At 37.7% G+C, this 288,358-nt stretch overlaps 1 protein-coding gene, 4 long non-coding RNA genes, 1 other non-coding gene and 3 pseudogenes across 11 annotated transcripts; 5 read left to right on the top strand and 4 right to left on the bottom strand.

The window, feature by feature from the left end:
• The first annotated feature begins 63,840 nt into the window (after positions 1-63,840).
• Positions 63,841-88,538, top strand: LOC143672778 (uncharacterized). 3 transcript variants are annotated; one of them, XR_013170022.1, is made up of 5 exons: positions 63,841-63,916; positions 65,920-65,997; positions 82,489-82,539; positions 84,828-85,030; positions 88,216-88,538. It is a non-coding gene; the product is annotated as an uncharacterized LOC143672778 (long non-coding RNA). The 3 variants fall into 3 exon arrangements; XR_013170024.1 differs by lacking the exon at positions 82,489-82,539; XR_013170023.1 differs by lacking the exon at positions 88,216-88,538 and having other exon boundaries at positions 84,828-85,078.
• LOC143672783 (U6 spliceosomal RNA) lies at positions 85,514-85,622 on the bottom strand. Its single transcript, XR_013170028.1, has one exon. It is a non-coding gene; the product is annotated as a U6 spliceosomal RNA (small nuclear RNA).
• Positions 88,539-119,688: 31,150 nt separating the features above from the next.
• On the bottom strand, positions 119,689-249,931 carry LOC143672780 (uncharacterized). The gene is made up of 4 exons (XR_013170025.1): positions 249,843-249,931; positions 224,253-224,327; positions 126,617-126,703; positions 119,689-121,469 (listed from the first exon to the last, which is right to left on the bottom strand). It is a non-coding gene; the product is annotated as an uncharacterized LOC143672780 (long non-coding RNA).
• Positions 132,158-143,856, bottom strand: LOC143672781 (uncharacterized). The gene is made up of 3 exons (XR_013170026.1): positions 143,704-143,856; positions 136,909-137,049; positions 132,158-132,203 (listed from the first exon to the last, which is right to left on the bottom strand). It is a non-coding gene; the product is annotated as an uncharacterized LOC143672781 (long non-coding RNA).
• Positions 137,260-138,307, top strand: LOC143672774 (DCN1-like protein 1 pseudogene; annotated as a pseudogene).
• Positions 210,431-210,997, top strand: LOC143672773 (N-alpha-acetyltransferase 50 pseudogene; annotated as a pseudogene).
• Positions 231,218-231,749, top strand: LOC143672779 (GTPase KRas pseudogene; annotated as a pseudogene).
• Positions 249,932-251,386: 1,455 nt separating the features above from the next.
• On the bottom strand, positions 251,387-262,099 carry LOC143672771 (uncharacterized). 2 transcript variants are annotated; one of them, XR_013170019.1, is made up of 4 exons: positions 261,818-262,099; positions 260,415-260,507; positions 258,822-258,891; positions 251,387-253,379 (listed from the first exon to the last, which is right to left on the bottom strand). It is a non-coding gene; the product is annotated as an uncharacterized LOC143672771 (long non-coding RNA). The 2 variants fall into 2 exon arrangements; XR_013170020.1 differs by lacking the exon at positions 251,387-253,379 and adding an exon at positions 254,494-255,152.
• On the top strand, positions 261,542-271,791 carry LOC143672770 (uncharacterized). Of its 3 annotated transcripts, XM_077147284.1 has the most exons (4): positions 261,542-261,800; positions 262,690-262,834; positions 267,394-267,481; positions 267,906-271,791. In XM_077147284.1, exons 1-4 carry the CDS (start codon positions 261,672-261,674, stop codon positions 267,961-267,963), a joined length of 420 nt encoding a protein of 139 aa, XP_077003399.1. In that variant the 5' UTR covers positions 261,542-261,671; the 3' UTR covers positions 267,964-271,791. The 3 variants fall into 3 exon arrangements, 1 of the variants encoding a protein (XP_077003399.1); XR_013170017.1 differs by lacking the exon at positions 267,394-267,481; XR_013170018.1 differs by lacking the exons at positions 261,542-261,800; positions 267,394-267,481 and adding an exon at positions 262,199-262,247.
• The last annotated feature ends 16,567 nt before the right edge of the window (positions 271,792-288,358 follow it).

The raw sequence follows: 288,358 nt of genomic DNA, 5'->3' as shown, positions 1-288,358 counted from the left end.
ACTGGAATGCAACCCATCAATTCCTCTGGAGGACAGCAAAGAAACCTAGTGGTTTCTTATTGGTCTGTAAACATCTCACCCATAATCAAGCACCATTACTTATACAAAGATGCCATTTCTTCTTTCCATAATTCCACACCAATCATAAAATAATCCATAAATTACACTAAACTTCCTCACCCCATGTAACACAGTGTATATAATGCTGTATGATCCTCACAGAAGTGGGCTAAAGTCTATTCTTCAGACACTCTCCAAGGGGAGAGTTTCTCAATAAGCTTTCTGCTAGAAATCATCAGTCTCTGTGTCCTGCTATGCACAACCTATTGGGAAACATGGGGCTGTTGGTCCTTGAAGCCTGAAGGTAAACAGATTCATTCATAGATGACTTTCAGAGCCTGCAATCTAATGAAGTTTGCCCTGTTGTGTTTCAGACTTGCTTTGGACTTCTGACCCCAGTTTTCCTTCAATTTCTCCTTTTTTAAACGGGAATATTTACCCAATGGCCATCCAACTAATGTATTTTGGAGGCAAATAAATTATATTCTAAGTTTCACAGATCTACCAGATGCTGAAATTTTGGCCCAGGACAGAAATATTCCTAACTGATTTGATGAGATTTTGAATTCAAAGTTGTTAATTAAATGACTTAAGGCCTTTGAGGTGAGATGAAATTGGATATTTTGCCTAAGGGGAAACTATTTCTTCTGTGGATTCAGAAAGCATATCATAGTAGTATAAATTATGAACCCCAGAAAGCAAAAAAAACAAAACAAAACAAAAATCCTAATTTTTGCCTATTTCTATGGGTGTGTAGGTAGAACCATATGAAGTCTGTCTTTTTAGCAATGGTATGGTAAAATAGGAAAAGAAGCATAAAGTAAGCCCAAACTCAACAGAAAGAAGCAAATAAAATTAAAATGGGGATACAATTAGAATGGAGATACATGAAATAGAGTAGAGAAAACAATTCAGAGAATCTTTTCCAAATTTTATTCTTTGAAAAGTCAATATAATTCATACAGCTAGACTGACAAAGAAAATAAAAGAAAAGACATGAATAGGTAAACTCAGAAACAAATATGTTTATATTGCTACTTACCTAAAAGAAATAGAAAAAAAAAGATCATGAGAGTTCTAAGAATGATTATATACAAACAAGTTAAGTAATCTGGATGAAATGAGGCACTTCATACAAATACAAAACATCACCTAACTGATTCAAGTAGAAATAGAAAACCTCAAACCCTTATAACATGTACATAGATTGAAAAATAGTCAACAACCTTCCACCAAGCAAAACATTAGGACAAGATAGCTACACTGGTGAATTAACACAAATGCTTTTAAAACTCCTCCCCAAAGTTCATGGAGCAAGAACACTTACTAATTCATTACATGAGGTCTGCTTTGCCCTGATTCTAAAGACTAGAACATCTCAAGAAAAAGAAACTAAAAACCAACTTCCTTTATGCATGAAGGTGCATAACTCATGATGAAATCATTAGTAAAGAGAATCAAGCAATATATTAAAAAGATATTTTGCTATGATACTTTAAGATTTATTCCAGGAATGCAGGGGCAATTCAACACATGAAAATTGTTAGAGTGATCCTTCTTGAAGTCACTAACTTTTAGCAAGCATTCCAAGAAACTCCCCCCAGCCACAACTTTCAGGAGACCCCTTGCAAAATAAAACCTATCCAAGCTTATGTGACAGTCTCATGATTTTCCTTGCATCCAAGCTCTGGTAGTTGCATTCCTGTAACAACTCCCCTTATCCAACTACTGTCTCCAGCAGTTACAGCCCCAGGAACTACAAGCTTGCAATATCTCCCCACTTAGCCTGCCAATGTCTCGCTCTCAAGCTAGGCAATGAAGATCCACCACCTTCCTTTCCCTACCCTCACCAACCACCCTATATAAGCTGTGCCCCTTCTCCTGCTCAGGGCTGTCACCACATTAGCCTTCAGCCCACCTACGTATAGCCTCACAAAAAGTGCCTTTGATTGATTTTTTTTTTGCATGGGCAGGCACCGGGAATTGAACCCAGGTCTCCAGCATGGTAGGTGAGACCTCTGCCTGCTGAGCCACCATGGCCCACCATGATTGAATTTTTATCTCTTTTCCTACTTTCTGATGAAGAAACCTATTGTTTTGGTGTAAAAACTCAGGATCAGGAATGGAGACAAAGATTCTATTGTAGGGGATGGAAACCACTTGCTTGACTTCAGCAAAAACACCAGCAAATCATCACAAGGTTAAGAAAAACATTGTCCTAATTTTTGACACTCTCTAGGGGAGAGCTGTTTCTGCTGTGTCCAGGATGCTAAGACTCACTGGAGATAAAACTCCCAAGGGGGTTCCCTCTTGATTGTTTCTAAGTTCTTTCACTGAGGCTTAAATCTCTCAAAGGGGAACACACACTTGATTGTTCCTAAGTCATCTAAGGGTTTGAGTTTCTTCTTACCCTATTCACTCTCATGAGAAATGGGCATTCCTTAGTCTTGTTGCTAAGAGATTAATTTTTTGTTGCAATACCAATTAGCCCCAGGATAAATTAGATAACAGGTCAGTTTGGCCAGAAAATGGAACCCTTGACCCCCAAATTCTTCTAAACCTTGATAATTATTGTCAGCATCTGGGACAAGTGGAGGGAAGTCCCATATATCCCTGCTTTTTTTGGCTTGCACAGGCACCCCTTTCTCCCTCTCTGCCAAACATGTTCCACATATCAAATCTTTCTTCTCCATTCCCCTCACCCAAAACAACCTGTCTGGACTCAGCATTCTACCTCCCCCTCCTGACTGTTCTTTAATCCCACCCAAGACCTCCTCCTTAATTCACCCCTCACTCCTCCCTGTTCAATCCCTCCTGGCTGAGCTGCAGTTGCTACTGAAGCACAGCCAGAAAACAAGACTCCCCCATTTCCTTCAGACTAATTCAAATCTCAACAAGCCTAATTTCTTTCTTTCTAACCTATCCCTGCCCCAAGACCAAACTACCTAAAGCAGTCATGGTGGAAGGGCTGAGCACAGAAAATATGGTTAGGTTTGGGTTAAAATTCTTTTTTTTTTACTGAGCCTGAAAATTAGAAATAGTAACCATAAAAATGCTACAGAATAAGCTATGTTTGTTAACATTTTTTTCTAATAAAACCTTTGCAATATCAACTGTCATAATCAGATTATTATTAAAATATAAATAGCTTTGGAATAAGAGTAGCTGAATAAAATATAATTAGATTTCAGTTAGTGAAATGAAAGATCTTTGAAAAATATGGAAAGGTTTTCTTGGATTTCAGCTTTGGATAAAGCAAACAATTAAAATATATTTTCCAGAACTTAATAATCACTATATAATAATCAATGTACTTCAAAAAAATTGTTGTAATTTTAAGATATTATGAAACCAAATATTCTTTCAACCCCTAAGAGAAACTGTGTAATAGATTTTGAATTAAACAAAAGTAGTTTTATTTTGCTTGGGTGTGCTCACCTTAAATTTATACCAGCTTACTGATAAAATAAGCTAGGGCCTAAAGTAATACTGAATTGGACTGAGAGATTTTAGGCATATTGTAATATAGTGATTTGTGTATCCTGAATATATCATATATAAATACATGGTTATGTTCCTAACCCAGGCATAAATTTCTTCCTCTTTCCATTATTTTGCAGTTTCTCTGTCTCATTTCCCCCTCATGAATATTGATATTGGAAAGAAGTATACAGGTTCAAAGCTTTGTGAATTTTGTATCAAATTTATTTCTGATTATGTGAAGTCTGAATAAATAAAATTTATAGGTGGAATGGATATGGAAAGTGATAGAAAGTTTAACACAATGAATTTTGTCTGCTACAGTTATTGTTAAATACTAGCCTTGAATGGATACAAAAGTAGTAGCGATTTGGAGGAAGTGGATTTCATTTGTTATAGTCATCAATTGGAAGCTCTAAGTGAATGTAGAGAATGGTAAAAAGGATTTATGAAAGCAAAATCAGTCTGTCATAGTGAGTGCTGTCCAAAATGTAATGTCTGTTATCAAATATTTAAAAAAAGCTTTTGTGTCAAGCTGGGTATTCACACAAACTAAAGTTTAGGTTTTCTCTCTGTTAAAATAGCATGGATTGTTAGTCTGTACTTAATGTAAAGTTTCTTTTAAAAAAGTTTTCTCATAATCACTCAACTATTCTCTAGAAAACAAAGATTTTACATCAAAATAATATCCTTGTTAATATCCTTAGCTTTCTCATCCTTTATTTAAGAAAGTATGTCTTCTTGCTGTTCAGGGGAAAAGTGTTACAAATAATTTGTTCTTTCACCTTTTATACATAAGGTGCTAAAATAGTTTAATTTATTGCACAGGAGGCATTACACTGGTTAAAAAAGATTTTCTATCCTGGGTGCAAGGGTAGTTCAGTGATAGAATGCTCACCTTCTACGCAGGAGACCCAGGTTTGATTCCCAGACCACGCACTCAAAAATAAATAAATAAAAAGTAAAAATAAAATAAAAGATTTCCTATTCTATTGATGGTTAAATTTGTAAAGGTAAAATAATATCATTCAAATATTTCAAGATTGTATGAAATTCCCAGAAATCTGACTATCCATATTGAATCCTGAATCTGTATGATGTTCAGCAATGGTATGGTGTTGTTAGTCATAAATTTAATTATTTTTAAAAAGATAAAGACCATAAAAGCCATCAAATTGTCCATTGCTCTGCTTTGCTCTAATAGTATATGTGGTCAGTTATAGGCCAGAGCTCCATCTGTAACAAGAAAAACTTTAAAATAAAGGCAGAACAAATACATATCTTATATTTTGTCTATTAATTAACATAACACTGGTAAAAGTGAAAAAGAACTAAAGCTTTGCTATTATTTGTTATTATAAACAACAATCTAATGATTTTAATTCTGAAAGTAACTTCATTTAAAAATGCTTATAAAAATTAAAGTTCAGATTGTAAGCTTTAACTGGTTTCTCTAAAATACTTTACTCTTTGTGCAAACTAATTACATAAACATCCTGGAACTTTGTCTGTGTAACACCTGAAGCTCAGATTTAATTCTTCAGCTCTAAAAGTCAGCATGGGTCTATACATCAACTGCTAAAAGAAACTGAAAAAAACTCATACTCTCATTAACAGTGTGATAAAACAGATCTGGTTAAAACTAAGATAAATAAACATACTAGGTAAAGATAATATTGTCTGTATTTTAAAGCTTTAAGTTGTTCGTGAGATAAAAAAATGTTTATTTTATCTAAAATTTGTTTTCTGTAGTACACTATGTGATTTAATATGCCTAGTCAGTTAATTTACAGTGTAATTGAACCATACTTTTTATAAAACCTGAAATAAGGAATAAAATCTTAGTATTCTACCCAAATTGATATTATACAAGATGCACTTCAGAGAATTTTAGGCAGAAAATGAAAAAGCATTTTCAAAGTCCCTTGAGGGACTGGGAAATATAAAACTAATAAACTTCTCCTCCTGGGGAATTCCTGACATTTTCCTATGAGAAAGGGTTCTCACTTTAATAAGCCCATGCATAATTTTTTTAAAAATTTTAAATTAATTTTTAAATTGAAAAAAAATTGCAAGAAAGAAACACAAACATTCTTAATATATGATCATTCCATTCCACATATTTAATCAGTAATTCCGAATATCATCACATAGTTACATATTTATCATGATCATTTCTTAGAACTCGCATTAATTCAGGAAAAGAAATAAAAACACAACAGAAAAATAAAATGAAAACAAAAAAAAACTATACATACCGTACTCCTTACCGCTCCCTTTCATTGATCACTAGCATTTCAAACTAAATTTATTCTAACATTCGTTCCCCCTATTATTTATTTTTATTCCATATGTTCTACTCATCTGTTGACAACATAGATAAAAGGAGCATCAGATGCAAGGTTTTCACGATCACACAGTCACATTGTGACAGCTATATCATTATACAATCATCATCAAGAAACATGGCTACTAGAACACAGCTCTACATTTTCAGGCAGTTCCCTCCAGTCTTTCCATTACATTTTGGAAAACAAGGTGATATCTACTTAATGTGTAAGAATAACCTCCAGGATATCCTCTCAGCTCTGTTTGGAATCTCTCAGCCATTGACACTTTGTCTCATTTCACTCTTCCCCCTTTTGGTCAAGAAGGTTTTCTCAATCCCTTGATGCTGAGTCTCAGCCCATTCTAGGATTTCTGTTCCACATTGCCAGGAAGGTCCACACCCCTGGGAGTCATGTCCCACATAGACAAGGGGAGAGTTGTGAGTTTGCTGGTTGTGTTGGTTAGAGAGGCCACATCTGAGCAACAAAAGAAGTTCTCTTGGGGGTGACTCTTAGGCCTAATTTTAAGTAGGCTTGACCCATTGAGGGGTTAAGTTTCATATGAACAACCCCCAAGACTAGGGGTTCAGCCTATAGTTTTGGTTGTCCACACTGCTTGTGAGAGTATCAGGGATTCAACTTGGGGAGACTGAATTTCCCCCATTCTCACCATTCCCTGAAAGGGACTTTGCAAATACTTTTACACTCACTGATAAAATCGCTCTAGGATTCATCAGTGCATCACTCTGGACAAACCAACAAAATCTCATGTCCTACCCAAGGTTCCATGTACTTATGTTGTTCAACCAACTATTTACATAAGTTATATTAGGAAATGCACTACTCAAAATATAAATTTTGTACCAAATAAACATATTTAGTTTAGTCTCACACATAAGGTGAAATTTTAAAATATTAATTGCCATTTATTTTCAGCACCCTGCAATAATGACATTCCTTTGTTTTTCCTCTTGCAAAAACATTTAAAAATTTTGCACATTTAGTCACATCATCATATACTCTAGGCATTCCTAGATTATACCATCTCAACCTTTATCATCTATCTTTCTTTCTGATTTCATTTATGCGCCCAGTTCTCCTTCCTCTATCATTCTCATGTTCAGCTTCATGCAGTGCTTTAACATAATTGTATTACAGTTAGGTAGTATTGTGCTGTCTGTTTCTGAGTTTTTATATTCAGTCCTGTTGCACAATCTGTATCCCTTCAGCTCCAATTAGCCAAAATCTTACCCTATTTCTATCTCCTGATGATCTCTGTTACCAACAAAATATTCCAAGTTTATTCACTAATTTCACTTTATATCAGTGAGACCATACAGTATTTGTCCTTTTGTTTCTGGCTGATCTCATTCAGCATAAAGTCCTAAGGTCCATCCATGTTGTTACATACTTCATAACTTTATTCTGTTTTACAGCTGCATAATATTCCATCATATGTATATGCCATAGTTTGTTTAGCCACTCATCTGTTGATGTAAATTTTGGTTGTTTCCATCTCTTGGCAATTGTAAATAATGCTGATGTAAACATTGGTGTGAAACTATCTGTTTGTGTCCTTGCTGTCATGTCCTTTGAGTAGAGACAACATATAGATGGGTCCTGTTTTTTAAGCCACTCTGCCAGTCTATGTCTTTTGATTGGTGAGTTTAATCCATTAACATTTAGTGCTATTACTGCATGTAGTGAAATTTTCTTCTACCATTTTGCCTTTTGGATTTTATATGTCATATCTAATTTTCCTTCTTCTTACCTTTACTCATAGTCTTCCTTTCTACACTCTTCTCCACACCTCTCTCTTTTGTCTTTTCATATCTGTCTCTAGTGCTCCCTTTAGTATTTCTTGCAGAGAAGGTCTCTTGGTCACAAATTCTCTCAGTGTTTTTTTTGTCAGAAAATGTTTTAATTTCTCCCTCATTTTTGAAGGACAATTTTGCTGGATATAGAATTCTTGGTTGGTGGTTTTTCTCTTTTAATAATTTAAATATATCATCCCACTGTCTTCTTGCCTCCATGGTTTCTGCTAAGAAATCTACATAGTCTTATTGGGCTGCACTTGTGTGTCATGGATTGCTTTTCTCTTGCTGCTTTCAAGATCTTCTCTTTCTCTTTGACCTCTGACATTCTGATTAGTAAATGTCCTGGAGTATGTCTATTTAGATTTATTCTCTTTGGGGTACACTGCTTTTCTTGGATCTGTAACTTTAAGTCTTTCTTAAGAGTTGGGAAATTTTCAGTGATAATTTCCTCTATTAGTTTTTCTCCTCCTTTTCCCTTCTGTTCTCTGTCTGGGACACCCACAATATGTATATTCATGTGCTTCATATTGTCATTCAATTCCCTGTTCATATTTTTCCATTTTTTCCCTATATTTTCTTTTTCTTGTTGGATTTCAGATGTTCTGTTCTCCAGTTCATGAATTCTACCTTCTGTCTCCTGAAATCTACCATTGTAGGTTTCCATTGTTTTTTCATCTCTTCTACCATGCCTTTCATTCCCATAAGTTCTGTGATTTTTTTTCAGACTTTTGATTTCTTCTTTTCATTCATTCTTTGCCTTCTTTATATCCTCCCTCACTTCATTGACTTGGTTTTGATGAAGTTTTCCATGTCTGATCATATATTCTGAATTAATTGTTTCAGCTCCTGTATCTCATTTGAACTGTTGGTTTGTTCCTTTGACTGGGCCATATCTTCAATTTTCCTAGTGGGATTTGTTATTTTTTGCTAGTGTTCAGGCATTTAATTACCTTAATTAGTTTATTCTGGAGATTAATTTCACTTCTTTTACCTAGGGTTTTTTTGCTGGAAGAATTTGTTGTCTATCTATTCTTTGTCATTCAGTTCAGTATTTTCTGGACTTCTAGCTTAGGTTTTGTTTAACAGAGGACAATTTTTCAGTTCTTGTTTTCTTGTTTCTTGCCCTGCCTGTATGGTGCCTTTCCCCTCAATCCCTTAGGAAGGTCTACTTAGGTATTATAAACCCCAGCTAGATTTTCCCAAAGTAAACTGGTCTCCTATCAGGAGGAAAGAGTCACCTGCATTGGTTTTCCCTTAGGGTGAGACCCAGCAGGTTGAAAGACTTTCCTGTGAAGTCTCTGGGATCTGTTTTTCTTATCCTGCCCAGCATGTGCAATTCGTCTGCCTGCAGGTCCCACTAGCATAAGATGATGCAGTACCTTTAACTTTGGCAGACTCTCCCTGCTGGGGGGTGTCATAGAGACAGAGGAGAGGTTGTAGGCTGGTTTTAATGGCTTCAAATTACCAAGCCCTCAGGTCTGAATTCCTTGAGCGAGGGATCCCACATGAGTTGGGCCTCATCCCTCCCGTGGGGAAGGCACAGACTCCAGATAAGCCCTCAAATGAGCTTGTTTCTGCCTATGCCTGGGTCAGTTGCAGCTTGAGAAGCCCTGCCACTGTATTCAAAGGCAGTCAAGTCTTTGTAGAAACACAGACACAAAAACCTCTGTTTCCTTTTTTCCTTTTCCATCAGCCCTGTCCCCTTGGTGACAGAACAAAAATGACCAATCTCCACTTTGACCAGATTCACCTGAGCTGGGGGCTTATTTTTAGTAGTCAGAATTTGTCAATTAATTTCATAATTGGCATTTGGTTGGGCTCAGCCCCTGCTGTTGGTAAACTCTCCTTCCTTTACCCTCTGGAAAGCAGCCTGTGGGGAGGGGCACCAGTTGCCATGGCTTGGGGGACTCATGGTTCTGGGGGAGCTCGCAGCTGGTCCAGCTGGTCCAGACTGAGGTATGCTGTGTGTCCTGTCACTGACATGTCCCCAGGAGCTGTACTGTACTGTTTCTGGTTATTTAGCAGTTGTTCTGGAGGATGAACTAAAATGTGCACATTGCTAAGCCACCATCTTTTCCCAGAACCCATGCATAAATTTTGAGGCTTAGCCTTGTGAAACTTATTTCTTTAATAACAAATTGAAACTATGTATGAAAATAGTGCCTAAAAGTTAACTCCAGAAATTCTCTGCTGTTGCTCAAATAGGGTCTCTCTGTAAGCCTAACTCTCAACTTCCCCCAGTGTGGGACATGATTTCCAAGGATATACACCTAGCCCTGGCATAGCAGAACATAACTAACTCTGCTATGTCATGAGACATTAGTTCAAAGGATGAACCTTGCCCTAGTGTCATGGATTAACTGACAAAAAAGGAGACAAGAAATAGAGCTCTGATGCCTAAGACACTTCAAATTCAGTTGTAAATTCATTCTGGACTTACTCTTATTCAATTTTCAGCTACATAGTGTAAACTGCCACAATCTGGCAAACCCTAACCAACACTGTTCCTGGAAATCCTAAAAGATATTCGTGCCCTATAAAATTTTATTCATATTTGTTTTTCAGAGACTTAAAACCTCCAGATTGTTCCAGTGCCAGAGAATCTCTGAAACCCAGTGATACCACACTCTCCAAGAACAGTTTTATTGTATCATCTTTCTACACATTAATAATAATGCCCCTTTTCAGTTTTGAAACAATTATGGTATTATCACCCAGATATCCCTTAAGTTTGAAAATAATTATCAAATGAAAGGAAGGAACTATAACTGAGAAATTAGGATTTAAGGGATAATTTTAATAACTGCATTATATGACTTTTTTCTTTCTGGAATAATGGAGGAAACAGAGGGGAATACCTGAAGTCCATAAACTATGATTTAGCTGCCCTGATATTTGAAATGATTATAAAATCACAAATACTCATTTTTTCTCCACAAATTGCATCTGGCATCTTCCTTCTGTCTTAAGTCAAGACCACCTATTCAATAGACCCTACCAACCCTCTTTTTCTCCATTTCTGTCCATCTCTTGTCAATCCTGCAGTACGGAACACAGAAGTTCCCATTCAATCATGGCCCACCATAAAACAATTGCTGTAGGGACCCCACCACCATTCATGCTCATTCCCAATACTCAATAAACCTTTGAAGCTCTTTGAGGAATTGAACCCATTATTAAATGCATACTACAAATGAGACACTTAAAACCAACTAATTCTCCTTACAATAGCCCTTCTCATAATTATACCACTCCTCATTTTTGGGCCCTGACTTTTACAACTCTTAATCAGCTTTATTTGCAAAATCGTCCGAGCAATGACAAATCAGGCTATTCTCAATATGCTACTCCTCCAGCAAAAACACCAATACCAGTCACTGCCATGTGACAGAATGTAAGGAGATCTCCAAACCCTCCACCAGCCATAAGCAGATACAGAAAACATACCATCGCCCTTCAACATCCCCAGAAAATTAAAAGGAAAAGTCTGGAATGCTAGGTTAAACCCTCCATGAAATAACTGACCCTTAGCAAACATTCCAAGAAACTCCTGTAACCCATAAGTTCCAGGGGGCCCCTTGCAAAACTAAACATGCCTCAGCTCAGATGGCAATCCCATGATTGTCCTGGCATCTGCCCTCCAGTAGATGTATTGCCCTAATAGCTCACCTTATCAACCTCTAACCTCCGGCAGTTACAGTCTCAGCAACTACAATCTTGCAATAGCTCCCATTATCCAACATTCACCCTCCAGTAGCTACAGTCCCAGCAGCTGCGAGCTTGCAATAAGCCCCACTTAATGTGCCAATTTCTTGCTTCCAAGCTAGACAATGAACATCCACCCCTTCCCTTTTCCTACATCCTGCCAACCAGCCTATATAACCTTTGTCGCTACCCTTGATCTGGGCTGTCATCATCTTAGTCTTCAGTCTGTCTGTGCAGTCTTGAAATAAAGCTCTGTTGGTTGAATTTAAGTCTTCTCTCCTCCCCCCTATCACAAATCATTCAATCTAATGCACCACACTAATAAAACAAAGAAAAAACTCACATGACCATCTCATTAATTAAAGAAAAGCCTTTGACAGAATCCATCATCCTTTCCTGATAAACAAAAAGGAAACCCAAAATAGAAGAGAATTACAGAAATACATTCCATGTAATTTAGAAAATTAATGTATAATTTTGAATACTTTAAAATTTAATAAAAATTAATCCATCTTAGCTTCCTGCTGTGACACAAGTTTGCTGAGGGCCAGGGAGATCAAAGAGTGCAGACTGGAGGAAATATAAACCCTGCTGTGGGCATCAGGCAATAGTGGGGCAGTGTAGTTCCTTGGACACTGGCAGGTCATTTATAGGGTGATGCCAGCAGCTACGAGACCAGAAACAATTTACTGGGCAGCCTGAAGAGTTGAGGCTACTCCAAGCTGAGTGCCTTGCTGACTTGCTTCCCACTTGCCAACATGACCCCCACTTATGGCCATGGTGGAGGGGGCATGTTGTACCCCCTTCCCTGAAGTCCAGTTTTGTCCCTGCCTGCTCCCCACCTTGTTGTGCACACAACTTCCTGGGAACCAGGGGAAAAATAGTAATGAAATGCTGCCCTAGTTCCCGGGATTGAGCTGCAGAACCTACCTGATGCACTTACCATTGAACTTGTGTGACACTAGAAAAATGACATTAAGAAGCATCTTAAGGTCAAGAGTCAGCTGCAGATCACAACACTTAGAGACAAAGAAACCTGGGGAGCCATCAATGCCATCCCTGCCACAGGTCCTCATGTCAACTCTTTATAGAGGTAGACCAAGCAGGGAGCAATAGTGCTACCTCAGTTTAGGCAAAGGACTAATTCCTCAAGATCTCACCATTAGCATGGGCTACAAATGGCCACAAAGCAGTTCCTGACTTTCCAGAAGGCCACTGTGGTCAGCACCAAGAACCCCAGCCCAGCCCTCCCCTATTCCAACAGCATTGTCAGTCAGGTGCCAACACCCAGCAACCAGCACCAGGCCCTCACCAAGCCATTCCCCTTCACCTCTCCTTTGAGCAGTGCTGGGGGGAGGGCTATGCCATAATTTTCACCTTCCCCAGCAATACTGCAGCCAATGACCTCAGCACTACCATATCCATGGTCAGCAACAGCTTGAGTCCAGCTCCTCCTCATCAGTGCTAACAACAGAGTCATAACAAACATAGAACATTTTCAAAATAGAACATATTTTAATCACTCAATGTTTCAGTAAGCTTAAAATTATTAGTAATTTTACAAAGTATCTTCTCTAACAACAGTCGAATGAAGCTATAATGGAAGGAAAACTGGAATATTATCAAATATGTGGAAATTAATACACTCAAAACAAAAAGGAGTCAAATTAGAAATCACAAGGGAAATTAAAACATAGTTTGAAACCAATGAAAATAAAATACACACACTAAAGTGTATGGAAGACCCCAATAGCAATGCTCAGAGGTAAATATACAGCTGTAAATACCTACATTGAGAGGATCTCAAATCAATAAAATAGTTGTACATATTAAGTGACTATTAAAATAAGAACAAATTAAATCCAAATATTGTAAAAGGAAGGAAATAATACTGATTACAGCAAGTATGAGAGGAATAGTATAGAAACAAAATAGAAACAATGAAACCAAGAATTCTCTCTTTGAAAAATTTCAACCCAATTGCAAATATTTGGACAGACAAAGAAAGACAGGAAGACACAAATGAATGTTATCCAAAAGGAAAGTGGGAAAAATTATTACCACCCTTACATAAATAAAAAGGAGTATAATAGAATACTATTAAAAATAGAACACCAAATTAGCAGATCTAGAGAACTAGGGTGGTAATTATTATTATTTATTATTATTATTTTTTGTTATTGTTTTTTATTATTTTATTATTTTTTTGGTTTATTATTATTCTTTATTTTTTTGCAGCTGTAAGTTTGAAATTATTTCAAAATGAATCTATGTGGCTCAGTTTAATTCAGTCCTCAATATTTTATTATTTTAGTTACTATTGTAAATGTGATTGTTTTCTTCATTGATGGAAAATAAAAACACCCTGATTTTTCTGTGTTGAACTTTAACCCATTTATTAGTTCACATAGCTTCTTCTCAATTCTTTTGTATTTTCATACCTAGGACCATATTACCTATGAACAGTAAGAGTTCTATTTCTTTACAAATCTGTGTGCATTTTATTTCATTTTCCTTACTAATTGTTCTTACTGGATTCCCCAGAAAATGTTGAAAGGCAGTGGTGAAAGAGGGCACCCTTTTCTTCCTTCTGATCTAGGGGGAAATCTTAGTCATTCATTACTCAGGATGCTGTCTGTAGTTTTACAATATATGATCATGTTGAGGATTCTACTGTTTCTTCTATTACATTTTTGCATAAAAGGGATGCTATATTTCATCAAACACATTTTCTGTGACAAAGGACAAGACCACATTTTTTATTCTGTTTATTAACTTAATGTGGTTTATTGATTGTCTGATGTTAAACTACCATCCATTACTGGGATCAAGTCCAATTGGTGATAATGTATACTAATGTTGATCTGCAGTTGAAATTTATTTCTTAGTATCTTGTTGAGGATTTATTCTTTTTAAATTCACCATATGTATTAAATTGAAATTTGTTTTTTTGTGAGATGTCTTCCCCTGATTTTGGCATCAGAATGATGCTGGCCACAAAGAATGAGGTAGGAAAATTTCCTATTCCTCACATATGGATGGCATTGAGAATTATCAATGGATGTTCTTAGAATACTTGCAAAAATAAAGCAGTGAAACCATATGATGCAGGATTTCCATCTGGTAACAGGGTTTTTTCTTTATTAGAATCTTATATAGGTCTTCAGGACAATCATACCTTAATTACCCATATACTGCCCTATTATTAACATCTTGTGCTTTAGTTTATTACGCTGTCAGGAAGAAATATACCAGAAATTAAATGGTTTATAAAAAGGGAATTTATTGGCTCCCAGGAAGATGCCAGACTGGAGTGCAGTAAGTTCACTCCTGCTCTGTGAAACAAGAAAAAAGATGGGAGAAAATGTCCAGGAATGTAGGTCCCAGGAAGTGAGCAGTCTAGATGGGTCTTTAGGCTGTTTTATGGGAGAGGAGGATCAGGGGAGAGCAAATGAGATGGGTGATGGGGATCCCCACCCTCCAGGCTGTGGTTCACCAGGGAGGTGTGATTGGAGGAAACTGACCCTCCTCAGCTTCATTCTGCACAGCTGTCAGCTGGGGAAACCTTCCTATGTGGTTGCAGTGGCAGTACTTGCAGAGAAACAGAGTCTGGTGATCATCCACTGCAGAGCAGGCCACAGGGTAGGGGGATTGATCATGCCATTGGGTGTGGGAATGGCCAGCCCACAGTCATGTTATCTGGCAGATCAACCAGCAATGCTACCCTACATGCTGGTTGGCTCCTCAGTCCCCTGGGAGAGACCCACCTGTCAGCTGCCTCTGGATGTGTAGAACCCCAGCAGAAGCAGGCCCCTTGCTGAGTCTGCTGAACTTGAGTCACTCTGGACAGGAGGGTCAGGGATGAGGGGGGAAAAGGCTTGAACTCACCATCAACTAGCCAGATGCAGTAAGTTCATATTGGATGCACCAGGCAGGGAGGTTAGAGCTTGAGGGAAGAGGAGCCACACGGTCACCACTTCCTGGGGAGTAAGTGCAGGCAAGCTAACTTCATATCTAAGTCTTTACTTTTATTTTTCTTCTTAATATTCCTTTTTCAGTCCTGACTTTTTAAAACATATTCTTTCATGCCAAGATGGCAGCTTAACAAGGTGTGCGATTTAGTTCATCATCCAGAACAGCTACTAAATAACCATGAACAGGACAGAACAGCCCCTGGTGCCACATCAGTGACCAGAAACACAGTGTACCACAGTCTGGACTGGCTGTGAGCCCCTCAGAAAAGTGAGCTCCCCAAGCTGCAGCAGCTGGTGCCCCACCCCACAGGCTGTTTCCCAGAGGGGAAAAGAAAGAGACTTTACCAGCAGAAGGGGCTGAGCCCAAACAAACACCAATTGTGGAATTAATTAACAAATTCTGACAAGCAAAAATAGGCCCCCAGCTTAGGTGAACTTGGTCAAAGTGGAGGTCATTGATTTTTGCCCTGGAGCCAAGGGGGCAGGGCTGATGGAAAAAGACAAAAAAAGAAACAAAGGTTTTTGTCGCTGTGTTTCTACAAAGGCTTGACTGCCTCTGGATACAGCAGCAGGGCTTCTCAGGCTGCAACTGCCCTAGGAATAAGCAGAAACAAGCTCATTTGAATGCTTGCCTGGAGCCTGTGCCTTCCCCAGGGGAAGGGTGAAGCCCAACTCAGGTGGAATCCCTCCCTTAAAGAATTCAGACACCAGGACTTGGTAATTTGAAGACATTAAAACCAGCCTACAACCTCTCCTCTGTCTCCACCACATCCCCAGCAGGGAGAGTCTGCCAAAGTTAAAGGTACCACATCCCCTTATGCTGGTGAGACCTGCAGGCAGACAAGTGCCACATACTGGGCAGTATGAGAAAAACAGAGTCCAGAGACTTCACAGGAAAGTCTTTCAACCTGTTGAGTCTCACCCACAGGGAAAACTGATGCAGGTGACTCTTTCCTCCTGACAGGAGGCCAGTTTGGTCTGGGAAAATCTGGCTGGGGTCTATAATACCTAACAGACCCTCCTAATGGTGGGGGGAGGGGGGAAGGTATCATACAGGCAAGGCAAGAAACAAGTAAACAAGAACTGAAAAATTCTCCTCTGTTAAACAAAACCTAAGCTAGAGGTCCAGAAAAAGCTGAACTGAATGTCAAACAACAGGCAGACAACAAATTCATACAGCAAGAAAACCCTAGGTGAAAGAAGTGAAAGCAATCTCCAGAATAAACTAATTAAGCTTATTAATTATGGTTAGATGCATAATTGTGCTTAGATACCAGCAAAAAATAACAAATCACATTAGGAAAATTGAAGATGTGGCCCAATCAAAGAACAAACCAGTAATTCAAATGAGATACAGGAGCTGAAACAATTAATTCAAAATATACAAACAGACATGGAAAACCTCATCAAAATTGAAATCAATGAAGTGAGTGAGGATATAAAGAAGGCAAGGAATGAACAAAAAGAAATCAAAAGTCTGATAAATAAATCACAGAACTTATGGGAATGAAAGGCACAGCAGAAGAGATGAAAAAAACAATGGAAACCTACAATAGTAGATTTCAAGAGGCAGAACACAAGATTAGTGAACTGGAGGATGGAACATTTGAAATCCAACAAGCGAAAGAAAAGATAGGGGAAAAAATGGAAAAATATGAGCAAGGACACAGGGTATTAAATGACAATATGAAGTGCATGAATATATGTGTTGTGGGTGTCCCAGAAGGAGAAAAGGAGGAAAAAGGAGGAGAAAAATTAATGGAGGAAATTATTACTGAAAATTTCCCAACTCTTATGAAAGCCTTAAAATTACGGATTCAAGAAGTGCAGCATACGCCAAAGAGAACAGATCTAAATAGACGTACTCAAAGACATTTACTAATCAGAATGTCAGAGGTCAAACAGAAAGAGAGAATCTTGAAAGCAGTAAGAAAACAGAAATCAATCACATACAAAGGAAACCCAATAAGGCTACGTGTAGGTTTCTCAGCAGAAACCATGGAGGTGAGAAGACAGTGGGATGATATATTTAAATTACTAAAAGAGAAAAACTGCCAACCAACAATTTTATATGCAGCAAAACTGTCCTTCAAAAATAAGGGAGAAATTAAAATATTTTCAGACAAAAAAATCACTGAGAGAATTTGTGGCCAAGAGATCAGCTCTGCAATAAATACTAAAGGGAACAGTAGAGACAGATACAAAAAGATAGAAGAGAGAGGTGTGGAGAAGAGTGAAGAAAGGAAGACTATGAGTAAAGGTAAAAAGAAGGAAAATTAGATATAACATTTAAAATCCAAAAGGCAAAATGGTAGAAAAATATTACCCATGCAGTAATAACACTAAATGTTAATGGATTAAATTCCCCAATCAAAAGACAGATTGGTAGAATGGATTAAAAAACAGTACCCACCTACATGCTACCTACAAGAAACACATCTTAGACCTAAGGATAAACATAGGTTGAAAGCGAAAGGTTGGGAAAAGATATTTCATGCAAATAACAATCAGAAAAGAGGAGTAACTATACTAATATCCAACAAATTAGACTTCAAATGCAAAACAATTAAAAGAGACAAAGAAGGAAACTATGTATTAATAAAACAAACAATTCAACAACACATAACAATCATAAATACTTATGCATCATGCCAGAATGCTCCAAAATACATGCAGCAAAAACTGAAAATACTAAACAGAGAAACAGACACATCTCCCATAATAGTTGGAGACTTCAATTCACCACTCTCATCAATGGACAGAACAACTGGACAGAGGATCAATAAAGAAAGAGAGGATTTGAATAAGACAATAAATAAGCTAGGCTTAACAAACATTTATAGAACATTGCACCCCACTACAGCAGGATACACCTTTTTCTCAAGTGCTCATGGATCATTCTCAAGGATAGACCATATGCTGGGTCACAAAGAAAGTCTCAATAAATTTAAAAAGACAGAAATCATACAAAACACCTTCTCAAACCCTAAAGGAATGAAGTTGGAAATCAATAATAGGCAGAGAACCAGAAAATTCACAAATATGTGGAGGCTCAACAACACACTCTTAAACAACCAGTGGGTCAAGGAAGAAATTACAAGAGAAATCAGTAAATATTTTGAGGCAAATGAAAATGAAAACAAAACATATGAAAACTTATGTGATGCAGCAAAGGCAGTGCTAAGAGGGAAATTTATTGCCCTAAATACCTATATCAGAAAGGAAGAAAGGGCAAACATTGAGGAAGTAACTGTCCACTTGGAAGAAGTAGAGAAAGAACAGCAAACTAACCCCAAAGCAAGCAAAAGGAAAGAAATAACAAAGATTAGAGCAGAAATAAATGAAACTGAGAACATGAAAACAATTGAGAAAATCGATAAAACCAGAAACTGGTTCTATGAGAAAAATCAATAAGATTGATGGACCCTTAGCAAGATTGACAAAAAGAAGAAGAGAGAGGATGCAAATAAATAAGATCAGAAATAGAAGAGGAGACATAACCACTGACCCCACAGAAATAAAGGAAGTAATGACAGGATACCATGAACAACTTTATGCTAATAAATACAACAATGTAGATGAAATGGACAACTTCCTAGAAAGGCATGAACAAACCAACTTTGACTCAAGAAGAAATAGATGACCTAAACAAACAATCACAAGTGAAAAAACTGAATCAGTCATTAAGAAGCTCTCCCAAAAGAAAAGTTCAGGACTAGATGGCTTCACAAGTGAATTCTACCAAATATTCAAGAAAGAATTAGTACCAATCCTGCTCAAACTCTTCAAGAAAATTAAACAGGAGGGAAATCTAACTAACTCATTCTACAAAGCCAACATCACCTTCATTCCAAAGCCAGACAAAGATATTACAAAAAAACAAAACTACTAACCGATCTCTCTAATGAATATAGATGCAAAAATCCTCAACAAAATTCAAGAAAATTGAATCCAGCAACATATTAAAGGAATTATACATTAAGACCAAGTAGAATTCATTCCAGGTATGCAAAAATGGTTCAACATAAGAAAATCAATTAATGTAATACACCATAACAATAAATCAGAGCAGAAAATACACATGATCCTCTCAATTGATGCAGAGAAGGCATTTGATGAAATTCAACATCCTTTCCTGTTGAAAACCCTTCAAAGGATAGGAATAGAAGGGAACTTCATGAAAATGATAAAGGGAATATATGAAAAAACCACAGTTAACATAATGCTCAATGGGGAATAACTGAAAAATTTCTCCCTAAGATCAGGAAGAAGACAAAGATGTCCACTATCACCACTGTTATTCAACATTGTGTTGGAAGTTCTAGCCAGAGCAATTACATAAGAAAAAGAAATACAAGGCATCAAAATTGGAAAGGAAGAAGTAAAACTCTTACTGTGTGCAGATGATATGATATTATATGTCAAAAACCCCCAAAAATCCACAACAAAACTACCAGAGCTAATAAATGAGTACAGTAAAGTGGCAGGTTAAAAGAGCAATACTCAAAAATCATAGTGTTTCTATACACTACTAATGAACAATCTGAGGGGGAAATCAAGAAAAGACTTCCATTTCAATTGCAACCAAGAGAATAAAATATTTAGGAATAAATTTCACTACTGAGACAAAAGACCTATACAAAGAAAATGACAAGAAATTGTTAAAAGAAGTCACAGAAGACCTAAATACATGGAAGGACATATGGTGTTCATGGATTGGAAGCCTAAATATAATTAAGATGTCAATTCTACTTAAGTTGATTTACAGATCCAATGCAATATCAATCAAAATCCCAACAACTTACTTCTCAGAAATAGAAAAACCAATAAGCAAATTTATTTGGAAGGGCAGGGTGCCCCAAATTGCTAAAATATCCTGAGGAAAAAAATGAAATCTCACACTACTTTAGGCATATTATGGAGCTACAGTGGTCAAAACAGCATGGTACTGGCATAATGATAGATACATTGACCAATGGAATTAAATAGAGTGTTCAGCTATAGACCCTCTCATCTATGGACAATTGATTTTTGATAAAGCAGTCAAACCAGCTCACCTTGGACAGAACAGTCTCTTCAATAAATGTTGCCTAGAGAACTGGATATCCATATGCAAAAGAAAGAAAGAGGACCCATATCTCACACCCTATACAAAAGTTAACTCAAAATGGATCATAGACCTAAACATCAAATCTAAGCCCATAAAACTGTTAGAAGGAAATGTAGGGAAATATCTTATAAATCTTATACTTGGAGGTGGTTTTATAGAACTTACACCCAAAGCAAGAGCACTGAAGAAATAAATAAATGAATAGGAACTCCTCAAAATTAAACACTTTTGTGCATCAAAGAACTTCATCAAGAAAGTAAAAAGACAGGCTACAAAATGGGAGACAATATTTGGAAATGACATATCAATAATGGAAACAGTTGGAAAGGTCCAGTATCCAGATGTTATAAAGAGATTGTTCAACTCAACAACAAAAAGACAGCCAATCCAATTACAAAATGGGAAAAAGATTTGAACAGAGACTTCTCAGAAGAGTAAACACAAATGGTCAAAGGTATATGAAGAGATGCTCAATTTCCTTGGCCATTAGAGAAATGCAAATCAAAACCACAATGAAATATCAACTCACATCCACCAGAATGACCATTGTCAACAAAACAGAAAATGACAAGTGTTGGAGAGGATGTGGAGAAAGAGGCACACTTATCCACTGTGAGGGGGAATGTCAAGTGGTGCAACTGCTGTGGAAGGCAGCTCGGTGGTTCCTCAAAAAACTGAATATAGAATTTCCAGATGACCCAGCAATACCATTGTTAGGTATCTACTCAAAGAACATGAGGGCAAGGACACAAATGGACATTTGCACACCAATGTTTATAGCAGCTTTATTTACAATTGCAAAGAGATGGAAACAGCCAAAATGTCCATCAACAGAGGAGTGGTTAAACAAACTGTGGTATATACACATGATGGAATATTATGCAGCTGTAAGACAAAATAAAGTTATGAAGCATGTAACAACATGGATGGACCTTAAGGACATTATGCTGAATGAGATTAGCTAAAAACAAAAGGACAAATACTGTATGGTCTCACTGATATGAACTGACATTAATGAATGAACTTGGAATATTTTGTTGGTAACAGAGACCATCAGGATATAGAAATTGCATAAGATGTTGGGTAATTAGAGCTGAAGGGATACAGATTGTGTAACAGGACTGAATATAAAAATTCAGAAATGGACAGCACAACACTACCTAACTGTAATACAATTATATTAAAACACTGAATGAAACTGACTGTGAGAATGATAGAGGGAGGAGGGCTGGGGGCAGAAACAAAAATCAGAAAGAAAATAGATGATAAAGATTGAGATGGTATAATCTAGGAATGCCTAGAGTATATAATGATAGTGACTAAATGTGCAAAAATTTTAAATATTTTTGCATAAGGAAGAACAAAGGAATGTCATTACTTCAGGGTGCTGAAAATAGATGGCAATTAATATTTTAAAATTTCAACTTATGTGTGAGACTAAAGCACAAAATGTTTATTTGGCACCAAATTTATATTTTGACTAGTGTAATTCCTAATATAACTTATGTAGATAGCTTGGTTGAACCCCATAAATACATGGAACCTTGGAAAGGACATGAGATTTTGTTGGTTTTTCCAGAGTGATGCCCCAATGAATCCCAGAGTGATTTGATCAGTGAGTGGAAAAGTATTTGCAAAGTCCCCTTTGAGGAATGGTGAGAAAGGGGGAAAATTCAACTTCCCCAAGTTGAATTCTTGATATTCTCACAAGCAGTGTGGACAACCAAAGCTATAGGATGTAGCCCCAGTCTTGAGGTTTCTTCATATGAAAATTAACCCCACAAAGGATAGGTCATTCTTACTTAAAATTCAGGCCTAAAAGTCACCCCCAGGAGAGCCTCTTTTCTTGCTCAGAAATGGCCTCTCTCTCCAGCCAATACAACAAGCAAACTCACAACCTTCCCCCTGTCTATGTGGGACATGACTTCCAGGGGTGTGGACCTTCCTGGCAATGTGGGACAAATCCTAGAATGAGCTGAGACTCAGCATCAAGGGATTGAGAAAACCTTCTTGACCAAAATGGGGAAGAGTGAAATGAGACAAAGTGTCAATGGCTGAGAGATTCCAAACAGAATTGAGAGGTTATCCTGGAGGTTATTCTTACACATTAAGTAGATATCACTTTGTTAGTCAAAATGTAATGGAGAGGCTGGAGGGAACTGCCTGAAAATGTAAAGCTGTGTTCCAGTAGCCATGTTTCTTGATGATGACTGAATAATGATATAGCTTTCACAATGTGACTGTGTGATTGTGAAAACCTTGTGTCTGATGCTCCTTTTATCTACTTTGTCAACAGATGAGAGGAACATATGGAATAAAAATAAATAATAGGGGAAACATGTTAAAATAGATTTAGTTTGAAATGCTAGTGATCAATGAAAGGGAAGGGTAAGGGGTATGGTATGTATAATCTCTTTTTGTTTGTTTTCATTTTATTTCTTTTTCTGTTGTCTTTTTATTTCTTTTTTCTGAATTGATGCAAATGTTCTAAGAAATGATGATCATGATGAATATGCAACTATGTGATGATATTGTGAATTACTGATTATATATGTAGAATTGAATGATATGTTATGAATGTTTTTGTTCATTTGTTAATTTTTTTAATTAATAAATTTTTAAAACATCTTTCAGCATTGCCTTTGTGGCATACCAGAAATTTTGGTACATCCTATTCTCATTTTCATCAGCCTCAAGATATTTTCTAATTTACTGTGCAATTTTCTCTTTAACAGATTGGTTGCTAAAAGTACATTGTTTATGGCTCAGTGGCAGAATTCTCACCTACCATGCTGGAGACTTGGGTTTGATTCCCAGTGCCTACCCATGTAAAAAAAATGTATGTTGTTCAATTTTCAAATATTTGCAGTTTCTTTTTTTCTGTTTTGATATCTAGGCTCCTTCTGTTGTGCTCAGAGAATATAAATTGTATGATTTAAATATTTTTTAATCCATTGAGACATGTTTTTTAATCTAACATATGATCTATCCTGGTAAATGTCTGTGTACACCATAGAAAACTGCATATTCTGTCACTGAGTAGAAAAATGGATATTCTGTTGTTGAGTATATACTCTATATATCTCTGTTAAGCCTAATTGATTTGGAGTACCATTCTAGACTTTTACTTTTTATCTGTATAGATGTTGTAAGAATTACTGAAAGGGGTATGTTAAAGTCTCCCACCCAAATTGATCTACAAAGTCAGTATAGGGTGGGCTACAGTGGTTCAGCAGGTAAGAATGCTTGCCTGCCATGCCTGAGGACCTGGGCTCAATTCCCGGTGCTTGCCCATGTAAAAAAAAAAGTCAGTATAATACTGATCAAAATTCCAACAGCCTACTCTGCAGAAATAGAAAAGCTAAGTATCAAATTTACTTGGAAGGAGAAAGAGCCTCAAATAGCCAAAAGAAAAATATTGGAAAAGAAGTGTGAGAACACACATTTCCCAGTTTAAAAATATAATATAAAGCCACAGTAATCAATAGATCATTGCACAAGAATAAGGATAGACTATTGGTCAGTGGAATTGAATTATGAGGTTAGAAATAGACCTTTACATCTATGGTCAATTATTTTTTGACAAGGCTCTTGTTCTAGTTTGGTAGCTGCCAGAATGCAACACACCAGGGATGGATTTGCTTTTAATAAAAGGGGATTTATTTTGTTAGTGCTTCAGAGGAAAGGCAGCTAACTTTCCACTGAGGTTCTTTCTTACATGGGAAGGCACAGGATGGTCTCTACTGGCCTTCTCTCCAGGCCCTTGGGTTCCAACAACTTTCCCCAGATGACTTCTTTCTGCATCTCCAAAGGCCTGGACTGAGCTGTGAGTGTTGAGATGAGGTATGCTGAGCTGTTCAGGTTGTGCTACATTGTGCTCTCTCATTTAAGCACCAGCCAATTAAGTCAAACATCATTCATTGCAGCAGGCATGCCTCCTAGCTGACTGCGGATATAATTAGCAACAGATGAGGTTCATGTACCATTGGCTCTTGTCCACAGCAACAAATGTAGGTACATTCACCTGGCCAAGTTGTTAACTGAATCTAACTACCACAGCTCCCAAGGCCATTCAATAACAACAGAAGTCTCTCTTCAAAAAACAGTGCTGGGAGAATTGGGTACCCATACCCAAAAGAATGAAAGAGGACCCCTATCTCAATACATATACAAAAAATATTTCAAGAAGGATCAGAGACATGAAAATAAGAGCCAGTACTATAATCCTCTTGGAGGAAGATATCTGGAAACATCTCTAAGATGCAGTGATAGGAGATATTTTCTAAGACCTTATACACAAAGCACAAGTAACAAAATAAACAAAATAGACATAATTCCTCATAATTTAAGACTTCTGGAAATCAAAGAACTCTGTTGAAACAGTGAAAAGGCAGCAAACAGAATTTGAGAAAATATTTGTAAACCACATAACTGAGAGGGGTTTGATATCAAGAAAATTTAAGGAAATCCTACACCTCAACAATAAATAGAGAAACAACCTAATTAATAATGAGCAAAAGATATGAACAGATCTTTTTCCAAAGAGGAAATACAAATGTTCAAAAGACATCTTCACAAGCTATTAGGGAAATGCAAATCAAAACCACAAAGAAGTATTTCTTCATATCCTTTAGAATGCCCACTACTTAACAGGAATATGCAAAATATTGAAGAGGATGTGGAGAAATAGGAACATATTCACTACTGGTGCAAATGTGAAACAGTACAGTCTCTGTGGAGGATGGTTTTGCAGTTTCCCAGAAAATCTAAGTAGAAATTTGCCTAATGATCCAGCGATACTGCATTCAGTACATGCCCAGAAGACCTGAAAGCAGGGATACAAACAAACACTTGAATGTCAATCTCCATAGAGGCATTATTCACAATTGCCAAAGGAATATTACAACCCAAATGTCCAAGAAGAGATGAATGAATAAATAAGTGTGGTATATACCGATTGTTCTAGTATTAAAGCTGTCAGAATGCAGTATACCAGAATTGGAATGGCTTTTAAAAAGGGAACTTTTTAAGTAGCAAGTTTACAGTTCAAAGGCCATGAAAATGTCCAGATTAAGGCAGCAACAAGAGGTTACCTTTACTCAAGAAAAGCTGATGCTGTTTGGAACAGTTCTGTCATTTGAGATGTCATGTGGCTGACATCTGCTGATGTCTTTGGATTCTGGACACCTCTCTCACATGGGAAGGCATATGGTAATGTCTGCTAGGTTTTCTCTCCTCATTTCAAAAAGCTTCCCTGGGGGCACCTTCCTTCCACATCTCCAAAGATCTCTGGCCATGTGGGCTCTATCAGCTCTGTTATTCTGGTGGCTCTTTCCAAAATGTTTTCTCTTTTAAAGGATTTGAGTAAACTAATCAAGACCCATCTGGAATAGGTGGGGTCACATCATCATCTAATCAAAAGTCACACCCACAAATGTTACATGTCCATAGAGATGATTTGGTCAAAAGTTCTGCCCTACAGTGCTGAATCATGATTAAAGAAATGGCTGCTCCCACAAGACAGGATTAGGATTAAAGCATGGCTTTTCTGGAGTATATAATATTTTCAAACAAGCACACCTATGATGGAATATTATTCAGTAGAAAGAAAGAATGAAGTCTAGGCACATGCAATAACATGGATGAAACTTGAGGACATTATCCTGAATGAAATGTCAGATAAAAAGGACATGTATTACAAAATTTAATAGGAACCAAGTATGATAAGTAAACTCATAGTAATAAAATCTAGACTACAGATTACTAGAAGATAGAATGAGAGTTGGAATGGAGAATGGTTGCTTAAAAAGTACAGAATTTTTAACTAGGTTGAACTTAAGTGTTTGGAAATGGACATGCATGACAGAAGAACAAAATTGTGAATATAATAATAGCACTAAATTTATGTGAATGTGGTTGAAAGGAGTAGAGTGATATATGGCACCAGAAGGAAAGCTAGATGTTAAAATATGGAATTGTATAACACAGTGAACATTGTGGTTGAAATAACTATGATTATCAGTACAAACATGAATAAGATCTTCATAAACCAGAATATGTGACACTTGTAGACAGAGTTAATAAAACCAAGTGGTGTATGAGTGAAAAAAAAGTCCCTATAGCAAACTATGGGCCAAAGTTAAAAGTAATATTTTAATGTTCCTTCATCAACAGTAACAAGTTTATTTTATATTTCAATTTTTTATTTTTCTCTCTGGAGTAATGAAAAGTTCTAAACTTGATTGTGGTGATGAATGCACAACTATGTGATCATACTGGGAGCCATGGATTGTATATTTTGGATGGATTATAGTGTCTGAATTTATCTCAATAAAATTCAATTAAAACAATAAAAAATAAGAGACATACTTTAAACATAAGGACAAAGAAAATTTAAAACAAAAGGATGATATGCATCATGAATGTACTAACTTAGAAAGACCTTGTGTGGTGTCATGGTTAGGGACAGGTGTCAACTTGGCCAAGTTGTGGTACCTGTTCATCTGATTGGGCAAGTGCTGGCCTGTCTGTTGCAATGAGGACATTTCATAGGATTAGGTCATGATCACATCAGCTACATTCACAACTGATTCCATTTGTAATCAGCCAAAGGGGAGTGTCTTCTGCAATTAGTGATGCTAAATCCAATCATGGGAAGCCTTTTAAGGAGGACTCAGAGGAGACAGGTTCCATTCCTGCTTTGGCTGGTGAGCCTATCCTGTGAAGTTCATCCAGGCCATCCATCACAGTCATCAGCTTCACAGTCTGCCCTGTGGATTTTGAACTCCGCATTCCTATGGTCACGTGAGATACTTTCATAAATTTTATATTTGCAAGTGTTCCCTGTTGATTCTGTTTCTCTAGAGAACCCTAACTAATATATCTTGGTACAAGGAGTGGTTCTTAAGGAACAGAATCTTAAAAATGGGTTTTTATGAATGGTTTTCTACTCTGACTGGACTCAGAGACACTAAGGACTCTGATTCCCGTAATCAGAATGACACTCCCAATCCATGGACTGAGTTGGCAAAGGAGATAGTCAAAATATCATCATTCGATTCTCCTAATGCTTCGCTTGCACGAAGCCAGACTCTGGGGGATAATGTTTTTGACATCGTTACAAGTTTTGTAGAAATAAGAGTTATAGAGATGTTGGTTGGTTGTTGTTAACTACACTGTCTACATTAAAGGGTGAAAGGGATGGGCTTAAGGCTTCAAACGAGAAGCTTAAGTGCCGTCTGAAAGATGTACAGGTTTCTATGAGTATCCTGAAGGAAAATCTTACTTCCTGTAGCTGTAGACTTGAGATCTCTGAAAATCAGACTCGGAATCTTATTGTTACAGTAGCAACTGTACAACGTAAACTGAAATCTCAGTCTTGCATGGTGTCTGCCGTTAAAGTGAGGGCATTGATTGGAAAGGAGTAGGACCCTGAAAGACAAGATGGTGACATATGGATTGATAATGATGTTGGGGGTGCGGTTGAAACCCTAGACCATGCTGAGCCTTCTTTAGATAACCTTGTAATAGTCTGCCCTGAGGACATAGCCACCCCACCTCCAGCCTGACTTGAGGAATTGGCCACCCAACCTCCTCCTGAAGGGATTAGCCCTAGAGTTATTAATCCTGTTTCACCAGATGAAACTGCAAATGAAAGCCCTGAAGCAAATGGCTTGGAAGATATTTCTAATTCTTTTCATGACCCACCCCCACCACCCCTCATTTCTTCTAGACCTATAACTAGACTAAAGTCCCAACAGGTCCCTAAAGGTGAGGTACAAAGTATCACACATGAGGAGGTACGTTATACTCCAAAAGAACTGTGTGAGTTTTCCAATTTATATAGACAGAAATCAGGGGAATATGTGTGGCAATGGATTTTAAGAGTGTGGGATAATGGTGGGAGGAATAGAAGGCTGGATCAGGCTGAATTTATTGATATGGACCCACTAAGCAGAGATTCTGCATTCAGTGTTACAGCTCAAGCAGTTAGAAAAGGTGTTAATGGCTTGTTTGGGTGGTTGGTTGAAACATGGATCAAAAGGTGGCCAACATTACCTGAGATTGAAATGCCAGAACTGCCCTGGTATAATGTAGATGAGGGGATCCAGAGGCTTAGAGAGATTGGGATGTTAGAGTGGATTTATCATGCAAAGCCTGCTCTTACACCCCAGGAATGTCCAGAGGATGCACCTTTTACCAGAACAGTGAGAAATAAGTTTGTGAGACTAGCACAATCATCTCAAGAGCTCTGTGGTTGCATTTCTCTGTAGGTCAGATATTACTGTAGGAACTGCTGTCACTGAACTGGAATCTTTAAACACAATGGGGATGACAGGATCCTGAGTTGGCAGAAGCCAGGTGGCAGCACTTAATCACCAAAGACAGGGTAGACGCGGCTATTATAATAGACAACAAACTCAAAGGAGGCATCAAAATTATATGACATGCAGAGATTTGTGGCATTGGCTAGTAAATCATGGGGTGCCTAGAAATACAATAGAAGGGCAGTCTACTAAATTCTTGTTGGAGATATAAACAAAAGAGTTCTAGGTCAAGGGAGCAGAAGTCTAACCTGAATTACAAAAACACAGAGTCACGGCCCCTTAATCAATTTCCAGACTTGAAACAGTTTACAGACCCTGAGCTCCTTGAATGAAGGGGAGGCCAGGTCCCTATGGGGGAGAAACCTGTTACACTGCCACAAATTTATACTGTTAACCTTCCTCTAAGTCTTCCCCAAGGAGACCGACGGCCTTTTACCAGGGTAACTGTGCATTGGGGAAAAGGAAATGATCAGATATTTCGGGGATTATTAGACACTGGTTCAGAAGTGACATTAATTCCAGGAGACCCAAACATCACTCTGGACCACCAGTCAGAGTGGGGGCTTATCGAGGCCAGGTGATCAATGGAGTTTTAGCTCAGGTCCATCTCACAGTGGGTCCAGTGGGCCCCCAGACCCATCCTGTAGTTATTTCCCCAGTTCCAGAATGTATAATTGGCATAGACATACTGAGCAACTGGCAGAATCCCCACGTTGGTTCTCTAACTCGTGCAGTGAGGGCTATTATGGTGAGAAAGGCCAAGTGGAAGCCACTAGAACTGCCCCTACCAAGCAAAATAGTAAATCAAAAGCAATACCGTATTCCTGGAGGGATTGCAGAGATTACTGCCACTCTTAAGGACTTGAAAGATGCAGGGGTGGTGATTCCCACCACATCCCCATTCAACTCTCTTATTTGGCCTGTACAGAAAACAGATGGGTCTTGGAGAATGATAGTGGATTATCATAAACTCAACCAGGTGGTAACTCCAATTGCAGCTGCTGTTCCAGATGTAGTATCATTGCTTGAGCAAATCAATACATCCCCTGGTACCTGGTATGCAGCTATTGATCTGGCAAATGCTCTTTTCTCAATAGCTATTAGTAAGGACCACCAGAAACAGTTTGCTTTCAGCTGGCAAGGTCAGCAATATACTTTCATTGTCCTACCTCAGGGGTATATCAACTCTCCAGCCCTATGTCATAATCTTGTTCACAGAGACCTTGATCGTTTCTCCCTCCCACAAGACATCACACTGGTCCATTATATTGATGATATCATGTTGATTGGACCTAGTGAGCAAGAAGTAGCAATTACTCTAGATTTAGTGGTAAGGCATTTGCATGTCAGAGGATCGGAGATAAATCCAACAAAAATACAGGGGCCTTCCACCTCAGTAAAATTTCTAGGTGTCCAGTGGTGTGGGGCATGTCGAGATATCCCTTCTAAGGTGAAGGATAAATTGCTGCATCTGGCCCCTCCCACAACCAAAAAAGAGGTACAACGCCTAGTTGGTCTTTTTGGATTTTGGCGACAACATATTCCTCATTTGGGTGTGCTACTTCGGCCCATTTATTGAGTGACCAGAAAAGCTGCTAATTTTGAGTGGGGACCTGAACAAGAGGAAGCTCTGCGACAGGTCCAGGCTGCTGTGCAAGCTGCTCTGCCACTTGGGCCGTATGATCCAGCAGATCCAATGGTGCTGGAAGTGTCAGTGGCATACAGAGATGCTGTCTGGAGCCTGTAGCAGGCCCCTATAGGAGAATCACAATGCAGACCCTTAGGACTTTGGAGTAAAGCCTTACCATCTGCTGCAGATAACTACTCTCCTTTTGAGAAACAGCTTTTGGCCTGCTACTGGGCCTTAGTAGAGACTGAACACTTAACCATGGGCCACCAAGTTACCATGAGACCTGAGTTGCCTATCATGAGTTGGGTGTTGTCTGACCCACCAAGCCATAAAGTTGGGTGTGCACAGTAGCACTCTATTGTAAAGTGGAAATGGTATATACGAGATAGAGCCAGAGCAGGTCCTGAAGCCACAAGAAAGTTACATGAAGAAGTGGCACAAATGCCCATGGCTTCCACTCCTGCTGTCACATTACCTTCTCTTTCCCAGACCAGAGCTATGGCCTCTTGGGGAGTTCCTTACAGTGAATTGACTGAGGAAGAGAAAACTCGGGCCTGGTTTACAGATGGTTCAGCACGATATGCAGGTACCACCTGAAAGCTGCAGCATTACAACCCCTTTCTGGGGTGTCCTTGAAGGACAGTGGTGAGGGGAAATCCTCCCAGTGGGCAGAACTTCGAGCAGTGCACCTGGTTGTTCATTTTGCTTGGAAGGAAAACTGGCCAGAGGTGCGTTTGTATACTGACTCATGGAATGTTGCTAATGGTTTGGCTGGATGGTCAGGGACTTGGAAAGACCATAATTGGAAAATTGGTGACAAAGAGGTCTGGGGAAGAAGTATGTGGATAGACCTTTCTGAGTGGGCTAAAAACAAGAAGATATTTGTGTCCCATGTGAATGCACACCAGAGGGTGACTTCAGCAGAGGAAGATTTTAATAATCAAGTGGATAAGATGACCTGTTCTATGGATACCAGTCAGCCTCTTTCCCCAGCAACTCCTGTTATTGCCCAATGGGCTCATGAACAAAGTGGTCATGGTGGTAGGGATGGAGGTTATGCATGGGCTCAGCAACATGGACTTCCACTCATCAAGGCTGATCTGGCTACAGCCACTGCTGAGTGCCCAATCTGCCAGCAGCAGAGACCCACACTCAGCCTGATATGGCACCATTCCCCGAGGTGACCAGCCAGCTACATGGTGGCAGGTTGATTACATTGGACCACTCCCTTCATGGAAGGGGCAGTGATTTGTTCTAACTGGAATAGACACATACTCTGGATATGGGTTTGCTGTCCCTGCATGCAATGCTTCTGCCAAAACTGCTATCCATGGGCTTACAGAATGCCTTATCCATCGTCATGGTATTCCACATAGCATTGCTTCGGATCAAGGAACACACTTCACAGCAAATGAAGTGCGAGAATGGGCACATGCTCATGGAATTCTCTGGTCTTACCATGTTCCCCATCATCCAGAAGCAGCTGGATTGATAGAACGGTGGAATGGTCTTTTGAAAACTCAATTACGGTGCCAACTAGGTGGCAAAAACTTGAAAGGCTGGGATAATGTTCTCCAGGAAGCTGTGTATGCTCTGAATCAGCATCCGCTGTATGGTGCTGTTTCTCCCATAGCCAGGATCCATGGGTCCAGGAACCAAAGGGTGGAAATGGGTGTGGTGCCACTCACTATTACTTCTAGTGATCCACTAGGAAAATTTTTGCTTTCTGTCCCTGCTACCCTGAGTTCTGCTGGTCTACAGGTTTTAGTTCCAAAACAGGGTGTGCTTTCTCCAGGAGAAACAACAGTGATACCACTGAACTGGAAGTTACAATTGCCACCTGGTCACTTTGGGCTACTTATGCCTCTGGATCAACACACCAAGAAGGGATTACATTATTGTCTGGGGTAATTGACCCTGACTATCAGAAGGAAGTAGGACTGCAACTACATAATGGAGGAAAAGAAGAGTTTTCTTGGACTATAGGAGATCCCCTGGGATGTCTATTAGTACTACAATGCCCTGTGATTAAAATCAATGAAAAACTGCAACAACACAATCCAGGCAGGACCACTAATGGCTCTGAGACTTCAGGAATGAAGGTTTGGGTCACCCCACCAGGCAAAGAACCACGGCCAGCTGAAGTGCTTGCTGAGGGGAAAGGGAACATGGAATGGATAGTGGAAGAAGGTAGTGATAAATATGAACTTCGACCACGTGATTGGTTACAGAAACAAGGACTGTAATGCTGTTTTGTTCATGTTATACTGTTTAAGTTGTAAGATATCAAGTTTAAGAATGAATGTTGCCCAAGGATTTGTACCCTATTCTGGAGAGATTTAATGTGTTTCCAGTTATATGCAGGACAGTTGAGTATTATCAGGTAAAAGAAAAAATGTGTGCTTATTTGTTTTCATTTGGAAATTAAGTATGGTCTAAGGTGATATATACATATATATAGGTGCCAAGTTGACAAGGGGTGGACTGTTATGGTTAGGGACAGGTGTCAACTTGGCCAAGTTGTGGTACCTGTTCATCTGATTGGGCAAGCACTGGCCTGTCTGTTGCAATGAGGACATTACATAGGATTAGGTCATGATCACGTCAGCTACATCCACAGCTGATTCCATTTGTAATCAGCCAAAGGGGAGTGTCTTCTGCAATTAGTGATGCTAAATGCAATCATGGAAGCCTTTTAAGGAGGACTCAGAGGAGACAGGTTCCATTCCTGCTTTGGCTGGTGAGCCTCTCCTGTGGAGTTCATCCAGGCCATCCATCGGAGTCATCGGCTTCGAAGCCTGCCCTGTGGATTTTGGACTCTGCATTCCTACGGTCACGTGAGACACTTTCATAAATTTTATATTTGCAAGTGTTCCCTGTTGATTCTGTTTCTCTAGAGAACCCTAACTAATACATGTGGCTATATTAATTTCAGACAAAATTCACTATATGAAGAAGTATTAGAATGATATAATGATAAAACTGTCACTTTAACAGGAAGATACAACAGTACTAAGTTTATATATACCTAATAACATAGGTTCAAATATGCAGAATAAACAGTGACAGAAGTAAAATGAGAAAAAGATAAGCTGACAATTACACTAAGAAATTTAACAAAGTTTCTCAATATCTGATAGAATGGTAAAAAAAATTCAGTACAGATTTAAAAGATTTAAAAGCATGATTAATCAATCTGATCAAATTGAGTTATCTGGATCTCTGTATCCGATGATAACAGAAAACAAACATTTAAGTGCACATTAAAAATTTACTAAAATACATCATATGCCTGCTGTGCTGGTTTGAAAATATGTATTTCCCCTAGAAAAGACATGTTTTAATCTAAATCCCATTTTATAAAGGCAGAATAATCCCTATTCAATTCTGTATATTTGAAACTGCAATCAGATCATCTCCCTGGAGATGTGATTTAATCAAGGTGGTTATTAAGATGGATTAGGTGATGACATACCCATTTAGGTGGGTCTTGACTAGTTTCTGGGGTTCTATAAAATAGGAAACATTTTGGAGAATGAGAGATTCAGAGAGAGCAGAGCAGAACAACATAGCTGCAAGAAGCAGAGTCTACCAGCTAGCGACTTTGGAGATGAAGAAGGAAAATGCCTTCCAGAGAGCTTCATGAAACAGGAAGCCAGGAGTAGAAGCTAGCAGATGATGCTATTTTCACCATGTGCCCTTCCAGATGAGAGAGAAATCTGACTGTACTTGCCATATACCCTTCCACTTGAGAGAGAAACCCTGAACTTCATTGGCCTTCTTGAACCAAGTTATCTTTCCCTGGATGGATGCCTTTCATTGGACATTTCTATAGGCTTGTTTTAAGTGGAACATTTTCTTGGCCTTGCAACTGTAAACTAGCGACTTATTAAACCCCCCATTTTAAAAGCCATTCTGTTTCTAGTATATTTCATTCCAGCAGCTAGCAAACTAGAGCATCTGCTTATAAAGCAAGTACCAAAAAATTTTACATTGAAATCAAATTGAATGTTACCTTATCCTGTGGACTTCAACTAGGAATCCAAACAGAAAGATAACCAGAGTCTCAAATATCTGGCAATCAAACAACATATTTCTAAATAACCTATTGGTCAAAGATGAAATTATAATGGATATTACAATATGCTGTTAAATAAATTTTGAAAATATGGTAAGTCAAAACTCCTGGGGTGCAGCTAATGCAAGGTTCAGAGGGAAAATTATACCTTCCAATGCATATTTTAGAAAAGAAGAAATGCTGGAAAGTCAATGGTCAGTGATCTAATATTCAATTTCAAAGAATCTGGAAAAAGATGACCAAATTAAATCCCAACAATGTATAAGGAAAGACATAATAAAGAGAAGAGCAGAAATCAATAACTAGAACATAAACATGCAAATAAGAGAAAATTTATAAGCCACAAAACCATATTTCTGAAAACGTTAATACAATTATTTAACCCCTCACAAGACTTATAGAAGAGAAGGAGAATGAAAATGAGACAGATGGAAGGAGTGAGAGAACACAAATTAACAGTATCAGAAATGAAAACAAAAGGACTTGTGAACAATTTTAGGGCCAATAAATTTGACAACCTGCATAAAATAGACAACTTGCTTGAAAAATGTTACTTAGAAAAACTGTCACACTAATAAAATCTGAATTATCATGCCTTTACTAAAGAAAGTAAGTATGTAATTAAAAACCCTTCCAAAGCACATCTCTAAGCACAGATAGCTTCACAGGTTAATTCTCCTAATCATTAAAAGAGAAATAATTTCATTCTTCACAAACTATCTAAAGAAATGAGATGACACAGTTGTCAACTTGTTTTATTAGGATACTATAAGAAATAAATTAAAAGATTCTTGCAGAAATGCAAGGGAGTTTAACATATGAGAATCAATCAATGAAATCCAGTACACAAAAAGAGTAAGAAGAAAACACGTAGGATTATCTCAATAAAGGGAGCTAAAACTGATAAAAATCACCCATCTTCAAATTAGACATTAGGGAGTTTCCTTAATGTGATAAAGGGGATCTAAAAATGCCTTCAGGGTTAAATTTTGAATATATCCCTTCTGAGATCAAAGGTTATTCATTATCATATCACCTTTCTACTCTACATTGTACTAGAGGTCCTAGAAAATAAACTAAGGCCAAAGAAAAAAAAACAGGATATAGTCTACATTGTTCTAGAGGTCCTAGAAAGTAAATAAGGCAAAAGTGAAAAAAAATAGAAGGTATAACAGAAAAAAATGAATAAATAAAACTGAATTAGATTAGCTTATAGGATTCTACATGATAGAAATCCAAGAGAATCTGCAAACTATTGCAAATTATTGTAAAGATGTCTATTCTTTCCAAATTAATCTATAGATTCAATGCAATCTCAATCAAAATCTCATCAAATTTTTTTCATGGAAAAATTTTAGCTGATTAGAAAATGTATCTGGAAATTCAAGGACCCATAAGAGCCAAAATTATTTCAAAATTATTATGAAAAAGTGGAATAAAACAGGAGGCCTTACACTATTTGACTTCAAGGCCACCTATCAAAAATTACAATAATCAAGACAGTATGCTATCATGATAAGGACAGACATTGATCTCAATGGAGCAGGGTAGAGTCCAGAATTTATCACACTTGTGAGGTCAGTTCATTTTTGCCCAAGGTGTGCACCAAAGCAGTTCAATAGTGAATGAAAATTCATGTTAATAAACAATGCTGTAATAACTAGCTATTTATGTGTTAAAAATAAGTCATAACCATACCTCCCAGAGTATGTAAGATGAGTTGTAGACTGACCATAAACTTAAATGTAAAAACAAATACTATAAAGGTTCTATCAGAAAAAAAATGGAACATATTCATGACCTTGAGGCAGGCAAAGGTTCTTGCAACAGGACACAAAAGCCTTTAACATAAAAGCAATGACAAATATGTTGGACTTTTAAAAGTATGAACCATTAAGAGAGTCTTCATGGATGTGCACAAAATCATTGGTTCACACCTAAGATTTCTGTACTTCACTGTCTACAAGTGTGCCAATTTGAAAGTATTTCTATGTATCCAAGTAAAACCATGTTTTAATCCTAATCCAATCTTGTGGGAGCAGGTTGGAATGTGTGATTAGATTATCTCATAGAGGTGTTCATGCCCAGCTGTGGGTATTAAATTCTCATGGAGATGTTACTCTGCCAATTCCAGGTGGGTCTTGACTAGTTCATTGGAATCTTTTAAAAGAAGAAACACTTTGGAAAATCAGAAGCAACAGAAATGACAGAGTCTAGAGAAACTATAGAACCTTCAGAGCCAACAGTACCTTCACAGCAGAGCTGATACAGATGCCAACACTTGGAGAATGGAGAAACAGATGTTTGGAGATGCTTGGAGCCCAGTAGACTTCATCAGGAGATGTTAAGCAAACCAGAATATGGAAAGAGCCAAGGGAAGCCAAGAGATGAAAGCCAACCCCAGAGAAGCAAGTGAGGAACCCCCCAGGAACAGAGGCTGAAATCAATGGAGCCCAGGAATAAGGGTCCAGCAGATGCCAGACATATGACTACCTAGCTGACAGAGGTGTTCCTGATCACTCATCTTTCTTGAGTGAAGATAACCTTTTTTTCACTTCCTTAGAACTGTAAACTTGCAACTTGCTAAATTCCCCTTTATAAAAGGCATTCCAATTCTAGTATCCTGCATTCTGGCAGCTTGCAAACTAACACAATAAGTTAAACATCAGCTTAAATAAAAATGTAAGAGGGGAAGAAAATAAAAGTATCCTACTATTATCAAAGACCCATTAATCTCTCCCTTCAAATATGACAACATTGGTTTCATATATTTGGGGGATATGCTACTAGGTACATATATACTTATAATTATTTTGTCTCCAAGCTGAATTGCCCCCTTTGTCGGTATGAATATCTTTGTCCCTTGTAACTGTTTTTGCCTTACAGTTTATTATGTCTGTGATTAGTATAGCTACCCCAGCTCTCTTTTGGTTACTAGTTGCATGGTGTATTTTTTCCATTCTCTCACTTTTAACCTACTTGAAGGTCATTCCCTTGCAGACAGCATATAGTTTGGGTATGCTTTTTGATCTAGTCTGCTACTTTTGGTCTTTTGACTGGAGATTTTAACATATTCATATTTACAGTCACTACTGTTTATGCAGGATTTTCTTATTCCATTTTGTTATTTATATTTAGCCTCTGTAAATCTTAGGATATTTTTTGGACCTCAATGCTTTCATTAACTCCTACACTTATATTTATTTGATTTTTTTGTGCCATACCATACTGAGTGACTTCTCTTTTATACTCAGTCTATTTTAAATATATTTTTTGTTATGGGTATCATGAAGTTAAGATTTAACATAGCAAGTAAAAAACAAACATATTTGGTTTGATACCAACTTGACCTCAATAACATACTCACTTTTTCTTTACCTGTCCCTCTACCTATTTAGGCATTTGTTATCAATTATATCTTCATACACTGCATGTCTATATGCAAAGATTTGTCATTCCTTTTTATTCATTTGCATTTTAGCACCTGTTGGAAGTGGATTTACATATAAAACAATACACTACAGTAACACTAGCATTTATAATTGACTGAAGAGCAACCTTTACTGGAGGTCTTTCTTTACGCTATTTTGAACCACTGTCTAGTTCTCTCCTTTCAGTGAGAAGAACTCCCTTTAAGCATAGATTGTTGGGCAGGTCTATTGGGGATGAATTCCCTCAGCTTTAATTTATTTTGAAATGTATCTATTTCTCTCTCATTTTTGAAAGTCACCAGATATCAAATTATTGGTTGTCAGTTGCTGTCTGTCAGAACCCACCGCCTTCTTGCCTCTATAGTTTGTGATAGCAGATGAGCACTCAATCTAACTGGAACTCCATTGTACATGACATACTGCATTTCTCTTGCAGATTTCAGAATTCTCTTCCTGTAAATCAGTATAAGACTAGATGCATTTTTCTTTATGTTTATCATGTTTGGTGTTCCCTGGGTTTCTTGAATGTGCATTTTCCTGTCTTTTGGTAGGTTTAGGAAGTTCTCTGTCATTATTTATTTGACTTACCTTCTGCTTCTTTTCTATTCTCCTTCTGGGAATCCCATAACATATATTTTGGTAGCCTTGATGATGTCCCTGAGGTTTCCTAAGTTATTTTCACATTTTATATTTCATTCTTTCTTCTCCTCAGCCCGATACATTTCATGTATCTTCTCTTTGAGCTCACTGATTCTTTCTTCTGCCACTTCCAGTGTGCTATCAAAACCCTCCTCATAATTTTTTCATTTCAGCTATTGTGGTCTTCAGCCCCAGTACTTTTGTTTAGGTTCTCTTTAAAATTTCTATATCTTTACTAAGATTCTCATATCACTCATTCATTTTTTCCTGATAAAGTTTAGCTCATTCTCTGCATTTCCCTGGATATTTTTATGATCATGTTTTACAAGAATTGTTTGGCATACCCACATTATGGTTTCATTCACTGATGTTTTCCGGATTTTTATCCACTTCCTATGGAGGGGCCATCATTTCTTCTGTCTTTGCTTGTCTTGTACTCTTGCTGCACACTTTACATTTTTAATATTTTAAAAAATGTTAACACTGGAATTTATTGCCTGGGATGTCTTTTTCTTGATTTTGTAACAAGCTGCTGATAAGAAAAGAGATTTTCTTGAGCATCATTAATTAACATCATGAAGGTCCACCCAAGGCATATATAGTGTGCAGTGTCTGCCTTGCCTTCTCTAAGTTTATGTATTTTCCTGGCTTTGCTTTTTAGTTATTTTGGAGTTTCTGTTTAAAGGAGTTTGATGGCTCCCTGTATTTTCCAGGAAACAGACCTCCTTCTCCCAGGTGTTTAAAGGCAAGACTTTGTCCCAAGATTGTCCACTGACATAGTTTCTTAGAATATTTTCATTAACTCAAGCCATTTTTCCTAGAGGGTACTTTGAGATACGGAAAGGGGACATGCCAGAGATGTTTTCTAAGTCAGTCTTCCCCAGCCAGAACAGGGTCAGGGACCCATAGAGGGAAGCAAGACTGGTTCAAAAGTACCTTGGGGACTGCGTCAGGAATAACACCATGAGCCTCCTTCAGACTTCAACAAATATGAGCTTTCTTGACCTGCACAGCAAACATACAAATGTAACCCTTCAGCTTTTCCCCAACAGTCCTGAGGAAACATTGCATCTTTAAGTCTCCACCCCTGTCACATTTTTCTGTGATGGATTGGAATGATAGCTATCCTCAGAGCAAGATCGCCTGCTACCCAAAGTGGCTAATCAAAAGCAATGATTAGTGAACAGCTCTGCCCATTTCATGTGCTTTTCATTCACAAATGAGGTAGCCTGGCACTGAATTCTCAGCAGCCTGCCACAAGAGTCAGTATGGGCACTGGTAACCACCACACAAAGATGACAGGTTTTACTATAGTTTACTAACCTCTTCCTCTTGCTCCTGACTGGATGCTGTACAGTTTCCAACAGGCACCCAGGGTCTCAAAATATTTGTTTTAGACAGTTCTTGCATATTTAATAATTGTTCTGGTGGGAGGACTGAATTCTGGAACTCACTACTCAACACTCTTGCTACACTCTCTCCCTCATTTTTAAAAGACAATCTTATTGGATATGGAATTGTTAGGTGGCAATATTTTGCTTTCAGCACTTTACCCCTTCCCACTGCCTTAAAAACTCCACAGTTTTCTGTGAGAAAAGAGCACTTAGTCTTATTGAGGCTTCTTTGAACATGGCATGTTGCCTGTCTCCTGTGGCTTTCAGAATTCTTTCATTAACTTTGGCATTTTTTTTTATTATCATATGCCTTGCAATGGGTTTGAGTTTATCCTGTGAAGAGTTTGTTGAACACATTTTGAAGTTATCTTTCCTTGCTTGAATGCTATTTAGTTTGTAAAAGCTGCCAGAATGCAATTTATCAGAAACAGAATGGCTTTTTATAAAGGAAATTTATTAAGGCGCAAATTTACAGTTCTAATGTTGTGAAAAATGTCCAAATTAAGGCACAGATATAAAAATGTTCAAACAAAGGCATCTTGGAAAAGAACCTTGGCTCAAGAAGGCTGATAGTGTTCAGGCTTTCTCTCGCAGTTGGAAAAGCACATGGTGACATCTGCTAACCTTCTCTCCTTGGGAGTGTTTTCTTTATACATCTCCAAAGGTCTCTGACTGTGTGGGCTCTGTGAGTTCTGACGTTTTTCCAAAGATTGTCCCTCTTAAAGGGCTCCATTTAGCAACCCCACAATGAATGGATGGTGAGATATTTCCATGAAAACCATCTAATCAAAAGTTACCATCCATAGACAGAATTTCCAGGATGAGCCAGGATGCAGCATAATGGAATTGAGAAAGCCTTCTTGACAAAGGGGGAAGAGAAAAATGAAACAAATAAAGTTTCAGTGTCTGAGAGATTTTAAATAAAGTTGAGAGGTTATCTTGGAGGTTATTATTATGTATTGTACAGATCTTTTTAGTTTATGGTATAATGGAGTGGCTGGAGGGAAGTATATGAAACTGCTGAGCTGTATTCCAGTTAGCCTTGATTATTAAAGATGACTGTATAAAGATCTAAGTTTATAATGTGATTGTGTGATTGTGAAAATCAGATAGTGTTTGATATTCCCTTAATCCAGGGTACAGACAGATGAGTAAAAAATGTGGAAATAAATAAATAAATAGGGGATAAGGGGTAAACTAAATGGGGTAGATGGAAACACTAGTAGTTAATGAGAAGGAGGGTTTAGGGGTTTGGGATGTATGAGCTTTCACTTTTATCTTTTTATTTCTTTTTCTGGGGTGATGCAAATGTTCCAAAAAATGATTGTGGTGATGAATACATACTATGTGATGATATTGTGAGTTACTGATTGTACACCATGTATGGGCTTTATGTGCATGAAGATTTATCAATAAAAATATATACATATAAAAGTTACCACCCACAATTGTGTGGATCACATCTCTATGGAAACAATAGAAAATATCCAACCCAGCAATATTGAATGAGGATTAAAGCACATGAATTTTTCTGGGGTAAATAATTGCTTCAAACTGACACAAATGTTTTCCTTGATACCTTAACATTTTACATTTTATCTGGGCTTTAATAAGGATGTTTCTGCCAGCTGATTTTGGTATAAAACTTTTCTGCATGGAATAGAACCCTGGAACAGCTCATTCCACCACTCTGAAGACCCTCAGATATGTTTTAAGCTTTTTCAGAATTGCAGATACTAGAACATGTTTAAATTCTAAGATGATGGAACATATTGATGACAGGCAGTAATTTAAGATATAGACTATAATTTCCACACAATAATATGCAATTACTGATGTAGGAAATTATAGAATTAGACATGAATTTATAGAGTAAAATCATAGCTGGGATTAAAGATAATGCCTTGTCACTCATAGGAGAGATTAGATTAACAATACATACCAGTCTAGAAATACTTTCAATTTTAATGGTCAAAATAATCTATTTCCAAAGTTAGCTATAATATTTGTAAAAGACTTTCAACAATCTACTTAATGTTAGAAGGGCAAGACTTTGGTGAGTCAAAGTCATGTCAAAAGTTTTAAAATATTGTGCAAAAGATATACAATTGATCTGCAAGACCTACTAAGATTGCTTGGAATTCTAGAGAAATGTCCCAAATAGCCTGGTGTCATAGCCTCAGATACAGTGCAATATTTATAATGTACCCTGGTAGAACTGTTTCCTAAGGGGAACCTGGTATTTTAGCCCAGTAGGACCTCTCTCTGCAGGAAAAACAGTTTCTGTGGGGCCTTATCATAGCTCTAGCTTGGAAACATTCAATATGCCACTTTGGAATTCACAATAATTAGTAGCTGGGACAAGGACATTTAACTCTGAGACCTACCTGAAATAGCCAGGCTTCTAGAGATGAATGGACTTTAAGGTTAATGGGGCCTGGAGGATGAGATTGGATATAATGATCCCTGATGTCAAATGTTTTTGATATTTATAGAGCCCAGAATAAATTCAATCACCACTTATAAATAATCTATGTTTCTCAGAAGTTTCAGTATCTTAGCTTCTAAAGCAAAATCATACAATGGGATGAATTAAACAATATAATTGCATTGGCACATAGTTTTGAAGCTAGAAGACTGTCTTTATCCTGGGGTCCATTAAAATTCAGCTTGCAAATGCTTCCATGGCTTCTTCTCCTCTGTAAAATCTCCTTTGCTTTTAAGGACTTTAACCATACTGGGTGTTCTAGTTTGTTAGCTGCTGGAATGCGATATACCAGAAACAGAATGGATTTTAAAAAGGGAAATTTAATAAGCTGTAAATTTACAGTTCTATGGCTGAGAAAATGCCCCAATTAAAACAAGTCTATAAAACTGTCCAATCTAAGGCATCCAGGGAGAGAGAAATACCTTGGTGAACACAGTCACAGTTCTCTCTTGGCTGGAAGGGCACATGGTGAACATGGTCAGGGTTTCTCTCTCATCTGTAAAGGCATGTGGCAAACATGGCATCATCTGCTAGCTTTCTCTCCTGGTTTCCTTTCACAAAGCTCCCCGGGAGGCATTTTCCTTCTTCATCTGCAAAGTTCACTGGCTGATGGACTCTGCTTCTTGTGGCTATGTTGTTTGCTCTGCTCTCTTTGAATCTCTTATTCTCTAAAATGTTTCCTCTTTTATAGGACTTTGCAGAAACTAATCAAGAAACACCCAAGTAGGTGGAGACATGTTATCACCTAATCCAGCCTAACAACCGCTCTTGATTAAATCACATCTCCAAGGAGATGATCTAATTACAGATTCAAGCATACAGTATTGAATAGGGATTATTCTGCCTTTACAAAATGAGATTTTGATTAAAACATGGCTTTTCTAAGGGACATACATCCTTTCAAACCAGCACACTGGGTTAAGTTTTACCCTTGTTCAGTTTAGTCACACCTTACTAATAAATCTTAAAGTTCATATTTGCAAAATGTTCATACCCCCAGGAGTAGGATTGAGACCTGACACCTGATGATTTGGAGTTCACTGTCTGGGAGATCACTATATTATTAGTAGTAAATACTTTAATAAAGACAGAGGTATTGGTGAACTTTGATAGGTACCAACAAAGACTTGAATATTCAATGAAGGCTTCTAAATTACTGATACCTAAACCAGTATCTGAAAGAAGGCCATGCTGGATACTGCTGCAAGGTACTCCAAGAATAGGAGACTGCACAGGGGAGTCATTAATGCAATGTAGAGGTGGGAATCTCCCATTTACATCACTCATCCTAAGGCAATGGGATTAAAAACACGTTACATATATACAGTACACTCCACATAACAGTTTTTTTTTCATGTGCACATGGAATATTCTCCTGGGAAAGCTATATGTCTGGTCATTTAACAAGACTAAAATGTTTTACAAGGTTAAAGTCAGACAAAATATCTTCTCCAATGAGAAAAAATGAACATAAAATTCAATAACTGAAGGAAAGTTGGGAAATTCACATATATGTGGAAAATAAACAATAAAGTTCTAAGCAACCAGTGGGTCAAAAAGTAAATCACAAAAGAAATTAGCAAATACTTTGAGATGAATCAAAACCATAATAAAACATCACAAAACATGGTATAAAATGATAAGAGGGCTCAGAGAGAAATGTATAGGTGGAAACACCTACTTTTATAAAGAGGAAAAAGCTTAAATCCAAAACTTAAAACCTAACTCTACATATTAAGTAACTATAAAAAGAAGAGCAAGCTAAACCCTAAATTATGAGAAAGAAGGAAATAACAAGGATTAAAGTGGACACACTGATGGAACAGGGAATCAGAAAGGGAGAAAACAATAGACAAAAATATCAAAGCCCAAAATTGTAAAAAGATCTAAAAAAATCTCCAAACCTTTAGCTAGACTGACAAAGAAAAAAGAACACAGGAATAACTAAAACCAAAAATGAAACTATGGCTATTACTGACTATAGACATTAAAGTATCATAAGATGATACTATGTAAAACTGATCACCAACAAATTTGATAACTGAGCTGAGATGGAAACACTCTTGGTGTTTACTTAAGAAGAAACAGAGTATTTTAACAGAAGTATGCCAAACAAAGTCAGTGAACCAGAACTGAAAACCTCAAAACAAACAAAAGTAGAGGACAAGATGACTTCACTGTTGAAATCTATGACATATTTAAAGATATATCACCAATCCTTTTCAAACTCTTCTAAGTATCAAAAGATAAGGGAATGCATCCTAACTAACCGTGTGAATCTAGCATTGTGCTTTTATGAACACCATACAGAGGCATTAAAATGGTAATAATTCTTCATGAATATAGATTTTTAAAATCCTCAACAAAATATTATTAAGTCTAACAGAATGTTAGCAGAACTACATGTTATGACCAAGTGGGACTTAGCTTAAGAATCCAAGGGATATGTCAATATATAAAAATCAACCAATATAATACTCCATATTAATTGACTCAAAAAATAAGATAATCTAATTTGATGCAGGAAAAAAAACATTTGATGAAACCCAACATTTTTCATGATAAAAATAAATGCAGTAGGACTTGAAAGGAAATTCTTATTAAAAAGGATTCATGAAAATCCACAGCTAGAATCATAAACAATGGAAAGTCTGAAAGCTTTCCTTCCTCTTATGGTCAGAAAGAGATAGGAATGCTTGCTCTCATTTTCTGCTATCAAACATTGTACTCAATATTCTTGACAGAGAAATTTTTCTCTAAAAAGAAATAAAAGACATGCAAATTGGAAAGGAGGAAGTAAAATTACCTCCTACGAAATGACATAATCTTATATAGAATTCTATAAAATGCATTCACACATATTAACACTTACACTTATGCACACACAAACACCCTAAAAGAGCTAATAAATTAAAGCAGTACAGTTGAAGAGTATAAGTTTAATGTGCATAAATCAGTTGTATTTATGCACACAAATTACAAGTTTAACTTGCATTAATCAGTTGTATTTATGCATAATTTGTAATCCTCATAATTTCCAAAAAAAGGAAATTAAGGGGAAAAATTTCATAGTGGCATCAAAAAGATTAAAATTCTTAGGAGTAAATTCAACTGAAGAATGCAATTATATACTGCTATCTATAAAATTTGGATCAAAGAAACTAAAGTGTACCTAAATAAATGGAAATAAATTGCATTTCATGGACTGGGAGATTCAATACCATTCAGGTGGTAATACTCCTCCAAATGATTTAGAGATACACTGTAACACCTATAAAATCCCAAAGGCCATTTTAAAAAATGTAAAACTTGACTCTTAAAATCGCATAGAATTACAAGAGATGTAGAATAGTTAATATGATGTTGCAAAAGGAGAACAGAATTGGAGGATAACCAATTCTCTATTTCCAAGTGTACTACAAATCTACTTTAATCAAAATATAGTCAGACTTTTCTCATTACATTTAGTTTATATTAGTGAGATGATGCAATGTTTGTCCTTTCATTTCTAGCTTATCTCACACATTATAATGACCTCAATGTTCATTCTCCTAGCTGCATGCCTCACAATTTCATTTATTTCTGTGTCTACTCAATGTTCCTTGTTTGTATACACCACAATTCATACTTTCCACTCATCAGTTGCTGTACCCTGAGGCCACCTCTATCCATTGGAAATAAAAAATAATGCTGCCATAAACACCAGTGAACAAATCTCTATTAAACCCTACTTTCAGTTCTTCAAAGTAGATATCTAATAATAGGGTTGCAGAGTCATATGGCAACCTTATACTTAGCTTCCTGTGAACCACCAAAGTATGCCAACCCCCAACAGTATTCTTGAAAACGTTAAAGAATACCCTGGGCTCTATGTAAGACTTTATAAAAGTTTTTACTTAAGTTTATTTTTTCAGAAACTTAAAGACCCCAGGTTGTTCCTAGACCAGATAAGCCCTGAAACCCAGAGCTACCAGTCTTTCCAACTACATCAACCAAGCTCATTCTTCTGCCCAATAAGGCTAACTCTCTTTTCCAGCATGCAAAAGTTAAAATGGTTGCTGCCCAGATATCCCTGAAGATTAAGAGAATGATCAAATAAGAGGGAGGAGGTATAACTGAGGAATTAAGATTTAACAAATGATTATGACTATGTCGACATTTGTGTTAGTTTACAAGCTGCCAGAATTGAAAGTTTTTAAAAAGCAGAATTAGTAAATTACAAGTTTACAGTTATGAGCCTATAAAAATGTCTAAACTAAGGCATCCAGAAATAGATCTCTTAATTCAAGGATGGCCAATGTATCAGGAACACCTCCATTAGTTGGGTAGTTATGTAGCTGACATCTGCCAGTCCCTTGCTCCAGGGCTCCATTCCTTTCAGCTTCTGTTCCTGTTGGGGTTCCTCACTTTGCTTCTCCAGGAGTGGCTTTCATATCTTGGCTTCTCTTGGCTCTCACCAGGTTCTGGCCTGCTTAACATCTCATGGTGATGTCTGCCAGGCCTCAAACCCACCTCCCACATCCATGTCTCTGTTCTCACAGTGTTGGCATCTGAGTCAGCTCTGCTCTGAAATTTCCATCAGTTCTGCCATTTCTGACTCTCTCCAAAATGTTTCCTCTTTTAAAGGATTCCAGTAAATTAATCAAATACTGGATGGGTAGAGTCACATCTCTGTCTGATCAAAAGGTCACACCTACAATTGGGCAGCTCACATCTCAGAGATAATCTAATCAGAAGTTCCCAACCTGTAGAATTGAATGAAGATTAAAAGAAATGGTTGCTCACACAGTTCTGATCAGGATTGAAACATGGCTTTACTAGGGTACACAAAACTTTCAAATTGGCACAGATTTTTTTTTCTAATGCATTAGAATAACTTGAAGGAAAGAACTGAAATTGTTAAAATGTAATCCAATAGCCCTGATCCTTGATAATGATTATATAACTATACAGCTTTTCTCATGCAACCATGTGATTATAAAAGCCTTGTGATGGACAGTCCCTGTACTGAATGTATGGGTAGATGAGTAATAAAACAAAGACATGCATGAAAAATAATAATAATAGACCAGGAATACAGAGAAAAATAGTCCTATGTAAACTATGGGTAATAATTATAATACTACTTTAATACACTTTCAGTAATTGTAACAAATGCAATTACTGTCATAAAATAGATTTATAAAAAGTGCTATCAATTGTAATATGCTTTCCACACCAATGCAGCTGTTGGTGATGGGGTGGTATAGAGGAATTCTGTATTTTATGCATGATTGTTCTGTAAATCCACAACTTCTTTAATAAAAATGTTTTAAATAAAAACACATATTGTGATACTGGCATAAAGGTAAACACATAGACCAAGGGAATAGAACTGATAGTCCAGAAATAAACCCATGCATCTATGGTCAATTTTAAGCATGACACTAAGATCCTGCACTCTGGAAAGAACAATGACTTCACTAAATTGTGTTGAGACAAATGGATATTCAGATACAAAGCATAAAGTGTAATTTCTATCTTATAGTACTTACATAAAATTAAGTCATTTAGAGAGTAAAATGTGATTTTAAAACTATGACACTCAAAAGAAAATATAAAAGTATATCTTCAAGACTTCAGATTTGGCTATTACTGCTTAGATATGACATTAAAAGCACTAGAACTAAAAAAAAATAGACAATTTAAACATACAAAAAATAAATCTCTTTCATCAAAGACAATCTCAAGAAATTGAAAAGCAACCTACTGAATGGAAGGAATTACTTGCAAATCATACAACTGACAAGGGTCAAATATCCAAACTACATTTTATAAAACTCTTTAAAAAATAATATAATGATAATTGTGCAATGGATCTGAAAAAACCACCCTTCAAGGGAACATATGCAAATGGCCACAGGCACATGAAAAGATACTTAACACCTCTGGTTATAAGAGTTAAGCAGGGCGGGCCACAGTGGCTCAGCAGGCAGGAATGTTTGCCTGTGATGCCAGAGGACCCGGGTTCAATTCCCAGTGCCTGCCCATGTAAAAAAAAAAAGAAAAAGAGATAAGCAAATCAAAATCACAATGTGACCCACTTCACACCCAATAGTATGGTTATAATTTTTTGAGAATCTAAAATAAATGTTGGTGAGGTTGCAGAGAAAGTGGAACCCTTTTATATTGTTGGTTGGGAATGCAAATTGGTGCCACCACTGTGGAAAATATTTCAGCAGTTTCTTAATATGTTTTATACAGAATTAACAGATGATCTGGCAATTCTACTCCTTGATATATACACAAAACTGAAAGAACATATTCAATGAATTGTATGCAAATATTCATAGATGCACTATTCACAGGATCCAACAGCTGAAAACAAACCAAATACCTATCCTCTAATGAATGAATTACCAAGATATGTTATGTGCAAACATTGGAATACAGTTCAGCTGTAAAAAAGAATGAAGGAATGGTATGACCTATTTGGACAAATCTCAAAAACAAAAGTGAGGGGTGCAAGGCTAGTTCAGTGATAGGATTCTCATCTGCCATATGGGAGACCAGGGTTCCCAAACAAAGAAACAAAATAATTCAACAAACTATGCTGCAATAACAGAATACTCACATGGAAAAAGAATGAACTGTGACACTGCCATGCACCATAAAAAAAAGTGAAATATGCCAGATTAGAAAGGTCACATTTAATAAAGATTCCATTTACCTGCAATAACCAGAATAGGTAAATCAACAGAGACAGAAAGAAGATTATGGGTGACAGGTTGAAAGGAGTGGGGAATGGGCAGTGAGTCTTTATATGGGTATAAAGTTTCTTTGGGAGGGTTATGAAATTGCTCTGAAAATAGATAAAGCTGATGCACTACACTGTGAAAGTACCAAACATGGCTGAATATACCAGTTAAAGTGGTCAAGTTTATGCTACATGAATTTCATCTTTAAAAATAGCAGATAAGCCCGAGCACAGAAATTGCATGAGGCTTTATTCAAAGAAATCCAGTTTTCTATGGAATACAAAATACATTTATTCTGATGCTTAGATCTGAATAGAAACTATAGTTCTAAATTTTAATATTTACTTCCTCATGTTTCTTTCTTCATTTCAAAAATGATACAATATTAGAGAAAAATTAAAAATGGCAAATTAAAATGAAACACTTGAATTCCTCTCAAATATCCAATTCAATTGTGAATGAAAGGGAAACAAAATTATGTCTTGTACTAGTATGCACTGTAATTTTTATATAATTTTCTCTCATCAAAAGCAAGAATAAAATTGGCATCCAAATTGGCTTAGGATAATTAATAACTTTTATAACCTGTTCTAGAGAGTTAGTGGCTTCTACCCTATCACTCCTATCCTCCATTCTTAATCCAAGTAACCCCTTATTTTTTTTATTTTTCTCATATCATTAGTCATATAAGAAATTCATATTTCTCCATCTTCCATGCATTTTTATTTCTAGATTTATTTCAGAGAATTCCAGCAATTTCTCTGTAGTGAAAGTATGATTGGTTCCCTGCTAAATCTCCAGGACCTGGAGTACTTCCTGGTACACAAAATATAGCCAAAAGGATTTATGAATAATAAAAAAATGAATGAATTTTCTAAGCTTCCCTTCACAAGGTCTTATATATCCATATGAGGGCTGCAATTTTTTAATTGGTAATTCCAATCAAGATGAACAAGTGAGTGTCCCACAGAACAAAGCACTGACTACATTTATTATATATATAATCAGGGTTTGACTCCTGGAACACAGCCCTTAAAAAGTTTTTTTACTGTTTGAAAGGAATTGAAAGCCTAGGTTATATTCACCTTGAGAAGAAGATGAACAGGGAAGAACTGTGGGAGAAGAAAAAAGTTCCACTTTCCATTTGAACCTTTCTCAGAACCTATTTGAAAAGTCTTCCACTCTTTGAGTTTTGATGAGTTCTCTGAACAGTAAATATGAGCAGACCTCATTTAATGCCATTTTTATATGTACTGAGTATACTGATACTTTTTTTTACATCAAACTAATACCTTAAATTTTATTGTGTCACCTCTTGTCTCACAAAACTCAATTACTATTTCTATCTGTGGGCTTTGTACTGGTTTGAATTTGTGGTGGACCCCAGAAAAACCATGTCTTTTAATCCTCATTCAATATTGATGGCTGGGAGTATTTGATTTTTCCCATGGAGATGTGACGGACCCAAATGTGGGTATTAAGTTTTTTGTTTTATTTATTTATTTATTTATTTATTTATTTATTTATTACATGGGCAGGCACCGGGAATCGAACCCGGGTCCTTGGGCATGGCAGGCAAGCACTCTTACCTACTGAGCCACCATGGCCTGCCCAGTATTAAGTTTTTATTAGAGGGAGATGTTACTCAACCAATTCCAGGTGGACCTTGAGTGGAATTCTTTAAAAGAGGAGACATTTTGGAGACAGCCCCTTTTTAGAGCCACAACAGAGCCCACACAGCCAGATACCTTTGGAGATGCAGGAGGAAAATGCCCCCAGCAGAGCATCATGAAACAGGAAGCCAGAAGAGAAAGCTAGCAGATGCCACCATGTTTACCATGTGCCTTTCCAGTTGAGAGAGATATCCTGAATGTCATCAGCCTTCTTGGACAAAGGTATCTTTCCCTGGATGCCTTAGATTGGACATTTCTTTACACGTGCTTTAATTTGGACATTTTCATGGCCTTAAAACATATAAACTTACAACTTAATAAATTCCCCCTTTTAAAAGCCATTGTTTCTGGTATATCACATTCTGGCACCTAGAATATTAGAACAGGCCCTTTTCCCATTTTTCTCTTGAATCTATTTTATTACTTTTACTCACCTCCTTGAAGATTCTAGGTATTTGCTTTTCAACATGGTAAGCACTAAATACTGGTGAGCCACATGTGGCTATTAAACTCAAATGAATCAAATTTAATAAAAATTTAAAATTTTAGTTTTTCAGTACCCTACCTAAATTTAAATGTCCACTAGCCACATGTGGCTTCTGTAATGGGTGGTGCAGATATAGAATATTATCTTCATTACAAAAATTACCATAAGGCACATTGATATTGACCTTTTAGATACTTCTTCTATTTATAATGATTTATTTTTTGCTCCACTCTATTAATTCTCTTCTGTCTTTTCTCAAATGATGTTTTATTGTATTTCTTTTAACTTCTAAGGTAGGGGATTAATATCATTAAGTTATTTACTTTAATAACTATAAGTATTTTTTTACAGCATAAGGCCAATAATTTTGCTGGGAATATTGGTTCAGCTTTGTCTTTTTGGAAATTTTATGCAATGTTTTCAATTATTATTTTTCTCCATATTGTAGATTTTTAAAACTTTTGCAAAGTTTATTTAGAGATATTTCACCTGTTATTTTTCAGTTCCTAATTTTTTTGAAACATGGGCAGGCACTGGTAGTTGAACCCAGGTCTCCAGCATGGCAGGGGAGAATTCTGCCTGCTGAGCCACTGTTGCACCACCCAGTTCCTACATTTTATATGTATATATTTATATGTTTTTTTTCATGAGCAGTCACCAGGAATCAAACCTCAATTCACTGGGCATGGCACATGAGAATTCTGTTACTGAGCCACCATTGTGGCATCCTCCTACATTATATTTTGTTTGTCATTATTTTATGGTTTTATTTTCTTTAGAATAGGAAATATTGGTTATCCCTTTCACATTTCTGAGGTCTTCCTACATCTTATTTTATAAATCATGTGGTTGCCCATTTCATGATCTCTTTAAACTTAGATCTTCTGTTTGGGTTGTGGTATTTTCATACATGTGTTTGTTGAATAACTGGAGAATTCATTCCACTTTTCTTCTTTAGGAAAGCAGTAAAGACTTTTATTTTCAAAACAAGTAAGAGATATAGGCATAACAAATGATAAATAAATAGGACTGAGATGAAGTCCTCATGCTAAGCCCATGTCAGCAAACCAAAGTTTACTTAAATTTCAGACTCTTAAAAGTGCTCCTGCTCCCAGAATCCAAAACCTGAGAACAACCAATCTTTATTCATTAAAGGATTATTTGCAAAAGGCAAATGAGAAAGTAAGGCTCATGACATTTGTGTCTTCCCAGCTGACAGAGAAACCCCAGATGCCATTTGCCCTCTCTTTGGTATGTCTCTGGGTGTCTTAGTTTGGGATATATTTAAGGCCTTAGAACTCTAAACTAGTAACAATAAATTCCCTTTATAAAAGCCATTCCATTTCTGGTGTTTTACATTCCAGTGGAATTAGCAAACTAAAACCAATTTTGGTACCAGAGAAGTGGGGTACTTCATTTTTCAAATTCCAAACATGTTGGAATGGCTTTTTATGTGGATAAAGGGAAGATTCTGGAGTAATTATGAGGTGATGAAAAGAAAGGCCTGATTTGTTTTGAAGGGACTGTTGGTAGAAATGTGGACTCAAAAGATACCTCTGATGAGGTTTTATACTTAAGTGATGAGCGTATCATTGCAAACTGAAAAGAAGACAACTCTTGCTTTAAGTGTTCTGGTTTTGGATGGAAGGTAGAATTTGAAAGCAATGGGCTGGGATACTTAGCTGAAGAGATTTCTCAATGAAATGTGGAAAATGCAGCCTGGCTGCTTCCTGCGGCTTAAAGCAGAAATGTGCCATGAAGAAAATAAGTTAAGAACTGAACTCTTGGGTAAAATGAAATCAGAAATTGATGGTCTAGAAAGTTACTGGCTTCCAGAAAGGGATACCAGAAAGCTAGTGCCCCAAGTATTTACCCAAACATGGAACCAGTCAGCCATATCCAGAAAAACTGGAATGGGAGATGGAGTTGTTCAGAAATGATTTGTGGAAAGTCATGACATTTCATGGCTTTGATTTCTGTGTATCACATGAAAATTATTTTTTTCATGAGACCTGTATAAATGGAACCACTGCTAGTCTGAACTAAAAAGATCAGACATTAAAGAACAATCTCTTCAAAGGCAGACATGGAAGTGAATGTCTGAAGCCAAAAATTATTTGGCCAAGAGGATGAATCAACTCATCCACATGGAAGGGCTGAGTATGCCCCAGAAGCAGAGAGCAGGCCATCTGCTTCATTGCTCAGGAAGAGCTTTGGTGCCCCACATCTTGGAGATTGTTGAGTTCATAAACTGAGAGTTCATGGGAGCCTGGCAGTTTCCCCCTTGTTCTAAAGGCATTGAGCGTATGCCCTGGATAAGGAATAATTCCAGGTGCTGCATTTATGCCTGCAGATGGTAGAGCTGAGAGAAATGTGGTATCCCCAATGATCCCAATGATCCCAGCATTGGGAGAGAACAAGACTGCTGCATAAACCCTTAGAGAAAATGGAACTGCCACTCTCTCAAGCCCCAAGAGTAAGTGACTGTCAGACTTTGAAATCAAATAGAGCATGCCCTTCAGGTTTTTGGAACTGTTTAGGACATTTGACCCATTTTCCCCCTATGGCAATGGGAACATATATCCTATGATTATCCTTCACTTGTATATTGTAAGCAAATAACTCATTATGAGTTTCACAGGACAAAAGGCAAAGAATTTTCCTTAGGAAAGACCATGCTTGTAACTGATTTTGATGAGATTTTATACTGTTTTTCACTTTTTATGGTATTTTTATAGTTACTGAAATGGCTTAAGTCTTTTGTCATATTGTGTTGGAATGAATCTATTTTGTATATGGGAAGGACATGTCTTTTGGGGGTCCAGATGATAGAATGTGCTAGTGTGAAACTATTATATACCTGAGAAAAACCATGTCATAATAATCATGATTCAATATTTCAGGGTGAGACCTCTTGATTAGGTTGTTTCCATGGAGAATGTGACACACCCAATTATGGGTGTGTGAGTTTTCATTTAGATTGCATCTATGAGGATGTGACCCTTTCAACTGTGGGAGGGACCTTTTGATTAGGAGGAAATGTAACTCTGCCCCATCCAAGGTGGGTCTTAAAAATTTTTTGTTAAATAAAAACAAAAAGACAAACAATGTGGGTCTTAATTGGTCTAATGGAGTCTTTAAAAGCTCTCATGGAAAAAGAAAGAGCCTCAGAGCCATCATAGACACCAGAGATGCTTAGAATGCACTTAGACCAAAGCCTAGCAGACATTGCCATTTGCCATCCTATGAAGTGCTAAGCAAGCCAGAACTGAGAGTTTTGCCCTGGAGATCCTAACTGAGGGCACACAGATGCTGTGAGAGGAAGCCACTGGAATCAGAAGTACAAAGTGATAAACCAGGAGCAAGGATCTCAGACAACAGCCATGTGCCCTCCCAGCTGACAGAGAAATCCTGGACACCATTCACCTTCTCTTCAGAATCCTTATCTGGATGCCTTAGTTAGAATATTTTTAAGGTCTTGGGATTTCAAACCTACAACTTAATAAATCTCCTGGGTTAATTTGGTAGCTGCCAGAGTGTGATTTATGATAAGTGGAATGGCTTTTAAAGAGGGGAATTTAATAGTTACAAGTTCACAGTTCTAAGGAAGTGGAAGTATCCAAAATAAGGCCGGGAAAAGAGGATATCTTCACTCAAGAAAGGCCAACTGGACTGGAACACCTCTGTCAGCTGAGAAGTCACATGGCTACCATCTTCTGGTCCCTTGTTCCTGGGATCTGTTGCTTTCAGTCTCTGTCTATTTGCAAGTTCTTCATTTTCCTTCTTTGGGGCTGGTTTTCATTTCTTGGCTTCCCTTGTCTGTCTCCAGGTTCTAGCTTGCTTAACATCTCTTGGTGACATGTTCTGGGCTCCAAGCATCTCCAAACATCTGTGTGTCTGTTCTCTGAAGCCACTGTTCTCCAAGCAACCACATCTGCTCTTTCTATAGGCTCCATGGCTTCGGTCATTTCTGTCAGCTCTCTTCAAAATGTTTCCTCTTTTAAAAGGTTCTAGTAAATTAGCCAAGACCCACCAGGAATGGGTGAAATCACATCTCCTTCTAATCTGGCATCACACCCACAATTGGCACACCACATTTCAGTGGAGATAATCTAATCAATTTACAGTTTATGGTGCTGAATTGGGATTAAAAGAAATGGCTGCTCCCACAAGATTGGATCAGGATTAAAATATGGCTTTTCTGGGGTACATAATATTTTCAAACCAGCATATCCCTTTTATAAAAGCCATTCCATTTCTAGTATTTGCATTTTGGCAGGATTAGCAAACTAAAATAGCATTTATATGTTTTCATGTCTAAGAACAAATTTTTTTTAACTGAACAGTATAAGCTCTCTGTGTCTGTAGTAGGTTTGTTATGAGTTTTTCTACCTCTGGATGGTATTATCAATTTAACTAATAAAACCCCTTAAAAGAGATCTATTCAAAGTGACTTAAAGACAAATAACTGTATTAGGTTTGGGTGTCAACCTGGTCGAGTGATTATACCCTGGTGTTATGTTGCTGTAGACTTAAATCATCAGTATCTGAACTTCATCTATGGCTGATTACATTTGCAGTTGCCTAAGAGGGGTGCTTTCCACAGTGAGTGAGATTTAATTTAATTAGCCAAAGGCTTAAAAGAGAGAGATCAGAAGAGAGCTCAGCAGGTTACCATATCTCATCTCAGCAGCCCAGAGATTTAGAAATGCAGTAAAGAATATCCCAGGGAAAGACAATGGAACCCAGAAGCCAAGAGTCAAGGTCATCAGACATTGCCATGTGCCTTCCCATGTAACAGAGAACCTCAGATGAAATCTAGCTACCTTTCCTCTGAAGAACTATAAATTTTTACCCAAATAAATCCCCTTATTAAAGGCTGATCCATCCCTGGTGTGTGGCATTCTGGCAGCTTTAGCAAATTAAAACAATAACACATATAAAAATTAATTCTAATTAAGTTCCAGAAACTAAGGAAAGCAAACTTCTAATATTTTCCCAATGAAAAAAGTGTATTTATTAAACCAAATCTAAGCACTTTGAAGGAAATTAAAAGTTTCCATAACTCAGATAAGTCTTTGGCAAACAGGACTAATATTAGTTAAATAAAAATAGTTATGCCATTGGAATTATGAATACAAGTAAAAAATAACCATATAATTTTATTCTACTTGGGTATGTTCTTCCAATTTTTATACAATGTTATTGATCAAATAAACTAGCACTAGATCTTTAAGATGATGAACAATGTAAATTTGCATATAAAGAGTAATCATGCTTTGAAGGATGTTAACCTGAAGAGGTTCCAAGGTATTCTGATAACTTTATGTAAAGTATGCAAGATGTGCTTTGTTAAAAGAAAAGAAAGTATTTTGCTTTAAAGTTAAATAATTGGTAACTCCCCAAAACTATATTCTTTCTAAATGTAAAATACATTCATTCCATAGCAGTATCAGAAAAGCAAAAACCATTTCAGTAATAATGCAAATAAAATGCAAAGTCAGAAACAGTACAAAAATCTCATCAAAGTCAGCTACAGGCATGGTCTGTCCTAAGGCAAAATTGTACTCAGGCCCTGGATCTGTAAATCTCAGAACTTATAAAACTTATTTTCTGTCAATATACAAAGGAAGGACCATCATAGGATACATATTCCCATTTCCATAGAAAGGAACTGAAGGAACACAAGAGTCACCAGACCTAAATAGTTAAAAAAACTTGTGGGACAAACTCCAGTAGATTTCAAGGTCTGAGACTCACTTATCTTCAGGCTTTAGAAAGCAGCAGTCTCACCCTTTCCAAAGGCCTACACAGTGGTCCACCTTTCTCCAAATGCAACCGTGGGGGACATTGGGGAAACCACCTTTTTCTTGGCTCCACCCTCTCCAAGCATTGGGGCTGCACCTGGGCTCTCTGCCATCTCCAGGACACATGCTCAACCCCACAATGTGGTGGCAGCCAGACTCTCCCCAAACCCCAAGGAATGTGCTTCACTCTCTCCAAGGCCTGAGGTGGCATGACTCTTCCACTGCAACAGTGGAAGGCCAATCCTCTGCCTTTGGGGCAAACTCACCCTTTCCACATGTTTGGGTGGGTATGCTCTCATGGCCCAAGGTTTCTTGACTTCAGACCTCAACCTCATACTGTATGCGACCAAAGGAAGAGTGATTTATTTTATCCAAAACCCACATTTTCTGTAGCACTCACTTTAATGCAAGAAGTCTGGATACCCTTTTTTTTCAGTAGAGCCACAAGGAAGTCAGCAAATGCTGCCATGTTTGCCATGTGCCCTCCCAGCTGAGAGAGAAACATTGAACTTCATCAGACTTCTTGAACCAAGTCAAAATGAAAAGCAAATTGAGGAAAAACATGATTTCCTCTAGCCAAAATAAGCAAGACGCTTGCTACCCTCCAGCATCCAAAGTATGGACAAGATATATGAAACAATGATTTTGCAGGATACTGTACATAGGCAATGAAGAAATGAACCAAATGAAGTGTCTTATACTTGCCTCAGTTTACTGAGTTGACAGGCTTCCAGATTGACATACAAGAGCTCTGCAGACTTCCTGAGTTGAAATGCAGAATGGAAAATGTGTGGAAACCAAAGTGTTTCAAGTTCACTGAAGAGAGTGCCAGGAAGAAGACAGTGACACAGACAGAAAACTCTAGAGGTCTGCAAAGTGTCTCCTTAGAATATATAGACGAGTTTTGATCATATGCATGTGAGTAAACTATCGAAGAGTAGAGAAGGAACCACTTGAAAAATTATGGTGGTTTCAGAACACAGTATTCAAACAGGGCCAAAACTGTACTTCTTCTAAAAAGCTGACTGGAAAAATCACATTATTGTGAGGAATAATTAGCTCTAAACTGACCCACTGCTTCAGACCTTTCTAAATAATCTTAGAAACAATACCAAAAAGTACCCAGTTGTTACAAAGTAACAAAAACAATCCATAACAAATTCTGGAATATTTATTGTAAAGCAAAAGTCTCCATTATCCAGGCAGGAAAAATCCACAATGTCCAGACTCCAGTAAAAATTTACAAGTTGTGTAGGGAAGGAGAGAAACTGAACCTATAATGAGGAGATAAACCAGTAGTCAAAAACAATCAAGAAATTGAACAGATATTAGAACTAACAGAGGAGGACATTAAATCCACTATTATCACTGTATTCTGTGTTCAAAAATTCAGTAGAGGAATGGAAGATATTAAAAAGGACCAAATTAAAAATATAGAAAGAACAAATACATTAAGATGAAAAAATATATGATACATTGAATTTATGGCTTAATAGTCTGTGATGGCTTGAGATTGTATGTACCCTAGAAAACATCATGTTTTTAAAACTAATCTATTCCTATGGGTGTTGACCTATTATAAGTAGGTGAGCAAGATCTGAAGTTGAGACATAGCCTATGTCATTCAGGATGGGTCTTAATCCTCATATTGGAGTCCTTTATAAGAGGATGAAAGGCAGACAGAAGACACACACAAAAGCCCCAGAGAAGCTGACAGAGAGCTCAGAGAGGACACAAAGAAAACAGAGAAACCATGCAAACAGCAAGGAGGTCACTAATGTCAGAAGCTGGAAGAAACGAAATCTGGGAGAGAAAGGAGAGACCAGCAGATGTTGTCATGTACCTGACCATGTGAGAGTGGAGCTGACAATCACCAGTTTTGGGGGAGAAACACTGCCATTGATGCCTTGATTTGGACATTTTCATCACCTCAGAACTGTAAACTTGAAAATTAATAAATCCCCCTTGTAAAAACCAAAAAAAAAAAAGAAAGAAGTCTGGATAGTTCACTTAAAAATCCCAAACACATAACACCCAAAATGAGAATGAGGACTCACAATTCTGTGTAACTTAATGAAATTCCTGGATATAACCGAGAGCATATAGGGTAGATGATTAAAAACTCTTGGCAAGGTTCCTTGAGGAACTGGAAAAAAATATATGGAACTATTAATATTTTCCACCTGGGAACCCCCTGATACTCTTTCAAACATTAAAGATTCCCAAGTTAAAAGCCCAAACACTGGATCTTGAGGCTTGCTCTTATGAAACTTTTTTCAGTAGCAGAGAAGCTAAGTCTACCTATAATTATGCATAAACATTACTTCCAGAGAAACTCTTGTGCTCAAATGTGGCTTCTCTTTCTCTAACCTGACTCTGCAAGTAAAATCATTATTGTCTCTCCTACATGTGGCATGACATCCAGGGATATGAATCTACCTGACAATGTGGACCATGACTCCTGGGGATGAGCCTAGTCTTGGCACCATGGGGATCAACAATGCCTTCATGACCAAAAGGGGCAAAATATCTGAAAAATGTGAATATGCCCAATCATAATTGCCAGCTCTTATTTTCTTCTATACCTCAGTCTCACTCCTGGCACCAAGCTGTATTAGGGTTCTCAAGGGAAACAGAATAAATAGGAGATATAGGAGATATCTGTAAATATGAGATTTTATAAGTGTGTGTCATACAACTCTGGGGATGCACAAGTCCAAATTCCACAATGCAAGATGCAAACTGACAATTCAATGAAAATCTGGAATGAATCCCCCAGGAGACTGGTTGACAGAAGAGGAGAGAGAGAATCTTTTCTGATGTCCCCTTTAAAGTCTTCAGCTGATTATAATATCTATCACTAATTGTGGAAGGCACTCCTCTTGGCCAACTGTAGATATAATTAGCTATAAATACAATCAACATGTTAATGACTTAATAAACCACCCTTCTGGTCTATTAATCAGCTATGAAATGTCCTTGCAGTAATGGTGCTCAAATGCTTGTGCACCATTGCTTGCTTGATGAGACAACTGGGCTCCATTACCTGGCCAAGCTGACACATGAACCCAACCATAACAGTATTCCCCTTGTCATCCTGGCAGTCCTACATATCATATTAAACCATATTTAATATCTAAAGAGAACACAGTAGCAGACATACATTTCACCTAACAATACTCAACTGTCATGCGTGCAACTAGAAAAACATTAAATCTCTATAAAATAGGGTACAAATCCTTGGATAACATTCACTCTTAAACTTGATAGTCTATATCTTAAATACTATGACATGAACAATACAACTTATATCATGTAACTCAAGGATCATCCAGGGAAAAAATTCCTGTACCAACCAATAGGATTATTTTTTTTTAATTTCTTTGTTCTGCCTGTATAACCTTCCTTATTGTTCCTCAGATCTCCCCTACATTTTATGGATTAGACATAACCCAAATCATGAATCACTTAGTGAAGCTCCAAGATTCAAGCAATTAATTTCTTTGTATGTGTTTTTTGGCCTGTTGACACATAGAAGATACAAATTAATACTTGTTCTGATCATTCTGGACTTCCTGATCTCTCCATGGAAAGAGCAACTCTTATGCAGACAAGATAATATCCAAAACATAAAACAGCAGGAATTTGAGATAGATTTCAAGACAATGATTGAATATTTTCACAGTGAAGAAAAATAAAAAGGCAGTCTCACTCTTTCTTTCATGTGTAAGTTATATATGTTTACAAGGATATGTGGCTTATTTAGAGAAAACTGTTTTCATATAGCAAAATCTTAATGTCTTCCATGGCCAAGAAAAAAAGTTTCTCATCTAGGGCTGTGCAAGGAAATAAAAATATAATGACAATAGTGTCACACAAACTTTAAGACAATAATCTAACTGTGGTAACAATATACTTTACTTCAGAGAAATTTAATATTCTTTTGTCTATACCAATCAGTACACTGAATTTTTTCACTCAAAGTTTTCAACAAAATCAGAGTTAAAATAATATCATTTTTAAGGGCAAGAAATGACAACATTTCTTGATACTGTTTACTCTGTGTGACTCATAAAGCACAAGCAACCCTCCAAGAGCACAGGCTGAAGAAGTAATGCATGAGGCACTGGATGTAGGGCACAGTGACTCATTAGGGGTAACAAAAAGAACAGTGCAGTTGCAACACAGGTAGAGAGAAATTCCTGATATTCTCTCAAGTATTAGGGACTCCCAATTTAATAAGCCAACACTAGAACTTGAGGCTTCACCTTAGGAAACTTATTTCTGTAATGATGATGTTAAGCCTACTTATAATTATGCCTAAGAGTCACCCCCAGAGAAACTCTATTGCTGCTCAGATGTGGCCTCTCTCTCTAAGCCAAACTCTGTGAATAAACACACTATGCTAGACTCTATGTGGGACATAACTCCCAGGTGTGTAAATCTCCCTAGCAATAGGTGAAATGACTTCCAGGGATGAGCCTGGCCTTGGCATCCTGGGACTGACACTGCTTTCTTGGACTAAAAGGGGAAAATGAAATGAAACAAAGTAAAGTATCAGTGGCTAAGAGATTTCAAATAGAGTTGAGAGAGTCATTCTGGTAGTTACTCTAATGAAAGTTTCTGCCAGATATTAAAATGGTCACAGTATGCCAAGCCCCAACTAACAGTGTTCTGGAAAACTCTAAAGAATACCCAGGGTACTCTTTACTTATTTACTTATTAAGTACATATTTTTCAGAAATTTAAAGCCTCCAGAATGTTCCCATGCCAGATAAGACCAGAAGCACAGAGGTATCAGTCTCTCCAAGAACATCAACCAGATTCAGTTCTTTACCCATAATATCAACAACCACTGTCAGCATGAAGAAGTTAGAATGATAATCGCCCAGATATCCCTGAAGATTGAGAGAAGGATCAAATGAGAGGGGGGGAGGTATAAGTGAGAAATTAACAAATGATTATGACTTCTGAATCATTACATAGATATATTTTTAGTTTCTAGTGTATTACAATAGCCAGAAGGAAATGTATGAAATTACTAAACTGTAACCCAGCATCCCTGTTCTATGATAACGGCTGTCTATAGCTGTTATCATGTTATCATGTGATTATAAAAACCTTGTGTCTGACAACCCCTCTATTCAGTGTATGGTTAGATAAGTGATAAAATAATGCTTATAAGGCATGAAGAAAAGCAGAATCATATAAGGATACTATACTGAATAATGAAATAGAATTGAGAGTTCAGAAATAGATCCTCTTATCTATGGTGGTGGTAGTTTGGAACTGTTATGTAACACAGAAAATGCCATATTCTTTTAATCCATTCCAGTGGATGCAGAGTTATTGTGGCTTGGACATTGGGTTAGATTATTTCAATTGAGATGTGACCCATTTCATTCAAGGTTAGTTTTAATCCCTTTTCTAGAGTCCTTTATGGGAGGGTACAAGACAGAATAGGACCAGAAAGTCCAAAGAGGCTGAGAGATAATATTAAGTGAAACTCATAAAGAGAACAGCTCTGGGAAAACTAAGGGAAGACTCACAGAGGGGCCCACTGGAACCAGAAGCTAAAACCATGAAACTGGAAATGAAGAGCTAGCAGGCACCAGTAATGTACATGCCTTCCATCATGCCAGAAGTATCCTGGATGCTTTCACAGTCATAGTATAATCCTGTTGATGCCTTAATTGTGACATTTTCATGAATTTATAAATGAAAATTGTGAGCTATAAATCCCATTGTAAAAGTCAATCCATTTCTGTTGTATTGCATTCTAGATGCTTTAGCAGACTGAAACATTGGCCAATTGATTTTTGACTAGGCAGTGAAGTTCACTCAAGTGGGAAAGAACAGCCTGTTTAACAAATGGTGCTAGAGAATTAGATAGTCATACTCAAAAGGATGAAAAAGGACCCTACCTCATACCTTACACAAAAATTAACTCCAAATGGGTCAAAGATGTTAAACATTACAGTTGAGAGCATAAAACTCTCAGAATAAAACGTAGGGAAAAATCTTAAAGATATTGCGATGGGAGAAGGTTTCTTGGGCTTTACACCCAAAGCACAAACAATGAAGAAAGAGAAAGATAAATGGGCTCTGCTCAAAATTGAATACTTCTGTGCAAAGGAGTTTGTCAAGAGAGCAAAAAGCAATCTATTCACTGGGGGGAAACATTTGAAAATCACATAGAACATGCGAGAGAATGCTCCAAATTTTCTTAATACACACATGTTCTTGAACTCTTAATGCATTATTATTAGAACAGCAACATCTTTACAAGTTGGTTTTCATTGACTCAAAATAAAATAGCAATTTATAACTTTTACATGGTATTCACGAGGAGATACTGCCAGCGAACTCCTGCCCCGCCCCCTCCTCTACCTTCCCCCAAGCCCCCACGACACCCCGGTGGCGGCCACCGTGCTCCTGGGGGCCTTCCCATCCAAACGGCCAGGCCAGCGACCCGCTCCGCTAGCTGAGGGGAGGTGTCCCCGAAAGGCGGACTCACTTACCAGAACTATGACCACCGTCTCCATCTTCAGTCCATCGTGGCCGTCTTGTGAACTGCCGGACACTCCTCTTTTCGCATTCTCAAATTACCTGGGCGTTGACTGAAGCGCCTAGAACAATGGAACTCTCGCGATATTAGGCTTCCGGCGGCGCGAAGTAAGAACGAATGTGTTTTCGATGTCATGTGTCCTGCACTCGCTCACCAATGAGGCCTGGAGAATCAAAATTGAATGGTGAGTATTGTTTTTAAAACGTGATCTGATCTCTTAATTTTAGAAAATAATCATCATTTTGAAAGCTTTTATTTTTGAGAGACAGAGGGAATCTGTGACAAGTATTTTGTATCAGATGATGTTATTTTAATTCTCTGTATAGAGACCCATTTGTGGCTACGCTAGAAATGTAGCTATGGTGTGCTAGGATTGCAAGTTTTATGGAGCATCTCTCCCCTTTTCAATCCAACCACCTCCTCTTTTGACTGCACAACACAAGTACAGTTAGTCACGGAAGTTAACAGCATGTACTGATTCCCCGTTTTCAACCAAAAAGATATTAGCTTTTATCTTTAATAGATAAAGATATCTATTAGCTGATTTTTGTGACTTGGGATTAATAAATACAGTCCTTGAAATCAGTGAACTTGGTTACGTACTGGGAAATGTGACAGTCTACCCAGTCTGTATTTTACATGCCTGCTTGGGGAAGCATTGCTGTTACATAGGAGAAAATATGTGGCTTTTAGTAGCTGTGTACAGGGAATCTATTGGATTGAATGTGCCATGCGGATAAAATTTACCATAAGTTTATTTTCTAGGAAATGTTTCTTCAGTTCAGCTGAGCATGTGTAGTGTGTCAAGTATACCACTAATGTTAGACTCTTGCCACCTAGGTTTGTCTTAGGTGTGAATTAAAATGTTTATGCATATTTCATTCATTTTGGTGTATAAAAGTAAATGATGTCAATAGTTACAGAACATAATATTGCTGCATATTTAAGTATAAAAACACATTTGCACATATTTATTTGTACATGCTGTTTTGAACCCTGAATTGTATCACATCTTAGTGCTGTGAGATGTTCAGAAACATGAAAATATGTCACTTAGGTTCAAGTATTTATCTTTTAATTGCTTATGTTTTTCACAAATTTAAAGTAGCTTTGGATCTAAATAGTTCATACAGTTTGGGAGAGTTTGTACCTGCAGGGACTTAATATTTGACAAAGTAGCATTTTGTTGTCCTATTAAAATATCTTTTGTAGTTTTATTTTAACAGATAATTTTACTTGCTTAAGCTAAATCTTATGCCTAAATGATGGCTCTCTAAAACTCTGATATTATAGCTCTTGGTCTTTAGGTGAATCAAATATGTAAAATTAGATGTAGAAGCTTTTATGTAATGATTCTGTTTTCAACTTTTCAAAAATTGCTAACTGACCAAATCTACTTTGAGTATAGTGGGACTATATCTCAAAATTATTGAACATGGAAGTTAGCACATGGTGATACCACATGCATAAGTTTTCCTTCTTTAAAATGTATGAATTATTTTATGTCTTACCTTTAAAGAACTCATCTATGTAATGCAGAAGGTTAAAAGTTTTCTAACATATTATGGTGCAATTTTAACATATCAAATTGCCCATTTTATGAAGCAAGGGAAAGTTAATATTGTGTAGGTCATTAAAGAATTTAGTTTTATTATTGTTTTTTCTAAATAAAAAGAACAAGAAAAAATTAAAAAAAGAAATAAGAACAAAAGAATTCAGTTTTATTAATTATTATCCATGTTTCAGAGCCATGCTTTCATGGGTAAGAAACTTTTAGTAAAAAGGGAAATTATCAGCAATTACTGTATGAATCTCTTAAGAAATCTATTACTTAGACAATAATGTGTACATTTTTTACTTTTAGTTATTGCCTCTTAATTTTTTTTTTTTATTTTATTTATTTTTTTGTTTGTTTGTTTTTTACATGGGCTGGGGCCGGGAATCGAACCGGGGTCCTCCGGCATGGCAGGCAAGCACTCTTGCCCGCTGAGCCACCGCGGCCCGCCCTGCCTCTTAATTTTTGACTACTACTCTGCACTAATTTAAAGTGCATTTTAACATTTTCTCTGGTTATAGAGATTTTTTTTTCATGCTTCATTAGAGCATTTGTTTTTTTCTTTTTATGTTACAACTTTGGAATGGCTATAAGGAATATCAAGGTGTTTTGAAAAAATGTTTCTCTCCTAGGTTATCCAGTGATGTTCTAATTTATTTGGAAAAGTCATATTCAAATATATATCTTGAATCCTTGGTATTACAGATGATGTGAGTGCATTTTATTTGTTTATATATCAATGACTTAATAAAAATTCAAACAGATTAATAATTAACTATTTGTGTTAATAAATTGCTACTATTTAATCCAAATTCTAGAATGAAGTCTGCTCACTTATTTTATTATATATTTTCTAAAAATAAAATACCTGTGACTTTGTGTAATTCTCTACCCTCCAAATCAATTTTCTTGACATGTTTTTCTTATTTTATTGATTTTTCTGTATCACAAAGACTTTAAAATTTTAGAGCAAGAAACTTCAGAAATTTGAGCACACAGTTTCAAAAAATATCTTTACAGACAAATTTTCACACACATAGTCCATACATGGCATACAGTCAGTGGCTCCCAATACCATCCCATAGTTCTATGTTCATCACCATGATCATTTTTTAGAACATTTGCATCACTCCAGAAAAAGAAATATAAAGAAAAATGAAAAACTCATATACCCCATCCTCCTAACTCCTCCTTGTCATTGACCTCTAGTATTTCCCTCTACCTAATTTAGTTTACCCCTTACACCCCATTATTTATTTATTTTTTATCCATATTTTTTTACTCATCTGTCCATACCCTGGATGAAAGGAGCATCAGACACAAGGTTTTCAAAACCACACAGCCACATTGTAAAACTTACACCTTTAAACAATCATCTACAAGAATCAAGGCTACCGGAAGATAGCTCAACAATTTCAGGTGTTACCCTGCAGCCTCTACAATATGCCACAAATTAAAAAGGGGTGTCTATATAATGCATGCAAATAACCTCCAGAATAACCTCTTGACTCTGAAATCTCTCAACCACTGAAATGTTACTTTATTCCATTTCTCTCTTCCCCCTTTTGGTCAAGAAGGCTTTCTGAATCCCATGATGCCAGGTCCTGGTGAATCTCATGAGTTCTGTCTCACATTGCCAGGGAGAGTTGCACCCCTGGGAATCATGTCCCATGTAGGAAAGAAGGCAGTGTGTTCACCTGCTGGGTTAGCTTAGAGAGAGGCCACATCTGAGCAACAAAAGAGGTTCTGTGGGGGTGACTCAGGCATAATGTTAAGTGGGCTTAGCCTGTACTTTGCATGAATAAGTTTCATAGGGGCAAACCCTAAAATTGTGGACTTCCCCTTTTGTTTTGGTTGTCACCACTGCTTGCAAGCATATTAGAAATTCTCCAAATGAGAAAGTTGAATACTTCCTCCATTCTTCCCTGTCCTTCAAGGGGACTTTGCAAATACTTCTTAATTCACTGCCCAAATTGGTCTGGGATATATCAGAGCATCACAGTAGCCTGGACAAACCAACAAAATCTCATGCTCTATTCAAGATTCCATGTCCTTATGGTGTTCAACTAAATTGACCATATATGTTAAATTAGGTAATGCACTACCCAAAATAAAACTTTTGCACCAAATAAACATCTGTAATCAGCTTCCTTTATATCTCTAGTTGAAATCTGATCCCATTTTCAACTTTTTAAACAATTCCTGTATGGGGTACTGCTGACATTCATAGTTTCAGAGCTCTAACTCTGAGTCTCAAGTGTCACATAAATATCCAAAGTTTCAGAGAACAACCAGGTTACATGCACATAACTCAGTATGTCAGAATTAAGAAAAAACAGTTACAACTCCTGACACATATAGTTCTCCTTTCCATTCCTCAGTCATTGTATACTTAGGCCACCTAAATCCATTTTGAGTTGTAAACACTGCCACCACAAACACCAGTATGAGCACACATGTTAAGTTTATATGGCCATTTTTCTCTGGCTCTTTTATAATTGACATTTTTAATAGATGAAGGCATCATATTCAGAAACTTTTAAACTATAAATCATAGTATAGTCTTGCTCTCTTTTTTGTGTTTTCCAGATTTATGGCCAGTTCTTTTAAAAGTTTTATTAAGCTTTGTGAACAATAGGATTTCAAAAGAATTTCAGTATTTTCAGCTTCAATCCAAGTTAGTCTTATTCAGAGAAGACATTTTCCCCCCTTGGCAGGTGGGTAGAAGAGAAAATAAAATGAGAAGAATTCTGGTTTGTAATTTTAAGGATTATTCCCAGCCATAATGATTTTCCTATTTTATTTTTTGTTTTCTAAACAACATACCCTATGTCAGGAGGCTCCTGAAGACTTAAAGGAAAAGGCAAACAATCAACATGGAAAGTGTAAAATATACATTGTATCTTACTGTATTCATTTTTATTGACTTTCTTCCTTCCATAATAGATTAATTCTGTTGTTTTGAAACTGTGTTCTGTGAAATCTTAGGCTATCCAAAAATTCTCCTGGGGCCCATCTACTCCTCTTAGGCACCATTCTCCTGATAACCTCTTTTACCCTCAGAGTAACTTCACATCAATCTTTTATATATCATACATTTGCACAGATTTTCTTATGAACAGATAATTGATTTGCTTAATAAATATTTAAAACAAACCCCCTTGCCTTTACTCCATCTGCAGAAGTCACACCTACCCAAACTCTTTCCCTCCTACATGTATCCACACTCTGCCCCTTTCCAAGCATGTGGTTCCTTCAGTTTATTGGAGCATTTATTGAGGTCCAGAGACAATGACCCATTCAGGAACAAACTGCCAGCTGAAAGCAAGGCAGGTGCTCACCAAGTTTCCTAGAGCAGGGCTCAGAGAAAGGCAGGAGTCTCAGAAGCCTGCAGGGGCCTGGCTAAACTCTGGGTATGGTTGTGGCTCCTCTTCTACCATCTTAGATCTTGCCTTTCCAATTCACAGTTCCCACACATGCTTGCATGGTTCCAATGTTGGCAGTAAAGGAACCTCAACACACCTTTCTTCTCTTTATTTTCCATAAGTCTGAGAAGTATTTATTCCTGCTTGTTGTTTAGTGGCCTTAAATATGGTGTGCTTTTTCTGGTTCATTGATTTTTTTAGCAGTACAATTATTATTTCTTTGTATTTATTTATTAATTAATTTAAAAAATTAAGAACAAACAAAAACATTAACATATCATTCTGTTCTACATATATAATCAGTAATTCTCAATATCATCACATAGTTGCATGTTCATCATTTCTTAGAACATTTGCATCAATTCAGATAAAGAGATAAAAAGACAACCAAAAAAGAAATAAAACAATAACAGAAAAAAAAGATTATACATACCATACCCCTTACCCCTCACTTTCATTTATCACTAACATTTCAAACTAAATTTATTTTAACATTTGTTCCCTCTATTACTTATTTTTATTCCATATGTTCTACTCATCTATTGAAATGGTACATAAAAGGAGCATCAGACACAAGGTTTTCACAATCACAGTCAATTGTTAAAGCTATATCATTATTCAATCATCATCAAGAAACATGGCTACTGGAACACAGCTCTACATTTTCAGGCAGTTCCCTCCAGCCTCTCTACTACATCTTGAATAACAAGGTGATAACTACTTCATGCATAAGAGTAACCTCCAGGATAACCTCTTGACTCTGTTTGGAGTCTCTCAGCCATTGACACTTTGTCTCACTTCACTCTTCCCCCTTTGGTCAAGAAGGTCTTCTCAATCTCTTGATGTTGAGTCTCAGCTCATTCTAGGGTTTTTCTCAACCCCTTGATGCTGAGTCTCAGTTCATTCCAAGATTTCTGTCTCACATTGCCAGGAAGGTCCTCACCCCTGGGAGTCATGTCCCATGTAGACAGGGGGAGGGCAGTGAGGTTGCTTGCTGTGTTAGCTGGAGAGAGAGGCCACATCTGAGCAACAAAAGAGACTCTCTTGGGGGTGACTCTTAGGTTTAAATTTTAAGTAGACTTGACTTATCCTTTGCAGGGTTAAGTTTCATATGAACAAACCCCAAGACTGGGGGCTCAGCGTATAGCTTTGGTTGTCCACAGTGCTTGTGAGAATATCAAGAATTCAACTTGGGGAAGTTGAATTTCTCCCCATTCTCACCATTCCCTGAAGGGGACTTTGCAAATACTTTTCCACTCACTGATCACATCACTCTGAGATTCATTGGGGTATCACTCTGGACAAACCAACAAAATTTCATGTCCTACCCAAGATTCCAAGTACTTATGGTGCTCAATCAAGCTATCAACATGTTATATTAGGAGATACACTGGTCAAAAAATAAATGATATACCAAATAAATATTTTTTGCATTAATCTCATGCATAAGTTGAGATTTTAAAATATTAATTACCATCTATTTTCAGCACCCTGCAGTAATGACATTCCTTTGTTCTTCCTCATGCACAAACCTTTTTAAAATTTGTACATTTATTCACTATCATTATACACTCTAGGCATTCCTAGATTATACCATCTTAATTTTTATCATCTATCTTTCTCTCTGATTTCATTTATGTCCTCAGCCCTCCTCCCTCTATCATTCTCACATGCAGCTTCATTCAATGTTTTAACATAAGTATATTACAGTTAGGTAGTATTGTGCTGTCCATTTCTGAGTTTTTGTATCCAGTCCTGTTGCACAGTCTGTATCCCTTCAGCTCCAATTACCCAATATCTTACCCTGTTTCTATCTCCGATGGTCTCTGCTATGAACAAAATATTCCAAGTTTATTCACTAATGTCAGTTCATATCAATGAGACCATACAGTATTTGTCCTTTAGTTTTTGACTAGTCTCACTCAGCATAATGTTCTCAAGGTCCATCCATGTTGTTACATACTTCATAAATTTATTCTGTCTTAAAGCTGCATAATATTCCATCATATGTATATACCACAGTTTGTTTATCCACTTGTCTGTTGATGGACATTTTGGCTGTTTCCATCTCCTTGCAATTGTAAATAATGCTGCTATAAACATTGGTGTGCAAATGTCTGTTTGTGTCTTTGCCCTTATGTCCCCTGAGTAGATACATAGCAATGGTATTGCTGGGTTGTATGGCAATTCTATATTCATCTTTTTGAGGAACTGCCAAACTGCCTTCCACAGTGGTTGCACCATTTGACATTCCCACCAACAGTGAATAAGTGTGCCTCTTTCTCCACATCCTCTCCAGCACTTGTCATTTTCTGTTTTGTTGATAATGGCCATTCTGGTGGGTGTGAGATGACATCTCATTGTGGTTTTGATTTGCATTTCTATAATGGCCAGGGACGTTGAGCATCTCTTCATGTGCCTTTTGGCCATTTGTATTTCCTCTTCTGAGAAGTGTCTGCTCAAGTCTTTTTCCCATTTTGTAATTGGATTGGTTGTCTTTTTGTTGTTGGGTTGAACAATCTCTTTATAAATTCTGGATACTAGATCTTTATCTAATATGTCATTTCCAAATATTATCTCCCATTGTGTAGGCTGTCTTTTTACTTTCTTGATGAAGTTCTTTGATGTTCAAAAGTGTTTAATTTTGAGGAGTTCCCATTTATTTATTTATTTCTTCTGTGCTCTTGCTTTAGATGTAAGCTCTATAAAACCACCTCCAATTATAAGATTTATAAGATATTTCCCTACATTTTCCTCTGTTTTATGGTCTTAGACCTGATGTTTAGATCTTTGATCCATTTGAGTTAATTTTTGTGTAGGGTGTGTGATATGGGTCCTCTTTCATTCTTTTGCATATGGATATCCAGTTTTCTAGGCACCATTTATTGAAGAGACTGTTCTGTCCCAGGCGAGTTGGCTTGACTGCCTTATCAAAGATCAAATGTCCATACATGAGAGGGTCTATATCTGAACAGTGTATTCAATTCCACTGGTCAATATATCTATCTTTATGCCAGTACCATGCTGTTTTGACCACTATAGCTTCATAATATACTTTAAAGTCAGGCAGCGTGAGACTTTCAGCTTCGTTTTTTTCCTCAGGATACTTTTAGCATTTCGGGGCACCCTGCCCTTCCAGATAAATTTGCTTATTAGTTTTTTTTATTTCTGGAATGTAAGTTGTTGGGATTTTAATTGGTATTGCATTGAATCTGTAAATCAACTTAAGTAGAATTGACATCTTAACTATATTTAGTCTTTCAATCCATGAACACAGTATGTCCTTCCATGTATTTAGGTCTTCTGTGATTTCTTTTAACAATTTCTTGTCATTTTCTTTGTATATGTCATTTGTCTCTGTAGTGAAATTTATTCCTAAATATTTTATTCTTTTGATTGCAATTGTAAATGAAATTCATTTCTTGATTTCCCCCTCAGATTGTTCATTACTAGTGTATAGAAACACTACAGATTTTTGAGTGTTGATCTTGTAACCTGCCACTTTGCTGTACTCATTTATTAGCTTTAGTAGTTTTGCTGTGGATTTTGGAGGGGTTTTGACATATAGTATCATATCATCTGCAAACAGTGAGAGTTTTTCTTATTCCTTTCCCATTTTGATGCCTTGTATTTCTTTTTCATATCTAATTGCTCTGGCTAGAACTTCCAACACAATGTTGAATAGCAGTGGTGATAGTGGACATCCTTGTCTTGTTCCTGATCTTAGGGGGAAAGTTTTCACTTTTTCCCAATTAGCTGTGAGTTTTTCATATATTCCTTTTATCATTTTAAGGAAATTCCCTTGTATTCCTATCCTTTGAAGTGTTTCAACAGGAAAGGATATTGAATTTCATCAAATGCCTTCTCTACATCAATTGAGAGGATCATGTGATTATCTGCTTTGATTTGTTGATATGGTGTATTACAGTAATTGATTTTTTTGTGTTGAACCATCCTTACATACCTGGGATGAATCCTACTTGGTCATGATGTATATTTCTTTTAATGTGTTGCTTGATTTGATTTGTTAGAATTCTGTTGAGGATTTTTGCATCTATATTCATTACAGAGATTGGTCAGTACTTTACTCTTTTTGTTATATCTTTGTCTGGCTTTGGTATGAGGGTGATGTTGGCTTTGTGGAATGAATTAGGTAGCTTTCCCTCCTCTTCAATTTTTTGGAAGAGTTTGAGCAGGACTGGTATTAATTCTTTCTGGAATGTTTGGTAGAATTCACATGTGAAGCCATCTGGTCCTGGAGATATTGGGGGGTAGCTTCTTAATGACTTATTCAATTTCTTTACTTGTGATTGGTTTGTTGAGGTTGTCTATTTCTTCTCAAGTCAAAGTTGGTTGTTCATGCCTTTCTAGGAACTTGTCCATTTCATGTACATTGTTGTATTTATTAACATAAAGTTGTTCATAGTATCCTGTCATTACTTCCTTTATTTCTGTGGGATCAGTGGTTATGTCTCCTCTTCCATTTCTGATCTTATTTATTTGCATCCTGTCGCTTCTTCTTTTTGTCAATCTTGCTAAGGGTCCATCAATCTTATTGATTTTCTCATAGAACCAGTTTCTGGTTTTATCGATTTTCTCAATTGTTTTCATGTTTTCAATTTCATTTATTTCTGCTCTAATCTTCATTATTTCTTTCCTTTTGCTTGCTTTGGGGTTAGTTTTGCTGTTCTTTCTCTACTTCTTCCAAGTGGACAGTTACTTCCTCAATTTTTGCCCTTTCTTCTTTTTTGATATAGGCATTTAGGGCAATAAATTTCCTTCTTAGCACTGCCTTTCTGTGTCCCATAAGTTTTGATATGTTGTGTTTCATTTTCATTTGTCTTCAGATATTTACTGATTTCTCTTGTATTTTCTTTCTAGACTCACTGGTTATTTAAGAATGTGTTGTTGAGCCTCCACATATTTGTGAATTTTTTGGTGCTTTGCCTATTATTGATTTCCAACTTTATTCCTTTATGATCTGAGAAAGTGTTTTGTATGATTTCAATCTTTTCAAATGTTTTGAGTCTTGCTTTGTAACCCAGCATATGGTCTATCTTTGAGAATGATCCATGAGCACTTGAGAAAAAGGTGTATCCTGCTGTTGTGGAGTGTAATGTTCTATAAATGTCTATTAAATCTAGCTCATTTATTGTAACATTCAAATTCTCTGTTTCTTTATTGATCCTCTCTCTAGATGTTCTGTTCAGAGATGAGAGTGGGGAATTGAAGTCTCTAACTATTATGGTAGATGCATCTATTTCTCCTTTAGTGTTTTCAGTGTTTGCCACATGTATTTTGGAGCATTGTGGTTCAGTGCATAAATATTTATGATTGTTATGTCTTCATGCTGAATTGTTCCTTTTATTAGTACATAGTATCCTTCTTTGTCTTTTTTAAGTGTTTTATATTTGAAGTCTAATTTGCTGAATAATAGTATAGCTGCTTCTGCTCTTTTCTGGTTGTTATTTGCATGAAATATCTTTTCCCAACCTTTCATTTTCAACCTATGTTTATCTTTGGGTCTAAGATATGTTTCCTGTAGACAGCATATAGATGGGTCCTGTTTTTTAATCCATTCTTCCGTTTATGCCTTTTGGTTGGGGAGTTCAATCCATTAACATTCAGTGCTATTACTCTATCAGTAGTACTTACTTCTACTATTTTGCCTTCTGTATTTTATGTGTCATATCTAATTTTCCTTCTGTTTACCTTTCATCATATTCTTCATTTCTACACTCTTTTACACACCTCTCTCTTCTATCTTTTAGTATCTGTCTCTAGTACTCCCTTTAGTATTTCTTGCAGAGCTGGTCTTTTGGTCACAAATTCTCTCAGTGATTTTTTGTCTGAAAATGTTTTAATTTCTCCCTCATTTTTGAAGGACAATTTTACTGGATATGGAATTCTTGGTTGGCAGTTTTTCTCTTTTAGTAATTTAAATATATCATCCCACTGTCTTCTCACCTCCATGGTTTCTGCTGAGAAATCTACACATAGTCTTATTGGGTTTCCCTTGTATGTGATGGATTTCTTTTCTCTTGCTGCTTTCAAGATCCTCTCTTTCTCTTTGACCTCTGACATTCTGACTAGTAAGTGTCTTGGAGAAGGTCTATTTGGATCTATTCTCTTTGGGGTATGCTGCACTTCTTGGATCTGTAATTTTAGGTCTTTCATAAGAGTTGGGAAATTTTCAGTGATAATTTCTTCCATTAGTTTTTCTCCTCTTTTTCCCTTCTCTTCTCCTTCCGGGACACCCACAGCATGTATATTTGTGCATTTCATATTATCATTCAGTTCCTTGAGTCCCTGCTCATATTTTTCCACTTTTTTCCCTATAGTTTCTGTATCTTGTCGGATTTCAGATGTTCCATCCTCCAGTTCACTAATCCTAACCTCTGTCTGTTGAAATCTACCATTGTAGGTTTCCATTGTTTTTTTCATCTCTTCTACTGTACCTTTCATCCCCATAAGTTCAGTGATTTGTTTTTTCAGACTTTCCATTTCTTCTTTTTCTTCATTACTTGCCTTCTTTATGTCCTCCCTCAATTCATTGATTTGGTTTTTGATGAAGTTTTCCATGTCTGTTCATATATTCTGAATTAATTGCTTCAGCTCCTGTATCATATTTGAGTTATTGGTTTGTTCCTTTTACTGGGCCATATCTTCAATTTTCCTAGTGGGATTTGTTATTTTTTGTTGGTGCCTAGGCATTTAGTAACCTTAATTAGTTTATTCTGGAGATTGCTTTCACTTCTTTTACCTAGGGTTTTACTTAATGGATGGATTTGTTGTCTATCTGTTCTTTGACATTCAGTTCAGCTTTTTCTGGACCTCTAGCTTAGTTTTGTTTGACAGAAGAGAATTTTTTCAGTTTTTGTTTTCTTGTTTCTTGCCCTGCTTGTGTGGTGCTTTTATCTCCCACCCCTAGGAGGATCTAATTAGATATTATACACCCCAGCCAGATTTTCTCAGACCAAACAGGCCTCCTATCAGGAGGAAAGAGTCATCTGCATTGGTTTTCCTTGCGGGTGAGACCCAGCAGGTTGAACGATTTTCCTAAGAAGTCTCTGAGCTCTGTTTTTCTTATCTTGCCCAGTATGTCATGCTTGTCTGCCTGCAGGTCCCACCAGCATAAGGTGACACAGTACCTTTAACTTTGGCAGACTCTCCCTGATGGTGGCATGTTGGAGACAGAGGAGAGGTTGTAGGCTGGTTTTAATGGCTTCAAATTACCAAGCCCTGGTGTCTAAATTCCTTGAGGGAGGGATTCTACCTGAGTTGGGCTTCACCCCTCCCCTGGGGAAGGCACAGACTTTACACAAATCCTGAAATGAGCTTGTTTCTGCCTATGCCTGGGTCAGTTGCAGCCTGAGAAGTCTTGCTGCTGAATCCAGAGGCAGACAAGTCTTTGTAGAAACACAGCCACAAAAACCTCTGTTTCTTTTCTTTTTTTCCTTTTCCCATTAGCCCAATGAGCAACCTCCACTTTGACCAGGTTCACCTGAGCTGGGGGCCTATTTTTAGTAGTCAGAAATTGTTAATTAATGCCACAATTGGTGTTTGGTTGGGCTCATCCCCTGCTGCTGTTAAAGTCTCTTTCCTTTCTCCTCTGGAAAGCAGTCTGTGGGGGTGGGACACTGGTTACTGTGGCTTGGGGAACTCACAGCTCTGGGGAGGCTCGCAGCCAGTCCAGCTAGTCCAGACTAAGGTATACTCTGTGTCTGGTCACTGATGTGGCTCCAGGAGCTGTTCTGTACTGTTTCTTGTTATTTAGTAGTTGTTCTGAAAGACAAAATAAAATGCACACATTGCTAAGCCATCATCTTGGCCTCTCAAGAGTATGATTATTCTGGTTCATTGATTTTAGGATCTTTGATTTTGACTTTCCTTTTGGCAGCAGGTATTTATTTTGATTTAGTCAAATTTAATGTGTTCATTCACAGAAAAATAGGTGAACAGCAGGTCACAGAAATCCTTGTATTTATCATAAAAATTTTACTGGGAGATTTCTTCCTTGAATAATGCCCATTAATACTTATTTATTGCCCATCATGACTGAGATCAACTGAGTGAAGAAGAAACTTGAGAAAGAAATTTAAGAATGCTGTAAATGAGGCACTACACCATAAGTTCAGCTCTCATTTCATGAATGGAATGAATTTTGTGGGTTCAATCATGGTAGATCACACATGTATTTTATAAGATCCTATTATGGTAAGTGAACACAGTCCCAAGGAATGAAAAATTAATGAAAATTGAAAATCATATGTTATTCTGAGACTAAATACTCTATTTTCATAAAGTTCTGTCACTTCAAAGAATCTGAATGTGACAGACAAAAAGTAAATGAATTGAAGAAATAACAGACATTTATAATTTTCTTTCTGCAAGTGTTTCTAACCACACATGACACACTCAGGTCTCACCCAGCTCCTTCCACTCCATGATTTAAAGTCATGAGTAAGTAAAAGGATCTGGATTACCTACATATAAATGTGTGATGTGCAATCAAGTTGACTTGGAGCTAAGCACTCTTTTTTTTTACATATTATTTTTTTAAATTTATTTATTAATTAAAAAAAAAAAGAAAATAAAACAACATACATAATCAGTAATTCACAATATCATCACTTAGTTGCATATTTATCATTTCTTAGAACATGCATCAATTTAGAAAAAGAAATAAAAAGACAACAAAAAAAGAAATAAAATGATAGAGAAAAAAAGTTATACATACCATACTCCTTACCCCTCGCTTTCATTGATCACTTGCATTTAAACTAAATATATTTTAGCATTTGTTCCCCCTATTATTTATTTTTATTCCATATGCTCTACTCCTTTGTTGACAAGGTAGATAAAAGGAGCATCAGACACAAAGTTTTCACAATCACATAGTCACATTGTGACAGCAGTATCATTATTCAATCATCCTCAAAAAACATGGCTACTGGAACACAGCTGAGCTTGGCAGTCTTGAGTATTATTCCCCACCAGTCACTAGACCTCATTTGTGTATCTGAAGTTGTGCTTTAAACTCCCCTGCCTCTCTCTCACCATCTATGTGCCAAGATGAGGACAGCAGGCCCTGACTCATAGGGTACATGAGGTTAGTGCTGGAGCCAAGTAAAGCTCTGTACTCAGAATAGCTCTGCTCCATATTGATTCTTTTATTCCATTTTTTTCAAACAAACCTTGGATTAGAATTTTTTTAATACTCAGGTAACTTTATTTTTAAAGGATAAAACAAAGAAGATACAGTTTTCATTTATCCAAACATGCATAATCAATCCTTAACATAAAATGCACTCAATTGGTAAATTACAAATGAAATACAAGGAGAATGCAATTTTACATATGTAAAAGGCTTTCAAGTATGCCAATTTAACAGTCAAATTAATCAAGACTGTACATTTTTTAAAAACCCAACATTTTAAAACCAATTATCTCTAGTAAACTAAGGGGAGTTCTGATTACAGTATAGTTTGACTCAAAGAAAAAAATAAGCCACCTTCTATGGATTTGGAGAAATAAATTTATTTTAAAAGTTTACAAAATAGATTTAATTAACAAAGATTAATGTTTCAAATATGATTTACTTTGTGAGAAAGGCAGATAACAATGTGGTTAAAAACATGCTGGTCCAATCTCAGCTAACTCCTATTCCTTGATTTTGAGTGCTCAGCTAACCAGAATAGTCAACATCCTTAACTACTCCTCTCCCATTTCCCTATACTCAAGGGGTTATCAGAAGCTCTCTATGAAGTTCCTTCTGTGTATAGACTAAGTAGCGGATTTCCATTCTATCCTTCTTAACTGTTTAAAAGAGAAGCCCTGAGACTACTAACTAAGTGTACTGAAGCATCTTTTTCCCCCAATTCATTGATATACATACCACTCAACCTTTTATTTCTTCAGAAAGTTATGGTTAAGAATATAAATAGCCTATATTTGCAGATTTTCATCAGTACTAGAAAACCCGAACTGTACCTTGTTACCCTCACCCCTATCACTAGAAAGGAAATTTGGTCAATTAAAACCTGTAAAATCAGAGGTTGGCATGGGTTACCATTCCACACTTTTAGGTTTTTACTTCTAACTGCTCTAAAACACTAGATACTAAAAGAAATATCAATATAATGATTCAGCAACTAAACTTATTTGCCAAACTCTACCTTCTCTGTATAACTTTACGATCAACTTTCATCTTTCTCCCAGTCTTTAGGGGTATTTGGGGCTAAGCCCATTCTAATTTTTCATGTTAGATGAGGCTTTTGACAATATGGGATAGGAGCATGGAGCTTATTGATGTTCTTGATAGGTTGGCCCTCTGCATTTTGGGACTTATCAGGTCCAGGGACACATCTGGAAGTTGTAGGTTTCTGGAATGCTACTCTAGTGCATGGAAACTTTGTAGAATCTTATTTAATGTCCTAGGTGTTCCTTAGGATTGGCTGCAATGGTTTTGGTTGGGGTTTTGCAAATTATGCTAGGTAGCAATATCTAACTGAAGCTCTTGTAAGACTGACCACCAGAGTAACCTCCTGACTGTATTTGAATTCTCTCAGCCACAGGTACCTTATTTGTTACACTTCTTTTTCCAAATTTGGCCAGAATGTTATTGTTGATCCCAAGGTGCCAGGGCCAGACTCATCCTTGGGAGTCATTTCCCACACTGCCAGGGAGACTTTAAACCCTGGATATCATGTCTCACAGAAGGGGGAGGGCAATAATTTCATTTGTAGAGTTGGCCTTAGAGAGAAAGAAGCCACATCTGAGCCACAAAACAGGTCCTCCTAAAGTAACTCTTAGACCTACATATAGTTAGGCAAAGATTTTTCACTACATGCATAAGCTTCACAAGAGCAAACCTCAAGATCAAGGGTTTGACCTATTGATTTAGGTGTCTCAAATGTTTAACACAGTAGCAGGGGTTTCCCCAGTGGTGAAGTTTAATAGTTCCATATTTTTTCTCCTATCCATCAAGGGACTTTGTTAGTACTTTCTGATTATCTGCTTAATGTATTCTGGGATATATCCAGGCATTACATTAAGCTATACAAGATTAAAGGTCCTCATTCTTATTCTGTGTTCCATGTGTTTTCATTGTTTAAATGATCTATCCAGGCAGATTGAGTTAGATTATGTGCTACAGAAAATTTAGTTTTTGGACAAAATAAAACTTTCTTCTATTGATTTCAAAGAGTAGATGAGGTTCTAAAATATAGACAATGTCTTCCTTACCCCTGTGTTCTAGTTTGCTAGCTGCCAGGATGCAATATACCAGAAGCAGAATGGCTTTTAAAAAGGGAAATTTAATAAGTTGCTAGTTTATAGTTCTAAGGCTGAGAAAATATCCCAATTAAAACTAGTCTATAGAAATGTCCAATCAAAGGTATCCATCCAGGAAAAGATATCTTGGTTCAAGAAAGCTGATGAAGTTCATGTATTCTCTCTCAAGTAGAAGGGCATATGGCAAACACAGTCAGAGTTTCTCTCTCATCAGGAAGGGCACTTGGCAAACACAGTGTCATTTGCTAGCTTCTTCTCCTGGCTTCCTGTTTCATGTTTCATGAAGCTTCTCAGGAGGCATTTTCCTTTTTCATCTCCAAAGGTCACTGGCTGGTGGACTCTGCTTCTCGTGGCTGTGTTGTTCTGCTCTGCTTTCTCTGAATCTCTCATTCTGCAAAATGTTTCCTCTTTTATAGGACTTAAGACCCACCCAAATGGGTGGAGACACATTTCCCCCAATCCATTTTAGCAAACACACTTGATTGGATTACATTTCCAGGGAGATGATCTAATTACAGATTCAAACATACAGTATTGAATAAGGATTATTCTGCCTTTACAAAATGGGATTTAGATTAAAACATGACTTTTTCTAGGGGCATACATCCTTTCAAACCAGCACAACCTGTATACTGGATTACCTTAATCTTGGCCTGATTGGCTTCATTCTTACCTCTAAATATCCATTCATAGATATAAATTGGCCTCTCAAAATCCAGAAATAATAATTATCACTCTGGACTTAATGTGTCTGCTATAGGAGCTTACAATCTAGGCCCCTATTTTCTTATAAGTATTTTCTAAATAAAACCATACAATAATTGCTCTCTTGTTTCTGGCTTTTTTGCCTCACCAAATGTCCTATAGATTCATTCCCAATATTGCATGCCTCACAGCTTTGATCCTTTTTTAGCAACACAATATTCAATCATAAGTATACACCATCATTAGCCAATTTACTTCTCAGTTAGTGCATCTTTCAGCCACCTTCATTCATTCTTTATTGGCTTCTATATTCAAAATAAAGTAGGCATGTCCAAAACCTCTCCTCCGTTCCAACTTCCTCTGATAAACATTTTTAAAAACAATTAAAATAAAGAATTAAAAAGCATTAAAATGTAACTAATCATCCCAGTTCCCCCTTTCTACAAAGACATCATCTCAGATCTAGATGCCCCTTGGGAGAAGTCTAAAGTACTTTTTTGCCTTTTTACTCCCAAACCTACCCCTCTGGCTCATGAATAATCAAGTGTCTTTCTAGACAGGGCAAGCAACTTCCTCATGAATAGTTCATTACCTCTCTTAAGCAGTGTCAGAGAACTCATGAATATGCAAATTATAATGAGCATTGAATGTTGCACCCATGGCCCCTCCTGGCCCCCCCTGCCCCCCCGCCAAGTGCTGTTTGGGCTTCTAGTCTGCTTGCCCTTGGTGCTGCTTCTGTCGCATGCTTCCCTCCCTTCCTAGGGGTAGCCCCATGCTCCTGGGCTCAGGGATCCACACTGGCCCCTCAGGAGATGAGTTCATGTTCATGCATTGTTAGGCCTAGACAGGCTCTGCAGGCAGGCCAAGGCATGGGTATGAGGGAAGTCTTATGGGGCCTTGCCTCCTGTGCAGCCTTAACATCCAGGGCAGCCCACTTCAGGCCTTCTTGAGGAGGTGCCTCAATATAGGGTGAGAGGGTAAGATCCTCTTCCAAAGGGCCAGGGCCAAGCTTAAGGCCTGAAGGGACATCTGGGAGAGTGCTGGAAAGGGAGCCCCACAGGGATCTCAGGCCAGCATGGGGTGGCTTGGGGGAAAGGAATAGAGCACAAAGTGGCATTGTGTCAATACAGAACTGGGTGGTAAAGATCCAGAGGGGGGACATTTCCAGGACTTGTGGGCAATACCAACTGCCCTAGTATGTCCAAGCAATATTTTGCATTATTTTAATTTTTTAGAACACCATTTTAAATTTATTTTTTATTTGTTAAAGTATGTATAATATAAAATCTTCCATTTTAACCATTTTACTTGATACTGTGGCTTTAATTACATTACAATGTTGTGTTACCATCACTACCATTCATCTCCAAAACTGCTTCATTAATCAAAAGAAGAATTCTGTACCCATAAAGCAGTAGTTCTACATTCCTATGTCTCATCATCTCATTAGAGGCCCCTGGTAACCTGTAATCTACTTTCTTTCTCTATGAATTTGCTTATTCTAAATATTTCATGTAAGTAGAATCATACAATATTTATCTATTTGTATCTTTATTATTTCATTATCATAATGTTTCCAAGTTTCTCTATGTTGTAGCATGCATCAGAACTTAATTCATTTTTTATAAATAAATAATGCTCTATTGTTTTTATATACCATATCTTGTCATCTGTCAATGGATATTAGGTTTGTTTCTACCTTTTGGCTATTGTGAATGATATGTGAACACCATTTTAATTTTGAACATCAAGAATTGACTTGAATGTGTCTTTCAGGTACTTACTGAACCTCCAGATATGGTTCCAGGTTTCTGCAGAGGCTTAGAGGTAGTAATCATGTTGGAAGTGGGAGGCTAAGGAACTTGTCCTAAAGCCATACTTCATGGCAAGCCTTCTATGTTTACATGGTTTATTATTTTGGGAGGTGTTCTGGGGTAAAAGGAGTTCATGGAAATTAGTGGGGTCCAGTCCCCCAAGAAACACTTGGACATTCATTAGTCTCTAGCTTATCATTTCATCTTGCTGACTTTTCAAGATATATTTTATCTGTATTAGCACAAATATAGTAGTTGGAAAGTGTAACCAAAGCTACTCTGATTTTCACACTCAGACTTACATGCTGGCTGCATGCTCATCAATAGAGAAAGCAATATATGAGTTTACTTTTCTAGTATAGTAGTTCATGAATTTTAGAGACACCTATAGCAGCAGGAGTCTTGCATAATGATGAAGAACAAAAACCTTTTCTGTCCTTGGAAGAGTTGGTAAGAAACTGCACAGAACATAACAACACAGGTTTTATGACAATTTGTACAAGCAGAAATATATCCATTAAATAAGCAATTAGTGTTCTTTTGAGAACAGCAAAAAGAAGGAACATAAAATAGAATGATGACAGAGAGAGAGAGAACAAGAGAGGAGCCTTGCAGAGACCAATGATGAGAGGGTAGCATGGGCTGAGGAGTGTGATGAATTCAACCTCCTACACCAGAAGTTTAAATGAAAGAAACAGAATGTCTAGGCTAGAACTGTGAACTACTGCACAATGACTTTTTAATTTTTTTCTAATTTATTTATTTATTTATTTATTTATTTATTTATTTATTTATTTATTATTTTGCATGGGCAGATGTCAGGAATTGGACCCAGGTCTCTGGCATGTGGCAGTAAGAATTCTGCCTCTGAACCACCATCACACCTCCCCTACATTAGCTTTTTATAAGTTAGATAACCTCTCTATTCTTCAGTTCACCATCTGTAAAATGGGGATATTGTTAGTACCTACCTCATGAGGTTCTTGTGAGAGTGGAATGAATTTGAATGTGAAAAGTGCTTAGAAGAGTGCTTGGCCTATAATGAAGTCAATTATAGAGTTGTGAGAATCATATAAAATAATCCATGTAAAGGGCTTAACACAGCAATTATTCCATTGTTATCAATAGATGTAGTTAGAAGACTAGTGCAATCACCATCACCATCATTTCTTTCAGGGACCAACCCATTTCCCTAGCCACCTACCAAGAGATAGCTGGAGACAATTTTGCACAATAGAAAGTTGGCATTCTCTCTTATATTCAAACTCCATCTCCATCATTTCTTCGTGTGACTTTTTTGTTTTGATGTATTCCAGGGACAGAAATGCTTTAACATCTGCATAAATGTGAATTAATGTGAAACAATAGGTTTCTCTAACAGGCTAAACTTTGTCAATTCAACAATAGACTTGTCTCTGAATTCAGTTAACTGACACATTATTAGTAGTAGTCCCCTATCACTAATCATTTTTACCATGCACAAAATCTAAAATCTTTCAGCATTTTCTCATGTCTCTGGAAATCTTTTAAACTGCTTGCAGTTGCAACAAGGCAAAGCTACCTGCTCATATTCACTCCACTGGAGGCACAAACATCCCTCAATTTTCTTTTTTAAATTGATAAACATAATATACAAATATAGAATTTAACATTAGCACATGTTAAAATGGTATAATTTCTGTATGCTCTAATAATCTGTTTTAATATTTTTCATTAAAAAGTATTTCTCTTATCTTCCCAGAAAGAGTTTTTTTAATTCCAAAATGTAAATTATTATACATCTTGATTTACAGCTAAGAATAAGATGTTAAATTCTGTGGGTTAGAATTTCTGAACACATTGCTTGGCATTTACTAGGAAGAACTAGAGCATCAAACCTTAAGTACTTTCTATTTCAATGCCAGTTAAGTTTTAGAAAAGCCATAAATTTGTTGACAGGCACAGTCCACTCAATAACTTGATGTTGCCATAAAGATGAGATTAATCTGGTAGATGGAGATTTGCATGCTAGACATGTTGGACCCCTCCACACAAGTGAGTGAAGTAGTTGTCTCTTAAATTTTTGTCTTCTGATTTAAATAAAATGACATGTACACAGTAAAAATTGTAAGCAGTACAAAAAGCTCTACAGCACAAGTAAACATCCTTTTCTCCATTAACCACCAATTTTATTTCTTCAAATTCATTAAAATATTATATGAATACATTGTGAACTGAAGTCAGCTTTGGCTCTCTTATATGAAAACAATTCAGAGGTCTTTTGAATTGCATTGATTGTTTCATATTTTACTTTTGTTGCAGAAGAAAGCCATGTAATCTTCAATCAAATTTCAAAAAAAAAGAGAAATGCAACATGGCAACAAGCACGGACTGCCCAGAGACAGCTAATTCCAGGCAGCACTTACATTCCAGACTCCATGGATCTGGTCACAGCTGCACGAAGTGTCTCTGGTATCATCCTTGAAATTGTACTAACATATTTACTTACAAGGCATTTTCACAATGTAAGAAAAATTTGCCTTAATAAAAATGAGATAATCTGGTCGTTATAATATGAGTAAGCTTAACTGTCAGAGATTCAAGTCATCTGGTCATTGCTTAATAGAAAAATATTTTTATTCAACACTATACAAAAAGGCCTTAGCCATCATAACCATGCATGAATTTAAAAACAGTTGCAGACTTTTCAAAAGAACAGAGGGAAGGCAAGACAACAAGGGACTAAGGATCAAGAAGGAAAGTTCCTTCAGAGAAATTTTAACTCCAGCAATGAGAAGCTAGGTGTTTTTCCTCCAAAAAAATGAAACAACACTTTCTCAGCAAGAAAGGCTTACAGAAGCATTGGCTGCAGGAGCTCAGCCATGTCCCACTTCACTGCCTTAGATCCTTCTGCTCAGTTGCAGTCCTTTGGGAAAAAGGTGATGTAGCCATCATGTAAAGAGAGGAGCTCGAAGAGATGAGCCCAAAAAGTTTCTGCTACCTCTTGTAAAAATACAGAATACTTCATGAATTTGTGGATCATCCTTGTGCAGGGGCCATGTTAATCTTCTCTGTATCTCCACATGTGACTTTAACTTAACTTCTCTTGGCATCAGTTTCCCCAGGTAACCCCTTCATACCTGTTGTCAGTATGAAATCTCACTGTTGGCACATCACTCCTTTGGAGGCTCTATTGTAGGAACCACATACTTGCTTTCTCTGTGTTAGCTATTGTTATTGAACCTGAAACAAAGATAAAGACATGACTTCATGGAAGTAACATTCATCCTGGTGAATTTGGTAGGGATAACATGCCCTATAGGAGAGGCCTGTGTAGCCTGCATCTATAACCCAAATATGGGAACACTGGGAACTATCAGTGCCTCACAGAAGGAGAGGCCCAAACCAAGATGGGATTATCTTGTCCACTCACCATTTTCTCAGGATCCTATCTCTCATGTTCTGACTTTTCACTTTATGTTTTGGGTCAGAGTTACCAAGGACTTGTATTTGGCTCAAATGTTGTGCTGTCTCACATGTATTCTCTCATTTAATCCTCATAAATCTGTGAAGAAAGAACTTCTCTTTTCCCCCATTTTATTATGAGGGAAACTGAGGCACAGGGATATTGAGTAATTTGTCTTAACTCATACAACTATTAAATGGCTAATTCAGTAGCCAAATCCAAGTAGCCTAATTGGCAGAACAATTGCTTCTATACTGCCTCTTGGAAATTCCCAGAGAGTTTCACAGTTTGGGTAAAAATTAAAATTGAACATTTTCTTTGATCCAGCAATTTTTACCTACATGAATTTATCCAGTGGATCTTTATGAGTTTTGTTCAATAAATGAATACTAATTACCATGTTCCTTAAAATAGCAAAAGAAAAAATGATCAGCATTCATCTATAGGAGATTGGTTAAATAATTCAATGAACATCAATGCAATGAAGTTATGCAGATTCATGAAAAAGAATAATGCAGATTTACATGCACTAATATGAAACTATTCCCAAGTTTTCCTTTCTTTCTTTCTCACTTTCTTTCTTTCTTTCTTCCCCCTCTTAATTTTTTTTCTAGAAAAGATTCCACCTCTCCATCCCCTGGCAACTTCCAGTCTAATTTCTATCTCTGCAAATATGCTATTTCTAATAAACTCTTATACGTGATATATACCATATTTGTCCTTATATGCTTTCTCATATTTCATTGAGCATAACATTTTCAAGGATTTTCCATGTTTTGGTACATCTCATAACTTTATTCTTTCCAAGGAGCTATTCTTTTCTTTTTTCAAGGTTGCTTTTAATTTACTAATACAACTGTACAGAATTTTTATATATAGTCAAATGTATCAATTTTTTTGTTTTATAGTTTCTAGGTCTTATTCCTTTTTAAAAGCCTCAATATAAATAAAAGCCCTTAATATTTTTTATATTTTCATAATTGTGAGCTATATCATACTTACTGAAGGATACAAAAGAATATATTTACAGTTTAGTTCATAATTACAAAGCAAATATCCATATAACCACCATTCCAGGTCAATGAAAGGAAGAGCACCAATATCCCAAACGGTCTCTATGTTGCCCTTCCCATTCATAACCCTTTCCTCCTCCCTAAAGTTACCTCTAGCCTATTTTTTCTTGTATTTATATTTTTCCACCTGTATTAGCACCCATAATCAACATAGTTGTTTTCCTAGTTTCTAAATTTATTATAAATGAAAATAGTCCATGCATTATTTTGTGACTTGCTTCTTTAAGCCAATGTTATGTTTGAAGGTTAATATTTTTATAAGCAGCTAGATTTAAAACATTTTCATTACATTATGATTTTTCCATTTTAGTTTTTTTAACTTTTTTATTGTATAGTATAACATATATGCAAAGCAAAGAAATAAAAAAGCACTAGTTTTCAAAGTACTCTTCAACAAGTAGTTACAGGACAGATCCCAGAGTTTGTCATGGGCTACCATAGGATCATCTCATATTTTTCCTTCTAGCTGCTCCAGAATATAGGAGGTTAGAGGGCTTAAATATTTTTTTTATCATCACAACTGACTTTTTTTCTTTCTTTTTTGTGAAAAATAACATATATAGAAAAAAGCTATAAACTTCAAAGCACAGCAACACAATCAGTTGTAGAACATATTTCAGAGTTTGACATGGGTTACAATTTTAGGTTTTTGCTTCTAGCTGCTCTAAAATATTGGAGACTAAAAGAGATATCAATTTAATGATTCAGCATTCATATTCATTGTTAAATCCTATCTTCTGTGTTTAACTCCACCATCACTTTTGATCTTTCCTTCCCTCTCTTTAGGGGTGTTTGGGATATGACCATTCTAAATCTCTAATGCTGGAAGGGTCTGTCACTAATATGGAGTAGGGAGATGGAACTATCTGATGTTCTAGAGAGGCTGGGATAGGATTCAGGACTTATCTGGACCAGGGACCCATCTAGAAGTTGTAAGTTTCTGGAAAGTTACTCTAGTGCCTGGAACACTTGTAAAATCTTATATGTTGCCCTGTTGTTCTTTAGGATTGTCTGGAATGGTCCTGCTTGGGCATTGGCAGGTTACAATAGGTAGCAAGGTCTAACTGAAGCTTGCATAAGAGCAACCTACAGAGTAACCTCTTGATTGTATTTGAATTCTCTCTGCCACTGGTACTTTCCTAATTATACTTCTTTCCACCATTTTGGTCAGGATGGAATTGTTGATCCCATGGTGCCAGGTCTGGATTCATCCCTGTGAGCCATCTCCCATATTGCCAGGAGACAGTCATCTCTGGATGTCATGTCCCATGCAGCAGGGATGGCAATCACTTCACTTGCAGAAGTTGGTCTTAGACTGAGACACATCTGAACAACAAAAGAGATCCTCTAAAAGTAACTCTTAGGCATGCCTATACTACAGGAAGTCTAAGCTTCCCAGGAGCTATTCTAAAGTGAAAGAAAAAACAAACAGATTCAAAACAGTGTATATGGTGTCTTGTTCTTAGAAAATTTATATATATGGAAGTATTAAGTATTCAAGGACATGATGTATTGTCTACACTCAAATGTTTAGAGAGAGAGAGCAAATGTGGCAAAAATAATAGTTTATGTTGGAGCTCTCTATATGTGGTTTTGTATTATTTTTGCAACTGTACTGTGAGTTTGAAATTATTTCAAAATAAAAAGTTAAATAATGTGTATTGTTAAAAAAACAATGTGTATAGCATGATATCACTAATATGCCTTAAAAAGGGATGGAGGCCTCTTGCTTTATGAAGCTACCCCAGGGGCCTTCTCCTTCATCTCCTTCATTTCCAAAGGTTGCTGGCTGGTGATCCCTGCTTCTTGTGGCTATGTCATTCTGTAGATTTTCCAAAATGCTTATGCTTTTAAAGGATTCCAATAAACTGATCAAGACCCCCTAGAATGGGTGGAGATATGTCTCCATCTAATCAAGTTTAATACCCACAATCGATTGAGTCACATGTCCATGGAGATAACTTATTCAAGTTTCCAACATATAGTGCTGAGTATGGATTAGAAGAAACCATTGTTCCCACAAGATTGATTTGGATTAAAACATGGCTTTTCTAGGGTACATGAATCTTTTCAAACCAGCATACACAACATATTTTTTTGGCTGAATTTTAAACTTCATATGACTTTTAGAAATTGGAGCAAAAATTTTACTTGTCACTGCAGAGCAATGTGAAAAATTCATTTTAACATATTAAAACATTTATTACCAAATTATTTTCTTTGGGTTAATTTTGCATCAATTTATTGAGATGATAGATACATAAAATACATTATTTTATGTTAAATTCTGATCCTAATTATTGGAGTGGCTGAACAGAAATACCTAAAATTGTTGGGCTGTGTTCCAGTAGCCTTCATTCTTTTTTTTTCTGTTTTGGGTGCATGGTCTGGGAATTGAACCCGGGTCTCCCGCATGGAAGGTGGGCATTCTAACCCTGAACCACCCATACAATCTTGAAAACGATTGTATAAAGATATAACTTATACAATGTGACAGTGTGATTGTGAAAACCTTGTATCTGATGCTCTTTTTATCGAGGGTATGGATAGATGAGTACAGATATATAAGTAAAAAATAAAGAATAGTGGGGATAAAGAATAAAATAACTTGGGTAGGTGGAAATGCTAGTGTTCAGTGAGAGGGTGGGGTAAGGAGTATGGTATGTATGAGTTTTTTCTTTTGATTTTGTATCTTTTTCTGGAATGATGCAAATATTCTTAAAAAATGATCACAGTGATGAATATACAACTATGGGATGATACTGAGAGCCAGTGACTTTATATCATCTATGGAATGTATGTGTGTAAAGATTTGTCAATAAAAATATCTACAAATATACATTTATTTAAAACTAATCTTCATATCTTTAAATTTTTGATGTCTTTTTTCCTAGTTTTAATATCTTATTTAACAGCACTTTATAATGACACTTTTTGGTTATTTTACTGTAATTTTTGTTTTTGTATAATATAGCATATATATACAGAAAAGAAAGAAAAATGCAATGATTTTCAAAGCACTCTTCAACAAATAGTTATAGGACAGATCCCAGAGTCGGCCATTAGCTACCATATCATCATCTCTGATTTTTCCTTCTAGCTGTTCCACAATATAGAGTGCTAGAGGGAATACTTTTTTATCATCAAAATCAATTTTTTTCTTTTGGTGAAAGACTATGTACAAAAAAAAAAACAACTTTCAAAGTACAGCACAACAATTAGTTGTAGAAGAGATTCCAGAGCTCGGTATAGGTTATAATTTGACAATTTAATTTTTTCTTCTAGCTGCTCTAAGATACTGGAGAGCAAAAGAAATATCAATTTAATGCCTCAGCACTCATATTCATTTGTTAAACCCTACCTTCTCTGTATAACTCCTTTGCTCTTCCTATCCTATTCTTTAAGCATATTTGGGCTATGGCCATTCTAACATTTTCATGCTAGAAGGTGATGTCAGTAATATGGGGTAGGGAGATGGAACTAGCTGACATTCTGCAGAGGCTGGGTCCTCCAGGTTTCAGGGCTTATCAGGTCCAGGAACCACCTGGATGTTGTAGGTTTCTGGAAAGTTACTCTACTGCATGGGACTTTTGTATAATCTTTTATTTTGCCCTAGTTCTTTAGGATTGGCTGGGATGGTTTTGGTTGGGGTTTAGCAAGTTATGATAGGTAGCAATGTCTAACTGAAGCTTGCAAAAGGGTGACCTTCAGAGTAGCCTCTTGACTCTATTTGAACTCTCTCAGTCATTGATACTTTATTCACTAAACTTCTATTCCCATTTTTGGTCAAGATGGAATTGTTGAACCCATGGTACCAGGGCCAAACTCTTCCCTGGGAGTCATTTCCCACACTGCCAGGGAGACTTTCACCCCTGGAAGTCATGTCCCACATAGGGTGGAGAGCAATAAAATTTCATTGACAGAGATGGGTTTAGAAAGTCTGAGACCACATCTGATCAACAAAAGTGGTCCTCCAGAAGTAACTCTTAGGAATGTTAAGTAAGCTAAGCTTCTCTGCTACCTACATAAGCTTCACAAGTATATGCCTCAAGATCAAGGGCTTGTCCTAATTATTTGCATGTTCCTAACATTTGACACAGTATCAGGGGATTCCCTGATGGTAAAGCTTAATAGTTAAATATTTTTTGTCCCATGCCTCATGAAACTTAGTCAATAGTTTTTTATTATCTGCTTAATATATCCTAGGATGTATCCAGGCATTACATTAAGCTATACAGCATTAAACATCCTCATTCTTATTCTGGGCTCCCTGTGTTTCAATAGTTCAAATGAGCTGTCCAGACTGGTTGAGCTAGATTATGTACTACATAAAATTTAGGCTCCAGACAAAATAAGCTTTTCTTCCTTTCATCTCAAAGCATTTAGACATTTGTTTAAAATATAGACAATGTCCTCCTTACACCTGTGTTCTAAATTACCATAATTCTGACCTGATTGGACAATCTAGGTCCCTGTTTTCTTATAAGCATTTTCTAAAGGAGACCATCCAATAATTGTTCTTTCATTTCTGACTCATTTTGCCTCACCAAATGTCCCACAGGTTCATCCACATCATTGCATGCCTCGTGACTTCATTCTTTTTTGTAGCAGCACAATATTCTATCATTTGTATATACCATCATTTGCCAATCTATTTCTCAGTCAGTGCATACTTCAGCTACCTGCAGTCATTACGCATCATGTATAATACCCAAAGTCTGCATTCCATCAACACTCTCAATTTTAGATAATTTCATTGTTCCCAAGAGAAAGAGAACCAATAAATGCACCCTCACTAAATAGGAACACTCAAGCTCCCCTTAACTCTTGTCCTTCCCCCTTCTATTTACCCCTGCTGTTGCTGTGGTACTGCTGATGTTTTCTTGTTAAACATAGCCCATAGTATGCAATAGTAGTTTTCCCCCTGTACCCTGGACTTAAGTACTCTTTGTAGATGAATCATACCTTCAAAGTAGTTCTTGCAGGAACTTATTTATGTTTCTAGTGTTAATCAGTGGGACACATAGGTCTATACAACACCTTTCAGTCTTGTTCACCTTCAATATGATCGTATTGCTTATAGACCCACTAGAGAACTGCCTTCACTTCTATCTGTTCCCTTACATTTGAGTTCAACCTCATTAACTAACTGTTCACCCATCCCTAGCTTCTATTTATCTCTAAGTCCCCTATAATTTGTATTATAAGCCTCTAATTTTACCTTTACCATGGTCATAAAAGTAGAGTCTTACAGTTTGCATCCTTTTGGTGTCAGGCTAATTTCATTCAGCATTATGTCCTCAAGGTTCATCATCTTGTTATTTACTTCAGGAATTCATTTTGTTTTACTGCTGCATAATATTCCAATGTATGTATATACCACATTTTGTTAATCCATTCATTTGTTGATGGGCATTTGGATTGTTTCCACCTTTTGGTGATTATGAATAATGCTGCCTTCAACATTGGTGTGCAAATGTGTGTTTGTGCCACTGGTTTCAGCTCTTCTGGGTATATACCAACTAGTGCTATTGCTGGGTCTTAGGCAACTCAAGTTTTTGTTTCGTAAGGAACAGTCAAACTGTCTTCCATAGCAGCTTTACCTTACATTCCCACCAGGAGTGCATAAGTGTCACAATTTCTCCACATCCTCTCCAACATTCATAGTTCCCTGTTTGTTTAATAGCAGCCATTCTTATAGGTGTGAGGTGGTATCTCATTGCAGTCTTGATCTGCATTTTGCTTATAGCTAATATAAATGAGTATCTCTTCATGTGCTTTTGGGTCATCTGTATTTGCTCTGCAGAAAAATGTCTATTCATATCTTTTACTCATTTTATAAGTGAATTGCTTGTTCTTTTGTTGTTGAGTTGTATAATTTTATTATGTATATAGGATATTAAACCTTTGTCTGATGTGTGATTTTCAAATATTTTCTCCAATTGATTTGGCTGCCTAATCACCTGTTTGACAAAGTATTTTGAGGTGTAGAAGCATTTGATTTTGAGGAGTTCACATTTATTCATTTTTTCTTTGTTGCATATGCATTTGGTGTAAAGCTTAGAAAGCTGTCTCCTATTGCAAGGTCTTGAAGATGTTTCCCTACACTTTTTTCTAGGAGATTTATGGTGCTAGTTCATGTATTTTTGTGTTTGATCCATTTTGAGTTAATTTTTGTGTAAAGTGTAATGTAGGTGTCCTCTTTCATTCTTTTGGTTATTCATTTCCATTTCTCCCATGCCCATTTATTGAAAAGACTATTTTGTTCCAGTTTGGTGGATTTGGGGGCATTGTCAAAAATCAGTTGACCATAGAATTTGTTATCGATTTCTGTGTTTTCAATTTGATTCCATTGGTGAATACATCTATCTTGGTGCCAGTACCATGCTGTTTTGACCACTGTGGTTTTATAATAAGTTTTAAAGTTAAGAACTTATCCAGTTCATTAATCCACTTCATCCACTGGAATGAATTAATCCAGTTCATTATTCATTTTAGGATGATTTTAGCTATTTGAGCTCTCTTTCCCTCCCAAATTAATTTGGTACTAGCTTTGCATGTCTTCATAGTAAGTTGTTGGAATTTGTTTTGATACAGCATTGAATCTGTAGATCAATTTGGGTGGAATTGACATCTCAACTATAACCTTCTTATCCATGGGCAAGGAATTTCTTTCCACTTATTTAGATTATCTTTGATTTCTTTTAGCAAAGTTATGCAGTTTTATTTTTTTGTCCAAGTCCTTTACATCCCTAGTTAGGTTCATTCCTAAGTACTTGATTCTTCTAGTTGCTATTTTGAGTGGAATTTTTTCCTCAACTGTCTCCTCAGTTAGGGCATTACTTGAGTATAGAAATATTACTGATTTTTCCACATTAATTTTTTATCCCTTCACATTGCTGAATATGTTTATTAGCTTAAGTAACTTTGTTGTAGATTTCTCAGGATTTTCCAAGTATAGTATCATGCCATTTGAATAATGAAAGTTTTACTTCTTCCTTTCCAATTTGGATGCTTTTATTTCTTTGTGCTGCCTTATTGCTTTAGCTGGGACTTCTAGGACAATGTTGAATAATACTGGTGACATAGAGGATCCTTGTTTCATCCTGATCTTAGCGGGAAAGCTTTCAGTCTTTCTGCATTGAATATGATGCTGGCTATCAGCTTCACATATATGCCATTTATAGTATTGAGGTAGTTACATTTTATTTCTGTTTTTTTTGGGGGGTGCTTTTATCAGAAGAGAATGTTGAAGTTTGTCAACTGCTCTTTTCAGCATCAATCAAGATGACCATGTAATTTTTCCCTTTCAATTTTTTAAAGTGCTGTACTACACTAATTGATTTTCTTGTGTTAAATAATCCTTGCTCTCTTGGTATAAACTCCACTTGGTTGTGGTGTATAATTCTTTTAATGTGTTATTGCATCTAATTTGCTAGTATTTTGTTGAGAAGTTTTGCATCTATGTTCATTAGGAAAATTGGCCTGTATGGCATCGTTCTTATAGCATCTTTACCCAGTTTTGGTGTTAAAATGATATTAGTTTCATAAAATGAGGTAGATAGTTTTGCTTTTTCCTAAATTTTTTGGAAAAGTTTGAACAAGATTGTTATTATTTCTTTTTGGAATGTTTGATAAAATTCCCCTGTGAAGTCATCAGGCCCTGGGCTTTTCTTTGTAGGAAGATTTTTGATAAGTGATTGAATCTCTTTATTTGTGTATGGTTTGTTGAGCTCTACTATATCTTCCTGAGTCAGTGTAGCTTGTTTGTGTGTTTCCAGGAATTTTCTGTTTCACCTAAATTGTCTAGTTTGTTGGCATGTAGTTGTTCATTGTGTCTTCTTATATTTTCTTTCATTTATTCATGGTCTGCAGTAATGCACTCCTTCTCATTTTGGATTTTGTTTATTTGCATCCTCTCTCTTTTTTCTTTGTTAGTCTTGCCTTTGGTCCATCAATTTTATTGATTTTCTCAAAGCACCAACTTTTACTTTTATTTATTCTCTCTATTGTTCTTTTATTCTCCTATTCATTTCACTCTGCTTTAATCTTTGTTACTTCTCTTTTTCTATTTGCTTTGTTGTTAGTTTGCTGTTCTTTCTCAAGTTCCTCCAGGTGAACAATGAAATCCTTGATTTTGGTCTTTCTTATTTTTTAATATAGACATTTAGGGCAATAAATTTCCCTACCAGCACAGCCTTTGCCACATCCCAAAAGCTCTGATATGTTGTATCTTCATTTTCCTTCATCCATATAGTTATTGAATTCTCCAGCAATTTCTTCTTTGACCCACTGTTTAAGAGTGTGTTATTTAATCTCCACATGTTTGTGGAAAATTCTTTTTCTTTAGTGGTTATTGATATGCAACTTAATTCCATTCTGTTCAGAGAAATGATTTGAATAATTTCAATGATTTTAAATTTATAAAGACCAGTTTTGTGCCCCAGTATGTGATCTATCCTGGAGAATGTTACGTGAGCATTAAAAGTGTGTATATCCTGGTGTTTTGTATAATGACCTAATTATATCTGGTAGGTCTAATTCACTTGTCAAGTTTTTACCTTCTCTATTTCCTTGTTGATATTCTATCTTGTTGTTGTATCTATATAGGAGAATCATATATTGAAGTCTCCTATTATTATTTTTGAAGCATCTATGGCTCCCTTCAGTTTTGCTATTGTCTCTCATGTACTTTAGATCTCCTTGATTGGGAGCATAAACATATATGATTGTTATTTCTTCTTGGTGGATTGCCCCTTTTATTAATATATTGTGTCTTTTTTTCTCTTATGATGTTTTTACAGTTAAAGTCTATTTTGTCAAATATTAGTACAACTACTGCTTTCTTTTTGTTTTAACTTGTGTGGGACATCTTTTTCCATTTTCACTTTCAATCTATTTGTATCCTTGTGTCTAAGATGAATCTCTTCTAAGCAACATATAGCTGGATTATATTTCCTAATACATTCTGCCCTTCTATATCTTTATTTGGTAAGTTTAGTCTCTTAACATTAAAAGCTGCTATTGAAAAGGCATTTCTTGAATCTACCATCTTAGCTTTTGGATTTTATTTGTCCGACCTATATATTCTTTTCCCTCTTTTTATCCTTTAAATTACCCTTACTGGTACTCTTCAAGTCTGTGCCCTCCTCCAGACCACCCTTTCCTGTCTTTTTTTTATCAACTGGCTAAATTCCATTTAGTTGTTTGTAGAGTCGGCCTCTTGTTGGCAAATTCTCTTGGGATTCATTTGTCCATGAAAATTTTAATCTCTCCCTTTGTTTTGAAGAACGGTTTGGTTTGGTACAGAATTTTTGGCTGGAAGTCTTTCTTTTTCAAGATCTTATTTTATCTATCTGTATATATATATATATATATATATACCTCTGCCTTCTCACCTCCATAGTGCCAGTTGAGTAACCTGAACTCAGTCTTTTGTGGTTACCCTTGTTTGTAGTAGATTGTTTCTCTCTTGCTTCTTTCAGGATTTTCTGCTTCTCTTCAACATTTGACAGACTGATCACTATGTGTGTTAGGAAAGGCCTGTTAGATTTTATTTTATTTGGAGTTCATTGAGCTTCTTTGACTTGCATATTTGTGTCCTTTATAAAGGTTAGGAAGTTTCCCCCTATTTTGTCTTCAACTAACCTTCCTAGCCCTTATTCTTCTCTTCTCCTTCTGGGTCACCAATGATTCCTATATTTTTATACTTTGTTTTGTTCATCATTTCCCTGAGATCCAATTCAATTTTTTCCATCTTTTATGCCATTTCCTGTTTTGAGAGTGTGAAGTCAATTGTCTAGTTCTTTAGTTCACTTAGTCTTTCTTCTGCCTCTTCAAATCTGCTGTTGTGTGTCTCTAGTATGTTTTTTATTTCTCTACAACATCTTTATTCTTTGTGATAGCTGTGGTTTTTCTATTTATTCTTTCAAATTCCTCTTTATGCTTTTCTAGTGTCTTCTTGATCTCCTTCATGTCACTAGCCATCCCATTTATTATTTAATAAAGTTATATGAACATCTTTGATTTGTTGTTCCAATGTCTGTTTCTCCTCTGGTGTTTTAATTTGGTCACTGAGCTGGACTGTATCTCTCTGCATCATAATATGCTTGGTGATCTGCTACATGCTGTCTCCATGACATGTAAATATCTTGATTGCTTCACTTTGGAAGTTGATGTCCTTTAGTAGTATAAAGCCTTGTATTTTGGGGATGGATATGGAGCAGGATGTTGGGTGTAGGGCATGGCACAACAGTGTAGTATTGTTTTGCAGCACATGTATGGGTGCAGATTGGTGATGCTACACTGATACCTGTGAGTGTGGGGCACCCAGTTGAGGGGGGATGTGGCTATGAAGGTGCATGTGTTTGGGGGGCAGGGTCTTGGTGTGTGCTGGTCTAGGATTCAGCCTTTTGTACATGTGCACAGAGCTCAGGGCAGAGAGTCAGCATTGCACTTGCATGGGTGGTCAGCACTTGCCCAGGGCTGAGGGTCATGACTTGGGTCTATGCCACTGTGGAGATCTTGGCAGACCATAAACTGATGTGCAATGTGTAAAGTGAAGGGGTGGTGGGGTGAGGTTGCATGACTATGCACTGGGGGCAGTTGAAGCCTGGATATGGAGGTAAGTACCTGTAGCCTTTATGTGCTTGTGATGATTTGCAGGGGTCAGTGACTGGGAGGTAGGGCTTGGAAATGCAGGTGAGACTGCAGTTTTGCAGGAGGAGTGGATTGTGCTGGGTTAGGCATGAGCATGCTTGGGGTAGGGTTGTAAGTGAGTATGTGCATAAGGGTTTGGCAGGGTGGGGATACTTGGAGTGCAGGGAAGTGGTGTGGGTGATAGGGTTCAGGAACATGGTGTGTAGAGTGAGTCGCAGGTCATAGGCTGTGCTGGTGAGTTTAGTGCTTTCGAGCAATGTGGCTTGGCTTACTTCTGAGTCACTGTCTGTCTATGCACTCCTAAGGGCTCTGGGCTTCTGCATTATGCTGTTTGCACCAGCTGGATTGCCTCTGGTTCCATGTTTCTCAGTTGTTCAGTATTGCAACTAGGGCCACTCTATGTGGTGCAGAAGACTTACTCAGGTCACTTATACCCTGAAATTGCCATCTCAGTCACCCTCCTGCCTCTTCTCTAGCTGTTCCTTGGAGCAGTGTTGAACTTGATTTATCTTTTTCTGCCATTTTGCTGGAACTATGGTTATTTTACTTTTAAAGAATGACAGATTAATTTTTTTCATGAACAAGAAGGAACGTATTATTTTTTCCCAGCTTGACCTTGAAATTTTTAATTCTATTCTCAAAGAAAGTTTAAAAATAATTCCATTCCTGGTCCATCACAGTGGCTCCAATACAAATAGGAGGCAGGAGAGAAGGTGTAAGATGATTTCATGTAAATAGACACCAGATCAAGATTGTATCTTCCTGTTAGACTGATCTAATTCTGCATAAGATTTCATCTTGACGTTGTTTATTGGCTCAGTGTTAACTGTGTCAGTTGGCTTTTGTTACATGAGCTTTCTTTTTTCTGCATGGTTTACCTTTTTACATCTTTCTACTTTTGACGTATCTGTGTCCTTCTATTTAAGTAGCATATAATTTGTTTTGTTGATTATTCAAACTGACAATCTTTGCCATCTTTTAGGAGTATTTATTTCATTTACTTTAATGAATTGCTGATATAATTGGATCACATTTTACCATTTCTGTTCCTCTTATAGTTTATTATTCTTTTAATCCTTTGCAGCCTTTTTAGGACTAAGCATGTGCTTTTTGTTTGTATGTTTTTGTTTTTTGTTTACTTTTTTATTGTATAGTATAACATATATACAAAACAAAAGAATAAAAAAACAGTAGTTTTCAAAGCACTCTTCAACAAGTAGCTACAGGACAGATCACAGAGTTTACCATAGGCTGCCATAGAATCCTCTCACAGTTTTCCTTCCAGCTGCTCCATTATATAGGAGGCTTGAAGGCTTAAATATTTTTTACCATCATGATTTTTTTTCTTTCTTTTTTTGTGAAAAATAACATTTATACCAAAAAGCAACAAATTTCAAAGCACAGTACCACAATTAGTTGTAGAACATATTTCAGAGTTTGACATGATTACTGTTCCACAATTTTAGATTTTTACTTCTAGTTGCTCTAAGATGCTGGAGACTAAAAGAGATTCCAATTTAATGATTCAGCATTCATATTCATTGTTAATTCTGTCTTCTCTGTATAACACTACCATCACTTTTGATCTTTCCATCCCTCTCTTTAGGTGTGTTTGGGCTATGGCCATTCCAACTTTTTTATTTCAGTAGGGTCTGTCACTAGTATGGGATAGGGAGATGAAACTATTTAATGTTCTGTAGAGATTAAGTCCTCTAGGTTTTAGGACTTATCTGGTCCAAGGACCCATCTGGAGGTTGTAGCTTTCTGGAAAGTTGCCCTAGTTAATGGAACCCTTGTGGAGTCTTACATACTGCCCTAAGTGTTCTTTAAGATTGGCTGGAATGGCCCTGGTTGGGGTTTGGCAGTTTTTGATAGGCAGCATTGTTTAACTGATGCCTGCATAAGAGCAACCTCCAGAGTAGCCTTTTGATTCTGTTTGAACTCTCTCTGCCACTGATACTTTATTAGCTACACTTCTTTTCCCCTTTTTGGTCAGGATGGAATTGTTGATCCCATGGTGTGAGGGTCAAATTCACCCTGGGAGTCATCTCCCATGTCACCCATGTCATCTCACATGTCACCATTCATCCCTGGATGTCATGACTCATGTAGGCAAAGAGGACAATAATTTCACTTGTGGAGTTGGGCTTAGAAATAGTGAATCCACATCTGGGCAACAAAAGAGGACCTCCAGAAGTAACTCCTAGATATACCTATAGGTAGTCTAAGCTTCTCTGCTACCTACAAAATCTCCACAAGTGTAAGCCTCAAGATCAAGGGCATGCCTATTGATTTGGGTGTCCATAAAGTTTGACACAGTATCAGGGGATTCTCTGATGGTAGGGTTTAATAGTTCCATATTTTTCCTCCCACCCCACAAGTGACTTTGTCAATACTTTTTTATTATCTGCTTAATATACTCTAGGAATTATCCAGGCATTATGTTAATCTATACAGGACAAAAGGACCTCTTTCTTATTCTGGGCTCCCTGTGTTTCAGTTGTTCAAATGAGCTATACAAATAGGTTGACTTAAATCATCCACTACAGAAAATTTCAGTTCCAGACAAAATAAACCTTTCTTCCTATGGTCTCAAAGTGTATGTGTGGCTCTAAAATATAGACCACTTTTTTCCTTAATCTGTGTTCTGAATTACTTTAACCCTGACTGATCAGCTTCATTCTTATGTCTAATAATCAAGATATCTATATCTCTATCTGTATATCTATATCTTTATCTCTCTCATAGATATCTATATCTATATATATCTATATCTATATATAACTATATGTTTTTTCAAGCACAAAAATATACCATATATTAGCAAGTTATTAACCATGATTTTGAGACCCTTTAGTCACAGCCTGAGCTTGCTTAGTTGAATAAAGCAAGTTTTCAGAATGCTGAATACTTTTTGTTTTAGAATGCTGATTTTAGAATTTCATGTACTGTGGAAAATAATTTTCTAAATGAGAAGAGGTTTATGCAAAATATATTCTTATGAAATTATTGATCATGAGTCCCAAATCACTCATTCTCTAGAAAATGTGCAAGTAGGCATTGAAATACTGTGTGCTGATCAACCTCTTGGATCTTCAGAGGAATGGTAGTCTGTATGCTCTCATAGGTGGTACATAGCTCCACCTCAAACAAAATGTATTAAAATAGATCTCTTCACTTTCCAGGTAAAGGTGACTGGAGTTGATGGCAACAACAAGGCAGCTGTGGGAAATGAATGTGAGCTTTTGAAGTTGCCAATGAGCACATGCAAAATAACAGTATGGGTTTTGGAAGAGACTTTAACAACATATTTGGCTGTGAAGGCCACTGAGTATTTAGGCTATGGTCTGCCAATCACTCTGTCCATTCATTATCAGAATTTGACATTGGTCAAGAATGACCATTTTAAGAAGTGTGAGCACACTGCCTAAGAGCACATACACATGAAATGGAGATAACAAAAATGATTGGATTTCTGAATCAGCCACACATGAATGAAAGTCTTTCACAGTATCACATTTTACTACCAATTTCAGGGATAAAATCTACTGTGAAGAACAAGAAAATGGAAGAAAACCATGACCATAATGGCAGTCCAAAGGAATTTTCTTCCCATATTTGGACAAGATGTGGTACAGATTTAACATACGATTTTGCTGGTTTGAAGATCTTATGTGCACAAGAAAAGCTGTTATGTATTCATGTTCTTTTGAGATGTCTTGTGGGTGGGAACATATGGTTAGGTCATTTCAGTTTGAGATAATTGATATATTTTTATTTTTGTTACCCAACTCATTCAAGGTGGATATTAATCCTATTACTGAAGTCCTGTATGAGAGGATGAAGAATAGGAAAAGTCTAGAAAGCTTAGAGAGAAAAGCACCAGAAAAGCAAGAAAAGACACATCAAAGCTGAAAGGGCCCTTGAAGCCATAACCTGAAAGCAAGGAAACCCAGGAAGGAAGGACCAGCAGTTGCCATCCATGTGCCTTTGTTTGTGACAGAGGTGTCTGAAATGCTAGTGGCCTCTCTTCACAATCCAGGTATCATCCAGCTGATGCTGAATTGGGACATTTTCATGGCCTCATAACTGTAACTTGTGATAAATCCCTATTATAAAAGCAAACCCATTTTTGTGTATATTGTATTCCAGCAGCTAGCAAACTAAAACCTGAGATTTGTAAGCAGTGCATTAGGGCAACACTCACATCATTTGGAATTGTTTCTTGTCACCTCTGCTGAATATTTACCTGTTTGATGTAGCAGTTTTCAAATCAGGTCCCCACAATGAACATATTCTAAGTTTGATTCTTATAAGCCATCCAACTCATTCCAAGTGTATGCTAATAAATCACTTCAATAGGTAAGGTTTGTTCAAATGATAAGTACCACTACAGTAATTTCCAGAAGTTCTGGCACAGCCTTCTTTTTTAAAACATTTTATTGGCAAATCTTCACATACATACAGTCCATATATGGTTTACAATCAATGACTCACAATATCATCACAGTTGTGTATTCATTACCATGATCATTTTCAGAAAATTGACGTCACTCCAGAGAAAGAAATATAAACAAAAAACCCATATATACCATATTCTTTACCCCTCCCTCTCATTGACCACTAGTATTTCAATCTACACAATTTATTTTACCCTTTATCCACCTGATTATTATTTTTTTCCTTATATTTTACTCATCTGTCCATACCCTGGGTAAAAAGAGGATCAGACACAAGGTTTTCCCAATCACACAGTCACATTGTAAACATTTTATCATTATACAGCCATCTTAAAAAATCAAGACTACTTAACCACAGCTCAACACTTTCAGGTACATCCCTGTAGCCACTACAATGTACCATAAGCTAACAAGGAATATCATATTAATGAACAAGAATAACCTCCAGGATAACCTCTCAACTCTAATATCTCTCAGCCATTGAAATTTTATTTTGCCTCATTTCTCTGTTCCCTCTTTTGGTCAAGAAGTCTTTCTCAATTCCATGATGCTGGGTCCTGGTGTATCCTGGGTGTTCTCGCCTGTATAATTCCATGGAAATTTACACATTTCATTATAATGAAAGCTTGCTATAAATATGCACGTGATTTTTAAAATTTTTCATTAATTATCAAAGTTGGGTAAATATTTTACAAATGTGAATGATGAGTCACATACTGAGCTCTGACTTTGTAAACTGCCAAAATGTTTTCCAAAGTGGCTGTACCATTATCCATCCCCTCCAGTAATGAATGAGAGTTCCTGTTTTTCCACGTCATTGCTAGCCATTGGTATTTTCTGTTCTATGGATTTTAGCCATTCTAGTGGGTGTGTAGTGTTTCCTCTTGCTTTTAGTTGGTTTTCTATAATGATGAAACAATGTTAAGCATCTTTAAATGTGTTTATTTGCCAACTTCATACCTAATTGTCTGCAGTGTCTGTTAAATCCATTATTCATTTTCCAGTTGGCTAATTTATTTCATTACTGTCCATCTTTGGGTCTTTTGCATATTTTGGCACAAGTCCTGTTAGTTATATTGTAGCAGGCAGGCCTCCCCCTCTTTTTGGTTTAGCTGTGCTCTCTGTGGAAAATCCCCAAACCTCCTCTCCTTGCAGGCAAGCAAGATAAGACACATTCCTGGGATAGAAACACCCTCTCTAGCCTTCAGGAACTGGTGAAAAGGCACATAGGCAAGAGAAGACATTCTAGGGGTGGGGAGCCCTCAGTGGTTCAGCTCTGGGTCATTCTCAACTTAAATCAGCCAATTGTTTACCTTGTCTTTAACATGTCATACAGTGTATAAAAGCTAAGGTTGCCTTTTCTTTGGGGCTCAGACTTTCAGAGGCTGCTCAGCTGAGCCCTATGGCCATAGAAAATAAAACCTGCTTCCCAAAACTATGGATCCTTAGTCTCAGCCTGTTCTACCTTTGCAAACTGTTCCTGGAGGCCTGTGACCTCATTCCTGGTTTTCATGCTACAACATGTGATTTGGAAAAACTTTCTCCCAATGCAAGGCTAGGGTCTTTAAAATTCTAGTAACCACAGAGTAGAATTTCATAAGTGTTAATGAAGTCCCCTTACCACTTTTTCCTTTCTTTATTTTCTTTAAATATTGCACATAAATATGCATAAGCAAACCAAAGGCTACATAGATTTTTCCTTCTGGTACCTTCTAAAATTTTTATAATTTTGCATCTTTCACAAAAATCTAAAAACTATTTTGCATGAATCTTTGTGTAACATGTAAAGTTTATGTCTTTTTTTCTATGTGGTCATCAAATACTGCCATCCTCATTTGTTGACAAGCTTATACTCACTTGACTGTACTTTCATGGGTCACCTGTAGATTGAATTATTTTCCATTTTTCTGTGTACCAAGGTGGCACTCTCTCAATTTGTGCAGTTTTAATTGTAAAATATTTATTAAAGTATTGGAATCACAAAATTTGAGTTCATCAACATTGTTCTCCTTAAGGAATTTGAACACAAATCTAAGACTAAAATCAGTTTGTTGTTATCTACAAAATATCTTGGTGGGATTTTTATTGAAATTACATTGACTCTAGAGATCAAATTAGGACAACTGATATCTTAAAAATATTTTTTCAGTCCACTATGGAAAAGGAAAAATTCTCCTTTTATTTAAATTTCATTTAATACTTTTCAAGTTTTTCATGGTTTACAAGATTAAGGCATTTACATATTTTTTAGGCCTTAACCAGTGAAATCCATCACATGTATATACTATTCTAAATGCATTTGTTTGTTTATATTCTATTTCAATGTTCATCGCTAAGAAGAGGAAATAAATTGAATTTTGTATGTTGATTTTGTGCTTTCTCTATTATCTCTATGCATTCATATCAAGGCACTTGAAAGCACCATTTTCTTTAACTTCCAAATTTGTGGCACTTTATAATAAGAAAACTTTATCTCAGTATACAAAAAAGTGCCTTTAAGAGGCAAGAATCCAGGTAAACCATGAGCACTAAGCTTCCTGTGCTGTGCCTTGGGACCAGGAGAGGGTAACTGACAGGCTTCCTTTCTTTCTTTTGACAGAATGAGCTTCTTACTATTGGGCGCAGTGGACTGTGGTGCTTTGTCCACCCTGAAGTCAGATCATCCTCCCATGGTTCAAACCTGGAGGTACTTTTGTCTCTGGGACAACTTGGGCTGTATACGCAGTGAATAAAATCTTTCTGTTCTTGGCCCTGATGCTGAGTTGGGGATTTGCCCTTATTTTTTCAAGGTGATTACTCTTAAACTGGGAGCATAGTTGACCTTTCATTTTTGCTCTGCTCCCATTTAGTTTCTTTATTTTTTCATGGATTAGTTTAGTAGGATCCTAAGCAAGTTTTAAGTCATTGAGGGCTTAGACATTTGGAAATCCTGGCATACTCCAATATGTTTTACTAATTCAGGATTGTTTCTGGCTAGAAGCTGATTGATTCAGAGACAGTTGGGAAATGTAAACATTTGGGATACAAATATACAAAATTGCAAAATTTGGGACCTTCTAATTAGGTAAGTTGGGGTAGGCTAGTGCCAGATGGGCCACACTGAAGCCAAAGAGAAAAGGAAAATGAGTGCCTCTGTTGACAAACTTCTATTAATTTTTTAATAAAGATATAAATTATCTTCATTAATACTTGCTTTTAAAAACATTTTTATAGTGAATAGAACATATATGTAAAGGAAACAGAAAAAGCAATAATTTTCAAAGTACACTTCAATAAGTATAGAACAGATTTCAGAATTTTTTATAGGTTACTATTCCACTATATCATATTTTCCCTTCTAGATGCTCCAAAACACTAGAGGTTAAAAGAAATATCACTAGAGTAGTTCAGCAGTTATGTTTATTTGTTAAATCATACTTTCTCTGTATAACTCATCCTTCTGCCAATCTCTAGAATATTTAGACAATACCCATTCTGGCTTTTTTCATATTGAGGAAGGTTGTTGGCACTAAAGGGCAGGGGGATGTAATTAGTTGATAATCTTGGAAAGGCTGGTCTCTCTGGGTTACAGGATCTATCTGACCTAAGAACCTTCTGGAAATTATGAGTTCCAGGAAAGCAAACTTAGTGCATGAAACATTCATAGTCAGAGTTTGAGACCTAGGGATTCTTAAGAGTTAACAGGAGAGATGTTGGATGGAGTTTAGCCAACTATTGCAATTACCACTATCTAACTCTAGCCTGCATGAGAGTAATCTTCAGAATAGTCTCTTTACTCTATTTGATCTCACTTGGGCACTGATATGTTATTTAATTATGCTTCTTTTCCCCTTTTGGTCAGGAATACATTGTGGATCCCATGGTGTCAGGGACAGTCTCATCCCTGGGAGACACACCCCATGTTATCAAGGAGACTTTCACCCCTGACTATCATGTCTTGCATAGAGGGGCATAGAAGGTTGGGTAAAAATTTCCCTTGCAGAGTTGGGCTTAGAGAGAGAGAGGCTATATCTGAGCAACAAAAGCAGTTTCCTGGAAGCAACTCTTAGGAGTTGGTATAAGTAATCTTAGCTTGTCTACTACAGAAATAAATTTCTTAAGGGCAAGCCTCAAGATCAAGAGCCTGACCTATTTTCTTGGGAGTCCCCTGTGGTTTATATATATATATATATATATATATATATATATATATATATATATATATATATATATATATATATTTTTTTTTTTTTTCTTTCAGACCATCAAGTAACTCTACCAATACTTTTTAATTATCAGCCTATCATACTGTTGGGTGTATGCAGGTATTATGTCCTTGTTCTCATTCTGGACTCAAGGAGTTTAGGTTGTTTAAATGAGCTACCCAGACAGTTTGATTTAGATTGTGTTACAGAAAAAAAAGCAAAATAAGAAACAGATTGTGTTACAAAAAATTTAGGTTCTAGACATCATAAAAATCTCTGCCTTTGGTCTCATACAGTAAGTAAAGGGCTAGAGTATGGTTGTGGTCATCTTTTATCCTGCATTCTTATTTACCTTAGCCCTTGCCATGTTGGTTTCAGTTATATTTGTAATTGTGGCTGGATCTCTTTTCTCAGTTACTTTAAGTGTTATTATATATACCTATGTTAACTTCCAGGGCTGCAGCACTCCATTTTTGAGTCTGAAGTGTCATGAAGTAACTCAGAGTTCCAGGGAAATGCCAGCTGATACACATATAGCTCAATGTCTCAGAACCTAGAACTACAATTACAGTTTCAAAGTATGTCTGTTGTAAAAGTTAAAATCTAGTCTATACTGTTTTTATATGTATTTTCTAAGAGAGACCTTAGCATATTTGTTCTTTTGTTTCTGGCTTATTTTGTACAATACACTGTCCCCATGGTTTATTCAATTCATTTTTGCCTCTTGACATCCTTCCTTTTTGTAGTCACACTATTCTATAATATTTCACATAAATGTTTCAAAATTTGCCATTCTGCTTCTCAGTTACTCTACACTTTGGCATCTTCTGTCTATTATATATCATAGATAATGTCCAAAATAAACAAACCACGTCTTAACAGTGTTCTTATTTGGTTGTGCAATAATTGGCAGCACTTTCAATTTTAGACATTTTTGCTTTGGTCTATAGAGACAGAGAATGGACAAAAAGACTCACAAATATCAAATCAAAACTACCCCTTATCACTGTCCTTCCTTGCAATTAGCTGCTTCTGGTAGTGTTATAGAATTGTTGATGACTTCCTATTAACTACTGGTCATAGCATGCAATTTTAGTTTTCCCCTTTACCCTTCTATTATTGACTCTTTGTCCATATTAAACCTTTGAAATAGTTCATGCAATAACTTATTTATAATTGTAGATTTCATCAGTGGGATACATGGCACTATACACACTATTTCAGTCATATTCACTTTGGTATGGCAATGTAACTCATTACTCTACTAATTAGTTACCATCAATTCTATCCATTACTTTACATTTAATTTCAGCTCACTGGGTAGCCTTTCCCTATCTCTAGGTTCTGTGTACCTCTAAGTCTGCTATATTCTACAGTGTAACTTCTAAGATTACATTTACCAGAGCCATAAAAACAAAACCATATAGCATCTGTCTTTTTGTGTCTGACTTATTTCACTCACCATTATTTCTCCAAGGTGTAGCCACATTGTCATATGCTTCAGGATGGCATTTCTTTTTAATGCTGCATAATAGTCTGTCATATGTATCTAACACATTTTGCATATCCACTGGTCTATTGATGGGTATTTGGATTGTTTCTATCTTTTGGCAATATTCAATAGTGTGCCATGAATATCTGCTCATGTAACTGCTTTTAGCCCTTGTGGGTATTGGTTTTGCCAGATTTTCTGTGGAATCACCAAACTTTTCCCCATGACTACACCATTATAAATTTCCACCAACAGTGAATAAGTATTCTGATTTCTCCATGCTCTTTCAACATTTCTAGTATTGTTTGTTTAATAGCAGCCATTCTTATAGACAGGAGGAGATATCTCACTGTCATTTTGATTTGCATTTCCTTTATAGCTAATAAAATTGAGCATCTCTTCATGTGCTTTTCTGCCATTTTCATTTTCTCTTAAAAAAGTGTCTATTGATGCTTGCAGACTATTTTATAATTGAGTGGTTTGTTCTTTTGTTTTTGAGCTGTACAATTTTTTCTGCTTATGCAGGATATCTAGTCTTCATGTGAAAAATGTGGTTTCAAATATTTTCTCCCATTGAGTTAGCTGCCTCCTCATCTTTCTGACAGAGTCCTTTAAGGCACAGAAGCTCTTGATCTTAAGGAGTTCCTATTTATCTAGTTTTTCTTTTGTAGCTTGTACTTTACTTGTAATTTTTAAGAAGCTACTTCCTATTACTAGATCTTGAAGGTGTTTCCCTACATTTTCTTCAAGAAATTTTATGGTATGGGCCCTTTGCATTTAGGTACTTAATTCACTTTGAATTAATTTTTGTGTAGGGTGTTATAAAGGGGGTAATTTTTCATTCTTTTTGCTGTTGATATCCAGTTCTCCCATGCCCATTTATTGAAAAATTTTTCTGAGCCAGTTCAGTAGATTTGGGGATCTTATCAAAGATCAATTGTCCATAAATTTGGTGGTCTACCTCCAGCCTCAGTTTGATTCCATTGGTTGATACTTCTGTCTTTGCACCACTACCGTGCTGTTTTGACAACTGTGGTTTTATAGTAAGCTTTAAAGTCAGGAAGTGTTAGTCCTCCTACTTTGCTCTTATTTTTAAGGTTATCTTTAGCTATTTGAGATCTTCTCCCCCTCCAATTAAGTTTGTCAACAAGCTTTTATGTATCTTCAAAGTAGGTTGTAGGGATTTTTATTAGCATAGCATTAAATCCATAGATCACTTTGGGTAGAACAGACATCTTATTGTTATTCAACCTTCCTATCCATGAGCATGGAATATCTTTCCATCTGTATGAGTAATTTTTTATTTCTTTCAGTAATGTTTTGTAGTTTTCTGTGTACAAGTTTTGGCATCCTTGTTTAGGCTTATTTCTAGATAACTGATTCTTTTGGCCTTTTATGAATTGGATTTTTTCTTTATCTCCTTAGTAAGTCATTACTTGTATATTGAAACATTACTAATTTTTGTACATTAATCTTGTATCTCACCACTTTGCTGAATTTGTTTATTAGTTCAAATAGCTTTGTCATTGATTTCTCAGGTTTTCCAAGTATGAGATCATGTCATATGCAAATAAAGTTTTACTTCTTCCTTTCCTATTTGGATGCCTTCTTTTTTTTTTTTGAGAAATCCTGCTTTTATTGATATGTTTGCAATAAAGCATGCATGATTTACTAAAACCAAACAGGTCAATAAAAAAAGACACACTATTTGGGGAGGTATAAACATCGTATTATTATTTGTAACAATATTTTCTACACATATTGATTGATCATTTGGAATGTAATCTTTTTTTTATTAATTAAAAAAATTAACTAACACAACATTTCAAAATCATTCCATTCTACATATGCAATCAGTAATTCTTAATATCATCACATAGATGTATGATCATCGTTTCCTAGTACATTTGCATCGATTTAGAAAAAGAACTAGCAAAACAACATAAAAAGAAATAGAATGATAACATAGAGAAAAAAATAAAAATACAAAATACAAAAAACATATAAAAAAAACACAGACAAACGAACAACAAAAAAACTATAGCTCAGATGCAGCTTCATTCAGTGTTTTAACATAATTGCATTACAATTAGATAGTATTGTGCTGTCCATTTTTGAGTTTTTGTATCTAGTCCTGTTTCACAGTCTGTAACCCTTCAGCTCCAATTACCCATTGTCTTACCCTGTTTCTAACTCCTGATGGTCTCTGTTACCAATGACATATTCCACGTTTATTCTCTAATGTCGGTTCACATCAGTGGGACCATACAGCATTTGTCCTTTAGTTTTTGGCTAGACTCACTCAGCATAATGTTCTCTAGGTCCATCCATGTTATTACATGCTTCATAAGTTTATTCTGTCTTAAAGCTGCATAATATTCCATCGTATGCATATACCACAGTTTGTTTAACCACTCGTCTGTTGATGGACATTTTGGCTGTTTCCATCTCTTTACAATTGTAAATAATGCTGCTATAAACATTGGTGTGCAAATGCCCGTTTGTGTCTTTGCCCTTAAGTCCTTTGAGTAGATACCTAGCAATGGTATTGCTGGGTTGTATGGCAATTCTATATTCAGTTTTTTGAGGAACCGCCAAACTGCCTTCCACAGTGGTTGCACCATTTGACATTCCCACCAATAGTGGATAAGTGTGCCTCTTTCTCCGCATCCTCTCCAGCACTTGTCATTTTTTGTTTTGTTGATAATGGTCATTCTGGTGAGTGTGAGATGATATCTCATTGTGGTTTTGATTTGCAATTCTCTAATGGCCAGGGACATTGAGCATCTCTTCATGTGCCTTTTGGCCATTTGTATTTCCTCTTCTGAGAGGTGTCTGCTCAAGTTTTTTTCCCATTTTGTAATTGGATTGGCTGTCTTTTTGTTGTTGAGTTGGACAATCTCTTTATAAATTCTGGATACTAGACCTTTATCTGATATGTCGTTTCCAAATATTGTCTCCCATTGTGTAGGCTGTCTTTCTACTTTCTTGATGAAGTTCTTTGATGCACAAAAGTGTTTAATTTTGAGAAGCTCCCATTTATTTATTTCTTTCTTCAGTGCTCTTGCTTTCTTTGATTCTTACCTTTTCAAGTATTTTTTTAACCAGAAAGTATGCTAAGATTTGTTTAATGTTTTTTCAGTATCAATTGATATGATCACATGATTTTTCCTTTCAAATTGTTAATGTACTATATTACGTTGTTTGATTTTCTTGAATTGAGCTACCCTTGCATTGCTGGTATAAACTCCATTTAGTTATGATATATAATTCTTATAATGCATTGTTGTATTTGACTTAATGCATCATAGTATTTTGTTGAGAATTTTTACAACTATGTTCATTAGAGAGATTGGTCTGCAGTTTTCCTTTTCAAAGAGTATCTTTTTTTTTTTTTTTTTTTACATGGGCAGGCATCGGGAATCGAACCCGGGTCCTCTGGCATGGCAGGCAAGAATCCGTGCCTGCTGAGCCACTGTGGCCCGCCCCCCCCTTTTTTTTTTTTTGCATAGGAAGGCACTGGGGATTGAACCTGGGTCTCTGGCTATCCATTTTTGATACTCAAAAGTCATAGCTTCCGAAGATGAGTTAACAGTGTTCCTTTTTCCTCAAATTTTTTGAACAGTTTGAGAAGGATTGATGTTTCTTTCTGGAGTGTTTGGTAAACCTCCCCTGTGAAGCTATCTGGTCCTGGGCTTCTCTTTGTAGGAAGATATTTGATGTCTGATCAAATCCTTTTACTTGTAATTGGTTATTGAGATCTATGTCTTCTTGAGTCAATATAGGTAGTTTGGGTATTTCTAGGGGAATTTGTCCATTTTATCTAATTGTCTAAGTTGTTGCCATATAGTTGTTCATAGTATTCTCTTATAATTTTAAAAATTTCTTCAGGATCCATGGTAATGACTCCCCTATTATTTCTGATTTTGTCTATTTGTGTTCATCTTTTCTTCATCATTCTATCTAGGGGGTCCATTGATTTTATTGATTTTCTCAAAAAAAAAAACAACTTTTAGTTTTGTTGATTCTTTCAATTGTTTTTGTTGTTGTTGTTCTCCAGTTCATTTATTTCTGCTTTTATCCTCTTCTTTTATTTGCTTTGGAGTTTGTTTGCTGTTTTTTTTTTCAAGTTTTCCAGATGAACAGTTAAGTCTTTAATTTTTGCTTGTTCTTGCTTTTTAATATAGGCATTTAGAGCAATAAATTTTCCTGTCAGCATTGCATTTACCCCATCCCATAAGTTGTATTCTCATTTCGTTTGCCTCCAAATAATTATTTATTTCTCTAGCAGTTTCTTATTTTGCCCACTGATTATTTAAGAGCATATTGTTTAATCTCCATAAGCTCTCATTCTTTGGTGATTATTAAATTTTGGCTTCATTTTGTTTTGGTTAGAGAAAGTGCTTTGGATAATTTCTATCTCATTAAATTTATAAGGACATATTTTGTGTCCCAGCATATGATCTATCCTGAAGAATGTTCCATGTGCACCAGAGAAGAATGTATATCCTGCTGTTTTGGGATAAAATGATCTATATATGTCTAATAGGTCTAACTAATGTATAACATTATTTAGGTTCTCTAGTTCCTTGTTGATCCTCTGTTTGGTTGTTTCATCTACAGTGGAGAGTGATGTATTGAAGTCCTCCACAATTATCGTTGAAATATCTATAGTTCCCATCAGTTTTGCTGATGTTTGCCTGATGTACTTTGGAGTTCCTTGACTGGGAGCATAAACATTTATGATTGCTATTTCCTTTTGGTGAGTTGTAACTTTTATTATATATAGTGTCCTTCTTTGTCTCTAATGACATCCTTATATACAAAGTCTGTTTTATCTGATATTAGTGTATTTACTCCTTCTTTCTTTTGCTTGCATAGAATATATTTTTTCCATCCTTTCACTTTCAATCTATTTGTGTCCTGGGTCTAAAAATGCATCTCTTTTTAAAAAGATGGATTATATTTTTCAATCCATTCTGCCAATCTGTATCTTTTAATTGGTTAGTTTATCAGTTAACCTTTGAAGTTACTACTGTGAAAGCAGTTTTAAATATGCCATCTAATCATTTAGGGTTTTTATTTTGTCTTTTTAAAAAGGTAACTTATTAAGTTAGAAATTTACAGTTCTAAGGCCATGAAAACATCTAAATTAAGTTGAGGCTATAAAAATGTCCAAATTAAGGCATCTAGGGAGACACCATGCCTCAGGAAGGCTGAATAAGTTTGGGATTTCTCTTTCAGCTGGGAAGACACTTCACAGCATATGCTATCTTTCTCTCTTGGCTTTTTATTTCAGGAAGCCCCCCAGGGGTGCTTTCCTTCTTCATCTCCAAAAGTCTCTGGCTGTGTTGGCTCTGCTAGTGATGTTGGTTCTGAGCTTTTTCCAAAATGGTTCCCTCTTAAATGGCTCCAGTAGCCAACTCCACCTTCAATGGGTGGAGAAACATATCCATGGATATAATAAAAAAGATCCCTCCCAGCATCATTGAATAAGAATTAAAGGACATGTTTTTTTCTGGGAAGGAAAACAGCTTCAAACTGGCACAGATGTCTTCGGAATGACATAGCCAATTAGTGGTAAAATCAAATTGCTTTTCACACCCAATGTAACAAGAGAGACTTGTGTGAGAGAGGCTGAGGATGATCCATACCAGGAGGATAATGGAATAAACCTCAGTGACACCCATGAAATAATTGAATTTCATTATATTATTTCATGACTATTATTAAATTATTAAATATTAAATATTAAATAGTCCATGACTATATCTGCTGCAAGGTGGATCCAACACTGAACTGGACATGAAAATTCTAACATTGTGAAATTGAGGGCACAGTAAAACACAGTACCTCTCTCAATAAATTGTAGCATATAGAAATTGAATTTCACCTTTTCTCCAGACTGTATGACATTCCTAAATTTAGTAATGGCCTCTGTTTTTTCTTTTGCAAATTTAATAGTTGTTTCTATATATACAACATTTCATCTGCAAACAAAAACAATTTCCTATTTTTCCCCACATTTTCTGCTTTTTCTTTTCACTCTTTGACTTATCATAGTTCAAAGTATACACTTATGTCTATATATATTAGAAGTTATGAGAGAAGACTTTTCTTGTTCTTTATTTAGGGTTAAGTAATCTGTCCTTCAATAATTCATAAAACATAAGGTATTCTGTTGAGAATAGAAATTCTTCAAGTGCCTCCAATGTTGGTAAAGCATTCACTAGACTTTTAATATGTGAAATTAGCTAAAATTATTCATATGTACATGCATCATCATTTAGATTTTGTCCAATCTGTATATTCTTTACTCCATATCTCTTTTAATCTATTAAATTGCCCATTCTGGTACTCTTCATTTCTGTGACCCCCCCCCCAGGCCTCCCTCCCATGTCTTGTTTTCCAACTGACAGGAATCCCTTTAGTATTTCTTGTAGGGCTGGTCTCTTGTTGACTAGTTCTGTGTCTTTGTCTTTGAAGATTTTAATCTCTCCTTCAATTTTGAAGAACAGCTTGGCTAAATAAAGAATTCTTGGCTAGAAGCTTTTCTCATTCAGGATCTTAAATATATCACATGACTACCTTCTTACTTCCATTGTGCCTGCTAAGTAGTCCAAACTCAGTCTTATAGGTTTTCCCCTGTAAGTAGTAGATCACTTTTCTCATGCTGCTTTCAAAACTTTCTGCTTCTCCTCAACATTTGACAGTTTATTATTCTAAAACAGTATGTATCTTGGAGTAAGCTTATTTAAATTTATTCTATTTGGGATTCATTGGGTCTTATTGTTTGCATATTTATGTTTTTTTTACAAGGGTTTGAAGTTTCCTTGACTATAATTTCAACTAAACTTTCCATCCCTTCACTCTTCTCCTTCTTTGACACCAGTGATTCTTATATTTGTGTACCTTTTGTCCATCATTTCTCTAAGATCCAGTTTCATTTCTTCCACCTTTCTTGCCATTTGCTATTTTGTGTGATCTAGTTCAATGTTTCTATCTTCTTGCTCACTTATTCTTCCTTCTGCTTCTTCAAATCTGCTACCATGTGTCTCCAGTATGCTTCTGATTTGAGCTACTGTAACTTTCATCTCTGTGAGAGCTGCCATGTTTCTATTTAATTTTTCAAATTCTTCTTTATGCTTTTCTAGTGTCTTCCTAATATCCATTATTTCTTTATAAATATGCTTGAATATTTGTTCCATATTCTGTGTCCTCTACGGTGTTCTGATTTGGTCATCTAGCCAAGACATTTCTGTCTGGATCTTCACATAGATTTTCTGTTGTGTTCAGATATTTAGTTGTAATAATGAAGTTATTTTTTGCAAGTTGATTTCCTTCACACATCTAAAGTTTTCTATTTACTTGGTTTTGCATTGAAGGCTCCTTTTTGAGCTTTGTTTGTCAGTAGTTCCCTGTCAAACCAAGTAAGGGGTACAATTTTACTTGAATGTCTATTAAAAACTAGGAAGAGATGCACATGTATTTAAGTGGCTGACAGCCCACCTTCCACATGGGAGACCTGGACTTAATTCCTGGTCCATGTGCTACCCTCAAAAAAATTAAAATAAAATAAGAAATCAAACAAGGAAACACATCACAGGAATAGTAGGCCCCAAAGTCAGAAAGACACCCCAGGACATATTGGGAATTAATGCAGACTGAAAGACAATAATAATTTCAAAGAATCAATAAAATGGAAATAAATAAAAGTATATATAATACAAATATAAATAAAAATATTAGTGGTGAAAAATATATTTTTAAAAATCTCTAGGATTTTCATGGTGGATGACTAGGCACATGCCAGGATCCCCATGGTTGCTGACAACTTCAGCATTGCTTGGGGAGGTTTCTCCAGCAAGCAGCTGGGGCAGGCAGGAGTGGAGAGATGGTCAGTTCCCACAAATCCTCACTTCCCCATACACTGCTGCCCACCCCTGTTGGGGGTCACACCTGATCTGATGCACCCTGCTCTCCCCTTACTGATCTCCCTGTTCTTTCCTCCCTGTGAAATATTCTCCATGCTCTCTCCTCCCTGTGAATATTTTAGTAATAGATGATCATGATAGAAACACAGCATATATTGAATATAATTGATATCCTAAATTGTATGCCTCAAAATGGATAATAAGGCATTTTGAGATGTACATATATTAATGAAAGTAAAAAAAATAAGACCTTGAGAAATAAGTGAGGTAAAAAAATGAAAACACAAGCAACAAAAATCTTTCTTGACAACACAATAACTTTTTGAAATATGTGTTATTGCAAAATATAACATATGTACAAGGAAAAAAGCAAAAATTTTCAAAGTAAACTTCAAGAAGTAGTTACAGAACAGGTTTCAGAGTTTGTCATGGGTTACCATTGTATTATTTCAGATTTTTCCTTCTAGCTAGTCGAAAACACTGGAAGCTAGAAGGAATATCAATGTGGTGATTCAGCAGTCACATGCATATTTTAAATCCTATTTTCTCTTTCATAACTCATCCTTCTCCTTTAATTATTCTTTCAATCTTTAGAGATCTTTAGGTAATGCTCATTCTGACTTTTTCATGTACAGAAGGAGTATAAATATTAATAGATATGGAGATGTAATAAATTGATAATTTTAAAGAAGCTGGTCCCTCTGGGTTTCAGAAATTATCTGGCTTAGGTATCCTCTAGAAATTACAACTTCAAGAAAAACAAATTTAAGGCAAGAAGCTTTCATAAAGTCTCAGTTCAAGCCTTATGTGTTCTCAAGAGTGAAGCAGAATAATGTTGGTTGGGGTTTAGCAAACCATAGCAATTAGTACTATCTAACTGAATTTTACATTAGAGAAGCCTTCAGAATAGCCTCTTGAATGTGTTTGCTCTCTCTTAGCCACTGATGTCTTTTTTTATTACACTTTTCCCCCTTTTGGATAAGAAGATGTTGTCAATCAGTCAGTATCAGAACAAGCTTCATCCCCTGAAGTCACAACCCATGCTCTCAGGGAGATTTTACTCCTCAATGTCATGACCCATGTAGGAGGGAGGGTAATGATTTTCCTTGCAGAATTGGGTTTAGAGTGAGAGGCTGCATCTGAGCAACAGAAGGGTTTTCCTGGAAGCATCTCTTAGACCTTTCATAGGTAGTCTTAGCTTCTTCACTTCAGAAATAAGTTTTATATGTGCAAGACTCAAAATCAAGGACTTGGTCTGTTTTGCTGGTAGTCCCCAGTGGTTGAAAGGGTTTCCCAAATGAAAAAGTTTAATAGTGTCACTTGTTATCCTTGGACTCTCAACACACTCTAAAAACATTTTTTAATTATAAGCCCACCATGGTCTGAGATGTATCCTAGTATTACATTAAGTTATACAAAATTATAAGGCCTCATTGACATTCTGGAATCCAGAAGTTTGGGTTTTTTTTAAATGAGCTATCAAGATATGTTAAATTAGATTGTGTTACAGAATATTTAGCTTCTAGATATAATAAACCTCTATGCCTTTGAACTTATATAATAGGGGAAGGTCAAGAGTACACACAGTATCATCTTTTATACTGTATTCTGATTTACTTTAGCCCCAGCCAGATTGGCTTTCAAACTTGATCTCCTTTTTAGTTTATTTAACTTTATTGCATATAGGTATGTGTTCTAGTTTGCTAGTTGCTGAAATGCAACACACCAGAGACGGATTGGCTTTTAACAAAAGGGGATTTATTTTGTTGGTTCTCTGGAGGAAAGGCAGCTAACTTTCCACTGAGGTTCTTTCTTATGTGGAAGGCACAGGATGGTCTCTGCTGGTCTTCTCTCCAGGCCCCTGGGTTCCAACAACTTTCCCCGGGGTGACTTCTTTCTGCATCTCCAAATGCCTGGGCTGAGCTGCAAGTGCTGAGATGAGGAATGTTGAGCTGCTTGGCTGTACTACATTGCGTTCTCTTATTTAAGCACCAACCAATTAAGTCAAACGTCACTCATTGCAGCAGACACGCCTCCTAGCCGACTGCAGATGTAATTGGCAAAGGATGAGGTTCACGCACCATTGACTTATGTCCGCAGCAACAGAACTAGGTATGCTCACCTGGCCAAGTTGACAACTGAATCTAACTAACACAGTATGCTAACTTTCAGGGCTGCAGCATTCCATTTATGGGTCATAGGTGGCACAGGTTTTCTCAAGTTACCAAGAAAACACACGTAGAGCTCAGTTTCTCAGAAATTAGACATACACTTACCAATTCAGACTAAAGGTGACTGCTATATGGGATTACTATCTAGAATCTAATTTTCCTATAAATATTTTCTGAAAGAGATTTTAGCATATTTGTTCTTTTCTTTCTGATTTATTTCATTCATTTCTTTGCATACCTCTTGTCATCCTTCTTTTTGTACCCACACCATAGTCCATCATATAAGTGTACCAGAGTTCACCATTTTGCTTCTCAGTCATTGTATCTTTTAGCTCCCTTTATTTATTGGGCATGATGGATTATGTACAAAATAAACTGTGTCTTACAGTATCGTCACTTGCTTGCACAATCAGTGGCACTCTCAATTTTAGACAGTTTTCATTGGTCCATAGTGACAGGACTGACAAACATAGTCTGACCAAATATCAAATCAAAACTATCTCTTATCACTTGTTCCTCTCTGCCAATTTTTTGCCTCTGGTAATGTTGTGGTACCATGGTTAAGAAGGTTGCATACCATTAAGATTGTCCATCCTACCCAAATTGATCTACAGATTTATGCACTACCAATCAAAATCACATCAATCTACTTTGAAGACTTGGAAAAGCTAGTTATCAAATTTATTTGGAAGTGAAAGAGATCCTGAATAACTAAAGATATCCTAAAAATAAAAGAAAAGTTGGAGAACTAACACTTCCTGAGAGAACTGTAAGAGTCATTGCCACAAAGCTTATACAGTAAAATGCAGGGAAATATTTACAAGATCTAGTCAGAAGAGGTAACCTCTTTAACTACACTTCAAGCAGAAGCAGTGAAAGAAAAAATTATTCAATGGTATCTCCTTAAGATCAAGAGCTTCTGTGTCTCAAAGGACTTTGTCAAAAAGGTGAAGAGGAAGCCAAATAAATGAGAGGAAATATTTGGAATATACATATCAGACAGAGGCTTGATATCCTCTGTAAATGAATGAATTATACAGTTCAACAACAAAAGAAGAAACAACCTAATTATAAAACATGCAGGTCTTATGAATAGACATTTCTGAAGAGCAAACACAAATGGCTAAAAAGCACATGAACAGGTGTTCATTTTCATTAGCTATAAGGGAAATGCAAATCAAGATAACAATGGGCTATCACCTCACACTCATAAGAATGCCACTATTAAACAAGCAGAAAACTACAAGTGTTGGAAAGGATGTGGAGTAATTAAAACACTTATTCACTGTTGGTGGGAGTATATAATGGTGCAGCCACTGTGAAAAACAATTCAGTGATTCTTCAGAAAACCAAATACTGAGTTGGTACATGATCCAGTAATAGCAATACTTGGTATATATCCAGAGAAGCTGAAAGCAGAGACACAAATAGACATCTGCATACCAATGTTCATAGTAACACTAGTGACTATTGCCAAATATGGAAACAGTCCAAGTGCCCATCAACAGAGGAATGGATAAACAAAATATGGTATATGCATATGATGGAATATTTTGCAGGTGTAAGATGGAATGGGGTTCCAAAGCATATGATAATGTGGATGATGTTTGAGGACATAATGCAAAGTGAAATAAGTCCAACAGAAAAGGACAGATACTGTAAGATTTTGCTGTTATGACTCCAGTAAAGATTATTTCAGAGATTACACTATAGAATATAGCAAGATTCTTCAGGATCCATTGTAATGACTCACTTCTCATTTCTGATTTTGGTTATTTACATTCTCCCTTTTTGATTGGATAATCTTGTTGGTTGGAGTCACTCCTTAGTTGATTGCAGATGTACCCAGCCACAGTTGCAATCAGCTTACTGATAATTTAATACACCAGCCTTCCAGTTCATCAATGAGCCATGACATATCTTTGCAGAAATGGTCAGGCCTGTGCTTGACTGACAAGAATATTTGCATCACTACTTGGCCAAATGTGACACCAGGACATAACCATCACACATACTATGAGCTATGCTTGTGCACATCAAGATTGGAGCTCAGCTGAAATCTATTACATGTAATTACAGACACCTATTGTGTTCTTCCAAGAAAATACAATCATGTTATTTAAGGACAGATTGTAAATAAAGCCTTTACACATTGATTAAATTGACAGAATATTACACTTCTGTCTGTGTTCTTTTACTTTTATTAAAGATTACTAATGTGGTTGAAGACTTCTTCATATGCACAACATATTTAATGAGTTCTCTGATATTGTCTAATTGCAGAATAATGTCTAAAATTTTTCCCACATGAATGGTTTCCATCTAAAATGAGTTATTTCATGTCATGAAGTTTATGACACATAGTGAAAGATATTCCACATAAATGACAGACATATGGTTTCTCCCCAGTGTGAGATCTCTCATGTTCCCTAAGGGCAGTACATTGACTGTATGATTTCCCACATAGATTGCAGACATACAGTTTTTGTCCAGTGTGTGTTCTTTCATGTATCCTAAGGTTACTACATTGACTGAAGGTTTCCCACATAGATGGCAGATATAAGGTTTCTCTCATGAGAACATGAGTTCTCTCATGTTTTCTGAGTTGACAATTATCAGTGAATTCTTTCCCACATACATGGCAGACATAATTTCATCCCAGCATGAGCTCTCTCATATTGTCTGGGGGGAGAACTAACAGTTAAGTCTTTACTACATATATGGATGCCATATGGCTTCTCTCCAGTGCATGTTTTCTCATGCTGTTTAAGGACAGAACTAATTCTAAAGACTTTTCCACATAGATGACAGTCACATATCATACATCCAGTATGAATTTGCTTATGTTGACTAGAGAATGACTGGACATTGAGAATTTTTTGAAATTGTTTGTTCACACAGGGTTTATTTCCCTTGTCAGTCAATGTGGAGTGAATGGAATCTTTTCCCAAATCACTATTTTTAGAGGGACATGGTTCAGTGTAAGAAACATTCTGCTGCAAGTGAGAACAGAGACCCTTAAAAGTTGTGTCCACCTATATTCATTAATTCAATTCTCTGGTCAAATCATTCAGTGAGTCTCCAATTTAAATTAATCACTTCTGCAGCATTCAATTGGTGTACTAATTTTGGGTATGCAGAGATTTTCTCTTTTGGAGCATCTCAACTGCAGAGATATCTAATTTTGAAAACTTCATTATGTTTCAAAGAATATATGTAGGAAACATATTTATGCAATTTTATAAGATTTCAGGTTATAGATTTTAGCTCTGGCTACTTTTTCCTTATTTGAAACTGTTTAAAACTTTTTAATGGAACAGTGTTTAATCCCATTTTAGTTACTGTCAGATGATTGTGCTGAACTCCTAAATTATTCAATCCTTGCTCTCTATTTGGAAGACAAGTGCTCTCTATTTGGAAGACAAGTGTTCATGAAGCTCATGTTTGACTGGATGGTAAGTGTGTTCTTCTGGCATAGATGTTGCATGGTTATCATTTTTTCTTTTTTATGGTCATTTTCCCTTCCTGAAAAAAAATGGAAACATAGATTGGCATTAGCAGAATGAAATATACATAAAAAACAATGCCCATGTGATTATGTTTCAAATATTGTCCTCTAGATGGAGAAAGAATGGAAAATTAAGGAAAACTAAGGTGTATTCTAGGAAGTAGCAAAAAATCTCCAGAAATTGACAACTTTCACATTTTCAGCATTAAAAATGTGGGATTATTGCAGGACTGGATGCAAAAATTCAGAAATGGACAACACAATACTACCTAACTGTAATATAATTATATTAAAACACTGAATGAAGCTGCATGTGAGAATGATAGAGGGAGGAGGGCTGGGGACATAAATGAAATCAGAAAGAAAGATAGATGTTAAAGATTGAGATGGTATAATCTAGGAATGCCTAGAGTGTATAATAATAGTGAAATATACAAGGTACAATTTAAAAAATGCTTTTGCATGAGGAAGAACAAAGGAATGTCATTATTGCAGGGCACTGAAAATAGAAAATTAATATTTAAAAATGTCACCTTCTGTGAAACTAAAGCAAAAAATGTTTATTTGTTACAAAATTTATACTTTGACTAGTACATTTCCTAATATAACTTATGTAGGTAGTTTTATTGAATGCCAGAAGTACTTGAAATCTCAGGTAGGACATGAGATTTTGCTGATTTGTCCAGAGTGATGCCCTGATGAATCCCAGAGTGATTCAATCAGTGAGTGGAAATGTATCTGCAAAAACCCCTTCGAGGAGTGGTGAGAATAGGGAGAAATTCAATTTCCCCAAGTTGAATTCTTGATATTCTCACAAGCACTATGGACAACCAAAGCTATAGGCTGAGCCCCCAGTCTTGGAGTTTGTTCATATGAAACTTAACCCCAGAAAGAATAGGTCAAGTCTACTTAAAATTTAAGCCTAAGAGTCACCCCCAAGAGAGCCTCTTTTGTTGCTCATATGTGACCTCTCTCTCCAGCCAACATGATGAGCAGTCTCACCACCTTACTCCTCTCTACATGGGACATGACTCCCAGGGGTGTGGACCTTCCTGGCAACATGGGACAGAGATATTGGAATGAACAGAGACTCAGCATCAAGCATTTGAGAAAAACCCTAGAATGAATTGAGACTTAGCATCAAGGGATTGAGAAAACTTCTTGATCAAAAGGGGGAAGAGGGAAATGAGACAAAGTGTCAATGGCTGAGAGATTCCAAACAGAGTTGAGAGGTTATCCTGGAGGTTATTCTTATGCATCAAGTAGATTTCATCTTGTTATTCAAGATGTAATGGAGAGGCTGGAGGGAACTGCCTGAAAATGTAGAGCTGTGTTCCAGTAGCCATGTTCCTTGAGGATGATTGAATAATGATACAGCTGTCACAATGTGACTGTGTGATTGTGAAAACCTTGTGTCTGATGCTCCTTTTATCTACTTTGTCAAGAAAGGAGTAGAACATATGGAATAAAAATAAATAATAAGGGGAACAAATGCTAAAATAAATTTAGTTTGAAATGCTAGTGATCAATGAAAGCAAGGGGTAAGGGATGTGGTAGGTATAATCTTTTTTTTTCTTTTCTGTGTTCATTTTATTTCTTTTTCTATTGTCTTTTTATTTCTTTTTCTGAATTAATGCAAATGTTCTAAGAAATGATGACTATGCAACTAAGTGATGATATTGTGAATTACCAATTATGTATGTTGTTTTATTTTGTTTCTTTATTTTTTAATTAATAAATGAATTTTTAAATGTGGGATTATGGATAATAAAGAGAGGGAAAATCATCAGAGAGAAGTATGAGAACAAGGGCTATTGTGTGAAAGTTTAACTCCTATAATTATATAAATATCACTTTCCCTAAGACAAATACAATCACAGATGGATTCTTGACTAGTGATTGATACATGTATGAAACACTATCTAGGAGTTTCCCCCCCAAATCATAGCCTACATTTCAGAGAATATCACTCAATTAAGTAAATTGTCAATTGATAGTTCTAAGACCATGCTCATTCATTGACCAAGCCAATCATCATAATGAAATACAGGTTTTAGACTTCACCTAAGATTCTGTCCTGGAGAAATCCTTCTCTCCACAGTTCCCCTCCTTTTTCTAACTAGAAAACCACTTCTGATTTGCAGAGCTGATACACTATTTATGAATAAAAGAAGCAAAAAAATTTTTGAGTTCTATACTGAAACAAGTTCATAAACACCAATTCCAGGAAGGAAAATGAGGAATGATAAAGTAAAATATGAAGAAAGCAAAAGAAATGTAATTTAAACAGTGGGAATTGATAATACCTTTCCAGCAAAGTATATCTCTTGACCTTCACTCAAAGAAACTAAGAACATGTTGACACCTGAGCCTGAATACATATACTACACTATCCTCAGTCTTTTCATACAAGGCAAAAATAAGAATCCACAGTGGTTGAACAGTGTGTTATAAAAGAATCCAATCAACATAAACTCCCACCAGAGCAATCTATTTTCTGCTTGGAAAAAAAGTATACCTATTATTTTTCTTCTGTTTGCTGAAACTGCACCACAGTCCCTAGAGAACAATAATTATTTAGAGAACATTTATTCCCATAGTTTTATCCATAGAAATATTACTCATTGTGTTCTTAGGACTTTTCTGAATGTTGGAGATTGAGCATAAAGAAAGTCCTAAAATTTTAGTCAGGAAGTTTACATGCCCCTGGTGTGCAAATGAGATGTATGTAAAAGGTGAAGAGACAGTCTCTTTCAAGTAGTCGTAACAGTTATGAAAGATTTAGAACAGACATCAAGGTGACATGGCAAAATTGTCAAGATACTTGAATAAATTGATGATAGATTGGATAGTTGATGGACAGATGGATGAAAATATAGAAGAATTTTTGAGAAACTCACCAGGATGGACATCAGATTATTGATATTCTCCAGCATAACATTTCTGAGCAGCTTTTTCTGGGTTGTATCTAACATGGCCCACTCTTCCTGGGTGAGTTCTATAGCTACATCACTGAAGTTCACTGATTCCTCAAACAACATAGTTATTTGGGTTTAGACAGGGCCATCACTGTTAATATCTATTCCAGATTGGTTGAAATGACAGCACAGAGGAAGGGGGGGTTTCTGTGTATAAAATGTTTACGCTGTGTTTGGGAATCAAGTCAAATCATTCATTCTCACTTCTAACCTGGCACCTATATTTCAGGTACACTCACAGCGACAAACTCTGAATCCATAAAAGCTCAGCATAGAGCAATATGGCATGTCATATGGTGAAATATATCCTGGAAATTTTCCAAAAAATCTGATAATAACTTCCAGATGGTGATCATAAAATTTGCTTTTGAGAATTCATAACTACATCTCTCTTCTCCATCAATTTCAAGTAAATTCACAGATTCATCACAAGGGATGTCTTTTTCATGATCTGCCATTTTTTTAACATAATTATGGTTTAATTATTCCCCTGTATCCTATCAAAATACTTTTGTGTCCTGCCTCAATATTCACCTTCTTTTGGTCAAGCCACTTGTTTCAACACTGACTTTTGGCCTACTAAACAGTTTTTAATCCCTGAATTATAAACTCCTATATCTGTGGTCACCCACATGCCTCCCCCAGAAACAGCAGGTGGACCCAAATATTTAGGTAACCATCCTTCAAACTGGGACACTTTTCAGTCATTTTCTTTAAACTAACCTATCTCTGAAACTCCTGTGGAAAATCTACTTACTTGGCCCACATTAAAATCACAATTTTATTTGTCTCTTTTGCTCTGATTGTATGCTGCCATCATAAAACCAGGGCTGCTCATGCTTACCACAGACTCCACATGGCACCATTCTTTTGCTAGGATCTGTGAGTAATAACCAGTTTCTTCATGTATTATTGTTTTGTTCCCCTATTGTGTGATAACTGACTTCCCCCTGGATCCAAAGTTAAAATCCATCTTAACCAATGAGGCACCTGCAATGATATCAGTTTCTTCACTATGAAATAGTCTCAAAAAATTTTATAAGTTTTGAGAACTCCAATGTGGTGATGATTCTTATCTAATCAGAACTTGTTATCTAGAACTGATAAATCTTTTATTCATTAAAATGGCAGAAAAGCTGGAAGCAATGTACATCATTTTGTATAAATGTACAGACTTTATAAAGAACTTAGAAACAGTATGTTCTTCCTCTTTCAACTCTACAAAACTCAGATTTTTATTATGAGATATGAGGATAGGCTCTTCAAATAAAACTAGGGCTCCCTGAGGCTCCTATAGTAAAGTACAGTCCTAGGGAGATTCTTCCCATGATAAGAGGCCTCCCATACTCGATATTCTCCTGGACTTCCAAATTGCTGTTTTCATTGTGTCTCTTGTATATTCTTCTTGACTTTGTTCAAGGATAAAATGAGCTCTTTATTGGTTTAGGACCTATTTTCACAGGTCCTAAAATTTTACTCTACTTACAATAGTCCACTTGTATGCACAGATTAAAGTAAGAAAACCATATTCCTGTGCTTTGCTTCCACTTGCCTAATCTGTACAAATGTTTTTCAAAAAAGAGAAAATCATTAACTGGGGACAAGATGATAATGAGAATTTCAAACATCTTATGAAAATGTGCAGATATATTCTATTAAAACTGTAGGAAGTTTACCATTGGGTAAAATAAATCCATTATTTTCCATGGGATTTTCTGTTTTCTTCCTCATGTTCTCTTGAACACCACATAGCCTTGACCACTGTACTCATAGCACTGGATGCATTGAACTCATCTAATGAACCATCTACCTTCCTACTGAACAGATTTGTACAGTTACTCATCTCTTCCTTGCATTTACTACATTACTACAACTAACTTAGTGAATTACTTCCCCAATGAGACCATGAGTTGCATGAAGAATGTAAATTCTCTCACATCTCTACTGTGAGATAATTATATCTTAATGAAGGCTGGAATGAATTGGGGTAAATGTTGGAAGAGAGATTACTTCATACTCAGTCCCTGGCCCACCACAATTGTACCAGATTCATGGGTATAACTAAATGAATCTCAAACATATGAGTATCTCATAAGTACACTTAAAATAGGACAGGACAGTGGAAGAAATCTGCATATTTCTACATATGTATTTAATTTTAGTAGAAATATCAATTCTGTACTTACCAGTGGTTGCATTGTCAGTAGTTCCACCACCAACTGTCTCCCACTGGATTTTCACTCTCACACAGTCCAAGCCTAAGGCCACCAATTCTGACAATTGAGAAAGAAGCCAAAAGATTCAAGACATGTTCACAATATTCAGACCCACATGTCATGTACATCAAAACAGTCACCTGGAAATAACCCTACTGGCCTAGCCAACAGAAAATGTGGTGTGCTCTAAGAGAAGCAGAGGAAGATTCTCATCTCCTAAACTCAAGTAGAAGGCTATGGGTATTGCTCCTAATAATGAAAATGTGACTGCAGATATCTTACAGATAAGAACATGAAAAGCATGAATGTCATGTGTTAAATACCCATGATGCTCAGAGTTTTTCAATCCTCTTTATGATTCTAAAATAGGTATCCCTAACTCATTGCCACATGTGGATTTCAGTCTTGACCTACCATTAAATGTTGCAAAATTCTAATTTAAGTATTTTTGGTTTATGCTCTGGTATTGTTTCTCCAACAGTCACCCCAGGTCTTCGGTCTGTCCATCCCCTTCTACTCTGCCTTCCTCCTTCCCTCCTGTATACAATTGCCTTAAATAATCTTGGTTCAATGACTCGGGGTTTCTGGAAACATTACTGCCTTAATCCAGTCAGCCCTGAATTTTAGAGCTTTCCAAAGTGGATTTGGGCATCAATCATGCAACTTCAAAATTATTTTATGACTGGTTTAATCAACTCAAGACTATCAAAGATAGTCTTACCTGGACTATCTTTCTCATAACCAAAATCAGAAGTCCCACCCTGTGGACACAACCTCCTGTCCTAGTTTTTCCACAAAAATCATCCATATGTGGGTTCTCTTTCTACATGGGGACTTACAATGCATTGATCCCTCTCAATAAACATCATCTATCTCTCCTCATCAATACTGCACTAAGTTCACAATTTGTAATTTCAACAAATGCTTATTGATACCAAAATTATGTCCCTCTATCTACCACCTATATCAATTAAAACTTCAATGATCAATGACTCCAAAAACATGCAATTTTCAATGATGCATCAGAAACAGTAATTGAGTAAGATCCTGACCCTGGACTAAGCACAGATTCTAAATTCCTAGAGGTTTTCAAATATACCTGGCAACCATACAATGTCTTTCTAACTTAATCATTCCTGAATGCTCCATAAATACACTGAATCTTCTTTGTACCTTTTGAATATAATGCACTCTATCATTTCCCCTCGTTTTCAACAGATGAGAGTAACTCTTTCTAAGCAGATGGATTATACAATTTGCCACATTATACTATGTGTTAGTCAGGGTTCTTTAAAGAAAGAGAATGAACAGGAGAGATTGTGAATATGAGATTTATAAAGGTGCCTCACTGTGGGAATGGAAGAGTCCATAACCTGTAGTACAGGCTGTGAAGCTATCAGCTCTGATGAAGTGTCTGGATGAACTCCACAGGAGAGCTCACTGGCTGTAAAAGCACTAAAAGAGTCTCTCTTTACTCTTAAAAGCCTTCAGATGATTGGATTCTTTCTTTGACTGAGGCATGCCTTAGTTTATCTCCAATGTAATCAGCCACAGATGCAATCAACAGACTCATGATTTAATACATCAGCCTTCCAGTTTATCAGCTAGCCATAAAATATCCTTGCAACAATGGTCAGACCAGTGTTTGCCTGAAAAGGCAGCTGGGCAAAATCACTTGGCCAGTTGAAACCAAAACCTAACCATCACAGTCCACACCTTGTCAAATTGGCAACTATACACATCACCTTCAAACATGTTTCATTTCCAAACAGAACGCAGTAGCAGACTTATGTTCCACCTAAAAACACCCAGCTGTCCTGTATATGACTGAAAATGTATTCCATCTCTACAGAATAGGGTGCAAGACCTTAAGTAACATTCACTCTTAAACTTCATACCCTATGACTTAAATACTATAACATGACAATGAAACTTACATCATATGATAAGAGCTAAACAAGATATTTGCTTACGTAAAAATGCAAGCAAACTCCTAACAAAATAGGGAAGAAATTCTGATACAATCACAGTCCTCATTTCTGCAACTGGTCACATGGTAATAGTATCATATTTAGCATTATCTTCTTCCGTGACCCATTCTATGTTCCCTTTACCCACAGCAAGCACTTCAGCTGGTCAAGGTTCTTGTCCAGATGGGATGAACCAGATCTTTATTTTTGAAGTTTCTGGGCCATTGGCAGTCCTGCCTAGATTGGGTTGTTGCCATTTTCCATTGGCTTTTAACACAGGGCATGGTAGTATTAGAAGACACCCTAGGGGAAACTCCTGAATTCCAGGAAAACTCTTCTTTACTTCCATTGTGTAGCTGCAGTTCTATTTTCTTTTGATCATCAGGATCAATCACTCCAGACAGAACAGAAATCCCCTGTCATTCCTGTTAATTCAATAGCATGAGAAAACCAAAGTGGCCAAGTGGTACTCTTAATTTCCAGTTTAATGCAATCATTGCTGTGTCTCTTGATAGGAGAACTGTTCCTTTTGGAATTTGGACCTGTATACCAGCAGCATTTAAGGATTCAGGGACAGCAAGCAAAAATTTTCCTAGTGGATCATTAGGGGTGATGGTGAGTGGTGTCACTCCCATTCCATCCCTTGAATTCTGGATCCATGAATCCTGGCTTGGAGAGAAATAGTACCATACAGTGGGTGCTGATTCAAAGCATGCACAGCTTTCTGGAGAACATTGCTCCAGCCCTGCAAGGTTTTGCCTAGTTGGCACTGTAATTGGGTCTTCATTAGGCCAATCCAGCATTCTATCAACCCACCTACCTCTGGTTGTTGGGGAACATGTTAACACCAGAGAATCACATGAGCTCTTGCCCATTTCCACACTTCATTTGCTGTGAAGTGGGTTATTTGATCATAAGTGAAGCTGTGTGGCATACCATGACAGTGAGTAAGACATTCTTTAAGTCCATGGATGGTAGTTTTAGCAGAAGAATTGCATACAGGAATGCAACCCATATCTGGAGTATATGTCTATTCCAGTTAGAATAAATCACTGCCTCTTACATGATAAGCAATCCCTGAAGTCACCCTCTGGTGATCATTCATATGGGATACAAATATTTTCAAGTTCTTTGTCCACCCAGAAAGTTCTATCCATGTAACTCTTCCCCAGACTTCTTTGTCACCAATTTTCCAATCATGATCCATCCAAGTCCCTGACTATCCAGCCAAATTATTAGCCACAGCCAATGAGTCAGTATACAAACCCACCTCTGTCCAGCTCTCCTTCCAATTGAAACAAACAAACAAGTGCACTTTTCAAAGTCCTGCCCACTGAGAAGATTTCCCCTCACCTCTGTCCTTTAAGGGCATCCAAGAATGAAGTTATAGTGCTGCAGCTGTCCACTTCTGGGTGTTCCTTGCATATCCTGCAGAACCACCTGTAAATCAGACTTGAGTATTCTCTTCCTCAGTCCACTGACTGTAAGGAGCTCCCCAAGAGACCATAGTTCTGGTCTGGGAAAGAGAAAGTGATATGAAATAAGTGGAGTCCATAGGCACTTGGGTCACTTCTTCATAAAACTTACTTGTGCCTTCAGGATATCCTTGAGCCTATCTATAATATACCATTTCCATTTCATGATTTAGTGCTGCTGTGCATGCCTAAGTTTATGGGTTGGTGGGTCATACAAAATCCAACTCATGATGGGCAGCCAAGATTTCATGGTAACTTGGTGGCCCATGGTTAAACATTCAGTCTTTTCTAAGGCCCAGAATCAGAGTATAAGCTGTTTCTCAAAAGGAGAGTAGCTATCTGTAGGGAATGGTAAGGCTTTGCTCCAAAATCCTAATTGTCTGCATGCAATTCTCCTATAGGGGCCTGCCAAAGGCTCCAGACAGCAACCTTATTTGCCATGGACACTTCCAGCACAACTAGATCAGCTGAATCATATCCCCAAGTGGCAGAGCAACTTGCCATGCAGCCTATACCTGTTGCAGAGCCTCCTCTTATTCTGGTTCCCACTCAAAATCCCCAAATGAGAAATATGTTGTCTCCAAAATTCAAAGAGACCAAGTAGGTATTATATCATTTCTTTGGTCATAGGTGGGGCCCAATGCAACAGCTTATCCTTCACCTTAAGATGGAAATATTGACATGCTCCACACTACTGAACACAGAAATCTCACTGAGGTGGAAGGCTCTGTATTTTTTTTTTGGATTTATCTCCCATCCCCTAACACACAAATACCTTACCAATAAGTCTAGAGTAGTTGCTACTTCTTGCTCACCAGGTCCAATCAGCATGATACCATCAATATAATGGATCAGTGTGATATCTTGTGGGAGAGAGAAATGATCATTGTTCCTGCAGACAAAATTGTGACATAGGGTTGGATAACATACCCTTCAGGCAGGAGAGTGAATATAAACTGCTGGCCTTGCCAGCTGAATGCCAACTGTATATGGTAGTCCCTATTGATGGTTCCTTAGAAAAAAACGTATTTGCCAAATCAATAGTTGAATACCTGGTACCAGGTGATGTGTTGCTTTGCTCATGCAATGATACCTCATCTTGAACATCTGTAACTAGAGTCACCACCTGGTTAAGTTTATGATAATCCACTGTCATTCTTAAAGATCCATCTGTTTCCTTCATAGGCCAAAAAAAGAGTGTTGAATGAGGATGTGGTGAGAATAATGACCCCTGAATCCTTGAAGTCTTTAAGAGTGGCACTAATCTCTGCAATCTCTCCAGGAATATGGTATTCCTTCTGATTAGCTATTTTCCTAAGTAGTGGCAGTTCTAGTGGCTTCCACTTGGTCTTTGCTTCCACAATAGCCCTCACTCCATAAGCCATAGAACCACTGTGGGAATTCTGCATTTTATATGTATGCTGATTCTAATTATGCATTCTGAAACTGGGAAAATGACCACAGAGTGGGTCTGAGAACCCACTGGGCACACTGTGAGACTTTACTGAGCTAAAACTTCATTGATCATCTGATTTCCATTAGTCCTTACTCTGATTGGTGGACTAGAGTGAAATTTTGTGTCTCTTGGAATTTAGTGTCACTTCTGAGCCAATGTCTAATAATTCCCAAAATATCAGACCATTCCCATTTCCCCAGTAACATGGACACCCTGGTAAAAGGTCACAGTTCTCCTTGGGAAAGTCTTGGAGGAAGGTTAACAGTGTAAATTTTGGGCAATGTGAAAGGGTCCTTCCCCATGAGTACCTGGCCCTCACTGCATTTGAGATGCTCTGGGTCTGTAAACTGTCTAAAGTCTGAACATTGATTAAGGGGCCCTTATTTCCTGTTTTTATCATTCAAGTTAAGATTCTCTTCACTTGATACAGAATTCTTCTGCTTATACAGCTCAAAGAAGAACTTACTGGACTGCCCATCTATTTTACTTCTAATTACCCCATTATCTACTAGCCAACACCACAAGCCTCTGTGAGTCATATTATTTTGACTGCTGCTTTGAGTCTGCTGTTTATTATGGTAGTTATGCTCACCTTGTCTATGGTCATTAACTGTCACTACATGGCTTCTTCCAACTCAGGGTCTGATCAGTTCCCACTGTAATATCAGACATAAAGAGACAGGTCACTTCAGAGCTCCTCAGGGAGGATGGAACTAGTCTCATGAATGTATTTTTCATGGGTCTGGTGAAAGTCGTGTCCTCCGGATATTCCTGGGGTGTGTGAGCAGGTCTTCCATGATCAATCCACTCCAACATTCCCATCTCTCTAAGCCTCTGGATCCCCTCTTTTACATTATACCAGGGTAGTTCTAGCATTTTAATCACAAGTAATGTCAGCCACCTTTTGATCAATGTTTCAGCCAACCATGTAAACAAACTTTTAATGCCTTTTCTAACCCCTCAAGCTACATACAACTTTAAATACAGAATCTCTGATTAATGGGCCCAAATAAATTTATTCAGTTTTATCAAACTTTATATTCCTTCCACCATTATCCCACACCCTTAATATCCATCCCCACATGTGTTCCCCTGATTTCTGTCTATACACATTGGAAAACTCATGCAGTTCTGTTGGAGTATAGCATACCTCCTCATGGGCCACACATTGTACCTGACCTTTAAGGGCCTGTTGGTATATTATTGTAGTTATAAATAGCACAAACATATATATATATAGCACTTTTATAAAGTATTTTATATGTATGTAGCACTTTTGAAGAAAAAGGTGGTGGAGTTGGGTCATGAAAAAAATAGAAGTTTTATTCAAGCCAATTACCTCAAGGCTTTCCATTGCCATTTCATCTGATAAAACAAGATTAGTCTCTCCAGACAGAAGAGTGAGAGCTGTAAACACCAGGGGAGGTGTTTACAGGTAGGCAGTGAGGGGTTAATATCATTAGGTGGAGGTTGGAAGACCGACTCCTCTGAGGAGACTGGAGGCTGGGAAGATGTTTCCTCAGGGCAATCCTTTACAGCTCTATTGAGAAAAGGCTTAGCAGTTTCTAGGGATCCTGTCTCCCCTTGGCCATCATTATCAAGTGATACATCACTATTTCATGTTTCAGGTTACCATTCTTTTCCAATCAAAGCCTTTACTTTAACAGCAGACACCCTGAAAAGCTGAGATTTCAGTTTACATTTTAAATCTGCTACTGGCAGAATGAAGCTTGTGCCTGGCATTCAGAGATCTCAAATCTGCAACCACAGGGAATAAGATTTTCTTTTAGGGCACAGGTGGAAACATTTACATCATACATACAGCACTTAAAGTGCAAATTTGAAAACTTCAGCTCATCCTATTCCCTCACTGGTGCAACCATCATATCTAACAACACCTAGCTGACATCATTATACCCACAATTCCACAAAACTCCACAGGGAGTTCAAAAGCACTCTCACCCAGAGACTTGTCTCACATAAGCACACAATTAGCAAAATCTAATGGTAATATTTTGAGTATCTCTCTTGCCAACTCACCCCATGGACTACCAGTGCCATCTTGATTATTGGAATAAGAGTCATTAGGGGCTCTGAAACTAGTCAGAGTAGAAAAACTATTGTAAAACCCATTTTTAAGATTCTGTTTATAAATAACCACCCCACTCTAGGTACCAAGAGTATTACTCAGGGTTTTTTAGAGAAACAGATCAAAGAGATTGGTGAATATGAGTTTTATAAAGGTGTTAGGCATCCATGGGAATGAAAGAGTCTGAAATCCATAGGGCATGCTGTGATGCTTGTGGTTCTGATGAAGGGTCTGGATGAACTCCACAAGAGAGTTTTTCCAGCTGAAGAAGTGAAAGAGTGTCTCTTTCCCCTTAAAGCCCTCAACTGATTGGATTATCTCATTGTGGAGACATGCCTTAGTTGATTGCAGATTTAATCAGCCACAGATGCAATCAACAGACTCATGATTTAATGCACCAGCCTTCTGGTTATCAGTCAGTCATGAAATATCCTTGCAGCAATGGTCATGCCAGTGTTTGCCTGACCAGAAAACTGGGTATAATTATTTGGCCAAATTGCCACTTGAACCTAACCATCACACACTATCATACCATAATATCTTCAAATATCCCTGCATCCCTACATGCATACACATTAATTACTCTTTCTGTCCTATCAAATGGAAGTTCATGTTATCTCTGACTAAGTTGAAGTGTACAATTGATCTCAATGTCAAGATTTAATGAACTATATTATTGATCAGAAATTAAATCTACTTTATCAGAAACCTCTCTTCCTTTACTATCCATCTTACCATTTAAACACATTTTTGTCTGTTTCATGTTGGAAAAAACAGAACTGTGAATGCATTCTTTCTCAAGTTCTTTCTCTCTGTATCTTCCCATGACACACTAAAAGTGCACTTACCATGTACTCTCACTCACATTGCACTTTGACTTCCAAAAATGAACACTAGAGTCCTCAGTCATTTAACTTGGAGATCATTAATGATCCCACATCAATAAATTCTAACTTGGAACCAAAGAATTGGGCCATGGTCTCTTTTTTGGAACTTTATTCTTGTTTTCTCTGGCATGACAGTCTCCATATTGTATTCAAACTAATCTAGACATTCCTTCTCCATGTCAGCTGGAATAAATTCCTCAAAAGACACTATTGAATTATCTTGAAATCAAATCATAGCTTATTTCTGCATTTTATAGACTGTACTGTTTTTTTTCACACATTTACTCAATTTCAATAGTTTTTTCCATTGCTATCTCTAAGCTGATTGTGACAAAACACTTATCTGAATCCCATTTCTGAGCTATCATGGTTATTTGCTTAACTATATGTACATAAAATGAAATATAGTGCAAAACATTACTTCTTCTGCACCCAAAATGTTAGTAATACATCTCCTCCAGACTCCAATTTTAGTGGCCTCACTGTGCATTCAGGGATTGGTCTTTTTTCTGTCTTTTTGAAACCACTAAGCACAATTAAACATTGCAATCTCTACTGAGTCCTATTTTCACCCCAGTACACAAACATACTTTTCTATCCCATGGTCATTTTCTTTGAATCTCAGTTTGTCAATCCCTAAAATATCCCTTCACTGATTTCCAACTAAAGTTAGCATTTCTCTTCCACTTCCACTTAATTGCTCTACTGTTACTTCTTCAGAAAAATCATCCAATTTGTCATTTTAAATATATTCTATCTATCTATCTATTTATCTATCTATCTATCCATCTATCATCTATCCATAAACCCATCCATCTTTACCTCTGTCCAATTTATGTTCCTTCTCCCCTACAAGTCTAAATGAATGAAAATCAACCTCTGAATAATGATAATCTCTGGCATGTTTCCCTTTGACCATTACATATATATATTTTAAATCCAAGCATATGATGTTAAAATCTCCTAACCTACCTTCAGAACACCAGATCCCATATTCCTATGTCAAATTTAAAATTACCTTCTGATTAAATCTTAACTTATAAAAAACATGGAGGTCTTATGCTTTCTGATCAAACTTTTCTCCAACACTCACCAGAACTCAAATGAATTGGAAAATACAATAAAATCAAGTCTCTATTGAATGTGCTACCTCTATATTTTGAAGTGCAAAGCTTCTTTCTCTCCCTAGCAAAACACTGTTTTAAAGATAAACTTTCTTTCATGCCATTGGTAACTTCAGGAGACATAAAATCTTAAAACCCATCTTGAGTAAGTGGAATACCAATCATTATAAGTATAAAGAAGTTATGCTTATTTTATAAAATAAATATATTTTATAAATACAAAATATTTTATAAAATATGTACCCCTTAAGTAGATAAATTGTGTAGATGCAGTAAAGGAAAACAGATTATGTCCTTTATATGCCATACCTTTTATATTCTAAATGTCACCATTGTGTTTTCTCAGTGACCTCTCTGCTTTTGTGGATTCTGGTGGCTCTGAGAACTAATACAATCTTATGAAGCACAATCTCCCCTGTTTTTCTGTCTGCTTGTTTGTTTGTTTTTTATCTCTTAGAGGACTTGGAAACTTTTAATTCTGTGGGAATTAGTGTGACTCTAATATAAAGAGAAATATTTCCACTGAAAGTTTATATTCCAGGAAAAAATATATTATACATCCTAGAATGTACATATTTTACTATGGAAAAAAAAAGAACACACAATAGAGGTCTATTAAAGTCTGATTTGACTGACATCATAAGGACCATACTCCCTAAAGCTTCAAAATTTTAGGGATTCCTGGAGTACACGAGAGCTTTTTTATACATTTTCCCATAATTAAGACATGTTTTAACAAATTTTGAAAACTACACAATTGAAAATTTCTGGAATCTCTTTACATATTTGGAAAATGTCATTTCTGAAGAAAACATAAACTGATATATTTTTATTTTAGCCACAGTCATTTGATACTGAAAGGAAAATTTTGTCATTTTATGTGTAAGTGCAAACTCTTGAAATTAAAAAAGTAGTGCAATAATTTTACTTGTAAGGATTTTAGGTAATTAAATATTAAATATTCATGGTTCTGTTGTATGTTCTTATGTTTTGTGTTAGTCCAGTTATACTGCAAAATGTTTGAGGCAAAGTTAGTCCCCTTTTACCATAAATAAATATATGATAATGCATAAATGCATTAAATGTTTGAGGAAAACTCTGGTGAAAGAGAGTTGAGGTAAATAAAGAAATAAGAGTAGACACTAGTAAAATTTAAATATTTTGCAGTATTGCTTCAAGGAAAAAGTACCTGAAAATTAACAGGATTCTTCACATGGTTATGAATAAGGCTGGTTCATCTTTAATTAAATGGAGAACTCACCAGGACCCAAACCACAGGAAACAGTGAGGCCAACTAGATTCTGAAGTAGGTTTCATAGGAAAGCAGCACTTCACTCTTCTCCCAAAGTCCTGTACTCTTCAGCTTCTTCTCTGGAGATGCCACTTCTACTGTGACTTCCAACTATATAGGGAAAAATACCTGATAAACCTAATCACTGTTAGATTAGAGAGGCCACACCCTGATCACACAGATGCTAAATCTATTCAAGACTTCATTCTGTGACACACACCCTGTCCACTTTCATTGAATTTATGCAACAATAAAAAATGTAAACCTCATAAAATGTTGAAAATACTTTCCTTTATTCATTCAATAAATACTTTTGACTGAATGCATGTCCCAAGAAGTTTCTGGGTTCTGGAGATACAGCAGAGTATCAGACACAATGGATTTCTCTGGTTGAAAACCTGGAATTCCCTGGAGGAAAAATGTAACTAAAAATAAAGGGCAGTATCTTACCAGCAGTGCCAGGATGCTTTCTGGCACATAGGGGCCACCCAAAATGCTTATAAGCTGAATCCCAGTAAGTCTAAGAGAGGAGCCACCACTGCCTCCAGGGTTTATTCACTGTGGAACCAGAGAAGGAAGGAAAAGGCTTGGGGGACAGCAAATTGAACAAATTGGAATAATTGCAAGAGAATAAAATTCATCAGTTTGTGATCTTCAGGCAATCTAGTGAAAAAACAGCAGTAAGTTGTGTGTCTCAAAATGACTTGAAGTTAGATATTGCAACAGATAATATTTTCTAAAATTCTGAACTTTATATACAAGAGAGTGTAAAAGGGTCTTTGGACAGGAAGACGTCAGAAGAACTGTTTAATAGATACAAAGAGGCACAAGATGAAAATAAAATTGGAACAGATTGTATATAGCAGTTCTGTGATAATTGGGACCCAATCTAGCCAGCATTAGATTTAATCATCATGTGGAAGTTCAGAGAAGGCACACTATGAAAGCTCTTCAAATGGGAGTTCATGGATCACATGAGACAATTAGAATGTGACCACAAATAAAACTAAAGTGCCCAATATACAAGATCAACAAGAATGGAAAGAATTAATATGATTTTAAGATTTTTACCAGTTTACTTTAAATTTCACAAAGAATCCATGCCAAAATGATCAATCTAAAAATGGGCATTTCTTGCTGGGATTTAGTGCTTAATGGAAGATTTAAATTCTTAGATTTATGGAACTCATTTTTGTTGGAACTTTATAAATAATCAATATCAAAAGACACTTGATGTTTTCTTTTAGATTTCAGTGTAATGAATACAGAAGACATGACTAGGATAAAGAAGGTACATGTCGTGGTTTTATTGATGACATTGGAATTTTCATGCCCTCAAATTGCTGGGACAAAATGTAAAACAGTGTAACACTAAAGGAACCTTCTAGAATATTCATAATCTCTACAATAAATACAAAGGAAAATTGCATAGTTTCTCATGTCTGGACTGAAACAAAGGTCAGCCCTCACAATTCAGGATGAGGGTTGATACAAAACTTTAAGGGTACATCTTGGACTCTGTCTTATTTCATTCTTCTAATAGTGGTTTGGATTTGTCCTCTAGTCTGGGCTGCTCTGAACATTTATAATTCCAACATTGTGGAGTTAATCTTATATATGTGGACCATCATATTTATTCTCCCATGAGTCTTAGGATTTATGATGATTTTTTTAGGTTTACATTCTCCCATAAAGCACATTGCTGTCTTCATCAGAAAATGGTTTAGGATAGTAATTAAACATATAAATGTCACATACAGTTTATAAAACTATTTTAAATATATGCTTTGAGCTAGTTGCAAAGACTATACTGATAGCACTCCAAATGAGAGTGATAAATTTAACTGTACTAGACTTGAAATGGTGTTTGGTTTTGCAGGATATTTTCTCCTGATAAAACCCATGTATTGTTGATATGAGTAGAGTTTCTTATGAAATAACTGAAGGGAAAAAAATTTAGGATGATTTGATGCCCATGTGAAAAGTTTTATCTGTGCTTCAGACCCTTGATTTCAAAAAGATTCTACAGAACTAGTCTTCATTCATGCTAGCTAAGCTTTCAAAACCACACTACATATACACAAGAAGATTTTATTTAGAAAATTCCAGAAGAATGGTAGACTCCATTCTTTTCTATATTATGTTTTACATAATTACATTTCATTAATATTTTGACATGTTTAAATGCCTGTGAAATAACTAAGCTATTTAATTTCTTTAGACATTTTAGACTGACTGCCTCACAAAAGAGATGTGCTGGTTTGAAAGGTTATATGTACCCTAGAAAAACCATGTTTTAATCTTAATCCCATTTTGTAATGGCAGCTGTTTCTTCTAATCCCTATTCAGCACTGCATGTTTGAAACTTTAATTAGATCATCTCTCTGTAGATGTGACTCAATCAAGAGTGGCTATTGAACTGGATCAGATGAAGGTGTGTCTCCACTCATCCTGGGTGGGTCTTGATTAGTTTACTGGAATTCCTTAAAAGAGGGCAACAAAAGAGAAAGTGAAAAGATTCAGAGAGAGCAGAGATGAATGACATAGCCACAAGAAGCAGAGTGTCCACCAGCCAGCAACCTTTGGAGATGAAGAAGGAAAGTGTCTCCCAGGCTGCTTCATGAAACAGAAAGCCAGAAGAGAAAGCTAGTAGATGGATGTCATGTTCACCATGTGCCCTTCCAGCTGAGAGAGAAACCCTGACTGTGTTTGCCATGTGCCTTCTCACTTGAGAGAGAAACCCTGAACTTCATCGACCTTCTTGAACCTATCTTACCGTGGATGCTTTTGATTAGACATTTCTATAAAGTTGTTTTAATTGGGACATTTCCTTAGCTTTAGAATTTTAACTAGCAATTTATTAAATTCCCCTTTGTAAAAGCCATTCCATTTCTTGTATATTGCATTCTGACAGCTAGCAAACTAGAACAACAATATTCTAAATTTAGGTGTGACATTTATTTTTTCTTTTATCTTGAGTTTTTTTAATCATCACCCTATGAAACACATATGCCATTCCCTTAACTTAGATGAAGATAAAAAGAATTAAATTTTGGGAATGGTTATGATGAGCCATGAAGTTCAATCATAATATAGGCACTGCTCTCTTCCAGAGAAATATTGCATTTTTTGATGACTTCTTATTTTGTGAAGATTGTTGTAGCTATTAATCACTGTGGTTGCCAAATATTTATTTTGGTAGCATAGATTTTATACAAGCATATCCTTGGTACAGAATATCAATCTGGCTTCTATTTTCATAAATTACTTAGCTCCTTACTGTACTTGTTTGACTCAGCTTGACTTAGTTTTCAGGTCAAAGCTGAATACATCTTATATGTATTTTTTTCATTACAAGACCCATGAATTACCTTCATTCTGAAAATGTTCATTTCTCTGTTCACTTAACTAGCATGTGAAGAAGGGGTTATTGCTTTCTAATACATTTTGGTAAATCAAGTTAAAATAAGAAAAATTTCAAATGTTGGATGACCATGGTCTGTAAAGGGAGTAGATGTTGCTTGGTATATCCAGGTTCAATCTAACATCTAATGTACTAATTAGTGTAACACATTATATGCAGATGTAGAAATTAAGATAAAATGATTTATTAAAATAGCTATTTGCCTATATGATTTGGAAATTGACTATAAACTATACCTGTATATATTATAATAATTCTCCAATTACACCTTTAATTCAATAATTCAATCAATAAGAAAAAATAGATCATCTCTATTCAAGTTTCTAAAATTTGGATCCTTTTTTGAAGGAAGAAAATACAAAAGAAGAAGAATCTGTTGCTTTCATATTTTCTGATTAAATTTTTGTAAATATAAAGAATTGCAATTATGAAAAATTAAATATATATACATATTTATATACACACACATAGACATATACTATTTTTTTCTGTCTTGAATATTTTGTGTTACAATATTGTTTTCTTATTGATTATTCAAGTTTACTGTGTTTAAATATGACATCCCACTAGGGCTTTTCATTACTATAAATAGTTTTTCATTAAAATTAGTTATTGAGTTGTGACCCACAGCCTTGGGCTCCTAAAGATTTTTCCTTTTAAATGAATGACCTTTACAACAAACACTGTTTGTCTTCAGTTTGACACCAATATTTATGATTACTGTATCATTATAAAGAAAAAATACATAAAGCTTTGAATATAATTTTATAGCATAAAATATATATAAGATATATAATATATGTAATACATATAATGTTTATGATGACATCTTAAAACTAGAATTTTCTATGATGGCATTTTAAAAATTAAAACTATTACTAGGGCTATAAATAATAGGCTGGTTAAATATTATCTGATTATTCTGAGGGTAAATGCCTGGTTGTAGGGAATATTTGTAGTAAAAAGTACTTATATATATAGTGTGTGGGAAACAGATCTTTTGACCTTCAGGCTAAACCTCTGGATCAAGCAGCTCTTGCATAACACCGCAGGTGGCTTGTTTCCTAGCAAGCTTTGAAGGATGAAAGGGCCGGGGGCAGGAATGTGCTATTCTTTGAAGAGATTTCACAGATAAACAACATAGCTTAAAAGGTTTTGCATTTTCTTGTATTTTGCATATTGGCATAATTGTAATTAACATTAAAGATTAACTTGATTTTATTTCCTCCTGCCTTTGGAAGAAACCACTATAAAATAGCTGGAGCAAAACTAGCAAAGGGCTCTTGGCTCTAGAAGTTCATGAGTCTCCTGCTCTTGTTTTCAGAAATCTGTGTCTTAATTCTTGTGTCACCCTGTCAGCAACATGGTGTGTGTGTGAGTTTATGAGTGGTTTTGTGAGAGAGAGACACACACACAAAGAAAAATTGAATTGCTTTAATTCATGTCCTTCAGCCTTCATTCTAGTAAAATTCCCATGCTGATTCCTTTGTTTTAACCTGAACCACAGGTACACATTCTTTTTTGCAAAATTCCATTATAGGTACACATTTCCAAATATAATGCTTTTTAAAGGTAAAATGCATTAAATTAGAAATGTCCACCTATATAGGTACTTAAGGTTAACATTATCTTTGTGAATAACATCTGTGTATTTCTGTAAGTTCAATTATGTTTCTTTCAATCCCTGTCATATTACCAACAGAGGAGATAAACTCTTCAGTGAAATTGAGGGAAAAAAGCAAAAAAAAAAATAAAGGGCAGAATAGCTACTGTGAGGTGGCAGCAGAAGTCATGGGCAAGCTCAGGTCCCCAGCTACCAGTGGTCTGGTTGACAGTACAGCCACATTGTCCACTCTTGCACCCTCACAAGATAGTTGGTTTTGTGGTTGCTCCTTGATCCAACTCACCTGAACTTAGGAATGATGCCTTGATCTGTCCCAGAAATGGAAATGAGCATCATTCATAGAGGACTGTCTTTGCCAGGCCTTGTGTTATTCACCTGGATTGTCATTGAATCCTCATAACATCCTTATGAGCCTAGCTGACAGCTGCAGCCCTTTCTTCCTGTAGACCATTGCTTGCTGCTCTGATGACAACATCACCTGGGCCTTCCCAGTTCAGTCCCCACAGCCCTCAGCCCATGGTTTCTCATGTGTCATCAGTAGCCCATACATCTGCAATGGGTAGCTGCCAACACCAAGTTCAATAGGCACATCATGACTATCATCAACATTTCATGGGAGGTGGTAAACATCTATAAGAACATCCTGTACATGCATTTACCTTTGGTTGATACACCAAGCACATGCTTCTGTGACTTCATTGACTTCAACATGACCACATCCACAGTGTAGGCCTTGAGCCTGCTGCTGCAGTGCACTGCCAGTGTCAGCCACAAAGCCATACTTGGCTTTGCTTACCTCATGAAGTATTTTACCATGTCTCTGCCTGACATGCACATGTGAATCAAGTCACATAGGCCATCATCCCAGCAAACAATGGCTTTTAGGAGCAGGTCATCCATGAAGACTACCGGCTGTTTGGCAAGAACATGGTACATATGGCTAAATCCCTCAGATGTGTGAACCCTGATGTCTAAGAGAAAGAGGTGCTTTCATAGTTCCACTGTGAACTATCCCAGATGGCACCTGCACTGAGGCCAGAGAGGCAGATATGCTATTGAACTACACCGTTGTCTGAACTTGAACATTTTACCTTTCATAATGTAGAAAACCAGATGATGCCTTATAGTAATGGTAAAAAAAGGGAGAATCATAATCCTTATCCTTAAAGATGAACATCCTTTAATATAAGATGCTAGAAATTTTTCCCACCCCATGAGTGGCAGGTCATGGCAACTGGGGCTTGGCAAGAGAGGATAGTGAGGCAGGTAATGTCCAGCTAAGATGGCACTGCCAGTAGTGTTCAATGAAAGTGGCAGGCCTGGGATCCTGCAGCCTTCCCATAGGTTGACTCACCCTGAAGCCAGAATCCCAACTCCTTTTTTAGAACCCAAAGCCAGAGCTTTATGTATTGTTATGCCTCCTGGGCTCTCAGTCAGCACTACTTATTGGGTAAGTGGCCTTTAACAATGCTCTGGGGGCCTGGGGTCTCAGGATACGGCTGTCTGCACCTTCTCCCAACAAAACCCAACACTGGCTTTCTAGATTGTGAATAAGTGGCATTCAAATAAAATATTCCACTATATAACATATTTTAAAATTGTTTTGAGAGCTGTTTTAGACAGCAAGGTCTCAAGGTGTCCCCAACAACTTCTTACTAGGCTTTGATGAAAGGTGTCATTGGCCACCATTTATGTGGCACATGTTGAGATAACAAACCTGATGTCAGGTCTCAGAAGCCCCTCTTGTGCAACTTGGATCAGAAAGCTGGAGCAATGGATGGCAGTCCAGCTATGGCACCTCCATTTGTCCTTCCAAAGAGGTCTGAGGTGACTAGAAACCTCAGTATCCTCACATGTCATAGCAGTGGCAGCCCTTCTCTCACAGCAAAGTTCTCTTGCAAAAAATCCTATGTGGAAGAAAGCAAACAAATTTTGTAAGGTTCCTTTCAGACCTGACCTCTTGGGAGGCCTAGATTGAGACGCATTTTCAGATTTTCCACAGACCTTGAAGCAAGGAGCAGATCACCAGCTCATCCCAAAATGCCTTGTTTAGCAGGTTTTCTCATCTGGCTAACACCTGTTGTCCATGGAGATACTTGCCAAAAGTACAAGTGTGTGGGACCCACTGGTAGACCCTGGAATCCAGGTTTATACAGAATCTCCAGGTGCCTGGGATGTGCCTCGAGACCAGCTAGTCTGATCTAGACATTTTCAGAAATTACAGGGTGCAAAATGGTACAGATCTGTGGGACAGAGCCTAGAGGAGGTCACTTCCTTTCCTCTCTAAGCTACCCCACCCCCATTTGAACAAAATGAATATCCAGGGTCCCAATTTTGAGTTGGGTGACAGGAATGAAAATCATATTGAAGAATTCTCCTGTCATGTCTTCAGTGTGGGCTCCAGGTGCACACAGGGCTTTGCCAAGACCTTAGTGATTAGTGGTGATGCTAGGGAGACCCAGGCACTATGGGGATGGGAGTGGTAGAAGCATTCCCACTGGTTATGTGAGCCATGGCAGTGAGGCCCTTTGCCCACACAGGAGATAGGGAGGCCTGGGACTGGGGCAGGGGTGTCATAGGGTGCCTGGAGTCCCAGGCCACCTCTGGGACTGCTGGCTTTGGACAGCTTAACAAGAGTGTTGCCTGAAAAGAGTGCATGCAGACAGCAGCAATGTCATGGGAGGTCACAAAGGATGGAGGATTTGGAAAGAGGAGGGCAAGGCTGAGATCCTGGAGCTCCTTCCAAACACTGGTTCTCCAAGTGGGAGAAGCAATGCCTGGCAGAGGTTGAGCAGAACAAGCAGCAAACCCTTCACCCTAAGCTACAGTAACAGGCAGTGGCCATGTGCAGCCTGTGCTGAAGAAGCAGAAACTTCAGCACTGTTTCCAGAATTTGGTCACCACCCTACCCCACCACTATAAATGAAAAGTGTGTCAGTGGCCAGGACTTTCCCTCTAGGTTTCCTTCCAAATTGCTGCCTCCAGCCACCAATGTCTACAAAAAAAGCTAAGTTTTTGTATTGGAATTCAGATTGACTATGAGATGCAATGAGCAATGCAGTAAAATACATTAACTTGGATTTTAAAAATACAGAACAAGTATAAGTAGAGAAGATTTGATCAGTTTCCTATGGGGAAAAGCTCATTCAACTTGATAAGGTAGAGCTCCCACAAGACTGACTGTGGTATTCAAGAACCAAGCAACTTTAAAGGAAAGTAGCTTATCTGTAGAGACTAATTTTCAAATCTTAAGGGAAGCTATAGTTCTGCATGAGAAAGTCTTTCACTATATTGTTTTAGAAAAAGGTTAAAAGTCTGCCCATGAAATAATTTTCATGCTTAGAATTAGGTCCAGGCATATTTTCTATTTTTTTTCTATTATAGAGAACACTTGATCTAGAAATGTTTAAATTGAATATAAGCTAAGTACTTAAATGATCAAGTTTTGATTGTCAGCTAGCCCATCCTAACTATTATGAATTTTTTTCACATAGGCAGGCACTGGGAACCAAACCTGGGTCTCAGCATGTCAGGCAAGAATGCTGCCTGTTAAGCCACTGTGGCCCACCTGCTTTTAAGAATGGTAGTTTGAGCATATCAGTGTTACACTTAACAGAATCCTTTTGCAACATTGGTTAGAATTTATTGCTTTGCATTTTCTTATTGTACATGTTTTCCTATGCATTTCTGAGTTAAAGAAAACTTTCTTGTGTCTTAAGATTTGTTTTACATTTTTAATTGTTTAGAGAACCTATCTGTTGACCAGGCAAGTAAGAATTGGGTTTGTTTTCATGGGTGAATCCTTGAGTTTTTAGTGATCTAGTTTACCTGTGGAGGGTGAGTATTTAGGACCTCAGGAGATATACACAGTGGTAAGAAAAACCTTTATCTCTATCATATTTTGTCAATTGTCCCTTAGGTCTTTCTTGCATTGGTATCAAGGCTGTCAGAAGTGCTGTCAGTGGACAGGTCCATCATCACCTTCCAAGGCCAGGTCTGTCATCAAAAGGCATTCTCAGCCAAGGGATATGGGTATGAACTGGGGAAGCCTGGAGAATGGAGCAGTCACAAGTCTACTGTTGCTTGTTGCTCTCTAATGGAGACTTCCTAAGAGGATGGGATTGTTTCTTTCTGGGTGACAGCTTTCAAACTGATGGGAAAATAATAAAACAACAGAGAGATAAGAGCTGGTTGAAACCAAGATGAAAACTTGGATCTGGCAAGTTACTAGTCAGATAAGAGCAAACAGTGAGTTAGGCCTGAGTCTTGTTAAAAGTTGACATTTGGGTGGTACTGCATAGGTCTTCTGGAAAAAAAAACCTTGTTATCAAAGTATTGGGCTAAATACAAAGGTCTTCTAGATCATTGAAGTTTTACCACTTATAAAGTTTCTTATTTACTTTGGCAAAACTGGATTCCTAAAACACCAATCAGAACATAGGATTATTAAAAGCAATTTTGATTTGATTTGTGACAAATTAAAAAAAATACCATATTATTGCAAGAAAGTCCATGATATATGTATATAGTATTTAAGATTGCATACTGTTTCTAATAGAGAGGAACAATTATATCATCACTTTAGAAATTTCTGCCAAGAAAAAGAGGTTATCTGTTCCTGTTGGATTATAATTTCATTGTTTCTTTCTCCTATAGGCTTAGAGAAGCAATTACTGGAAATGTACATAGATGTCAGATTAATTGTAGTGCATGGCAGAATTTGATGTAGCTGTCTGTCTCTAAGCATTCTGAGTTTCTTCTTTTGTCATCAAGTGAATTTATGATTTATTCCATACTTAAAGTAGCATTTTCCTCCATTATACTATTATATTTTAGAAGATAGCTTTAGGAAATACAAAAGTTGTGCTTGTTATAAATTCTTAATTCCATAGTACATATTGTAAAAGTGTCAAACCATCCCCCAAACCATTACTCTACCTCTCAACACTCATTTCATTTTTCTTAAAATAAGCTGTGATTTATTCTTTTCCTGAACATTCAGAGTTTTAATGAGTCAGTTTTAAGGAAGGGATTATATAATTTTGACTTTTGTTTAAGTTGTGAGTGTTTTAATAGCTTAAATATAAATTTTTGTGTAGAAAATCAATCCCTCCCTTCAATTTTTAAAATAGTGTGATCCAAAATATATTGCTAACTTGGTTCTTAGAGTTAATACAATTTGATGAAGGTAGAACAGTGTTGTGGTGAAATAATATGGGCATCTTGAAAGAACCTACAGAAACATAAATTACAGAGTTCTGTGCTCTTAGTGGTTTGAAAGAATATCAGTGTATTTGAGAGAATGATGATATGATTTAAGTACTTAAAGAAAATAATTTTGAAGATTTCTAGTAATAGTGCCTTATTAACATGATCATTACATTCATGTTGAATAGTCTGTAAACTTCCATGAAAACCATTAAAATGTTTTTTTTAATATTTGGAAACATCACTGCAATATACAGGCCAGAACTTGCCCAACCAGACAACAAGGCACCACCATTTGGCCAAGTTATTCATGAACCTGACCATCACACCAGGCCAGTGCTGCATCTGGAAAGCCTTAGATTGACGTCTGATCTCCTCATTCTGGGTTCTGTTTGAATGAAGGTATTTAGGTAAACATTGGTTCAGATTAAGAATAGGACATCCTTTAAGGGAAGGGGAGAGTGTCAAATAAGACACCCATTTGAGAATTTTATTTGAAATCTAACCCTTTCATTCAAACAATCTCATATTTATTCCTTATAGATTGCTGGTTCTGTTTCAGACCATCCATAAATATCATGCACTTGGTTTAGGTTTTGTCCCTGCCCATAGAAGCATATCTAGCTAAGAGACCAAAGAAAGGGCTAGGTACAGACTGAGACATGAACTTTATTAAAGGAATTCATTTACAGGAGTAAAGAAAGAGTAATCACATAATTACACTGCTCTGAAGGTGGTCAATTCAGAGTTTAGGTGAAAGCATTCTGCCTTTAGGTCAGAATCAACAGGGCTAGTTACAAGAATTTGAGACAAAGATATTCCACTGGGCATGAACATATGGATACAATAGAGGGGCCTTTTGACACAGGAATAAGATTAATTATTGTTTGTGTGTACATGGGAAGAATTATAGATTGATTTGTAGATAACAGAAAATATGATAACATCACAAGGACTTCAGGAAGTAAGGAGGGTATAGATTAGCATTCCATGCAAATAAGGGTCTAGTCTCTTACATATGTTGACACTGTGCACATTCCTCCTTCCTTGGGGAGGTTAGCTTCAGCACTAATGGACATAAGGAATTCAAACACCTATGTGCTTTCAAATTTTAAAAAAGGCATAGGGAATGGCTCAGCTCTTAGGTCCCCACATTTTCCAAAATGATTTTGATAACATTCTTAACTACAGTACTTGGAATTAGCCTCACTGGGCCTGCCTGCATTGTCACTTTAAATTGTTTATCTCTTCAAATTGCAAGGCCTCTAACACAGATTGAATGGAGTTTGTTATAATAGATATTTGGGGGAAACATTGCTGGTATTATCTTTTGGATTTAATGTAACAGCTTCCCAAATTTTAAGTTGCTCTGATACTTAAAACAAGGTTGAGGCATTGAGCTTTAGCATTTACTAGCATTATAAGTGCTGAAAGCAACTTAAGCAAATTTAGATAATGTAGCTTTTAATATGAATCTGGAGAATTTTTTTAAAGGACAGATTTTTTAATTACAAAGGATGTACTTAAGTGAGTAAAAAATGACAGTGACCCTTTTCTGTTTGAAGCCTTTCTAGTTTGAAAACCAAGTTTTCTGTATGGATACAGTATTATGAGTTTTGAGCCCAGCAATTCAAATGAGAAGGTGTAATCACTTAAAAATAAAGTGGCTTTTGTTATTCTGTAGCTTTTCCTATTTTCTATCTTTTACTAACCACAGTGAATAATAGTAAGGCAGTTCCATTTGGTGTAAGTGGGAAGTAATATAGAGATGAACGAAATGTCTCCTGCAGTAGTGTCTTTCCTAAGAGGGTTTAAAGGATTGTTTCAGGGAATGAGGCTGAGGCACATTTTCATTTTCTTGGGCATCCACAGGCAACATTTCTGTCATTTTTTTTGCCTAAGTGTGCTGGTTTGAAATGATGTACATACCCTAGAAAAGCCATGTTTTAATCCTAATCCTGTTTTGTAAAGGCAGCCATTTCTTTGAATCCTATTCAGCATTGTATGCTTGAAACTGTAATTAGATCATCTCCCTGGAGATGTGATTTAATCAAGAGCAGTTATCCAGCTGGCTTAGGTGGGGGTATGTCTCTACCCATTTGGGTGGATCTTGATTAGTTTACTGGGATTCTATAAAAGAGGAAATATTTTGGAGAAAGAGAGATTCAGAGAAAGCAGAACAGAATGACATAGCCATGAGAAGCAGAGTCCACTAGCCAGTGACCACTGGAGATGAAGAAGAAAAATGCCTGCTGGGGAGCTTCATGAAACAGGAATCCAGGAGAAGAAGTTAGCAGATGATGCCATGTTCACTATGCACCCTTCCAGATGGGAAAGAAACTGTAACTGTTTGCCATGGGCCCTTCCACTTGAGACAGAAACCCTGAACCTCATCAGCCTTCTTGAACCAAGGTATCTTTCCCTGGATGCCTTAGATTGGACATTTCTATAGACTTGCTTTAATTGGGACATTTTCTTGGCCTTCTTAAGTTCCATTTTTTAAAAGCCATTCTGTTTCTGGCATATTACATTCTGGCAGCTAGCAAACTAGAACACTAAGCTTATCATTCCTTGGGTTAAATGAGGGTTCATATTTTCTTAAGACATTGTGCTATCTGAGAAATACTTGGATCTGGAGAAATTGGGTGCAGTGGCCTCATAAGGAAAGTGTAATTTGAAATTTGATTCAGGAACATAACTTCAGATAAAAAATTTTGTCTAGAAATGAGGAAAGGAAAATTCCTAATTTGATACACCCAAAGAATAAAACTAATACCTTCTTCCCCAGAGATTGCAGGAAAGATGGAATTCTTGAATGCCTGACACTTTTCTTCTTGAAGCATAGGTTTTTTTTAGATTTAAGCAGGCAGAAAATTTATTAGATACACAAATAAGAGGATATGTGGGCACTCTCACAAAGACAGAGCTGAAGGAGGTAAAGAAGCAATAGGCAATGTGAGGCCATTTGCTTTTACAGATGTTGTACATATTTCCCTTCACCTTTCTTGTTCAGCGCTTTATATTCTACTCTACTTCTCTCCAGGACAGTACCTGGTGGTTGACAGTTCATTTGGGTGGGTTGGCTGGTTCTGCTTTTCTCAGTTGGTTCTACTCACTCAGGTGGGGGTCATTTGGCTTCAAATGGCTTGGCTGCTGCTGTATGTATTCCAAAAAGAGGGTACCCTTGGGCCAGTTGTCTTTATAGGACACAGGGCCTCCTGAGCTTAACTGTCTTTACTTATTTAAGGGTTTATTCATGTTATTTTCTCTCCCCTCCCTCCCTGTTCTAGCCTGCCTCAAATTCTTCCTCATAGAATTCAAAACCCTTAATCTTAAGGGGTGCTGAGGGATGAATGTATGTCTTCTGTTGTGCTTCTGGCTTGTATGGGGTATAAACCATGTCTAATGGGGCAAAGAACTTTCTGGCTGTCTCACTTAACTTGGGAGAGGAGGCATGGTTATAATGGCTGAAAATTCTTCATCAGCATTGTTTTCTGTGTGAAATGCTACTGCTCTGGAAGAAATAAATTTTGTGATAAGCTTAAAAATGCAAGGGCTGATTAATAGAAAAATGAAGATAGAAGTAACTCTGTGTAGGAAATGCTTAGCCATGTGAGAATGGAGAATAAGGAAGGAAATCACCATCTTTCACATCCAAGAATGAATCTTCACTGGAAAACTCATTCCTAATTGACTGGTGAATATAAGGGTGCATGTATTAAGTTAAGGTGTGCAGGAATGAAGCATGAAAGGGAACTGATTGCTTGGGCTGTGGCTTTGGCTACCATATTAGCCCAATTATCCCCTCCAAAGGTATTATTTTTCTGATGGCCATGGCAATGAGTTACTGCTAATTTTTGTTGGTAAGAGCAGAGCATTTAAGAAATTAAGCATCTCTTGGTGGTGTTTAATTGGAAGAAAGATTAACTTTTTCTACACTGCTGCATGAGCATACAGGACTAGGAAGGCTTAGCCTTTTCCTTTTTCCTAGTTCTGGAGCTCAGGTGAGGGCAATTAGTTTTGCTTTCTGTGCTAAAGGCCCTGGGGGCAGGGATTCGGTTTATTAAGTTGAGAAACTTCATTTCTTAAGAAAATAGAAGTAATTATCCAGGTAGGGAAGTATAATAGTTTTATGCTTTTTAAGGGACTTTGCAAATATGTATTTCTTGCTTTTTAACTTAAGATACTTTGGTTCTTTTATTGGTCTCACACAGATGTTAAAGTTTTACAATATAGGCAACATATAATTATTTTACTCCTATCTAGATCAGCATCACTTACATATTGCTGTATGAAGTTGTGTTGGCTTTCATAGCTAGGGAACTTTAGCTTTGAATCCTTGGGTTTTACAAAGATTTTTAAAGTTCTAGGGAGCTGCTAAATTATACCAAGAGCAAAGCATCTAGGATGTAGAAATAACAGTTAAAGCTTAGTTTAGGCATAAATATGATGGCTGTAAGAGTTTAAAATTTAAGCTTTAATTTTTGTCAGTATTTTAAAAGAATTTACTTTTAGAGATAAAAAACATTTGACAGCTGTTTTATATTGGTGTTATGTCAAACTACAGCAGAAATTTTGTCTTGTTTTACCTCCACATATTTATTATGATTAGGTTAATTTATGGCCAAAACAGAGTTTTTCATACTTGCCTTTTTTCTCTTTTAAAGTTTTTTTGTTAAAGATCAAGTTTTAACTTACAGCTGATCACCTTTGCTTTTGGCAAAGTTTTAAAGTAGTGTAACTGAGAAGAAAATTAGATTATTCCCATAATCTTTAGCTCTTACTAGGAATATGTTAGTTTGCAAAGTTAACATATTGTAAGTCTGTAATTGATGAAGTTGGAAGCCAGTAAATTCTGCTACTAAGGTATTTTTTTAAAGATATGGAGTTTATTTTAAATTCCTTGGGCAGCACTAAGTGGGGTAAGAATCTTATTTTTAAGTCCCTGTCATTTAACAGCAAGTAGGTATTGAGAATTAGGGATACAAATACATGTTTTTAAGATTTGGGAGGGAAAATTTACATACAATTAGGGATTATTAGCAGGTTAGCCCTGGGATACATTCATACATACAGACAGGTTTATTTTCTTAAGGATCTTCTTTGGGTTGCCAAGAGACTTGGATCTAGTAGGGGCCTCAGGGCAAATAAAGAGTAAGCATTAATTGGATTTATTACTTTTTAAAGAGGCCCACAGGGAATGAAGAAATTCCCTCCCTAGAAAGGTGCAGAGCAATGAAAAATTGATGGGATACCAGAATGTCTCCAAGCTTACAAAGGAGGAGCACAGTCTATTGTAGATTTTTTGGTTCAAAATTAAATAGCCTATGTGAATCAGAGAGATAGAGAAGGGAAGCTACCAAACTTTGAGGAGAATAAACCTGTCCTAATTAATTGTGACCTTTACATAATTGAGACGGCTGGTTTAAGAAGTAAACCAAGTATTTGTGTTTGGTTTGTTGTCTTTACCCCTTTCCTATCACATCCATTGATATAACTAAATATTTAGGAACATACCTTGAAAGCTAACATAGATGTTTAGGTTCTTAAATATTATAAAATTACAGCATAACATAAAAGAAATTCCTTGGTTTTTTTCTGCAGAGGACTAAATAGAACTGACTTTGATAGGTTATTTATATCCACTCACCTTTCAAAACCCTCTTTATTCACTTGAGAAACCCATATCTTAGCAGAGAGTAGGGAATACAGTGCAGTCTTTTTTAAGTGGCTTAAACAAGAATAAACTATTAACTCACAGTTTCTGTGGGCTAAGATTTCTGGATCAGCTTAACTAGGTGAATCAGGATTCCTCAAAAGGTTACAGTCAAGATAATTACTTGTCAGGCTGTGGGTGGCTGCTCAGGGTGCCCTCTCCCATCATGAAGTGCCAGACCATGGCAGCAGGAAAGAAGATCCCTCCCATTCCATCTCATTATGACCCCTCCTACAGGTTGGGCTAGATCTGATATCTCACCAAAGAGGATTGCAGCAAATGAGGACATAAGAGGAGCATAGGGTGGCTGTGGCTGGCATGACCCCACTGTGAGTCATCCTGGGGGCTGAACAAGTGGCTGTCTACCTATGTGCCATTATGAAAAGGGTGGATTCCACTTAGAGGAATGAGCATGGCAATGCAGGCCAACCAGCAGGCACATAGTTGACAGTTCCCCAGAGCAGAGCCTTCCTCCATATTAGCCCCAGCGAGGATGCCATGTCTGAGTTTCCATTCAGAACCAGGATTACCCAGTTCCACAGTGAGATATGCTGGAGTCAGGCCCTGCACTGACCTTGATTTATCTATTATAGCATGAAAACCAGAAATGAGGCTGCAGGCCTCCAGGAACATTTTTCAAAGTTAGAACAGGCTGAGACTAAGGATTTGTAGTTTCAGGAAGAGGTTTTATTTGCTATGGCCATAGGGCTCAGTTGAGTAGCCTCTGAAAGTCTGAGCCCTGAACAAAAGGCAACCTTAGCTTTTATAGACTGTATCACATGTTGAAGACAAGGTAAACAATTGGCTGATTTAAGTTGAGAATGGCCCAGAGCTGAACTGTTGAGGGACCCCCAACCCAGGAATGTCTTCTCTTGCCTATGTGCATCTTCACCAGTTCCTGAAGGCTAGGGGAGGGGGTTTCTATCCCAGGAATGTGCTTTATCTCACTTACCTGCAAGGAGATGGGGTTTGGGGATTTTCCACAGAGAGCACAGCTAAACCAGAAAGAGGGGGAGGCCTGCCTGCTACATTATAAGCCATTGAGGGAGACACAGTCAGTTAGAAAACCAGCAAATGCATAATCACAGATTCAGACAGCAAAGTAGAGATAGCTGCTTCTCTGGCCCTGGGATTAAATATGCCCTGGATCCCAATCAGCAGAATTAAAAATGGACCAAACCCATCCAGGTGTGGTTTACAGATATCTATGAGGTGCAGAATAGGAAGATAGACAGCCAGTTCCCTGCAGGCCAGTGGACCAAGAAGAGGGAAGTCAAGCTTGTCTCTGATGAAGTTGCTCATGACAAATACATGACAGTGCCTGCATGGAGTTCCATTCCCAACATGATCAAGAGCATGGGCCTGCAGACATCATCAGTTCTGAAGAACAATTACCAGACCTTTTCTCTAGATTGCAAAATAGGGAATCTCAAATGAATCCCCAGTGATTCATTCAAAGGTCAAAGCAATGTGTTTCTAATGATTCTAAAGAGGCGAGTAAGGAGAGAAATACTTAGAGGATGCTAGACCACATAGAGCCTCTCTGATACAAAAAAAGATGGCTCTGGTTTTCCATTCTAATGAACACATGGATGTGGCACACCAACCCATTGGGGACACCTGCGCAGGGATGTATGTGTGTCTTGATTTAAACAGCTGAAAAGAAGATCCCCTCTCCAAAACTCAATTCAGTTTCCTTCCAAATAAGCCAATTACCAGCCATGCAGGAAAGCCAAACAGGACAAAGGTACTCTGGATATGGAGGAGTCCACTCAACCAGCTGACAGAGGTCTGTTTAAAATTGAGGTTGCCCTGTGCATTCACTAACCCTCAAAGTAAAGGACTCAAAATATGCTTTCTCAAACTCCTTGGTGGCTATTGATTGGTCCCTCTCACTGTAGGGGCAAAGGAGTGGGGAAGGTGGTACATCTGAATGGGTGTACTCATATGTTCATATTTCACTCCTTTCTTTCCACCTTTGCAAGTATCATTTTACTGAAATCAAAAGCCCCTATTCTATAATTGACATTGTCTGTCAATTTCTTTTCTTTTTCACAGTAGGAAATAGGGATGTCATTTTGCCATTTTTGTACAGTTTAAATTTTGAATAGTTTATGAACATATGAGTAAACCTGATCTTCAAGTTTCTGTCCAGCAACATCATATTGAGTCTAGTGTTGACATGTGCACTTCATTAATTGGATGCCAAAAACAAAGTGTTTAGCATTGGTGAAAGCATTGCTACCTCCATTTTTCTAATGGAGGTACTTTTGAACTAATTCTTGCCATGCCTTTTAACACTGACAAAATAGAAAATCAATTTTCATTCTAATTGCTATGATTCTACAAAGGTCTAATGATCAGAAATCAGATATGGGCTTGAAAAAAATGAAGAATAAGTCACAGAAACATTCTTTGGTGATAACTCAAAATATATTGTAGAACTATGCCTTCATAAATTAAAAAGAAAACAACTTCATGGTGACTGTATATGAGGGCTCAAATCATTGAATATCAGTAAACAGAATCAGGAATATTTTATTGCAATTATTTCACATAGACAAAAATTTAAAATTGTGTTACATGCATTTTATAATGTTTTTAACTCAAGTTGTAAAAATGTTTGAAACAAGTTATCCCTCCTTATGGTTTAAGAATCCCAACTCTCTCAGTGAATTGAAACAAGAGAGTAAATCAAAACAAGGATGTTAGCAGCTTTTTTATTTGTATGATAAATCTGAATAAGGAAGAAGAAATCATTGTAAACAAAATAATGTCAGTGTTTCAAGGCAGTTTATACCCCAAAACATATAGAATAAAAATTTTAGAACCCCAAAGGAAACACTAAAGATGCACTAATTCCCCTTGAATAAAACCATATTCAAATTAGAAAAAAACATTTTCAAAATCATTCCATGTTTTAATTGCAATGTGTCACTAACAAATGGCAAGTCTTGTCTTAGACTTAAGTAAAAACTCTGATTCCAAACCAAGGCACAGTGTGCCCTCATTTTAGATGTGCACATGAAATTGCATATAGATATTGAACTTCTCACTAAGTTCTTTATTAATTTTTTAAATAAAATGCAAAGAAAAATATACTAACTGGTCTCCAGTCATTTAAAGGCTTGACTAGGATTGAAGAATCCATTTGTACTCTATATCACTTGCAGTGCTATGGGCAGAAGGTCTCACTACTTTTCCATGCAGAAGGGCTGCTTGAGTGTCCTCACATTGTGGTGGCTGACCTCCTCCAGAAAAATTGATTCCAGAGAAGAAGCTGGGAGTTCCCCAAGTGCCTGTTTTGACCTCCTGTTAGATATCTCACCCACACACCAGCACCATATACTGTGCATTAGAAGCAGGCCATTGCCTATCCCCTGTGCAGGCAAAGGGAGAATTAGACTCCTCTTTTTGAAGGGAGAAGTGCCAAATTGTGCATGTATTTGAAAACTCAGAATAGTCTGCACTCTGGCTAACATAGTAGATTCTTATTAAATGGTTGTTGAATGTTACAGTCTGCATTTTTTTGAAATAACAGAACTGTTGATAGATATTTAACAGGAACACGTGTTTTTTAAAAAGCTGGTGTTCTAGTTTGCTAGCTGCCAGAATGTGACACTCCAGAGACAGACTGGCTTTTAAAAAGGGGATTTATTTCATTAGTTGTTCAGAGGAAAGGCAGCTAACTTTCAACTGAGGTTCTTTCTTATGTGGGAAGGCACAGAGTGATCTCTATTGACCTCTCCAGGCCTCTGAGTTCCAACAACTTTTCCTGGGGTGATTTCTTTCTGCATCTCCAAAGGCCTGGGGCTGAGCTGTGAGTTCTGAGATGAGGTATGCTGAGTTGCTTGGGCTTTGCTACATTGAGCTCTCTCATTTAAGCACCAGCCAATTAAATCAAGCATCATTCATTGCAGCAGGCATGCCTCCTAGCTGACTGCAGATGTAATCAGCAACAGATGAGATTCACACATCATTGGTTCATGTCCACAGCAATAAATCTAGACACCTTCACCTGGCCAAGTAGACAACTGAATCTAACTACTGCATTTGGAAATTAGGATGCAAGAGATTAATGCACCAAAACAGTCTCTTAATTGCTTAAAATGGATGAGATTGGAGAGGTGGGCAGGAACTATGTCTCCAAAACCTGAAAAACATGGATAAAGGATGTAGACTGTGGAGCGACTCCAGTCAAAGAATAGCATGACCTGAAATACAATATTTCAAGCAGCCTGCTTGGAAAAATAGATTGAAGTCAAGCAAAACTGAGGGGAAACAAAAAAGTTGTGGAAAATTCTCACATCATTGGTGTCATGGTTAGGGACAGGTGTCAACTTGGCCAAGTTGTGGTACCTGTTCATCTGATTGGGCAAGCGCTGGCCTGTCTGTTGCAATGAGGACATTTCATAGGATTAGGTCATGATCACGTCAGCTACATCCACAGCTGATTCCATTTGTAATCAGCCAAAGGGGAGTGTCTTCTGCAATTAGTGATGCTAAATGCAATCATGGGAAGCCTTTTAAGGAGGACTCAGTGGAGACAGGTTCCTATCCTGCTTTGGCTGGTGAGCCTCTCCTGTGGAGTTCATCCAGGCCATCCATCGGAGTCATCGGCTTCGCAGTCTGCCCTGTGGATTTTGGACTCTGTGTTCCTATGGTCATGTGAGACACTTTCATAAATTTTATATTTGCAAAATTTTATATTTGTTGATTCTGTTTCTCTAGAGAACCCTAACTAATACATCTTGGTACGAGGAGTGGTTCTTAAGGAACAGAATCTTAAAAATGGGTTTTTATGAATGGTTTTCTACTCTGACTGGACTCAGAGACACTAAGGACTCTGATTCCCATAATCAGAATGACACTCCCAATCCATGGACTGAGTTGGCAAAGGAGATAGTCAAAATATCATCATTTGATTCTCCTAATGCTTCGCTTGTATGAAGCCAGACTCTGGGGGATAATGTTTTTGACACCTTTACAGAGTTTTGTAGAAATAAGAGTTATAGAGATGTTGGTTGGTTGTTGTTAGATACACTGTCTACATTAAAGGGTGAAAGGGATGGGCTTAAGGCTTCAAACAAGAAGCTTAAGTGCTGTCTGAAAGATGTAGAGGTTTCTATGAGTATCCTGAAGGAAAACTTTATTTCCTGTAGCTGTAGACTTGAGATCTCTGAAAATCAGACTCAGAATCTTATTGTTAGAGTAGCAACTTTACAACATAAACTGAAATCTCAGTCTTGCATGGTGTCTGCCATTAAAGTAAGGGCATTGATTGGAAAGAAGTGGGACCCTGAAAAATGGAATGGTGACATATGGATTGATAATGATGTTGGGGGTGAGGTTGAAACCCTAGACCATGCTGAGCCTTCTTTAGATAACCCTGTAATAGTCTGCCCTGAGGACATAGCCACCCCACCTCCAGCCTGACTTGAGGAATTGGCCACCCAACCTCCTCCTGAAGGGATTAGCCCTAGAGTTATTAATCCTGTTTCACCAGATGAAACTGCAAATGAAAGCCCTGAAGCAAATGGCTTGGAAGATATTTCTAATTCTTTTCATGACCCACCCCCACCACCCCTCATTTCTTATAGACCTATAACTAGACTAAAGTCCAAACAGGCCCCTAAAGGTGAGGTACAAAATATCACACATGAGGAGGTACGTTATACTCCAAAAGAACTGTGTGAGTTTTCCAATTTATATAGACAGAAATCAGGGGAATATGTGTGGCAATGGATTTTAAGAGTGTGGGATAATGATGGGAGGAATATAAGGCTGGATAAGGCTGAATTTATTGATATGGGCCCACTAAGCAGAGATTCTCCATTCAATGTTATAGCTAGAGCAGTTAGAAAAGGTGTTAACAGCTTGTTTGGGTGGTTGGTTGAAACATGGATCAAAAGGTGGCCAACATTACCTGAGGTTGAAATGCCAGAACTGCCCTGGTATAATGTAGATGAGGGGATCCAGAGGCTTAGAGAGATTGGGATGTTAGAGTGGATTTATCATGCAAAGCCTGCTCTTACACCCCAGGAATGTCCAGAGGATGCACCTTTTACCAGAAGAGTGAGAAATAAGTTTGTGAGACTAGCACCATCATCCCTCAAGAGCTCTGTGGTTGCACTTCTCTGTAGGTCAGATATTACTGTAGGAACTGTTGTCACTGAGCTGGAATCCTTAAACACAATGGGGATGACAGGATCCCAAGTTGGCAGAATCCAGGTGGCAGCACTTAATCACCAAAGACAGGGTAGACGTGGCTATTATAATAGACAACAAACTCAAAGGAGGCATCAAAATTATATGACATGCAGAGATTTGTGGCATTGGCTAGTAAATCATGGGGTGCCTAGAAATACAATAGAAGGGCAGTCTACTAAATTCTTGTTGGAGCTGTATAAACAAGAGTTCTAGGTCAAGGGAACAGAAGTCTAACCTGAATTACAAAAACACAGAGTCACGGCCCCTTAATCAATTTCCAGACTTGAAACAGTTTACAAACCCTGAGCCCCTTGAATGAAGGGGAGGCCAGGTCCCTATGGGGGAGAAACCTGTTACACTGCCACAAATTTATACTGTTAACCTTCCTCTAAGTCTCCCCCAAGGAGACTGACGGCCTTTTACCAGGGTAACTGTGCATTGGGGAAAAGGAAATGATCAGATATTTTGGGGATTATTAGACACTGGTTCAGAAATGACATTAATTCCAGGGGACCCAAAACGTCACTCTGGACCACCAGTCAGAGTGGGGGCTTATGGAGGCCAGGTGATCAATGGAGTTTTAGCTCAGGTCCATCTCACAGTGGGTCTAGTGGGCCCCCGGACCCATCCTGTAGTTATTTCCCCAGTTCCGGAATGTATAATTGGCATAGACATACTGAGCAACTGGCAGAATCCCCACGTTGGTTCTCTAACTCATGCAGTGAAGGATATTATGGTGGGAAAGGCCAAGTGGAAGCCACTAGAACTGCCCCTACCAAGCAAAATAGTAAATCAAAAGCAATACCGTATTCCTGGAGGGATTGCAGAGATTACTGCCACTCTTAAGGACTTGAAAGATGCAGGGGTGGTGATTCCCACCACATCCCCATTCAACTCTCCTATTTGGCCTGTGCAGAAAACAGATGGGTCTTGGAGAATGACAGTGGATTATTGTAAGCTCAACCAGGTGGTAACTCCAATTGCAGCTGCTGTTCCAGATGTAGTATCATTGCTTGAGCAAATCAATACATCCCCTGGTACCTGGCATGCAGCTATTGATCTGGAGAATGCTTTTTTCTCAATAGCTATTAGTAAGGACCACCAGAAACAGTTTGCTTTCAGTTGGCAAGGTCAGCAATACACTTTCATTGTCCTACCTCAGGGGTATATCAACTCTCCAGCCCTATGTCATAATCTTGCTCGCAGAGACCTTGATCATTTCTCCCTCCCACAAGACATCACACTGGTCCATTATATTGATGATATCATGTTGATTGGACCTAGTGAGCAAGAAGTAGCAACTACTCTAGATTTACTGGTAAGGCATTTGCGTGTCAGAGGATGGGAGATAAATCCAACAAAAATACGGGGGCCTTCCACCTCAGTAAAATTTCTAGGTGTCCAGTGGTGTGGGGCATGTCAAGATATCCCTTCTAAGGTGAAGGATAAATTGCTGCATCTGGCCCCTTCCACAACCAAAGAAGAGGCACAATGCCTAGTTGGTCTTTTTGGATTTTGGCGACAACATATTCCTCATTTGGATGTGCTACTTCGGCCCATTTATTGAGTGACCAGAAAAGCTGCTAATTTTGAATGGGGACCTGAACAAGAGGAGGCTCTGCGACAGGTCCAGGCTGCTGTGCAAGCTGCTCTGCCACTTGGGCCATATGATCCAGCAGATCCAATGGTGCTGGAAGTGTCAGTGGCAAATAGAGATGCTGTCTGGAGCCTTTGGCAGGCCCCTATAGGAGAATCACAATGCAGACCCTTAGGATTTTGGAGCAAAGCCTTTGCATCTGCTGCAGATAACTACTCTCCTTTTGAGAAACAGCTTTTGGCCTGCTACTGGGCCTTAGTAGAGACTGAATGCTTAACCATGGGCCACCAAGTTACCATGAGACCTGAGTTGCCTATCATGAGTTGGGTGTTGTCTGACCCACGAAGCCATAAAGTTGGGTGTGTACAGCAGCACTCTATTGTAAAGTGGAAATGGTATATACGAGATAGAGCCAGAGCAGGTCCTGAAGGCACAAGTAAGTTACATGAAGAAGTGGCACAAATGCCCATGGTTTCCACTCCTGCTGCCACATTACTTTCTCTTTCCCAGATCAGAGCTATAGCCTCTTGGGGAGTTCCTTACAGTGAGTTGACTGAGGAAGAGAAAACTCGGGCCTGGTTTACAGATGGTTCAGCACGATATGCAGGTACCACCCGAAAGTGGACAGCTGCAGCATTACAACCCCTTTCTGGGGTGTCCTTGAAGGACAGTGATGAGGGGAAATCCTCCCAGTGGGCAGAACTTCGAGCAGTGCACCTGGTTGTTCATTTTGCTTGGAAGGAAAACTGCCCAGAGGTGCATTTGTATACTGACTCATGGGTTGTTGCTAATGGTTTGGCTGGATGGTCAGGGACTTGGAAAGACCATAATTGGAAAATTGGTGACAAAGAGGTCTGGGGAAGAATTATGTGGATAGACCCTTCTGAGTGGGCTAAAACATGAAGATATTTGTGTCCCATGTGAATGCACACCAGAGGGTGACTTCAGCAGAGGAAGATTTTAATAATCAAGTGGATAAGATGACCCATTCTATGGATACCAGTCAGCCTCTTTCCCCAGCAACTCCTGTTTTTGCCCAATGGGCTCATGAACAAAGTGGTCATGGTGGTAGGGATGGTGTTATGCATGGGCTCAGCAACATGGACTTCCACTCACCAAGGCTGACCTGGCTACAGCCTCTGCTGAGTGCCCAATCTGCCAGCAGCAGAGACCCACACTCAGCCCCCGATATGGCACCATTCCCCGAGGTGACCAGCCAGCTACATGGTGGCAGGTTGATTACATTGGACCACTCCTTTTATGGAAGGGGCAGCGATTTGTTCTAACTGGAATAGACACATACTCTGGATATGGGTTTGCTTTCCCTGCATGCAATGCTTCTGCCAAAACTACTATCCATGGGCTTACAGAATGCCTTATCCATCGTCATGGTATTCCACATAGCATTGCTTCGGATCAAGGAACACACTTCACAGCAAATGAAGTGCAGGAATGGGCACATACTCATGGAATTCTCTGGTCTTACCATGTTCCCCATCATCCAGAAGCAGCTGGATTGATAGAAAGGTGGAATGGCCTTTTGAAAACTCAATTACGGTGCCAACTAGGTGGCAAAAACTTGAAAGGCTGGGATAATGTTCTCCAGGAAGCTGTGTATGCTCTGAATCAGCGTCCGCTGTATGGTGCTGTTTCTCCCATAGCCAGGATCCATGGGTCCAGGAACCAAGGGGTGGAAATGGGTGTGGTGCCACTCACTATTACTCCTAGTGATCAACTAGGAAAATTTTTGCTTCCTGTCCCTGCTACCCTGAGTTCTGCTGGTCTACAGGTTTTAGTTCCAAAATGGGGTGTGCTTTCTCCAGGAGAAACAACAGTGATACCACTGAACTGGAAGTTACGATTGCCACCTGGTCACTTTGGGCTACTTATGCCTCTGGATCAACACACCAAGAAGGGGATTGCATTATTGTCTGGGGTAGTTGACCCTGACTATCAGAAGGAAGTAGGACTGCAACTACATAATGGAGGTAAAGAAGAGTTTTCTTGGACTATAGGAGATCCCCTGGGGCGTCTATTAGTACTACAATGCCCTGTGATTAAAATCAATGGAAAACTGCAACAACACAATCCAGGCAGGACCACTAATGGCTCTGAGACTTCAGGAATGAAGGTTTGGGTCACCCCACCAGGCAAAGAATCACGGCCAGCTGAAGTGCTTGCTGAGGGGAAAGGGAACATGGAATGTGTAGTGGAAGAAGGTAGTGATAAATATGACCTTCGACCACGCGATTGGTTACAGAAACGAAGACTGTAATGCTGTTTTGTTTGTGTTATACAATTTAAGTTGTAAGATATCAAGTTTAAGAATGAATGTTGCCCAAGGATTTGTACCCTATTCTGGAGAGATTTAATGTGTTTCCAGTTATATGCAAGACAGTTGAGTATTGTCAGGTAAAAGAAAAAATGTGTGCTTATTTGTTTTCATTTGGAAATTAAGTATGGTCTAAGGTGATATATACATATATATAGGTGCCAAGTTGACAAGGGGTGGACTGTCATGGTTAGGGACAGATGTCAACTTGGCCAAGTTGTGGTACCTGTTCATCTGATTGGGCAAGCGCTGGCCTGTCTGTTGCAATGAGGACATTTCATAGGATTAGGTCATGATCACGTCAGCTACATCCACAGCTGATTCCATTTGTAATCAGCCAAAGGGGAGTGTCTTCTGCAATTAGTGATGCTAAATGCAATCATGGGAAGCCTTTTAAGGAGGACTCAGAGGAGACAGGTTCCATTCCTGCTTTGGCTGGTGAGCCTCTCCTGTGGAGTTCATCCAGGCCATCCATTGGAGTCGTCAACTTCACAGCCTGCCCTGTGGAATTTGGACTCTGCGTTCCTACGGTCATGTGAGATGCTTTCATAAATTTTATATTTGCAAGTGTTCCCTGTTGATTCTGTTTCTCTAGAGAACCCTAACTAATACAATTGTGGATGAAGGAAGCAAGGAAAAAGAATGCAAAGTTGAAAACCCAATTCCAATTTCTTGCTAAGCATCTGTCCTTAAAGATGAGAACTAGTTTCCAAGCAAAATTAAAGGGAACTGTGTGAAAAGGAAATGATGATTTCAATGCATCTGGGAATTTTCCCAAATTAAATGGGTAGGACGTTGTGGGGGTGTTGAAACTGTATCTGCCACAGAGAAACATGTTCTTAAATGTAATCCATTCTTTTAGGTATTGCATTTTGAGCAGTGTCTTTTACTAAGGCTACTTCAGATAAAGTTTGATACCTTTATTCAGGATGGGTCTTAGTCCTCTTACAATGTCCTTTATAAGGGAATAAAATTCAGAGAAAACAAAAGAAAGTCACTGAAACAAGATGCTGAAAGCAACTAAACCTAGAAGAGAAGTGAGAGTCCATCTGGCACATCCATGTGCCTTACCACCTTGCACAAGAGCCGTGAATTACTGGCAGTCAGTCTTCAGGAAGAAAGAATTGCTTTGATGATACCTTAATTTGGACATTTTCTCAGCCTCCAACTGTGAGGTAATAAATTTGCATTGTTAAGTCAACTCATTCCCTGGTATTTGGTAAGAGTACCCCATGAAATGAAAAGAAATGTCAAGTTGGGAATGATTACTGATATTTCATGTCTTTTGACTTCTCTTTCCTATTCTTCTCCACATCAGTCTTTTTTACACCTCAACCAGAGACACCACAGAATGTAGATTCTTCTATCATGAAAGTCACTGTTAGAAGCCACAGATAGGGATAAGAAGCAGGTAGAGTATAGGTTCTTTTGGAGACAAAAGGAGAAATTTACATTGAATGGAGATGACAAACAATTCAGAAAGTGTTAGTCTAGAAAAATTAAAGGGTCGAGAATCCTCAGTTCATGATATAAGAGGATAATATTGGAAGAAATGAAGAATTCTCTATATAAGATCTGAAACTAATGAACACTTGGAACTATTCATTAACAAAAACAGAATAGAAACTATCACTAGATTGTGTGGTACAGGGCAGTGTTATGGTATTAAAGATTGGCTTCAGTGATTAGCCTCTTCCATAATCTCCATCAACCTTCCACACAAAAGAAGACATATGTAGGGAAAGCTCACTATGTGATCACTTTAAGCAAAAAGTCAATCCATTCTTCCTTATTAGCAATGAGCCTATAGTGTCCATTCTGTGTAGAATTCAAAGGATTTTCTCTACGGTTTTTTGAAAATAGACATTGCCTTTTCCATTCAACCACTTCTTTCTGTTGTATGCCTTAATATTTAGTGAGATATATAGGACTGACAACTTCAGCCTGGCATATGGGTTAACTCCCTTGAATCTTGAACTTTCATGGAGAATGAGAGATGAAGACAGCAGATCTATTTATAACAGAGCAGGGAAACAAAATCAGGCATATGATATGGGTTCTGACTGACATCCTGGGAGAAAGCATTAATTTCTTTGGCCTGGCTCACTGGGGCATTGGTGACTACAAGTTGATATTGCACAGGCTTTTGTGGACCTGGAGACTCAAATTCCTCTGAATCTTGCCAAACAAATTTATCTCCTATACCCTGATCTCTTTCTGTCTTTCTGGGCTTGGAGCACATAGGAAATGGCCTCTGACCTGAAAAATTCCTTGCTTCTGGATGGCTATCATTGGGGCCACTTGTGATTTCTCTCTCTTGGTTCCCTTTCCTTGGGAAGTATCACTCCACCTTTCCTTGGATCTCCACCAGGATGAACTCTTAGTATTTTATGAGTTGTGCTTTCCTCATAAATCAGGTTGGTGAATTGCAAGTGTCTGAGGATTAACTGTATTTCACTTGTCCAAACTTTAACCTGCACCAGGATCACTTTGAAGACTTGTTAAAATGCAGGTTGCTGAGACCATCCCTGAGCATCTGTGTCAGTAGTTTAAGATTTGTTTCTGATAACTTGCTTATTTGACAATTTCCCAGGTACTATTTGTGCTGATGGTTCTCATGACAATCATTTGAGAACCACTGCCCTAGGGAAGGTTTTCTTCAATTTAGCTTCATCAAAAAATTACAAAGGATTACACTATCAGGTATATATTAAGGAGTACTGAAAACAGGAACTGAAACTGCAGACACTTGCACACCAATGATCATAGCAGCATTAGTCAAAATAGTCAGTGGATGGAAACAATCCAAATATCCATTAACAGATTTTGGGGAAAAGAAAACTCAATATACACATACAAAGGATTATCATTCATCCATAAAAATGAATGAAGCTATGATACATGCTACAACATTGATGAAATTTGGAAACATTGTTGTAAGTAAAATAAAAATATTGCATAATCCCATTCAAAGGAAAAATAAGAAATGCCTAGAATAAGCTAATTCTTTGAAACAGAAAATATATTAGAGGTTGCTAGTGTCCAAGGGCAGAGTTGTGATGCATGGGGGGTTATTCCTAAATGGGTAGAATTTCTGTTTTGAATGATTCAAAAACATGGTGATGGATTAAGGTAATGGTGGCACAACATTGTGAGTTTTAATTAATAATACAGAATTGTACATTAAACTTGGTAATGATTGCAGATATAAAGAATTTACTTGGGCACTGTTTAACTTAAATTTTCCTGCCCCCTTTAGACCTACCTAGTCATCATCTCCAGGGGAAGAACCTGAGAATTGATTTTTTAAAGTATGCCACATGATTAGATATTTGGTCAACCACTTCCCTGGAACACTGGATACAAATCCTGAAATGCCCAATATCCAATTTTCTGCCCTTTGGTAATCCTTAAAAACATGAAGAGAAAAAGTAAGGACAGAAAATGAGAGGATCTAATAGAATCTGATAAAGGACTTTTAATCTAGGTTTTTTTAAAGTCAATTAACTCTTCAAATACTTACTGTATGCCTCAAAAGGCCATCTACTGTGTAATATCCCAGGTCTACAAGGTAAATAAGACCCCAGTAGTGTTTCTACCAAAAAAAAAAAAACAGAAAGAAAAAGAAAATAAGTATCTAATACTTTGAGAAGACTTGTTAAAATGCAGGTTGCTGAGACCATCCAAAGAACAATTTGTGTTAAAATATCAAATTTACTTTTTTATGAGAGTCTTTTTTCATTATAAAATCACCTTAAAAGTTAAATAATCAGAAAATGCACTTATAGTCAACTTTAAAAGACAAAGGAAATGGTCCTGTGTGAAAGAGAGCATGGATAAACATCAGAAGAGACAGAGACAGCCAGACAGTGTTTAGATCCCCTCAGAGATGCAAAGGACATGTATCATCTTCAAATAAGGAGACTCTAAGATAAATGCACATATCTTAGTGTCAAGGAAGTGAAGGCATGAGTTTACTAAGGAGACATGTGCTAGTTTGAAATTGTCATGTACCCCAGAAAAACCATGTTGTTTAATCCACATTCAATATGGCTGGGTAGGATCATTTTACTATTTCCATGGAGATGTGACCCACCCACTTGTGGGTGGTTACTTTATATTTTTCTTTGCATGGGGAGACACTGGAAATTGAACCAGGTTTCCAGCATGGCAGGCAGGAAATCTGCCTGTTGAGCCACCACGGCCCACCTATGGGTGGTTACTTTTGATTACATGTTTTCAATGGAGATGTGTCTCCACCCATCCAAGGTGGTGTTACTTACTTGAGCCCTTAAAGAAGGAACCAATTTTGGAATAGCTTCAGAGCCACACAGCCCACACAGCCAGACACCTTTGGAGATGCAGAAGAAAAGGATCCCATGGACATTTAAGAAATGAGAAGAGATAGGTAACAGACTTTGCCATGTGCCTTCCCAGCTAAAAGAGAAACCAAATTTTATTAGCCTTTTCTTTTAAGTTATGGTACCTTTCTTTGGATGTCTTAGTTTGAACATCTCTATGGCCTTAAAACTGTCAACTTGCAGCTTAATAAATTCCCTTTATAAAATCTGTTCCATTTCTAGCATATTGCATTCTGACAGTTCTAACAAAGTAAAACATGATCTTTACATGTCATTGTTCTCATAGCTAGATTAAGGTTATATAAACCACGTGTAGACTACCAAGCTTTACATATTCTTTAAATTATGGAGACAAATAGGTACAGGAAACAGTTGGAAGGTACCAGGATCCTAAACAGTACATTATAAGTCATTATCTACAATTCTGCATTTCTAACTTGGACAAATATCAACATCATGATTTCAGGTGACCCTGGAGATAAACATAGAACTCTGGAAGTCCACAAGTAAGTTTAACCTATCCTTATACACTCCTCAATAGGGAAATAACTGAAGAAATAAGGCAAGTTATAATATGGTATCCTAAGCAGAGTATTGGAGAGGGAAAACAGCAAAATAGTATAAGTAATATGATCCTACTAATTGTGAAACAATATACAATTACACATTCTCTGTGGTTACATATTTATGTTTGTAAATGGATAGAAGATGTTTTAATCCTAGCTGGATCATAAGACTGTGTGAGAGATGAGTGTATCGAATAGCTTGAATTGTGGAGAATATACCTTGCTTCAATGCAAAGCCCTTGAAATGGAAGGGCCATTTAATGTTGGGTTGGTAAAGTGTGCTGTAGACATAGAAAAAATGACTGAATCTAGGAATAATAGGAGTGAAGACTCAGTGAAACAAAGGTGGGATTATCATATTGAGAATCATGGAAATACTGTATGCTTCATGTATAGAAGTGAAGGGCATTGGTATCCACTGACTGCCTCACAAAAGAGACAAAAGGACCTCCATCTTCTTCCATTCCCTCTGTCTCAATCCATATTTTCACAACTTAAATTAGTAAGGTTAAGGGCTACTAATCATGCTGTGCTTATACATGTGGATCCTTGGATAAATGGAAAAAATACTCAAATTGTGGTGATCTTAAATACAGCCCCCAAATTATTTATTACTCCCATCACATGGTCTGCCTTGAATCTGGACTCTGTGGCTGCTTAACCAATAAAATGGGCATAAAGGGTGTTTGTCTTTTTCCAAATCTAAACCATTAAAAAATAGCAGCTTCTGCTGCTTCTCTGTGGGAATGCTTATTCTCGGAGTCAAGACAAAATACTTTTGAAAAATCAAGATCCTCATGTAAAGGGCATGTGCAAGCTTTTCACCAAGCAAGACATAACTGTTAAACTACTGGCTACATCTGTAATCTTTGGATAAATTATTCAGCCTCTGTAAACTAAGATTGATTAATTGAAAAAATAAGGCCAATAATAATTACAATTATGCTCAATGTTTATTAATAGTAGGAATCAAATAAATTAATGTTCTGGTTATTCATTGCTGCATGAGAAACAAAGACAACTTAATGGCTTATTGGCATTGTGGGAATTAGAAAGACTTCTTGACAAATAAGGGAAAGACAAATGAAACAACTTAAGTTTCAGTGGCTGAAGGATTTTAAATAGAATTGAGAAGTATTTCTGCAAGTTACTGTTATGCAGTATATAGATATTCCCTTTCAGTTTTTGGTGCATTGGAGTAGTTAGAGGGAAGTGCCTGAAAACATTGAACTGCTATCCTTCATTCTTGAAGATGATAGAATAATATAGTGCATTTAAGTTATGAACATGTGTGTGTGAAAACCTTGACTGACACTCCTTTTATCCAGATTATGGACAGATGAGTAAGAAAAAAAAGGACACAAAATGAACAATAAGTTGTGTGGGGGTTATGGGATGTTTTTGGTGTCCTTCTTTACTTTTAATTTTTTTTATTTTTTGTCATGGGCAGGCTCCAGGAATCAAACCCAGGTCTCCAGTATGGCAGGCAAAAATTTTGCCACTGAGCCACCATTGCCCTCACTCTTCTTTATTTTTATTTATATTTTTATTCTTATTTTTCTTGTTTGTGAAGTAATGAAAATGTTCAAAACTAGATTGCAATGATGATTGCACAACTTTATAATGTTACTGTGAATAAGTAATTGTATACTTTAGATCATTATATCTCAATTAAAAATCATTGATGAAAATATAAATTTAATGGTGTAACACAAGAACCATTTCATTTTCACTCATGATTTCGAGGGTCAGGAGTTCAGGTAAGTTTTAGAAAAGCAATGTTTCTGCTTCATGTAGCATTGAAGCACATCATACAGTGTTGTTTAGCTAGCAGTTTTGGCTTATCTAGAGGACTAAGATGGTGTTACTCATTTGGTTGGTGCTTTAGCAAGGGAAGTTGGAGGGCTGGCCTCAGTGGGACTGGGGACTGAAACATCTGCATTTGGTTTCTCCAACATGCCAGTCTCAGGGCCATCAGAATTCTTATATAGTGGCTTAGTGGTATGACACTGAATATTCAAGGACCCCCAAGTTTCCTTTATATCTATTCCTTTGATGTGAGGCAGTTTCACCTCCAAAGATTTATATTGGTCAAAGCAGACACCAGTCATGCCATATAGGAGACAAAATATAATTACCAGTCCTCTTTGAGAAAATTCACAGCCTTCTTTAATCTGTCAAAGGCAATACATGTAAGCTTAGGACTGATATCAGCACTGGCAAATAAATTATAAATGTTAGCTTCATTACCATTACAAATATTTTCATCTAGTAAATGCAGAGGTAACTATGTACAGAAATCATGTGCAGAGTGGTACACTTAAATAGAACTAAATTAAGATATATCAAGCAATAATTTATACAATCTGATACTGTAACCCTGACATTCTTGGAAGAGAGAGTACTTGGAGAGATATGATGTTAATAGAAAGGTGAACATCCAATCTGGAAGGCATGGTTGAACTGTTTTCCAGAGTTTTCACTGGTTAACATTCCCACCAATAATGAATAGTATTCCTATTTCTCCATGTGTTGGTTTGAAATATGTATGGATTACAGAAAAGATGTTTTAATCCTGATCCAATTTCTTATGAGCAGGCCTATTGTTTAGAGTGGGAAATGTTAATTCGACTGTTTCCATGAAAATGTGATACACCCAGCTGTGAGTATGATATTTTTGTTAAATTATTTCCATGGAGATGAAACATGCTCAATTTTGAGGGTGGCTTTCTTATTAGATGGAGATGTGAGTCCTCCCATTCAAGGTGAGTCTTGATTAGTCTGCTAGAGTTCTTTAAAAGGGAAAACATTTGGGAGAAGCCTTAAATGCAAACATGTGGAGAAAAGTTGCCTCAAAGCTGACAGTGACACAGATGTTTGGAGTGCTGAGAGAGAGAGCTGATACCTAGACACAGGAAGAGCCCAGCAGACATCACCATGTGCCTTCCTATAAGAAGGTAAATAAGTCCCAGAGGAACTAAAAGAAAGCACATAGATGCTTAGAAAAGAAACAACTGGTTTCAGAGGCTAGAAGAAATGGAACCAGGAACAATGAAGCAGACACCACCCATGTGCCTTTCCATATGACAGACATCAGCCTTTTGTGTTAAGATATCTTTCTATGAATGCCTTAGTTTGGACATCTCTGTGGCCTGAGAGCTGTAAATTCACAACTTAAGAAATTTTCTTTTTAAAAGCCATTCCATTTCTCATATATCACATTCCAGCTGCTTTAACAAACAAAAATACTCCACATTCTCATTAAGGGTTCTGTATTTTTTGCAATTTTAGCACTTACCGTGAGTGTGATATGGTATCTCATTGTGGCTTTGATTTGCATTTCCCTTATGGTTATTGATGTTGAGCAACTTTTCCAAAATGGTTGTTCCATTTAATACTTGAGTAATAAAAAGTGTGGGAGCTCTGAATGTTCCATTTTTGACAACACCTAGTATTTACTGTCAGTCTTTTGAGAATTTGCCATTCTACTCAGTATGAAGTGATATCTTATGGTGATGTAAATTTGCTTTTCCCTAATGACTTTTATCAAGTGTTCATTGTCTATTTGTAAGTAGTCTTTCATGAAGGTATCTTAAATTAATTTGTCTCTTTTTTCTTTTTTATAAGCATTTCATTTTGAAATAATTTGGAATTTACTGGAAGTTGCAAAAATAATATAAAACCTAGAGAATACCCACATACATACTACCCAAATTCCAAATTTACTGATTTTAACATTTTGCTTCAATTAATATATCATTATTTCATTCTCCCCCTTCTTTTCACTCTTTCCTTCTCTTTCTTCATTTATCTATATCTATATCTCTCTTCTATCAGTTATCTCAATCTATCATTTAATCTCTCATTTATCTAGCTATATCTATCATGTGCATATTATCATTATCAACATCTGTTAAAATCATTTTGTCTCTTCCTCTCTTCATTTATGCATCTGCTTTCTAAGCATTGTAGTGTAGGTTCTAAATATTCCTTTTATTTACTTTTCCTTTAGAACAAGGATATTCACTTATGTAACCACTTTAAGTATAGTTATCAGTATCAGGAAATTTAACATTGGTATAAAGATTGTAGTATGGATTCCAGTTTCACATGTATCCCAATATATAGCACTTTCTCTTTCATTATTAGATTCATTCCAGGATCATATATACCTGTTTACTTGTTTCTTCCTCCTCCTCCTTCTCCTCCATCTCTTCTTCTTCTTCCTCTCTCTCTCTCTCCCTCCCTTTCCCTCTCTCTCTTTCTCTCCCCCTCCCTCCCTCTTTAATTGTCTAAACATACATAATTTATAAACACTCCCTTTTCAACCATTCCCAAGCACAAAATTAAGTACATTAATCGCATTCTCAGTGTTGTGCTGTCTACATCATCATCAATGATCAGCATTTTCCCATCACTCCAAACAAAAACCTTGCACCCTCTATGCATTAACTCCATATTCTCTTTCAACCCACAGGTTTTAACCTATTTTCTACCTCTATGAATTTTCATGTTCTTGCAATTCCATATATGATGTCTTATCACCAACAGTTCCCCTTTGTGTCAGCAAGATGTCTCCAACATTATTTTGTTCAGCACGATGTCTTCATGATTCATCCATGTTCAGCAGGTGTCTGAGCTTCATTCCTTTTTAAGGATGAATAAAATTCTATTGTTTATATATATCAGATTTTGTTTTACCTGTTTATCTGTTGGTGGATATTTTCGTTGCTTCCACCTGTGGGTTATTGTGAATAATGAAGCTATATATATTGGTGTACATATATCCGCTTGAGTCCCTGCTTTCTATATGTTTGTTACCTTGAAGTAAAATTGCTGGGTCAGGTGATAATTCTTTATTTAATTATTTTAATAATCCTCAAACTGATTTATACAGTACATCCCTAAAATGTACTAAGCTTTTTATTTCTCTGCCTTCTCACAAAACCTTTTTATTTTGCATTTTTAAAACATTAGCCAGTCTAATAATTGCATGGAGAAATTTCATTATAGTTTTAATTTGCATTTCCCTTGATGGGTAATGATATTGTGTTCATATCATGCACTTATTGGCTACTTACATATCTTCTTTGGAGAAATGTCTATTCAAGTCTTTTTCAATTTTTTCTCATTGGTTTGATTGCATTTTGTTATTGAGTTGTAGGAAGTCTTTGTCTAGATAAACTTTTCCCAAATATATTTTCCAAATATTTTCTCCCATACTGTTGGTTGTGTGTCAGTTTATTACTAGTATCCTTTTATGAACAAAAGCTTTTAATGTTTATACATTCCACTTTATCTAGTTTTTATTTTGTTTCCCGTAATCTTTGTGTAAAGTCAGAATACATTGCCTAGCATAAGACAGTGAAGATGTTTCTGCATGTGTTCTCCTATTAATTTTATACTCTGGGTGCTTTTATTTATGTCTCTGATCCATTTTGAGTGAATTTTTTGTGTGATGGAGGGAAGGGTTCACATTCATTCTTTTTCATGTGGATATCCTATTTTCCCACACAGTTTTGTGCAGACTTCTTTCCCCATTGTATGGACTTGACATGCTTGTCAAAAACAATTGACTATAGACATAAAGGTTTATATCTGAGCTTTCAGTTTGTTCAACAGCTGTCATTTTGCCAGTACAGCATTATTTTGATTACTTTACTTTGTAATAAATTTAAAGTAAGGAAATATGAATCCTTCATCTTTCCTCTTCTTTTTCAAGATGTTTTGGCTATTAGAGTCTTGCAATTCCATATGAATTTTTAAAGAGGATTTACATTTTTGCAAGGAATGCCATTGGAACTTCAATTGAGATGGCATTATTCATAGTTATCCATATAGTCATTTAGATTTATTTTTGTTCAAGGACTACTGAAAATGAAAACAGTTAAAATTCAAAGGCCACATGGTTCAGAAAAGGCCTTTTTCTTCTTACACTTAGTTGCACTGTGCGTGTAATATACACTAAATATTTTACTTTCCTTTATGATAATAGGTTTACATTGTATGAGATTTGATATTTAATTTGGACAAATCACCACTTTAATATTTAAGTCTAATTTAGTTTCAGAGTTAAGTTCCTGTGGCTGTAAGCTTTGCCTCTTTCAGTCTGAAAGTCCATAAATACTAAGGTTTTTGTACAAGCTATTATAAAGATTAAACTGGAGGATAAAGCTGTATAACCTCAGTTATAGGTTATAACTGAGTGTTTATATAGTTTATAAGATGAAAAGGGGCATAAACCAGAACTAGAGATCTTGTGAACCTGCAAGTATTTAGTAATATTTGTTCAGCAAATGAATGGATGATTTCATAGATCAACAGATTAAAAATGAGCTACTTTCATGAATTTGATGATCAGATTTCATATTTTAGTTCAAAAAAATTGTGTTTGGAGAATAAAATAATGAACTTTGTATGACTGCCCCCATAATTGACAAGTTTTGTATATTTATGGTGTTTAATTCAACAATTTATGTTTATGAAATTGAAGATTATATAATGTTACAAGACATTTGTCTCACTGCTAAACTCTTTTATTTCTTCCTTCTAAATGGGAGGTAGCATCATTAATTTTGCATGTATCATTTTAATCTATGTTTTTATTCTATTAATATCTCTTTGCATATCCAAAATGGACCTATTTGATTTCTGAATTTTCATAAATGATGTCATATTTTATGTTTCTTCTGAACATTGCTTTATTTAGTCAATATTCTTTTTTGTAGGTCTATTCACAATCTAGTTCACTCATCATTTCTGTAATATTTCATCACATCACAAATAATTATTCCCTCTTCTCTGAACTGTAACTTATTTTGCTTATAAGATTTGACCATTTAAGCTTTAACAAAGACTACCGGGAACAGAAATGCAATTGGACTAAATCAGTTGATTAAATTATGCAACAATGTGGGTCACTTCAGAAGAATAATGGAATGCCACTGGGAGTGATTGAGGAGGGAAAGATCTTTTGTAGGATTTGTGTTCCTTCTGAAATATTCTGAAGAGACCTAAGGAAACACAAACTGGTTGGTGTTTGGTTGCTTTTTGAGATGGGATAGCAGAAGTGGTAAATAACTAGGGTGTGGAGGGTTATTTTGAATGAAGGGAGGTTCAGCAATTGTAGATGCCCAGTGTTCTAGTTTGCTGGCTGCCAGAATGCAACACACCAGAGATGGATTGGCTTTCAATAAAAAGGGGATTTATTTAGTTAACATATAGTTCTTCAGAGGAAAGGCAGCTAACTTTCAACTGAGGTTCTTTTTATGTGGGGAGGCACAGGGCAATCTCTGCTGGCCTTCTTTCCAGGCTGCTGGGTTCCAATAGCTTTCCCCAGGGTGATTCTGTTCTGCATCTCCAAAGGCCTGGGCTGAGCTTCAAGTGCTGAGATGAAGTATTCTGAGCTGCTTTGGCTCTGCTATGTTGGGCTCTCTCATTTAAGCACCAGCCAATTAAATCAAACATCATTCATTGCAGCAGGCATGCCTCCTAGCCAACTGCAGATGTAATCAGCAACAAATGAGGTTCAAATACCATTGGCTCATGTCCACAGCAATAGATCTAGGCACCTTCACTTAGCCAAATTGACACCTGAATCTAACTATCACACCCAGTAATAAATGAAACTAGGAAATCAGTTCTGGAGTATCATTGGTGAGAAATAAGTAGTCACTCAAATTAAGTAATTTTTAATTTTTCAACTGCTGCATAATTTTGAGAGAAATTGCATTTTCTTTTACCATTATCTGTGTTTGTGTTACCTGCCTTTTAGTTACAGGGCTGTTTATTTTCTCTTTTTTGGTCTGAGTTGAGTATTACTCTTTCAGACAGATAGGTTTTGATTCTTCCTTAAATGTTATAAACAGTTATTTATTGGACTTTCTTAAACATGTCTCCTAGTGTACATGTTCAATACATTTTCTAGGGAATCTGAGAATTAGAAATACAAGATTTTAGAGATACACATTTTCAACCATCAGAGTTATTGACAAATTTTCCTCCAAATAGGTTGTAATAATTGCACATCTAATAGTGCATGAACTTTTCAATTGCTGACCTTCATACCATTGTTCTTTCAAGCTCATTTTTTGCTTTTGGCATTATTATTCAGAGTTCTCCAGGAAAGCCAAACAGACAGGATAAATATTATGAGATGTATTATGCAAATAGTATTTTGCAGCTGTAATGATTGGCATGCATGTATTTCATAGGGAAGATTACAAGCAGTGAACTCCAATGGAGGTGTTTTAGCTTGCTAAAACTGCTGGAATGCTGTATACCAGAAATGGAATGGCTTTTATAAAGGGGATTTATTAAGTTACAAGTTTACATGTCTATGGACATAAAAATATCCAAACTAAGGCATACAGAAAAAGATAACTTGCCTCTGAAGAAAGGGATGATATCTGTCAAATGGAAAGGCATGTGGCTGGTATCTGCTAGTCCTTGTTCCCAGTTCTACTGCTTCCAGCTTTTGATTAGAGTGGCTACTTCTCTAAACAACTGTGGGTCCTGACTTAGTTGCTCTGGGACAAAACTCTGGACTTCATCTCTAAGTTTAGCATGTCCTGGGGCCAGAGTTTTATTCTCTTTTGTTTCTGGCTTTTTCTGTGAGTCTTTGTTTGGCACCCAGCCTTGTCCATCAATAAACCAAGCATTTCTAAATGTCTGTGTCTCAGCTTTCTCCAAAATGTTTCTCTCTGTCTTTTAAGTCATCCAATAAACTATTCAACCCCCCCATTCAATGGGCAAAATGACATCTACATCTCATCAAAAGGTCACAGGTGGTGCAATCATGGCTCAGTGGCAGAATTCTCACCTGCCGTACTGGAGACCTGTGTTCGATTCCTGGTTCCTGCCCATACAAAGAAAAGGTTCAGACCCACAACTGGGTGTTGCACATTTTCATAGAAATAATTCAATCAGAGTTTTCATCCTAAACAATAAGTCTGCACCCACAGGATTGGATTAGGGAAGTAACATGGCTTTTCTGGAGTATAAAGCTGCTTCAAACTAGCACAGGTTTCAATGAATTCCCCAGGAGAACATGATTGGCTGAACTAGAGCTATAAACTCTTCTTTCTCAGTGTTTAAATCATCAGTTATCACCTAGGGTCTTCAACTAATTGGGCAAAACTAATCTAGTTTCTGAAAAGGCAATCTCTTCTGTTCCTTGTAAATGTAATAATTATAGATTCTATCAACTGTATAATGATTTAAAACCAAAACATATCATCACAGTTACAATTAGGGCCAGTCCTTATTTAACCATGTCACCAGACACCACAATCTAGCCAAGTTAATACTTGAATTTTATTTTTCCATCACTGTAACTCATCATCAAGCACAGGTTCATGGAGATTTTCTCCAATGTTCCCTTCTAGAAAAGTTTCAGTTTTAAATTTTGCATTTAGTTATACAATGCCCTTTGAGTAATTTTAAGGGCTGATGTATATGTCAATGTTAGAGTATTTTTAATGCATGTGGTCAACAAAAGTTAGCAGTACTATTTCTGAAAAAGACAATTTCCCCACTGAACTGTCTTTACCATTGTAAAATCTAAGTTGACAATATTGGTTTGGATTTGTTTAAATATTTTTAGTATTTCTATTCTATTGATCTGTTTGTATCTTTTTATCAATATGACATTGCTCAATCACAGTAGTATTATAGTTAAGTCTTAACTTGTTTAATGTAATGCCACTTTCTTTTTGATTATTTTTTTAATTGAATTTGGTTCCTCTAGTTCCTTTCTTTTTATACCTAAATTTTATAGTCACCTTATTGATTATACAATAAAGCTGGTGTGATTTTTTTACTGGAATTTTATATATCTATAGAGGTAATTTGGTGGAATTCATATCCTAACTATATTGAGTTTACCAATCCATGAACATAATGCATATCTCCACTTCTTTAAGTATATTTACCCATTTCATCTGTGTTTTCTTTTAGCTTTTAGCCAACAGATCCTACATATATTGTCAGATTTATAGCTTGCACTTATTTTTATTGTGGTATTGAAAGTGTCATTTTTAGTTTATTTGAAAGAAAGTTTACTTTGCTGATATATAGTAATATGAATTTTGTGCCTTGACTTTGTATCTTATGACTTTTAACAACAGTTATAGGCTTTCACTGTTTTTTCTATTGGTAAATTCTTCAAAATTTTCTTCCTAGGCAAACATGTCATCTGCAAATAGTTTTATTTCTTCTTCTAAAAAAGCAAATACTGGGCAGTGCAATGGTGGCTCAGTGGCAAGGACTCTATCCTGTTGAAATGGAGACCCAGGTTCAATTCTGAGAGCCTACACATACCAAAAAAAACAAAGACAGTGGCTAACATATTGCATTGTTCAACAACAACTTTTGTTGCTTATGTATATACAAGTACTGATATGGTGAGTTGAATCTCATTTCATATTTCTTGTTACAAACTTCTTCATTCAATATTAGCAAACCACTGCAGAAATTTAGGATTTAATTACACATATTTTCATTAACAAGTGCTGTTCAAAATTATGAATTCTTTCTGAAATATGTGATCAAGCATCCTTAAATGATTGGATTTTCCACTCGGATTTTCTGGTGTGAAAAAAAAGATGAAGATTTTCCCCATTTTGATTTTAGCATTGTTCTCTTATCAGTTGAAGAGTAATAATACTGATTATGGAATGAATCTGAGGGTGTTTAAGACAGTTTTAATTCCCTAATGTGACCTACAATTATTAATGTACAAATATATGAGTTTTTATTTTCTTTGAATAACTTTTCTAGCATACATTATATAGTGCTCTCCCAAGGAGTTTCACTCTACTATAAAGGATTTTATTTCTTAGTCCTGTTTTAGTGGTTGTTCCTACACTGTGTTTTATTTCACACACCAAACCTGGCACTTACTTTATAGTGATTATGGACCTTATATTTCTCTCCTTTGGTGTTCACTCATTTTTCATTTAAAGTATATATTGCAAATTAACACATTTCCACAACTGATTAAAACAGAATTTCCCTCACATATCATTTCTATCATTTGAGTTTTTACTTTCACAAAGATATATTTTATCACATAGACCAGGAATGTGGTATGGTTGTTAGGTGTCAGGTTCCTGGAGTCTGACCCTCTGCTCTGTCAGTTATTGGCTGTGCAAGTTTGGGTAACTAACATATTCTGGTTCTTACTTTCCCCATTTGAAAATAGAAATAATAATAACAGCAACTTATAGAGTGGTAGGAAAAACATGGCATAATAAAATATTTAAAGCACTTGGAATCCTAAGAAGTTGTATTAGCTAGGGTTCTCTAGAGAAACAGAATCAGTAGGAGATATCCATAGATATAAAATTTATAAAAGTGTTTCATGTAACTGTGGGAATGTAGAATCCAAGGTCTGTAAGGCAGGCTGGTAACTCCAATGAAGTTCCTCAAAGAACTTTCAGGAATGGTTGATTGGAAAACCATGGGAATGGAAGAGTCCAAAATTCACAGGGCAGGCTGTGAAGTGGTGACTCCAATGAAGGATCTGGATGAACTCCACAGGAGGGGCTCACCAGATGAAGCAGGAAGAGTGGCTGCCTCTTCTGAATCCTACTTAAAAACCTTCCAGTGATTTGATTAAGCAGCACTTATTGCAGAAGACACTCCCCTTAGTTTATTACAAATGTGATCAGCTGTAGATGCAGTGGATGTAATCATGATTAAAGTCCATGAAATGTCCTCATAACAACAGACACCTTATCCAACCAGACAACCAGGCACCACCACCTGGCCAAGTTGATGCATGAACCTGACCATGACAGTATATCATGAATTTCCCATCATATTTTTAATAATAGTAGCTTTGCCTTCAGTGTTATTTCATTCAACTTTTAATAGTTTTACACCTAAAATAAATATTTTTACTTGCTAATTATTTCAGTGCATGGTTATTTAGCAATTTTCTTCCTCCCTGCTTCTACCCCTTCTTCTCTTTCTTCCTCCCTCCCTCCTTTCTGTCCTTATTTCCTATGTGCCAGTCTTCTTTCTTTCTTTCCTTATATTGAATATGTGAACTTTGGCCAAATTTTAGGTTCTCATAAATAATACACAAGAGCTATAATATATATGCTGTTTTTTAAATACCTTTTAGGAGAAGAATTTTTCTGGTTTATTTCACATGGCATAATGAATTCAATATTCATCAATGTTTTTTAATATATTTGACATTTGCTCCCTTTTATTTCTGGGTAGCATGCAATTGTATGAATATATCACAATGTATTCACCTATTCATCAGCTTATGGCTATTTTGGTTGTTTTGAGGTGATAACATTGTTATAGCAATTTATGTACAGATCTTTATATAGATATATATTTTCATTTTTCTTTAGAAAATTATTTTCATTTTTCTAGAAGTGGATTACTGAATGACTCAGCATGTACTTAAAAATTCATATGAAAAAATATGAAGCTGAAAAATAGTTTTGCAAAGTTTCTGTAACACTTTGCCTTTCCAGCAGCAGTTAATGACCTCTCCAATTACTTCACATCTTATCAGCACTTGGTTTAGACTGTTTTTTCTATGGTTTTATTTTCCCTTTTCTCTTTTCTTTCTTTCTCTCTTTTTAAAAATTTTCTGTGTCATTTGCAAAATTTTAGTAATTGTAGTAGGCGTGCATTAGTATCACATTGTGCTTTTAATTAGCATTTCCTTAAGCCTCTTTTCATTTGCCAAATTTATGGGACAAGGCTCAGATCTTGAACACCCATTATCCAAACTTCATTTTCTAGTTCACAATCATCCCTTAAGGATTTGGTAAAGCTTTGGTCATTTATTTTTGTACTAACTTCTATGGTATCTAACTCTTCTTCCTGGGTCAAACCAAAGAAGAAATAATTCATGTGCTGTACCTCTGTGGAAAGTCTAGGATTAAGGTCACTTATTTGCATGTGATGTTGAGTTTTAAGGGCCCAAGAAAAGCTAAGATTTGGTAGACTATATGACATTTCTCATTATTAGGAGATAATGAGGGGACTATTATATAAATAAACATCAACTTTTTCCCAAATATTCAGTGTTTCCAGTGCTATTTTTTTTTAATGAATCTTCATTTCATATTGGCATTTTTTATAAAACACTAGCTAGTTAATGAAGGGGGTTATCCAAAACACTTAAAAATTGGAACAGGTTGGGAAATTATCCTCTTCCATTCTGCAAATGTTTATTATGATGCTAATGAGTATATAACTTTCAACAGAGCAAATGAGTACATTTTCCTGAAATACATAAAGAGATATTCCACATTATAATGCCTTAGCATAGGATTAAGCTTGAAGCCCACTTGCTTGAGTGTTGTGTTTGAATCAATATGTGACTATTGTTAAAGAAATAATGATCCTGACAATATGTTAGCAAAATACAGCTTTAGCATCCACGATGTCAAGTGCCTTAGATGTACCAGTCATATTCATATGCTTCTCTTTTTGTCTAAATGTGCGTGAAGTTTTTATGAACATTTAATAAATCTGTTTAAATAGAAATATAGAAACTGCTAAAATGTACTCTGCCCTTTCAACAGGGAGAGCTCAGTTGGTATAACATCAGAAAATAGTGAGTATGCAGCTGCAGTAAAAGCACAGAAATATTATTAATTCACTTTTCTTGCAAATGAGCTGAGAGTGGGAGATAAATTTGTTAGGTTTAAAGAAGGCTTGGAGACAGACTGATTACAGTGAAGGGATTTATTCAGATACCACTAAGGTGGGGGTCTGAAGTCAGTTGTCATCCTGGCAGGGTGAGCAATTAGAGGATCTTTCATATCAGAGGGACTGGGTGGGGGGCTAAGCAATGCATGGTTTTTGTGATTGCAGTAATTTGGGTAGTTAGCAACACTTCACTGGCAGGTTAAACATTGATGCAGTTGTGCAGGTTTGTAACTGCAGGATGTAGATATTGGGTAGGGGGTTATCATAATAATGCAGCTGCCTGGGCATGGGTGTTGGGCCAGAAGGTTATTACAAGAATTCAGTTGCTGGAGGGTGGTTGTAGGATCATTTATGGAACTGCTGTGTGGGAACATCTAATAGGAGCTAGTCACATCATACAGGAATGGGTCTTGCCCAACATTCCAGTCTTTAGTTCTATATCATTTAAGCACCAGCCAATTAAATCAAGCATCATTCATTGTAGCAGGCATTCCTCCTAGCCAACTGCAGATGTAATCAGCAACAGATGAGGTTCACATGCCATTGGCTCATGTCCACAGAAATAGATCTTTGGGTCCTTATTTCTGAAAACTAGCTAATAGAGACATGCCTAACCCTTTCCTCCCAACTCCCTAAACCAAAAGTCATAAAAACCCTATTCCCTGCCACATTGGTGCAGTCATTTCTCTCTCTCTTGAAATGTTCCCCTGGTGGCTCTGTTTCTCCCTAAAATAAAGCCTTTGCTGAATACCCTTGTTCTTGCCTCATTCCTGATAAGTTTGCTGAGTTTGCCTTTCAGCCTGTGGTTGACTAAGGTGGGAAACAACTGTTATATTTGTTTAGCAAATACACCATGAGGAAAGAAGATATCAGAAGTTTCAGGGAGATCATGCCTGGTGACCCTATCACTATTCATGGGGACTGTAGGACTGGAATAGTCCACTCACTGGGAACCATCACTCCCAGTCTGATTTCAGAGAACACTATTGTAGAGAATAAAATGCATTGATACCTAAATTGTGTGGCACAATCTGCAGGTTGCATTTGCTTCACTTCTAAGAAACTGATAATGTGGAATCTGAAACAGTACTGTAATTTGCTGACATATTGTCATGATCATTATCTCTTTAATGGTAGTTGCATTTTCCTTCAAGCAAGTAGGCTTAAGGCTTAATTTTAATGTTTAAACTATTCTATGGAAATATTTGATCCTTTCTCTTCACTTTCACTCTGAAAATAAAAGTTTTTCATTAAGCTACAGACTTTCTCTCTTCCTAATTTATTCAATTCTGGTCATTGTGCTGAATGTTCTTTTAACCATCTCAAGTCTTCAACACATTTATGGGTTTGTACAAGGTATGGAGGTTTACTTCCCAGCTTTAGATGGAAGAAATATAATGAGTCTGCATTGTGGTTGTGTATAAATCATAATGTGACAATATGAACTTCAAGGATTTGAAGTGTTTAATGAGGACAGAGAAACTTAGAATACAGAAATAATGGAAAATTTATGGATGTAGGGAGAATGCTGGTGCAATTCTTTCTTATATATTTCCCAACATAAGAGAATGACTGTGCTTGTTTTAAATTGTTATGTACTCTAGAAAGACATGATTTAATCCTGATCCTATCTTGTGGGAACAGCCATTTCTTTTAATCATGATTCAATTTTGTAGGAAAAAAATTTGATTAGATAATCTCCATGGATTTATGACACACCAAGTTGTGGGTGTGACCTTTTAATTTAATGGAGATGTGACTCCACCCAGTCGAGGTGAGTATTGATTATTTACTGGAGTACTTTAAAAGAGGGAATATTTTGGAGAGATCTCAGAGCTGACAGAGCCAAAAGTAAACTTTTAGATATCATGATAGAAATAATCCAGGTGCTAAGCAGGGACTCACAGAAATAGCCAGAAATTGAAGAGAAGAAATCTATGGTCCCAGCAGATGCTAAGCTAGGAGGTGAAACCCAGTTTTGTCCTGGAACATCTAAGTGAATGTCCATGGGCCCTTAGAGAGAAACTGCTAACTTCAGAAGGTGGAAGCAATGAAAGCAGGAACAAGGATTAGCCGGTGCCAGGCACATGCCTTCCCAGATCATCCTTTCTTGAGCCATGCTATCTTTCTCTGGATGACTTAAGACATATTTATGGGCTTAGAATTGTAAAAGTTGCAACTTATTAAATTCTTTATTAAAAGCCAGTCCATTTCTGGTATATTGCATTCTGGCAGCTTAACAAAATAATACAATGACATAGACCCAAAGCTAAAAAGTTACAAAGAACTGGATTGTGTGCAACCACAGAATCAAAAATTAAAATGAATTGAAATACTTTTCTCTTGCTGGATCTAGGAAGATATGCTATCCATGATAACCCATAATGGCTTGGGCTTTCCCTACTCTGCCTCCTTCTGGCAGACATCAACTTTCTCCTATAGAGACCTATCCAGAACACCAGCACTTCACTTCACCTGCAGCTCTCACTCTGTCTATTCCTTGCCCAGCTCATCTTATTCATAGGCATTGACTAGACTAAACCCAAGGTGGAACAATTAGTCAAGCTCTCTTTTATTGTTTTAAACATATTTGTTGATAAATAATTCACATACCATGAAATTTACCCACTTTAATTGTCCAGTTTTATGGCATTTGGTATAATTACAGATATGAGCAACCTTTAAAACTACAATCAATTTTCATTACCCTAAAAAGAAATTCTACCTTCCTTAGCTATCACCCACAATCCCTCTGCTCCATATCCCAACTTTATATGAACACTAGTCAGTGCAAGTGTTTAAATCAGTGTAAAAAGTGATTAAATTAGATTTTCCTAATTTAATCACAATAAAAATATATGATTTTCCATCTGACTTCTTTCATTTATCATATTATTTTTACAGTTCACCAATGTTATAGTATGTATCAGTACTTCATTTATTTTTATTGTTGAGATAATATTCCAATGTATGTATGCATATACAATATTTTAATTATCCTTGATTGGTTGATGCATAGTTGAATCATTTCCACCTTTTAGCTATTATGACTAATGATACTATGAATATTTATGTAAATTTTTTGTGTGGATGCAAGTACTCATTTCTCTTAGGTGTGGAATGCTGGATGACATGTTAAATTTATATTTAATCATTTGAGAAACTGCAGACTATTTTGTAAGTGGTTGCACCATTTTAAATTCCCATCAATTGTGTATAAATTTTCCAATTTCTCTAGTCCCTCATTGAAACTTGCTTCTACCTGTCTTTTGTAGTATAATCATCCCAGTGGGTATGAAGTAGTATCTTACTGTGGTTTTGATTTATATTTCTTCCCTGATAACTAGTGACCTTGGGCATCTCTTCATGTGCTTTTTGGCTACTTGTATATCTTCCTTAGAAAAATGTCTACTCATATTCTTCCAGCACTTTTAAACTGGGTTATTTGTACTTACTGTTGAGCTATAATGGCTCTTTATATATTTCAGAAAAAAATTCCATCTCAGACTAGATCAGAAGTTGTTTATATGATTTGCAGACATTTCATCCCATTGTGTGGTTTAGAAATTCTTTATTATGAAAACGAAATGAGATAATTAAGAAAGAAATAGAGATGAATAGAAATGAACAACCAAAATTTTGATAGAAATAACCTTGTGTCACTTTTCACCAAACACATGGCCAGACTTTGTGCTATCCAGATCTTGGCTCAACATTATGGACAATATGCTCATATATTAAGGTGCTGCTATACTCTACTCAAATATCCCAATTAGGAAGGAGGGGCCAATATTGCTGGGTCACTCCATTTTTAAAAAGAAGAGGAATGTTTGGATATTTAATTGAAATCTTCAAATTTTTAAATGTTGAAGGTTAGTTTAATTGAGGTATGATATAAATAATCAAAGCACACTAATCTTTCATATGCATTTACCGATGTAACCATCACTTTGATCAAAATATAGAAAATGCTTAGCACACTGAAGAGTTTTCTTTGTGATCCTTCAAGGTTAATCATCAGTTACTTTTTTTAACTGCACAGACAAAATGAAATGGGTATTCAAGGAGGAGATGGGTCTTAAAAGCACCAGGTTAAGTCTGTGAGCTGAGGTGTTTGATGTCAACAAGACTGTACTTCACTTATCACAGGCTCTAGGGAAGGAGTAGAAGAATTCCAGGAGCCAGTGGATAGTGTAAAGAAGGGGAGGAAGCAATGAAACCTCAGGACATGAGAGGGGGGCTTTATTAATTTTTGTAGGAAAATGAATGGAAAATAAACAGAAGAGTGATGCAGAAACCCATCGTACCCAGGATCTGGAGACTGGCTATTGTCCACATGAAATAAATGGGAAGTAGAGTCTTTAAATAAAAACCAGACTGTACTTGAATCAAAGACATGGAAAGAATATTCTGTCAAGTTACTTAAAGGGTGAGATAGTTTGACTATTGTGGAAAAGGGTTTCAGAGATGCTTTCATACTGAGGAAAACCATGGGGTATTGTGTCAATAGAGAGGAGACATTTTACTGTTTCCTGAGAAAGAAATATTATGCAAGTCTTCCACTTATACATTCATTTATATTACACTCTCTGAATTTGAATACCTACCACATGTCACATGACTAAAAGTTTGTGAGTTGTTGGTAGTGACCAAGATCAAAGTGACTGTGACTGATAGCAGGATTAGTTAGGCATAAAATATCCACCAGGATTAATTCCATCCTGAGAAGATGGAAAGATCAGCATGCTAGTTCAGGCCTCTTTGCATTATGCCAGCCCTGGCTACACCTAGAGAAACTTGATTAGAGTAGTTAAGCATGGATTAGCCAGGGAAAAGTTTAATGAAATTCTGGAGTCTTTAACACACATTGTATTTCTTTCTTTTTCCATTTAAAAGTTACATTCCATATCCTTAAGATTCCATTGAAATTAAATATATTTTAATTTTTGTGGATGGTTCAAATGAGACCTTCCCAAACTCATAAGAAAAGGTGGTTTCCCTCTATCAATTTAGGGCCTATCTAAATAAAATAAGAGCCTTTAAAAAGCTAGTGAATCTTCTTCCATCAAACTTTTCTTAGTGAAATATGCTTGTTATTCTCTTTGTGTCCATAAACACTCAAGGAACTCTTTTCCCTACTCCCAATTCTGTGCTCAGTTATTGCAGGGGTATTGCAGTATCTCTAGTAGGTGATCTTCACATGGATGCTCCTGGAAGGCCTGGACCACTTTCTCACTGTCAGAAACTTCAAGGTGGTTAACTACTCAAGGGCAAGCAGATTCAAGAAGAACTGCATGTATGCTGTTTGCTATGGGATGCCAAATGTGATTAAGGCTATGCAAGATTTAGTTCCCATGGGTATGGCAGACTTAGGTGGTTATTGTGGGGTTAACTGGTGTAGCAGGAAATGTGTTCATACCTGTCTACATGAGATTTCATGTAGAGGAAGGAAAATTTGAGTTGATTCTTATAACATTGATGAAAATATGTGAAAAATTCATTCTGCCAGTTCCATACAAAGTATATCAAATACATCATTTCCCTTCACCATAAAAAAACCCTAATAGGGAAGTAGTCCTATTGTACATATATTTTATCTATGTAGACTGAGCTTTAGAGAAATAGTGAGCACCATGTCCAAGTGGACAGTGATTTTAAACTTCAAAGAGTATGGATCCTAGGACCTGATAACCTGGGATCAATTTCAAGGTCCCTCTCTTATAAGTTGGGGCAACTTAATTAATTTCTTTGTTGATTTTTCACATCTATAAAATGGGGATAATAATAGTATCTACTTCATGGCACTTAGAATGGTATCTGAAAAAAGCAAATACTATATAAACACTATATATTTATACCCTACATTTTAAAATGAACTTTTATGAGTGCTACTATCATTTTCTTTTTCAGTTGCTGTATCAACCTACAGAATGGATTTATCTGGTGTTTCACAGGACCCATTGTTAGGCAGGACTTTTTCCCCATGATGTGACTAGTCCTTAATGCATATTCCCACATAGCAGTTCCATAATATCTAGTCTTTATTAGATAGTCCCACACAGCAGGTTCATGATGGCTAGCTCTTAATGGACATTCCTGAATAGCAGTTCCATAATGGTTAGTCCTCTATGGATATTCCTACACAACAATCACATTAATTGATCCTACTCGTGTGCTCCAGCAGCTGCATCTGCCCTCCAGCAGTACAGCCTTGAATGACTGCAGAGCTTAACTTTTCACTCCAGCCAGACCCTCATATATAAAGATCCTCAAATTGCTCTCCCCATCAGGCTGAGGTCTGACTTCAGACCCCCAGTGTGCTAGTGCCTGAATGAATTCCTTCACCTCTGATCAGTCTGTTTCCAGACTTTCTTTAAATCTAACACTCATAACTATGGTCATCTTGCCAGGTTTATATTATGTGTGTTCTCTATTTTAAGTTGAAGATCAAAATAGTTAAAATTTTAACAATCATTTGTTTCATTTAAGATGGCAAATGCCTGAGAATGTTTAATTGCTAATGGATAGAGAGGAAGACACCCAATCATATTCAGCACCTAGGATATCATAGGTGTTTAATTAATATTTGTTGAATATATGAAGAAATTAATACAAAGCTGTTAATATGGTATGGTAATGCAAGTTGAAAGAAATGTGAGTGTTCTTAAATTTACTTCTAAGTTTATATTTCTGTTTCACTTAGGTCTTAATTTGGTAATTATATAGTATAGGTTAAGATATGTTGTTGTAACAACCATATGCTGAAATCTATGTTATTTAATACAGCAAAGATTTGTTTTTTACTTTCAAATTTCAGTGTGGGTGAGAAGGCTCTCCATGTAGTTATTCAGGAATTAATGCAGTTCTAATTTTGTGACTCTGTTATTTGAACAGATGGTTCATTTGGTTGCTGGTTAAAGGGAACATTTATGGAACACTGGGCAGACCTCAGGCATACAACATGCTGCTAATGTTCCATTGACTAGAAATCAGTCATGTGTCCCAGAAGTGTGGCTGGGAAATGTCTTTCCATATGCCCATGTGCCCAGGAAGAAGGAATTATGGGGAGATTGCATTACATCGTTCCTGTCTCACTTGACCCACTTCCCATTGCTCTTTTACAGTCCTGTGGGGAACTCTAGAAGTCTTGTTTTGTAAGTATCTGTTGTCTAGTCCAAAAAAGTCTGACCATCTTTTAGCTGAGAAGCCATACCTTTTTCCAAGGTTTCCTGTTGTTTTCTACTTTGACAGTATATACTGGTCTACAAGTGTTTGCATTTTGTCTATTTTTTTCTCTCAGATAAATTTTACCATTTTAAAATATATTTTGACAGGCTGCCTATCTTCCTTCACTACAGAAGTTTTGAAGGTCCAAAACAGAAGGAAGGAATGGCTCAGATATTAGAATTATTTAGCATACGTTATATTTCTATAGGACATTTTATCTCACAGGTGATGCAATATGGAATTTTCAGATTTCCAAGCTAATGAGTGTGTGCTTGGAGAGGGAAGTGGGGATGGTAGGATGTAGGTGGATGGAAGGAAGTGTTGCTACTTGAGTACCAGGACCTATATTATAAAACTGTGAAGTAGATATATTGAACTAAAATATGGATATAACAGACAGCTCATGGTGGCACCTATTTATTACAGAATGATTTCTGCTTTACAAAAGGATTCATCTTTTTCTGCCTGAATTTAATTCAGATGTGATCAAGCTCCAACCCATGAATCAAATCTTGACTTCTTTTTCTGTACAGTTTATGGCATAAGAGGGTTTGTCAATTTTTAATTGTTGGGAAATATCTAAAGAAATATATTTAATAACATTCAATATTTATGTGAAACTCAAATTTCAGTGTGCATGAATAAAGCTTTATTGGGACACAGTCACATTAATTCACTTATATATCATCTTTGACACTAAAATGGCAGAGTGGGGTAGTTGTGACAGACCATATGACTTATGAAAGTGGGTATATTTACTAATGACCCTTTACAGGGGAAAAAAATGTAACACTGCCTTAAATAACAAAGGGAAATTTATGGTGCCTATTTACTTTCAAGTTTGCATGTATCCACATAAATAGTCATTTGCAGAGTGTTGATTAATCTGTTACTACCACTATCAAATTTAAAAAGTTCAATCTTCAATTAAAAATGTATGTACTTGAAGCCTTAAATGTAGTGATAAAATGCCATCCTGTGAAAATTCATAGTAGAAGAACTACATAGGGAATAAATATGCCTTCAATCATGCTAGAGTTTTTACATTTAAATGACAGCTGTTTCCTAAATAAAGCATTTATTTATTGCTGTTCCTTGAACACATTTTAGAAATATAAATAGATTTTCCTGGGCACATCACAGTTTGATCAAAGTTTGAAAATAATTGCAAAAGAAGGCAAATGAACCCATGCATGAGGGAAAACAATAATAAGAATAGAAGGTGATGAGATTGGTAACCCTCCATCTTGGTTTTGCCAGGACACTAAATTTTTAAAAAAATATTCCTAATGGCTAATCTTTGTGCACATAGAGTCCATACATGATGTACAATCAATGCCTCACAATATCATCACTAGTTGTGTATTCATCACCATGATGATTTTTGAACAGTTAGAGAAAGAAATAAAAAGAAAAAATAATCTCATACATTCCATACTCCTTATCCCTCACTCTCATGGACCACTAGCATTTCCATGTATCCAATTTATTTTGCCCCTTATCCCTTATATTATTTATTTATTTTATCCATTATTTTTACTCATCTGTCCATACCATAAAAGAATAACAGAAGCACCACACACAAGGTTTTCACAATCACACAGTCACATTGCAAAAGTAATACTATCATCTTCAAGAATCAAGGCTACTTGGAAACAGCTCAACAGTTTCAGGTACTTCAGTCACTCCAAACACCATAAACTATAAAAGGATATCTATATAAAGCATAAGAATAACCTCCAGGATAACCTTTCAACTTTGCTTGGAATCTCAGCTACTGAAACTTTATTTTGTCTCATTTCTCTCCTCACCCTTTTTGTTAAGAAGGCTGTCCCAATTCCATGATGCCTGGTCCTGGCTCACCCAGGATCTGTCCCACATAACCAGGATAATTTACACCCCAGGGCATCATGTCCCACATAGGAGGAGGACATTGAGTTGGCCTTGAGAGAGTGGCCACATCTGAGCAAAAAAACAGGTTTTTGGGGGGTGACTCTTAGACATAATTTTAAGTAGCCTTAGCCTCTCCTTTGCAGAAATAAGTTTCATGGGGACAATCCCCAAGATTGATGGCTTAGCCTAAAGGTTTGGTTGTCTCCACTGCTTGTGAGAATATGAATAATTATCCCAATGGAGAGGTTGAATATTTCCTCCTTTCTCCCTAGTCCCCCAAGGGGACTTTGAAAACACTTCTTTATTCACTGCCTGAATTACTGGGAGATATTTTTGGGTATAACTCTAACCTGGACAAACCAACAAAATCTCACACCCTACTCAAGATTCCATGTACTTATTGTGTTCAACTAACCTGACCATGCACATTGATTTAAGTAATGCACCATCAAAAATAGATATATTTTGCACCACATAAACGTCTCTCCTTTTGGTCTCACACAGAAGTTGAAGTTGTAAAACATAGACAATACCACCTTTTACCCTATATTCTGATCTACCTTAGCCCTATCCAGATCAGCTTCCCTCATGTCTCCCATTGAGGTCTGATCCCTTTTCAATTTTGAGCAGTTCCTGTATGGGGTGCTGTTTACTTTCATAGCTTCAGAGATCTAACTCTGAGCCTCAGGTGTCACATAAATACCCAAGGTTTCTGGGAATGACCAGATTATATACTAACAAATATTATACATATCTTTTAGAAAAAAAGTTGCAACTCCTGAATATATGAGAAAACTGTCTTTTAAGTTCATTGCTCAGCTTTTCCTCTTGGGCTGCCCTCTTTCTTCCTGAGCCAGTAAAGGAACCATTCATATTGGTTATTGCCTATGCTTTCATCCTCACCAATGTCCTAAAGGGTCATCTTCCTGGTCCACTATCCCTCAATATGCAAATAACATGAACCTCTAGTCTTGTTCCCAGCCCTCACAGATGCACTCTTTCCTCATATTTTGCATGCATTAATCCTTTCCTCAAACACTTGTGTTCTCATTTTTGTTGCTTTACTAGCTAATGATTGTTCTTATTTATACTGTTCTATGACCAAGTTTAGGTAGTTCACTCCTTTGTTTTCCTATTTTCCAGTTTCATAAAACATGGATCTGCATTGTTTTATAGTTTGATCGCTCATTATTTTTAGTCATGAACATAGAGTCTGACAACAAAAATATCGAGTTAGGCACACAATTTGCTATTTCTTTATATTCAAATTATATCCAAATTATTACTAAATATGAGGGCCTGTGGGGATTTGGTAGCTATTTTTTTAAATAGAGGGGAGGCCAGAGATGCAACAAGTATCACACAAATAGACATATAATTGCAATTTGTGTTCCAAGTTTTTGTGGGAATTGTGTTTGGAAGTGAATACAATCAGTGAATCTCTGTAGACATGGAAGTATGGAACTCAAGTTGAATAAGAGTAAGTCAGGTACAGAATGGAAGCAAATTTTGTATTTAGTCTCTTAGATGAGTACAAGAACAAAAAGTGCAATAAAAGTAGCTCTGTGTGTATATGAGACAATGGTCGATAATGAAGTTCAAAAAATCAGGTACTGAATAGATCATGTAGTGTCTTTAAGCACCATTTTTACATTGCACTCTGACTAGATATATTGGTAGCTATTCTCAGATTTCATTCCATGTGGGTTGCATCATTTAGGATTTCCACTAGTAAGGAGTCAGAGAACCTGTTTCTCTACATGCACCTTACTTTGTTCCCCAAGCTTGGCCAATTTAATAGGTGAACTATGTCCGATTAGTACATGTAAATTAATGTTTCTCTTTCATTGAATAAGCTTGAATATCTTTTCACATATATAAGGGTAATTTTTAATATACTTTTTGTAAACTGACCATTTTATTTCCTTTCTCTACTTTTTCTATGGTTATTGATATTTTATCCTTTTGATTTCCAAGGAATCTTTATATATTAGGGATACAAACTTTGTCTTCTATAAGCTACAAATATGTTTTTCTGGTTTATTGTTTATTCAATATTGCTTATATATTTTAGACATATAGAATACCCTCCATATGTTCTTAAACTCTGTGGCTTGGGATTTTATTTTATGCTCTATTTTTACAACCTAAGTCTACTCCCTTATGTCCTCCTCATTTGCTCACTGCACAAACTTCCTTCTCTAATCTTTCCCCCAACAAGACAATGGATTCTTCTGTTTCTAATTATTCTTGACCTTTACTTAACATGGCTTTTCTCATTATTGTGCCATTAACAGGAAGAGCAGACTCATGACCAACGCACCTGTGGAGATGCCTAGGCCATTTGACAATAGGAGGATCTTCCCCTAGGTTAAACTCCAGCTGTGTTCTCACCTTGCATATAATGGGTTGTAAAAACAGAGAGCTACTACAATCTAATCTTTCCTCTGTCTTTTGTTTTTTCAAATTTCATGATACAATGGAAATGGTCCCTGAATTTACTAACCTACAACATCGTACTGCTATAAATGGATTACAGAGAATTTATAAATACAGAACATATCTTTATAAATCTAACAACCACATTTGACTTTCGTATTATGGAACATAACTGTACTAGTTTCCTGTTGTAGCCATAATATAATTGGCATAATTGTAATGATTTAACCAGTACAAATTTATTATCTTGCAGTTCTGGGGAGCAGAAGTGTCACTGGGCTAAATTCAAAGTCTTAGGGGATCCTAGGAAATATGCTGTTCCCTGCCATTTCAGTTTCTAGATGATTCCCACATTCCTGGGCTTGTGGTCCTCTTTAATTTTCAAGGCCAGCAATCACATCATTTCAACCTCTGCCTCAGTTGCCACATCTCCTTCTCTGACTCTTTGCACCACCCTTCTTTTTCAGGGCCACTGCAGTAGTATTAAAACTATGTGTATAAACCAAGGCAATGTTCCTATCTCAAGTTCCTTAATCATATCTGTAAAGTCTCTTCTGAAACAGAAGTTAACATATTTACAGTTTCCAGGGATTGGTATGTGGGCATCTTTAGGAGGACGTATTTGCTTATGCCCTTCTCCATGAAAAAACACTTCCCTGCTGATTAATAGTACTGAAAACATGACACTGACATCTTATCTGTTCCAGGAATAGACAAAAATATGCTTTGCTGTGCAATATTTATTTCATTATGCTTACAGCCTTTTAAAGAGGGCTATGAGGTTACCAAATTTCAAAAGGTTTACTTGGGAAATACACAATTGGATATTGACTCCAGGAAAACAGAAAGTAATTAACATTCTTATAGTAGTTTTTCTTAAAATTTCATAGTCCCATTCAAATAAATGTTTGATTAATTCACCATAGTGGATATCACACATGCAAAAATACTCCATGCAATATACTCTGGAATATAGACTTTTTAAATGATGAGTTTAAATTATTGACATATCAGTAACACCTATAATTTTTATTTCATTGAATTTCTCATCAGGCATTTCTATTCAAAGCTCTTGTTTGTATTTTTTTCTCTCCATTTCTTCTAAAAGGAAGGGTATGTGTCTTATTTCATAAGACTTTTTTCATGACACTGTTATTTTACACAAAACAAAACAATTCTTTCACAATATTTAGTGCATATTTCTTCCTGATGATTAAACATGTTGAAAATTTTAATATCTTCAAATGAAACATATGTATGTTTAAGTAAGCAACTTGAATAAACCTGATGAAAGTAATTACACTAAAATACCCCTTTGTGTCCTTACTTTCTTTCCTCTACTTTTAACTTCAGAAGCCTGGCTCTGGCCTTCTCACATTTTGCAAATGCTTACATTCTTACATGATTTTATACTTGTTCTCAAAATCTATTTGTTTCTTTATGCAGTGTATTTCAAAGAACTTGCTTCTTGTTCAGGTCTATCTTTTTATCTTTCTGATTTCTTATCATTTGAACCTGCAATAAGGATGCAGAATAATCAAATGCAGTCATTTCTGCTCAATATCTGGATGTGTACATTAAAGTCTAGATGAATGTATGATACTTATGATGCTGCTGTTAATATAATGCTTAGTATTTAATTATTTCAATAAATATTTAATAGAGGTAAGTGTATACTTCAAGGAAGATTTTATATGTAAATCTTTACATAAGCCTAAATTTTATGAAAATCCAAATGCAGCAAATGAGAACACTTTTAATAAAAAAATTCTACTTCTCCTGATGTCAGCCTTGTAAATAGTTCCCTTGTTCTTGTAATAAAGTTTATATGCTTAAACAAACAAGAAAATCTGCACAGTCTGGCTCCTGTTTAACTTTCTCACATATCCCTCCTCATTAGGGTCCACAGACTGTCTTCATTAGTGCACCTGCTGAGCTCAAACACTGCTCAGAGACTTTGCTCAGGATTTCCTTGTGCTTGTAATATTCTTTTCTTTCTCTGTCCACTTCCCTGCATAGTCCCGAATCCCAAGTGTCTAATCAATTCCTGATTTCCTCCTGGTATCTTTTTAAATTTTCCTATCACCTATTATGGAGGCTTCTTTCTTAGTTGCTATCCAGATTAGATTAGTAATATCCACCTGTCCTCTCATGCATCCTGAATTTCACCTCACAGTACAACTGGTATCAAGTTTACTTTTGCAACTACATATATAAGGATATCTTCAGGTTCTATTGTCTTCACTTTTATACCTTCACAGAACCCAAAAATTTAAAGATACTAAGGCATACTTACTGAATGAATGCACATATCCATGCAAAATGAAATGAACATATAGGACCATGATTTGTACACATTCAAACATTTAGTCAACAAAAATAGTGATATCTGTTATACATCAAGCCATTTGCAAAGGAAACCTTTCAGCTAGAGAATTAAAGAGTTAAATTCATAGCATCATTTCATAGTTGAGTAAATTAAGGTGCAATAATATTAGTGAATATAAATTTGACCAAGTTAAAGGGACTCAAAATGAGAGTGACTAAAAATCTGAACTCATCTTCCATGTTAGTAAGCAAATGTATTCACTTAAATTTTTTCAGATGAGAGAGGAGTATAAAAATTGGATTAAGATATTACCTAAAAGTGACTTAATCTGAGAGTGACATGCTGGCTACTTATACCACCTCCATCCATGTGGTAAATTATTATTCCAATAATTATTCTTTTCTATTATTTACCAACCTTGAATTGGGTAGAACATACAATGTTGTGTCTGGTAGATTTGGTGTTGAGCATTTTTCTCTCATTTTTGATCATTCAGCCAAGAAATGCTTTCAATACTGCACCAAAATATTTGATGTTTGCTCTAGATTTCAGTATTACTTCTGGGATTAAGATGGTTCCTCCCTATTCCTAATTTAGTAGGTATTGCTTGTTTTATTATTATGAAAATGTGTTTTATTTTATTAAATACTTACCAACAATTATCATAATGATTACTATTTCTTTTCTGTAGGGATCATGTACTGTAAATACAAAGGATAGAACAAATATTGCCATGGCCTAGCCTCTTTATTTAATATAACTGGATTTAGAATATATCCTTTTCAGGATATGTGAGTTTATATTCCAGGAATAAGTGACCTGTATATTTCCTTCCTCTAATGACCTTACAGATTTTTTTTTACCAATGTCAAGTTCTTATAATATGCATTGGAAAATTTCCCACTTCTTCCTTTCCTCTGGTTGAGTTTGAGTAAAAGAGTATTATTTTTCTCTTTTAAGTTTGATGGAATAAACCAGTGAGGCCACCAGTCACAATAAAAATTTAAAAGAATGTTTTCAACTAGGATTCAGTATCCTTAGTAGATATAAAAATTTTCAGATTTTTTATTATTCTTGGAATAGTTTGGCAATGTTTATTTTTCTGGGAACTTGTGAAATTCATTGAAATTTTCCACTATATTAGCAATAAGATATTTATACTAGATTTTTAAAAATACAATTGTATTGAGATATATTCACACACTGTTTAATCCATCAAAGTTACACAGCATCTAACAGTATCATCACATATTTGTGCATTCATCACGCCTATCAATTTTAAACTATTATCATTATTCTAAAAAGAAAAATAAAAGATGAAAATATAAAAGAAAACCCAAAATATATTATTGCTATTTTATTCCTATGGTTGACCTCAGTAGGTGGTCCAGTTTCTCCACATCCTCCTAAACATGTGTAGTTTCCTGTGTGTTTAATAGTGGCCATAATAGGGGATGCAAAATATCTCATTGCAGTTTTGATTGCATCTCTCTATTATCTAGTGAAGATGAGCATCTTTTTATATGTTTTTATGTCTTTTCTGGTTCCTTTTATTTATTTATTTATTAAAAAAAAGAAATGAAATAAAAAACATACATAATCAGTAATTCACAATATCATCACCTAGTTGCATATTCATAATTTCTTAGAACATTTGCATTAATTCAGAAAAAGAAACAAAAAGACAATAGAAAAAGAAATAAAATGAACACAGGAAAAAAATTATACCTATCATATCCCTCACCCCTTGCTTTCATTGATCACTAGCATTTCAAACTAAATTTATTTTAACACTGTTCCCCCTATTATTTATTTTTATTCCATATATTCTACTCATCTGTTGACAAGGTAGATAAAAGGAGGATCAGATGCAAGGTATTCACAATCACACAGTCACATTGTGAAAGCTATGTCATTATTCAATCATCCTCAAGAAACATGGCTACTGGAACACAGCTCTACATTTTCAGGCAGTACCCTCCAGCCTCTCCATTATATCTTGAATAACAAGATGATATCTACTTGATGCATAAGAATAACCTCCAGGATAACCTCTCAACTCTGTTTGGAATCTCTCAGCCATTGACACTTTGTCTCATTTCCCTCTTCCCCCTTTTGGTCGAGAAGGTTTTCTCAATTCCTTGATGCTAAGTCTCAGCTCATTCTAGGGTTTTTCTCAATCCCTTGATGCTGAGACTCCACTCATTCCAAGATCTCTGACCCACATTGCCAGGAAGGTTCACATCCCTGGGAGTCATGTCCCATGTAGAGAGGGGTGGGGCAGTGAGAATGCTCATTGTGTTGGCTGGAGAGAGGGGCCACATATGAGCAACAAAAGAGGCTCTCTTGGTGGTGACTCTTAGGCCTAAATTTTAAGTAGACTTGACCTATCCTTTGTGGGAATAAGTTTTATATGAACAAACCCCAAGACTGGGGGCTCTGCCTATAGCTTTGGTTGTCCACACTGCTTGTGAGAATATCAAGAATTCAACTTGGGGAAGTTGAATTTCTGCCCATTCTCACCACTCCCTGAAGGGGGCTTTGCAGATACTTTTCCACTCACTGATCGAATCACTCTGGGATTCATCAGGGCATACCTTGGACAAATCAACAAAATCTCATGTCCTACCTGAGATTCCAAATACTTATGGCATTCAATCAAGCTATCTACATAAGTTATATTAGGAAATACACTAGTCAAAATATAAATTTGTAACAAGTAAACATTTTTTGCTTAGTCTCACACAGAAGGTGACATTTTAAAATATTAATTACCATCTACTTTCAGTACCCTGCAACAATGACATTTCTTTGTTCTTTCTCATGCAAAAACATTTTTAAAATTGCACCTTGTACATTTCACTATTATTATACACTCTAGGCGTTCCTAGATTATACCATCTCAATCTTAAACATCTATCTTTCTTTCTGATTTCAATATATCCCCAACCCTCCTCCCTCTATCATTCTCACATGCAGCTTCATTCAGTGTTTTAACATAATTATATTACAGTTAGGTAGTATTGTGCTGTCCATTTCTGAGTTTTTGTATCCAGTCCTGTTGCACAGTCTGTATCTCTTCAGCTCCAATTACCCAATATCTTACCCTATTTCTATCTCCTGATGGTCTTGGTTATGAACAAAATATTCCAAGTTTATTCACTAATCTTAGTCCATATCAGTGAGACCATACAGTATTTGTCCTTTAGTTTTGGCTAGTCTCACTCAGCATAATGTTCTCAAGGTCCATCCATGTTGTCACATACTTCATATGTTTATTCTGTCTTAAAGCTGCATAATATTCCATCGTATGTATATACCACAGTTTGTTTAGCCACTCATCTGTTTATGGACATTTTGGTTGTTTCCATCTCCTTACAATTGTAAATAATGTTGCTATAAACATTGGTGTGCAAATGTCCATTTGTGTCTTTGCCCTTATGTCCTCTGAGTAGATACTTAGCAATGGTATTGCTGGGTCATATGGCAATTCTATATTCATATTTTTGAGGTATTGCCAAACTGCCTTCCACAGTGGTTGCACCATTTGACATTCCCACCAACAGTGAATAAGTGTGCCTCTTTCTCCACATCCTTTCCAGCACTTGTCATTTTCTGTTTTGTTGATAATGGCTATTCTGGTTGGTGTGAAATATATCTCATTGTGGTTTTGATTTCCATTTCACTAATGACCAGGGATGTTGAGCATCTCTTCATGTGCCTTTTGGCCATTTGTATTTCCTCTTCTGAGAAGTGTCTGCTCAAGTCTTTTCCCCATTTTGTAATTGGATTGGCTCTCTTTTTGCTGTTGGGTTGAACAATCTTTTTATAAATTCTGGATACTAGACCTTTATCTGATATGTTGTTTCCAAATATTGTCTCCCATTGTGCATGCTGTCTTTTTACTTTCTTGATGAAGTTCTTTGACGTTCAAAAGTGTTTAATTTTGAGGAGTTCCCATTTATATCTTTCTTTCTTCAGTGCTCTTGCTTTGGGTGTAAGGTCTATAAAACCACCTCCAATTATAAGATTTATAAAATATTTCCCTACATTTTCCTCTTACTATTTTATAGTCTTAGACCTGAAGTTTAGATCTTTGATCCATTTTGAGTTAACTTTTGTATAGGGTGTGAGATATGGGTCCTCTTTCATTCTTTTGCATATGGATAACCAGTTCTCCAGGCACCATTTATTGAAGAGACAGTTCTGTCCCAGGTGAGTTGGCTTGACTGCCTTATCAAAGATCAAATGTCCATAGATGAGAGGGCCTATATCTGAACACTCTATTCAATTCCATTGGTCCAAATATCTATCTGTATGCAGTACCATGTTGTTTTGACCACTGTGGCTTCATAATATGTCTTAAAGTCAGGCAGTGTGAGACCTCCAGCTTTTTTTTCAAGATACTTTTAGCAAATCAGGGCACCCTGCCCTTCCAGATAAATTTGCTTATTGGTTTTTCTATTTCTGCAAAGTAAGTTGTTGGGATTTTGATTGGTATTGCGTTGAATCTGTAAATCAATTTAGGTAGAATTGACATCTTAACTATATTTAGTTTTCCAATCCATGAACATGGTATGCCCTTCCATCTATTTAGGTCTTCTGTGATTTCTTTTAATAGTTTCTTGTAGTTTTCTTTGTATAGGACTTTTGTTTCTTTAGTTAAATTTATTCCTAAGTATTTTATTCTTTTAGTTGCAATTGTAAATGGAATTAATTTCTTGATTTCCCCCTCAGAATGTTCGTTACTAGTGTATGGAAACACTACAGATTTTTGAATGTTGATCTTGTAATCTGCCACTTTGCTGTTCTCGTTTATTAGCTCTAGTAGTTTTGCTGTGATTCTTCAGGGTTTTCAACATATAGTATCATATCATCTGCAAACAGTGATAGTTTTACTTCTTCCTTTCCAATTTTGATGCCTTGTATTTCTTCTTCTTCTCTAATTACTCTGGCTAGAACTTCCAACACAATGTTGAATAACAGTGGTGATAGTGGACATCTTTGTCTTGTTCCTGATCTTAGGGGGGAAGTTTTCAGTTTTTCCCATTGAGGATGATATTAACTGGGGGGTTTTCATATATTCCCTTTATCATTTTAAGGAAATTCCCTTGTATTCCTATCCTTTGAAGTTTTTTCAACAGGAAAGGATGTTGAATTTTGTCAAATGCTTTCTTTGCATCCATTGAGATGATCATGTGATTTTTCTGCTTTGATTTGTTGATATGGTGTATTACATTAATTGATTTTCTTATGTTGAACCATCCTGGCATACCTGGGATGAATCCTACTTGGTCATGATGTATAATTCTTTTAATGTGTTGCTGGATTTGATTTGCTAGAATTTTGTTCAGGATTTTTGTATCAATATTCATTAGAGAGATTGGTCTGTAGTTTTCTTTTTTTATAATATCTTTGTCTGGTTTTGGTATGAGGGTGATGTTTGCTTCATAGAATGAATTAGGTAGTTCTCCCTCCACTTCAATTTTTTTGAAGAGTTTGAGCAGAGTTGGTACTAATTCTTTCTGGAATGTTTGGTAGAATTCACATGTGAAACTGTCTGGTCCTGGACTTTTCTTTTGGAAAGCTTTTTAATGACTGATTCAATTTCTTCACTTGTGATTGGTTTGTTGAGGTCATCTATTTCTTCTTGAGTCAAAGTTGGTTGTTCATGCCTTTCTAGGAAGTTGTCCATTTCATCTACATTGTTGCATTTATTGACATAAAGTTGTTCATAGTATCCCATTATTACTTCCTTCATTTCTGTGGGGTCAGTGGTTATGTCTCCTCTTTCATTTCTGATCTTATTTATTTGCATCCTCTCTCTTCTTCTTTTTGTCAATCTTGCTAAGGGCCCATCAATCTTATTGATTTTCTCATAGAACCAACTTCTGGTTTTATTGATTTTCTCAATTCTTTTCATTTTCTAAATTTCATTTATTTCTGCTCTAATCTTTGTTATTTACTTGCTTTGGGGTTAGTTTGCCTTTCTTTCTCCAGTTCTTCCGAGTAGACAGTTGCTTCTTCAATTTTTGCCCTTTCTTCTCTCTTGATATAGGCATTTAGGGCAATAAATTTCCCTCTTAGCAGTGCCTTTGCTGCACCCCATAAGTTTTGATATGTTGTGTTTTCATTTTCATTTGCCTTGAGATATTTACTGATTTCTCTTGTAATTTCTTCCTTGACCCATTGCTGAGCCTCCACATATTTGTGAATTTTCTGGTGCTTTGCTATTATTGATTTCCAACTTCATTCCCTTATGACCTGAGAAAGTGTTTTGTATGATTTCAATCTTTTTCAATTTGTTGAGACTTGCTTTGTGACCCAGCATATGGTCTATCTTTGAGAATGATCCATGAGCACTTGAGAAAAATGTGTATCCTGCTGTTGTGGAGTGCAATGTCCTATAAATGTCTGTTGAGTCTAGCTCATTTATTGTAATATTCAAATTCTTTGTTTCTTTATTGATCCTCTGTCTCAATGTTGTGTCCATTGATGAGAGTGGGGAATTGAAGTCCCCAACTATTATGGTAGATGTGTCTATTTCCCTTTTAGGTGTTTTCAGTGTTCACTCGTGTATTTTGGGACATTCTGGTTTGGTGCATAAATATTTATGATTGTTATGTCTTCATGTTGAATTGTTCATTTTATTAGTAGATAGTATCCTTCTTTGTCTCTTTTAACTGTTTTACATTTGAAGTCTAATTTGTTGGATATTAGTATAGCTACTCCTGTTCTTTTCTGATTGTTATTTGCATGAAATATCTTTTCCCAACCTTTCACTTTCAACCTATGTTTATCTTTAGGTCTAAGATGTGTTTCCTGTAGACAGCATATAGAAGGATCCAGTTTTTTAATCCATTCTGCCGGTCTATGTCTTTTGATTGGGGAGTTCAGTCCATTAACATTTAGTGTATTACCGTTTGGGTTGTACTTTCCTCTACCATTTTGCTTTTTGTATTTTATATGTCATATCTAATTTTCCTTCTTTCTACACTCTTCTCCACACCTCTCTCTTTTGTCTTTTCATATCTGTCTCTAGTGCTCCCTTCAGTATTTCTTTCAGAGCTGGTCTCTTGGTCACAAGTTCTCTCAGTGATTTTTTGTCTTAAAATATTTTAATTTCTCCCTCATTTTTGAAGGACAATTTTGCTGGGTATAGAATTCTTTGTTGGCAGTTTTTCTCTTTTAGTAATTTAAGTATGTCATCCCACTGTCTTCGCACATCCATGGTTTCTGCTGAGAAATCTACACATAGTCTTATTGGGTTTCCCTTGTATGTGATGGGTTGCTTTTCTCTGTTGCTTTCAAGATCCTCTCTTTCTCTTTAACCTCTGACATTCTCACTAGTAAGTGTCTTGGAGAACGTCTATCTGGATCTATTCTCTTTGGGGTATGCTGCACTTCTTGGATCTGTAATTTTAAGGCTTTCATAAGAGTTGAGAAATTTTCAGTGATAATTTCTTCCATTAGTTTTTCTCCTCCTTTTCCCTTCTCTTCTCCTTCTGGGACCCCCACAACATGTATATTTGTGTGCTTCATGTTATGATTCAGTTCCCTGAGTCCCTGCTCATATTTTTCCATTTTCTCCCTATAGTTTCTGTATCTTGTCAGATTTCAGATGTTCCATCCTCCAGTTCACTAACCCTAACCTCTGGCTCTTGAAATCTACCATTGTAGGTTTCCATTGTTTTTTCATCTCTTCTACTGTATCTTTCATACCCATAAGTTCCATGATTTGTTTTTTCAGACTTTCCATTTCTTCTTTTTGTTTATTCCTTGCCTTCTTCATATCCTCCCTCAATTCATTGATTTGGCTTTTGATGAGATTTTCCATGTCTGTTCGTATATTCTGAATTAGTTGTTTCAGCTCTTCTATCTCATCTGAACTATTGATTTGTTCCTTTGACTGGCTGTATCTTCAATTTTCCTGGTGTGATTTGTTATTTTTTGCTGGCGTCCAGACATTTAATTACCTTAATTAGTTTATTCTGATGATTGCTTTCACTTCTCTTACCTAGGGTTTTCTTGCTAGATGAATTTGTTGTCTATCTGTTCTTTGACCTTCAGTTCAGCTTTTTTTTTTTTTTTTAAAAAAGTGTATTTATCTATCTTGTCCATTTTAAGGAGTGTTTGTTTGTCTTTTCATTATTGGGTGTACATTTTCTTTATTTATATTCTATATCTGAAACCCTTAGTAGACAGGTGGTTTTCAAATACTTTCTCCCATTTTGTCAGCTGTCTTTTCACTCTTTGGACAAAGGTCTTTGATGCACTGAAAAATTGAATTTTGAAGAGGTCCCATATATTTACTTTTGTTTCATTGCTTGTGCTTTGAGTATAAGATCTAAGAAGCTAACTCCTACAGTAGGTCTTGAAGAATTTTTCCTATTTCCTTTTCTAACAGTTTTATGTTACTAATATTTTTTGGTCTCTGATCCATTTCATGTTATTTTTGTACAGGGTGTAGGATAGGGGGTCCTCTTCCATTTCTTTGGATATGGATGTCCAGTTCTCCTTATGCAATTTATTTCAGAGACTACAATGTACCATTTGAATAGATTTGGTAGTCTTGACAAAAATCAATTGACTAAATATAGAAGGGTCTTTTATTAAAATCTCGGTTTGATTTCTTTGATCAACATGCCTATCTTTATGCTAGTAACCTGGTGTTTGACCACTGTGTGTTTATAATCCCCTTTAAATCCATGAAGCATGAGTCATCTAACTTCATTCTTCTTTTTGAAGGTGTTTTGGCTATTTGAAGTCCCTTTCCCTTTTGAAGGAATTTCATAACAAACTTTCATTTATGCAAAGCAAGTTATTGGAAACTTTATTATTATTGTAGTGAATCTTTTGATCAATTTGAGTAGAATTGACACCATAAGAATATTTAGCCCTTCAGCCCAGGAACATAGAATGTCTATTTATTTAGCTCTTCTTTTATTTGTTTTAGCAATGTTCTGTAGTTCTCTGTGTGTGAGATCTTTTGCATCCTTAAGCTTATCCTTAGATATTTGATTTTTTGTTTTTGGCATGTGCAGGGTCTGGAAATCAAACCTAGGTCTCTGGCATGGCAGACAAGAACTCTGCCACTAGGCCACCATTGCACTGCCTGACATTTGTGAATGGAATTTTTTTCTTGATTATCTCATCAGATAGTGCAATACATGATATTTAGAAACCTTACTGATTTTTGTATTTTTTATGTTGGTTGGATGTATATGTCTTATATTGAATCCCTCCACTTTGCTGAACTCCTTTAATAGTTCAAGTATTTTTACTGTAGTTTTTTCAGGACTTTCAAATATAGCATCCTGTTTTCTACAGATTCCATTCCATTTTGGATGGTTTTAATTTCTTTTTCTTGCCTAATTTCTTTAGCTAAAATTTCTAGCCCAGTGTAGAACAATAGTGGTGACAGTAGGCATCTTTTACTTGTTCCCAATCTTTCTGGGAAAGCTTTCTGTCTCGTACTATTGATTATAATGTTAGCTGTGTATTTTTCATATATACCCATTATCAGGCTGAGAAATTTTCCTTCTACACAACCACTTGAAGTATTTTTTTAAAAGAGGATAATGAGTTTTGTTGAAACCCTTTTCAGCATAAATCAGATGTTTTTCCCCTTTTGATTCATTAATATCACCTATTACCTTAAATGATTTTCTTATGTTAAACCACTTTTGCATAACTGGGATAAACCCACTTGGTCACAGTGTATTATTCTTTCAATGTAATGATATATTTTTTTGCAAGTAAATTGTTGAGCATGTTTTATCTAAGTTCATTAGAGACACTGGTCTGTAATTTTCTTTCCTTGTAGAATTTTTACCACACTTTGATATTAGGATGATTTTTACTTCATAGAATAAGTTAGATAGTGTTACATCTTCAACTTTTTGGAAGAGTTTGAAGAGAAATGGTGTTAATTTTTCTTGGAATACTTGATAACATTCACTTTGGAACCTACATGGTGCTGGAATTTTCTTTGTTTGGAGGTCTTGAAGACTGATTTACCTCTTTATGAGTTATTGGTTTGTTGACATCTTCTATTTCTTCTCCATTCTGTGTAGGCTATCCACTGCACCTAAGTTGCCTAGTTTGTTTCATACAGTTATTCATTTTATTCTGTTATGAATTTTTGTAATCCTTTAGGTTCTGTGGTATTGAACACCCTCTCTTTTCTGATTTTATTTATTTGCATCTACTCTATTTCTGTCAGTTTACCTAAGGGTTTATTGATCTCAGAGAACCAACTTTTTGGTTTTATTTTCTTTCTATTTTTCTGCTTTCTGGGCACATTATTAACTTGATCAGATTAATTTGAAAGATGGTTTCCCTTTCTTGTCTAAGATTTTGTTGTTGATTGTATTTTTTGTTAAAGGTCTCCTTTGGTTTTTGGTTTGTCAATATGTTCCAGACAAACCAGGACCATTTTCTCATTCAAGGTGGGCTTACCAATTCCAAAGTGTTTTAGAGAGAGGATGAACAAATATATTTCCCCAGGCTTCCCAGCAGATGACAGATTTTGGTAACCTCTCCTTACACTCTCACCTCCCCTGCATAGCCATACAGGATCTGGCCAGACCTGAAGCTGCTGGCCTTGGCGATGGTTGATGAACACTGGGGACCATAATGGATGGGTACCACAGCTTCTCTGTTTGTGGAAATATGGAGCCATGAATGCCCTGGTCTTCTGCAAGGAAAAGCTCAAGTTTACGGCACCCAAGTTTATGCCGTTTCCAGATAATAGTTGGGTCAGGGCTGTTCCAAGTCCTTTTCTTATCCCAAGTGGAGGACTTTCTGTCTCTTGCAGACCTGCTGCAGCTTGACAAGTTTAAAACAGGTGTGCTTGGATTACCCAGCCTCAGAGGTGGGAGATGGAACTAAGTTGGAAATGAGATTCTTGCTGAAATCTGCCCATTGTGGAAATAGTTGCTGCTAGCTCTGGAGCCCCTGCTTGCAAAGGCTCTAGGCTGTAGGAACTTGAACTTTTTAAAGTTTAAATAAGCATAGTAAATAATAAACATATATATATAATCAACACACCTTAGAGTTATATGATTTTCTCTGGCATCAGCTTTAGCTCAATCCCATATGAATTCACATGTAAAATCTTTTATTTCAGAGCATTTCATCATTCATATTAAATTATCTACATTAAACTATGGACTGTTTACAAGTTTATTTCTTAATCTCCAAACAAGTCAAAATTGAAGTTGGTTGGTACATTGTTCTTTATGTGTGCACATGGAAAATATACCTTTAACTTACTTTATACATTGGGTACAGTGTGTACATGAACCATTTTTACAAATTGAACAAATGGCAGGTTATATCATCAATGTCAACTCATTTAAAAATACAAAGTGTTGGTAAAGTTATGTGAAAACAATCTGCATATTAATTATTTAAAAAGTAGAAAAGACCACTCTTTATAATATCACATGTATCAATAATTTCAAGACATTTAAAGGTATGAATAAAATCCTAAGTATTGATTTTCTACTCCTTTTCTACATTATGGTCTGGACCCCATCTACAATATTTTCTGTGATCTTGTGACATTGAAATTTTGTTTTTCTTTTCTCTGAATCTCTGAATATTGTGCACAGTGGTGATTTGAGTCTTTTTGCTATTTCTCATAATTCTGCCAAAATTTATTCACCCTTCATTTATACTACATAATACTAGTGTCACTACCTCTATGAAGAATTACATGAGTCCCATCCTGACAATATGCATGCTCTTCCTTATGTCCTTAAACATACTTTTATTGCAGTCTTTAAAAATGAACATGAAATGTTTTTGTATTTTGTCTCCCTTACTTAGCTGTGAACTAGAGGAACAAAGAAACTAAAACCTACCCACTGAGAGTATGTTATATAATCATCATTTTGTATACCACAGAAATACTCACTTCATAAACAATCACAACTTTTCTGAGTATTGGTTCGGTGTCAATAGCAGTGTTAAGCATGGGGAAATTGAATATGGTAAGGACATATGCCTTTAATTTATTCTAAATACCTTTTCATGCAAAATGAATATCAGGTACTTATAATATTATGTGTTAAATTCCAAAGGGGGGATGTAATTTAGATCACTGTACTGCAGTATAAAAAAGTTTTCTGAAGATGATTTGCCTGTAATAATGTATTTTTTTGCCTGCAATAATCTAAACCAATAAGTGAAAGAAGCTAATTCAGTGCATCAAAAGAGTGTAATTTCAATGGAAAATTTTATTAATTACAAATATTAACTTACTGAATGAAGAAGAATTTTGACTCTGTAATTATGCTGCAGATTCTAGCCAATACATTCTGTGGGTGGGAGATATAAAAGATAGGTTGAGGCTTTCTCTGTGAGCATGCACTTACCTGTCCCATTGAATATCTCATTCTCTGGGCAGGGAGTACAAAGAAAGTAACAGGCAGGTTTTCTCTCCTGAAAAGTTTTCCTGAATCCAGGAATAAACCTTTCACTGCATAAAGAACAGGTAGTAAGGAGAAAATTGGGAATGTGTTAACAGCTATGATTTTAACAGACCTTCTAAAAATTAGATCATTTGGGGTATAGGACCATTACCAAGTTTACATTTCATATACCTAAATCAACTTAATTGATAGGATCTCAAGATTATTTTTTGATGTGAAATATGTACTAATTTAAAAACATATTTGAAGAAATGTGTTCTTTTTCCTTTCATTGGACAGTGGGTAAGAAAATAGTTAAGGTTTAAAACTAAGTTGTTAAATGCTGCGATGTGGCCATTTATTGAGCTGTTGGGAGGCACAAAACACTCATGGTGAGATTTTAGTTATTTATGTGTAATTTAAAGCATGGTGATTTAATCCTATACACCACTGAAAATCCTGTTGCCTACTCTATCAAATCCTCAGATACAGACCATTGTTGGCCACATGATTCATATAATGCAAATTATCTTACTTTCAGTTTAAGTGTCAAATCTTCAGGATATTCAAAAGGTGAAGATGTAATAACCAGCATTCAATTTTCCTTTTCTCATCTGAATTCACTGGGTCCACTGCAGGATTGTTAAATTGGATGTCCCCCAGAAATGGATGCATCTAAAGGAAGTGTATCATTCTGTGAAAAAGTGTTCCCAGCATTAAGGATGGAAGAAAACTCAAATAAAGAAGAATTCCTCATCCTCTGTAATCACTTCTTTTCAACACAAATTTCTTATTAGCATCCAATAATATGAAAACAAATGAAAGCCTAAGTGCCTATATTAAAAAGCAAGGGTGGGTCATGGTGGCTCTGCAGGCAGAGTTCTCACTTGCCATGCCAGAGACCTGAGTTCAATCCCCAGTGCCTGCCCATGCAAAAAAAAAAAAAAAAGAATAAAAAGAAAAGAAAAAAACAAGAAAGAGCAAAACTTGAGGATTTATTAGCACACCTGGAGAACTTGAGTAAGAGCAGCAAAGTAACCCCAAAGTAAATAGAAGAAGAGAAATAACAAAGATTAAAGCAGAGATAAATGTATGGGAGAACAAAAGAATAAGAGAAGGAATCACAGACCCTGAAGAAATAAAAAAAATTCATAGGAGGATACTATGAACAACTATATGTCAACAAACTAGACCACTTAGATGAAATGGGCAAATTTCTGGAGACACACAAACAAGCTACACTGACTCAGGAAGAAATAGACAATCTCAACAAACCAATCACAAGTAAAGAGATTCAATCAGTCATTAAAAATCTTCCTCCAAAGAAAAGTTCATGGCCAGATGGCTTCACAGGGAAATTTTATTAAGCATTCCAAAAAGAGCTAATGCCAAACTTCCTGAAAATTTTCCAGAAAATTTAGGAAAAATGAACTCTACCTAAATCATTTTATGAGGTTAATATCATTTTATTACCAAAACTTGGTAAAAATGTTATAAGAAATGAAAACTACAGGCCAATCTCCCTAATGAACATAGATGCAAAAATTCCAGTAAAATATTAGCAAATCAAATCTAACAGCACATTAAAAGAATTATGCACCATGAGCAAGTGGGGTCTATACCAGGCATGCAAGGATGGTTCAATACAAGAAAATCAATGTGTCATACAGCACATTAACAAATCAAAAGGAAAGTATTACATGATCATCTCAATTGGTGCTGAAAAAGCATTCAACAAAATTCATCATTGTTTTCTGATAAAAACACTCCTAAAGATGGGAATCAAAGGTAATTACTTCAATATGATAAAGGAAATATATGAAAAACCAATAGTCAGCATCATACTCAATGGAGAGAGACTGAAATCTTTACCCTGAAGATCAGAAACAAGAAAAGGATGCCCACTGTCACCACTATTATTCAATATTGTGCTAGAAGTTCTAGCTAGTGCAATTAGGCAGGACAAAGAAATAAAAGGCATGCAAAATTGGAAAGGAAGAAGTAAAATTCATTATTTGCAGATGATATGATACTATACTAGGAAGGTCCTGAGAAATCTACAGCAAAGTTACTTGAGCTAATGAACAGTTCCAGTAAAGTGCCATGATATAAGATTAGTATGCAAAAATCAGTAACATTTCTATACAAAAGCAATGACCTAATTGAAGAGTTAGTTAAGGAAAAAATTCCATTCAAAATAGCAACTAAACTGGCTAAAGGTAAGGTGGCAGGCTGGAGCTGAGGGCTCCATGCACATATGTGGAGAGGATATGTCACCCCTTCCAGAGGCACAGGGTCATGCTAGATTCTCAGGGCTTCTGTCACCTGCTTAGTTCCCTGCACCAAAAGAAGAGACTGGCTTCTGGTGTTGAGTGGCCCAAGCTGAGGGCTCAAAGAGCTCAAGCAGTAGTGATGATGGCATTGATATCAGTGGTAATGATGGCCTCAGCAGATAGAGAATATGAAAGGTCTGATCAAGCTAAGAGATGTGTCACCACACAATATTAAACAGTTAAAGAGATTAAAGCATGTATTCTTTCCAGTTAGCTACAATGACAAGTTATACAAGGATGTGCTGGAGGTTGGAGAGCTAGCAAAACATGCCTAGTTCAATGATATTGTAGTAGGTGCAGTATGCTGTAGGGTGGATCATGCACAGAATTAGAAGAGACTTTACCTCATGACACAAAGATGCCTGGCACCTTACTGAAGGCAAGGAATAGAAACTAAAACATTAAATCATGTCTTAAACATCTGTGAAAAAGATGGCACTTTTGACAACATCTAACTACATATCCAGATCAGCAATGAGTTGGCAATTAACTTCTATGGGAAATTTGGCTTTGAGATTATTGAGGCAAATAAGAACTATTATAAAAGATTAGAACCTACAGATGTTCATGTGCTGCAGAAAAACATCACAGTCCCTTCTGGCTAGAATGCAGATATGCAAAAACAGATAACTGAACAAATTGCAAATGAACTTTTGTGCACTTGCTTGTTGCCAAATAAAAGAGAGGCCAATTGATTTTTCCCCTTCTTTCTTTTAAAGCTTTCTCCCTCCTTATTTTGTTTCTCTCTTTTTTTTCTATCTTTCCTTCCTTTGTCTTTAAAATTTTTAGTACTTTCTAGGACTTTAAACAATCATGTTCAGATTGTTTTATTTTTCTGACTTTTGTGAGGTGGTTTCATTGAAGGAAATAGAAGGTATAAGTATGTTTAATTTCAAAGTTAAGATATATGGCCCTAAAGATTGGGGTGCCAAATAATTTCAAATTTTTTAGCTAATTTTTTAAAATATCCTGCTTTCACATTGAAGTGCAGAGCCTACAAAATACTATCTGTTCAAAAGACAAAAAGTAGCAGCAGCAATATCTTGTTCTCTAGTTCATATACAAGTTATTGTGTTTGTGGTACTTTGGGTTTTTAACCCTATATGTAGGATACTAATCCCTAAATATTGCCTTCACCCCACCTTTAGTCCTTCAGAGCACTGTGTCAGGAGCTGGACTATTATCCTTGTAAGAAATATTTAAGCTTTCATTGCTACTTCTTTAAGCAGCTTTTCCTTTCTTCCTTGCTAGTGGTTGAGGTGTGTGGGGCAGTTTGGTTAGGTAGGGTTTATACTTTGGTCTCAGTATTTGAGTTAAACTGCTTTTTGCTAGTGAGTGGACTGGTTGTTAGCAGGTTTGTTTTTCCTGCTGTTGATTGTTATTAGTGGTTTTAACTTTTAGAATGTGGACTGGTGAGATTAATTTATTTTAATATCCCAGCTAGAGATATGGTCTTTAACTGAATAAAATAAGTTTGTTCTGATTTACATTTTTTCCTCCTGTCCTTTTTCTTCAGTGAATCCCAACAATAGTTTTAGGCAGCATTATTAAAAATGGGGTTTGTGTCCTTGTAGGTTAATGCTCTCTAATTAAATTTGAAGCAGGTGTTTTCTCTTGGACTTTATTAAAAAGGACTTAAAAGGAAGTTTAGATGGACTTGTGGCGCAAAAAATTAATTTAATGTCAACTAAGGCAGACTATTAAACCTGTGGCCACTGAGTGTTTGATTACATAGGAAAGAATACCAAAGCAACATTTTTGCGAATATAGCTATGCTATTACTTATCTATTGAAGAACATCCAAGATTTGATTATACTCTGTGCCTACAATGTTGAGTTTAAGGGTTTGGGGAAGAGTGGAATTGTTAAATGTATTGCTTCCTTCCTTGGAAAAGTAGAAATCTAGAAGTGTTAATAATGTACATGTCACTATGACCTCCTCAACTGAAAGAGGAGGCTTATACCAGAAAACCTGACTTTCTGACTTGAAAGAACTGACTTATACCAGAATATTTTCTGGCATTAGGCAGGTGGCTTAGATGGGTTGATAAATTTTTGTAAGATAAATTTTTTATCTTTTCTTCCCATAGTCCCATCTCCAATATTTAAAAGCTTTTGAATTGTGAATACTGATGATCCATTACAATGTGCCATTGTTTTATAATAGTGCACAGGGCTTGAGTTTTCTCTCACTTCACTTTAAAAGGAAGGCTGATTCATAACATTTATCCTTTTTTTGGTAAAATTGTACTATGAACATGTCATCTATCCAAATATACTATTTAAAAAATGTTTATGCACATTTTATAATCCTAAATTCTTAATGAGAATGTGAAAGTACAATAGACTTTAACCGTCTTATTGAGTGCCAAGAATAATACAGAAAAGGGAGGAAGTTGATGAGGGAATATATAGGGTTCTAATTTTAAGATAGTAAAAAATCTACAAATACCACACTGTTTCTTTTTTTTTTTATTAATTAAAAAAAGAATTAACAAAACAATTAGAAATCATTCCAATCTACATGTACAATCAGTAATTCTTAATAACATCACATAGTTGCATATTCATCATTTCTTAGTACATTTGCATCAATTTAGAAAAAGAAATAAAAAGACAACAGAATAAGAATTAAAACAATAATAGAAAGAAAAAAAAACAAAAACAAAAAACCTATACCTCACATGCAGCTTCATTCAGTGTTTTAATATAATTGCATTACAATTGGGTAGTATTGTGCTGTCCATTTCTGAGTTTTTATATCCAGTCCCGTTGTACAGTCTGTATCCCTTCATCTCCAATTATCCCTTCTCTTTTTTTTTTTTTTTAATTAACGGAAAAAAAGAAATTAACCCAACATTTAGAGATCATACCATTCTACACATGCAATCATTAATTCTTAACATCATCACATAGATGCATGATCATCATTTCTTAGTACATTTGCATTGGTTTAGAAGAACTAGCAACATAACCGAAAAAGATATAGAATGTTAATATAGAGAAAAAAATAAAAGTAATAATAGTAAAATCAAAACAAAACAAAACAAAACAAAACAAAAACCTATAGCTCAGATGCAGCTTCATTCAGTGTTTTAACATGATTACTTTACAATTAGGTATTATTGTGCTGTCCATTTTTGAGTTTTTGTATCTAGTCCTGTTGCACAGTCTGTATCCCTTCAGCTTCAATTACCCATTGTCTTACCCTGTTTCTAACTCCTGCTGAACTCTGTTACCAATGACATATTTCAAGTTTATTCTCGAATGTCTGTTCACATCAGTGGGACCATACAGTATTTGTCCTTTAGTTTTTGGCTGGATTCACTCAGCATAATATTCTCTAGGTCCATCCATGTTATTACATGGTTCATAAGTTTATCTTGTCTTAAAGCTGAATCCATTCTGCCATTCTATGTCTTTTGATTGGGAAATTCAGTCCATTAACTTTTAGTGTTATTACTGTTTGGATAATATTTTCCTCTACCATTTTGGCTTTTGTATTATATATATCATATCTGATTTTCCTTCTTTCTACACTTTACTCCATACCTCTCTCTTCTGTCTTTTCGTATCTGACTCTAGTGCTCCTTTAGTATTTCTTGCAGAGCTGGTCTCTTGGTCACAAATTCTCTCAGTGACTTTTTGTCTATAAATGTTTTAATTTCTCCTTCATTTTTGAAGGACAATTTTGCTGGATATAGGAGTCTTGGTTGGCAGTTTTTCTCTTTTAGTGATTTAAATATATCATCCCACTGTCTTCTAGCTTCCATGGTTTCTGCTGAGAAATCTACACATAGTCTTATTAGGTTTCCCTTGTATGTGACAGATTGTTTTTCTCTTGCTGCTTTCAAGATCCTCTCTTTCTCTTTGACCTCTGACATTCTAACTAGTAAATGTCTTGGAGAACGCCTATTTGGGTCTATTCTCTTTGGGGTGCGCTGCACTTCTTGGATCTGTATATTTAGGTCTTTCATAAGAGTTGGGAAATTTTCAGTGATAATTTCTTCCATTAGTTTTTCTCCTCCTTTTCCCTTCTCTTCTCCTTCTGGGACACCCACAACACGTATATTTGTGCGCTTCATATTGTCATTCAGTTCCCTGATTCCCTGCTCAAGTTTTTCCATTCTTTTCCCTATAGTTTCTGTTTCTTTTTGGAATTCAGTTGTTCCATCCTCCAGTTCACTAATTGTAGCTTCTGTCTCTTTAGATCTACCATTGTAGGTATCCATTGTTTTTTCCATTTTTTCTTCTTTGTCCTTCACTCCCACAAGTTCTGTGATTTGTTTTTTCAGATTTTCTATTTCTTCTTTTTGTTCAGCCCATATCTTCTTCATGTCCTCCCTCAATTTATTGATTTGGTTTTTGAAGAGTTTTTCCATTTCTGTTCGTATATTCAGCATTAGTTGTCTCAGCTCCTGTATCTCATTTGAACTATTGGTTTGTTCCTTTGATTGGGCCATATCTTCAATTTTCCGAGCATCATCCATTATTTTCTGCTGGTATCTGGGCATTTGATCAGATCTCCCTGGGTGTGGGACCCAGCTGGTTGAAAGGTTTTTCTGTGGAATCTCTGGGCTCTGTTTTTCTTTTCCTGCCCAGTAGGTGGCGCTTGTGGCGGTCGTTTGTCTGCGGGGCAGTCGGCCCGGGAAACCGCGCGTGGAGGCGGGGGTCGCTGGCCGTGGCTTGGGGGAGTGCCGGTCCAAATTGCCCAGCTGGCCCGAGACGCCAAGCGTGACGGGAGGGCCCCGCTATCCAATGTTCCCAGTCAGACCGGGGAGCCACGTGCGTGGAGGGGACCCCAGACGCCAGCCACCCCAGCCGGGAAAACGTGCACCCCTCAGGTATCTCACAGCAGTGGATTCTCCCTACCCGTTCAGCTGTTCCAGAATGGGGTACGCTGTCTTTTTTGGTCTCTGTCGTGACTCCGGGAGCTGTTTTGTATTGTTTCTGTTTCTTTAGTTGCTTTTCTGGAGGAGGAACTAAGACCCACACATCTTACTAAGCCGCCATCTTCTCCGGAAGTTGACCACACTGTTTCTTGATCAATTTCTTAAGCAATCCAAATCAGCTTAGAAGAAAGGTTTCATATTAAGCACTTTTAACCTTCATGGATAAACTTCAGCTTCCTCTTGCCAATTGAAGAGTGCTTGAGTTACAGAAAGCATTAATTTGAAGAATTTACTTTTTGTAAACTTCAGATATCAAAATAGATTTTTATATGTAAATGAATTTCCTGAGATTACACTGCCTGTATTTACATAACTATTTTGTTGGGACTATCTAAACAGTCCTATGAATATTTTCCTAAAAGTGGTTATTGAAAACAGAATAACTGCTTCATGACTAATTAAATACATGTTATTTAAAGAGGGAAAAAATTAAATTTTGTATTGAGTGTGTAGATGCCCTGTCATTATGGGTTTATTTTTCTGCACTAGTCAATAACTTAACCTGAATTGCAAATGTATGTAAAAGATTAATTGTCCTGAATCAAACTTGTTTTAAATAATTCCATCCACTTAAGAAGGTAGAAGCTGGACACTAATTCATATGTCTGTGAATTAGTAAAGACTGAATGAGTGCCCCATGTTGAGTTGGTAATTTTGATATATATATAAAAATTACCTTGTTGGAGGTAATACAGTAAATGATTCTATTAACTGGAGGGTCACAGACTGGGACCATATTTCAGACAGTTTTCACTTTGGGGTGAATAAGTAAAAATTATATTGTATGGTAAATGATTTAGATTCTAAAGAACAGAATATGCAGATAAATCTATGCAATATATAACTTGCCCATATTTGTTTTTGTTTGGGTAAGGAAATTATGACTATCCCACATAGCAGTTTATTTACCAATTGAGAGTCCTTCAAAAGTAGAACTATTGGGAAATTATTGTGAGTGGTGCTGGAAAAGAAATGCTCTCAGTTTTTTGGAGGGAATAACTTTAAAAATACTTAAATAGCTAAGTTTACTTGGTGCAATTAAGAATTAAACTTGTAGGGTGGACCATGGTGGCTCAGCAGGCAGAGTTCTCACCTGCCAAGCCAGAGACCTGGGTTCGATTCCCGGTGCCTGCTCATGAAAAAAAAATATTAAACTTGTCAATTTTAACATTGCTGTTACATCTGAACTAAACTTAAGTGATGTTCTGCTAGTAATCTGCGATGTATGCTAAATTTTAAAGAAAATTCTGCATTGCTGGGCCCAGAAGCAGGCCTCTGACTGTCGGCACAGCCACAGTCAGAAATACCTGGGAGGCATGGGCCCCTTGGTCTCCTGTGAAATGAGGTCCAGCCTGTAATGCACCTTATCTAATCTGGCCCTACTGTGAGAAAGTTCTAACTCTGCAGTTTCAGGCAAGTTAGTCAATGCTCACTCTGCTCTCATGGACACTGACTCTGGAGCCCAAAGAGAGCTGCATAGAAAACATTCTGATAAGTAATAAATGGTTCCTGTCCAACCAAATTTTGTAGCTTTGCAGGCATGACAGATACTAAAAATAATCTTGCTTTGTTATACTCTCTAAAGCAGTTCCCATGTAAGAGCACAATAAATATGTGGATGTCAGTTTACATGGTACTCTTGCTCCTGATAAGCTTGAGTTCCCTGACCCCACTTAACTAATTTCTTGTGTCTGTTACTTCTTAATTCTGCATGGCACTCCTTCTCCCCTGTTCCCTAGGAATTGGCACCCAAACAGGGACCAACAGGGACCTGAAAGGGCCAACCAGGATGAACAGGAAAAAGAACAAGGGGAGGCTCCAACAGATTGGAGAAGATTTAGTCACATCACCAGGACCCAAAAGGAGGGAGATTCTGTACTCAGAGAACTTGGTAAAAAGTTTTTGTTCAGGGAATGTTGCAATCAGGGTTACAATGGGGCAATATTCTTCTTCACATGGTGAAATAAGACTTTTTATATACTTTGTTAAAGGCAAACAGGGTGAAAGTAAAAAAGGATAAACTCAAAGAGTTATTTTGCATTATTCAGAAATATTGTCACTGGTTGCCAGAGAGAACTTTAGATCTTAAACAATGGCACAAGGTGATAAAGGAATTTAAAAAGGTTTATAGTCAAGGGGAATATATTCCTGTTTCTATTTGGTCTTTCTGTAATTTAACTACAGCTGTATTACAGCCACTTCAACATAGTCGCTCAGGAAATGAAAATGATAGTGGCCATGAAAGTGATGGGCTTTGCAGATGAAATACAAAGGGAGGAAAAAACCATTTTTTTCCATTCTGAGGAATTTCTTTATTTCACCTCTGTAGATAAATTATCCCATAAAGGAATATATTTTGAACAGTCAGAATATACTCAGTGTCCTCTTCCTTTTGCTCTTTCCAACAATGCAACAAATGAATGTCCACCATGATTTTCAGTTGTGGTTCCGAAAGAACCAACAGTCTCATTGGGAATTTGATAGGCTCAATTACAAAGGAATCTAGAAGCTTATATGCTTTCAGTACAAAGTACTCAAATTCCCCCCCATGATCAATTTCCTCTAGGAAGGCACCAATTTGAGCATGTGCCTCTTCCTTTTATATTTTAAAAGAATAAAAAACTGCCTGTGCTCAATATGACACCTCTTCTCCATATACTTTGGAATTTTTAAGAGGACTAGCACAGTATGAAAGATTAATTCCATGGGACTGGGAGATGCTTGCTCATGCTGCTTTAACAGCTTCTTAATTTTTGCAATGGAAATTATCTATTAGATGAAGCAGGTCAACAAACAACTTGAAATGCTAATTCACAGCCACCAGTACCCATCACAGCACATCAAATTATGGGAACTGGCACATATGCTGGGGTTGGAGCTCAAATACAGAATGATAATGTGGTTATTGTTCAAATTCCACTTGCTTGTATCAGAGCTTAGGAACAAATTACTCCTCCTGGGACTGCTTCTCCTCATTTTATACAAATTTTACAAGGAACTAATGAAACATATACTGATTTTATAGCTTGATTAAAGTATAACATAGAAAAGTCAGTCTCTCAGGTGGAATTAAGAGATTTATTATTACAAAAACTTGCTTTTGATAATGCTAATTCTGAAAATCAAAAGGCTTTACACCCTACTAAAGGTGCTGGAGGACATCTAGAGGATTATCTTAGATGTTGCAAGGACATTGGTTCAGAACCACATAAAATGCACATGTTAGCTTAAGCTATTGCTGGAATAAACACAAAAGGGTCACAAAAAGAAAATTTTCAAATGTGGGAAAACCTGGACACATGAAAAAAGATTGTAAAACTACAACTAATTTTGGAGCCCATCTCAAAACTAATAATGGTAATGTAGAAATTAGATCAGGAAAAAATGCTTCCAGAAAGTGTTCTAAATGTCAAAAAGGTTATCACTGGAGCAAACAATGTAGGTCTCAATTTGATATTGAAGAACATTTGTTATTGGGAAACTGGGTATGGGGGCCATCTTGGGGGCCCCAACCAAAAGAATGCTGAGTGGATGCAGTACCCAGTACAAACTCACTCAGGTGATGCATCCAAGATTTGTCCCCTGCAACCAGCAGAAGTGTAGTAGAAGATTTACTTACTGCTAAAGCTATTATGCTAGTTCCTGAATCTAATCCTTGAAAAATTGACAGGAATATATGGCCTTATTCCTGCACAGACAGTAGGATTCATGCTAGGAAAAAAATAGTTTAAGTAATAAAGGTATCCTTGTTCATACAGAGTCATTAATGAGAATTATAAAGTTGAAATTCAAGTTATAATTTCAGTACAAGGTCCATATCAAATTGTAGAAGGAGACCAAACTGCTCAATTATTAGTTTTTACCATGTCATAAAATGGGATATTCAGGAAAGAAAAGATTAAAAGGATTTAGCAGTACTATAAAACAAGAAGTATATTGGTAAGAATTATTAACTAGAGAAAGACCTGAATGTATTATACAGATTGAAGGCAAACCTTTTAAAGGACTTGTAGATACAGGAGCAGACATTACTATCATTGCTTTAAAATACTGGCCATTAAGCTGGCCTCTGCAAACACTAAGCCAGCCTTTATATGGAATTGGCACGGTTAACACTGTTCAACAAAGTGTTAATAGCTTATCTTGTAAAGGGCCAGATAATCAAACAGGCATCATTCAGCCTTATATTCTGGACATAGCAATAAATGTCTGGGATAGAGACTTACTAGGCAAAGGAGAGCATATGTTAACATTCCATTCTTAGCTCCTGCAGTAAAAAGCATGATGAAAAATATGGGTTACAATTCACTACAGAGCCCCTCACAAAATTTAAATATTCAAGGACAAAATTCTCACCAAAGCCTTGGCTATCCAAATTTATAATAGGAGCCACTGCCGACATTACACCCCAACCCATACCTTTAACTTGGAAAACAAATGAGACTGTAGGTTGAGCAGTGGCCTCTATCTAGAGAAAAATTAGAGGCTTTACCTCAGTTAGTTCAAGAACAATTTAAAGCAGGACATATAGAAGAATCTCATAGTCCTTGGAATTCTCCAGTATTTGTTATAAAAAAGAAATCAGGAAAATGGAGAATGTTAACTGATTTAAGAAAAGTTAATGCTGTAGTTCAACCCATAGGGTCATTACAAGCTGGCTTGCCCACACCAGTTATGGTTCCTAAAAATTGGTTTATTATTGTGGTAGATTTAAAAGATTATTTCTTTACCATACCTTTAGCAGAACAAGATAAAGAAAAATTTGCTTTTACTGTGCCCACATACAATCATTAAGAGTTTGTACATAGAAATCAGTGTAAAGTTCTTCCTCAAGGCATGTTAAATAGTCCTACAATATGCCAGAGATATGTTGGATTGGTTTTACAGCCTGTTCAAGACAAATACCCTGAAGCATATATCATTCATTATATGAATGATATTTTAATAGCTATGGGACAAGAACAGTAACAAATTCTTTTTCAAAGTTTAGAACAAAGACTAAATAAAGTAGGATTACAAATAGCACCAGAAAAAAATTCAAAAAACAGTTCCACATAAATACTTGGGCAGTATAATAAATAAAACTACTGTTACTTTTCAAAAAGTTCAGATAAGAAAAGATCATTTGCAAACACTAAATGATTTTCAAAAATTATTAGGAGATAATAATTGGTTATGACCCATGCTTGGAATTCCTACTTATGCCTTACATCAATTATTTGATATTTTAAAAAGAGATCCTCAATTAGATAGTCCCAGAAAATTAACCATTCAGGCTGAAAAGGAATTAGGAAGGCTTTAAGAACATATTCATTCAGCTCAATTACATAGAATTCAAATGGGAGTACCTGTACGGTTTTTAATTTTTCCTTCAGAAAATTCTCCCACAGAAATTTTAACACAACATGAGGCTATACTAGAATGAATATTTTTGTCTCATTACACACAGAAAAAATTAAGAACTTACCTAGATAAAGTGGTCTATTAATATTCAATGGCAAATTATAGCTAAAACAATTATGTGGATTACATCCAGAGAAAATTATTGTTCCACTTACCAAAGAGCAAACTGAAAGTGCATATCAAACTAATTTAAATTGGCAAATAGGCCTTGCAGATTATATAGATTAAATTGATAATCATTATCTTAAAACAGAATTATTTCAGGTTTTAAAGCTTACAACTAAGATTTTGCCTAAAATAATCAGTTACACAATTTTAACTGATACCGATACTAATTTTGCAGATGCCAATAAATTAGGGAAAGCTGGATATTATGGATCAGACACAAAAGTATGGGACACTAAGTGTGCTTCAGTATAAAAAGCAGAATTGACAGCAATTACTCAATTAATAAAAGATAAACCAAATTCACTTAATATTATAACAAATTCACAACATTCTGTTACTGTCACTTGTAATATTAACACAGTTAATCTAAACACTGACAGCTCTGAATTAGGTCAATTATTTAAACAACTACAAAATTCAATCTGACAATGTACTCATAAAATTTACATTGCTCATATTTGATCTCATACACAATTATCAGGTGCATTGGTAGAAGGTAATAATAAAATTGATAAATTATCAATTGGAACTGTGGAAGCTTCTAAATGGCATAATCTTACACATTGCAATTCTAAAGGTTTACAACAAAAATTTCATTTGACTCATGCTCAGGCACAACAAATTATTCAACGTTATCCAACTTGTAGTCCTTTACATTCTATACCATTCCCAGCTAGAGTAAATCCATGGGATTTACAACCAAATGAAATCTGGCAAACTGATGTTACACATGTACCATCATTTGGAAAACTGGCTTATGTTCATGTTTCTATTGATACTTATCCTGGCTATTTTGTACCTTCTCCTTCAAGTGGAGAAACAGTTAAACATATTGTTGCTCATTTTCTGGAATGTTTTGGACATATGGGAATTCCTTCACAAATAAAAACAGATAATGGACCAGCTTATATATCTAAAAAGATTGAGTCATTTTTTGAATTATGGAACATAAAGCATGTGACCAGAATTCCATATAACCCACAAGGTCAAGCTATTCTAGATAGAGCTCATCAAATGCTTGAAATACAATTTCAAAAACAAAAAGGGGGAAATAGGGAGATATTCTCTCCTTCTCCTAGAAATCAATGTAGCCAAGCTATGATAACACTAAATTCTCTCAATATTAAAGGCTCTGAAACAGCTGCATAAAAACATTGGTCAAAGGTATAACACAAACAATTTTTAGAACAACCTATTTGGTGGAAAGATTTAGATACAAATGAATGAAAAGCTGGATGGGTAAAAGTGTGGGGAAAAGAATATGCTTGTGTTTCCACAGGTGATGGACAGCCATTGTTCTGGATTCCTTCTAGAAGAATCAAGCCAAGATATGAACAGGAAACCACAGAAGAAACATAAAGGCAGTGTTGTAATACCCCGCACCCAACAAGCTAAACTACCTTCACGGGAGCAAATAAAAAAGTTAGCACAGGAAGCTAAGGATACTCTTAAGGAGTCAGGCAAGGAAAGAAATATACTTAATTTGTTCCTTACTTTGGTGACTGTAGTTGAACTATCCATAAGTCACTTTATCTTACACTTTAAGAAGCACTTAAATAAATTGATATTGCTCATTATCTTTGCAACTATATTAAATATGCCTGTAACTAAAGTTCAAAATTATACTTATTGGGTGTATGTACCTAATCCTCCATTATTAAGACCTGTTACTTGGCAGGGCAGTGCTACTGCTGTTTATATTAATGATTCAACTTATCTTCTGGACTAGTTGATTCTTGTCTCCCTTACTTCCAAAAAAAGAAAGAGAAAAATTTAATATTTCTGTGATGGCATTTCAAGGCTTTCCTTTATGTCTCTCAAGCTATGATAATATGCTTTGTTTAAAATTACAACTTCAGTTTGGCTAGGTTATACTCCTAAGAAAAATAATTCTCTAGCTAAATTGTATTTGCTGGACTAAGTTTTGCATATAAAGAAAAATCAATTTCTGAGCCTATTCCTAATGAGCTCTTTTATGTAAAAATTCATGTACATGGACACCTGTGTCAGAGAATATTCAATGGGAACAATGCCATGCTGAGCAAACATCAGTACTCATTAGTGGTTCCTATAGAATTGTAACAGATTGGTCCCCTAAGGGGTATGCAATTCAGAATTGTAGTTCTGACTCAAAATTCTTGGTTAAGTTACCTTGGTTTACTCTAAATAATCATTCTGCTGAGATTTTTACCAATGCTACAAATAAAATCTTGTGACATAGGATGGGAATGGCAGCCCCATCTCCTTTTGTTATCTCAGGTTCTTGACAAACAGCAGTTTGGAAACTGGCCATGAGTTTAGCATCTATTTATATTTGGAAAGGAAATTACTCTTTAAGAAATTCAATCTATTCCCTTAAAGTTAAAATTGATCAAACCGGTTATATTCAAGCTTGTGTGAGTAATCCTTATGTTATTTTAACAGGAACAATTGCTTTTAATTCATCCTCATCAGAAATACAATGCTCTGATTGTTAATTATTTACCTGTCTTAATTCTTCTTTTTCCAAAAATCAGACTTTCTTCTTTTAAGAAGGCACCTTGGAGTATAGCTTCCTGTGAGCCAAACTGGACCTTTGGAATCTTCACCTGATATGCACATGTTACTCAAAATTTTACAATATATGCTTAAGTGCACCAAAAGATTTATTCATACTTTAATTATGGAAATCTTGGGACTCATAGCCTTCACTACTGCAGCTGCAGTAGCTGGGGTGGCATTAACAGAAGAAACTCAAACTGTACATTATGTACAAAATTGGCATAAAAGTGTAATTAAAGTATGGACTCAACAGGCTAATGTAAATAAAGAAATTAATCTGTGTATGAGTGACTTAGTAAAAACTGTAATTATATTAGGAGATGAAATTCAATCACTTAAAATGCAACAGCACTTGCTGTGTGATGAAATATCACATCTTTCTGTATTTCTCCATATTTACATAATGAAAGTAAAGATAAATGGGAAAAAATTAAAAGGCATTTATTAGGGCATCAAGATAAATTAACTATAAATATTAATGAACTTCAAACAAGAGTAGTAGATATGCAAAGGAACATTGCAAAATTATTACAAAACACTGATGTTATGAATGGGATTTCTCAAGGGCTGCAATCTCTAAATCCATTAATGTGATAAAAAACATCAGAAAGATTTACTATTAGCTCAATAGTGATATTAATTCTTCTTTTTGTCTTTTACGCATAATCTGGACATGGTTCAAGGAAAACAATGTAAATCTAAGCTAAGGACTGCTGTCTTAACCTCTGTCATGCTAGTGCTACAAAAATAAAAAGAAATTTAGATATTAAATTTGTTGATAGACTAAATGCATTGAAATCTGTAATGGTTTAGCTTAAAGGCCAGGAAGCATAGGCTGTCAAGGAGACAAATCAAACCCTCTTGGGGAGTGTTGCCCTTCTCTTACCTTACATCACCCTGCTTGGCCTTGGAAGATGACTGGTTAGTCAATGATGGGTAAGATTCCTCAGGGAGGAATAACCTAAAACAGACACAGTTGCAAAAGGGCCATCAGGAGAAAACTTGGACTCTTCATAAAAAATAAAAAGGGGGAGATGTTGGAGTCCAGAAGCAGGCCTCTGATTGTTGGCAGAGCTGTATCAGAAAAATCTTGGAGGCACAGACCTTTGGTCTCCTGTGAAATGAGGTCCAGCCTGTATGCACCTTATCTAATCTGGCATTATTGGAGAAAGTTTTGCCTCTGCAGTTTCAGGCAAGTTAGTCAATGCTCACTCTGCTCTCAAAGACACTGAATCTGGAGCCCAAAGAGAGCTGTATAGAAAACATTCTAATAAGTAATAAATGGTTCCTGGGACAGGAACCATGAAACAAACTTTGTAGCTTTGCAGGCATGATGGATATTAAAAATAATTTTGCTTTGTTATACTCTCTAAAGCAGTTCCCATGAAGAGCACAATAAATATGTGGATGTCAGTTTACACGGTACTTTTGCTCCTGATGAGCTTAAGTCCCCTGACCCCACTTAACTAACTTCTTGTGTCTGTTGCTTCCTAATCCTGTGTGGTGCCCCTTCTTCTCACCTGTTCCCTAGGGAAATCCTGGAAATATGGTAAAGAAGAAACTATTATCTGGGCAAAAAATAAGGAAATGTATCTATAGATATAAGAAACATAAAATAGAGGAAACATTTGGAAGGGCCTATAATAAATGGAGCTTTCTTATACTGTGCTGGAGATGGATAGTGCTTCAAATAGGTGGATGTGTGTGGACATATCCCGAGAAACAGCAATTCCACTCCTAAATGCATTCACTATTGCATTTATATTGTTTGTGCCTAATAGGGTACAGGACAAGTTTTTTTAAAGAGGCACTGTTTGTATTACTTTTATATTACCATGAACTGGAAACCACCAAAATGCTTACAAATGAATGGAGAAATAAATTTTTGTACAATCATTCCTTGGATTATTATACATTGGTCAGCATAAGAAAATTCACACCTTCATGTAAGAATCTTGCAAAGCCAATCTTGGGCAATTAAACTAATGTCCACAGAAAACATGAAACATGAAATAATTATGGATAAGGTAGAAGGTATTCAAAAGATTAAAAATATTTGTGGGGATTTCAAAACAGTAAACATGCAAAGAATAGAAAACTACTGAAAAACACAAAACTAAGGAAAATGATTACATTGGGGGATAAGGAAGTGTGCTTGTTTGAAATGATATATGCCCCCTAGAAAAGCCATGTTTAATCAAAATCATATTTCATAAAGGTGGAATAATCCTTATTTAATACTGTATGTTTGAAACTGTGATCAGATCATCTCCTTGGATGATGTGATTTAGTCAATAGTGGTTGTTAAACTGGATTAGGTGATGACATGTCTCCACCCATTTGGGTGGATCTTGATTGGTTTATTAAAGTCCTATAAAAGAGGAAACATTTTGGAGAATAGAAGGTTCAGAGAGAGCAGAGCAGAACAACATAGTCATGAGAAGCAGTGTCCACCAGCCAGTGACCTTTGGAGATGAATAAGGAAAATGCCTCCAGAGGAGCTTCATGAAACAGGAAGCCAGCAGAGAAAGCAGCAGATGATGTCTTGCTCACCATGTGCCCTTCCAGTCGAGAGAGAAACTGTGACTGTGTTCACCATGTGCCTTTCCAGATGAGAAAGAAACCCTGAATACCATTGGCCATCTTGAACCAAGGTATCTTTCCCTGGATGCCTTTGACTGGACATTTCTATAGACTTGTTTAATTGGGACACTTTCTCAGCCTTAGAACTGTAAACTAGCAACTTATTAAATTCCCCTTTTTAAAAGCCATTCTTTTTCTGGTATATTGCTTTCTGGCAGCTAACAAACTAGAACAGGGACAGTGATATAATGATTGGAGCACCACAAAATGCATGAAATTATTCTTTTCATTTTTGTTCTGATGATGTGGTGAGTGAACTGGACTTTGATTTATAATTATTCTGTATACCTGCTGCGGTCCAGCCGCAGCAGAGGGAACGGGCTTGAAGCTGTGGAGGGTCGTCGGCGCGAGAAGAACACCAAGAGACAGCTTAGAGAATTTTGAGAAGAGTCGCTTAGATTTATTTTTGCTTAACTGATTTTATACCCTTATTCTTGGCAAGAAAACAGGTATCACAGGATCATGGTTGTGTCATGGCTTACATTTTAGGTAAAGTTACAGGTTCAGGGAAGCAAAGCAAAAGTACACGTTCTGATTTTCTTAGGAACATTTACACAAGATTTCAATAGCAGCAAGATATTGGCTTAAACCGCAGACATTGTGTTTGCAGTTTTCTGAGTTTAGACTTTCTGTTTCTATTATTCTACAGGTGAGGCTATATGTCAAGACCTATTTTAATCTGGTTAAAAGTTAGCTTGTTTTGATTAAAAGGTTACATTGTTTATTTAGATTTTTATTGTTTCATAGCAATGGACCGGCGCCGTGGTGGGGGAGATTGGGTGGTGATAGGTATCAGTTTTTCTAATTCTTTTATTTCCTCTTGAAGTTTTTGGACAGGTTCCCTGAACCAGGGGCAGCATGTTAAACTCCATTTTAACTGTGATTTTACTAACTGTTGTAAAAGATCTCGTTTTGTTTTAGGCCCCAAAAAGACACCAAGGGGGGCTTGCTCTTCTAAGTTTTTCTATAAATGATAAATAGTTAAATCTAATGTGCCTACTGTTGACATTTACAATTCTATGGCTATCTTCATTGTAAACTCCTGTGTATGGTAATGGAGGGTCAGGGAATCTTTTCCCATTGACATTAGCTCCTTTAGGGGGTTCTCACCATTTGTCTCCAATTTTATATTTCACATTAGGTGGTCCTTACATGGTGGAAAGTAAATTTCTAGGATGGCTCAATGCAGGGCTTTTTAATTGTAATTTTTTACTCTCTATGGGGCACTTTTCTGTGACTTGTTCTAAAAGCACTTCTGCCTGCTGCATCTGCAGCATGACTTGCTTAATGGGGGTATCCCAACCTAATTTTTCCCAAACAGTCATTAATAAAGTTTTGCAATTTGTACAATTTGTATCATTTTTTCCAATTCTTTTGCTTTCTGATTCGTTTTGATATAATGCTTGGAGCACAACCAGCAACAAGAAACACACAATTAGTGTCGTTAATCCCAGTATTTTTCTATTACAGCATTTTATGCCTCGTCCTCTTTTGGGGCGTTGAAGGCCTTGCCACCACCCTTCCTTCCAGGGAACCTTGTCAAACCGGGAGGAAAAAGAGGACGCGGCATATACCTTTGGAATATTTTAATATACTCCCATGAACTATGGCTAGTGGTCTATGTCCAATAGCTCTTTTTAATTTATTTAATGTATTTTTTGTTTTACTTTCATCTTTTTTATAATGAGAAGAAAATAACCATCACCATGGTTAAACTATTTCATAAGAACACACCTAATTAAAAAAATTTTAAATGGCATCAGTACCAGAGCTATACAAAGAAATTATAAAAATAAAGAAGGAAATAATGAGGAAAAAGCATCTTTTTAAAAGAACTTTTAGGAGAAAAAGTTGGCATCATTACTAAACTTAATGAAGTTACCACTTCTACAATCTGGACATACATAAATTCAGAATAAGGCAGGAGAGGACAAGACAGGGATTGAAATGGAAGAGGCAATACCCAGAAATATTAAGTGCAAAATTCTGAAAAAGGTTTCTTATGGAAGTAAATGGAATAAGGGGTATAGGGTTTGAATTTCTTAATAAAGAATTCTAGATATAATTAGCTCCCTAAATTATGTGCATATACCACAGCAAATAACTTGTTCTGAGTTTTACAGGTCCAAAGTCAGAGGGTAATCTTGCCTTTGTACTGACCATAACAGTAACTGACTTTGCAAAGAACCTCTTCTTTAAGAATTATGTACTGGCTATGTCATCTACTGTCTCACCCTCAGGCACCATGGCTTGCTGGCCCATTCCTTCCTCTTGAATCTGCTGTCCATCAACACCAACCTGGCAGTTGGGTCCTCATCAAATTATGGGAAAAGTCCAAACTCCAACTGACCTGAGAAGGATCCTATCAAGTTCTGCTGACAACTGAGATGGCTGTCTGGATGGTAGAGAAAGGCTGGATTTACTACACCTAAGTGAAAAGACCAGCACATGAACCAGATGATAAGTACCCAAAAATGAAGCCTAATTCCTGGAAAACTTTAGACCCTTTAAAAATTACATTAAAGAGGGTGCCTGGGTGGTTCAGTGGTAGAATGCTCACCTTTCATGCAGGAAACTCAGCTTCAATTCCCAGACCATGTAACTCCCCCCAAAAAAGTTACATTAAAGAGATAATAGTTGGGAAGGTAGATGGGGTTTTTGGATTTGGGGTTTGGATTCTGTATTTTAATCTGACATAGTCAATAGTGACCTTTGCTAAATAAGAGTCTTACCCAAAGAAGACAGGTGAGGGATCCAAGGCTGAATTTAAAGCTGAGAATAAATATACAAGTCATCATGTTCCAAACTGGGGATGCAACAATCCCCAACAGATTAGTGGTAAATGTAACTGAAGATTTAATGTCCCAAACTGTACAGTTTGATGAAAGGCAAACTCAGCAAACTTACCAGGAAAGAGGTGGGATAAAAGTTTTCAGAAAAATGCTTTATTTTATGGAGAAATAGAGCCACCCAGGAAGCCTTTCAAGAGAGAGAGAAAAAATGCTGCCCTGAGGTTGGGGAGGTAGAATTTTTAAGGCTTAGGATTAAGGAGTTGAGGGGCAAGGGTTAGGCAGGTCTCTATTGGCAAATTTTCAGAAATAGAAAACTAAGTTTTGAGTTGGCAGCTTTCTGTTGGTAAAGTTTAAAATTTAAATGCTGCCTTAGTCATGCAGGGTTATAGATGCTGAAAGGCATATTGTGAATAAGGGGAGTTTGTTCAAGAATGCATTTGCTGGATTGTTTCTTTGACTGGGCCATATCTTCAATTTTCCTTGTGTGATTTGTTATTTTTTGCTGGTGTCTGGACATTTAATTACCTTAATTAGTTTATTCTGGAGATTGCTTTCACTTATCTTACCTAGGGTTTTCTTGCTAGATGAGTTTGCTCTCTACCTGTTCATTGACCTTCAGTTCAGCTTTTTCTGGGCCTCTAGCTTAAGTTTTGTTTAACAGAGGGTAATTTTTCAGTTCTTGTTTTCTTGTTTCTTGTCCTGCTTGTAAGGACCCTTAGGAGGGTCTACATAGGTATTACAGACTCCAGCCGGGTTTTCCCAGACTAAGCTGGCCTCCTTTTGGGGGGAAGGAATCAACTGCATCAGTTTTCCCTGAGTGTGAGACCCAGCAGGTTGAAAGACATTCCTGTGAAGTCTCTGGGCTCTGTTTTTCTTATCTTGCCCAGTATGTGGTGCTTGTTTGTCTGCGGGTCCCCCCAGCAAAAGATGTTGTGGCTCCTTTAACTTTGGAAGGCTCTCCCTGCTGGGGGCGTGGTGGAGACAGAGGAAAGTTGTAGGCTGGTTTTAATGGCTTTAAATTGTGAAGCCCTGGGGTCTGAATTCCTTGAGAGAGGGATTCCACCTGAGTTGTGTTTCACCCCTCCCATGGGGAAGGTTCAGGCTGGAGACAGCCCTGAAAGCAGTCTGTTTCTGCATATGCTTGGGGCCATTGCAGCCTGTGTAATCCCACTGCTGAATCCAGAGGCAGCCAAGCCTCCATAGAAACAGTCACAGAATGTTCCGTTTCATCCCGTTTCCTCTTTTTTGGTTAGCCCAATAGGCAACCTCCACCTTGACCAGTTTCGCCTGAGCTGGGGGCCTATTTTTAGCAGTCAGAATTTGTTTATTAATGCCACTATTGGTGTTTGATTGGACTCAGTCTCTGCTACTGTTAGAGTTTCTTTCCTTTCCCTCTGGGAAGCCACCTGTGGGGGAGGGGCACTGGGCACCAGCCACGTGGCTTGGGGAACTGTGTGGGGCTTGGGGAACTCACTGTTCCAGAGACTTGCAGCTGGTCCAGCTGGTCCAGACTGGGGTATGCTGTGTGTCTGGTCACTGTTGTGGCTCCGGGAGCTGTTCTGTACTGTTTCTGGTTATTTAGTAGTTGCTCTGGAGGATGAACTAAAATGTGCGCACATTACTAAGCCGCCATCTTGATTCCCCAGAGCAATTTATAGATTCAATGTAATCCCAAATAAAATCCCAGCAATCTTCTTTGTAGAAATGGAAAAGTCAATAAAAAAAATTTATGTGGAAGGATAAGGGGCCCTGAATAACTAAAGTCATCTTGGAAAAGAAGAATAAGTTGGCAGATTCACACTTCCTGATTTTAAAACTTATTACAAAGCCACAGTAATCAAAACAGCATGGTATTTGCACAAGGACAGAGAATTGAGAACTCAGAAATCAAGGCTCACATTTATGTTTAACTGATTTTTGACATGGTGGTAAAGACTACTCAATTGGGAAATGATATTCTTCAACAAATAATGCTGGAAAAATGGACCACTATTTGGAAAAAAAAAAAGGAGGACCTCTATCTTGCACCATATACAAAAATCAACTAAAAATGTCTCAAAGACTTAAATATAAGAGATAAAACTATCAAATACCTAGAAGAAAACATGGGGCAGGGCCTTCAGGACCTTGTGCTTCTTAGGCAGTAGTTTCTTAGATTTTACACCCAAAGCACAAGCAACAACAACAACAAAAATAGATAAATGAGATCTGATCAAAATAAAAAAAACAACTTTTGTTCCTCAAAGGACTTTATCATAAAAGTAAAAAGACAACCTACACAATGGGAGAAAACATTTGGAAACTACCACAATGAGGATTTTTGGAGTGTGAGCTAGCAGTGTGGTGCAGGCTCTGAAGGCTGTGGTGGGGGTTAGAGGCTCAGCTGCATCCAGGTGTAGGAGAGAGACCTGCTGAAATGACTGAATACAAACTTGTGGTAGTTGGGTCTGGTGGCATAGGCAAGAGTGCCTTGATAATACAGCTAATCCACAATCATTTTGTAGATGAATATGATTCTACAATAGAGGGAACAAATAAAAAGAGTTAAAGATTCTGAAGATGGACCTATGGTCCTAGTATGAAATAAATGTGACTTACCTTCTGGAACAGTAGACACAAAGTAGGCTCAGGATTTAGCAAGAAGTTACAGAATTCCTTTTATTGAAACATCAGCAAAGATGAGACAGAGAGTGGAGGATGCTTTTCATACATTGGTGAGAGAGATCCAACAATACAGATTGAAAAAAATCAGCAAGGAATTAAACTCCTGGTTGCGGTAAAATTTAAAAATGCACTGTAATGTAATTTGGGTGTTGATGATGCTTTCTAAACATTAGTTTGAGAAATTCAAAAACACAGAGAAAAGATGAGCAAAGCTGGTAAAAAGAAGAAAAAAGTCAAAGACAAAGTGTATAATTATGCAAATGCAATTTATACATTTATCTTAAGGCATATTTTAGTAAAAGTGGTAAATTTTGTACATTACACTAAATTATTATCATTTGTTTTAGCATTTCTTAATTTTTTCTACTCCATGCAAACTGTTAGCTTTTATCTTGAATGCTTATTTTAAAATGACAGTAGAAACTTTTTTCTTATAAGTGCCAATATTCCCTGAGTTTTTGTTTTTGAACTAGCAATGATGCAAAAAGAAACTGAATACCTGAGATTTCTGTCTTGGGGTTTTGGTGAATGTAGTTGACTATTTACTATTTTTCTTAACAATTTTGAACTTTGGTGTGAAGAAAATAAATGAAACTTTCAGATCTTCCTTATTCTGTGTTTTATCTAGGCACATAAATGGATTAATTCCTAATTGTAACTTCCATAGAGACTTCATGATTGGTTTTGCTAGAATATTGAGGGAACACAAACTTATACACTTCCTACAGATTCATCTTCTAGATGTCATGTTCTAGAGCTTCATATCAACCTTAATGAATGTAAAGCTACACTGTTCACAAAGGTCCCCTCCCCTCCATTTTCCACTTCTATTTGTAATGGTCACTCTCCCAAGAACATTATATTTTTTCTATAAAAAGGTAAAAAATGGAAAAAATGCAAGGAATGGAAATTATTAAATGATCATTTAATTTCCTCATTAGATAAATTCCTATGAGAATCCTAATAACTTTTATTAAGGAAGCAGATCCAGTGTGCAATGGGAATTATAGCAACCATCCTGGGGCTATATTTCATGCTATTCAATTTTTGTAATAACTAAAAGAAATTAATATATATAAAAATACTCATAGGAATTAAATATAGTCTTCCTATGTCAGATTCCTCTTTTCTGGCATACTATAAATTTTTTCTTGAACTTAAGTTTTTGAAAATATTCAATTCTGTTAGTGATAGTAAAGATTATGGGACCACTTAGCTTAGTAGGTATTACAGAGGCCAAACTTGCAAGTCCAAGCCCCTGTTTGTGCCTTTGGTCTTCACTGACAGTTTCACAGCTCTAGACTGTATCTTTTTGGTCATCCAGTGTTGTCTTGCATTGGTTGGTCTAAAATGGGGACTAGGAGAGAGTTGGATAACTCAGCAAGATTCTTCTTACTATGTGGTGGGCCTGTTGACAGATCTGGAGCATCACTTTTGTTTATCAAAAGAACAGAACCTTTAAAAAATTATTATTAAATGTTAATTTAAGAACTGATTTCTGGGGAGTGACAAGACTTTATTTTTAAACAAGAATTGAGCTTCCAAATCCCTAATTTTGGCTAGTTTTGTCAACAATGCTAAAGCAACATTTCATAGACATTTTATAAGTCTGGTCCATATTTAGGAATATCTAATGGTTAAAAAATAGATAAATTAATGAAATTATTCTTCAATACATTTTAAAATGTTAATTAAAAATCTTTCAATGGGTCACAGTATTTCAGTGGCAGAATTCTCACCTGCCATCCCAGAAACCTGGGTTTGATTCCCAATGCCTGCCCATGTAAAAATAAATAAATAAATAAAATATAACAATAAAAAATTTTTTAAAAAATCATTGAAGTGAGATAGTGTGAAGATATCTCTGGAGTAAGAGGAAGGAGATTTAGTCTCTAGTTATGTGTGTTTTATATCTCTAATTTCTGGCAACCACTTACTAGCCATTTCTTCATATTAAAAGAAGTCATCTCAAAGGCTCTATTTAGCTTTAAAACTGTGTGATTTACATTTACTTTACTTAATAATACACCTATATGTCAAGCTCAGCACAGCGTGTAACTTTTTATAAGCATCATCATCTTCATTACCAGTCTTGGGCAAATTTATCAAGAGATAAAGTTTATTTTTGAATATTTCTTCTCTAGTTTAGGATCCTCCTTGTCATATTAGCATCATATTACTTGCCTTATCTTTCTGGATGCCCCACAGTTTGATGCTTTTTGTTCTAATACTTGTAATTCCCTTAACCTCAAGATTTATTGCGCTATGTGTATCCCAGTGAAGGCTTCCCATCAAATAATATCAGACTGCCCCATGTCTTATTTCATCTGGGCTCAAGATAATCTGATAGATACCATAATGGGATTTGATTTAATAGCTAATTTCTAGGTGGTTGTTGAAGCATTTTAATCTTGATCCTTTCAACATCATCTTTTTCTTGCCTGGTCCAGTAGTGACTAAGGCAGGAATTTTCAAACCTACTAGGAGTAAACAGAACCTTACCAGTGGGTAGAGAATTTTATAAAGGTAATCCTGTAACAATTCCTTAAATAATCTATAGCTAGGATGAGTCCTAGTAAGTGATACATTCCATTGTTTAACAATTAAAATCTTTTTACAGTGAAAAATAGTTTAAATTTTAATTTACAAAATATTTTTATCAGAATTAATTATTCAAGAAATATTTGAGTGCCTACATGACATCAGGTACTATGCAAGGCAAGGGGGATGTTGTAGTTAGCTAGCTGCCAGAATGCAACACACCAGAGATGGATTGGCTTTTAATAAAAAGGGATTTATTTTGTTAGTTCTTCAGAGGAAAGGCAGCTAACTTTCCACTGAGGTTCTTTCTTATGTGTGAAGGCACAGGATAGTCTCTGCTGGCCTTCTCTCCAGGTCTCTGGGTTTCAACAACTTTCCCTGGGGTGATTTCTCTCTGTATCTCCAAGGGCCTGGGCTGAGCTGTGAGTGCTGAGATGAGGTATTCTGAACTGCTTGGGCTGTGCTATGTTGAGCTCTCTCATTTAAGCAGCAGCCAAATAACTCAAACGTCATTCATTGCAGCAGGCACACCTCTTAGCCGACTGCAGATGTAATGAGCAACAGATGAGGTTCACATACCATTGGTTCATGTCTGCAGCAACAGAACTAAGCATGTTCACTTGGCCAAGTTGACAACTGAATCAAACTACCACAGGGGATAGTACAGAATACCCAAACAAGCTATATGATCCCTGGTCTTAAATAGTGCTTATTTATATAGTGGTCTATAACATCTTAGTGAGGCATTTGGCACATGACTCTGTGATAGCACTAGTACATACTTTACTTTTACAAAGAAAGGGTTTTGTCTATAAAGTTTCTTCCAATTCTAAAAGAACTGTTTTGGTATAACCCAGATGCAACTGTTTAATCAAACTACTTCATACAGATCACTTTATGTCATTGTTATAAATGAGTAAATGTGATTATATAATTTTTTTAATTTGGCAAACTGTGATGCTCTTGAGGCAGTTATAATACATATTAAATTGCATGAAAGTTAAAAATATTAAAATTTCCAAGCATATAATATTCCAGTTTGTCTCTGTTAATTAAAATAGGCTTTAGAAAATTAAGGACTCAATTGTACAATAATTTTATCTGGGTACAAATAAACAGGTCCTGAACTAATTCACAGAAAAGGAAATTTCTTTGTAAAAATCAGTATGATTTCTGAAATGATGTGCTAAATAAACTACAGATTTATGGAACATTGTCTTGGTAGGAGATTAAGGTTTATGCAGTACTTCCTCTTTCTTGCTTCTACACAAGAGAAAGAAATCATCATTGTTCAAGTGTTGCAGTGTGTAGCTGAGGGGATTTTTAGGACTCAAATTTTTAATATACCTGGGCAATGTTTTGTAAGATAGTGGTTATTGTCCTTTATTATGTGAGTGTTGAATGGTTTGATAAATAGTTTGCTTTTGTAGAGATTGTAAAAAGGGAATTAAACCTAGAAATAAGATAAATATTATATAATTATTACAGCCTTAAAGATTAAAATATTTACTGAGGTTCAAAAATAGCTAAAATACATAGCTTTGGACATTAACATGATTGTAGAAGAATGTAGTAGAAGTATGCAGTATAATTTGAATGGTATTCCCAATTAGGAATTCTTGCTTCTATTTTAACTGAGTCACACTGCCTAGGAATTTAGAACCTAATTTTCTATTACAGGTTATCAACACCTTTGCCACCATTGCACAACTTTGTCCTAATAGATACAGAAAGTTTTTGAGGCATGGTAAGTTGCAGTTTGCACCAGTTCATCTCATTTACATTTCAGTGATTTTTTTCTTCTAACCATTTTTCCATTCAATACATATACATTTAACTTTTATGTCATCAGTAAAAATTATCTGGGGGAAGATGGCTGAATGGAGTAGTTTGTGATTAGCTCTGCTCCATGAAAATGTTAGAGAATGGACAGAATGGGGATTGAGGCTGTGATTTGGGAGTGTGGCTGACCTGGGAGAGTTTTCTGCACCAGATGAGGCAGCCCTCATTGCAGAGGTGGAGGAACTGAGAGGTAGAATGCTGGAGCCTGGCACAGAGGCATGGAGCCATGAAACCTGTGGAAGTGCACAGACAGGAGCTGGGGACCAGGAAGTAAACTAGGCCATATTCTTTGGGCAGGCCACCCTCATCAGTGTAGCCACATGACTGGCAACTCACCCCACACTCCATTCACCACCCACTGTCACCCATTCTCATCCACTGTGCTCCAGGCACCCTTACCCCACTAGGCCCCAGTGCATGTAACTGCCCCACAACCCCACCCAATATGCAGCCCAACCCATCTCTCCTACACCTCTCCTGAGACTATCTCCCCCTCCCTGTTCCCTGCAGACTGTTGTCAGTCCATAAAGGCTGAAGGCACTAACCTCCATACCTAGGCTACCCTTGCCCCATGCCCAGTGTTACAGAGTCTCACTCCACACCCCCTGAGCTCTGTGCATCTGTTTATGGCACATCCAGGCCCACACATACACATGGGCTCCCAATCATGTCATTCAGCCCTGGGAACAACACTTTACAGGAGTCTTAGAACAGTACATGTGCACAGCCCTCAGCCACTCTTCCCAGCTCTGAAAAAATGCCAACCTGCACAGCCAGGTCACATCTGCCCCAATCCATAAAGGCATAACACTGACCTGCTGCCACAGCTCTAAACATGTACACAAAGGGCCAGATGCTTTAAACCAGCACACTCCAGGTTTATGCTGCAAGGCCAGTGCACCCACTAACTACATCCTCCCTGGCCACTAGGTGCTCATGTTCATAAGCATCAGTGTAACATCCCCAACCTTTGCCTATACCTGTCCTGAAACAAATCACCACACTGGGTGCCCCACCCCATGCTTTGATCCCTGCTTTACAATCATCCACAAACACAAGGCCTTAGACTAATGAAAGAAATCAACACCCAAAAAAATCAATCAAGAGTTACATGCCACAAAGACAGCAGAAGATCACTAAGCATATCACAATGCAGACAGATATAGCCCTGTTTAATGGCCAAATTAGAACATTAGAGGAGACAGAGACATTGGAACAACTAATCATTGATGTTCATACAATTCTACTTAATAGGCTAAGTGGCATAGCAGATGACATAAAGAAGATTAAGAAGACAGTAGAAGAGGAGTTTGAAAGAATAAATAGAAAAATAGTGGATATCACAGATTAAAGACTCTGTTGACCAAGCAAAATATATACTAGAGGCATACAAGACCATATTTGAAGAGACAGAAGAAAGAATAAGTGATATAGAGGACAGGATAACTAACTTCAAAGACTCAAAACAGCAAATGGCAAAAAAAGATGAAAAAATTGAATTGGATCACAGAGAAATGACAGACAAAACAAAGCACACAAATATAAGAATCACTGGTGTCCTAGAAGGAGAAGAAAGTAAAGGGCTAGGAAGAGTAGTTGATCTAATAGGGGAAAACTTCCCAACCCTCATACAGGACATACATAAATATAAAATTCAAAGAAGCTCAATGAAATCCACACAGAATAAATCCAAATAGGCCTTCCCCAAGGTGCATACAAATCAGTCTGTCAAATGGTGAAGAGAAGCAGAAAATCCTGAAAGTGACAAGAGAAAAACAATCTACCACATACAAGGGAAATGAAATGAGACTGAGTTTGACTACTCAACTAGCACCTTGGAGGCAAGAAAGCAGTAATATGATACATTCAAGATTCTGAAAGAAAAACCAAGATTCCTTTACCAAGACAAATTGTCCTTCAAAATTGAGGGAGAGATTAAAGTTTTCACAGACAAAGGAGTCCTGACAGAATTTGTCAACAAGAGACTGGCCCTACAAGAAATACTAAAAAAGAATTCTGCCAGCCAAAAAAATAAAGATGGGAGATGGAGGTCTGGAGGAGGGTACAGAAGGGAAGAGTACCACTAAGGGTAATTTAAGGAATACAAAGAGAAAGAGGGAAAAGAATATATAGATCTGACAAATAAAATAAAAATGATAAGATGGTAGAATCAAGAAATGCCTTTTTAGTATTAGCTTTGAATGTTATTGGATTAAACTTACCAATTAAAAGATACAGACTGTCAGAATGTATTAAGAAACATAATCCAGCTCTTTGCTGCTTAAAAGAGTCTCATCTTAGACACAAGGATATAAATAGATTGAAAGTGAAAGGATGGCAAAAGATTCGCAACACGTTGTAACCAAAAGAAAGCATGAGTAGCTATAATAACAGCAGAAAAATAGACTTTAAATGTAAAGATTCTCCTCTATAGATAGAACAAACAGACAGAAGACCAACAAGGAAATAGAGAAGATAAATAACTTGATAAATGAAGTAGACATAACAGGCATATATAGGTCATTGCATCCCAAAGAACAGGGATATACATTCTTCTCTAGTGCATATGGAATATTCTCCAGGATAGATCATATGCTGGGGCACAAAACAGGTCTTTATAAATTTAAAAACATTGAAATTATTCAAAGTGTTTTCTCTCTGATCACAAAGGGATGAAGCTGGAATTCAATAACCACCAAAGAACAAGAACATTAACAAATATATGGAGATTAAATAACACACTCTCAAACAACCAATGGGTCAAAGAAGAAATTATAGAGAAATCAGTAGTTATTTGTAGATGAATGAAAATAAGAATACAACTCATCAGAACTTTTGGGATGGGGCAAAGGCTGTATGAGAGGGAAATTTATTGTCCTAAATGCCTATATTAAAAAACAAGAAAGAACAAAATCAAGGACTTAGTGTACCTGGAGGAACTTGAGATAAAACAGCAAACTAACCCCAAAGCAAATAGAAGAAGAGAAATAGCAAAGATTAAGGAACAGATAAATGAATGGGAGAACGAAAAAACAATAGAAAGAATCAATAAAACCAAAAGTTGGTTCTTAAGAAAAATAATAAAATTGACTGACAAAGAAAAAAAGAGAGAGGCTACAAATAAACAAAATCAGAAATGAGAAGGGGTGTATTACCACAGACCTTGAAGAAATAAAAGAAATCATAAGAAGTTACTATGAATAACTGTATGCCAACAAACTAGATGACTTAAATGAAATGGACAAATTCCTGGAGACACACAAACAAGCTACACTGACTCAGGAAGAAATAAAAGATCTCAACAAACCAATTATAATTAAAGAGATTCAAACAGTAATCAAAAATCTTCCTACAAAGAAAAACCCAGGGCCAGATGGCTTCCAGGGGAATTTAATCAAACATTCAATAAAAAGCTAACACCAATGCTGCTCAAACTTTTCCAAAAATTGAGAAAAAAGGAACTCTATGTAACTCATTTTATGAAGCTAATATTTTAATACCAAAACAGGGTAAAGATACTATAAGAAAGGAAAACTGTAGGCCAATCTCACTAATGAACATAGATGCAAAAATTCCCAATAAAATTTTAGCAAATTGAATCCAACAATACATTAAAAGAATTATACATCACTACCAAGTGGGGTTTATACAAGAAATGCAAGGATGTTTCAACATGAGAAAATCAATTACGTTAATACAGCACATTGACAAATCAAAAGGGAAAAATCAGATGATCATCTTGATTGATGCTGAAAAGCATTCAACAAAATTCAGCATCTTTTATCATAAAAACACTCCCAAAGATGGGAATCAAAGGTAACTATCTCAATATGATAAAGGGAGTATATGAAAACCCAATAGCCAGCGTTGTACTCAATGGAGAGAGACTGAAAACTTTCCCCTTAAGATCAGGTACAAGACAAGGATGCCCACTGTAACCACTATTATTCAACACTGAGCTAGAAATTTTAGCTAGACCAATCAGTCAGGACAAAGAAATAAAAGGCACCCAAACTGGAAAAGAAGGAGTAAAACTCTCATTATTTGCAGATGATATGAAGATCATATCATCCTGAGAAATCTACAGCAAAGTTATTTGAGCTAATAAACAAATTCAGCAAAGTGGCAGGATATAAAATTAATGTGCAAAAATCAGTAACGTTCCTATACATAAGCAATGACCTAGCTGAGGAGTCAGTTAAGGAAAAAATTTAATTCAAAATGGCAACTAAAAGTATCAAGTACTTAGAAATGAACTTAACTAGGGATGCAAAGGGCTTGTACATGGAAAACTACAAAACATTGCTAAAAAAAATCAAAGGACATATAAACAGGTAGAAAGATATTCCCTGCTCATGGATAGGAAGGCTCAATGTAGCTAAGATGTCAATTCTCTCCAATCGATCTAGACAGCCAAGAGAGTATCAACCAAAATTCCAACAATCCACTTTGAAGATTTGGAAAACCTAACTCTCAAATTCATCTGGAAGGGAAAGAGACCCACAATAGCTAAAAGCATCCTGAAAAAGAAGAACAAAGAGGAAGGATTAACACTCTCTGACTTTAAAACCTATTATAAAGACACAGTGGTCAAAATGGCATGGTACTGGCACAACAACAAGAAGCATTGACTAATCAAATCAAATCAAGAATAAACAAATAGACAATCAAATCTATGGTAAATTGATTTTTGATAAGCCCTGCAAATCCTCTAAACTGGAACAAAATAGTCTTTTTAATAACTGGGCATGGAAGAACTGGATCTCAACAGCCAAAAGAATGAAAGAGGACCACTACCTTACACCCCACACAAAAATTAACTCAAAGTGGATAAGCTTCCAGAAGGAAGTGTAAGGAAATATATTCAAGACCTAGCAATAAGAGATGGCTTCCTAAACTTTACACCCAAAGCACAAGCAACAAAAGAAAAAAACAGACAAATGGAAACTCCTCAAAATCAAATGCTTTTGTACTTCAGAAAAGACTTTGTCAAAAAGGTGAAAGGCAGCCAACTCAATGGGAGAAACCATCTGGAAACCACATATCAGAGAAGATTTTATTTCCTGTATATACAAAGAAATCATACAACTCAACAACAAAAGAACAAACAACTGAATTATATTACGGGCTAAAGATATGAATAGGCATTTTTCTGAAGAGCAAATAGAGATGGCTCAAAAGCACATGAAGAGATACTCAATTTCATTGGCTAAAAGGGAAATGCAGATCAATGCATTTGAGGTACTATGAGATACCACCTCACACCCATAAGAATGGCTGCTGTAAAATAAAAAGGAAACTATAAATGTTGGAGAGAATGTGGAGAAACTGGAACTCTTATGCACTGCTGGTGGGAATGTATAATGGTGCAGCCACTACAGAAAACTGTTTGGCAGTTCCTTAGGAAATGAAATATCAAGTTGCCCTGTGACCCAGCAATAGCACTACTTGGTATATATCCAGAAGAGCTGAAAGCAATGACATAAACAGACATTTGCACGCCAAAGTTCATAGCAGCATTATTCACAATTGCCAAAAGATGAAGACAAACCAAGCGCTCATCAACAGAAGAGTGGATCATGAAAATGTGGTATATACATACAATGGAATATTATGCAGCAGTAAGACAAAATGATGTCATGAAGCCCATGACAAGATGGCTGAGCCTTGAGGGTATAAGTCTGAGTGAAGTTAGCCAGACACAAAAGGGTAGATATTGTATGATTCCACTTTCATGACCAGCATAAATGTATAATCAGAAGTTTATAATAAAGAATACAGGGAATTTAGAGAACATAGAAGCTAGAGATGGGTGAACCATTAGCTAATGAGGTTGAACTCCAATGTAAGGGAATACACAGGAGTGATGGCAGTTATCTAGTGGGTCTGTAAGTAATATTACCATATTGAAGATGAACAAAATTGAAAGGGGTTGTATAGACCTATGTGTCCCACTGATTAACAATAGAAATATGAATTAGTTCTCAAAGGAATTACTTTAAAAATATGATTCTTGTGTAAAGAGTGTTTAAGTCCAGGGTACATGGAGGAAACTGCTATTGCATGCTATGAGCTATGTTCAAAAGGAAACAATCAGCACTACCACAGCAACAGCTGAAGTAAATAATGGGGGGGAGGGAAAAGAGTCAAGAGGAGGTTTAGCTCTCCTATTTGGGAAGGGCATATTTATTGGTTTTCTTTCTCTTGGGAACAATGAAATTATCTAAAATTGAGAATGGTGATGGACTGTGGACTTTGGGCCCTCTACATGATGCCTGATGAATGCAGGTGGCTGAAGGATACACTAACTCAGAAGTAGATTGGCAAACAATGGTGTTGAAATCTCTCTGCCACTGATACTTTATTAATTACCCTTCTTTTCCCCCTTATGGTCAGGATGGAATTATTGATTCCACAGCGCCAGGTCTGGATTCATCCCTGATGAATTCACAGTCAATGATGTGATGAGCATATGGGACATTTGGTGAGAGAAAATAAGCCAAAAGCAAAAGAACTAGAATGGTATGATCACCTTTAGAAAATGTTTATAAGAAAACCGGGGCCTAAATTGTAAGCTTTTAGAGCAGATGCATTAAGTCTGGAGTGGGTGAGTGTTATTTCTGGATTTTGAGAGGTAGTTTTATACACATATAACCTGATATTTAGAGATAAGAATGAAGCCAAACAGGTTGGGGTTAAAGTAATTCAAACATAGGGGTAAGGAAAACAGTGTCTATATTATAGAACTACACATCCTCTTTGAGACAAATGGAAGAAAAGTTAATTTGGTCTGGAACCTAAATTTTTCATTGTCCATGATCTAATTCAACTTATCTGTACAGCTCATTTGAACAATTGAAACTCAGGGAGCACAGAATAAAAAAGAGGTCCTTTAATCCTGTATAGATTATTGTAATGCCTGGATACTTCCTACAGTATATTAAGCAGACAGTAAAAAAAGCATTGGCAAAGTCCCCAGAGGGATGGGATAAAAATAAAAACCATTAAACCTTCGCATCAGGAAATCCCTTGATACTGTGTGAAACTTTAGGGACACCTAAATCAATAGACCATACCCTTAATCATGAGACTTACTCTTGTGAAGATTATGTAGACAAAAGAGAAGCTTAGACTACCTATAGGCATGCCTAAGGGTTACTTCTGGGGGACCTCTTTTGTTGCTGAGAGATAGCCTCACTTTCTCTAAGCCCAACTCTCCAAGTGAAATCATTGCCCTTGCCCCCTACATGGGACATAACATCCAAAAGTGAAAGTCTCCCTGGTGGCATGGGAGATGACTCTCAGGGATGAATCCAGACCTGGCACCAAGGGATCAACAATTCCATCCTGACCATAAGAGGGAAAAAAGTGTAATTAATGAAGTATCAGTGGCAGAGAGAGTTCGAATAGAGTTGAAAGGCTACTCTGGAGATTGCTCTTACACAAGCTTCAGTTGGACCTCACTACCTATGATAACCTGCCAATCCCCAATGAGGACCATTCCAGCCAATCCTAAAGAACACTTAGAGCAATATATAAGATTCCACAAGGGTTCCACACACTAGAGTAACTTTCCAGAAACCTACAGCTTCTTGATGGATCCCTGGTTAAGATAAATCCTGAAGTCCAGTCTTGACTCTCCAGAACATCAGACAGATCCACCTCCCTATCCCATATTATTGACAGACCCTTCTAATATGAAAAATTTAGAATTGCCATAGCTCAAACACCTCTAAAGAAAGAGATGGAAAGATCAAAGGTGATGGTGGAGTTATACAGAGAAGATAGGATTTAACAAATTAATATGAATGCTGAATCATTAAATTGATATTTCTTTTAGTCTCCAGTATTTTAGAGCAGCTAAAGTAAAAACCTAAAACTGTGAAATTGTAACCCATGTCAAATTCTGGAATATGTTCTACAACCAACTGTCATGCTGTGCTTTGAAATTTATAGCTTTTTTGTAGTTATGGTATTTTTCACAAAAAAAAAGAAGGAAAAAAGTGGATTGTGAAGATAAAAAATATTTAAGCATTCTAGCCTCCTACATTCTGGAGCAGCTAGAAGGAAAATTATGAGAGGATAATATGGTAGCCCATGTCAAACTCTGGGATCTGTCCTGTAACTACTTGTTGAAGAGTGTATTGCAATGTTTTGCTTTTTTATTTCTTTGCTTTATATATATGTTATACTATACAACAACAAAATTGTTTCTAAAACTATCTGAAGTCAATTCCATTTGTCAAAAATTAGTCTCTTGATAATTATATGTTAAAGATTTTTTAACTTCTATGTTAATATTGGGTAGCATGAATTCTGCATTGAGAAATCAAATTGCATATAGGAAAATTCAATCAGAATATGAAAATTGTTTTTTTAATTAGAGAAATTGTAGGTTTATAAAAAAACATGCAGAAAATACAGAAGTCTTGTTTACCTCCCTACTATTATTAAGTTTGCATTAGCATTGGTGTCTTTGTTAGAACTGCTGAATGAAACTTTTTTCTAAAGTTATGTTCACATCAGTTCTTGAAGAATAATCATAACTACATTAAGATATGTGTGTTAGTTTTACAGTTTTAACTGCCTGTTTGGGATGTTGATAGGCAACTTAGATGAGTTCAGCAAAATAAATGTTATCCGAAGAAATGTCAGTTATAGAGTTCCTTTCATGCCCCTCAAGAACTAAATGGGTTACTTTTTCTCCAAAAGTTTCTAATTTCACTGTCTTGCATTTTCATGTTGAAGATATTTTTATTTTTTCTCTTTTGAGTGCCAATTTCTTACTAGTACCATTTCTTAATGTATCATGCTTATCTGGAATGTGTTTTAACTGCTTTTGTATAGTGCAAAAGGAAACATGCACACTTTATACATTGTGTTGTTTTTTGCATGTGGGACACAGGTGCTGTGATCCAGTTGTTCTTATTATTTGGTTACACTGACCTAGGAATGTTGGTCATATCAGATATTAAATTTAAAATTGACCACTACCAATTAAAATTAACTTTTAAATGTTTATAGGAGTATGTACTGTGAAGTAATCTGAAATTTGTAAGATTTTTGGTCATGAACTGTACTGCTCCTAATTATTGTAATGCAATAAAACTAGTTATGGTGACTAGAAAAAAATTAGATAATACTTCATACCCATCAATGGAATATTATTCAGCTATAAAAAGGAATGAAGTCCTGTTACATGTGACAACACTGATGAACCATGAAGTCGTCATATTGCATGAAATAAGCCAGACGTAAAAGGACAAATATTACATGAGTTCCCTGATATGAAACAATTAGGGTAAGCAAACTCACAGAGTGAGAATCTAGAATATAGTCTACCAGGGGATGGGGTGGGGATAGGGAATGGGAAACTGAGGCTTAATATTTGCAGGGCTCCACTTTGGAACAATGGAAATATAGTGATGATGGGCGGTGGTGATGATAGCACAACACTGTGAATGCAATTTGCCACACTGAAATATATATCTGAAGATGATTGAAAAGGGAAATGTTAGATTGCATATGTGGCAACAGAGTAAAGTTTTTTTTAAATATCCATGGAAATATATTACACAAATATGACTTTAATGAATAGCACAAATATAAAGATACATCATCAGTTGTAACAAATCTTTCACACCAATGCAAGTTGGTGGTGGGGAAGGGTATAGGAATCCTGTATTTTATACATGATTTTTCTGTAAACTCACAACTTCTCTAATAAAGCTATAAAAATCAGTATGTATACAGAATATTTGAACACCATGAGTTCGAAATGTTAAGAAGCATAACTAGGACACAGTAACCAGTAATTGCAGCATTTACATTCCTTACATGCACCTGCAAAAAATTCAGTCATGTTGGACTTTAAAACAAGTATCAACAAAATTTAAAGAACTGGAATTATACAGAATATATTCACCTAACATAGTAAAATTAAATTAGAAATAAAAACAAAAAAGAAACAAGATAATCCACGTTTGAAAATTAAGAGACAAACTCCAAAAAAATGCAGGGATCACAGAATATTCCACAATGAAAATAAGAAATATTGACAAAAAGTGTGTATGTATATGTATAAAACCAGTAAGCTAAGTAGGCAACTAAAAGACAGAAGGGAACAGAAAGTTAGGGTTAAAGAAAACAGGAAGAAATAATGATGATGAGAGGAAAACCCAATAAATTAGAAAACTAATCTGCAATAGAGAGAATCAAGAAAACCAAAAGCTGTTGCTTCACAGAGACTAACAAAATTGTGAAATACCTTCAGAGATTAATGAAGAACAAGGAAGAAAAGGTCAAAATGACATACAGCAGTAGAAAATGGTGTCATCCCAATAAGAGGGCCCTCAACCCACAGGTAAGAGGCTGCATAGAAATGCCATGGAGACACATAAGGAGACCTCTCCATGGGGAAAAATAAGAGGAGGAGGAGCAAGAGGAAGAGGGGGAGGAAGAACAGGAGTGGGAGGAGGGAGGGAGAAGGAGACATATCCTTGGATATTCTAAGATGTCAGAAAGTATAGATGAGCAAACCAGTGGTCCAGGTAGTTTGAACTTTAGACTTGTAAAAGGTCAGGACCGATCCTCCCATCAGAAGTCTCACAAACACAAAGCAAGTCCAAGTAAATGGGCTCCTCCAAGGGTAGGCTCACCTCTCCCATCCATCAAGAAGAGAAAATGGGCCTTTCAGAGAAAATGGGAGGATTACAGAAGGCACCTGTAGTGTGGAAATCAGAAGTTTTTATATCTCTTCCCCAAATAAGGCCTAATTTAGACATTTACACATTAATTTCAATTGAAAATTACCGTGTTGTTGCCCAGCAACAGTTAAAGGAGAAAGTGGAATCCAAGAGCAGCCACATTTCAGCATCAGGAAACAAGATTGGGGACAGCTTTTCCCTGGTAACACAGTCTGCCACTTTCAGTGAGGAATGCTACACCCACATACATGTGATTCAGGGAGACTTCTGTGACTACCTTTCCCTTAGGGATCCTAGTCGGCAATCAGAGTCACTTCTCAGGAGTGACAGTGGGGGCTGAGGGAGGAGGGTCCCTCTCTGAGCTGGTGCTGCTGGGCAGGGATGTAGGATCTGGCAAGTGGGGATGCCAGGGGTTGGGTGTGTCTGAGTCAGGGGTTCTGGGGGTCAGGATGTTGTATGTTAGGGGTGTGGCAGTTCAGGGATACTTTGTGCCAGGGACGCTTGGGTTCATCTGTGCTGGGCATCAGGGGTGCTGGGGCCAGGGATGTGGGGGTTCAGGGATGTAGGTGTCAGTGGTGCTGGAAATTGGGGGTGTTGCAGTAAAGTATGTGGGGGTGGTGGTGTCAGGGGCATGGTGTTCAGAGGTTCTGGGGCTTGGAAGAACCACTTGTGGGGCTTGGGGCCCCCATGGAGCCAGCACTGGCTAGGCACCCCAGTGGAATTAGCCTTGCCAAGTGCAGCACAGCAGGCACCATATTGGGGCTCCTGGTCCTCAGTGTCTTCATGGCCCACAGTATGCCCCATCTTCTGGATCCAGGGCCAGCAACCTGAATCCCTGGAAGTGGCCTCCCATGTCTCACCAGTAACATCAGCAGCTATAAATAGGCACCTCTACCAGGCAGCTCAGGCCCTCCCAGAGGAAGCCTTTAATTCTAATAGTGCAACTGGGTGGCACAATACAGCCTACCATCAGCAGCCCAAGGAGCCTCTGTGATTTGCACATTTCCCACAATGGATGTTCAAGATCCTTTGTAATGTCCAAAAGAACATCCAGGTCAATACATAAGATTACACAAGGGTTCCATGCACTAGAGTAACTTTCTAGAAACCTACAATCTCCAGATGGGTCCCTGGACCAGATAACTCCTGACACCTAGAGGGCCCAGCCTCTCCAGAACATCAATATCTCCATCTCCTTACCCCATATTGGTGACAGACCCTTCCAACATGAAGATGTTAGAATAGCCATAGCCCAAACACCTCTAAAGAGAGGGATAGAAAGATCAAACATGATGGTGGAGTTACGCAGAGAAGACAGGATTAAACAAATGAATATGACTGTTGAATCATTAAATTGATATCTCTTTCAGTTTCCAATATCTTAGAGTTGCTAGAAGTAAAGACATAAAATTGTAGAATTGTAACCCATGCCAAACTCTGAAATATGTTCTGCAACAAATTGTGGTGCTGTGCTTTGAAATTTAATGCTTTTTTGTATATATGTTATTTTTCACTAAAAAGAAAGAGAAAAATTCTATTGTGATAAAATATTTAAGCTTTCTAGCCTCCTATATTCTTGAGTATGGCTAGAAGGAAAAATATGAGAGGATAGAATTGGTAGCCCATGACAAACTCTGGGATCTGTCCTGTAACTACTTGTTGAAGAGTGCTTTGAAAACTATGGCATTTTTATTTCTTTGTTTTGTACATATGTAATACTATACAATAAAAAAAATTTTAAAAACCCTTTATAATGGTTAAAACATGTACTGCACCTTTGAACAGCTGAGGAGGGTCTACCAACAGTAGAAGGCAATTTCCTCCAACAATAAGCTCCTCCCATGCCCTTATCACTCACAATCTTATAAATCCAGAAAGGAGACTTTTTAAGCCAGTACTTAATTATGTGTCCTTTGGAGTCTTGGGCCCCTATAGAAGTAACCTCTTCAGGTGATTCCCCATGGACCCGTGCAAAGCCCTTCTGTGGACTGGGTGATAAGAAGAGGGAATGGGAGTGGGGTTGGGGGATAGGGACTGGGGTTCTGTGGTCACAGCCATTGCCAGCACATGGACCCAGTTTAAGGCAGTGGACAATTCTGTCTGACTGTATCCCGGCTCTCTTTCTGCTTGCCCCAGTTCTCCTTGTCCACCCCATGCCCCACTCTTCAAGTTTCAAGACAGCAGTGAGCGACCACCCAGGGGTCAGGGCCTGCAGGTTCTGTGGAGTCCCTGACCCCTTCCACTAAACCCCATCACCAGCCCAAGCCCATATATCTCTGGTCCAAAGGAGTGTCCAATAAACCTGAAGAGGTTAGAAAAGGCCTGTTGAAATAGCAGGCTCTACAAAGACAGCTCCAAGGGGTTTTCTTCTCACATTTTAAGGATTCACATACACAACCGGAACCCCAGAAGAATCCTCTGAGTCAAAAGCAGGGTGCTTCCCCCCACCCCAGAGAAAGGTGATGAAACCTGGGCAGTCTCCAGATCTTGATTGCAAACACATGACCACACAACATAACCCCTTTCCAGGGAAGCTTTTCCATTTGTGTACTGCAGGTCTCAGTCTCACTTGTCCTGAAAACAGACCAAATGCAGAGTGGGGGGCCTCACGACCGCCCCAGGATCCGACCCCAAAAGGGTAGCAGTAGAGAGGGGTCGCGTTCATTCCATGGCCGTGCAAGCATAAAGGTCCTTTCTGCAGTCACGGATGCTCTAAAGATGGGCTTTATTAAGGGGCTGCATTTCAACCCTCCAAGCCCTAATTCCCACTGTGTTCCCAAAAGATGCAGGGACACAGGCAGCTTAGGCAGCAGCCTGGATGTGGGTAACCGTATGTTTGTGGCTATACTCGGAGAACGATCTGCGCGCCTGGGCATGAGCGGCCGCCTCCAGGCGAAGGAGCCGACAGGAGCGTCCTTCAGTTGTGTCACCGAAAGCCCAGTGATAAGCCCTCGGTTCTCAAAGCCAGTTGATCTCGCCTGCGGCCACCGCACAGCCAGCCGACCCTCTGCGGACCCGGTGAGTGAGTGAAGGCTCCCGCCCCTAGGGAACCCCGGCCTTGGCTCCCAGAGCCTCCTGACAGCCCTGGGGCACAGGGATACGCGGGGGGTGCGCGGGGACGCGCGGCTGGCCTCGGGAGAGGACCAGAGAAGGGTACAGGTGGCGGTTGGCAGTGATCCAGGGCGGGCCCTGCGTCCCTGCGTCCCGCGGGGCTCTCCGCGCTGCACCCGAGATCCCAAACCACTCCCCACAGTGCGCCCTGACCGCAGCGACCAACGAGCCGCTCACCTGCTAGACGAGGCGACAGCAGCAGCGCTGCCTCCACAACTGGGCCACACTGCGGACCTGGGGCCCAGTACTGTGCTCCGACCTGGCAGCGTCACGAACGTTGGCCGTGCCCGCCCCACCTCCACGCTAATTGGCAGCAGCCCCGCCCCCCAGGTACCTCCCCTGTCGCCCCAGGCCCCACCTTTGCCCGCCCTTCGGGCCTCCAGCAGAGCATGAGCCTTGAGCCGCGCTGTCTCTGCCTTACAAGGCTGAAGGATCACGGCCCAGCCCAGGAGGGGTCCCGACAGGGGGAGAAGCGAGGCGGCGGTTCCAGCGAGGCCGGAGGCAGTACTTGGTCGCCCTGGGTGCCACTGGTGCAGCGCAGGATACTGGTGAAGATGCGCCGCCGAGAGCGCTTGAGAGCGTGGGCGCGGCCTAGTCGCGCTCGGAAGGGCAAGGCTGGAGCTGGGGTCAAGGCTCAACCCTGGGTGTGGTCACAGAGTGGGGCTGGGGAGGCTGGGAGGAGAGGGCTCGGGGCTCAGCGCCGAGGACATGGGATCGGTGCGGGACGATTCCTGGCCGCGCCTGGGGCTCACTGCCTGAGGTTTCGGGCCATCAAGCAGCCACGGAGCGAGCGGGATTAGTGACTCCAGGGTCTTGGGGCGGTGGGGCCTGGGCCCGCGCGAGAGCCACAGACCCAGAGCGCTCGTAGCGCAGCGGCAGGGTGTGGCGAGTGATGGGGGGGGCCCGAGGGAGCACAGCCTCCCCCCACTGCGCCCTTCCCCGGGCCCGGGGAGTTGTTGCCTCGTCGTCCCGCTGTAGAGGGTTGAAACCCCTGCCCCTACCCCTCACCCGGCAGGTTCCCTCTTTGGGCCCACCCTGGCTCCAGACATCCTACTCCCCACCAATTCCGTGGGTCTCCCTTGTTGCCTGTATGCAAAACCGTGATCCTTTGTTCTGTTCCGATTTCCCCCTTTTTTTCTTTCTCAGGTTGTTGCTGCTCCCACCCTGCGGTGAGCTCTGTGTGGGCGGCGGGGGGGATGGGAGGTTGGAGTTGGGGGGAGGGGTGGAATATTCAGAAGCTATGAGGGCTGGGCCGCTCTGGGGCTGCCCGGAAATACTAGAGTACCTGTCAGATGCCCTGGGCATGGGGGTGCAGGGCATCCATTCTCCAGGCCTCCTCTCTAGGAAGCCTGCCCCAGGCATCTTAGAAACACAGCCCCACCCCAAGCCTCTTCCCCTCTGGTGTTCAGTAGAGCTGATCCCTGAACAACCAGAGCAGGCACTCCTATGCTCTGTCCTCCCATGGGTGGAATCTCACCACAGGCGGAGCTGCAGGACTGATTTCCAGCATGTCTGAGATCAGGGACCCCTCAGAGGGAGCAGGAAGTTGAGGGCTCATCCAGGAGAAGGATGACAGGTGCTGGGTGGAAACTGACCCTCAGCCCATGTGGTCCACCAAGGCCTTGGGGCATCTCAGCCCCCACCCCATGTCATGGAGTCCTGTGTCTGTCCACCCCCTCCCCTTCAAGACTTTTTGCTTCCCACCTTCAGGCCATCTCCACCAAAGATTTATTCTTTCAAACTCTTGTCACTGAAACATCTCCCACTCCAGACACTGGGAAATGAGTTTTATAAGTCTGGGAGAGAGAACAGGCAGGGGTGTTGGCTCTCCAAACCAGCTCCTCTGTGACTCAGTTTCTCTTTAAGGTTACATAGCACTAAGCTCTGCTGTGGCTTGGAATTTATTCACCATACAAATAGGATAATTGGCACCTTCCTCATTTGGACTCCTATTAGTGAAAAAGTAGACTGTCCACTCAATTTTCAGAACACATAGACTCCACACTCTTCACATAAATACAATGGTCTCACTCCTGTCAGAGGTGGGCTGTGAGTTGGGCCACTCATGGTGGTCAAGTGGTCACCATATTTGCATCAGGCCCTGTTCCTCCACCATGATGGAGACAAACACTGGTTGTCTGAACAAATTCAGCTTGGAAAGGTGCAGTGGGAAGTGGAGTGTGACAGAACAGTGAAGATGAGAGGTAGGGGTGTGGGAACCCTCCAGGAGGACTGACCCCCTCGGAGAGGCTGCAGTATGTGGGCTACTCTGTAGAACCCCTCTGGAGAATTTCCAGTTAGAGGAAGGTGCTTGGGATGGTGAATTCCATGCATCCATTGAGCTGGGCCATGGTGTCCAGTTGTTTGATCAGACACTGACCTTGCTGGTGCTCAGAGGTATTTGGCTGGCATGGTTAACCATGACAATTGGCTGAGTTTAAGTATGCCCTTGAAAATGTGGTCACCTCATCCCATCTGGTGAAAGCCTGAGGAGCAAAGTGAGACATCCTGGGGAAGAAAATTCCACCTCAAGATTCCTGCAGATCTGACCTACAAGTCTCAGACATGTCATCCCCACAGTGTGAGCCAATTCTAACACTAAGACCCTTTACAGAGATACAATTGGTGCATGTGGACTCAAACGTAGACATATAGATATGGACATGGAGACAGGCAGACATCCACCCTGGAGGTGTAGCAGGGCCACTCTGAGGCCCTAGCACCTGGAAAGGGAGGGCACCTGGGGGACTGAAGGAGGTGACACCCCCATGAGGAAGCACCCCAGCCTTAGAAGTACCTCTGGAGAGGAGGCTGGTGGTGGGCAAGTACACACCCACCAGGAATGTACTCTGCTAGCTCATGACCCGCTTAGTCTCATTTCAGCCCAGACACATCCACAGGCAAGGGCCCTGCCCCGTGCCTGCACAGTAGAGGAGCTGGAGTTTGGGTACCCAAGCCTGCAGGTGAGAACAGTGGGCAGTAGAAGGTCCTAGGAGGGTAGGCAAGGGAACATGGCACTAAGCTGAATACAGCATAGAGCTTAATAAAATCTTAAACTCTTCCCAGTTAGCCTGACATGAAAATGGCAGCTAAAGGTCCTTCTCTTCTCAACTACTGGCTTAGGAGCCAAGAGGCCTGTGCAGGGTCCCTTCCCTCTGGGATCTCCTCTCCTGGCCCTCCAGGACTTGGGTGGGACTTGGCACAGAGCTCTCAGAGCTCCTTGAAGCTGCTCTTGCACTTGGAAAACAGACAGATCCCCTTCTCCAATCCCAATGTCATCTCCCATGGGGATGACCACAGACTCCAGTTCATCATCCATGGGATGATCACAGATGTGTGCAGGCTCAGGACAGGGGACAGGTCAATCCTGACCTCACTCTGGGCAGCAGGCAAGTCTGCAGCTGCATGGCTGGATGGCATATCCCCACTGGCAGCTGAGTCCCCACTCACAGGCTCAGCCTCTTTGGACTCAGGCAATGGGTCCCACTGGAGGTCACACCCCAACTGGAAGCTTAGCTTCTCAGGCTTGTTGGCACCAGCATTTGATCCCAAGCTCTGGGACTTGTGGCCCACTGGATGGTTTCCCAGAACTCAGGTGCTGATGGACTGTGGCTGCTGGGGTTTGCTATTCTTGGGAGCAGGGGCCTCTGCAGGGTGTCTGAGTTGAAGGGCTCCATCATGAGGAGCCCTCAATTGGAACCGGTGGATCACCTCCTGCAGAGGAAAGGAAACATCAGGGTGAGAGGCTGGGGGAAGGTCTGAGACACCAGCAAGTGCAAGTGCCGACCTGTGTTTCCTTCACTTCAGTGTACTGTAGTATCTCCTTGTACACTGTCCCCTGCTTACTGTCCAGTCTCTGCAATGGGCATTTCCATTGACCTGGCCTGAGGTGCCAATGTGCAGTGCTGTGATGCATGTTACTCACCTGACACCCAGGCAGTCAGTTCTCTGATACCACCCTCCCCCCAGGACTGCAACTCCTGCTCCCAGGGTGGGTGGGTCATGCCAAATGCTCCCAGCATGAGGGGTCATCTCCATTACTCCCCTCCTCCTGGCCAGGGCTTTGTTCTCAAATATTTAATTTTTTGCTTTCCCTATATAATGGCACAAATGGTTAAGCACTTTTCATATGTTTCTTGGCCATTTGGGATCCTCTTTTGGGATATGCCATTCAATCATTTCTTTATTTTTCTTCTCCTTGAACCATAAACCTTTTTGTATTCTGGATACCAATACTTTATCAGTTATGTATGAGAAGTAGTCTCCCACATTCGTGTGACTTTTCACTCTTTAATGGCATCTTGCTCCTTCTGTGCTGTGCCCTTGAACTCCTTCTTGTGGCAGGGCCAAGTGCCTATGAGCCCAGTTCAGCAGCATTCATGTGACTGTGTCTGCAACAGAGTCTGCTCCTCACTCACAGTGCTTTGTCTCTATGTACTCATTTTTTGAATGTGGAGCTTTTTTCTTTTATTTGTGTAAAGTCTTGGAGAAATAGGATGAAGAGCAATTCTTCAGTGTAAAATGATCCTTGGCATGACCAGTCCAGATTTATTCTATATTATATTCTCAGCTTGAGGACTTGAGATCACCCTCTTAGCTCAGTTGTGATACCAATCAAAGGTGGTGGATTCTCTGCCCAATGTCTCAAATGACCAATGTCTGGGACAACAAGGTTTTAAAAGAGAGAAAGAGTTTATTGCTGGGCATGAGGCAGGAAGTCAGATGGCCTATGGGCCCAACTATCTGTCTTCCCCAATCTGTAGTAATTCTTAAAAAAAAATTTTAGTATCAAAAGATGAGCATGTATAAGGGAAATGCAGATCAAGACTACAATGAGATACCACTTTGCAACTGTAAGAATGGCTGCTATTAAACAGAAAACTATAAGGGTTGGAGAGAATGTGGAGAAATTAAAACAAATGCACTGCTGGTGAGAATGTATGATCATGCAGCCACTATGGTAGACAGTTTGGTGGCTCTTTAGGAAAGTAAATATCAAGTTGCCCTATGACCCAGCAATAGCAGTACTTGGTATATACCCAGAAGAGCTGAAAGGAATGACACAACCATTTACATGCTGATGTTCATAGCAGCATTATTCACAATTACCAAAAGATGAATGTTTCTTCCACGGAGACCAGAGCACAAAGGATATTAAGGAATGATGAGAAAGAAAGAAACAGTCAGGATCAGGGGGTGTGAAGATCAGCCATAACAGACAACAGACAACTTTATGCTTAACCATATCCTGCCTATATACTGCAGGGTGACAAAAGGCATGCATGCATTTCCTGAGGAAACAGAGTGCTTATCTTCCAGTGCTCTCTTCCTTCATACTTAACATAACCATTTGGAGTAAACAAACATTCTCTTCCTCCCAGAATGTTCTACATAAAGCAGATAATAATCTCCACAGTTTACTGCCACCACCACTCTGACGCCAGCTGCTCCCAACAAATTCTGCAGGTCTTGCTTTTACCCTTGCTCCTACAGATGAAAGCAAAACAAATGTCCATCAACTGATGAGTGGATTAACAAAATGTGGCATATATATGATAGAATATTATGCAGCAGTAAGATGAAATATTGTCCTGAAGCAAGCACATGACATGATGGATGAGCCTTGAGGACATAATGCTGAGTGAAATAAGTCAGACATAAAAGAATAGATACTTTATGATTCCACTTTTATGACCATGGTAAAGGTAAAATCAGAGGCTTATAGTGCAGAATATATTGGATTTAGAATTACACAGAAGCTAGACATGGGTGAATGATTAGCTAATGAGGTTGAACTCCAATGTAAGGGAAGAGGTAGAAGTGAAAATGGCTCTCTAATGGGTCTATAAGTAATATTACCATATTGAAGGTGAACAAGATTGAAAGGGGTTGTATGAACCTATGTGTCCCACTGATTAACACTAGAAAAATAAATCATTCTTACAAGAACTACTTCAAAGGTTTGATTCATGCACAAATCGTGCTTATTTACAGGATACAGGGGGAAACTGCTATTGTATGCTGTGGGCTATGTTTAAAAGGAAAACAGCACTACCACAGCAATGACAGGTACATGATGGGGGAGGGACAAGAGTTAAGAGGAGGTTTAGATTTCCTATTTTTTGGTGGTGTGTATATTGGTTGATTTTCTCTTGGGAACAATTAAATTATCTAAAATTGAGTGTTGATGGACTCTGAACTTTGGGCACTATATGTGATGCCTGATGAATGCAGGTGGCTGAAGAATATACTGACTGAGAAGTAGATTGGCAAATGATGGTGTATACATATGATCAAATGTTTTGATGCTACAAAAAGGAATGATGTGAGGCATGCAATGATGTGAATAAACACATGGTACATTTGGTGAGATAAAATAAGTCAGAAATGGAAGAACAATTATGGTATGGCCTCCTTTAGAAAATGCTTATAAGAAAACAGGGACCTAGAATGTAAGCTTTTATAGCATACACATTTAGTCTAGAGTGGTAATTATTATTTTTTGGATTTTGAGAGTCTCATGTATATATATATATATAACCTGATATTTAGAAATAAGAACAAAGATGATCAGGTTGGGGTTAAAGTAATTCAGAACACAGGGGTAAAGAACACATTGTCTATATTTTAGAATCACATGTGCTCTTTGAGACCAAAAGAAGAAAGTTTTATTTGGTCTGAAACCTAAATTTTGTACATCACATAAACTCAACCTATCTATAGCTCATTTGAACAGTTGAAAAACAGGGAGCCCAGAATAAGAAAGAGATATTTAATCCTGCATAGCTTAATGAAATGCCTGGATACATCCTACAGTATATTAAGCAGATAATAAAAAAGTATTGACAAAGTCCCTCGAGGGGTGGGAGAAAAAATATGAAACTACTAAACTTTACCTTCAGGGAATCCCTGGATATTGTGCCAAACTTTAGGGACATGCAAGTCTATAGGCCAAGATTTTGATCTTGAGGCTTACTCTTGTGAAGTTTATGTAGGTAGCAGAGAAGCTTAGCCTACCTATAGGTAAACTTAAGAGTCACTTCTGGAGGACCTCTTTAGTTGCTCAGATGTGGCCTCACTCTCTCTAAGCCTAACTCTACAAGTGATATCATTGCCCTCCTACCTATGTGGAACATTGCATCCAGGGTTGAAAGTCTTCCTGGTGGCATGGAAGATAACTCCTAGGGATGAGTTCAGCCCTGGTGTCAAGGGATCAACAATTCTCTCCTGACCAAATAGGGGGAAAGAGGTGTAACTAGTAAAGTATCTGTGGTAAAGAGAGTTCAAACAGAGTTGAGATACTACTCTGGATGTTACTCTCAAACAAGCTTCAGTTAGATACTGCTCCCTATCATAACCTGCCAAACCCCAACCAGGACCATTCCAGCCAATCCTAAAGACCTAGGGCAATATATAAGATTCCACAAGTGTTCCATGAACTAAAGTAACTTTCTAGAAAACTATAACCTCCAGATGATTCCCTGGACCAGATAACTCCTGAAACTTAGAGGGCCCAGCCTCTCCAGAACATCAGAGAGTTCCATCTCCTATCCCATATTAGTGACAGAACCTTCCAACAGGAAAAAGTTAGAATGGCCATAGCCTAAACACACCTAAAGAGAGGGATAAAAAGATCAAAGTTGATGGTGGTGTTATATAGAGAAGATAGCATTTAACAAATGAATATATAATTGCTGAATTATTAAATTGATATCTCTTTCAGTCTCCAGTATCTTAGATTAGCTAGAAGTAAAAACATAAAATTGTGGAATTGTAACCCATGCCAAACTCTGAAATATGTTCTGCAACTAATTGTGGTGCTGTGTTTTGAAATTTATTGCTTTTTGTATATATGTTATTTTTCACAAAAAAAATTTAAAAAGTCAATTGTGATGATAAAAACATATTTATGCCTTCTAGCCTCCTATATTCTGGAGAAGCTAGAAGAAAACAACAGAGAATCATGGTGGCCCATGAAAAACTGGGATCTGTCATAACTCTGTTGAAGAGTGCTTTGAAAACAACTGCTTTTTTCTTCACTTTGTGTATATGCTATACTATACAATAAAAACTTTAATTAAAAAAAATGATAGGCAACCTTTAGGATAATGTGGCTCTTCTTGGGGCTCTCTTCCCTTCAGCTTTCACAGCATTTCCATGAGGCTGTAGGCCCACAGTCTTATCCTAGGTGGATTGTCTTCTCAAGTTTTCAGGCCATCCTGCTGAGAGGAAACCCTTACCCTTCCAGGGACCTGTGACTCTGACCTGCCCTGGAAGCTGTCCAGGGTACAGGGAACCTCAGGTTATGAGGTGCTTGGCTTTTGATCCCCTTATAGGGCTTTTCATACAGGAAGATGCCATCAGGGCATGTTGTAGCTCCCTTCTTCCCATCCAGTTAGTTTTTATTGGGGATCTTCTCTAAAGGCTGTGAGAATAAAGGCACAGGTAGGGCAGGTGGGGTGAAGTAGCTGACTTTTCCTCCAGACAACATGATCTGCAGAGGGAGGTTCTGAGACCCTCTGCCTCATTGTCCCATGTCATCTGCCTCAACTGGAGCAGGGGAGGGGAGAATGGGTCAGGTTCCCAGGTGATCAGGCTCACTCAATTGCCATGTCAGACATTGCTTACTTAGTGTAAGTGTGTGTGTGTGCATGTGCATGCACATGTATGTGTGGCTAATTCCTTTGGCCTGAGAGTGAATTTCCTCATTGGTTCTGGGAGCTGATGCCCACTGCAATCATGTTACTTCTCCTGGAATTGTGCAGATCTTTTTAAGGGTTTCAGCAGACAGCTGGGACAGGCAGGTGGAAAGCCTTTCACAAAAGGGGTCTTGAGTTGCAGGTATTGATTGCTTGTTAGGGTTCTTAGGTCAGGAGACCCGACAACAACAATCCTCAGCACAGACTTAAGGATAAGTGTGAGATGAGCATCTGCAATGCACAGTGTCCACCTGGCTCTACACTTTGTATGCTCACTCACAGTGCACCCTAGCAGAGATGGCCAGGGTGTTGGGCATTTCAGGGTCACCACCAGCATGGAAACAAAGATCAATGACAAATGTCCTAGCCTTGGACTTTTTTTTAGGAAATATTGTTATGCTTTAGAGAATTACACTTGGATTGATCTCAGCATGACCCAAATTCAGGAATGACTTACCTGTGGCTAGGCTTTCATGTCTAATACCTTTGCTGTCCAGAGACCCTGTTTCATGTTGATCCACCACACTCTGTAGAGAGAAACATTGTGAAAACATGCTGCATAGGTTATTCAGCCAAAGTGGGCAAAATATGGCAGCAACAGGGCCTTCTGGAGTCAAGAGACCAGGCCCATCCCTGGATTCATGTGCAGCCTTGGCAGCTTGCCTCTCAGGTTTCAGAAACACTGACCATAAAGTGGAGATAGTGATGTGGCCACACGGGTTTAGGATGGTGGCTTGTTCTGAATGTACATACAGCAGAGACACACAGCCTTGGTTTAATGAGTAAGAAGGTCTCAAGGCAGCCAAGAAGCCCATCTGGGAGCCCAGAATGACCATAGGGGGTTGCAGGGCTCAGAAACAACCCAGTGGCGGGCCATGGTGGCTCAGCAGGCAAGAATGCTTGCCTACCATGCCAGAGGACCTGGGTTCGATTCCCGGTGCCTGCCCATGTAAAAAAAATTAAAATAAATTAAAAATAAGGAACAACCCAGTGGTCTCCACAGGATGTATCTCCTATGCAGTGCCTGCTTGCATGCAGTGGGTTCTGGACACCAAAGAACCCAAGCCATTTAATGTCCACTTCTGGAAGGCAGATTCTGTGTTCCTTGCCCTGATGCTTCCTTTGCCAGCTAGCTGATGGCATCATTGCCCCATGCAGCTTGCAGTGGACAGGAATGACTCCAGTTTCTACTCAGACCTGCCGTAGGGCCAGGATGTGCCTCCTTTCAGCTTGGGGAGTAAATGTACACTGGAACTGGGCAAAGTTTTCTTTGAAAGTTTTGAAAAACTGATTCATAAAATGTTACTAGGAGTCTTCTAAATCAAAATGGGAACTTATCATATGCTATGTTCACTCTTCCCTGATCTGCTACTTAATAAAAGAAGGAAAACAGTGGCCAGAAGAAACTCTGAGGACTCCCAGGAGGAGAGAAAGCAAATGGGACCAGTCTGCAGGTGGATAGAGCTGGGGGTTGGTGCTGGGGAGGGTGTATCCCTCAGAGACCCCTACAATGTGTGTGCACATAATCACACCCATGTACACATGCAGGGACACACATGTGCACAGGATTGCATATACTTGCACACACACAGATCATCTTCATTCCCTATTTGTTTCCCACACTCAGTTCTTCCCCCATCTTTCATTATGGATAATTCAAACAGAAAATTTGAAGAAATGGTACAGATCGCACCCACAGATCCATGACCTCAGACCCTGGCATTGTGGGCGCTTGTGACCTTGGCCGTGTGACCCTCCACCCACCACTTCATGTTCAGTGAGTTCCAAAACTTCTGCCACTGTTACCACACTCTGCTCAGGTCTTGGTGACCCACTTCCATTCAGCACACCTGCTATGTGTCTTGTCATTTTCCCTCTCTCACGCAGTCTTATAGTAGGAGTATTCTCTCATCTCTTCTTTTACTTTTCCTCAATCACCTGCTAGAATTGTTCCAGTCTGAGCAGCATCCTTTGGTCCCTACCAAGGCATCAGTCAGACAAGCAGTTGGGACCCATGCTTTAGTTGTGGTCTTGCCAGCTCTCCACTTACCTGCAGGGGCAAGGAGCTCCCTGGGTGTACGCTGTTGGTTGTGTACAGACCAGGTACTGATGAGAGGACAAAACCTCCTTAGACTTGTCTCCACTAGGAAGGCAGGAGGAGGGAAAAGGCAAACATGTCAGCAGAAGGCTTTTCTTTGGGGAGAGAGCTCATAACTAATGCAAAGCTCCCACAAGGACCATTATTGGTGTTTCCCCTTTATATGCAGCCCTTCAAAAACAGAATTCCCTTGGAGGCTGTTGGAGCCCCACTGGGTGTAAAAAGAATGACAAAAAGATACAGTGACTGTGCCCAAGCGATTTCAAATGGAGTTGAGGTCATTCAAGAGGTGACTGTTATTAAGGTCTCTAGTTATGTGAATTTGACAGGTCACTAGTTATATGTACTAGGGATCCCTGAGTCCTGAGACTTATGTAATTGGATAAATCTTTGATCCCAGGGAGACTGGACTTGTAGCATATCTAAATCTTTTGCTAATCTCTTTTTTTTACTGTTACCATCACCACAATATCTCCTATTCTCTCTCATCTCCAGAACAACCACCATTACCTCCTGAGCCAGCTAACACACCAAGCCCTCGATCTGGAAGCTTGCACTTTTTAGGAAATTTATTTTTTGTACTGATGAAACTAAGCCCAATTATAAGTAATGCCTTAGAGTCATCCCTGAAAGCCATCCTGTTCATCAAGGGTAGTCTCCAAAGCCCTTTGTAAGCCAAACTGTGAAAATAAATTCGCTACTTTCCCCCTATGTGGGACATTACTCCCAGGGATGAGCCTCCCTGGCACCAAGGAATTAATACCAAATGTTGATCCATGATGCTTTCAGAGTAGGATTTTGCTCAAAAGGGAGAAATGTTTAAAGAAATCAAACAAAATACAGTTATTAGAGCTAAAAGGTTTGAAATGGAGTCAAGGCCATCCTGGAGGTGGTGCTTAAGCAGTTCTCAGCAGAGATCACAGCCTGGCAGAGGATGCAGCGCCCCAGACAGCAGTGTCTTCAAAATCCATGGACACCCCATCCAGAAACAACCCCCAAATAAAGAACTCAGTTAACTCTCTAGTCTAAGGCTGTTTGGGGCACCCCAATATTCAACAAGCACAAACAGCTTGTCTAACATTCTTTTCCTTTAAAACCCTTCCTTAGGAGTGCCAGGAGGGGACATGATGTGGGGAGCACCCTGAATCTGTGCTCCCTGAGTGCAGCTATGTGGCCCCACATAGATTCTCAGTTTATGCAGCTCAGTTTATGAGGTCTAGTTTGGCAGGTATGCCACACAACCTACAACAGCCTAAGCATCCCATGTCCACTTTCAGTGGAACACAGAAAGGATATGGGCGTCCACCCTGCAGCACCACCAGCAGAACAACTTGGCAGGTGGGTGGATAGCTTACTCTTGACTCCGGACATCATGAAGGGACAAGAGCATGGGGTGTGCCCGACTTCATGACCACAGGTGTCTTGGAGTCAGAAAATGGGTCTGGGGAAGGAGTCAACCCAGGAGACTCCTGGGTGAGGTGTTGGATGGTGCTGGGTGCCTTCCAGTCAGGGTGAGAGCCTGCCAGCCAAAGGTCCTGGATTTGGCAGTGAGGAGACATTTAGGGATGAGTGGGGTCATGATGGGGACACAGGTCATGGCAGAGGTCAGGGACCATGGTCCTGGGTCACTCAAGGGGCTGAGGACTGGAAGACAGAAGGCAGAGGGCTGACAGTTGGGAAGGGGCAGTTGGCAGTTAAACTGCTGCAGGCTGATAAGGCTTTGTGTGCTCCAAAATTCTAAGGTGGGGCAGCCAAGTGCCGTCACCATAACCTACAGATGCAGAGGTGAGAGGTGGTGGCAGCCAACAGCCTGGAGGGCCCACCCACTTTCTGGCCTCCAAGTGAAGTGGCCACATGAAATCAGGGAAGAAGGGGTCTTCTGTCAGCCCTTGCATGAACTCAGAAGTGGCTCTCCCTAGCAGCTTCAAGAAGGGATGCGGCTCTGAGAAGAGTGCAATTTTTGCCTGGTGAAGTCCTGTCCAGAAGGCCCTGCTAAGGCCACCCAGAAACGGGGTGATAAATAAATGTGTGTTGTTTAGAGCCACTGATTTGTGGAACTTTGTCATATGCAAAATAAAACCCCTACAAGATCCTGGGTAGACTTTAAATGAGTAAAATTCTTTAAAACAGGCAGGAAGTACCTTTGAAGGTGGGAACCCATTCCCTGTTTGACAACTCCCTGGCTGGCTATGTCTCAGCCTGCATTCCTTTTGATATTCCATAACAGGCAAGCAGGTCAAAAGAGACACTCCCAATAAACCAGCTGCCAGTGACCACCAGAAAGAGGCTCACTGAAGGCTGTCAGAAGGATGAGCCCATGGCTGTCTGTGATCCCAAGATGCTTGCTGCATGGGCTCTGCACTGGCGTGTTGGTGAGTCATTCTGATAAAGCCCACCATCCTGAGAGACAGGAACACTGGCCACCACACACTTGGCCTTGGGGTCCTCTATTTAGCCAGCCCTGAGAATGGGTCATGTTGATAATCCTTAAGAATTAGAGCAGTCTTTAAGACCTTCCTCCAATCTAAGTGAGGTGCAGAGGTCATGGATGATGGACTAGGAAGAAGGAAAGCAGCTCAGCAAGTAGGGAGGGTGGATTCAGTATGGGTCTGGATGGGTCCAGGGCACTGCAGCAAGAGAGGATGGTGGGGAAAGGGGCAAGGGGACAATGACAACAGTTTCTGAAGTTTGGGCAAACCAGTGCAAATTGGGTTAATGAATTATCACTGACCTTGACTGAAATAATTTTACTTTCTATTCATTATACTATATTATTTTAAACTCCCCATAGTCAATGATTTATTTTCCTAAGTAAATTGAGTTAGGAAAGAAGTTAGCTATTTTTTTCAAATAAATGAATGTGCTCCCACAAACTTTCAAACTTACTTATGATAAGATGAACTGGAGCTCTCATCTTTTTGCTGTGGAGATAAACAAAAATTCATAAAATGAAAAAGATGTCAGTATTGACTTTTTTCCTTACCCAAAATTCAAGTTCGTTATTAGTCAATTTTGAGTAGTGGTACTTTATACATTTTAAGAAATTAAGTGAATATACACCCACAATTTTTGCAGCCACCCACAATTTCAGTTTCCTCTTTGCTACAACAAATACCATGTAATTGGTTGGCTTGAGTTTGTTGGCCCAGTTTTGAGGCTAGGAGAAGTCCAAATCAAGGTATTATTAAGGTAACACTTTCTTCCTGAAGACTGGTGTTCTGGGGCTGGCTGCCAAGGATCCTGGGTCCTCGACTCCTCTGTCACATGGCAAGGCACATGACAGCCTCCCTGGCCTCCTGCTCTCTGGGTTCCCTTGACCTTCAGCCACTGGCTACTTCCTGTGACTTTTTCTCTCTCCATGGCTTCCCTTATAAGGCCTTCAGTAATAGGGTAAAGACCCATCCTGGGCTATATGTTATCTGAAGGATCCTCATCAAAAGGTCTTCTTTCAAAGGGTGCATTTCCACATACATGGATTAGCTTTAAGAATGTGTGTTTCTGGGTTGCATGGCTCCAAACCATCCCACATGCATATTACCCCCCTCTAGTTCTTTTGTTACCATTTGGTGTCATCCCGTTTAGCCAAAAAAGACGTATGTCTTACAGGGAAAATTTTGCAGCAAATGCAGTTTTTTTAAAATCTAGGAATCCATTTAATTCATATATATTTTAAAACTTTTAACTAAAAATAAGATTACAGAAAAACTACTTCAGTTTGCTGAGATAGTACAGAGTCAAATTTCCCTTCTCCCAGAGTCTCTCATGTTAGAACCTTTGTCAAAAATATGGTGTTAGAATTGTTACAATAAACTGAACTAAGCTAGACTCTTGACAGACTTCACCACTCATGTCCTCTTCAGGTTGAAGTTGCCAGTCCAGAATGCCACATTGCACTGAGTTGTCCTGTCTCCTGAATGCCTTGGTGTGTAGTCTTCTCACATCTCCTCAGTCTCCTTCAACCTGACCACTTCTCAACCCATCCTCATCTTTTCTTGCAGTTTTGATGATAACAGTTTCTGATCAGTTCTTTCGTACAATGTCCCTCAGCTTGAGATTTCCTGATGTCTTCCTCATGATTGGACTAAGGCTGTGAGTTTGGGGGACCAGCACCACTGAGGTGGGAGTCCAAACCATCCATCTTGGCCAGGCTCCATGCTGTCCACATGCATCTTCCTGGGGTGCTGGCTTTGCTTTCTTGGTACAGCTGGTGTCTGCAGAAGCCTTCACTCCACAGTTCCATTTTATCCCTTTCCATACTCTCCTCACAGGAAATGCCACTAAGCCAGTCACACTCCAGAGGAAAGGAATCAAAGCCCATCTTCTCAAAGAAGTAATATTTGCATATATTAACTTTGGTGATAAAGCTTTCTGAACATGCCAGGCTTGGTTGATGGCTGTGTGCTTCTTCTGGCCCATGTGGTTTTGAAGGGTGGCAGCCACCAACCACAATGCTTGCCTCTGAATGTGATAAGCTGCTGTCCTCACTCTGTCCTCAAGGCTTTCTCATCTTCTGTGAATGCCCAGGTGTGAAATTCCTGATCTGTGACCTGCTTAGGTGCATTGAGTTTCCTTGATCTGCTTGTTAATATCAATCATCACACTTTGGGATTTTTATTTCTTCAGGTATTTTCTCTGCTGATACTCTCTTCTACTTCTGGGGCTCCCTTTGCCCATAATGTGGGTACATTTGAAATTGACTCACAGGTCTCCAATGCTCTGTTCACTTTTCTTCATTCTTTTTCCTTTCTGTCCTTCACATTATATAATTTCTTTTAATGTAAATCCATATTCTTTCTCCTGCAATCTAAGATTTAGTGCTGAGCCTGTCTAATGAGAATCCATTAGCTTATATTACTTTTCAACTCCTGAATTAAAATTTTTTTCTTTATTATAGTTGCTCTTAGGTACTGAAGTTACCCACTTGTTAAGTCATTGTTATCAGACTTTCTTTTAATTCCTTGAACACTGTTTCCTTTCCTTCCTTAAACATATTTATAGTGGCTGTAGTAAGTTATTATCTGCTAAATCCAATATCTCAACCCACTCTGAGTCAGTTTCTATTGACTTAATTTTTTTCCTAAGTGTGGGTGTATGGATCAGAGTTTCTTCTTTCTTTGTATCTTGCAATTGTTCATTGAACATTGGAATTTTTAGATAGTGTGTTGAATCAACTCTGGAATCTGACTTATCACTCTGAGAATTGTTGTTATTGTTTTTGTCTTCCCCATACTCTGTGGCATTGATAGCTCAGCTCATCATTTCATTCTGATTTTTAGTTTTTAGTCTGGCTCCCCAGAGGCTGCCACAGGGTTTGTTTGTATAGCTTAGAGGTCAGGGGTTGGTTTGAGCCCGAGTGTTTGTGCTCAAACCCCTTCAGTTTGTAAGTGTCTACACTCTGCCAGTGGCTTTGCATGTGGGTTGAGCAGCACAATCAAAGTTCAGTCAGTTTCAAGAGTGCCTCACCTTTTACTTCCCCCAGATTCTCAGGCATCTCCCATGTGCACTACTTCTCAGTCACCCAGGGATATGCTGAGATCTAATCCAGCCCATCTTACACTTTTGTTTCTAGAATTTCTGTTAAATTTCTGCAACTTTGGGCTAGCAGAGTTGCTGGTTTTCCCAAATCATTTCCTACCGAGCTTTCCACTCTCAGCTGACAAAACTGCAGGTTTTCCCTTCCTTCCCCAAATTGAGTTGTTACCTTCTAACAGCAAAACTGCTGCTTTTCTCATGCAGTCATACACTGGTAAGCTATGCTTCTCACTGCAAGACTGGGGTGGGAGGGTGGGGATGAGAAATAGGAGGAGTGCAGGCTAGAAGACCACAAAATCCTGCAGTACTTACTCAAAAAGCTTCTAATTTGTTGTTGGCTTTTAGTTGAGTCCCAAAGCCCTGAATGGCTGTTTTTCATTGTTGTGACCAAGTTCATATGTGTTTAGAAGGTTTGGATTCATCAATCTCATCTCTTTCCTTCCCAGAATATTTCATTGTAATATATAGATTCAAAATGTGTGGCAGGGAGCATTCGTTTAAGTTTCTCATTGGAAATTTGAAGTGCTTGAAACATCTAATGGTAACAGCCCAATGATAAACTTTCTTGTTACTAATCAAATACTATAGAATTAAACTAAAATGTTGACACAATAGTGAAAAAAATCCCCAATTTTATATTGTAGTAATATGTGATTTCCTGAAGGGGTTATAAAAGATTGTGCACCATCCCTGTTCCTGTCTATACTCTCCTATGGAGAGGCTTACAGATGCATGCAGCATTCACTGCACATTGTTGTTCTTTATGCCTCATTCAGACAAACACCTGTTATGTATAGCTCCTTATTTTGACATGTATTTTGTCATCAAACCATTGCAGATAGACCAGATGGTTCTGAAATGCACCTCTTGTTCAGGTCTTTGGAGACTGAGCTGACTGTGAATAAGACTAGAAGGTCTGATGGCTGATGACCTCAGATCTACCAGCCATCAGCACAACTGTACCCTCAAGGACAATCAGACAAACTGTCTGGTACTGCATGACATAGCTGTGGAAGGAAGGTCTTCCAGTGGCTCCAGACCTTAGGCATTTTCCTGCACATGCTTGAAGGGGAGCATTCCAAGAGCACAAGATGCTACAGAGAAATAGTTGAGCTCTCTGTAGCATAGGGAGTGGGTGTTTTTATTCTAGAACTATTCTCAGATAAATGTTTATACTGTGACGAATCAAGATTGGGAATAGATGACACCATTATAGAGTTAAGAACACTGCAAAGTTAAAATGAACTAGAAATAGCAATGTGAAATCACAACTCTAAAGGAAAAATGAAACCCCATGCTTTGTCTTCACTGTCTGCCATGTGTTCTGGGAGCAGCTGTGCAATGAACCATTCAGCTTAGTGAGTAGCCCACTGTCTCTACTTCCATTTTATGATAAAAGGAACAAGGGCTCCTGAGACAGAGGGCTTGACTCGTGCCAAGGGCAGGAGGGAACAAGGTGCACCTGGAATCACTGGTTATAACAGAAGGTGAGATTTTCATATATAAATGGGTTAGGTCTGCAGCAACAAGCACCAGACAAAGGGGCTGCAGTTATCTTTGGAGAGATCCAGGGAAGGGGCTGCAGGTGCCCCATTAGCAGATCCAAATAGGGAAGGGCTGCAGGTGTTCCATGGGCAGATCCAGAGGGGAGGGGCTGCCAGTCTCCTGAGAAGGGTGGGAAAGACCCACAGCCTTCTGGTCATGCCTTGGGATGAAGGGGTAATATTCAGTGCCTGAAACTGTGGTAGGGGCAGGTGGTGAAATGTGATGGTTGCCACTGAAAACATCTCAAATTTTGAATAGAGTGCAGTCAGGGGAAGAGATCTGCTTACAGCATCCCAGTGATCAAAGGTGGGTGCCCCCTCCTCAACGCCTGCATTCCACACAGCTCCCTCTTTTTTGCCCCACAAGGATTGCAGGAAGAGATGTCCCCACAACAGAAGAAACAAAGCCACTGGCCACCTCCTGAAGCTTGGGCTTTCTGCACCTGCCTGGCATGCACCCAGCCTGCACCCATCTCCTGGCACCTGGGAAGCTGAGGGCTATAGCTGGGCCCTGGGTCATGGTCTCTTACTGAGTGAGTGCCTGGGAGGTACATCAGAGTGCCTTCTGGCTCCACCTGCCCTGCTCCACCACACAAGGCTGCATGGGTGGGTGCCTCTACAGAAGTCTTGTGTCTAGACAGGCAGCAGGAAGGAAACCCTAAATCCAGGAGCAACTCCACAGAGTACCCAAAGTGGGGAGGCACGATACATCTGCAAAATGGGGGTCCATGCAGAGCTCCCACTGCCCCACAATGCACTGGACTAATATGTACACAATCACCACCATCAGGCAGAGGAGCCCAGCCACAGCTGAAGCCACAGAGCTGAAAAACCACTTGTGAAAGGAAGCCCAGTCTGGGACAACTACATCGATGGGCCAATCTGCTGACCAGAATGCACATCTCAGGGTGCAAGTTGAAGGGGTTGTGGGGTGGCACAAGTTTCCTCCCCTGAGCATGTGCTCAAACTGCCTCCAAAGTCCCTTCCTCAGTCTCCGTACCAGCACCATAGCTCAGAAAATATCCTTGTGACACCATCCCAGGTGTGGGATTCACTCAATTTTAGCTGAGTCCATTGTCTTTTCAGAACTGCTTTGAAATTTCTTTACACAAGTCTTCAGATGGAGGGTCACATGTGAGAACCTGGGGGTCTCCATCACCTGGTCCCTTTGAACATCCCTTTGGGCCAGTCCTCAGATTCTCTCCTGCACTCAGCATCCTTACCACAGGTAGAAAGTGCACAAATGCTCCCTGCCAACTACCTTGGTGCTGGACCTGTTTCCTTTGGCAATTACAACCTCCCTGCCAGGCACATCTCCTCCAGCTACTGTGTCCTCCCTGCTGGACCTCTTGCCTCCAGCTACCATGACCTCCGTGCTGGGCCCATCACCTCCAACAACTGTGTCCTCAGTGCTGGGTCTGCCTCCTCTGACCACTGTGCCCTTTCTGCTGTGCCCACCTCCCCTGGCCACCATGTCCTCACTATTGAGCCCATCTCCTCCACAGAGGTAACTAGCCCTCTGGGCTTCAAACATCAGGACCTTCTACCCAACCCTGATTTCCTCTCCATTGTTTGTTTTCCTAAGTGGTTATGGAGAGTTTATAATTCTGGAACCAAGTCTAATGACAGCAGATCACCCCATGGGACTCACAGGGGACATGCCATCCCAACGCCCTTCTCCAGAAGGCCAGAGCTGCAGAGGCTGTGGGTGCTCCCAGCTTGACTCAACATGTCCAGGCCCCCACCTAGGTCAAAGCTAGACCCCATCGAGGAGACATCAGAATGGAGGTGCCCATCCTCTGCCATGTGGGGAAGTGGACATGGGCAGCTGTCCCTGCTGCTCTCCATCCCTGATGCTTGCCCAGCTTTCAGGCCTCCTGTCTCAATGGCTTGTCTCTCCCACCCCTTAGCTGCTTCCTCCCAAGCCCCCATCACCTATTTGCAGCCCTCCCCCACAACTTGTCAGGCCTCCCCACAAAGCTTCCAACTCTGATTAGCACAATTTCCTCTCTCCCCAACCCCCTGCTGGCCCTCCCCCCCTGCATCTCAATACGCCACCCAAACTTCCCCCATCATTTCTGCTCCCAGACTGCCCCTTGAACCCTGGCTTTGCCCTCATCCCCATCCCCTGGAAGACCCTGATTCCACCCCACCCCTTCCAGGGGCTCATCAATAGCTCCTGATGCCCACGCAGTTGTTGGACCACTTGTAATGGTGGTCCAAGCCAGCGATGTACTTGTTGCAGTCTCTGCAGTGCTTGGTTTATGGGTTTATGAAAGGGGGATTTGGGATGCCCATCCCCTCAGCCACACATGGCTGGATTTGTTGGGCTCAGGACCTGGCATTCAGGGCACAACCCTCTATTCCCGTTCTATTCCCTGCTGTTACCTTTTGTCCCCTAACCTCCATTTCCTACAGTCTGAGCTGCTGAGTCTCAAAAGGCTGGGGAAGATGGGTGTGCGTACCTTAGGGCAGCCAGCCCTGATCATGGAGGTGTGGAGCCTTAGGAGGTGATAACCCTAGCCTTTCCTGGTTCTGGAGAGGGCAGGGTGAAGACCCTGTGCCTGAGTGTATGTCACAATGGGGCCACCCCCATCCTCCCTCCAGGCCCCCTGAGGAGGCAAAGCAACAATGATTCCAGAACTTGGACTGGGCCAGGTCTTACCTGGAACTCTGCAGGCTAAAGCACCCAACCAAGACCTGAGGCTGCCCACCAGTTCCAGGACATCTTCAAGTCCTAGGACTCCACCAGACCCTGGGGACAGAGGCTCCTTTCCTGGAATGCCAAGGAAAAGGGTGTGCCCCTTACCTGAGGCTCTAGGATGAGGGAAGGGAGTCCCCTGCACCAGAGTCCACCAGAAAAGGACATCTGAGGGCCAGTACTTCTCATTTCAAGGAAAGTAGCTCTTTGGAACTACAAAGATAACAGCTGCAGCCCCTCCCCATGCCCACGCCCATTGAGGTGCTGCTCACTTCTCAGCTCTGCATCTTTAACAGGGGAGGGCAGTCCTCAGCTCAGCAACTTTAATAGAGGAGAGAAGCCCTTATCTCTGCATGTTTAATAAGGGAGGGAAGCCATCAGTGTCAAGGTGGCTGGGGGACTCTTAGAGTATCAGGGTCTGCCCAGGGTGGTGTGGGGTGGGACTCACACAGTGACCTGACACAAGTGGCAGTACTGATTCTGGGTGACGTGGGCATGTTTGGAGCAGTTGAAGCTCAGCACCAGCCCACCATAGCTCTTTTTGTACCTGACATTGGGGTCAGCTGGGTCAATGGAGGTTGCAACCACATGGGCCAGGATGTGTAGCAGAAACAGCCCATCAGCCACATGTGGAGAGTTGAGGAAGGACAAGAGGTCCTGGTCCATGCCAGTGGGAGGCAACACTGGGGAGCCCAGGGGGCTGTGAGTCTTCCATTTCTGTGAGCAGGGACTTGGGCACACCTAGTCTAGGAGAGTAGGGCCTCATGGCATCTGCACAGGTGGGAACATGGGCTTGGGGCACATCTGGCCCAAGTGAGTAGGGATTTGGTTCATGCTTGGCAGGTGTGAGCAGGAGCTCAGGGAATACATTGTCCAGGTGAGCAGGGGATTGCAGCACACTTGGCTCAGGTGAGAGGGACTCAGAGTAGGCTGAGCAGGTGCAGGCTAAGAGGGATGGGAGCACATGTACGGGGGCAGAGAGCTTATGCAAGCCAGGCTCACCAAAGAGTAAGGTTTGGAGCTGGAACTGTTAAAAAAAATAAAACAAAATAGAGTGTCTGTGGCTAAAAGATTTTAAATAACTTCAAAGATCATACTGCAGATGATGCTTAGGCCTTGGCCAGATATTGCAACTGCCAATGTAGGCAAAATAGTAAACAGCAGTGTTCCTCAAATCCCCAAGGACATTTGGACACTTTCAGTAAGCTACAAAATAAGACTCAGTTAACTTCTAAACTGAAGGACAATTGAAGTCCTCCTGCCCCCTCCCTCCAAATATCAATCAACCACAGCAGCTTATCCAATATTCTTTTTTTCCTTTAAATATCTTCTCTGAGATGCCAATAAGGATGCCCTTTGGGTTGCTACCTAAGTCTGTGCTCCACTAATTGCAAGTCTAAGACCTGAAATAAACATTGTTGCTGTCTTGCAGCCCAGTTCGTTATTTCTTGGTTGATGTTACATGGTGTCAGAAGTGGGATCTGAAGGCACCACTGGCCTGACTCTACAGCTGCTGTTGGAATCAAGCACAGAACTGGCCAGAGCCCTTTGAGTTCTGTCCTCCCCCTGATAGCCCTGTTTTCTGAGGGTGAGCCTCTCACCTCTGAACCTCCATATTTTGGGTCAAGGTTTTGGCCTTTCTGTGGAGGTCTTCAGGTAAAGGGCATTTGGACTTTGGTTCTTCTGGTTTGGGCTGGTGGCAGCTGAAATTTCATGTGTGCCCCTTTTGGTACACAAGAAAAATGTCCTTATCTGGTGAGTAATCAAAAGGGACTTAAAAATTCCCACTTTGGTAATCAGCGTTCTTCAGTGGAGGGAATCCTTCCTGACAACCATATCTGTTAACATCAGTTCTGACTCTGAGCAATCAAATGATGATTTTGGTGAGTATGGGAAGGGCACTTAACCATTAGAGCACATTCTGATGAGAAGCTTCATCTTCCAAAGGCCAAGACTCCTGTGAAGGGATGAAGACGACATGGATGATATAGATTGACCCAAGGTCTCCCACTACCTCAAGACTATTTCCATGCACCTGGGGACTTCCAATCATGGGTCAGACAACTAGGGCACAGGCAGTCCTCAAGGTAAAATGAGTATACCATGAAAGGTATGCCTAAAACACCTCACCTGCACACAACCCAGACTGTTCCTCTCAGGCTTGGGCTTTAGGATGGCAAACATTCAGAAATAATTAGAAGAATGGGTTCCAATTCATCTGGGAACTCTATGGGGGCACTGCCATCTAGCTCACCAGCTGGTTTCTTGTAAAAATTCTGGTCCTGACTCATGTGAAATCTTATCCTGCTGGACCTGGCACACTAAAGAAAATCTCAAATTGCAATAGTCACAATGGAGTATTCTGATATGACCAAATCAGCATATTTGCATCTTCAACTTGAAAATATTGGTGCCTGTTATCTTCCAAACATAACTTATTTTAAAATGGCCTCCCTACAAGAAGCAAATACTGAATTAACAAAAGATTGTCCAAGCACATTATAAAGCTTGAGGAAATATCTGCAACTCCTGATGGACTGCTCTAACCTTCCTTATACCCCCTTCCCTGCTCCTCTAGATCACCTGGATCACCAGGTATCTAGAGGAGCAGATCACCCAACTTCTCTTCTGTGATTCCCCTGAACCCTCTCATTGTCTCCTTCCATTCAAAATCAAAGCCAAGTGAAGGAGGGCCAGGGATTCCATCTGCTCCACCTCCACAGACAAAGGATGACTTGAGGGCAATTATTACAGATTTCCTAAATCCTACTGAAGACCCAGTGGGTTTCACAAAATAATTCAATCATATCTTGCACACTTATGAGACTAGATACTCAGATCTTTACCAATTGTTTCAAATGGCTGCTGGTGAAGGTCACACCCAAAACTGGAGAGACAAAGCCCATTGGAAAGATTCCTCAAATGAATTTTCAAAATGAACAGTGACTGACAAACTGAAGCGTTTATGCAAAAGGACATCATAGTTCTGACTCCCTTCCCCAGTTTTTTATTGGAGAAAAAATGCAATAATGCCCCCAGAAACTTGAAGAGTCCATATATGAATATTATAACAGCCTTGAAAAAACCTTTAAACAATTCTCAGGTCTTGTCTGTATTGAACCTCTGCCCTACTTAATTCTACTTTCAGAAGAACTCAACACCACTCTAAAATTTAAACAACTAACTGCAGTCAAAATGGAACCTACTGATTTAGTCAATCTGACAGAGCAATTAGATCACACCTTTACAAAGCCCGTAAAATGAGCATTCTTCCCAAGGTATAACAGCACAAATACATTTAACACAAACCAAGAGTTTCCAAGAACAGCAGCTAAAAATTTCCCAAAGAACACTTTTAGGCATGGCATTGAAATTATTGCAAACTACCTGGGTATTGGAAAAGAGAATGCCTCTAAAATCCAAAAACAGCAGCCACCCCCAAACCTCTTTGTCCTCTGCTTGGGGAATGATAGAGACCTTTTCAATTGTCCACATCACATATTAAGGTAGATCTGATAATTGGAAATGAGATATATTGGCTGTAATAGACACTGGCACCACCTTCACCTTCACGAATCCCACTGCTCTCATGAACCCTCCTCCCAGGAGAACAGAAACCACTCAAGTTAGGGGAAGTGTGTGGGTTTGAATCTTCTATGTAATTTGAATCCATTCCTTTGAACAGACCCATTGTAGTAGGTCATTTTGATTAGGTTATTCCAATTATGTGACCCACCATGCTCAAGATAGGACTTAATCATTTTATAGAAGTCCTTTATGAGAGGTTAAAAGAAAGAGCTCATAGAAGCCTCAGAGAAGCTGATAGATGAAATTAAGAGAGAGTCATACAGAAAAGCCTTGGAGAAGATGAGAGAGGACCCACAGAAGCACAGAGAGGAAGCCGCATGAACCAGAAGCTGAAAGCAAAACAACCTGGGAGAGAAGGCACAGCAGGTGCAAACATGTGCCTCCCCATGTGACAAAAGGGTCCCAGATGCCAGCAGCCCCTCTTCAGACAAGGTATCTTCCTGTTAATGACTTAATTTGGACATTTCATTTCAAGAAGCAAACTTGTAAGCCAATGAATTCCCATTGTAAAAACCAGCCTATTTCTGGTATATTACATTTTACCACTTTATCAAACTGAAACAGGAAGTTTCCAACTAATCCATGACTAGTGCCCTATGCCACAATTCACCTTCTCAGAACAATTTCTCTTGGAGTGTTCCAAGCGCACATACCTTTCTCTCCACAGAGGGAAATAATTAGGAACTCTGAGAATCAGAGTCAATAGTCTGGGATAAAAAAATTAAGTCTCATGCGTGTTCCTATCTTTTCAGTCAAAGAAATAAAATTTAAACACCACCCCTTTTTGGATACCATTACGACCCTATGGAACATAGGGCCTACAGATATGGGTTCCATTCTTTCTGCTCCACGTATCCCTGCCCCCAGAGCCTTCTCTTACACCTTGACCAACTCCAAAGCATTCTAACTTTCCCTCCGCCCAAGACCAAGCATCAATTAAGAGGATTTTTAGGCCTTGCAGGATATTGTAGAAATTGGATTCTTATGTTTTCTTTGGTAGCTCAACCTATATATGCTTTGTTTAAAGTTAAACAATTTAAGCCCCTTGTTTGGGGAAAAACTCACCAAATTTCTTCAAGGAAATCAAGCATAATTTACTTAGCACACCTGTTCTGGGGCACCCTAACTATAAGTTCACCTTTTACTCCTTGTCTATGAATAAGAAAGAAACACCTTAGGTTTCCTTACACAAAAGCAGAGAAGCCATAACAGACCTCTAGGATATTATGGCCAGCTATTGGATCTTGCAGCTTAGGGCTCCCCCATTGTGTGAGGTCTGTTGCTGCAGAAGCAACGCTTTTAGAACCAATTAAAGAATTAATGACGAGATCTCCCTTAATTGGTTAGGCTCCTTATTCTGTTAAAGCCCTTATCCATCCTCATCACACTCAACACCACCCCACCAATAAGTTAACATCCTATGAAATCTCTTATTTCTCTTCCCAATGTCTCTTTTGTTCATCGTCACAAACTTAATAGTGCCCTTTTACTTCCTACTCTTTTCCAGGAAGCTCCCCATGACTACATAGCTTTAATGGACTAATTTCTAACACCTTGAATAGATTTACAAGAAACCCCAACTGATGATGCAGACGTTATCTGGTATATGGGTGTTTCCCACCTTAAAGATAACTCAAAAATCCATCATTTAGATTTGCTCTTACCTCAAACCATGAGACAATAGAAGTAAATCCCTTATCCAATACTACAACAGCCCAGCAAGCTGAAATCTTTGTCCTCCATGAGGCTGTATACTTGTAGAACAAACACAGTAAACATGAACACTGTTTGTGGCTTTGGGGTAGTTTCTGATTTGGGAATGTGATGAAACAAAGGGTTTTAACCTCCAAAAGAGGAAGAATAATAACAGCTCTTATATTATGGAATTTCTAGATGTTATAATTTTACCAAAGACTTTGGCTATAATTAAAATTCCTGGTCATTCTTGGGAAAATACAGAATAAAGTTTTGTCAACCAATTAGCAGGTATAGCTGAAAGAAGTATAGTGATAAATTCTAGCCATATTCCTGTTTCCATAATGATTTTGAATCAAATAATTTTATTGGAAACATAAATTATTCCTTGATGCTCAAATAAAGAAAAAATAACAACAAAACAATGTTCCTCCCCAGGAAATACAAAAATGTAAAAACAGTGGCCACTTTTATAAGCTTGCAATTAAATCATGGTTTGACCCTAATGGTAAACCAATCCTCCTAACTGCCTCTGATAAACAGTTTTGGAAATTATTCATATGACTCACTGGAATACTGATAAAACTGTAAACTGGTACACAAGTTCAAAACTGTTATGTACCTCAGAAAAGCCACATTCTTTCCTAATCTAACATTGTGGGACCAGACATATTGTTTAGGATGGAACCTATGATTAATTTTTTTCCATGGAGATCGACCCACTCAATTGTGGGTGTGACCTTTTGATTAGGTGGAGATATGACTCTGCTCATATAAGGTGTCTTGATTAGTTTACTGGAGTCCCTTAAAAGGGAGACATTTTGGATAATGAAAAGTTGCTTCAGAGCCAACAGAAATTCAGACATTTGGAGATGCTTGGAGAGCTGACAGAGAGAGCAGAGGTTTGGAAGTGCAGAAACCCCAGGAGACATCATGAACTGAGAGAAGAGAGAGAAGCTAGACAGAAACCAGAGCCCAGCAGACATTACCATGTCCCTTCCTATGAGATGTTGAGCAATGCAGAACCCAGAGTTGTATCCCAGAGTTGCTAAGTGAAGGCCCACATACACTTAGAGAGTAAGACATCAAAATTAGGAGATGTAAACAATGGAAGTAGGACCAGGGACCTTAGATTCCAGGCATTTCCTAGCTGACAGAGAAGATTCAAGACTCCATTTGGCTTTTCTTGAGTCAAGGTATCTTTCCCTAGATACCTTAGTTTGGACATTTCTATGGCTCTAGAACTGTAAGCTTTTATCTTAGAAAACCCCCTTTATAAAAGTCAACACATTACTGGTATATTGCATTCTGGCAGCATTAGCAACATGAAACAGCTGGGGAAAGCAATACTTCTGGAAGTCATCACATAAAATAGCTGTGAAGATCTATCACAATTATTTAATTTGTTCCAAGCATAATCCAAGATAACCTTCCCATGGCTCTCAAGGACACTTTCCTTTACCTGTTGGACCTTTTGAAATTTGGCTATGGAACTTGATTCAATTACTACCAACCAAAGGCTATAAATATGTTTAGGCAGTTCCTCTGGGCCAAAGACTTTACCAATAGACAAGCAACTGTGGCTACTATATCAAAGGTATAAGAAAAAATTCCAATTGGGGAATTTCTTCAGAAATTCACAGTGGCTGAAGAACTCACTTTGCAGGACAAATTATGAAACCAATATGCAAACTATGGCCTATTTTACAACATTTTCATCAAACTCAAACCTTGGGCTTAGTAGAAATAAAAATAGTGTAGTTATCTCAATTAACTAAATTCATGGAATCCCTCTACCAAGGTCCAAAGGTTTATCTCTACTCATCACATCTAAGATCCACTCCTTTAGGAAAACATGTTATCCCCATTTGAAATGGTAACAGAGAGACCTATGAAAATAAACTGTAATATGTGATCCTTGTCTTATAAAAGGAAATATCTTAGTCTATTCTTAGGAACTTATCAAAACCTTAAAGAAAAATGAAACATTAGAAAAATAATCCTTTTATAGTGCACTCCAGGGAGACGAAGACATTCAGAACCACGATCTTCAGCCTGGTGACTCTGTATGCTGAAAAAACACCTCAATAAAGACACGTTCCAACCCTTTTGTAGAGGACCCTATCAGATACCATTAGTTAATCTATGTGCAGTGAGATTAGAAGGTGTAGATTCTTGGGTTCTCATTTCTCATTTAAAAAATCTCCTAGCCCTGCCTTGAAATCCATTCCTACTAGGGACAAAAACTTAAAGTTACAAAGGATGAGAAGTAAAAGACATCTAATGCAGATGGCTAAACCAAGACCTGGGCCCAGTCCTATAGAATTAATACTTCCTGGTGGTTTTAGGTTTAGTCACCCAGAAGTAGATGGCATCTGCTCTCTGTATAGACTCTCCAAGCATTTCTAAATTAAGCTTCCCTGGGGTTAAATTTGGATTTCACCTCTTAGCTTTCTTTGGTTTTCTTCAGGTTCTGGCTCTTTCTGTGAGCCCTTGCTGAGCACCCAGGGTATTTCTGGTTGCATCTCCAAGCATCTGTGCCTGCTGTGTCAGATCTCCAAATATCTCTGCTTTCTCCAAAATGTTCCCCTCACAATGGACTACAGCAAGCTAATTAAGACCCATCTTGAATGGGCACCACATTTCCACGGAAATAATCTAGTCAAATGGTTCTACCAACAATTAGGTGTGTCACATCTTCACAGAAAGAATCTAATAAAAATATTCACCCACAGTAAGCCTGCCAAAAGATTAGATTATGATTAGAAAACATGGCTTTTCTGTACTACGTAGCAGTTTCAAATCAGTACAGCCACCCAGAAGTAGTCAGCATCTGAGGTAGATGACCAAGACATGGGACCCGGCCTGCACAATAAATACTTACTGGTGGCCTTATGCTTAAGCCACCCAAAAGTAGATGGCATCTGATATAGAGAGCTAACCCAAGATCTGGGAGACCAGGTCAGATTTTCATCAGACTGAATGAAGTCAATACCACCTGCTATAATCCTTATTTCTTCCTCACCCCTTCTTAGTACCCCAGCCCATCTCTGTCACTCCCATAATGAATTCTATGCATTTTAAACTTGTCATTCTCACCCTTACCTTCTCTTCCTGATTCCAATTTAAGTCCATGAAATGTCCTCCTAGCATCAGACAGGCCAGCACTTGCCCAACCAGACGACCGGGCACCACCACCTGACAAAGTTGACACATGAACCTGACCATGTAGGCCACCTCTTGTCACCTTGGCAGCTATACACATCATCTTGAACTATACTTAATCTCTAAATTCAAAACAATAACAGATGCCATTTTTCCTCACCTTACAATACTCAACTGTCCCACATAAAGCCAGAAGTGCATTAAATCTCTCCAGAATGGGGTGCAAGTCCTTGGGTAATATTCACTCTTAAACTTGATATCTTACAATTTAAATTCTATAACATGAACAAAGCTACTTATGTCATATGATAAAATAAAGAGTAAAAAGAGATATTTGATTTATGTATAAATATAGAGATACTAAATACAAAGCAAGGAAGAAATGTCCATAACATCATGGTCCTCATTTCCATAACTGATTATGCAGCCATAGTTCATATTTATCACTAGCTTCTTCCACACCCCATTCCATGTTGCCTTTACCCTCAGCAAATGTGTCAGCTGGGTGTGGTTCTCTGTCTGGTGGGGTAACCCAAACCTTCATTCCTGAAGTTTCAGAGCCACTGATAGTCCTGCTTGGATTGGATTGTTGCAGTTTTCCATTGATTTTAATTATAGGACATAGTAGTACTAAAAGGCCCTAGAAGATTTCCAGTATTCCAGAAAAGTTCTTTTTTACCTCTGTGTAGTTGCAGTCCTATTTTCCTTGAAAATCAGGGTCAATCACAGCCAATAAAGTAATCCCCTTATTGGCTTGTTGATACAGGGGCATGAGTAGTCCAAAGTGACCAGGTGGCAGTCTAAGATTCCAGTTCAAATGAATCACTGTTGTTTCTCCTAGTGGCAGGACTCACCCCTCTGGAACAAAACCTGTAGGTCAGCAGAGCTCCAGGATTACTAGGGATAATAGTTAGTAGTACCACTCTTATTTCCATCCCTTGATTTCTGGACTCATGGATTCTGGGTATGGGAGAAACAACACCATATGGTGGATGCTGATTCAGAGCATACACACCCTCATGGAGAATATAACCCCAGATCTGCAAGGTACTGCCACCTTGTTTGCACCATAACTGAGTTTCAAAAGGCCATTTCATTATTCTATCAATCCAGCTGTCTCTGCATGACAGTGAACATGTAAAGACCAGAGAATTCCACAAGCATGTGCACTTCATTTGCTGTGAAGTGGATTCCGTGATCAGAAGCAAGGCTGTGTGGAATACAATGGCAATGAATAAGACATTCTGTAAGTCCACAGATGGTAATTTTTGAATAAGCATTTTATGCAGGGAAATGAAAACCCATATCCAGAGAACTTGTCTGTTCCAATTAGAACAAATCACTGCCCCTTCCATGATGGAAGTGGTCCAATGTGATCAACCTGCCACCTTGTAGCCAGCTGATAGCCTTGGAGAATGGTACAATACTGGAAGCAGAGTGTGGGTCTCTGCTGCTGGCAGATTGGGCACTCAGTAGTGGTTGTAGACATGGCAGCCTTGGTGAGTGAAAATCCTGTTTCTGAGCCCATGCATAACCTCCACCCCTACCATCATGACCACTTTGTTCATGAGCTCATTGGGCAATGACAGGAGTTGCTAGGGAAAGAGTCCAAGTGATATTCACAGAACAGGTCATTCTATCCACGTGATTATTAAATCCTTCCTCTGTGGAAATCACCCTCTGGTGTGCATTCATGAGGGACACAAATATCTTCACGCTTTTAGTCCACTCAGAAAAGTCTTTCCATATACCTCTTTTCCCGACCTCTTTGTCACCAATTTTCTAATTATGGTCTTCCCAAGTTTCTGACCATCCAGCAAACCATTAACAATAGCCCATGAGTCAGTGTACAAATGCACCTCTAACAAGTTCTTCTTCCAAGCAAAATTAACAACTAGGTACACTGGTCTAAGTTCTGCCAGCTGGGAGGATTTCCCCTCACCACTGTCCTTCAGGGTCATCCTGGAAATGGGTATAGTGATGCAGATGTTCACTTTTGGGTGGTACCGGTATATCATGCAGAATCACCTATAAAGTAAGCCTAAGTTTTCTCTTCTTCAGTCAATTCACTGTAAGGAACTCCCATGAGACCATAGTTTTGGTGTGTGAAAGAGAAGGTAATGTGGGAGAAGTGGAGACCATGGGCATTTGGGCAACATTCTCTTATAACTTCCTTGTGCCTTCAGGACATACTCTGGTTTTATCTTGTATATACCATTTCCATTTTATGATGGGGTGCTGCTGTGCATGCCCAACTTTTTGGCTTGGAGGGCCAGACAACACCCAGCTCATGATAGGCAACTCAGGTCCCATAGTAACTTGGTGGCCCATGGTTAAGTGTTCAGTCACTACTTAGGCCCAGTAGCAGGCCAAAAGCTGTTTCTCAAAAGGAGAGTAGTTATCTGCAACAGATGGTAAGGCTTTGCTCCAAAATCATAAGAGTCTGTATTGTGAGTCTCCTATAGGGGCCTGCCAAAAGCTTCAGACAGCATCTCTATTTGCCACTAACACTTCCAGCACTATTGAATGCTGGATCACATGGTCCAAGTGGCAGAGCAGATTTTACAGCACTCTGGGCCTGGTGCATACCCTCCTCTTTTTCAAGTCCCCACTCAAAATTAGCTGCTTTCCTGGTCACTCAATGTATGGGTTGGAGCAGCACACCCAAATGAAGAATATGTTGTCACCAAATCCAAAGTGACCAACTAATCATTGTGCCTCTTTTTTGGTTGTAAGAGGGGCCAGATGTAACAACTTATCCTTCACCATAGAAGGGATATCTTTGCATGCCCCATACCAGTGGGCACCTAGAAATTTCATGGAGGAGGAAGGCCCCTGTATTTTGTTAGATTCATCTCCCATCTTTTGACATGAAGACATCTTACCAATAAGTCTAGAGTGGTTGCTACTACTCATTCGCTGGGTCCAATCAACATGATATCATCAATATAATGGACCAGTGTAATGTCTTGCAGGAAGAAAAAATGATCAATATCCATGAATACAAGATTATGACATAGGGTTGGAGAGTTGATGTACCCCTGAAGTAAGACAATGAAAGTATACTGCTGACCTTGCCACCTGAATGCAAACAGTTTTTGGTGGTCTTTACTAACTGCTATAGAGAAAAAAGCATTTCCCAGATCAATAGCTGCATACCAGGTAACAGGGGATGTACTGATTTGCTCAAGCAATGATACCACATTTGAAACAAGGGTGCAGTTGCAATTGGATTCACACCTGCCTGAGTTTGCAATAATCCACTGTCATCCATCAAGAACCATCTCTTTTCTGTACAGACCACATAGGAAAGTTGAATTATGATGTGGTGGGAATCACCATCCCTGAATCCTTCATGTCTTTAAGAGTGGCAATAATCTCTGCCATCCCTCCAGGAATCTGGTATTGCCTCTGATTGACTGTTTTGCTAGGTAGAGACTGTTCTGCTGGCTTCCACTTGGCCTTTCCTACAAGAATAGCTCTTACTCCATGAGTCAGAGAGCCAATGTGGGGATTCTGCCTGTTGCTCAGTGTGTCTATTCTAATTATGCATTATTGAAATGTATATATAAGTACAGAATGGGCCCAGGGACCTGCTGGACCCACTAGACTCACTGGGAGATGCACTGAGCTAAAACTCCATTGGTCAGCTGACCTCCATAAGCCCCCACTCTGGCTGGTGGATAAGAGTGACATTTTGGGTTCTCTGGAATTAATGTCACTTCTGAGCCAGTCTCTATCAATCCCTGAAATATATGACCACTTCCTTTTTCCCAATGCACAGTTACCCTGGTAAGTGGTCATAGTTCTCCTTGGGAAATGTTTGGAGGAAGAGTGACAGTATAAATTTGGAGCAGTGTAACAGGGCCCTCCCACAAAGAGACCTGGCCTCCTCTTTTTCAAGCAGCTCTGGGTCTGAAAATATTAAGGAGCCATGTCTCTGTTTTTGCAATTCAAGTTAGACTTCTATTCACTTGACCTAGAACTCTTCTGCTTGACCTAGAACAGCTCAAACAACAATTTAGTAGAGTGCACACCTTCTGTACTTCTAGGTGCTCCATGATCTATTAGCCAACACCACAAGTCTCTGCAAGTCAGATTATTTTAATTCCTACTTTGAGTCTACTGTCCATTATGATAGCCACATTCACCTTGTCTTTGGTGATTAAGTGCTGCCACCTGGTTTCTACCAACTTGGGATCCAATCATACCCATTGTGTTTAAAGATTCCAATCCAGTGACAACACTTCCTAGAATAATATCTGCCCTACAGAGAAGGATGATTGCAGAGCTCTACAGGGATGATGTAACTAGTCTCACAAAATTGTTTTTCACAGTTCTAGTAAAAGGTGCTTCCTCTGGACCTTCCTGGGTGTATGGTCAGGCTTTCCATAATAAATTCACTCTAATATTCCAATCTCTATAAGCCATTAGATCCCCTCATCTCCATCATACCAGGGCAGTTCTGGCACTTTAACCTCAGGTAATGTCACCCACCTTTTAATCCATATTTGCTAACCATCCAAACAAACTGTTAATGCCTTTTCTAAACCTTCAAGCTATAACATTGAATGCAGATTCTCTGCTTAGTGGGTCCATATCAATAAATTCACCTTGATCTTGCTTTATGTTCCTCCTGTCATTATCCTACCCACTTAAAATATTTAAAGAGAGAAGCTATAATTTCAATTGTCCAAAGACAGAATTTCTAACTATACCCCAGCCATCAAACTTCTCCATGGGAAGTCACTGTAAACTTTCATCAGAGTTCTCAGCTTGCAACCTGTGCTATGGAATTTGGACTTGCCCATCACCATAGAAACATGACAAATTCTTATAAAATCTCATAATATTTGCAGATATCACCTGTCAGTTCTGTTTCCCTAGAAAATCCTAACTAATACAACTTAGGACACTTCTGAGCCCAGATGCAAGGTTGTCAAGGCAGTTTATCACAGGTTCCAGAATAGGGTTTGCCTCTATTTTTGTACCTGCAGTGGATGGTTTCCACTGGAAAGGAGGGCCTATTTTACTCCTCAAAATGACATACATTGTTCTCAAATCCAACCACTGATTTTAATAACTTTATTCAAATCCAGAAATACTGAAATCTAGAAGCTCCTGTTGGAACTTGTTATATATCCCCATACTCTTCTCTGTTAAAGGGCTTTCTTCAATTACCCTAACCCCAGGCCACAGGTTGAAAATTGAAGGGTATTTGAGAATATTAACAGTGGAGAAAATCTAGTCTCTCATTTACCCTAATCCAGAATATGCTGCTATATGATTTGAGAATCACTTACATTAAGAGGGAGACATTTTACTTTATGTTTTCTTTGGGAGCAGCCAAGTCAAAGGAATGCAAAGTAGATCACCTTGGCATCTCATAGTTCATAGTTAAAGAGTGGAGAGTTAAGTTCCAAGGCCTAGTAGAATACTGTTTTGACCCTTCAGTCCTGGGTTATAAGTGCAAAATTCTCCTAATGCAACACTCAGCTACAGTAAAAGTTTTATAATTAATGTGAAGTTAAATAATTCATTCCCATTGTCCCAGTTGCTTCCCACTGAAAAATTTCATGCATCTATAGCAGTAATGTGGCCAAATGATTTTATTTGTCTCACAAGTTTTATAGAGGAAAATGGAAAAGCATGAATGAATCCCAAATACGGTACCTCTGAAGTAAAAATTTTAGAAAAATCAATTGAATGAACCCCTTCTGGCACATTGTTACTCTGAAAGTTGCATAGAATGTTTTTATAGAATCAGAATAAATCATAAAATAGTTCAAAGGGAGCACAGTTATAATTCTGAGCCCTCTACATTTATCCCAAAGGAAATCATGGTAGCACTCACCGTCAGGTTCTGTTTCCCTTTTCTTTATATATATATAATTAGAGAGAGAGAGACAGGGGCAGACAAAGTTTAGGGCACACTCCAGACACAGTGACAGGTGGAGACCAATACTCAAACATTCCAGTTTCTAAGACACTTGAATACATCTTGCAGCATGTGGACATTATGAACTCCAAGGTGCTGGGCTATGGATCAGATCCCAAGATATAAAATATTTCAGGAAGGTAGTTCAGCTCCTCAGTGTGAAATAAGCTTTGCAATTCTCATAATTTGTTAATTTTTCACTTCCTGAGCACAATGTTCTCTTTTTATAGTAGTAGCTGAGAGAAATTCACAAGAAATAGACACAATAAAGGTTTATTTACTTATGGGAAAGAACAACCATCCCTACCCCAACAACTGGCAGGAATTCCTTGGGGCATGTTCCAAAGAGTTTGTTGTGGAGGAAGGGCCTCAATCATCCCTTTGTTAAGCAACACCTCTGCTGGGCTTCTACCACTCCTTCAGCTCCTTGTGGTGTATACTGGGAACGCTGGCTTGGACTGGTGATGCTCCCAGCTGGATATGTGACCCTGGACATACCACTCTCCTTCAGAATTCCCAACCAAATTCACCAGCAAGCTGTGGTTATTTCCTGACTTGACAGGGAATAGAGGCTGTGGAATGAAGAAGGGAAAGACCCAGTGGGTGACACCTGCAGAGAGAATCACAGTGGAATGTAGATTAAGCATCTTAATCTGTATTTTAAGCATCACAATGCAATGACCCAGATAGTTGAAGGGTGTGAAAAAGAGCTTGTTTCCCAGGCCTAATGGAGACTGAGGAATCTGGGTCTGGACCAGGAGTCTTCCCAACTCCTGTTCTTTCTGCAGAGCCTTCCTTCTGGATAGCTGCTCTGTTGACTGTGCTGGAGTCCACTTCATGCAGCTTGGCAATGAGGAGTTTCAGCCCCACCTGAGAGATTCATCCAGAGGAAGAGGAAGTGGTGCATTCTCCAGTGGGCAACCAAACCCACTTCCCCATCCCATGATGACTCAAATTGTCTCAGAAATGTTCTGCAGTTAAGTTCCTAAGAGCCTGTTGCTGCTTTCACGCTGAAAATGGAGTTTTGTCCCCATAGGATCCACCAGGGAGGCAGCTCAACTCTTGGATATCTTGGCCATTTGCAGTGAGTAAAATGCTTTCTCTTCATTCCTGCTTTTGAGGAGGCATCTTAGCCACTGACTCCTCTGAGAAGTTTTTTCCTGAAATATTGACCACTGAAACTTTCTCTACACTGTTTCCATGTGATTTATTCATTTTATTCTGATATTTAAGCAAGACTTACTTTTCCAGAGTATTTGTTCATTGAGGGAATTGCTGGTTTAAAATCTTGCATGCTGTAAGATCTTTTTATGGATCCAGGATTGTTCCTAGAGAAAATCCCCAAAGAGAGTCAGAAAAAGGGGAGAAACACCTACAATACTGAAATGAATATGTAAAATATTGGAAATTTCCAGCCAGATAAGTTGGGACAGGGTGGTCCTGGCTGAGCCACATGGGAGCCTGAAGGGAAAGGGTGAGAGATGTCTCCCATATAGAATTTCATAATTTTTTAATCGTTCATTTTTCCTGCAATGATAGCATAGTTTAAAATGTTAAGAACTATAACTACAAATATTACAAATCCCAACATTTGTTTTAATTATAGCTATGTTATTTACACATAGAAACAAAATTTACTATATATTTTACTTTCCTTTTTAATGGAAGCAAGCTTATCAATAAAATTTTTGACATACTTCTTAATTTCTTTTTTAATTGAGAAAATGTCATGTTGGAAAATTTCTAAGGATCAAATGATGATCTCAAATTATTTTAAAATATATACAGCTTACCGAAATGTCTTTCATGTCACTGTGACTGATATTGTTTGTAAAATATATAGACAAATCAATAGATGGCGGTCATACTTGCTCAGCATGAGAATATACTACCACCGCTGAATTGTACAGTTTAAAAGGAATTATTTTATGTTTTGTGAATTTCAACTTAAGATAGGTATATGTTATCTACTGTAAGGTAGTTGATAAGCTATGAGCCCACCACATGAAAAGAAGGGAACTGCCCAAAGCCATCTCCAGGAAGTTAGAATCAATTTTAACTGATAGTTAAATTGAGCAAACTGCAGTCAGAATATCCCACCCTTAACAGAAGGTTAAATTAAGCAAATTGCAGTTAGAACATTCCACATTTAATGGATGGTTAAATGGTTAAATTAAGCAAAGTTCGGTCAGAATACCATGTTAAAGCAAGAGACAAAGCCACAAATTAAAAACACTGAGAAAGACCCTTAATAATGTGTTTGCAATATTACCATCAGCTGGCCCCATAAAATCCTGAACTGGAACTCTGACCAGGGCCAACCCTGGTTCTTAACCAGCTGAGCCCATCTTTCTCTAGGAAGTATTCCTTCCTTCCTTTGCTCTCTGCTTTTAATAAATCACCTTGCTCTCCCAACTTCAACTCAAGTTTTAATTCTTTGTCTCAGAAGTCAAGGACCAGGACTCCTGGTCAGATAAGGCAAAGGCCAATGCTACAAATTATAATAAATTTGCACTAAGTAAAATTTGTGCATAAGAGTAATCTGTTTTAGAAAAATGCCATATAATGTTGATTTTCAGTATCTACTATTGCATTCTGCTTAAAACTATCTGAAATGAAATTTCTTGAGGACCTAAATTGTTAGCATATTTCAAAACTGAGGGTAGACAGTGGTAGCTCAGTGGCAGAGTTCTCACCTGCCATGCTGGAGACCTGGGTTAGTTTTCCAGTGCCTGCCCATGTGTAAAAAAAACTGATTCAGTGACTGTTTTTTGTATTCAGTGAAATTAAATATGTACTGTTAAAAAAATTCAAAATATGAAAGCACCTAATTTAATTTTTATATCTCCATTTGAAGGATGAGATTAGGATGTCCATAATCTCAATTTTTGTATGCCTCTTTCCCATAATAATCATCTTTATCTGATGATGAATGATCCATAAGTTCTTTTTCTTGTACTTTCAAACTTGAAAATGATAATTCGCGTGCCTGTTAAATTTCACATGAATGAATTCTTCCAAAGTTACTTTCTCTCACTTGTAGGAAACAAGGAAATAGGCCTTTTAGTAATCATTCACCTTTATTGTCAGGTAAGAAAAAATAAAAACTAACAAAATGGATTCTGTGGCATGGGGGCACCTTCAATGTCTCTTCATTCAGCTGCTTTTCTGATAGGACCTGATGTGACAGCAAGATAGTGAGCACAAACATGCCAAACCTCACCTGCCAGGGGCCAGACCAGATAACCTCGAGCATGAAGTCATGATCTGCACCAGTCTGATATCCCCTGGTGATGTCTGTGGCAATGTGTCACCCCCACCCCTCTTGGTGTAGTTTTTTCCTTTAAAACCACAAACTGTCAGAGAGTTGGAGCCATTTTTCCTTTCCTTTTGCTGGTGGATTTTTCTGACTCCCACCTGCCTGCTCTACATTTTCTCTCTGTTTTTTTCTCTTAAGCAATTAACTATTAAACTTTAACTTGCTGTCTCATGTGGAATCCTTTAGCAACCCTGTGCCTAATATTTATATTTTGTCAGGATTGCTTGTCAAGCTTTATTAACTACTTTGGGTTCAATATAATATCCCAGAAAGTTGCATAAATATTTGTATAAATAGTTGCATAAAGGAACTTTAACTCTAAATAAGTATATTTCTTCAAGTACTGTATATACCTCAGATGCACCTAATATCATATATATATTTGATGACTGTTCATTTGAGTGTAAAGTAAAA

Source organism: Tamandua tetradactyla (assembly GCF_023851605.1).
Source record: "Tamandua tetradactyla isolate mTamTet1 chromosome 15 unlocalized genomic scaffold, mTamTet1.pri SUPER_15_unloc_2, whole genome shotgun sequence".
Taxonomy (NCBI): Eukaryota; Metazoa; Chordata; class Mammalia; order Pilosa; family Myrmecophagidae; genus Tamandua; species Tamandua tetradactyla.
The sequence above is the reverse complement of the archived record's forward strand: the minus strand, read 5'-3'. Positions and strand labels throughout refer to the sequence as shown.

Bases quoted from the DNA above. Each gene is read 5' to 3' on its own strand.
- LOC143672770 (XM_077147284.1), top strand. From the start codon at position 261,672: ATGAGGTCTAGTTTGGCAGGTATGCCACACAACCTACAACAGCCTAAG. The intron at 262,835-267,393 runs GTGAGTCATTCT...TTATGATAAAAG, and splicing joins GGCTCTGCACTGGCGTGTTG to GAACAAGGGCTCCTGAGACA. The intron at 267,482-267,905 runs GTGAGATTTTCA...TTGCCCCACAAG, and splicing joins ATCACTGGTTATAACAGAAG to GATTGCAGGAAGAGATGTCC.